Genomic DNA, 288,358 nt, shown 5'->3' on the forward strand with positions numbered 1-288,358 from the left:
TTTCTTACCCCCTCCCTTAGACCTGAGGCCCTTTCAGGCCAGGATCCAAATCCGATGTCCCTGAAAGTGCACTGTCTTGTACATGTAGGAACTCCATAGATGTTTGTTGAATGAGTAAATTCAGGATTAAGGTCTCATGGGAACAGATCATTACGTGCCATAAATTCTATCTTCCCACAAGTCAAAGAATTGATTTCAGTGTTTAAGTGGGTGGGAAGTCAGAGGGTGGACAGCTCAAGTCTGCACACCATGTGTCACAAATGGGCTTCTGTCAGTCCGTTTTTTCGCCTTTCACATACATCCTTGTGGTCCCAAAATGGCTGCTGTTCCTCAGGACATCACGCTCACTTCTAAAGGAGGAAGAAGGAAGCAAACAATGGTTTTCTCTGAGCCTGGCTTTAGTGAAAATGGAAGCCGCGTCCAGGAGCCTCTGACCACTGGCCAGCATTGACTACAAGGGAGGCCAGGAAAGTGAAGAGAGGGAAACAAGGAGGAAAGGAGTTGACGGATAAGGCGATGGGAGCCAGTTTGCTATGCCTGAGAGAGGGAGAGTCCCCCTTGCCATTCTTTTCAGCCCAGCTGGGGGGGTCTGTGTGGAAGGCAAGAGTGGGTCACATCATTGCCGTGGTCCGGCTGCTCTGGGAGACAATGGCTGGGGCCTGCCAATGAGGAAACAGAGACTCTCAGAGATGACCTCACCTCCAGTCCACAGCTGGGACTCCACTCTGACCCTGGCAGTCCCGGGTCTTTCTATCCCCTGGCCGGGCCGGGCCCGTGGGGTTTCAGGCCCAGGGAGAGTCTGGCCTGGATGGGAGACCCGAGCAGGCTCGCCTCCTGCTCGGCTGCTCCCCAGGCTCCTCCCTGGGAGAGCTGTGTGTGTTCCTTCTGGGGGCCAGGCCACACCAGGCCTTGCTGGCTGGCAGCGCACCCCGTCTGGCAGCAAGATCTGACATCAAACAAATTAAAGGCCTCTCAGCCCCGCTGCTCGGCTCCCGCCTCTCAGCCAGGGCTGGAGGGATGAGGCCAGGGCCAAGGGCACTCTGACTCATCACTGGGGGCTGGCAACTCCGCATAATGCAACAGTGACCTGGGGCAGCCCACGCTCGCGCTGCCAGCCGGCCCTCACCAGGGATGCCGACCGCGGTGGCTCCTGTGCCAGCTTCCCCACCACTGCACAATGCTGCATTATCAGACACGCAGCCGAGCTGGGAGTGGGGGAGGCTCTGTGTGACTCACTACAGAAGACCCAGAGTCAGAAGGAGAGAGGGGAGGGGGGGCGAGCACAGCCAGGACCAGACCGGAGTGGGTTTTATATCACAGTCTGCTCCCTCCACCTACAGCCCTGCATATGAAACAGAAACGCATCCACGAAGCAAACCTCACCTCTACGGCATCCAACGAACTGTGACTTTCTCTCTGTTTTTCTCTCTCTGTGTCTCCCTCTCCTTCTCTGTGTTTTTTGGCAAATGCAGGTCATGACCCACAAAAGTGATGTCCTGTTTTGATGAGGGAGAGCCTGCGGTTAGATCTTAGCACATGGGCCTTGCAAGACAATTGAACTGGGTTTGAACTTGCTGGAGGGTGATTCCAGCCAAGAGACTGAGCCTCTGGCATGGGCTCTGTTTCCTAACCGCCAACACCGTCATCCCAGTTCCTGACCCCTCTTCTAGGCTGTGACGTGGCCTCCTGAGTGGCCTACCAGGCGCCCTGGGAGCCCTGCCTGCACCTTCCACCTGGGGCCTGCGGCATGTTTGTGAGCACAGGCGTGCCAGCCCTTGCTCAATAACTTCTGTGCTTTCTCTTTGATCTCAGGATGAAGACAAAGATCCCACCTTAGCTGGCAAAGCCAAGAAAGGCTGAGTGGTCTGGCGCCTGCCCACCTCTGCAGCCCTCTCCCCTTAACCATCCCCTCCTCCCCCTCCAGCCAGTTCTCATGGCTCTTGCCACAGCCTGCTGAGTTCCTGCTGAAAATCTGGTCCTCTGCCTCATCATGCCTCAGCCCTCCCTGCCCGGACACGGGGCCTTTGCATTTGCTTTGCCGGGGACACATGTTTACCTGGTTCACTCCTATCCATCTTTCCTTCAGATCTTGACTTAGAAGTCACCTTCTCGGGGCCACCGTTGTGGCACAGGTTAAGCCACCACGTGCAACGCCAGCATCCCTTACCAGAGTGCTGACCTGAGTCCCAGCTGCTCTGCTTGCCATCCATCCAGCTTCCTGCTGCTGTGCCTGGAAAGGCAGCAGAGCTGACCCAGGAACTTGGGCTCCTGTTATCCATGTGGAAGACAAGGATGGACTTCCAAGCTACTAGCATTGGCCTGGCCCAGCCTTGGCTGTTGCAGCTATTTGAGGAGTCAACCAGCAGATAGAAGACACCTGTGTGTGTATGTGTGCGTGTCTGTGTGTGTTACTCTGCCTTTTGAGCAAGTAAATATTCTTTTAAAGATTTATTTACTTATCTGAAAGGCAGAGTTACAGAGAGGCAGAGGCAGAGAGAGAGAGGTTTTCCATCCGCTGGTTCACTCCCCAGTTGGCTGCAACAGCTGGAGTTGCGCCGATTCGAAGCCAGGAGCCAGGAGCCTCCTCCGGGTCTCCCATGTGGATGCAGGGGCCCAAGGACTTGGGCCATCTTCTTCTGCTTTCCCAGTCCACAACAGAGAGCTGGATTGTAAATGGAGCAGCCGGGACTCGAACTGGTGTCCATATGGGATGCCGGTACTGCAGATGGCAACTTTACCTGCTACACCACAGCACCAGCCCCTTAAGTAAATATTTTTTTAAAAAGTCACTTTTCCAGGAAAGCCATCGCAGACATCCCCAGCCCAGTCAAATTCCCCCAAATTGCCACTGGACTCCAGCCCCAAGCCCCATAGCACTTACCAGGGTTTCGGTTTCACATTTACTCACTAGCCTGTAGGTCATGACTTCTCGGCCCCACTGCACATCAGAAACAGCTGGAGATATCTCAAAGAGGCAGAATCCCAACTCTCCTCCCCAGCTCCAGGAATTTCACTTCAGTCTCAGGGGCGTGCCTTCAGCATTGTGCTTTTCAGAGACTTCTCATCTCGTGCACTTGTCCGGCCCAGAGCAAGATGAGACTCCAAGGCTCACGATGAAAGGCATGAGGTGGGCTTTCACGCCTCCAGTGGGCCCCAGCACCCAACTCCAAGTCACATGGCCCCCACGCTTGTGAAAAGAGGACAGGGGAGGGGGTGTTGGGGGAAGGGCACAGAAAGGAGAGAACAAAGAGAGGACTGAAGGAGAAGCAGGCAGAGCTGCTGGCTGAAATGCAATACAATGCTTAAGGAACTTAGCACTCTTCCTGGCATGCAGCGCACACCCAGTGAGGCCTGATACTGTCTCTATCCACAACGTCTGCTGCTAAAGCTAATTGGTCAGGTGGCCAGTGTTGTGATGCCACAGGTTAAGCAACACTGGCATCCCAAACTGGCGCCAGTTCAGGTCCCGGCTACTCCACTTCCAATCCAGCTCCCTGCTGATGTGCCTGGGAAAGAGGTAGAAGATGGCCCAAGTGCTTGTGCCCCTGCACCAGTGTGGGAGACCTGGATGGAGTTCCAGGCTCCTGCCTTTTTGCCCTGGCCCAGCCCTGGCAGTTGCAGTCATTTGGGGGGGTGAATCAGTGGTTGGAATATTTCTATCTCTCTCAGTCTTTCTCTCACTCTGCCTTTCCAGTAAATAAATAGATCTGGAATAAACAAAAACAAACACAGGTACCTAATTGCTCAGAAAAGGGGAAGTGTATGGCACTGGGCCACCATGGCCAGGGCTGTTTTAGAAGAGGTATTTTTAATTGGCTGCCGTACTTTGGATGTAGCTCATCCTCAGAGGTTCACACCTTGTAGGCATGCTGGAGCCTGAGATGCAGAGATGATCCATGGCTCTCCGCATGGCCCCTGGGAACCCAGGCGCCCTTAGAAAAGAGCTGCAAGAAGGTCAGCGTCAGGGGACAGGGGATGATAAAAGGAGAGGAGAAAGAGAGAGAGAAAGAGTTCTACAACTTATGGATTTATTTGAGAAGCAGAGAGAGCTGTGATCCACTGGTTCTCTCCCCAGGTGTCCACAACCACCAAGGCTGGGCTGGGATGAAGCCAGGAGCTGGAAACCCAATCTGGTCTCCCCCAGGAGTGGCAAGAGTCCAGTCACTTGAGCCCTTCCTGCTGCCTCCCAGTGTGTGCATTAGCAGGAATCTAATCGGGAGCTGAAGCCAGGTGTCCAACCCAAGTACTCTGATATGGGATGCAGTCATCTTAACTGCTGGGCACGATGCCAGGACATGAGAGATTTGAAGATGCTCTATTTCCAGTTTCCAAGAAGGGCATGGATCTGCAAGCCCACAAGTGCTGGAGGCCAACAGAAACTGGGGAAGACAGTGAATAAATTCTCCCCAGCACCTGAAGGAGCCCTTGACCTTAGCCCCGTGGGACCCATCCCAGACTTCTGACCTACACAACCATAGCACAGTGGATCTATGTTTTTCTGAGCCATGCAAAGTCCATGGCAACTGCGTTTCTGCAGCGTTAGGAAACTCACCCAGTTCCTCACTGCCTTCACCTCTTAACTGGTCTCCCCGGGCTGCCTTGCAGCCCCTTAATCCATTCTCTGTACAGCAGATAACGTGGGCTTTGTAAAGGCTTAAATCAGATCACATGGCTTTGCTACAGAAAACCCTCCAATGGCTCCCGCCTCACCTAGAATAAAATTCCAACTCTTATTGTGGCCTCAAAAGTCCTTCAGTTCCCAGCTCCTGCCCACTCTCAGAGCAAGCACATCCTCCATTCTGTTCCCCTCCCCAGCCCCAACCCCACTTCTTCTGCAGGTCCAGCCACCCTGGACACTGTCCTGTGCGTGCTGCTGCCACCATCAGGCATTTGCTGCTTCCCTCCCTGGAGATTCCTTGTCCTGAAGGGCTTGGCCTAAGGGGTCCCTGATGACACCATCACTTTAATGGAGCCCCTCTCCCCTTAGCACCCCCTCCAAGCCTCCCTGCTTTGTTTTCTCACTTGGATTTATCAGTACCTGAAAGGATCTTATCCATGCATTTATTTATTTGGCTTGCAATTAACTGTATGAGTGGCAGGTGGTGGTGAGGTTGATTTGTCTCTCTTCATGCATCCCCCACACTGTGAGCTCAATGGGAGTAGCCTGATTGTTTCCACTGCTCCAGCTCAGTAAGGAAGACTGGGCTATTGTAGTGCTCAACACTTCCATGTTTCAACGTCTAAAGGAATGAGTGAGTGAATGAATGAAGGAGTGAACACTGTGGGGGTTGGCACAAAGCTGTGCTCAGAGTGTTTTTTTCTTTGCTATTATCCTTATCGTGATAATGACCACCACCGAGAGAGCTGTTGCTAACAGCAAAGCTCGGAGCCCACGTGCCACGTGCTCATTAATTTCATTAGCTCCTCCTGGAGGGACTAACCAGCTGGGATAGCTTTTGGTCTCAGCACCCACCCTCCAGGGGCCAAGCTGGAAGCCACAGGGGCCTGGGAAGAGATGCAGGAATTATGGGCTGGCAGAGACCGGCTCTGGCAGCCAGAGAAGAGGACAGAAACTTTCCTGGAGGAGGTATTTGTGTTACTACAAGTGTTAAACGCACAGAGGCAAGAAATCTCACCTCTCAGTGCACAGAGACTCACACACACACAGACCCCACCTTAGCCCCTCGCCCCCTCGCCCCCTCGCCCCCTGTGGGCCCTACCAGGCAGATCAGCAGCCCAGGAGGCTCAGGAGGATGGATTTGCAGGTGCCGTCTGGAGCGAGCGTCCCATCATTAATACTATGTGCAGCTGAGCACATGCTGTCTGTTGGGGTGAGTATAAATAAACAGCAACAGGAGCCTTGAAAGAAATGACCCCCAGAGGAAACCCGATCCCCAGGCAATTAGAGCACTTCTGTTCAGATAATTGCCGGCTGCAACAGCGAACGGGGTGCCAAACCTCAGAAGGCGCCAGCACTGCCGCCCGTGCAGGCCTCCCTGCCTTTGTCTGCTGCTCCTTGAAGGGACGCCAGGAGTGTGGAGGGCGCGTGCGCTACCTTCATGGCCTCCGAACAGAGGGTGGCTAGGGGTCACAGTTCTGCCCCCAGGAGACGTTTGGCAACTTCTGGGCACATTTGTGGTCGTTGCAGCTGGCATTTAGTGGGAGAGGCCGAGGACGCTGCTGGACGTCTCAGATACCCAGGACAGCCCCAAAGCAACAACGAGGCTGCGCTGCCGACATCCAGGTGCAGCACGAGGAGAAACCAGGGAGGGCAGAGTTCCAAATGGACCCAGAACTCCACTGGGGACTCATGCTCTACCAAACCTAAGCCTCTGGGGCAGGTGTTTGGACTAGCAGTTCAGAGTCCACGTGGGATGCCTGCACCCCATTTCCCAGTGCCTGGGTTTCAGTCCCAGCTCCACTACCAATTCCAGCTCCCTGTTAATCCACACACTAGGAGGCAGCAGGTGATGGCTCAAGTCCTTGGGTCCCTGCCACTCGCCTGGGAGATCTGGATTAAACTCCTGCAGGGATTTGGCAAGTGAAGCAGCAAATGGGAGATCTTTCTCTCTCTAAGATTTATTTATTTGAAAGTCAGGGTTACACAGAGAGGAGAGGCGGAGAGAGAGAGAGAGAGAGAGAGAGAGAGAGAGAGAGAGAGAGAGAGAGAGGTCTTCCATCTGCTGGTTCACTCCCCAGTTGGCCTCAACAGCTGGAGCTGTGCCAATCCGAAGCCAGGAGCTTTTTCCAGGTCTCCCACGTGGGTGCAGGAGCCCAAGGACTTGGGCCATCTTCTACTTTCCCAGGCCATAGCAGAGCTGGATCAGAAGTGGAGCAGCCAGGACTCGAACCAATGCCCACATGGGATGTCAGCACTGTACAAAGCGGCTTTACCCGCTATGCCATAGGGCAGGCCCTTCTCTTTTAAATAAGTAAAGCATTTAAAAATCATAATCCTCAACCATTAAGGTTGCAAGACCTTCTTATAAGGCTTAATTAATAATTAGCATCCTTATTTTACTGACAGGAAAAGCCAAGGTCCACTTTGATTTAATCTTGACTCAGTGAATTTTTTAATTTGATTAGTCACATGTGGCTGGTAGCTTTCACACTGAGCTTTTGCCACCATGTGCTTCTCAGTGCCTCCTTCCACAGCAGCTCCAAGTGTAAGATCCCCCAGTCCTTGGCCTCTCTGGCACGAGGGGTGAGGAAGCCTCCTGGAGGAGTGGAGCTCGTGAAGGAATTCCCCCACTGGTGTTTCCGGTCAGCCAGAGGTCACTCCGCCCATCCTCCGCCACACGCTGACACCCTACTGTGTGCAAGGCCCAAGCTGGGTACGAGCTCCTCCCTATGCTGGACCAGCAGGGGAACTGAAGAACGGCCACATAACGACAGGGTGACAGTGAGAGGAAGAGGAGGAGGATGAAGACGAGGAGGGTGACAGTGGGGACGGTGATGATGATGATGGTGAAGGCAGTGTACATAGCAACACAGACTTAGAGTCACTCTGAGATCAAGTCCACATTCCACCACTTATTAGCAATGAGTGCCCAAGTCACCTGCCCTTACTTGACTCTCAGACTTCTCTTTTGGAAAATAGGTTAATAAAAGCATATCTCCCTAAGGTGGCTCAGAGCATTAAATAAATTTCATAAGGTGCATAGCATAGCCCGACACAGAGGAAGGATCAAGTGAGTGTTAGCCTTTATTTTTCTTCTTCACCACTACTGTTTATTCAGGGCATAATCTCTTTTTTATTTATTTATTTTTGACAGGCAGAGTGGACAGTGAGAGAGAGACAGAAAGGTCTTCCTTTTCTGTTGGTTCACTCCCCAGTGGCCGCTGTGGCCGGCACACTGCAGCCAGCGCACCGCGCTGATCCAAAGGCAGGAGCCAGGTGCTTCTCCTGGTCTCCCATGCCGGTGCAGGGCCCAAGGACCTGGGCCATCCTCCACTGCCTTCCTGGGCCATAGCAGAGAGCTGGCCTGGAAGAGGGGCAACCGGGATAGAATCCGGCACCCCAACCGGGACTAGAACCTGGGGTGTCAGCGCCGCAGGCGGAGGATCAGCCTATTGAGTCGCGGCTCCGGCCCATAATCTCTTTTTTAAAAAAATTAATTAATTGGAGAGAGAGAGTTACAGACAGAGAGAGGGAGAGACAGAAAGGTCTTCCTTCTGCTGGTTCACTCCCCAAATGGCCACAAAGGTCAAAGCTGGGCCGATCTGAAGCCAGGAGCCAAGAGCTTCCTCCAGATCTCCCCAACAAGTGCAGGAGCCCAAGCACATGGGCCAACTTCCACTGCTTTCCTAGGCCATAGCAGGGAGCTGGATGCGAAGTGGAGCAGCCGGGCGGGCACTGCAGGCAGAGGCTTAGCCTGCTATGCCACAGCGCTGGCCCGGGGCATAACAAATTAGACAGTTTCAGCCAGCCTTCCAACTGACTGGACTCTCAGCTCGTTTAGCAGAGAAGAAAGCTGAGGCCCAGGTGAGTTAGAGGTTTTCTCCAGGTTCTCGGGGCAAGTGGAGGTGCTAAGATTTCCAGCCCAGGCATCTGGGCTTCAGAGCTTTCCAAGTTGCTTACTTGTCCAGTATGCTACAAAAGTCGCAGGGCGGGCCTGGCACACACTCAGGACTCTCCCAGTGCCCACTTTGTGATCTCTTCCCCAAGGCGCCGCCCCACTACTGAATGGGGTGCCAAGCCCCCAACTCCGCTGAACGGGGCTGAGGAGACAGCCACTTCCCCATGCAGCTGCTGACTGCCAGGCTGGGCCAAGGGGAGGAGGGAAGCAGGTCGTGGGGCCATGCCTCTGTCCCAGACATCCCCCCTCCCCGTTTATCACCCTGGTGAATCCCAGTGCAGAGGCTCCTGGAGAAACCCTGACGGTGACGGACGCTCCCCCCGCCCGGGCTGGAGCTGCCAGGGAAGGGAGAGGGTATTTATAAACCTGGCGCCAGTGCCTGAGCCCTCAGGAACCCGAGAGGGAAGCAGCTTTCCTGCCCCGCGGGAAACCAAAGAGGAAAAACACCACCACGCTCCGACTTTGGGCTGCAGTCAAAAGCCACAGAGGGTGTGTCCAAGGCCCCTTCTAAATATAGCACATTCAGCCAAACCAGTTCTCCAGCTCACCCAGCCTCTCTCTCCTTGGCTGGACCAGGACCTTCTGCTGTGAGCCAGGGACACAGATGGAGCCCAAGCCCAAACCCACGGGGTCTCCATTTTTGTTTCCATCACATCTCGCGGGCCTCTCTCGCACCTGAGACAGCACTGCAGGGCCACAAAGGCTCTGAAACCAGAAAACAGAGTTCAGCCATTGGCACTGGCTCTACGCAGCCCAAGGGCTTGGACTCCCATCTTCAGCTTCCAACATCTCCGACGCTTCATCGGTAAGGTGACTTTACCTGGGCGAGCCTTCATCTCAACACCTCTTTCAAGGGAAGAACAAGATGTTCTGGGTACCTTCCAGTGCCTGGGCCTCAGTTTTACCATCTTTCATGGGGGCTTTCAGCCTCTGAAAAAAATGAGGATGAAGAACAGGGACAAGGGAAGAGTGCCAGACGCAGGGACCCATGGTAGGTACCCACTCCATGTCGCTCAATCTGCAAGTTCCTATTCTGATCTCTCTCCTTCCCTTTGGCTAACTTCAACCCACTTATTGAAATATTACTTGTACATTCCTAGGCCCTGTTGTCAGTCTAGGGATAAAAACAGAGCTCGTAGTGATTGTAATCAAAAGGTACTTCTCTATCCCTGACCCCACTGCTGGCAGCTGAATGTTTTTGTGCCTCCCACCCCACCGCACAATTCCCAGTTACAACTCAACCCCCAGGTGATTGCTATCAACAGATGGGCGCTTTAGACACTGAGGTCATGAGGCCACGAGGGCAGATCCCGTATGGATGGGATCAGTGTCCCACGTGACGACAGAGCTAGGAGCGGCTGTCTGTGAATCGGAAGACGGACCCTCCCAGGCCCTGCTGTGACACCTGGGTCTTGGTCTGCCCAGCCTCCTAAGCAGTGAGAAACAGATGCTGGCTGACTACAGGCTACCTCACTTACTGTATTTTATTGTAGCTGCACGGGGGACTGAGACACAAACACCAGAGCGTCACCCAGCCTATTTTTAAGTCCTCGCTCTATTACTGGAAACACCACGTTCATTAATGTAGTAAAAATAGCTGATAGCTATTGAAAACTTACCACGTACAGACACTGGGTTAACGGCTTTACAGGAATTATCGTCAATAATTTAATTCAATCAACAGAAAGACATAGAAGCAGACTGCAATGGTTCATAGAAAATGGAACAATTAAGCTTATTTTTGAAGCAAAACCTTTTGAAATCCATGCATAGAGTTTCCTAATCCACATTTCCCAGGAACTCTTGGAGAGCCTTCATGTAAGAGGCACATTATCTTTCCATTGCATTTTTCCAGGAGTACTCTGTGTGTGTGTGTATTAGATATGATACAGATATAGACATAGGTGATATATAGATACCAGAACCAAGGTTCAGTTGACACAACAAAAGACACAGAATGGCAATGTCAAGACCAGTACTTTCATTCTCTGACTCAATCTTTTTTTTCTTAATTTATTTGCATGCATTTCATAAATACAACTTTAGGAACATAGTCATTCTTCCCACCGCACCCGTCCTCCCAACCTCACTCCTCCCTCTCTTCCTCTTCCCTCTCCTGTTCCAGTCTTGGTTTTCACTAACATCTATTAGGGCAGCTCTGTGATATGCTACCGCACCCCCCTACCTGGGTCTGCAGGGGGAGTTGTGCATTCCGGTGTTGGGCGCTCCGAGAAGCCCAAGGACTGTCCCTTCTGGCCAACTCTAGTGCCCTCTCTCCTTGGGAAGATGCATTGTTGTGCCCTCAGTCCCCTATTAAGACCCTCTGTCCTCTTGCCGGACACCACTCTGTGCTCCAACAGCCGCCCCAACTGGATGTCGCTATACTCGGCAACATCCCCTTCCCCTGGATCCAGAACACTGCAGCTGTGTGTCCTCGAGTCTCGCCGAGATTTGCTATGAGACAGCTCAGGGTCGGGTTTTGTGCTTGGGTTCTATGGCAGCTGCCTCGCTCTCAGGGAGGCCGGCACACGTGTGAGTTCCTCAGACACAGACCCTGTCCAGGGCCCAAGCTTCTGTGCTTGGTCGGGACGTCCCTTTCCCGGGAGGCCTCCAGCAAATAAGCCCTTGAGGCCACTGCCTATCCCCAGACCTCTCCAGATGTTTCTGATTCCCTGGGTGAGAACAAGAGTTCCAGGGCCCCACGGGACTTCACTCTGAGGACCAAGCTGCCGACTAGCCAAGCGGAGGCGTGGATCTTCCCGTTGCCTTCTTAGTGCCGGGTTGGTTCTCTGATGACGCATCCCCAGCCTCTGCTGTCCATAGAAAGCTCACGGACACTGTGGTGGCCACTGGCGGCGCTGGGTGCTTCTCTGTTTGTGATCACTGTTCCGCACGTGCTCAGTGATGATGGACTTCCATCCGCGCTTTCGTGCGTGTGTCCAGTACTCCGTGAGCTTCTGCTCCGTGTACACGGAGCACGACACACAGCTGCCCTCAAGGAGTGCACAAGGTGCTAAGGGGTCAGACGCTCATTTATCAGAAGTAGGCACACATGGGCTCAGCTGCCTGCAGTGCCAGCATCCCGTATGGTCGCTGGTTCAAGTCCCAGTTGCACCATTTCTGATCCAGCTCCCTGCTGATGTTCCTAGGAAGGCAGTGGGAGATGGTCCAAGTGCTTGGGCCCCTGAACTCACGTAGGAGACTCAGTTGAAGCTCCTGGCTCCTGGCTTCAGGCTGGCCATTGTGGCCATTTGGGGGATTAGGCCAGCGGATAGAAGATTTCTCTCTTCCTCTGTCTGTAACTCTGCCTTTCAAATAAATAAATATTTTTTTTTAAATGACACAGTAATGCACAAAACACAAATCCCCTCTGAGGAATTTACATTTGAATGAGAGGTGTGTGCTGCATGCAATAAAGCATCAGAGGGCAGCTGCTATCAGAGAATTCTGGGGAGAACCCAGCAGGGACAAGAAGAGGAATGATCCTATGTGGGAACTGGAGGAGACTACAGGGAGGCTCCCTGGAGGAGGCGGCCCTTGAGTGAAGTCTTGACGGAAGAATAGGTCCTGGGAAGCCAGGATGAACAAGAAATGGATTTGAAGGCAAGCGTGCACTGTGAGCAAAGGGAGATGGCTGGCCGGTAGACAAAACCGAGAGTGGACTGTAGACCGGACCTGGGGCGTCAGGAGCAGAGGGGAGAGAAGGGCACCCTGGGAAAAGAGGAGACAGTGACACCTGCAAAGGTCTGAGCGTGGAGGGCCTCATCTTCATCCCAAAGTCGGGGAGGAGGCTCCCTAGGATCCGAGCCTGAGGGCGAAGCTTAGGTGCTGACACTTCGTCAGGGGTGCAGTGCCCGGAAGTCAGCAGAGAGAGCAGGAGGAACCAGGAGCAAGAAGAAAGACATCATGGCGCAGCTGGCTGCAACCTGGGGACAAGGCGGCCTGCTCGGCACGACAGGCATCTTTGCAGAGGCCCTGGGAACAGCAGGGGGAGGCAGACAGGGCACTTTATCCATGGCTTCTGGAATGCTCGGTCAATACGTGCCCCCCAGGTGGCTGATTCCGGCGTTTCTGAGTTGTCTGCACTAGGCAGGTGGATTCTGCAGTGCCTGGAGCCTGGACACAGCAGGGAGGCCCGTGGGCAGGTGGCCATACAGGCAACGGGCAGATGGGGTGCTGCCACACCGTGTCAATCAATAGCTGTGGTTTGTGGTGGCAGTGCAGGCAGAAGCTGGCTCCAAACCCGGGGGACGCTTCAACATGTGGCTAGGGCGGCCCCAGCTGGGAAGCAAAGCCACGGCTCCAAGACAGGACAGTGTCTAAACTGAATCGGCTACAAAGCCTTGGGAGGATTTTCATCCAGGGAGTAACAAAATCAAATTTCCCTTTTAGAAAGACCACTCCCGCTGCAGAAGGCAGAATGGTTTCAGAACTTCACAAAGAGTGGCACGTGCACCCACAGGGAGATTTTAACAGCTTCATTTTTAAAAAAGTACACTAGATGTATATGTGTGTGCATTCTATAGGTATTCATTTAGACAGAGCAATATCAAATTTTATATACTGAATGGAGTCACTGGAAGCTACAGAGATGTGGTAAGTCAACGAGAGGAAGGTAGAAAATTCTGGATTAGACTAGAGTTCGGATGAAGAGCTGGGAGAGAGGACCCAGGCGGGTCCAAGGACACAGAGTAAGAGGAGTGCATGAGACCAAGGTGGAGATTGGTCACGCACCCTGGGGGCCTCGGAGAGAGATTACAAACAGTGCTGTGCTAACAGCGGGAAGGTGAAGTACCCGTGTGAGCTCAGCCTGCGGCCCCACCCCTGCGGTTCCACACCCCAGCCCCTGGGCTCAGTGCAAAGAGGACGAGGTTCTGAGCCGCCAACGGGCACCCACGTGCGCATGGCTCCGCACGGCGCCAGAGGGAGGCGCTCCGCAGCGTGTACCGACTGCTCTACCCAGTGAGAACCTCAGGGCCCAAGGACAGCCGGCCCGGCAGTGCCAAGAGGGCAGCCGACCGGCGGTGGAAGGTTCTCGTGGGAAGGAGCCCAGGCCACACTTGGCCCCTGGCCTGATGAGTCAGCACCCCAGCTGCTGCTTGTTACTCACCACAAAACTGCACACGTTTGGAAATTTGGTGACCTGTGGAGTTTCGGTTTTAATCAAAATGATCTGGGCATTTGCTTTCCTGGTAAAGCGCTGTTTCTGGGTGTTTTCCGAAATTGTTTGCAGGGAATACCCTTCACCTTGGGTTTCCACAACTGGCACATTCGGGCCACGGTACGATGAGCACACACACCAAAATAGACTGCCCCGCAGACCACGCCGGCGCAGAGCCAACTGGAGCCAGCAGAAGACTTTCTCTGGCCTCCCGCCCTCACGCCCCCTCTGTCACGTGCCGAGTGTGACAGTGGGAAATCATTTCTCTGGGGTTCTCTCAATCTTCAAAAGAGGGGAAGGGGCGGGTCCTTAGCCTAGCATTAAAGATTCTGATTTAAAAAGAGATTTTATTTATTTCAAAGTCAGAGTTACAGAGAGGGAGAGAAAGAGAGAGACAGAGAGAGAGAGAGAGAGAAAGTCTTCTATTCACTGGCTCACTCCCACATGGCCATGGTGGCTAAGGCTGGGCCAGGCCCCAGCCAGCAACCTGGAACACCATCTGGGTCTCTCACATAGGAGGCAGGGGCCCAGGCACTTGCTTTCCTTGGCACACTAGCAGGGAGCTGGATTGGAAGTAGAGTAGCTGGGACTCGAACTGGCACTCATGTGGGATGCTAGCATCATGGACAGCAGGTTTAACCCACTGTGCCATGATGTTGCCCCAAGATGCTGATTTAGATAGAAGTGCCTGGGTCCAGACACCTGGCTCTGGCTCCTAACTCCAGCTTCCTGCTGAAACAGAACCAAGGAAGCAGCACTGATGGCTCAAGTGACTGGGTTCCTTCCTCCCACCTGGGAGACCTGGGGCAGCTCAGCTCTTGGAGGCTGCCCGGCATTCTTTCTGTGTGGCTGTTTCCACCATAATGGCACATTCTAGGCCAACAGGAGCCAATCTGCTGCAGCTTTGAATCCCTCCATTTTTCTCGTCTCCTATCTATAGTCCCGTAAAGGCTCCCCTGATTAGACCAGGCCCACCCCACTCAAGGAAAGGGCGTTATACACAACAAGAATAACAGGGTGAGAATCTTGAGCTGTGTCAGAACCCTGCCAACCACGGCCCCAAATCATGAGGCCGACTTCAGAGACCACAGAGTCTAGATCTCCACCTATGAAAACATCCAGGACAACCAAAGATGTGAGATTCATTACTTGCTCTTACACCTTCAGGAGCAAGAAAGAAAAGACTGGTCAAGAAAGGGGAAATAGCTGTAGTCTTTAAAAAAAAGGAAAGGACAGTTTTCCCTCCCCTGTACCAGTAGGGAAATGCACTAAGGACTTAGTTTCCTGGACTCAAATTTAGCTGAGTGCCAGCTGTCTGCCAGGCGCTCTCAAAGAGAAATGGAGGGACCAGCGTTGTGGTGCAGTGGGTACAGCCAATGTTGGCATCCCACATGGGAGCCAGTTTGTGTCCTGGCTGTGCCCTGATCCAGCTCGATGCTAATGGCCTGGGAAAAGGAGTAGAAGATGGCCCAAGAGCTTGGGACCCAGGGTGAAGCTCCAGACTTCTGGCTTCAGCCTGGCCCAGCCCTAGCCCACTGCAGCCATCTGGGAGGGTAAACCAGCTGATGGAAGTTCTTTCTCTCTCTCTCTCTCTCCTTCTCTGTACCTGTTGTTACTATTTCTGCAACTTTTACCTAATTTTGAAATTATTTCAGGAGGAAACATTTCAAAATAAACAAAAAATAAGAGATTGGAATTCCGGTCCTTTGCCTACCACTGTAGATCCTTGGGAAACTCTCTGAGCCCTCAGAGTCCTCTCCTATTAAATGAAGGCGTTAAAAGAGATGGGCATAAAAATACCTTACAAATAAGGAACTAACCCGAAATAAAGCATTTAATAGCATTTTGGCATGTGTTATCTCTTAATCCTTAAAACAACAAGGAAACAACACAACCAAGCAAGAAATCTGATGCCAAGAGGAGCTGTGCCATCATTACACGTCACGTGTCGTGGAGCAGAAGCTGAACCCAGTTCTGTTCGGTTCCATGTGTCACGCTCTTCCCGCTACACCGGATCTGTCACTATGCTGATAACATGAAGAAGGATGCCCGGCCACTGGACGAGAAAAGCCAAAGACTTTGCAATCGAACAGGAAATGCGGCCAAGAGCAGATACAATCTCAAACACAAAACCACAAGACTTCTAAAAACACTGTCAACGCAGGCTCAGTTCCACCAGGAACCGGCCCTCGAATCTTCTCTTGTCAGTAACTGCTTGCTACCACGCAAACGGCCGACAGACCAGATCATGTGTCTCTCCCTTTGGAAGTGAAAGTGTAAACAGGAGTGGATGTACAGGTGGCCCCCGAGACACTGTGTGTGCCATGAAGATAGGTCCCTTGTCACTTTGAGACGGCTCATTTGCCATCTGTGCTGGCAAAGCCTGGAGCGCAGGACCAGCTTTCCCTACCTTGGCCCTGAGCATTGCATTTCCACAGGCGTGAGTGTGAGCATTGCACACCACAGCTAAACTCTCCAACCCCAACCATCCTACAGGCACAGATAACTTCAAAGTTTTGCATCCAGGAAGTTATTAAGTTACACCCCCGAATCACCATCTGGCTGGGCGATTTCCCGAGGGGGTGGGGTCTCCTGGCTCTTCTTGAGTTACATCAGCTTGGATGTCAGTCCCTGAAGACAGCCACAAAGACGCTCTCTGCCTCCTGGTTTGCTCCAAACCCTCCCTTCCCCATTTCTCAGCCAGGTTTCCATTGCTTTTAAGAGAAAGGGGATGAGGTGGATGTGTCACTGATGGGACACCCACTAGGAGCCAGCCCCTCTTCTGGGGCATTTTCTGCATCGAGCTCATGTAAGTTTCAATATCAACCTGTACTAGGTGTTCATGTGCCCTCTGTACAGATGCGGAGAGTTGAATGGCATGATCAAGGTAGTGGTATTCCTCAAAGCCACGTCAGAGGTTTAAATACAAGGTTGCCTGGCTTCCAACTATGCTCTTTCCACAGAAATCAAAATCTCTCTTCTTCTTGCCTTTGGTCTCTCCAGCTGCTCCTCTCCACAAAATCTCCCCACATTTGTTACAAACTGGCAGTCTTGCAGGAGGAATTCTCCTTGATTCAGCACAGAACGGTGCTTCCTGCCACCTGCTGTTGCCCAAACAGCCCCCTACTCATCCAGGGGCAAGATGGCAAGCTGCCCTATACCAGTGCCCAGAACATCCCTCCAAGCCTCCTCCAGGAACCTTCCACGCTGTCCCTGGGTTCTGGCTCTTGGCCAGCCACTCCACTCTGATGTCCTGGTCAGACTGTCCGATCCTGCATGCTGACTTCTGGTTTTGGCTCCCTGCCCCGCTCAGGAATACTTGCCATCCATCCCTGTCCAATGCCACTGCCTCTGTGTTTCCTGGAAGGAGCTGCGATGATGGAGCAAGACAGACCTCACTAGAAACCACGGAATCCCAGAGTTTCTGGGGGAGTGGCTGCTTTAAGGATACCCCAGGGAACAGGACACCAGGTCACACACACTCTCGGTCCTCACAGGCACGCCAGCTGGGGCCACGTGCACCCACGCAGGGGTGGAATCAGAGGCCTGGAGGAGGAGGGAGTGCCACACAGCAGACGTGTAGCTTGGTGGTGGTGGCGGGGGGGAAGAACGCTTCACATGGTGCCCACCAGGGGCTCTGTTTGCAGGAACTCTCTGGGAGGCTGTAGGGGCTGAGCCACATCCCACCCAGCTGTCTGCGGGCCCTGCTCCAGCTGTGCCTGGACCTGCATGTGCTTACAGGAAAACACCTGGGCTGGGTTCCAGCCAGCATGCCCCAGCCCTGACTGCATGGGTGCTAAAATGACCACTATGGATTAAGCAGCAACACAGTGCCAACTGCTCTAAAGGTAAGTGTGTGTGTGTGTGTGTGTGTTTGTATCTCTGTGTGTATCTATCTAAGCTCATCGTTTTAAATAACTTTAATACATACATCACCTCATGCATGTATGTAAAGCTCACTGAATCACTGAAGACTGGCAGTATGCCAACAACTCTTCTAAACATTGTGTAGAGAGATACGCTCTCATGTACATATGCATATGACCTCATTTAAATATACATATATACATCAGGTGTGGGCGCTGAGGCACAGCAGGTTAAGCTGCCACTTGGGATGCCTACATTCCATACCAGAGTGCTAATTCCAGTCCCGGCTACTCCAGCTTTCTGCTAATGTACTTGGCAGGCAGTGGAAGATGGCCCAAGTACTTGGGTTCCTGCCACCCACATGAGAGATCTGCATGGAGTTCCTGGCTCCTGGCTTTGGCCTGGCTATTGCAAGCATATGGGAAGTGAACTAGCAAATAGAAGATCTGTGTCTGTGTGTGTCTCTCTGCTTCTATATCACAGTTTTTCAAATAAATAAAACTTTAAAATATATATATATATCTCTTCCATATGTTTGTATAAATCTCATATACATAAAACCTTACATATATATTTATGGATATCTATAAATCACTAAATACACACTATGTTCCAACAACTGTTCCAAGAATATATAATAATGATATACAATCTAATTTATATGACTATACATATTGAATCATAATTTATATAAGATCTATATACATATGTATGAAAATCACATTTAATCAATAAACACTGACTATATGTTAGCAACTTATCTAAATACCATATATATACCAATTTATATTTATCACATATAGAACTATCATTTAATCATTAGAAATGACTATACACCAACACCTATTTTGTTGTATGATCTAATTTAATATGTCAAAGTCATTTATTTAATACATCTCACAATATACAGGTATGTATAGGTATGTATCTGTGTGTGAATCTTTAATTACTCACATCCCTAGAAGTAGGCATAGTACTTAACCTCAAAGGTTGAACATAGCCTGTGTCACAGATCTCGTTTGGGCTCCCAATGCCCCCACCCAGGCCAGCTCCCCTACTGCCCAGGGAGGGGCAATTCCAACTTTCCCTCTGCCCAGGCCCCAAGCCGCAGGCTCGCCCTGGCCTCCGACTCCATAGCCAAGCCGCCTGCAAATCCTGATCTGTCTTCAAAGTGGTGCCAGGATTTCACTCCTTCTCACCACCTCAACCCTAATTCACGCCTCTGTCCAGGGGCAGAGGGACAGCCCCAAGTCTCCAGTTTGCACCCTTGCTTCTGCCCATGCTGCACTTTTGCCTGCTGTCAAGAGGTGGACCTGTGAGAGCACAGGGAAGCCCAGGCTGCTCCACTCTCACGCTGAGGGACTCCCATCTCGCTAGGAGTGGAAACGCAAGTCCTCACCCCTCGGGCCCGCAGCTTGAACCTCTCATATGGAGAATCGCCCACACGCTGAAACCACCACTCTTGCTAGGGCCTGAATAATTTCGAGATGTGATTCGTGTATCTCATCTTTAGTAAGAAGGGCTTGTAAGGTTTTGTTTTGGGGACAACTGGGCTACCCACCACGACTCCCACACGCACCCAGAAAGTCAAGCGAGAGGCCTCACTTTTACTTTTAAATGCGCTCCCAGAAACCTGGGGTACGCTGTGGCCTGGGGTCTGACTCAAGCCTGAGGAACTTCAGGGACCAGAGCCCAGGCTGATGAGTCAGAATTCACCTGCACCTCCTGCCTGCGCTGGGCAGAGAATGTGAGAGTGTTTCTCATGACCCATTTGTGGGCCAGGCAGGCAAAGGGCTGGCTGAGGGAACTCTCCTGCCCCCAGCGGCCAACAGACCTCAGCTGGCACAGCAGGCGGTGGACCACCAGTCTCCTAGGGCCTGGAGAGGAAATGAGAGTTCAGTGACATGGAAGTCATTTCTGGGGGTGAGGAGCTTACCAAGAAACCCAAATGTGAGAGTCAGGTGGGAACATCTACCTCTCTGAAGCCCACAGAAAGAACCCCACCCAACAAAGGTACCATCATGTAAGATCTTCCCCCCTCTTCTGATAGTAAGGATGAGGGAAGCCTCAATCTTTTTTTTTTTTTTTGAGATTTATTTATTTATTTGAAAGGCAGAGTTACAGAGAGAGAGAGAGAGAGCGCGCGAGCGAGCTCCCCTATCTGCTGGTTTACTCCCCAAATGGCCACAACGGCCAGAACTGTGCCAGTCTGAAGCCAGGAACCAGGAGCTTCTTCCAGGTCTCCCATGTGGGTGCAGGAGCCCAAGCACTTGGGACATCCTCCGCTGCTTTCCCAGGTGCATTAGCAGGGAGCTGGACTGGAAGTGGAGCAGCCAGGACTCAAACCAGTGCCCATGTGGGATGCCATACTACAGACGGTAGCTTTCTCTGCTGCGCCACGGCACCGGCCCCGACGCCTCGATCTTGAGTGAAGCTGGGAGCAATGTTTCCTCCATGGGAATGCAGTCATTGCTGATTGCTGAATGGGGACTGTGTCTCTGACTGCTAGGAACTACGACCTGGGAGCCATGGATCCAGATCCAGGGCTACGGAAGGCCCGCTCCTCGCATACCCCATTACGGCCTGTTCCTCGTGCTTCTTTCTTGTATTCATCATGACGCCATGTCAAAGCCAATCTAAGAGACAGTCAGAATAAGAAGTCTTGGGCAGGCATTAGGCACAATAGTTGATGCCAACTGGGATTACTGGAGAGCCTGGGTTCAGGTCCTGGCTCTGCTTCCAATTCCAGCTTCCGGCTGCTGTGCAGCCTGGGGGGCAGTGGTGATGGCTCAAGTACTTGGGTCCCTGCCACCCCTGTGGGAGACAAGGATTGAGTTCTTGGCTCCCGGCTTCATCTTGGTTGTTGTAGGTATTTGGAGAATGAATCAGTGGATGGAAGATTCTCTGTCTGTCAAATAAGTAAAATGTCATCAATTAAGACTGTTTAAAGGGCCGGCGCCGCGGCTCACTAGGCTAATCCTCTGCCTTGCGGCGCCGGCACACCGGGTTCTAGTCCCAGTCGGGGTACCGATCCTGTCCCGGTTGCCCCTCTTCCAGGCCAGCTCTCTGCTGTGGCCAGGGAGTGCAGTGGAGGATGGCCCAAGTCCTTGGGTCCTGCACCCCATGGGAGACCAGGAGAAGCACCTGGCTCCTGCCATCGGATTGGCGCGGTGCGCCGGCTGCAGCGCGCCTACTGCGGCAGCCATTGGAGGGTGAACCAACGGCAAAGGAAGACCTTTCTCTCTGTCTCTCTCTCACTGTCCACTCCGCCTGTCAAAAAAAGAAAAAAAAAAAAAAGACTGTTTAAAGGAAGCAGAGACATTGGTTTAAAAACACACACACACAACACACCAAAACCAAAATGAGAAGTCTTCGTATACATGCAGATGTTGCATTCGGAAACATTTGAAGGGCCTGGTCCAACCTCCTGGAAGGGACCTGAGAAGCTAGGGGAGAAGGACATTGCAGGTGGGACCTTGGCCACTTATCGAGGAGCAGCCAGGGCCACGAGGAGGGCTAGGAGGCACGAAAAGCAGCCAGGTAGCCACCGCTGTCACTACCAGAAACCCCAGGTGTCTCCGCCTCAGGGGGCCCCAGGCATCTCTCTGCTCAGAAATGACGGGAGCTGACCGTGAACTTTATGTACAGGCTGCAGAAACACAAGCAAATGGAGACGAAGTTTTGACCTTTTTATTCAAAGCAGCTTCTCACAATGTATAAATACTGCATATTAGCACACATGAAAAATACAACTTCTAAGGCACCCAGAAATGTGTTCATACACGTTACAGGACCATTCACAAAGAGAGTGTACGATTTGTTCTAGACAGTCAGCATTTGATAAACCAGAAGATTATTACCCTCAGTACTGCACCCAATCTCGGTAAATATTTACAGCATGGTGAGAAAGGGTCGGCTGTACCTGCTTTATAATTCTATGAAGTACCCATACTTACAAATATTCAGAACTAGTGAAAGACTCTCCCATGATAATCTGGCAAAACAAAACAAGTAGCCTAGTCTGCAAAGGTCTCCGTGGGTTTTGGTGTGGGTGCTACATCCATGATCAAGTCCAAGCACTCCTAGGGTGGGCTGGATAAGTTTTTGGTAGCCTGCTTCATTATCAGAAGTTTGGCAATAAGCCTTACCAATAGAATAGCACTCCTTCAGCATCAATCTTTTTTAACTCGTTAACGGATTAATGCTTTCCTCATCATGAGGGCGGAGCATCACCCTGTATGAGAATGGAAGAGAATTCTTCTCACGCCAAACAGGAATCGGAATGTTGTGACAATGAAGAACAAGAGGAGGGAGAAATCTGGCAAGTGCAGGATCCCAGTACTCAGTGTAGATACATCTGCAAAACTCACACTGGAGGCTCATCGTCTACACTGGTCAGATACCTGCAGAGAGGCCAGACCTCCACTTTTGATGATACGAATCAAGGCTCAAGACTACACAGCAGAAACACCCACCTGAGATCCTGAGTTCCAATCTTGGAAACTCATCTTTCAGAGCCTTCTCAATGTGACAACCAGTCCCTCTGTCTGGTCAGCCAGGGGGAGGAGCATGAGACGGTGGCAGTGAGCATCTTCTCTGTGCCCTCAAGCATGCACACCCCTGTCTAGATGTGCCCACAATCCATGAAACTCATGCTTTGTTGGAATAATGAAATTCTTTGGTCCTTGGTTTTAGGAAAGGCAATATTTTCACAATCCTGTCAATGTAGACATTGGCAAATGACTTCAAGCTGAGACTAATGGCACAGGGACAAATTAAATACTACATGGAAAACTCTACACCCTCCGAACTTCCCAGAGTCAATTTAAATGAGCTCCAGCATCAGGCCAGATGTTGGGCCAATGAGGTGCGGTCAAACAATAGACCCCAGAGCTGAAGCTTAAAACTATACATTGGTTTTCCTGATTTCCACACACACTGCAAAATGTGGAGCAAATCTCCATCCTAATGTCTGTTCATCTGGCATTAAGAACACTTACTAGACATGAACCACACTCTACTCCTAGACTCAAGAGCCCATTAAAGTATTGGGCAGGAGAATCAAGTAGCTGGTGACTCCTGAAGACTAGTCAACCCAAATGAACTGCAATTTCTTTGAAAATTAAGTCCAAATTCTAGTTGGTTCTATTAGATCCCAGACACCACACCACCCAGGAGTTCTGTTCCACCAAAACAGTCCTGGACACACCAACTCGGTTGCTGTGTGTGTTCTGCATCTAGCTTGCCTACTGTCCTGCTAAACTCCAGTTTAGTATGGCTTGGCACACACAGTTCATTGATAAGACAATGAGGACGCGTGGGGATGCTTGATTATGTAACCAAAACTGACTTTCCGATTGTCTACACAGTAAGACTCAAATGTAAACTTTGTTAACATTTCTCAAGGAGCGCTGACCTCAGCCAGACTGGACATTTCCAAGTTATCTATCAGGACCCTGGGGCTCAACCACCAAGTCACAAGCAGGAAATGCCATTTGTTCAGAACAAACGATGGACCAGCAGTCCTCCCTATGACCATGTATAAACCATGTGAATAGTACGAAAAGTGGCTCCAGAAGTATCTGTCCTTGGTCCAGTCTGACGGCTAGCCAAAGACAGTCGCCAAGGTGTCTATGTGGTCCCTGCCGCCATCAACTCAACCAAACTCTCCAGGGTAGCCATGGATTGCAGACTGCACTGAGTCCAACAACATGGCTTACGCTGCACTGAAGAAACAACCCGTATTACCCTTTATTAGTTTATTTTTGCAACTCGCTTAAGGCTCTGTTCACAAACTCCATCAACTGCCACACAGTGAGAATTTATGGGGAGATCTGAAACTACATTTGTAGTTGTAAGGGATGGGAAATTTACTGATCCTAATGGTAAGGCTTATTCACAAACTCAACACATTTCCAAATCATATACGTCGAACTCAGTTACTTCAAGGAAAAGAAAATTAACCTGCTCTCTCAGAATTTAAGAGCATTCGATTCTAATAACAACAATAATAATAAAAATATTGGCACCAAACCAGTATGCTATTTCTTGAAAGAACGGATGATATTAATGGAAAAGATTGCCTAAAACGCATATCCTAACTTACCACAGAAATATAAAAGTTTATATTCTGAAAATATATATACTGTATTAAAGTCTGTAAGCATTTCAACCAAAATTTGCAGAAAGAACTAAGCAACACTTATCTACAACAAAAATATACATGCAAGACAACCCCAATGGTTTCCCTTAAATATCTACAAAGGCAAAGTGTAGATTTTTAAAGATTATACAAAACCATTTACAGAGAATAAAATAAAATACTTAAGAAATCTCATTTAGAGTCTTAAATACTGTGTATATTAGTGAGAATGTGTAGACTAATATATACAACAGACCTAAGTATCTGAATACAGAAACACAGAAGAGAAGCAATTCTGCATTTTAAATATTCACTTAGGGAGATTTGCAGATGTTTCTATTTGTTTCTCTTTGTTAAAAAAAAAAAATCTCCACAGAAACTAGATTGATCGAATGTGACCAAACTCCAAATTATTTTAAAAAAAGTACAAACTTTTAAAAAGTTCTTTTCAAAGGTTGTAAAGTTTTTTAAACCAACAATTAATAATGGAAAATGCAATTCAACATTTAATCAAGGCTATTTTTAAACACAGATACTCCAAGATATAGTTGCATTGTTCAAAGACTATTATGATTATTATTTTTCCATCCTCAAGCTAAGCTTCATATGGGAAAAACTTATTTTCATGCTTCAGAGAGAACATGTCCTAGTTTTAGTCTGTGCCAAACAAGAACAATATTTTAAATCAATTCTCCTACCTTCTCATCGTTATCCCATTTCATTCTTAGTAAGTGATATTGAGGGTTTTTGTGCACAAACATTTTTTCTAAATTGGAAGGGACACATGAGTACATCCACTCCACGCTGCAGCTTCTAGATGGTAAGGAAGTAGGACCACTTTAAAGAGAGTCGTGCAAAAACTCCTCCTGGAACAAGGCTGTTAGCTCAGATGGTCCCACTGCAAAACACCAGGAGTTAGCCGTCATCAGCGGCTGGGGCGGAGAGGGACATTCTAACGCACAGCTAATAGGAGGACAAGGTGCAGACCAGGGAGGTAACACTGCACCCCACCCCACCCCACCCCACTCCACCCCACCCCGGCTTCCACCCCTGGCTGCTATCCAGAATTCCAAACCCAAAGGCAAGTCTGGGATGGGGCTGCCAAGACCAGCTACGACTCCTCGGTGACCTGACCAGGCTTCAGGAAGGAGCAGATCCAGGGTGAAGGGGAGGGGTGGGGAGCAAGGAAGGCTAAAGAGATGGAGAAAAAGGGTCCCATGAGTGTAGCGAGAGCACAGGGACAGAGAAGACAAAGTCTAAGGAGCCCTATCTTGAGAAGGCTATTAGGATAGACCCTGATCTAATCCCAAATCAATTTAATCTAAATTACCTGGATTTTACTGACACACTGTCAAAACAACTATCCTGAAAATGAGAAACTCAGAGGTTCAGCGCACCCTGTAGCAAACAGATTCCACCAAGTATTGCCCAACTGGTAGAGTTCCCTCATTGAACCGGCTGTCTTGCAAAACACCCCTGCGTACCCAGAACCTACAAACGAATTCCTCCCTAGAAATGTTCTCACGCTCCCACTCTAGTCATCAGAGAGCCTTACAAAGTGTGGACGTGGATCTGAGGACGCACGCGGAGCTCCAACATTCCTGTTCTTTCTGCAGGGAACAAAGGTGGATATTGATCAAAAGGAATTTCTAAACATCTCCTTCCATTTCCACCGTCCACCAGGAACGAGTGGATGCTCTGTGCCGGCTGCCCACAGCCAGGATGCAGAGGCTGGAGGCGGACGGATGATGAGTTCCCTGTGGGCTTCCTGAAGGGGAGAGGCGCTCTGCAGGGGGAACCATCTGAAGGATCAGGAAACGCAAGATTTGCCATTTGGGGAACCTCATCCCTACTTCTACCCAAACTGTTCTTTGAAACACAACAAACAGGTCCCTGACTCCTGTCCTTCCCAGTACACCTGCTCACCTGTAGAGAGAACAGAGGATGAGAGACAGACAGACACGGGGGCGGGAGGGGCGACTCGCAGGGAAAGAGGAGGAGAGGTGAACAAAGGGAGTGCTCAGGGTGCCATGGGAATGATCGAATCCCAGCACCCTGAGTATCCGACTTTCTCTGGGTGCCTGACCCCTAACGGGTCAAAGCCCCCATGCAGAGTGTGATCCTTCCACTTCCCTGCTCTAACCTTGATGTTTACATCTTTGTCTTCAGAAAAAGCCAAAACCCACCCATGCTCCCTGCAGCTGACCTGCTGGCTTCAGTCTGAGGGTCTGCACACACAGGTGGGGCTAGGGGACCACCTCCCTGGTGACTGCTCCTGCACGAGGACACAGCCAGAGAAAAGGACGGGCCCTCTGGCTTCTGGGGGCAAAAACACCAGACCTACTACAGACAGCATCCCCACCTCCCTAAAGGCCCAACCCGGGAACCATTGCCCACGTGGAAGAAACAGTCTCTGAAATCCAGACATTGGCCCCAAAGAAAAAAGTCTCTCTCTAGACACAGTGCCTTCCCTGGCCGGTGGGACCGGTTCCCCGCCCCTTCCTGAAACAGGGACCAGCTGGGCTTGGGCAGCCCTTTATCTCCCTAAGGACAGCAGAGAGAAAACATTTGCACGGCTTCTCCTAAGCACCAGCCTAAAGAACTGGTATTTACGGCATTACAGCTGAGAAGCGTTTTACATGCCCAGGATCTGAGGCACAGCTATGCCTTTTATCCACAGAAATCCTTCTGTTTTCATCTCTCTGAATTCCATGTCTGTATGGTTCATTGCTAGAATGCACCAAGCAGCATGTACCTTGTATGGGATTTGGTCCAGGGCGCTATGGAAATACGATCTGCGTGAACAACTGAGGTCATAATAGATAAACAAAAATAAATAAATAAGTCTGATTAAAGGAAAAAAAAAAACCATTTTCCTAGTAGTTCATGTTTTTGCAAAACTAGCTTTACATATAATACACATAAATTATCAGAATTTCCACTTACATTGTTTTAAAAATATATATTTAACAAAACATTTCTAAATGTACAATATCTGGGTTTGTAAATCACTCAATTGGGTTTCAAGACCAAGCCCTAAGAGTCACACAGATTTGCGTCGGAGAGGAGACTGAAGCCAGGTCTAAACCATCATTGTGCTCATCAGTCTGGAAATCCCCCACCTTCCTCCCCTGGTAGCCCAACCGCACTGAACCGGAGAGCGCCCTGCCGGCCACATCTCCCAGTCAGAGGCACTGTGTAGACACAGCCTGAGTCAGAAGGAGAGGAAGCGGCCTTCCCCTGCCCGGACCACGGGGGTGCATTTCAGCAAGTGGGTAGAGGACAGCAGGACCCGGCCGAGCCCTGGGCAGATGCAGCCCTGGGGAGCTTTCTGGCCAGCGGGGGCGGGGACACGGGGGAGGCCGAGTATGCTGCATTTCCCACTGCGACACAAAATCAAACCAATGCGGAACAACCAAAGGACATGAGGACACAGACACAACCCTAGGTACAGAGAGACACCTTGACAAGCTCCTTGGCTGAGGCAGACGCTGGGCTCTGGGTTCAGAGACGCAGGGCAGAGCTGGGGCAGGTGAGCCAGGGCTCTTCAGACTTCATAAATTTTGTCCTGCAGGTAGCTGAAGAGCGAGTCCAGGCCCTTGGGCGAGCTCCACAGCTGCTTGAGCATGACGCACTCCTTCTCGTTCACGTCCTCAAGCACCGGCTTCAGGAAGCTTCGCACCAGGCATTTGGATTCCTCCAGCACCTGCAGGGGGACGCGCACACTGGGTCAGCCAGCTCGCAGGGACTCTGCCCAGCTCGGCCTGCTGGCCAGCCCAACTCAGTCTACTGGCCTGCCCAACTCGGCCTACTGGTCAGCCCAATTCGGCCTACTGGCCTGCCCAACTCAGCCTAATGGTCAGCCCAACTCGGCCTACTGGTCAGCCCAACTCTACTGGTCAGCCCAACTCGGCCTACTGGCCTGCCCAACTCAGCCTAATGGTCAGCCCAACTCAGTCTACTGGTCAGCCCAACTCGGCCTACTGGCCTGCCCAACCTGGCCTGCTGGTCAGTCCAACTCAGCCTAATGGTCAGCCCAACTCAGCCTAATGGTCAGCCCAACTCAGTCTACTGGCCTGCCCAACTCGGCCTCCTGGTCAGCCCAACTCGGCCTACTGGTCAGCCCAACTCAGCCTAATGGCCAGCCCAGCTCGGCCTCCTGGTCAGCCCAGCTCAGCCTCCTGGTCAGCTCAACTCAGCCTAATGGTCAGCCCAACTCAGTCTACTGGTCAGCCCAACTCAGTCTACTGGCCTGCCCAACTCGGCCTGCTGGTCAGTCCAACTTGGCCTACTGGTCAACCTCTCTGTGTTCAAAGTCAGGAGGCCACCTCTGTTAGCCTGGGCCTTCCTGGTCCCATGTTTCTGGCCCTACTATGAATGGATTTCAAGGATAGCAAGGCATTGAGCCCTCAGTTCCTTGGCTGGCTAGATGGGGTTCATGTTATCCCAGACCACCAGAGCCTTGTCTTTGACCCAAGGGTGATATAAACACAGTCCCATTTTTAATAGGTGTCTTGAAAAAAACCTTGAAGAACACTATTTTAGCCTCTCCATATCTCATTCTCTGATCTGTCAGGAAGAATGACACGTAAGTTAAGGATCACTGGGTACATGGGAGAAGAATGGAACAAAGTAATGGCTGCCCAAGAATCCACAAAGCCCACCCTAATAGCAGTGCCCCTTTGTCAGGCTCAGTCGTAATAATGGTCATAAGCATTGCAATAATGAGCAATAACTGTAATACTCAATCATAAAAATCATAATTGTAGTAATGAATAATAATAATCACACCAATCATAGTAATAATAATCATAGTAATTAATCATAGCAACCATAGTAACACAGTAATGAGTAATAATTCTAATAACCAGGTAATAATAACGGTAGGAATAATGGGAGTACTTGGCATCATTGTGAGTAATAACAAGCACTGAAGTGAGCAGTAATAACCACAGTCATGAGGAATAATGTAGTAACAATACTAACAATGCCACAATGAACTCCAACAACCAACAGGCCCTAGGAGAAGTACTTTTTCCTGAATGCATTCATTGGCCCCCTGGGGTAAGTCCACAAGCAGGCAGCATTTATAGTCCCCTTGCTAGATGAAGAGCCCAAAGCTTGGTGAAGTAAAGCACCCCAAGGTCGCCCACGACTCCCCGGAGGACAGAGCAGAGAGCCCTGGCCTGTAGACAGAAGCAGGCAAGGTGAGAGCCCCCCAGCACCAGCGGGTTGGAAGGGGCTACGTAGAATCTTATTCCCTAAACATGGGCTGGCAGACCCTGATGGCCTCTTTCCCTGGAATCTCTCCTAAGGGCACCAGGTCCCAGAGTCCATGGGCTTTGCCCTGTTGGAGTAGACCCCATCCTTGGGAAATTTCCCCAAAGCTCCCAAATTCACAACAGCTGATTTCCTTGCCAAGTTCCTGTCGGCTGGCCTTTCCTAAGAGCATGCCTGTCCCCTAAGTCACCTGAGGATCTCTCACTGCCCAGAGTACAGACAAAACTCCTCCCATCTGTCATCCACCTTCCCGCATCACTCTGCCCCACACGGCCCCTGTGCAAGTGGACCATGAACCACCACGAAACTCCACATTCCCTCACTCCCACTGACCTCTGTTGACCATTCCCACAGCTGCCCGGCCATGCCCATTTGCCCAGGACTACGGGGGTTTGCTGAGATGCAGGATTTTCAGGGCTACAACTAAGACAGTCCCAGGCAAGGTGAGAGTTGGTCACTCGGAATCCATATAAGGAGACGAGCAATATACGAGGCCAGGACGGGTGGGCGGCAGCCTGTGGAGGCCCTCAGCGCCCATCATCCTTAGCCCTCCTGCTGTGCACCCAGGCAGCGGGGCCTGCATGCAGCAGGTGCCCGATCACGTGAATCAGGGCTTCTAGGAGGGAAGCGAGAGCACGAGTCTGCCCCAACAAATCCAGCCCAGGGTTTGTAAAGCCCAGGCTGTCCCCAGGGTTTCTGCTCCCAAAGCGCCTGCCTTGGCTGCAGAGTTGGTCTGGGGCTCCAGGCGCAGCATCTCCTCCACCTCCCTCTACTGTGCAGAGAGAGACTGTTGGAGAGAAAAGCAGCATTTGTATTTCTGATCTATGTTTCAATGTATCACCAGAGTCCAGTGGTCTTGGTTAAAGGTGCCCAAAGCCCGACGGCTGGCATAGTTGCAGGACAGTGTGCCCAGTCTCTCTGGTCCTCTCTGCACACTTCCACACCCTCGGTCCTTATCAGCTGTGCTGCTGGGTTCTCTGAGAGCCACAGATATATGGGCTGTCCTGTGTGAGTTTAGAATTTCCTTCTTCTTATTGTATTTTATTCATTTAAAAGTCAGAGTTACAGAGAGAGAGAGAGAGGAGAGGGGGAAAGAGAGAGAGATCTTCTATCTTCTGGTTCACTCCCCAGATGGACACAAGAGCCAGGACTGGGCCAAGCCCAAGCCAGGAGCCAGGAGCTTCTTCTGTTACCTCCCACATGGATGCAGGGGCCCAAGCACTTGGGCCATCTTCAGCTGGTACATTAGTAGGGAGCTAGATTGGAAGAGGAGCAGCCGGGACTCGAACCAACACCCAAATGGGATGCCAGCATTGCAGGCAGTGGTTTAACCCATTATGCCAAAAAGCTGGCCTGTAGGACCTCCCTCCAAAGCAGGGTCCCCTCCCCTAGGGTAGGAATTTCTCCTGGGAGGTGGGGTCCAAACAGGACTGATGGAGAATACAGGATTACGCTGAGCACCTCCCTCTGACTCACAGTCCAAGAAACAGCATCTGTTACCCTGCACAGGGCCCTTCACCCGCTCCCTGCATGACGCCTGGCAAGTCACTCGGTCTTTCTGAACCTTGCTGTCCCCATCTGCAAGGTGGGCCTGTTAGAGACAAGCCCACGGAGCCACGGACTCACCACAGCACTGCAGGATGCCATCTCCTTGACCCGCAGCATCACCTCCTGGCTGAAGGTGGTCGGCCAGAAGACCTGCGACACCAGGCCTCTGCTGCACGCCTCCTGCGCCGTGAGCTTCCGCCCACAGAACAGCATCTCGTTGGCCTGAAAGAGCAAAGAGGGGCAGGCTCAGGGCCCAGAACTCCACCAGTGTCCCTTAGTGCATCCTGGACCGGCCGTATACGAGCATCCCTGCTCTCCATGGAGGGACTGGCAGCCTGGGGTTGTGGGAGCCGTGGGACCTGCATGTGTCCGTGGGCCTCTTTCTGAGCAGACAGCCCACATCCGTCACTCCATGCTCAAGGGGTGCCACATATTTAGTGTGGCTTTATCTGCCTACGTCTCCTCCCCATCACCAGCGACAGACCCTTGGGGAAGGTACCCGGAGCAGGCTGGGTGCACTCCAGTGCCGATGCCACGCTATGGGGATGAGTTCACGGTGGGTAATTTCTGCCCTGGACAACAAAGCTCTGTGTGTGGCTTCCAGGTGTACGTGGTAAGAGGGGAGGAACTTTTCCCCTCTCTGGTTGCAGGCAAATGGCCACCCCCTCCCCACACAGGATCCTCCATCTGTGCAGAGGTAAGTTCACATGCAAAGCAGAAACAGAGAGAGTGGAAGCTGCTAGAATTCGGGCCTTCATCTCCCAAGGGATGCTCTCTTGGACATTTTAGTTAAGGGAATCATTTATTTTTCCTTATGTTAAGCCAGTTAGAACACTGCCATCATGGGCATCCACAAGGGTCCTGATGCTGACCACGAGACCAAGGCAGCAAGGTGTGCCTCGGCCCTGGGCTGGGGACCAGTGAGCCCGGGCAGGAGGCAGCCTTTCTTTGGCCCTTGTGACCTGGGCTGCCCTGCACCCCTCTCCCCAGAGAATTTCCTTTAGCTTTGCAATGCACAGAGGTCACACGTGGATGTGGTCCCAGGCACCGACAGGGCACCTGGCAGTAACCAGCTGACCCATCCAAGAGGTGATGAACGCTGACACGCAGGGCATCATGGTCGCCTGTGGGACGGAGTCCTTTCCTCCCCAGTGATTGAGTCCACCTCCTTCCCAGGGCAGACGCCTCCGCTGCACCACTCATCCACCTGCTTCTCCCTACCATTCTCCCCTTGGGCCTGCTTGCTGGATACTCTAGGATGGGTGCTGAAATGTCAAACTCTTGGGCCTCGAGTCCTATGTAAAGCTCCCGCTTTAGTTCTGGTTGTCACCCGTGGGTCACAGGGACCCAGAGGACACTCTTTTGTGCTGGGGTAGTGAAACGTGTTAGGTCTGGAATCCATGGGTGAGAGGCTGGATGACAAATGCGTGTCATTCACTCGGAGGCACTTCAGTCCCGGGAAGTAGGGGTGAAGAGAATGGTCCCTGCAGAAGGAGCCGAGCGGCCCTCGGCCAGCAAGCAGGATGAGTCTCCACATGTGGCATCCTTGGAGTCTCAGAAATGATTGAAACAAGAGGGGAGACCAAGATCAGCCGCACAGTTTGAACATTTTTTGTGACCTCAAAAGACGGGGAGGAGCTGGTGCAGTCTGGGCGGGCTCTGGGCCGAGCACATTGGCTGAGATCAAAAGGGAAAGTGTTTGCTGGCCGGGCTCAGCGCCCGCCTGCTCCTTCTGCCACTGGGGAGGTGCACGCAGCCTGAGATGGCCCAGGGTTCCTCAGTGCAAACGGCCCTATCTGTCCCACCTGCTGCCCAGCCGACTAGAAGAGGGGCGCCTGAAATCAGCCCAGACTTCCCCACACCAGAGGACACTGGGGCCAGAACCCGTGCAGGAACAGCAGTCGGCTGGATCTGCCCCAGCGGATTTGCATCCAGGTCCCCCTTGACCTACTCCTTGGCACGTATAAGGCCAGGGCCAGGCTTCTGTTCACAGAGTAGGGCTTCCTGGCCACCCCCTGGACACTGTGTCCCTCCTGCGTCCTCTCTGAAAACAGAACAAAGTCCTCAGTGAGAAAAGGAGCTGGTGAGTGGGTGGGTGGCTGAGAGCAGGGGGTGAGGACCGACCAAGCTAACCAGCATCCCACTCTGGAGAGTCGCAGCACCCACAGGTGATGCTAGACAAGTCACGTCCCCTCCCCAAACTAAGACTGCCTCCCATCCAGGGGGCACGAGGCCCGCACTGGGCTCCCAGCAGAGGGGTGGGTTCACCGAGACGGTGCTCAAAGCAGAGCCCAGCCTGCGGTGCAGGGGCCACGAGGGTTCACCGTCTTCATTTTCAGAAAGGAGAGGGGAGAATATTTAGGAAGCAGAAGGGATCTCGTTTATCACTCTCCCCCACTGCTGGAAGAAAACCAGGACCTGAGAGATGACTCAGCTCTCTGACAGGTACAATGGGCGACGGGAACACAGAGGAAGAAAAGCAGAAAGTGTAAACCCCTTTGCTCTTTCCAAAGGGAAAAAAATGCGGGCGGCTGGCCGGACACAGGGATGGCAGCCCCTGGACAACCAGGAAGGATGTCAAAGGTGGGCGCTCCCTCTCAGTGAACCCAGAAATCAAAAGAAACTTACTAGAGCTCACTCCAACCAAGGGATGGTTCATGACAGCTGCGGGGCAGCAATGGAGTGGACGAAGCAGCTCTACAGGGCCCTGGGAGGCAGCTGCTCTGCCTCTGGGGGCAGCACTGGGGATGCACCTGTCGCCCAGGGTCCTGGTAACCTGGCACTCCTACTCCCACCCTGGATGGTGGTGAGAGTGAGACAGACGTTTTTGGTGTTCAGATCCCTGAGACTGTGGGTTGTCGGTTGGGCACCCGGCTTACCCTAATACAGGGCCTTACTGGGAATGAAGGAGACAAGGTGTGCACAGTGCCTGTCTGAGCACCCGGCACGCAGTACATATGCAATCAACGGACATCCTCGCCATCCTCTCCGAGCTGGCTATTCACCAGGCACAGGCAGGTTGGAGGTCAGGGATCGGCCAGCCTCAGCCCAGCTCTTCTGGGGAGGCTGAGGAAGCAGAGACAGAGGCACTGGGTTCACGGGACCCCTGGGTTTCTGCCTCTCGGCCCTTCTGCATCAAGCAACAGCCTAAGCACAGGACCCAGACGCTCACATCACAGGGAGGGAGGCCTCCAGGGCCATGGTGGGCTTACCAGAGCCACGCCCAGTATCTGGGGGAAGGTGTAGGAGGAGCAGCCCGCGGGCGTGAGGCGGATGGTGGCATAGGGCGTCTGGAACCAGGCCTTCTCGCTGGCCCACACGATGTCACAGAGGGGCAGGATGGAGGCTCCTAGGCCCAGCGCTGGCCCGTTGATGGCCACAACGATGGGCTTCTTGAACTGGATGAAGGCCTTCACGAAGTCCCTGGGAGGAGAGAGAAGGTCTCTTTAATGGGTGCTGTCAGCCTGCTGAGTCCCCTCCCCCCGACATCCCTGACTCTCCCAGGCACTGGGACGTACCCTCAGGTTGTCAGAGGTCTGTGGGACCAGAGAAGAATCTCACTGGCCCAGACATGGAGCCACAAAGCTGCAGATTTTTTAAATAAAGAGTATTTGTTGATTTATTTGAAAGGCAAACTTAGAGGAAGCGGGGAGGAGAAGGAAAGAGAGAATCGTCTGTCCGATAGTTCACTCCCCAAAAGCCGTAACAGCCAGAGCTGGGCCAGGCAGAAGCCAGGAGCCAGAAAATCCATTGGGGTCTCCCCTTCAGTGGCAGGGGCCCAATCACTTGGGTCTTCTGCTGCTGCTTTTCCAGGCGCATTGGCAGGGAGCTGTAGAGGAAGTGGGACTTGAGCAGGTACCCAAGCAGTGGCTTACCCCGCTGCGCCACAACACTGGCCCCTGGCGGCCAGATCTTTAGGGGGATGCTGCTGGGGTGGCTGCATGCCCTGGGTTGCCAGCCTGTCCCAGTGGTTGCCATGGTTTCAGTGCTGTTCCTGTTTCCCATTTCCTTCCACTCTCCAGCCATGACTTGGCCCGTGAGTTATACACACACCTTGCACACTGACAACGTTGCATGTGTCTACGCAAGACAACCTGAGGCTATGGTTCTGACGCAGAAACAGACACAGAACCAAAGGAGGGGGCACACTTCACCTGACAGGGAGGAAGATCCTGACACCACCAGCTGAAGGTGGAATGGGCAGCCTCAGGAGCTGAGAATTCCTCCTTCCTGGAGCTTGTCCAGGGTCGGCTCTGTGATCACTCAGGGGAATGCCGCAGAGGGAATCAAAGCCTTGGCGGGTGGGCATGGGCTCGGGTTGATGCCATTTAAGGTTTCCTCCAGTCCTGGGATACTCCCATGGGAAAGTACCTACAGGAAGCTCATCAAGAGTGTGCTACAGAGCCAACGAGGGGATCTGTATTCGGGTGGCTTTGGATAAAACCGGGGAAGGATGCTGGGCTTCCTTGTGGCCACGTGGCTTCTGAAATCATGGCAGTGGTATGGGGCAACACATTCTCCCCCCACTCTCCTGCCCCCAGCAAGGCTGCAGCAAGTGTGCATCTTTTCCCCACAGAGCACAGCTCCCAGCACTATCCTCTAGTTCCACGTACTTCGGACACTGTTTGCCTTTCCCCTGGTTGCTACATAAGATCTATAAAATTTTAATATTCATCTGGATGTGCAGGAGAGAGCGAGCCAAGATTCTCAGATGGGAGACTGGGAGCAACCAAGAACTCACCAGAACGAAATACAAATGCTCTTGGCCTTGGTCTGCCAGGATTCTCTCTCATCACTCTCGTCCCTGCTCACTGTGTGCGAGCCACAGGGGCCTCTGGGTTCTAAGAAAATGCCATTATCACAAAGTGATAAACACCCTAACTCACTATCTGATTGTTTCTGAATCCCCCCCCCCCTTCAGCTCCCTAAGGACACCCACAGGTCTGCCTGGCGGGCTGCTTGGCTTCCACCGACATGGGGATCAGTGCTCAGCAACCGCTGTTGAATAAACAGATGCCCCAGGAAAGAGCGTAGACCGCAGCGGTGTCTCCATGGCTACCCAGCTCCTGCACGAGCCAGCGGTTCTCGTCCCTCTTCTTCCTGGGCCTGCTGGTAGACCCAGTATCTCCTACTGGTTTTCCAGCATCTCCTGCAGCCAGCCAGCCATGGCCAAGTCAGCAAGTGCTGGCCAACAGAGTGAGTGGGGACCACGTGCACCACGCCCAAGTGCACACAAACCTCCCGGCACACAGCCCTGCAAGCCCTTTCATCTCGACCAGGAGTCCGGGTCCCTGGGTTACACCCGGAGCACAGTCATGGGCTCAGGAGTAACACCTGTGCTCGGTTCCCTTCAGGAGAGGCCCGTTTCTTTCACAATGGAGCCGTCCCCTCCATCTGGCGCTGGTTACAGAAGCTAATTCTTAACGCAAACAACCACAAAGCTGATTTAGGCCTTCTCAGTTGATACTGTCCCCCACCCCCACCCCGGCTCTTATGAAAGGATGTGGGTATCACGGATGATGGGAGTGGAATGCACCGTGACACGCCCACTCCTGCTGGGGTGGGGGTACCTTACGGTCTACGTAAGTCATCCCGAAGAAACACACCTTCGATCCTGACTCGACGTGTCCCAACGCCAAGATGATGGAGCTACCTCAGGCACCGCTGCCCACAGAGGAGAAGAAATCCTGGTGCCCTGTCTGAAGCCTGGCTCTCCAGGGCTGCTCCCTGCTTCACTTCCCAGCCTCGTGCTTAGGTGCAGGTTACGTCACTGGCTGTATAAAGTACAATTTGGGGGCTGAGGGGATGTGGGGCTTCTTTACAGGACCACTGAGCCCCAGTCTTTGGGCAACTTTCAGCAGGCACCAACCTTGACCCTTGCACCATTCCAGAATCTTGGATCTCAGGGATCAGGACTTTCGAGACTCACTGAGTCAGACCTCTCACTGGATGCAGAATTCCCTCCACGCCTCCCGAGGCTGTGTCACCCCACCTTTGGTGCACATTTTCAGTAATGGAGTCCAGGTTGATCACACAGCCCCACGGTGAGGACCTCCTGTGGGCCTCTGTCATTCACAGGATGACCCTTCAGGAACTGACCGCGGCCCTCACCACCTCCCAGGGCCTTTCACTCTGTGGCCTCCAACCTAAGCTCCATGCAAGGGTGTCAGGCACCCTGAGCAGGGCGAAGGGAACCGCCATGCAGAGCTCCCATCCCCCACCCCATCTTCCTGTCTTCCTGCTGCTCATTTCATTTCTTTGATATAAAAGTGCCAAGAGAAGCCCCCCCCCCCCATCCTTTGTCTCTCATGTCCTGTGGCAGATTCTGTCAAAAGGACCCTGTGGCTGCAGGAGCCAAACAGCAAACAGGATATTGCATTACAGACCCTGCGGCTCAGATATCTGATCCTGCCAGAGACGTGGGGCTTTGCTCACCAGATTGCTCAGCACCTTCTTCCCCAGCATTTAAGCCCATCAGACTCGCTCTGGCCCTCACAGGTCCTCTGAGTGACCCCAACCCTCCGGGACTTCTGCCCAGCCAAGCTGCTGGGCTGCCCAACCTGGCAGAAAAAGCAGGAATGTCAGAGCCTGCAAGACCTAGGGTCAACTCTCTCCTCTGTCCAATCCAGTGGGCGGATCTTGGACAGATGCCGGTTCTAGGGCCTCATGCTCTCTTTAAGACGGGAAAGCCTGTGCCAGGATTTCTTCTGCTGCATGGGAGTTAGCTGAGATGCTCCACACAGGGCACCAGCGCAGTTCTGGCACACAGGAGCCCTCGGTCGCTGCTGCTGGTGTGCACTGGCCATCTGCCAGGAGGGTGGACACGGGATTCCACTCCCATCCCCCACCCCTGGACAAATGTGTTCCATGGGATATACTTGATTTCCAGTGCCCTGGGACCCATTCCTCTAGCCAGAAGGACTCAGAAACACCCTAGGGGATGTCTGGATTTCACCCGGGACAACTGATATATTTTGTCTGTGTGACCCATTCCCTTGAACCATAGCCCTCATGTGGCCACAGCTCAAAGCCAAGCCACCTAGTCATGGGGAGCTGTGAGCAGACGGAACACAGTGACAGTCATTCTGGGGCCCGCTCCATAGCCAGAGTCAACCGAGCTAGAATTCGCTGCTGGAAGCAACAGCAGCTGTCACTCCAAGAATTCTCACCATTCCCACGTGCTGACCACGTGCTTCCTGGTGGGGGGGGAGGGTCAGTACTCTTGCTCCTAGTGACCAGCAGTGAGGCCAGCGCATCAGGCTGATGGCTCCCACTTTGCAGGCGAGCACCCAGACTTGGAGGTCAGTGATGCGTCACCAGGGAGCACACACTGCCTCCCTGAGGAGCTGCAATGGCACACACAGCAAGCAGTTCAGGGGAGGGCGGCCTCTCTCTGGGCGTGAATCCTGAGCTGTCCCCACGTCTCATTCAGCAAACATCCTCAGAGTGAACAACGGAGCCCTAGTCACATGCATCCACGTTTTCCTTGGGCAAGGATGAGAAGGGAGCAACATCCTGCCCAGGGTGTGCTGGAGCCAGGCGGCTAGGTAGGATCCTGGCGGTCAGCTCCGCCAAGAGCATGTCCCAAGAGGACTGCAGGGTGCCAGCAGGCTACGCGGAGATGGGGGATGGGTCAATGTCGCACAGATGTTGCAGCCCTGCTGCATTTGCACGAAGCTCTTCCCCGGGAGACTTCTCAGACCACAGATTTGTTGCAATGCCTGGGGAGTCTCTGTGGGAGGCTGTACCGCACTCACAGCATGGACTGAACTTCAACAACGGTGCCCTTGACTCACAGCGTATCTCTGGAAATGCAAACAAGCTCTGGGAGGCACTTTGCGGCCTCACTGTGCCCCCGGCCCTCGAGTGTGGGCTCCAGGGCAGCACTCAGAAGCTGGCGCAGCCGGGTGAGCCTCTCGGGAGTTCTTTACCCACAGGCGAGCTGCTGTGCCTGTCTAAGCCCACGGCACCCATCCCGCTGCAGCAGTGTCCACGCCCCCACCTCCTCCCTTGGACTCTCGGTTTCCCTGACACCTTGCATGGCCTCCTGCCTCCTGCTCCTCTCCTATAACCACCTTGCACCTCTTGTGTACGAGTAAGGAATCTTTCTGTTCCTCTTTCAGTGCCCTCAACCCATGGAGTGAAAACGCCCTGGTTCTCTGCCCTGGCTGCACACTGGAGCCGCCAGGGCCCCTCAAGGCAGAAGAGAGTGCAATGGCCCCACCCGGAGAGCTCACTGAGAATCTCCTGGGTGCTGCCCCACCTCTGGGTTTGGGGAACGCTCCCTCTCACCAATCTGTGCTGTCGGGGCTAGGAAGCAGCAGCCCAGGGGACATCTCCTTTAATGTCCCCTGTGACCCTCTGCTCCCTTTGAGGCTTCAGGGAGAAGCCCCTGGCCACCGTGCCCTCTGCTCTGCACAAGGGAAGCTCCCCTGCCCGCAGGATGGCAGATGTCTGAGTCTCACTGGCTATGTTTTCCCTGACATCTAGCAGCTGCTCATGGGACCTCTGCTTGGGGCCACTCAGCTGGGAAACCCGGATGCCGGTTTGGGCCCCGGCATGCTCTCCACTCTACTTTCATACGGCTGATGTTTCCATGATTACCTGTACAGAGATGAACTTCTGCGGAGAGGGGGCCTTGCTCCATCTGGTCCTATCCCTGCTGCCACCCAGCACCCACATCCTAGGGCTGCCCACCCCCCGCCACGCTGAATGAGCCTTTGTGTCGCCCACTCATGGCAGATCCAGAGCCACCCCTTCCCATAGCCGTGCCAGACCCTGATGGACCCCCACAGCAGACACAAAGTCGCCCACCAGAAGGAGCAGCCCCAGGAAGCCAGGATGCAGGTCGGGCTGGACCCCTGCCCAAGAGGAAAGCCTGGGCAGACAGGGCTTTCCGAGCTGCTAATGGTTTCCTTCATGACTGCGTGAGTCTCGTAAACAGCCACGGATTTGGCAGCTTAAACCAACAGAAACTTGTTCTCTCTCTGCATCCCGCAAGTCCAAAGCGAAGCTGTCGGCAGGGTTCCTGTCCTTTGGGGTCCCTGAGGGAGAACCTGCTCCAGGCCCCTCGGCCAGCTCTAGAGCTGTGCCCCAGCTGTCCCCCAGTTTGTGGCTGCCTCACCCACTCTGCCCCTGGACGGAGACCCTCCCCTCTGCCCAGCCAGCGCCTCCTCGTCTCTACAAAGGCAGTTCTCTTCGGGTTTGGGGGTTTGGTGTTCACTGAATCCCAGCTTGGCATTCTGGACTTCACAGCAGCCACAAAGACCCATTCTCAAAGTAAGGTCACATCTGTGTGCTCCAGAGCTCAGGATGGGGACCTGCCATTTGGGAGGGGCACAATTCAACCCACAACACGGGGTTGCATACCAAAGAGCCACACGGTGTGTAAACAAGGGGCTGTGGCACACACGTTTCTCTGGGATTCTGGAAAATTGGCCAAAGCCAACACTGAAATGAAGATTATGATCACGTCTCCCTGCAGGTCAGGGATGGGCACTTGGTTCCCTGGCGTGGGTTCGGGTGGCCCCATGGATGAGGAGCTGGCGGGCATTTGGGACCTGCAGCTCCCCTGCCCACGTGGAAAGAAAACAAACTCCCGTGCATACATCCAGGGCTGGACTGCCCCTGCGGAGGCCAAACGGTAGCCTAAAACCACTATGCCCCTTTAGTAATGGCGTTTCCGTCTCTCTGGCAGGACTCCTCCATAGGCCCTCTGCCTCAGGGGCACCTGTGGATGCATCTCCCTGAAGAGCGACTCGGAATCCTACACACCAGGGCGTTGTAGCCACCTGCAGCCATGTGGGAACCTGCCCATACCTGATGTTGCCACACAGCAGTGACCCTGGAGGCCCCAAGAAATCCCGACATGGGCCGGAAGCTCCACGACTCCACGGGCAATCTACCTCCCCTCTCGGCACACTGGGGACTGCTAAACTGCTGCCTGCTTCCTCCTCCAGGCACATGGGTGAGTAGGTTCCCCCTCCCCGGGCAGACGTGGAGTGACAGCTGTGAACTGGCTCAGCAGCCCTGGCTGGAACTCACGCTCCCTTGCTTTTGAGAAATCTATAAAGAATGGGGAAATAACCACCCTCTGGACCCAAGAGGCAGACTGACGACTGGAACCTGGGTGTTAGCCCAGGACCCCAACTTTTACCCCCAGGGTGATACGAAGGATAAACACTCCCTGCCCTTCTGGGTCTACAAGTGCCCAGCTGCCTGGGGCACCCTCCAGCCTCCTCCCATCACTGAACCGTGTCAGCTTGGGGGCACAGAAACACCTGGACATCAAAGACCCCCGTGGTCAGGCAGAAAGCAGGTGCAGTGGGGAGAACACAGGGGCGCTCTGGATGAGGGCCCCGTCAGGATCACTTTTTGATTCAAAGAGTGAAAGTGGGATCTAACCTAGGGAGCGAAAAGCATCCTGAACTTTGGGAGAACTACATAAAATAGAGATGTCCAATTAAAATTTGAATTTCAGATATACAACCAATAATTTTTAGTATACGTATGTTCCAAATATTGCATGGCACACACTGAGGCTAAAAACAGCAATTCCTTGTGTGGAATTCAACTTTAGCTGAGCGCCACTGTATTTTTATTTGCTCAACCTGGTGATGGTAGAGAGGACGCCAACACCTGTGGGCGGGGGTGGAGCTCACCTGATGGCTTCCGCGATGCGAGTGCTCTCCTTCCGCCGGTCGCTGGACAGCCGGCCAATCAGGTAGGAGTAATCCAGGCCACTGCAGAACACACTGCCCACGGCGCTGAGCAGCAGCAGCTTGCTGTCGTCCGTGGCAGCGTTGCACAGCGCCCGCCGCACCTCCTTCATGATCTGCGGGCAGAGAGGCACGGGCAGGGAGGTTGAGTGTCAGCCCCATAACCCAGCCTGAGGCCTGGTGCCCGAGGGGAGAGCAGCGCAGATCCACTTCTGCCTGTGCACAAGCACGTGTCCAAGCCCAGCAAAGAAATACCACAAGCAAAGCTCCCAGGCACTGTCCCCACGCAGACGGAGGCTCGGGTCGGGGAGCCTGGCTGGGGCTGCTCAATCCTGGCAAATCTCTGCAAATCTTCTGACACCGGCTCGCTGAGCCTCTTACAAGGCGTGAAAGATGAGTCTTGCACACAGCCCTGGGAGATGCGCAAGGCCTCTCTAGGAGGCTCCGTGTAATTCTACTCTTGCTCCCTCTGAACCAGGTGGCACCTGGGAAGCAAGCTGTGGCGTCAGAGCCGTGCCTGGGTTCAAAGTCCTGCTGCAGGCAGGGAGCCCTCTGGGGTGCACTGGCCCTGGGGCCTGGGACAGGTGTGTCACACGCAGTCTCCTCCACTGCCACATCCACTCTCCAGGGCTGGCATGAAGAATGAGTGAAAACCAAGGGCAATGCTGAGGCCACCTGCAGGCCCACATTCCTGGGAGGTGAAGACACAAGTCCAGGGCCACGCAGCCGCGAACTGCTGGAGGCAGACGGAGATCCTGGTGTGACTCACAGCAGTGACTGATCTGTGCTCTTTGCCACTGCACACCCTCACTGCCTGGCCACTGCCTCCCCAGCATGCAAAGGAGCCAGCTCCAGAGCAGGCAGGGATAGACAGGGGCAGGCGACAGCCTGGACAGCCCAGCGTGTCTGCTCACGGCCTCTCAGCTTGTGGGAACGCCTTGCTTAAGCGAGCCCAGGGTCCCTAACTGCCTTTGCTTGCGCCATTCTCCCCACCCTCTTGGGATGGACCAGGCTCCCAGACACTGAAGGTCCTTCCTGACCCAGCCGTGCAGAGCCAGGCCCCCAGAACTCCCCCTGCTCAGTTCCCTTCATCCATCAGATGCTCAGTGTTTCATCCACCTTAGCCACCTGCTTCCTTCCTGCCTTTCACTTGTTCACACCTGCTTGACACTATTTTAAGGACAGGAATGGCACCTTCTCTTGTTCCCCATCAGCTTCTGGGAGCCAACTCATACCCGGTATACAGCAGACACTCAATAACTGGGGTTTAGCCCTTTCCCCCAACTCAGAAGAAAAGGGGTCTGCCTCCTTTCTCACCTAGAAGCTGTGAAAGGTCCACGGGCAAAGCACCTGTGAAAACCATGGGGCAGACGGGGCAGCATGCGCCCACGCTCTCCAGTGTTGGACTGGCCTGAGCGTTACAGCGCACTCAGCCGGGAGTACTTGAGCCCATGCCTGCAGGGTGGACACATCATCAACTCTGTTCTATATAAGGAGAAACCGAGGCTTAGACAGAAAGGTGAGGTTTTTCGAGGCAACCAACCAGTGAGTGGTGCAGCCGAGGATAACAGATGGGCCGGCTCAGAGTGTCCCAGTGAGGTGGTCCTTTGCAGTACTCAGGAGGTAAGTGGGGGTCACCCCGGGCCCCGGGGCCGCAGGTTCCCACGCTGCTCTGGGTCATGCTGGGTACATCACTGCCTCTGTCTGCAAACCTCAGAGCTGCCGCACAGGTTCTGCTGACCACAGAGCGAGACGCGTGATGCCTGCCTGGCCCAGGGCCCTCTAAGACGTCACCTCTCACACGGTGACCCATGGACTGCTTACAGACTCGGGCTGTGCCCCAGGCACTTTAAAACCCTGCTGGCTCAAAGGGCGTTCCTCAGACCAGCAGCCGTGCGTCCCTGGGAGCTGGACAGAAATGCAATCTTGGGCTCCACGGAGATTCTGCATTGTCACAAACGCCCAGTGACCCATGCACCTTAGGGTCGGTGAGGCACTTCTTCGAAATACACATCCGCCTGGCCTCCGAGGGAATCGCTGCTGCCCAAGTCCTGTTTTGCTAACGAAGACACCCAGGCACAGTGAGTCTGCGTGTCTGCAGGAGGGTGGTAGCCTGGGCCCTGCACTCGGGAGGTCACTGCCTCTTTTTTTTTTTTTTTGATAGGCAGAGTGGACAGTGAGAGAGAGAGAGACAGAGAGAAAGGTCTTCCTTTTCCGTTGGTTCACTCCTCAACGGCCGTTGCAGCTGGCGTGCTGTGGCAGAAGCCAAAAGCCAGGTGCTTCTCCTGGTCTCCCATGCTGGTGCAGGGCCCAAGGACTTGGGCCATCCTCCACTGCACTCCCGGGCCACAGCAGAGAGCTGGACTGGAAGAGGGGCAACCGGGACAGAATCTGGCGCCCCGACCAGGACTAGAACCCGGTGTGCTGGTGCCACAGGCAGAGGATTAGCCTAGTGAGCCATGGCACCGGCTGGTCACTGCTTCTTGAAGTTCTGTGAGCCTTCCCTCCAAACCCTCCGTGGAACATGGCCAAGGGAGCAGCAGGGAATGAGCTGAGCAGGCCACAGGCAAAGGAGTCCCTTCTGCCTGCCTGCACTGTGGGTCTTAGGATGAGCAGGCATCTGAAGCTGAGCTCTTGCCACACACACTGAGTGCAGAGGTCAAAGCATCATCCGCAGCCTCCAAGTCCAGGCAATGCAGCACTTCCCCCTTGGACTCCCCCAGTCATTCTCCTGAAGCAGACGCTGTCCATCTGGCCTACGCAGTTTCTCTTAGGAGCCTGGGAATTCACTATGATTCTGAGGTGTGGCCGAGCTGCAAGATACAGAATCTGTCGACCAGGAAGTCTTTTTTAGATTCCAGCTCCAGCAGCTACCTGCACAATCCCTCTGCTACCTGCTGTGGATGCCACATCAGAACAATCTGTTCAAGTAACCACTTAGAATCATGGGAAATTAGGATGCCGAGCCTGCCCTCTGTGGATCTGAAGCTCCAAGTTACCATACGCATGCAGGGGAGGAATCCTCAAGTTAAAAATGATTAACATGGAGGGTTCCAAGATGGCAGAAGAGGGAGGGCGCTTACTGATAGTCCAGGAGAAGGTGGTTTAATAAAAGTAGAGACAGTGTAGTCTCAGGGAAGAGTTAGGGAAAAAATGGCAGAGGAAACTCTTCCGGAATTAGAGGGACACGGTGGATCTAAGTGGAGGGCATGGGTGCACACGGCTGGGGACCCCAGCTGCCGAGAGCCTCCACACCAGCGCTGGAAAGGGAGGTGAGATGAAACCGCAGTAGCCCAAGACACTGGCGGAAAAGTGGCAAGAAGAGCCTAGAGGGAACGACGCTTGAAGCCCCATGAGGAAAGTGCAGCAGCCTAACTAGAGGAGAGAAAAAATGGAAGGTGCAGACATGGTTCTCTCTCTGCAATCACCTTGCAAAGGCGTATAAGCCAACAGAGCAGACGCCATTTTGGATATATGTAACAGCTGCGCTAGCTCAGGGCTGCACCCGGCAATCAGCCCAGCAGAAACCCCTGACTCTGGTGGGGAGTATAACAGGAGACTAAGACCTTGTGAATGTGTGGAGCTTATGAACTGAGACTGTGGAAAAAAAAACAACTGAGGGTGTGTGGGAGAACTCACGGTGTGGTGGGGCGTGAGTAGTCTCAGTGGGAGACACCACAAGCTTCGGCAGCCCTGGCCACCCGGTGAGAGACACTGCAGGGGAATCTGAGCTTACACAGTGAGGACTGCACAGATACTTTGTGTGGTCCTTGGGACAGAGCAGACGAATATTTACCCACTGGGGCTAGCGCTCAGGCACTGATTGTCATCAAGGAGAAGAGCTCAGCTGAGCGGAATTACTTCCTTTCTGATAAAAAAAAGAGAGAGAGAGAGAGAAAGACAGAGAGAGAGAGAGATTTGCTACGCCAAACCTGGGTGTGTTGCCTTTGGCAAACCCTTAACCCTGAAGAACTGAACAGAGCTCTCTGGCCACACCCACCACAAGCCTCTAGAGATTCACCAAAAGCAGACAGTCCACTTATCTATAGAGTCATAGTGCAATGAGAAAAGCTGCCACAGTAGAAAATAAAAAAGAAAAAACCAACGAGTATCTCCACAAATGCCAAACAACAAACACAACAACTGAGGAAACAAGAAAAAGGAAGAAAACATGACGCTCCCAAAAGAACATGACACTTCAATACAAGTTTATGAAGATGACACAAGATAGAAGACATGCAAGAAATGGAACTCAAAAAAATTATGATAAGAATATTTAGAAGTAGTCAAAAAGAAATGCATGAACTACTGAAATCCACGAAGGACATAAAATAAAATCTCTCTCATGAAAATGAAATCTTAAGAAGGAATCGAAATGAAATGAGGAATTTAATAGAAGATGAAATTGAGATATTGAAGAGTAATCAAAGTGAAATGAAGAATTCAATAGAACAGTTGAGGGCCTTAAAAACAGAATCAGTAAGGCAGAAGAGAGAATATCGGACTTAGAAGACAGAGCACAGGAAAGTATACAGTCAAACCAAAGACGAGAAGACAAAATCAGAAATCTAAAAAACATTGTTGGGAATCTACAGGATACTATTAAAAAACCGAATATTCAGGTTCTAGGAGTTCCTGAAGGCATGGAGAGAAAGGATTAGAAGGGGTTTTTAGTGAGATAATAGCAGAAAACTTCCCAGGTTTGGAGAAAGAAAGAGACATCCAAGTACAGGAAGCACACAGAACTCCGAATAAACATGCCAGAAAAGATCCTCACCATGACACGTTGTAATCAAACTCACTACAGTGAAACATAAAGAAAAGATTCTAAAATGTGCAAGAGAGAAACGCCAGATTACTCTCAGAGGATCTCCAATTAGACTCACAGCAGACTTCTCATCAGAAACCCTACAGGCTAGGAGGGAATGGTGAGACATAGCCCAGGTACTAAGAGAGAAAAACAGCCAGCCCGGAATATTGTATCCTGCAATGGTCTCATTTGTGAGTGATGGTGAAATAAAGACCTTTCATAGCAAACAGAAATTGAAAGAATTTGTCACCACTCATCTAGCCCTGCAAAAGATGCTTAAAGATGTGCTACACACCGAAACACAGAAACACGGCCATCAATACAAAAGAAGGTAAAGGAAGAAAATCTCTCAGTAAAAGATCATAGGAAATTCAAAGTATATATTAGAAATATTTTTGGGCCGGCGCCACGGCTCAACAGGCTAATCCTCCGCCTCGCGGTGCCGGCACACCGGGTTCTAGTCCCGGTCGGGGCACCGATCCTGTCCCGGTTGCCCCTCTTCCAGGCCAGCTCTCTGCTGTGGCCAGGGAGTGCAGTGGAGGATGGCCCAAGTGCTTGGGCCCTGCACCCCATGGGAGACCAGGAAAAGCACCTGGCTCCTGCCATCGGATCAGCGCGGTGCGCCGGCCGCAGCGCGCCTACCGCGGCGGCCATTGGAGGGTGAACCAACGGCAAAAGGAAGACCTTTCTCTCTGTCCCTCTCTCTCACTGTCCACTCTGCCTGTAAAAAAAAAAAAAAAGAAAAAAGAAAAAAAAAAGAAATATTTTTGGGAAAATGGCAGGGCAAAGTCACTACTTCTCAATAGTCACATTGAATGTAAATAGCCCCAACTCTCCAGTTAAAAGACACAGACTGGCTGAATGGATTAAAAAACAAAACCCATCTATTTGCTGCTTACAAGAAACACATCTTTCCAACAAAGGTGCATGCAGACTGAAAGTGAAAGGTTGTAAAAAGATATTCCATGCCAACAGTAACCAAAAAAGAGATGGCATAGCCATCTTAGTATCAGGCAAAATAAACTTTAATACAAAAACTGTTAAGAGAGACAAGGAGGGGCACTATATAATGACTAAGGGATGAGAGTCAACAGGAAGATATAACTATCATAAATGTATATGTACCTAATTATAGGGCACCGGGCTATTTAAAAGATATGTTAAGGAACTTAAAGGGAGACTTAGCCTCCAATACAATAGTATTGGGGGACTTCAATATGCCACTTTCAGCAATGGACAGATCAACCAGACAGAAAATCTACAAGGAAACAGATTTAATCAGCACTATAGACCAAATGGATTTAATAGATATCTACAGAACTTTTCATCCTACACTGGAAGAATATATATTCTTCTCAGCAGTACATGGAACTTAGTAGGATTGGCCACACAGTAGGCCATAAAGCAAGTCTCAGCAAATTCAAAAGAATCGAAAATTGAAATCATACCATGCATCTTCTCAGACCACAGTGGAATGAAGCTGGAAATTAGCAGCTCAGGAATCTCTAGAGTATATGCAAACACAGAGACTAAACCACATGGTCCTGAATGAACAATGGGTCATAGAAGAAATCAAAAGAGAAATCAAAAACTTTCAGGAAGCAAATGAAGACAACAACTCAACATATCAAAACTTATGAGATACAGGAAAACAGTGTTAAGAGGAAAGTTTATAGTAATTGGTGCCTACATAAAGAAATTGGAAAGACACCAAAAAAATGAGCTATCAATGCATCTCAAGGATCTAGAAAAACTACAGCAAACCAAACCCAAAACTAGTAGGAGAAGAGAAATAATTAAAATTAGAGAAGAAGTCAACAGAATTGAACCCAAAAAAAATCACAAAAGATGAGCAATGCAAAGAGCTGGTTTTTTGAAAAAATAAACAAAATTGACATACCATCAGCCCGACTAACTAAAAAAAAAAGAAGAGAAAAGACCCAAATCAATAAAATCAGATGAAAAAGGGAATGTAACAACAGACACCACAGAAATAAAAAGAGTCATCAGAAATTACTACAAAGAGTTGCATGAGAGCAAACAGGGAAATCTATCAGAAATGGATAGATTCCTGGACACATACAACCTACATAAATTGAAACATGAAGACACAGAAAACCTATACAGACCCATAACCGAGTCAGAAACTGAATCAGTAATAAAGGCCCTTCCAATAAAGAAAAGCCCAGGACCAGATGGATTCACTGCTGAATTCTACCAGACATTTAAAGAACTAACTCCAATTCTTCTCAAACTATCCAAAACAACTGAAAGAGAGGGAATCCTTCCAAATTCTTTCTACGAAGCCAGCATCACCTTAATTCCTAAGCCAGAAAAAAAATGCAGCAAAGAAAGAGAATTACAGACCAATTTCCCTGATGAACATAGACACAAAAATCCTCAATAAAATTCTGCCCTATAGAATTCAACAATACCTCAGAAAGATCATCCACCCAGACCAAGTGGGATTTATCCCTGGTATGCAGGGATGGTTCAACATGCGCAAATCAATCAATGTGATACACCACATTAACAGACTGATAAATAAATAAATCTCTTTTTAAAAAAAAGAGCAAACTAAATGCTTAGTTTAATATAGGTACAAAGGATTGCATACAGAATTATCTGTATAACCCAGACCAAGTGGGATTTATCCCTGGTATGCAGGGATAAATGTTCAATGTTCACAAAACAATCAATGTGATACACCACATTAACAGACTGCAGAAGAAAAACCATATGATTATCTCAATAGATGCAGAGACAGCATTTGATAAAATACAACACCCTTTCATGATGAAAACTCTAAGAAAATTGGGTATAGAAGGAACATTCCTCAACACAATCAAGGCAATTTATGAAAAACCGACAGCCAGCATCCTATTGAATGGGGAAAAATTGGAAGCATTTCCGCTGAGATCTGGTACCAGACAGGGATGCCCACTCTCACCACTGCTCTTCAATATAGTTCTGGAAGTTTTAGCCAGAGCTATTAGGCAAGAAAAAAAATTAAAGGGATACAAATTGGGAAGGAAGAACTCAAACTATCCCTCTTTGCAGATGATGTGATTCTTTATTTAGGGGACCCAAAGAACTCTACTAAGAGACTACTGGAACTCATCGAAGAGTTTGGCAAAGTAGCAGGATATAAGATCAATGCACAAAAATCAACAGCCTTTGTATACACAGGCAATGCCACGGCTGAGGAAGAACTTCTAAGATCAATCCCATTCACAATAGCTACAAAAACAATTAAATACCTTGGAATAAACTTAACCAAGGACGTTAAAGATCTCTACGATGAGAATTACAAAACCTTAAAGAAAGAAATAGAATAGGATACCAAAAAATGGGAAAATCTTCCATGCTGATGGATTGGAAGAATCAACATCATCAAAATGTCCATTCTCCCAAAAGCAATTTACAGATTCAATGCAATACCAATCAAAATATGGAAGACGTTCTTCTCAAATCTGGAAAAAATGATGCTGAAATTCATATGGAGGCACAGGAGACCTCGAATAGCTAAAGCAATCTTGTACAACAAAACAAAGCTGGAGGCATCACAATACCAGATTTCAGGACATACTACAGAGCAGTTATAATCAAACCAGCATGGTACTGGTACAGAAACAGATGGATAGACCAGTGGAACAGAATAGAAACACCAGAAATCAACCCAAATATCTATAGCCAACTTATATTTGATCAAGGATCCAAAACCAATCCCTGGAGCAAGGACAGTCTATTCAACAAATGGTGCTGGGAAAATTGCATTTCCACATGCAGAAGCATTAAGCAAGACCCCTACTTTACACCTTACACAAAAACCCACTCAACACGGATTAAAGATCTAAACCTATGACTCAATACCATCCAATTATTAGAGAACACTGGAGAAATGCTGCAAGATATAGGCACAGGCAAAGATTTCTTGGAAAAGACCCCAGAGGCACAGGCAGTCAAAGCCAGAATTAACAAATGGGATTACATCAAATTGAGAAGTTTCTGTACCACAAAAGAAACATTCAGGAAAGTGAAGAGGCAACCAACAGATTGGGAGAAAATATCTGCAAATTATACAACTGATAAAGAATTAATAACCTGAATCTACAAAGATATCAAGAAACTCCACAAAAACAAAACAAACAACCCACTTAAGAGATGGGCCAAGGCCCTCAATAGACATTTTTCAAAAGAGAAAATCCAAACGGTGAACAGCCACGTGAAAAAATGTTCAGGATCACTAGCCATCAGGGAAATGTAAATCAAAACCACAATGAGGGCTGGCGCCATGGCTCACTTAGTTAATCCTCCACCTGCGGCGTAGGCATCCCATATGGGCAACAGGTTCTAGTCCCGGATGCTCCTCTTCCAGTCCAGCTCTCTGCTGTGGCCCGGTAAGGCAGTGGAGGATGGCTCAAGTGCTTGGGCCCTGTACCTGCATGGGAGACCAGGAAGAAGTACCTGGCTCCTGGCTTCGGATCGGCACAACGCGCCTGCCGTAGCGGCCATTTGGGGAGTGAACCAATGGAAGGAAGACCTTTCTCTCTGTCTCTCTCTCTAACTCTGCCTGTCAAATAAAAAAAAAAAAAACCACAATTAGGTTCCACCTCACCCCAGTTAGAATGGCTTACATACAGAAATCAACTAACAACAGATGTGGCAAGAATGTGGGGAAAAAGGCATACTAATTCACTGTTGGTGGGAATGCAAAGAATACAAACTGATAAAGCCACTATGGAAGACAGTTTGGAGATTCCTCAGAAACCTGAATATAGCCCTAACACATGACCCAGCCATCCCACTACTTGGAATTTACCCAAAGGAAATTAAATTGGCAAATAAAAGAGCTATCTGTACCTCAATGTTTATTGCAGCTCAATTCAAAATAGCTAAGACATGGAATCAACCTAAATGTCCATCAACAGAAGACTGGATAAAGATATCATGGGATATATATTCTATAGAATACTATACAGCAGTAAAAAAATGAAATCTGGTCATTTACAACAAAATGGAGGAATCTGGAAAACATCATGCTGAGTGAAATGAGCCAGTCCCAAAGGGACAAATATATGTTCTCCCTGATCTGTGACAACTAACTGAGCACCTAAAAGGAAACCTGTAGAAGTAAAACAGACACTATGAGAAATAATGACTTGATCAGCCCTTGTCCTGACTGTTGAGGAACAACTTGCTATTTTATTCCTTTTAGTATTTTTTTGTTCTACTTAATATCATTGGTTAAACTATTTAATTAACACACAATTACTCTTAGGGGTTTAAATTTAACTGAAAAGTGATCAATCCCTGTTACATATAAGAGTGGGAATAAGAGAAGGAGGAGATGTACAGTTCAGCACATGCTCACTCGAACTTACCCCTAATGGTAGAGCTAGAAACGTGCCATGGGACTCCAAATCCCATTAAGTTGGCTGGTAGCAATGCCATCTTACTAGTCAAAGTGATCAGTTTCTGTTCATAATTGATCATAAAGATAAGATTAAGTGTCAAAGGGATCACATAAACAAGACTAGTGTCTATTAACAACAACTGATAGAATTAAAAAGGAGACAACAATCCAACATGGGAAGTGGGATAATGGCAGACTCATAGAATGGCAGATGCCCTAAACAGCAGTCTGGCCTCTGAATCAGTCCTTAAGGCATTCAGATCTGGCTGAAGAGCCCATGAGAGGATTTCAGGCATGGAAAGCCAAGACATTGTAGCAAAAAAAAAAAAAAAAAAAACTAAATGAATGATCTCTGCGAGTGAGATCCCAATGGAAAGAACAGGCCATCAAAGAAGGAGGTACCTTTCTCTGAAGGGAGGAGAGAACTTCCACTTTGACTATGACCTTGTCTAAATAAGATCAGAGTTGGTGAACTCAAGAGGCTTCCATAACCTTGGCAGCTCGTGACAAAAGCCTTGGGCAATTACTGACATCATAAATAAGAGTGTTAATTGTTAAATAAACAACAGGAGTCACTGTGCACTTACTCCCCATGTAGGATCTCTGTCCTTAATATGTTGTACTATGCAAATTCATGGTAAAACTAGTACTCAAACTGTACTTTAAACTTTGTGTTTCTGTGTGGGTGCAAACTGTTGAAATCTTTACTTAGTATATATTAAGTTGATCTTCTGTATATAAAGATAATTGAAAATGAATCTTAATGATGAATGGAATGGGATGGGAGAAGGAGTGCGAGATGGGATGGTTGCGAGTGGGAGGGAGGTTACGGGAGGAAATGCCGCTATAATCCAAAAGCTGTACTTTCGAAATTTATATTTATTAAATAAAAATTTAAAAAATAATTAACATGGGGGCCAGTATTGTAGCACAGTGGGTTAAGCAGCTGCCTGCAACGCAGGCACCCACATGGGTGCCAATCCGAGTCCTGGATGCTCCACTTCCAATACAGCTTCCTGCTAAAGCACCTGGAAAAGCTGCAAAAAATGGCCCAAGTGCTTGGGTACCTGCACTCACATGGGAGCCCCAGAAGAAGCTCCTGGCTCCTGACCTCAGCCTGGCCCAGCTCTCGCTCTCACAGCCATTTGGGGAGTGAACCAGTGGATGGAAGATCTCTGTCTCTCCCCTTCTCTCTCTGTAACTCTGCCTTTCAAATAAATAAAGGAAAAAAATCTCAAAAAATTAACATGGAAATTGGTCATGCGCTAATGATATCCTTGAGGTACCTGATAGAAATTAATGTAAACATATTTTGAAAAAAAACTGTGACCCGAGCTGCGTGAGAATGATACATGACAAAGATCTCCATGAAGATGAATTTGCAGTCAAAAATAACAAAACACTTCAGGAAATACAAAGCAGCATTATCTATAAGTGGGAGGATTACATAACCACTTTATGTAACAGAATGAGCTAAGAGAGAGCATAACATAACGATGTTTAGGATAATTAATCAGAGGAAAGGAAACATAGCAAGAAAGAAGAAAATGGGAAAAATAGATTGAGGGATGAAAAATAAACAACAAAAAAGCAAAGTCACAGACATCTGCTGAGATTCTCATCAGATTAGATGCAGCTAGAGGGAGAATAAGTGAAATGGCAGATCTGAAGCCACTGCCCCAGATCTGGAACAGAGAAACGAGAGAGGGAAACTTGGAATGAGAGGTTACGCGAAGATTTAAAACAGGTGCCGTAGCAGGTTATATCAGGAGCTCACAGAGAAGCGGGGAAAGACAACACCCAAAGACGACAGGTGCAGTAACAATCACCACAAACCTAGCAGCTTAAAGCAACGCCAACTTGCTCTTGCAGTTCTAAGGTGAGTAGTCTGATGCGTGCTTCACTGGGCTAACATCAAGGACTCAGCGAGGCTGCGTTCCTGGAGCTTCTACGGCAGAATCCATTTCTTGCCTTTAGCAGTTTCCAGTCGTCACCCACCTGCCTCAGCTCACGGCCCCTTCCACCACCTTCAACGGCAAGCAGTGGCCGGCTGAGTCTCCCTCACTTCATGTCTGACAATGATGATGCTGCCTCCCTCTTCTATTCTTAAGGCTTCTGTGTCAACACAGTCTCATCCAGATGAGACAGGACAATGTCTTTATCTTAAGGTCAATGGTAAGTGACCTTAGTCCCATTTTGCTATGCAACTTAACATATACACAGATTCTAGGGATTAAGATGTGGACATTTTTGTGGAGGGGGTTTTACTCTGTCCACCACAGACCTGAATCCCAAAATAACCCAAGAACTACAACAAGGGGGTGCACGCTGTGGTGCAGCAGGTTAAGTTGCCATTTGGAATGCCCACACCCCCATGCTGGAGTTCCTGGTATCAAATTCCAATTCTGCTTCTGATGCAGCTTCCTGCCAGTGCACCTGGGAGGCAGCAAATGATGGCCCTTGGGTTTCTGCTACAGACAACAGAGACACAGATGGAATTCCTGGCTCCTGGCTTCACACTGGCCCCTATGTTGCGGCCATGCGGAAAGCAAGGCAGTGATGAAAGATCTGTGTGTCTGTCTCTCTCTGTAACTCCGCCTTTCAAATACATAAATACATCTTAAGAAATAAAAAAATAAAAACTGACTATAAAAATCCTAACACTGGCCAGCGCCATGGCTCACTTGGTTAATCCTCTGCCTGTGGCACCAGCATCCCATGTGGGTGCCAGGTTCTAGTCCCAGTTGCTCCTCTTCCAGTCCAGCTCTCTGCTGTGGCCCGGGAAGGCAGTGGAGGATGGCCCAAGTGCTTGGGCCCCTGCACTCACATGGGAGACCAGGAAGAAGCACCTGGCTCCTAGCTTCGGATCAGTGCAGCGCCAGCCGTGGCGGCCATTTGGGGAGTGAACCAACGGAAGGAAGACCTTTCTCTCTGTCTCTCTCTCTCACTGTCTATAACTCTGTCGAAAAAATAAATAAATAAATAATTAATTCTGACACTAACACTGCCTAAACGTGAGTGTGGCTGTTGAACAAGCAGAGCTGTCGGGCAAGGCAACAGTATTACGTCCTATGACAGGAGGAACGACTGGAGACAGAGCATTTGGGCTGTTCTGCTCAGAGGTAGTGCAGCAGTAATAAGTACGTTTAGACTTTGCTATACCTAATTTAAAGACACCTTCCAAAATGCATGAACTACAATGCATGGGGGAATTACAGAACGCCCCCTCAGTTCATCCATTGGTGGTCAGGAAAAGAGAGAAATCAGTGCAGTAAGCACGTGGGGACAGAGAGCAAGGCGTGGCACCCATCTAGACGGAGCTCAGAGCCCAAGAGGGCGGGCCTTCAAAGGCCCATCAGTGACGATTCCACAGGCACCAGGGGAGATCCTACAGGAGCAGTGCTTCTTAGGTTAAGTGTTTAAAAGAACTCTCACTTAGTAAGCACACAGAAATCCCAGGTATCACATCAGGTCCCTGCCACCTAATATTTTTCTCCAAACAAAATTCCTGTGAGGTGCAGAATGGAATCCCAACCTTGCAGGTGAAGCCAGGAGGACTCAGAGGCGCACGGCAGTTAAGAGGCAGAACCCCAATTCCAACCCTGCTCCAGCAGCCCCTCCCTCCAGGATGACTTAAATACGTGGACAGATCCGAGTGAGAAAAAGAGGGCCAGGCCCTCCACACCTGGGCACACTCCACACCAGCAGGTGTAAGCCACACAGATTCATTCTGAGTATCACAAAAGCGAGCAGGCCATGATCTCGTGGGCCCTTTAATCCACCTGCCTCCAGAAATAGACACACGCTCTCCCATACACGAACTCCGTGTCTCTCAGAGGCAAATCAAAGAACATCTTCCTCTAAAGAGATGAGCCACAATTCCCCGTCCGAGGCCGACTGGCTCTTCAAGGAGTAAAAAGCAAAACCAGACAAAGCGGCCACCCCCTGCTTTGAGAATTAAATCTCAAATACATTTGTGTTTTATTGATAAGATAAAGTACAAACTATACTTTTCCTTTTGTGTGAAAAAAAAAAGAAAAGAAGTTGCATTTCATTAGTCAACTTCCCTGAGCTTTTCTGGTGCTGAGAACTCCATCTGGACAGGAAGCTGGGCTTCCACCTGCTTGAAGATCCTCACATTTTCTGATGGAGCCGGTTTGTGTGCAGCAAAAGGTGCTAAAATCAGTCTGCACTGTTGTACCTTCTTAACAGAATACACTGCCCACATGCACTTCTCAATAGTAACTTGTTGCATGGCCTACAACAGGTCAGTCCCCTGTACCAGCTCTGTTCCCTGGGAGGCTTCCAGCACACAGCTCTCTAACAAATGGTTGCATACGGCTCTGCGTTTCCAAGTCCTAAACACATCCTTTACATTTATTGCCCTTGTTATGTGCTTCCTGGCTGCCACCTGCCTTTAGCGCCTGCTGGAGAGAGCATGCTCTCTGCACGACTTCTAGATTCCGGTCTGCAGGAGGTCTGGACCAGGTAACCGGATTCATTAGGACCGGGCGTCAAGAGCAGCAGGCCAGGGCCCCCTCTGCACTTTGCTTGTATTTGCTGAGATCCACGCACCACGCCCAGCTCAAGTGCAGCAGCTTTCCAAGGGATGCCCCCTGCTTTCTGAGACTGGATGCAAACCCCCCGTTCTCCTGACCATTTCAATCCTTTTCATGACGCTTCCGACGAGGGCCCTTGCAGAATCCACATATCCTCACCTTAGCGGTGACAGGCTACGCGCAGACGGCTTAGGTTACAGAGACCACAGCCTCTGTGTTGCTGCCTCTCATTCTGGGAGCTCTGGCTCTGGGGGAAGCCAACTACCACACTGGGAGCAGCCTGACAGAGAGGCCCACCGGACAGGGAAGGGACGTCTCTGGCCAGTGGGGACTTGGGCCTGCCAACCCCTTCTTGGGTGAGCTTGGAAGTGCACACCCCGACACCTGCCAAGCCTACGGATGAGACCACAGCTCTGCGGCTGACTCTGCTTTGGGCGGAATTGCACTTCCAGTCGCTCGTTCTGCCTGCTTTATGGAGAGTGGACTTCAGGGTGGGAACCACGAATGTGGCGCGCTCACTGAGGCTGTCACAGTAGTCCAAAGGGAGAACACAGAACGTGGTGACCGGGAGAGCTGCAGGCATCTTTTCAATAAGTGAATTGAGGGGCTGGCACTGCGGTGCAGCAGCTTACGGTGCTACCTGTAATATCCATGAAAGTAGGCCCTTCCAGCTCCTCCACTCTCGGTCAAGGCTGGGTCTGCTGGTGGTCACTCAGGGGCCTCTACTCCATCTGAGCAAGAACAGGAGCACTTATGGAATACCCCCTGCATGCTAGACACTCTGCACACGTGGTCGCCAATCCCATAAGGAAGACACTGGGTAACTTCTACAGACCAGAAAGCTCAGAGAAGCAAGGTCACTTCCCACGGAAACTTGTGGGAACAAGATTCGAACCCAAGTCTCCTGGACCCCAAAACCTGCCTTCCTGGTCGAACGCTGCCTCTTCATTTCAGCAGAATCTTTGTTTCAGGCTCTGTTACCCAGTCAGCCTGCTCGCCCACGAGGACAAGCCACTTTGGTTATTGAAACAGACGAAGATACCACAGCAACCACCTTTCCCGTTTTCCCCCCACACTGGAACCGACTGACACTGGTTAGCAGCATAGCTCCTAACTAGCCAAGCCCAAGCGCAGGAGGTGAGGCCCCGTGCACCTGAGGCAGGTGGAGCACGTGTGTGTTCCCTGATGAGGAGGCCGACAGTAAACAGAAGCGATGCTCCAGAGAGACGGAGTGAATTGGGAGGCTCCACCTTTCTTTGATTTATTGAAGGAAAATGCTGTGCCTTCCTAGAGCATGCTTTCCCAAAGTAGTGAAATAGAAAAAAATACATGAATACAAAATCAGTCTCAGGTGGATGTGTCACTATGAGCCTAAAATAACAAGGTCTTCAGGAGTGTGAATGCATAAGGAGTTGCTTTGGGGTAAACCTGGGCTCTAGACTTCTCTGAACCCCACAGAGAGGTCTACACAGCTGAGGACCCAGGAGGTGTGCCCGCTGCAGGTGGAAGAGAGTTCGTAGTTCTTGTCATGGTAAGAGGATGGTGACAAGCAACCACCAGCCTCACAGACTCCAAGGCTAAAGTCATGGCTGTTTGGGCTCAGAAGGGTAGCAGTCAGTCATCCGACGGCCAGGCCACAACCCCGCAAAAGACCTGCAGGCCGCACAAGTCATGACGGGGAGACACGCGGATCACAAGGTCAGGGGCACAGCACCTCCACCCCACCCACTTCCTGGGCCACAGCAGCGTGGGCAGGCAGTCACCTGGGACTGGGTCCCCCAAATACCCTGTGGTTAACCCTCCTTGCTTCCACTGCTGCTAGGAAAAACAGAGTGTGGGACACTGCGAGGACAGGTGGGTTCTGAGTCCCCAGCTCCACTGAGCAGGGCACTGGACTGCGGGAGAATCAGGGAGGTGGGCCACAGCAGCAAGGGCGCTGCCCCCATGACGCTCGCATTCGGTGGAACTGTGAAGCTCGGCCTTCCACCTGGACGTCCTCCTTTGTAAGCTGAGGTTGTAGCGACCTCACAAGGGCGCTGGCAGATCAAGGGGTGCAAATGAGACAAGGGTACCTCAAAATGCTCATGGGAAATGGACTTAAAAGCTTATTTTGCTGGGGAAAAAATCTGAAATCATGCAACTGAGAGTTCTTCATAAAGGAAAATGTCTACTCTGAACCAACAGTCATGGATTTCAAGTTTCTTTGCACTAAAATACTCTTAGTTTTCAACTCCATTTATGACCTTTTCCCCCAAAATAATAAAAACATAATTTATTCACCACAAATGTGCAATAGTAATTGCCTAAAAACACAAAATAATGCTATAAAAACTTAGGGCCAATTAACAAATGGAATTATAAACCACACTAACATGTCAATATTCAATATCAAGATGTTGAATATCACCAAATTAAAGATTTAATGCAAAAAGAACCTAAATTCCATCCAGAATTTTTAGTCTAGACATTAACAAGCTGATTTAAAAAGTCACATCAAAATTCACAAAAACTGGAATAGCCAAAAGAACAAGAAGAAAATCGAAAGATGAACAGCACTTGATTTTAAGAACTACTAGGAAGCTATAATCATCAAATGTATAATTAGTTGTTTTTTCCTCAGGTAATTTTTAGTCACAGTGATTTTGTTTCTTGTTTTAATTCATTTACAAACTTTTGAAGCTACAAAGCACTGAGAAATGCTGCTCGCTGTCATTTTTTAATTTATTAAATTTACTGCTTTCCTATCCTGTCCCTGGCAGGATGAGGAAGAGCGAATGACTGCATGCTTCCCACATCTGTACCATCAAGAATTTCTCATGGCTCCCCCACTGGTTCTGCATTTTGGTGATGCTGTCTGCTTAATCACAGTAAGTCCTCGTGGTCTGCCTATTTTATTAGCCTAAGAAATAAGCATAGTTCACATGTACAAAGTTATATGGAAATCTTCATCAACACTATTAAGAAAATAAAAAGACAACCTACTTTTTCAAATCGTGCATCTGATGGGATCTGTTATCCAGAACATATAAAAAAGGCTTAAAACTCAGCAATAAAAAGAGCAAAAATCCACTTAAAAATAGGGAAAGGATTTAAACAGACATTTGTCCAAATAACTAAGACAAACATCCACATGCATCAGGATGCTCAACGTTATTAGTCAACAGGGAATTGCAAATCAAAACCAAAAGGAGGGGCCAGCGCCGTGGCGCACTAGGTCAATCCTCTGCCTGCGACGCTGGCATCCCATATGGGTATCTGGGTTCCAATTACAGTTGCTGTTCTTCCAGGCCAGCTCTCTGCTGTGGCCTGGGATAGCAGTGGAGGATGGCCCAAGTCCCTGGGCCCCTGCACCCGCATGGGAGACCGGGAAGAAACTCCTGTCTCCTGGCTTCGGATTGGTGCATCGCCAGCCGTAGTGGCCATTTGGGGAGTGAACCAATGGAAGGAAGACCTTTCTCTCTGTCTCTCTCTCTCTCACTGTCCACTCTGCCTGTCAAATAAATAAATAAAAAAAGAAACACCAGGAAATACTCCCCTCACACTCACTCATGTGGCCATCATAACAAAGAGAAAACAAAAGCAAAGGCTGCTGAGGCTGCTAGGAACTGGAGCCTTTGCACACTGCTAGAGGGAATGGCCAGTCCTCTAAGGTCAAACACAGAGCTACCAAGTGACCCGGCAATTACAGGAATTCAAATATAGCCAAGAACATTTTATTAGGAATAAGGACTATTTCCAGGAAAACTGAGCACACACATTCACATAAAAACTTAGACATGAATTTCTGCAGCAATCAATTCATAATAGACATAAGTAGAAATGGCCCACATGTCCATCAACTTGTAAAACTGATTCAAACAATGTGGTCTAATATTATCCAGCCATAAAAAGAAATGAGGTAGTCACACCTGCTATAAAAAAGATGAGCCTCAAAAACATGCTAAGTGAAAGGAGGGAGACAAAAAAGGCCATGCATCACATGGCTGCATTTCTAAGGACTATACAGAATGGACAAATCTATGGATTCAGAAAGCAGAGGAGCGCTTGCTGGGGCAGGAGAATGGGAATGACTGCATGGATAAAGGTGTTCTTCCTTGGGTAATGAAACATTCTGGGATCAGGCAGTGGTAATGGTTGTACAACCTTGTGGATACAGTGAAAACCAATGAACCATACGTTTTAAAAGGGTGAATCTTCCGGTATGTGAATTGTTTTGCTAAAAGTATACATGAAGGTACTTCAAAGACTTTATGGGAAAAAGGAATTAAGACACAAATTTATTCTGGTGTTTAAAAAAATGGAATTTATGCAGAGTTTTTCCATGATGTGTATTTTTCACTAACTTTTTGAAGACCCTGCACATAAGTGAACCGAGTGAGTACCATTCTATCTCCAGCAAAGCAATGGGACTTGGTGACGACAGTGAAGTGTAGCTGGAAAGTCCGAGACAGGATGCTTCGATTCCTGGGCCTGCCCCCAACTCTGGGACCAGGACTGAGTCGCCAAATATCCCCGTGACCCACGGTCTATAAAATGGGACAGCATCATGATCTGGTCATAAAGACCAAATGGGATCATGTATGCAAAGTGATTAGCCAATTGCATCCAGAAGTCATGTTTTAATGAATGCATTATGTTCGCTGGCTCCCTGATGGAACAAGAGGGAAAGCTGATGTCCCTCTCTGAACCAGAGGGGCGCCTGGCTCACCACAGCGCTCCCCAGCCCACGCCCCTTTACCTCGGGTGTCAGCGCGTTGTTGTCTGAGGTCTGGCTGGACAGCAGGATGTGCGTGAACCCCTCTTCCTTCCGCACGACGATGTCTCGAAACCGGCAGTTGCTTTCATTCTGGCGGACGCTGTACCTGAGCCTCTTGTCAAAGACGTAGTCCTTCTCCGAGTCCAGCTTCCGCTTCACCGGGCTGTGCAGGTTCAACGCCCCATTGGTCAGAGCCGAGCCTTCCAAAATCAGACAAACAAAATGAGAAACTGGCCGGGGGCCCCATCCCAGAAGAACATGATCAGAGAAATGTTGAGATTTTCCCATGGAAAAGCCAAGATGTGGCTGGGACCCCCCCCACCCCAAGCACCCTCTGTCCTGGTACAGTGGAGAGCCCAGGGCTTAGCAGGTGCTCAGGAAAGGGCCCCCCTTGTCCTAACCCCCTCTCCCCCACACATAAGCCTGCGAGGCTCCAGTTTCTGCTAGATTCCTTATCGAGGGAACCAGTGACCCCCCGGGAGGCAGCCCTGTCTGTCTGCGGACCCCTCTGACTGGCAGGGCCACCAGCCAGAGCAGCACTAGCCCCTGTGCACCCTGCATTGTGTGCAGAGCCCCACCCTAAAGCAGTCCAGAGCACTGTCCCCTTCAATACGAGGACCGGGGAAGCAGCTCTGGGTCCCCAGTGCTTCCTTAGGGTGGTGAGCACCAAGCAGGCAGGGTGCTTGTGTCTCTCCTCACCCCTTCCACAGTTGTGCATTTTTCTATTTTCCCTATTAGCATCCTCAAATGGCCACAGTGCCCTGGCTGAAAAGGTGTGGAAACGAACAACAAAATGACCTAGGTTTCTGACAGCTGCCAACCACCCTCCTCCCAACTGCAGACACCAGGTGCTCTAAAAAGCACACCCAAGCTGCCAGCCCCAAAGCCCCATCCGAAGCCGGCCTGGGAAGTGGCTCAATTGAGTATTCTGAAGACACTTTCCGGCCAAGAAATAAACGGATAAAATGCAAATTACCAATATCAGAAATGAGAGGAGTCATCTCTATTGACCCTGTGGACATTGAAAAGGATAATAAAGAAATACTATTAAAACAACTGTGCTCATTTGTTTGGTAATCTAGATGAAATGGGCCAATTCCTTGAGAGTCAAAACCTCTGAAAATATACACGAGGAGACATGCATCAACTGAACAGGCAATCAATAATTAATCATCTCCTAAAAAAATTAATGCACGAGGCCCAGACAAATCGTAGCAAACAGTTATGGAGGGAATCAGACCAATTCTCCACAGTCTGGAGTCTGGTCCAGACGAAAGAATCAGCACAGGTCCACAGGGCAGGTCCACCATTTCAGATGAACCAGAGTCGTCACCGAACCCTAGGCAGAAGCATCCGGCGATTGTATCCGCTGCTGCAGAAACAGCATCTGGCAAAATCCAACAGAGGAGAGCGCACGCGCCTTGAGAGAGGACACCCACGGCTTGCACGGCGCTGAGCGGTGAGAAGCCGAACACCAGCGAGCCCACAGACACCAAGCAAAAGGTCCTGGGCTCCTCAAAGAGGGAAATAAAACTGTCTTCTGGCAAGTACAAAGCATCAGAAGAAAGAACAGCCTCTTGTGGGAATAACAAATGCAGCCAGGCTCCGGGATTCAAGGTCAATATGCAAAAGACAGTGGGTTCCCCACATGCCAGCAATGAACAGCTAGGATTTTACAGGTACAAAACCACACTATTTACAACAGCACCCCAAACAGAAAATGCTTGGGGAATAAATCTAATGAGATAAGTCCAGAATCTACATGTGGGAAACCACAAAACCATGATGAATGAAATCAAAATAGATCCAATTAAATGAAGAGATAATATGTGTTTATGAATTGAAAGGCTCATTTTTTTAAAGATTTATTAATTTATTTGAAAGGCAGAGTTACAGAGAGGCAGAGGCAGCGAGAGAGAGACACAGGTATTCCATCTACTGGTTCATGCCCTACATGGCCTCAACGGCTGGACCTGCACCAATCCTATGCAGGAGCATCATTGAGGTCTTACACATGGGTACAGAGGCCCAAGCATCTGAGCCATCCATCTACAGCAGAGAGCTGGATCGGAACTGGGGCAGCCAGGACCCAAACCAGTGCCCATATGGGATACCGTCACTGCTAGGCGGTGGCTTTACCCACTATGCCACAGCACCAGCCCCTTAATATTTTTATTTTTCATTTATCTGAGAGCCAGAGAGCGCTCTCCCCCCATCCATTATTTCTTTCCCCCAGAATGTCCACAATAGCTGGGGCTGGGTTGGGTTTGTAGCCAGGAACCAGGAATGCAACCCCGGTCTCTTATGTGGGTGGCACAATCTAATTCCTTGAGCCATTACCACTGCCTAGCTGGTCTGCACTGGCAAGAAGCTGAGTCAGGAGCTGGAGTCAGGAAATGAACCCAGGTATTGACCATGGCACACAGACACCTTACTGCAGACATCAAGGGCAAACTATGGGGCCAATGCCATGGTGCAGAAGGCTAAACCCCAGCCTGCGGTGCTAGCATCCCATATGGGCACTGGTTCATGTCCCGGCTGCTCCTCTTCCAATTGAGCTCTCTGCTATGGCTTGGGAAAACATTGGAAGATGGTCCAAGTGTTTGGGTCCCTGCACCCACCTGGGAGACCCAGAAGAAACTCCTGGCTCCTGGTTTCAGATTGGCTCAGCTCCAGCCATTGTGGCCATTTAAGGAATGAACCAGGGGATAGAAGACTTTTCTTTCTGTTTCTCCCTGTCTCTGTCTCTAACTCTACCTCTCAGATAAACAAATAAATCTCTTTAAAAAAAAAAAAAAGAGCAAACTAAATGCTTAGTTTAATATAGGTACAAAGGATTGTATACAGAATTATCTGTATAACCCAGACCAAGTGGGATTTATCCCTGGTATGCAGGGATAAATGTTCAGTGTTCACAAAACAATCAACGTGATACACCACATTAACAGACTGCAGAAGAAAAACCATATGATTATCTCAATAGATGCAGAGACAGCATTTGATAAAATACAACACCCTTTCATGATGAAAACTCAAAGCTAACAGGGTATGGAAGGAACATTCCTCAATACAATCAAAGCAATTTATGAAAAGCCCACGGCCAACATCCTATTGAATGGGGAAAAATTGGAAGCATTTCCACGGAGATCTGGTACCAGACAGGGATGCCCACTCTCACCACTGCTATTCAATATAGTACTGCAAGTTTTAGCCAGAGCCATTAGGTAAGAAAAAGAAATTAAAGGGATACAAATTGGGAAGGAAGAACTCAAACTATCCCTCTTTGCAGATGATGTGATTCTTTATTTAGGGGACCCAAAGAACTCTACTAAGAGACTACTGGAACTCATAGAAGAGTTTGGCAAAGTAGCAGGATATAAAATCAATGCACAAAAATCAACAGCCTTTGTATACACAGGCAATGCCACGGCGGAGGAAGAACTTCTAAGATCAATCTCATTCACAATAGCCACAAAAACAATCAAATACCTTGGAATAAACTTAACCAAGGACGTTAAAGATCTCTACGATGAAAATTACAAAACCTTAAAGAAAGAAATAGAAGAGGATACCAAAAAATGGAAAAATCTTCCATGCTGATGGATTGGAAGAATCAACATCATCAAAATGTCCATTCTCCCAAAAGCAATTTACAGATTCAATGCAATATCAATCAAAATACCAAAGACATTCTTCTCAGATCTGGAAAAAATGATGCTGAAATTCATATGGAGACACAGGAGACCTCAAATAGCTAAAGCAAAGTTGTACAACAAAAACAAAGCTGGAGGCATCACACTACCAGATTTCAGGACATACTACAGGGCAGTTGTTATCAAAACATCACGGTACTGGTACAGAAACAGATGGATAGACCAATGGAACAGAATAGAAACACCAGAAATCAACCCAAACATCTACAGCCAACTTATATTTGATCAAGGATCCAAAACCAATCCCTGGAGTAAGGACAGTCTATTCAATAAACGGTGCTGGGAAAATTGGATTTCCATGTGCAGAAGCTTGAAGCAAGACCCCTACCTTTCACCTTACAGAAAAATTCACTCAACATGGATTAAAGACTTAAATCTACGACCTGACATCATCAAATTATTAGAGAGCATTGGAGAAACCCTGCAAGATATAGGTACAGGCAAAGACTTCCTAGAAAAGACCCTGGAGGTGCAGGCAGTCAAAACCAAAATTAACTATTGGGATTGCATCAAATTGAGAAGGTTCTGTACTGCAAAAGAAACAGTCAGGAAAGTGAAGAGGCAACCGACAGAATGGAAAAAATATTTGCAAACTACGCAACAGATAAAGCGTTGATAACCAGAATCTACAAAGAAATCAAGAAACTCTACAACATCAAAACAAACAACCCACTTAAGAGATGGGCCAAGGACCTCAATAGACATTTTTCAAAAGAGGAAATTCACATGGCCAACAGACACATGAAAAAGTGTTCAAGATCACTAGCAATCAGGGAAATGCAAATCAAAACCACAATGAGGTTTTACCTCACTCCGGTTAGAATGGCTCATATTCAGAAATCTACCAACAATAGATGCTGGAGAGGATGTGGGGAAAAAAGGACACTAACCCACTGTTGGTGGCAATGCAAACTGGTTAAGCCACTATGGAAGTCAGTTTGGAGTTTCCTCAGAAACCTGAATATAACCCTACCATACAACCCAGCCATCCCACTCCTTGGAATTTACCCAAAGGAAATTAAATTGGCAAACAAAAAAGCTGTCTGCACCTTAATGTTTATTGCAGCTCAATTCACAATAGCTAAGACCTGGAACCAACCCAAATGCCCATCAACAGTAGACTGGATAAAGAAATTATGGGACATGTACTCTATAGAATACTATACAGCAGTCAAAAACAATGAAACCCGGTCATTTGCAACAAGATGGAGGAATCTGGAAAACATTATGCTGAGTGAATTAAGCCAGTCCCAAAGGGACAAATATCATATGTTCTTCCTGATCGGCGACAACTAACTGAGCACCAAAGGGGAAACCTGTTGAAGTCAAATGGACACTATGAGAAACAGTGACTTCATCAGCTCTTGTGCTGACTGTTGATGTACAATGTAATACTTTATCCATTTTAGTATTTTTTCTTTGTTTTGTTCTAGTAGTATTGGTTGAACTCTGTAATTAACACACAATTATTCTTAGGTGTTAAAATTTTAACTGAAAAGTGATCCCTGTTAAATATAACAGTGGGAATAAGAGAGGGAGGAGATGTACAATTTGGGACATGCTCAATCAGACTTGCCACAAATGGTGGAGTTAGAATGGTGCCAGGGGATTCCAATACAATCCCATCAAGGTGACACATACCAATGCCATCTCACTAGTCCAAGTGATCAATTTCAGTTCACAATTGATCACACTGATAGGTCTAAGAGTCTAAGGGATCACACAAACAAGACTAGTGTCTGCTAATACTAACTGATAGAATCAAAAAGGGAGAGAACGATCCATCATGGGAAACGGGATACACAGCAGACTCATAGAATGGTAGATGTCCTAAATAGCACTCTGGCCTCAGAATCAGCCCTTAAGGTATTCAGATCTGGCTCAAGAGCCCATGAGAGTATTTTAGGCATGGAAAGCCAAGTCACTCTGGAAAAAAAAAAAAAAGAAGAAGAAGACCTAAATGAAAGATCTCAGTGAGTGAGATCCCAGTGGAAAGAATGGGGCCATCAAAGAAGGAGGTACCTTTCTCTGAAGGGAAGAGAGAACTTCCACTTTGACTATGACCCTATCAGAATAAGATCAAAGTCGGCAAACTCAAAAGGCTTCCATAGCCTTGGTAACTCATGACTAGAGCCTAGGGAGATTACTGACGCCATAAACAAGAGTGTCAAATTGTTAAGTCAACAACAGGAGTCACTGTGTACTTACTTCTCATGTGGGATCTGTCCTTAATGTGTTGTCCAATGTGAAGTAATGCTATAACTAGTACTGAAACAGTATTTTTACACTTTGTGTTTCTGTGTGGGTGCAAACTGATGAAATCTTTACTTAATATATACTAAATCAATCTTCTGTATATAAAGATAATTGAAAATGAATCTTGATGTGAATGGAATGGGAGAGGGAGCAGGAGATGACAGGGGTGCAAGTGGGAGGGAAATTATAGGGGGGGGGGAAGCCATTGTAATCCATAAACTGTGCTTTGGAAATTTATATTTACTAAATTAAAAAAAAAGAATCCTAAAAAAAAGCCCAATTATCTGTACACATACATACGCATATATCAGTATCAACACACAACGCGTATGCACACACAGGTCAGTGTGGATACACAGGTGTGCACGCATGGTCAGTATAAGTATGTAAGTGTGCTCACACAGGTGTCAATACACAAGCGTGCACACATGAGTCATTACTGAATGCACACACTGGCTGGGTCAGTTGAGAAGGCCTAGAATCAATGACATCCCAGTAGCAAAGAGCACACCCCGGACACAGATTTTAGTTTCCACTGCCATTCTAACCAAAGGAAGTAGGGCACCGAGAAAAATGGCTGACCCTAGGAGATAAACTTGTAGTGCCTGGACAGAAGGAAGTGCCCAAACGAAACAAGGTAAACTTCCACGCTGAGGGGGGCATGTCGAAAGGACACCTGAGCCAACCCAAAGAGCTCCCAGGATACTATGTGGGCGGCCGGCGCCGTGGCTCACTAGGCTAATCCTCCGCCTTGCGGCGCCGGCACACCGGGTTCTAGTCCCGGTTGGGGCACCGATTCTGTCCCGGTTGCCCCTCTTCCAGGCCAGCTCTCTGCTGTGGCCAGGGAGTGCAGTGGAGGATGGCCCAAGTCCTTGGGCCCTGCAACCCCATGGGAGACCAGGATAAGCACCTGGCTCCTGCCATCGGATCAGTGCGGTGCGCCGGCCGCAACGCGCCTACCGCGGCGGCCATTGGAGGGTGAACCAACGGCAAAAGGAAGACCTTTCTCTCTGTCTCTCTCTCTCACTGTCCACTCCGCCTGTAAAAAATAAAAAAAAATAAAAAAAAAAAAAGGATACTATGTGGGCAACACAATAAAGTCATCCTGATAATAAATGAAAATATAAAGCAACCGTCCACAAGTCCATGCCGGGAAGAATAAAGATTACCTACCAAACAAACACACAAGAGAGGAAGCTCGGGTGCAGAAGAATTCCAAGTAATTTCTGTCAATACTCCACACACCAGCTCTGCTTTCCTAAGTGTGTGCTGCACACTGCGACTTCCTTCCCAAAAGTACAGTGTGGAAAGGTAGAGGACTGTAACGGCACACTGGGGAAACCTCACAAGCAAGCCTCGGCCAGGGGAAACCTCACAAGCACGCCTCGGCCAGGTGATCAAGGTCAATGCCGACAACAGCAGGGTCTTGTGTGTAACAGGCATCCCTGATGTGATTCAGTGCGAAAGGCCCTCCTGGGGTCTGTCTTCCAAAACTCCCAACTCCAGCCTAATTACGAGAAAAACATCCAATGACCCCAGCTGAGGGATTTTCTACAAAATATTTCAGCAGCCCTCCTGCAAACCCTGAAGGCCATCAAAAAGGAGGAGAGCTTGAGAACGGAGCCTCAGGGGACATGATAACCAAACATGGAACAGCTCCTAGGTGGGATCCTGGGACAGGCATCAGGTGCAAAATGGAATACAATATAGACTTTAGTTCATAGGAATGCATTAATATTGGTTCATCAATTTAACAAAGCTACTATACCCATGGAAGATGTTAACAGGGGAAAGTAGGTTTGGGGTATACAGGAAATTTCTGTGTTGACTTCCCAATCTCTCTGTAAATCAAAAACTGCTTAAAAAGTGAAACTGGCTTTTTCAATATAAACTATTTACTGAATATTCTAAAAATTGGTTTCATCAAAAAAGCAACACTTCGCAGTTGCGCAGGTTTGAGAACTCTGACCAGTAGCTCTTGCACTTGAGGGTACATCAGCACCACCGGGGGACTGTTCAAAACCAGCCCATGGGGCCTCCCCAATGACGCTGCCACTGGTCCTGGGCCCAGGCAACCCAGGCCTCCTCCATCCCCAGGAGTCACTTGGAGGTGGGGGTGTAAGCAGGTGTCCTAAAGAATGCTGCCCCCCGGGGCCGCCCCACGTTTGCTCCCTGATGAAGGCCTGGAAATCACCGCTGTCACCATTTCAGCCAGGTGGGTGAGTGACTGCCCCTGCAGGGTGCAGGTGCATCTCAGAGACAACCTCGCCTGCTGTGGTGATACGGGCAGGGATACGGGCAGGGCGAGTGCAAGGAGACAGAGGAGTGCTTACTGTGTGCTAAGCATTCTGCCAGGCTGGGATGGGAGAGAAATCAGCTTCCAGAGGCCAAGCCTCTGCCCCTGGAAAGAAGACTGTCTGGATGTAGCATGGACACACTCCATTTCCTGGTCCTTAGACAGCAGAGTAGCAAGATGAGAAAGAAATCACCACTAAAGGGGCCAGCAGACAGTTAACAGACACAGGGCCTCTTACTTGTGTCACAATGGTCACATCCTAGCTCATCACAGATTGATTCTGGTCACACCTGCAGGGTGAGCCCCTCTCTCTAATCACAGCCTGTCTGGAAGCAAGTCTGCCGGCATGCTCTCTGGCCAGCCCAGCACCATGCCAGTAGCACCTGAAGGCCACAGGCTCACTTCTCGGCACCCATAGCCCTGGGGCTCGGGCTGTTAATTAGCCATGAAAGCCTTGGACCCCCAAGCACCAGGCCAAAGGCAGAGACCAGGAACTGCTCTGGGGGACCCCTCTGCATGCCAGGCGGCCCCCAGAATTTGAGCAGCGCCCCCACGGCCACAGGGCTGAGAAGCTGTGCCTATGACAACCCAGGACTTCTGTGACACCTCCTCATCTGTACTTCTCCGTCACCCAAACATCTGGGCTTTGTCAGACAGGCAGCTGCCGCAGCTCCTGACACAGGAACACGGGCAGGTGACCACGAAAGGCCTGTGCAGATGAACAGTCCCCAGGCAGTGAGGATGGGCTTCCTGGTCAGAGCACACGAGCTTCCAGGACAGCCTCAGCAGCCCCGGCCAATCCCTGGTTACAGACGCCCAGAGCCTGTGTGTGTCTGTGCTTTCCCAGCTGTGGCTGCCAACCCGGCCACGGTGCTTCGGAACACAACCACACGAAGGAACAGCCTCGAGGGCTGCTTTTGTGAGCGGCTCTACAGTTGGCTCCAAATGACTCAGCAGTCCTGCTGTGTCGCCAGCGTTTACCCTTTCCACAGGTAAGGATCAGTGAGACCACCTGCTGGAAGCCACAGGTATCTGAACTGGAAGAGCCAGGCCTGAAGCAGCCGTCTCTCACTTCCCTCACTCATTCACAATGGAGTTATCATCCTCCTGTTGTACTCGGCGATGCAGATCCCCGCAGAGAAGTCAGGTCCCTTCTGCCTGGAGCTTGCTTCAGGTAGGAAGAGAAATAGTTACCCGGCAAACTAATTCCCCAGATGATTACAGGCCAGAGAGCAACAGGGGGATGTGGTGGAGAATAAAGGGGACGGGGTCTCTGGGAACTCAAAGGCCATGGCGTATCCCTTGAAGTACACCATGAGGCAGCCCAAAAGACACAACAGCCCTGGACCACCTACACAAATAAACCACAGAACCATGCAGGAAAGCAGACCTGCTGATCGTGTCGGGACACTGGGCTGGCATCGTTAATGCACGAGCAGATGCAACAACTTTGACTTAAAAAGACCTAAGAGGGCGGAGGAGAGAGGGAGCTTGCTGCTCGAGTCTAGGAGAAGATAGTCTAAAAAAAGTGGAGAGGGGCTGGCGCTGTAGCATAGCAGGTAAAGTCACCACCTGCAGTGCCTGCATCCCATATGGGTGCCGGTTCGAGTCTCGGCTGCCCTACTTCCAATCCAGCTGTCTGCTATGGCCTGGGAAAGCAGTAGAAGATGGTCCAAGTCCTTGGGCCCCTGCACCCACGTGGGAAACCCAGAGGAAGCTCCTGGCTCCTGGCTTTGGATTGGCACAGCTCCGGCCATTGCAGCCAACTGGGGAGTGAACCAGCAGATGGAAGACCTCTCTCTCTCTCTCCCCTTCTCTCTCTGGGTAACTCTGACCTTCAAATAAATAATTAAATCTTTAAATAAAAAAAGTGGACAGAGTGCAGTCTCAGGGAAGAGTTAGGGAGAAAACAGCAGAGGACACAGAGGAAGAACAGAGCAGACCTATGTGGAGGGCGTGGACGTGACCTACATGGAGGGCGTGGACGTGCACAACTCATGACCCCAGCAGCCGAGAGCCTCCGCACCAGTGTTGCAGAGTGCGGTGAGACCAGCCCACAGCAGCCCAAGCCACTGGCAAAGAAGCTGCAGGAGAAGCCTAGAGGGAACCTGGCTTGAAGCCCTGCGGGGGTGGTGTGCCTGCCAAACTAGAGGAGAAAAAACAAAGGGGGGGGGGCACGTTTTCTCTCTCCCCAGTCACCCTGAAAAGGCATCCTGTAACAAGCTGACAGATAGCAGGTGCCATTTTGGACATACGTACCAGCTGTGCCAGGCCGTGTCCACGCCCAGCAACCAGCCAAGTGGAGACTCCTGAGTCTGGTGGGGAGAACAGACAGGGGGCCGGGTGCTTGTGACTGTGGGAGGCTTGTGTACCCGGACTGTGAAAACACCGAGGCTGCCTGGGAGGACTCGGGGTGTGGCTGGGACTTTGGGCAGTCACTGTGGGAGGCTCCACACTCAGGGCTCCCTGGGTACCTGGTGAAGGACATTGCTGGGGAACCTGAGCTCACACGGAGGACTGCACAGATCCTTTGTGTGGTCCCTGTGGCAGAGTGGGCAAATAATTTACCCACTGGGGCTAGCAGCCAGGCGCTGGTCTCCTTTGAGGAGAAGAGCTCAGCTGAGTCTACACCAACAGACAAGAACAAACCTCCCCTCTGATTAAAAAATAAAGGAGATTTACCATGCCAATTCTGGGTTTGTCACCTCAGACACGCCCTTCACACTGGAGCACTGAACAGTGCTCCCTGGCTACACCCACCACATGCCTCTAGGTATTCCCTGAAAGCAGACACTCCACTAATCCACTTAGAATAGCCCACAAAGCAAAACAAACAAAACAAAACAAAAACAAAGAAGAAACTGATGAGTACCTCAATAACAAACACACCGATTCAAGAAACAAGAATAAGGAAGACAACATGACACCCCCCAAAGAACACAACACCTCAATACTGGATTGAGAAGATGAGGAGGTTAAAGAAATGCCAGAGATGGGACTCAAAAAATTGATCATAGGATTACTCACAAGGAACCAGAAGCAAATGCACAAACTAATGAAATCTATACATGACATGAAAGAAAATTTCTCATGAAATTGAGATCTTAAAGAGAAATAAAAATTAAATACTGGAAATGAAGAATTCAGTAGAACAAACAAAAAATGTAGTGGGAACTCTTAACAACAGAATTGGTGAAGCAGAATAAGGAAATTCCGACTTAGAAGATAAAGCACAGGAAATTATACAGCCAGACCAAACCCAAGAATAAATTAGAAAACAACACTTTTGGGAATATACAGGATACTATCGAAGCCCCAACATATGGGTTCTAGGAGTTTCTGAAGGCATGCAAAGAGGGAAAGGATTAGAAGGCCCTTTTAGTGAAATAATAACAGAAAATTTCCCCAATTTGGAGAAAGAAAGGGGGTATCCAACTACAGGAAGCACATAGAACCCCTAATAGACATGACCAGAAAAGATCTTCACCATGACACATTGTGTCTGCTGGTTCACTCCCCAAATGGCCACAAAGGCCAGAGCTGTGTCCATCCGAAGCCAGGAGCCAGGAGGTTCTTCCGGGTCTCCCACATGGGTGCGGGGGCCCAAGAACTTGGGCCATCTTCCACTGCTTTCCCAGGCCACTGCAGAGAGCTGGATCAGAAGTGAAGCAGCTGGGATTCGAACCGGCACCTATATGGGATGCCAGCACTGCAGGTGGCAGCTTTACCCACTACACCACAGTGCCAGCCACAGAGCTTGTCTTGACTATTGAGGAACAGTTTTTTTCTTTTTTTTTTAAATTTTTTTTTTGACAGGCAGAGTGGACAGTGAGAGAGAGAGAGAGACAGAGAGAAAGGTCTTCCTTTACCGTTGGTTCACCCTCCAATGGCCGCTGTGGCCGGTGCGCTTCAGCTGGCGCACTGCACTGATCTAAAGCCAGGAGCCAGGTGCTTCTCCTGGTCTCCCATGGGGTGCAGGGCCCAAGGACTTGGGCCATCCTCCACTGCACTCCCGGGCCACAGCAGAGAGCTAGACTGCAAGAGGGGCAACTGGGACAGAATCCGGTGCCCCGACCGGGGCTAGAACCTGGTGTGCTGGCGCCGCAGGCGGAGGATTAGCCAGGTGAGCCATGGCGCCGGCCCAGTTTTTTTCTTTTCCTTAATGGAGAATGGGACTGGGAATGGGAGTGGGAGGAGGAAGTGGGGTGGGAGTAGGCGAGGGAGTGCAGGTATGCTGGGAAGAATCACTATATTCCTGAAGTTGTACTTATGAAATATGTACTCATTAAATAAATGTTTCTTTGGAAAAAAAAAAAGAAGGGCTAAGAGCCTCTTCCAGTCCAGAACTCATCCCATGCTCAGCTGCAGGTGGCTGAACCACCTCCCAGGAGATGCAGAGGAAGTCACGTCAGGGCCCTCAGACCGTTCCCTTGTGGGGCATCGTGCTTCTGGGAGACCAAGGCAGAAGAGGAGGCATGGCAAATAGAACATGCCAGACGCATGGGAGAAGGAGCTCAGACACCAGGGAAATCCCTGCACATCCAGACTGGGAGATGCTGGAAGGCATATGAGGTCCTGAGCCTGAGTCACCCTGTCCCTCAGAAGATGAGGTTAATGGCACCCACATTTCTGGGTTGCCTTGAACTTGTTAATTAAAGAACCGATGTCAGATCAGCAAGTGCCCAGCACTTGGCCAATGTCAGCTGAGGGACACTAGGGAACACAAAGCAGGAACTGACAAGTGACTTCTTGTGGCCATGGCTCTCCTACTCCACGCCTTCACCTGGGTCCAGGCCAAAGACAGGCATTCCAGGCATGGAAGGGACTTCCCACCCTGCAAAGCCCAAGGATGGAGCCACAGCTATCCTTTTGCTCACCATTCCGCTGCCCCAATGCCCCACATGCACATTTCTGGGACACAGAAAACCCCACATCATCTTAATTCCCTCCAAACCTTTCCACCTTCCTTCTTTCAAAGTACAAAGCAGTATCTCCCACTAAGAAGGCTCCATAAACTCACGCTCCAACACAGAGCTCTCTGCACCAAATACACAGAGAAAACACAAAAGGAGAAATTCAACGGGATGAAGCTGGGCTCAGGGGTACCCGGCGGCCACTGTGGCACAGCAAACGAATCCACCACTTGGATGGCACTGGTATCCCACATCAGAGTGTTGGTTCCAGTTGCTCCACTTCCAATCCAGCTCCCTGCTGACGTGCCTGGGAAGGCAATGGATGATGGCCCAAGTACTTGGGCCCCTGCTACAGACATGTGAGACCCACATGGAGTTCCTGGCTCCTGGCTTCAGCCTTGCAGTCAATGGGGAGTGCTCTCGCTCTCTCACGTTCTCTCTCTCTTTCTCTCTCTCACACACACACACTCCCCTTACCCCTTGCCTCTTCCTCGCCCACTCTGCCTTTCTAATAAATAAAACTTTGTTTCTTTTCTTTTTAAAGATGTGCTGTCCACAACAAAGCCCTTACTGGGACCACTGAGACAAGTGGAAGCAAACACAAAACTACCAAAGAGAGGAGGGGAGGAAAAAAGGCAAAGAAAAATAAAACAAAAGAAAAACTACTCATCTGGCACACATACATTAAAAAACAAGTAGCTGTCCTGTGAGTAGAAAACTAGTAAACTAAAGAAAACCTGAATTGTTCCAAATAAAATGAATATTATGAAGCAAAGCAACGGTGATTTTTAAAATTGGAATGCTTCAAACGCTCTAAGTGCTAGATGCAAGAAAAACACTTAACATAAACAAGATACTTCCAAACAAAAACAGACAGGAAGAAAATGGGTGGGCAGAACAAAGAACAAATTAAAAGCAAATGACGAACAGAGAAGAATATTTGCGTATCATAGATTAAGGGTTAATATTCCCAAATTATATAAAAAAAATTTAAACGCCAAAGAAAAAAAAATTCTCCAAAAACAAAAGGGACAAAAGGCATGAACAGACAATCCATAACATAAAAATGACCGCTTAAAAATTAGAAGCAATTTCAATTTCACTCAAAAGAATAATGCAAATTAAAGCCCATCATAAAAGAAATGAAAATTAAAACAATACTGAGTTATCATTCCTTACCCACCAGTTTGGCAAAAATTCAAATTCCTGACAACACACTCTGCTAGAGAGAATGTGGGGAGTCAGACATGCTGGCTTGTGGGTGGGATACAAAAAGGTACAATCGTTAAGGGAGGGAATTTGGCAATATCTGACAACATGGCTTATGCATTTCCTCTCACTCCAGCAATCCTACTTCTAGAAACCTGACATGAAAATACACCTCCATGGGGACAAATACATGCATGTGGTGATTCTTTGGGGCAGTATTCGTGATTGCAACATATGGACACCACTGAGATGCACACACGTAGATTACTGTAATGAACTATGGGGCATCCAAGTGGTGGAGAACCATGTGGCATGACAGACAGAGGCGCATCTCTATGCACTGACGGGGCAGCTGCCAAAATGTATTTTCAAGTGATTAGGGCACAGGTGCAAAATGTATTTTACCTTTAGTGTAAAAAAGGAGGGACACTGGGGCCGGCGCTGTGGCGTAGTGGGTAAAGCTGTTGCCGGCAGTGTCGGCATCCCATATGGGCACTGGTTCGAGTCCCGGCTGCTCCACTTCTGATCCAGATCTCTGCTATAGACTGGGAAAGCAGTAGAAGATGGCCCAAGTCCTTGGGCCCCTGTACCCATGTGGGAGACCCAGAGGAAGCTCCTGGCTGTGGATTGGCGCAGTTCTGGCCATTGCTGCCAATTGGGGAGTGAACCAGCAGATGGAAGACCTCTCTCTCTATCTCTCTCTCTGTGTAACTCTGACTTTCAAATAAATAAATAAATCTTTAAAAAAAAAGAAGACGGGACACTAATATAGGTAAATCTTCTCATTTTGCAAAAAGAAATATGGAAAAAATAAACTAGAAAAACCGACACTGCCTATCTACAAGTGGGTGGCAGGCAGAACAGAGCGGAAGGGCTGGGGGAGCAGGGACACTCCTCTGAATGCATCTTTCTGTTTTCATTCTTGGAAGCATGTTAAAACATGTCAAAACATGAAATAAAATCAATAATGGAAACATAGAAATAAATGAACCTAATCATATTTCAAATAAAAAATAACATAAACCACATTGACGGGGAATGGGAGAAGAACCAATAAAAATAACTTATGGACAGAATATAATGACTATACACCCTTAAATAAATCGTTTACCCTCCTTAAAGGGCTTGATTTTCATAGTGGCAAAGGTGGAACAATTCTAAGATTGTTTCATGGGTAGTATAGGGTTGAGAAAACAAATAAACAGGTGATGTTGTAGAGAAACATGGTTTCTTCCTGTGGAGGAAGGGGCACACACTTAAGTGGGTGAGGAAGGAGAGGAAGAAGCTGGTGAGGCTACAAGGAAATTGGGGTCATCAGTACACGTTCAGGATTTTTAAAATTATATTTACCTCTTAGGTCTGCCAGCTGACACGGCTCAGAAGAAACAAAGCCCCAGAAACCATACTCACATTTATAGCTCATAGGTTGATTTCTAAACAACATAAATTAGGGATAGCAGAGAAATACCTGCTTGTAGGACTGGGTCAAGCAAGAATAAAGCTGGGCTAGAAAATCTTGCTCCTGGAAGAAAGGAAGTGCTCAAAGGAACACCAGAAATGTGAAAGTGCTGCAGCAGGCACATTGTCACAATACTGTTACTTGTCAGAACATCCTTTTACTTAGAAAATGCTGACACCTAATATTTAGGGGTAAATAGGCATGATGTATACAATATACACTTGGAGGGTTCAGAGAAAGAATACTAAAGTCATACTCATTTGTGTATATTGTGTGAATGTTGAATTAGAGACACACACATACATGTACACACACAAGCATGAAGAGAGCAGATATGGAAAAATGTTAAACACTGATGAATCTCTAAGTCTGAAATTATTTCACAATAAAAAGTTATATAATTTTATTTATTTATTTATTTGACAGGTAGAGTTACAGTGAGAGAGACAGAGAGAAAGGTCTTCCTTCCATTGGTTCACTCCCCAAATGGCCGCAATGGCTGGAGCTATGCTGATCCAAAGCCAGGAGACAGGTGCTTCCTCCCGGTCTCCCATGTGGGTGCAGGGGCCCAAACACTTGGGTCATCCTCCACTGCTATCCCAGGCCACAGCAGAGAGCTGGACTGAAAGAGGAGCAACTGGGACTAGCACTGCTGCCCATATGGGATGCCAGTGCCGCAGGAAGAGAATTAACCTAGTGCGCCATGGCACTGGCCCCTAAAAGTTATATAATTTTAAACACAAATATCCCCAAAATAAAAACCCAATTAAAAATCTATATGAGGGATAAGAAAGGAACACTCACAGATTATATCTGAATATTTTCTAGAACCTAGAAAGAAAAGGTTCTTGGTTTGACAGAAAACTCTGAGTAGCAAACAGGATGAACAGAAAAGTAATACCACAACTGTAGAATATCATGGGCAAAGAGAAGTCCTTAAGATATAGAGAAAAATCACATTATCAAAACGGGATGACAGACTTCTAACAGCAGTAACAGAGGCTTTAAGAGCCACATGCTACTACCAAAATGCTGAGAGAAAATAATTGTTGACTGACAATTTTATACCCAGCTAAAATACCCAAGTAAATGCCATTTCAGACACCTTTACAGAGACAGAGTTTATCAACGATGGACTCCACAGAAACATTAAGAGAAACTTCAGCAAAACAAAAAGTAAATTCAGAGGAAGATATGTGGAGGGGGGGAGCAGATAAAAATGTTTGAAGTATAATTGTTGATGAAAAAACAGAATCCACTGTTTAATAAAATTAGGTACAAAACAGTACCAAGATCTGACAGTGACTTGTTCAAGGACAATTTACAGCCAAGCAGACAGACTCTGTTATTCACTAGGAAGATCTCATATTTGTTAGAGTTAGGTATATGTCCTAAAATTTCAAAATTTTTTAAATTTATTTGATAGGTAGAGTTATAGACAGTGAGAGGGAGAGACAGAGAGAAAGGTCTTTCTTCCGTTGGTTCACTCCCCAAATGGCCGCTATGGCTGGCGCTGCGCCATTCCGAAGCCAGGAGCTGGGTACTTCCTCCTGGTCTCCCATGCGGGTGGAGGGGCTCAAGCACTTGGGCCATCCTCCACTGCCTTCTAGGGCCACAGCAGAGAGCTGGACTGGAAGAGGAGCAACCAGGATAGAACCCAGCACCCATATGGGATGCCGGCACCACAGGCAGAGGATTAACCAAGTGAGCAACAGCGCCAGCCCCAAAATTTCAAAATATTAATACAATCCATTGCTAGATTCCAAATCAGCCGAAGTAGGGGAAATAGATAAATTGTATCCATCAAATGAAAATGGCAGGGGACCTGGGTAAGAATGATCTAAAGGAAAAACAGGGGGGTGGGCATTTTTTAGCCTAGAAGTTAAGATGCTGCTTGGGACATTGCACCCCATCTCAGATTGCTTGGGTTTGAGTCCAGATTCCATGTTCAATTTGAGTTTCCTCCTAATGTGTGCCCTGGAAAGCAAGAGATGATGGCTCAAGTACTTGGGACCCTGGCACCCAGGGGAGACCTGGACTGAGTTCCCATCTCTTGGATTCAGCCTGCCCCAGCCCCAGCTATTGTGTGGTTTGGTGGAATAAACCAGCAGATGAGAAATTGCTCTGTGTCTGTCTCTCTCACTAACTAAAATAGTTTATATTAAAAAGGAAACACCAAGTAAAATAGAGGCGGCATAATCCAAACATATCAATGATCACATATAATCTGTGAACAGACTAAACTATATTAAAAGACAGAGGCAATCACATTGGACGGAAGGATCAAGGTGTGTAGATGGCTCCCCAAAGAGAGACTCAGACAGAACAAGTGGAGACTCGGCCCGCAGAAGAAGGAGCACCCTGGGCAGACAAAGGCTGGAGCAACAGTGCACAGCTGTGAGCATGCAGCAACAAAGGCCAAGATCAGCGCCAAGGAACGCACCACAGCTTCTAAGACATAGAAAGAAAGAAAGAACCTTGTTATCAGACAGGTGAGGGGGCAGCTGCCTGCGGCCAGGAGTGTGCTGTCTGGGAGGACAGAAGGCAAGAGGCTGGGGGTAGGCAGGAGGCCACAGAGGGGACCAACAAGGGACAACAGTCTGCAGGAAACAGGTCCATGTCTGAGTTTCCCTACAGGAGCACATTCAACCCAGGCACAGCAGAGTCCCAAGATCCCTTCAGGCAGTGGGGAAAGAAGGAAGCGTCAGACAGATGATCCGACCTCCAAGTGAGGGGTGCATTACCCATGGCGGCTCCACACTTAACCCAGTCATCCTGAGCGACCGGCACAGCCCTTTGCTTACCATGTGCAGCTGTGCTAGGAGCGATGGACACCTGCCCAGAACACTCTGAAACAGAGGCTCGCCCTCAAAGTTCTTTCTTCCAGCTGCTCAGTGCAATGATGGTTAAGCTGCTGAGTGCTTGCTATGGGGTCTGCAGTAGCTGACTCAATCCTCCTCACAAGCCTATAAGAAACTGCTCTTACCCCAGGTCATGGCCCTGGGAGTGCCAATGTGGGGGTCACACCCAAGGACCTGACCCCAAGCCTGATACTGGACTCGAGCCTCAGGACTCTGAAGCCCAGCTCTGGAGGAGGACTCTGCTCCACTGTTGGCCACGATGGACACTCTGCTTTCCTTCCTCAAAGTTCGCTCTTTGCTGAACAAATCAAGAACGATAGTTCAGGTGCGACACCTGTTTCCTGTGCCATGTGACGCTGTTACCAAGCAGAGCTCAGGATGTTGTGCTGCCACTGACTGCACACCTGGCTGACATCCACGCCAGACGGTGGGCTCTTCGGGGGCAAGCCTGACTTACTTTCTTTGTGTCTCCAACACTGAGCACACACTCAACCGAGCATCTTTCTTTCTTTTTTTTTTTAAAGATTTATTTATTTATTTGAAAGTCAGAGTTAGAGTTAGAGAGAGAGAGAGAGAGAGAGAGAGAGAGAGAGAGAGAGGTCTTCCATCCCATGGTTCACTCCCCAATTGGCCACAATGGCTGGAGCTGCGCCGATCCGAAGCCAGGAGCCAGGGGCTTTTTCCGGGTCTCCCATGTGAGTGCAGGGGCCCAAGGGTTTGGGCCATCTTCTATTGCTTTCCCAGGCCATAGCAGATAGCTGGGTCGAAAGTGGAGCAGTCAGGACTAGAACCGGCGCCCACATGGGATGCTGGCACTCCAAGCCAGGGCACTAACCCACTGCACCACAGCACCGGCCCCCGAGCATCTTTCAAGCCAGTGAATGAGCAAACACACACACCGGGAAATGGATCCGAGCAGCCCCAATGGACCCTATGCCAAACCAGGAAGTGACGCTCCTGACATTGGGCTCCGTCCCATACTCAGCTCACTCACGGATCACCAGGCCTCTGGTGGGGGCCGCACGTGCCAAGCTCTGTATTTGTCTGGAGCACAGAAACCCTGGCTCCCTGCGGTCAGGCTTATCTGGAAGCAGAGGACTCAACTCCCACTTGATCACTTCTGGCCTCGGCCTCGCGACAGCCAGGTGAGATCTCACCTCTCAAAGAAGCCCAAGGAGAGAACACAGTGGAGTCTGGGAACTTCCCTTCCCTTGCTAAGAAAATAGTAACACCTGGTGTGGCTGGCGCCATCAGAACGCAGAAGGAAGCCGGGGAGACCACAGTCACTGTCCCTCCCGCAGCACACGCCCCTTGTCTCTTCCCACTGGCTAAAGGGTCTCACTCTTCTGTTCAGAGTGCCTTCAGGGTTTCCTGCCTCGGCAGCTCTGCAGGACAGTGTGTCCCTGCTCTCCCGGCCACGTGTTCGCCCTCCTTTCACACCCCTTACTGCACTGCCCTCCGTCCATTCAGCACTTAGTGAGTGTCTACCTCACGGTCAGCATCTGGGGTGCCCACTGGGCAGAAAGAGACAAGACCCGCCTTCAGGGGGGCCCAGCAGAATCTGCTGCACCAATGGGAAGGCAGAGCAGCTGCACTGCCCAGTACAGCAGCCAGTGGCCAGATGGCCGCTGAACTTGTACTTTTTTTTTGTTAAACTTTAATTAATTGAGATTTAACTTTAGTCTCCTGTGGCTGGAGGTGACTCTATCGGACAGTACAAGTAATCCCAATGCAGGAAAATCACAAGTTGCATATCTTGGCATGGCTTTCCCCGGATGTCTGACTCCCTGGTTCCCCTGGACACATCCTTAAAAGTGACAGCTGTGTTAGAGCTCCATCTTCAGAACCAGCACAGGGGAGGGCACGAGTCATTGTATACGCATAAATGAATAAACGCTGGGCATATAATGGAGGACCCATGGAAGCTGCTACCTCTTGACAGAGAGGCAGAGGGGAAGAGGGGGAGAGAGGGAGAGAGGGAGGGAGAGAAGGAGGCAGGGAGGAAGCCAGCGGTGGGGGAAAAGAGTGGAACGAGGGTAAGGAAACAGTGGATGGGCCTCCTACTGGCCCCACAGAAAGACGCCAGTGCCAAGCCCGGTCTTCCCGCCCTTTCTCTGAGCTTTCTGATCACCGTCACCATCTTGGGAAGCGCACACACCTCATACAGAAAGGGGAGCAATTCAGACAGCTCAAACTCACACAAGCCAGGTGGGCACAGTGTCAGGTGGGCTGCAGGGAGGGTCTCCCATAAGCAGAAGAGAAGACGCATCGGTCCCACAGCTGAGCAAATCCACGGCTCTGTGGAAGCTGGGGCCAGGGCCTTACAGGCATCTCATGACGGCTACTGTCAGACATTTAATGTTTCAAGCAGCTACGCAAAGGCGTGCACTCAAAATGCAAATTATCTGATTAAAACGACCTTTGCCACAGGTAAGATCACGTCTTGTGTATGCAAACCCTCCGGGGCCAGGCTGACGTCAGAATCCCGGTACGTGCCAAAACATCCCGGAAGGTATTCCAAGTAGAAAGTGAAAGTCATTACCACCTTTTCTTGACACTTCTCTGCTCAAAAATTTCCACACTGTCTGCTGGCCTCGCCTTATTTTCTAACCTGAATTCCCACTCCTGCCCCTCGAACACCCTAATTTCCAGGCCTGCCTGAGTTCCTCTGACACGCTGTTTTCCTGCCTCTGGGCCACTGCTTCGGCTGTCCCCTTGGCCAGGAACACCGGTTTGTCTACCCCACGCAGGGACCTCCAGGGCCACCTGCAATGCCTCTCTTCCTCCATGGCTGTCGCTTCCTCCCCATCCCCAGGGCTCCATGGCAGCTTATCCTGGCCCTTCCTGACTTCTCACACTCAGCTCTGCAGCTGGTCACCTGGGACCAGCTGATCCCTTAATCGGCTTAATCAGCTTTGGAGGATGAGCTGGTCACCTCTGTGCCCTCAGCTCAAGCACACAGTGGGTGTAACACAAAGGCCTCGGGTGCTGAATTAAAGGGAAAGATGATGATCGTGTGCGTAAAATTCATGATGCAGTTCTCCTCCAGGCTCCTTTGAGAAGCAGAGAAGAGTAGACCACAGTGTGGGTCTGGAGTCGGAGCAACAAGCTCCGAATTTCTGGCACTTTCCCACCCAAACCACAGGCATCTCACCTGCACGTGCCTCAGTTTCCATATATGTAAAATGGGGGGAGTAGTGGACCCCACCTGCACACACAGCCCTCAGGACAGGGTGTGGCTCACAGCCAGCGCTCAGTAACTGCTGATTGTGACCTGGGATGGCAACTATTGCTTCATTGGTCCTTGCCTGATCTGCTGTAGCCCCTACATTTGATCGTCTTATTCGTCATTATATTCCCAGAACAAGGCAGGCAGTGACCCACTTTTCGGTCACTCAGGCAGATCCACTGTTCTTAGCAGTCACTTGATAACTGTTTGATGTAAAAAGCATAAATGGCCTTTATTGATATTTGTGGTAGATGTGACACAGCCTTCACCAAATCTTAACAAAGTACAGTTCCTACTGTCCAGAATCTTCCCTGCCCAGCCTTCAGGTCTCACACTGAGAGGCACACCTTCACCTGGAAGTCCTTTCTCCGGCCCCCTCATTGTAGTGGGCGCCCTCACCTCCCCACCGTGATGCTGCGTGATGTCTGACTCCTCCCTCGATTTCTCCCGTGAGTCTGTGCTGAGGCACACCCTCAGCACCTACCACCGTACGTGGCCCGTACAGGTGCTCAATGAACCCTGCATCCAGCTGTTTCCCATCACCACCCTGTGCGATCCGAGGAGCATCCAGGAAAGAGGAGAGCCTCACCTGCAGAACCCAGAGACAAGATATGGCACCACCCACCTGGACCTTAAGCTAATCCCAGCCACACTGAGAATACTGGTGCTGAGCACCCCCTGAGGGTCAGTTTAGGACTGAATGCCCCTCTATTTTCTTTGTGAGGTGGTACCCGGCACCCAGGGCCACCCCTGGATCTCTGCCTTTGCACACGGTGCCGTCACCCCACCCCCACCCCCAGCCTGTTTCCACACTCATTCTGGCTCACTCTATCAGCTTCAGCTAGTGCATCCCCTCCTCCAAGAATCCATCCCACAACTGACTTCTCCCCACCCAGCTTCAGTGCCCTGCCCATCCCTTCCACAACACCCACACATCTCCCTTGTGGCATGAGGCATTGCCATTATTTGCCCCAACGGATCCCAGCGGGTGAGAAGTCACTCATGAGTACTGGCTGACAAAGGATTAAGATACACAGTGTGTGAAGTGTCCAAAACACAAGACCTGGCTAGAAAACTGGAGACAGAGGTGCGAGAGGAGCTAACAACCACCAAATGTCTGCTCTCTTCAAGTTCATTGGCTTATTCTTCACCCTGACCCCATGAGACACAAATACCTGCGTTTTAGCAGCAAAGAACTTGGCCCACAGAGGTGACGTGGCCGAAGCGAGGAGTAGAGGCTGAATGCCCCTGCCGTCGGCACACGACTGCACCGGGAGCTTCCCAGGGAGACACAAGGGCAGGAACATGAGCGGATGCCCTCTCTCATCTATCAACTAAAATTAACACAGAGCTTGCAAAGGCTTCACGAAGAGCAGACACAGCCAGGGCTGGCAGCGGCTGTGCCTCTGCAGGCAGCCTGAGTGTCCAGCACAGACGGGAACAGTTAAGTCCCTGCGTGCCATAAAATCCTGACAGCAAGGCAGGAAGGCAGACCCAGAGCAAGGCCCAGGATGGGCTGCACAGCTAAAAAGCAATTTGCAGAACAAGGTGGCCTCACCACCTCCTGCCTGCCTGCTCAGTCAGCAGCTCTGGGAGGCGCTGGTGATATGCATACTCACACACGCGTGCTGGGGTGACAGACATACTCACACACGCATACCAGGGTGATAGACATACACACATACACATGCATACTGGGGTGACAGACATACTCACACACACATGCTGGGGTGATGGACATACTCACACACGCATCCCGGGGTGACGGACATACTCACACACGCATACCGGGGTGATAGACATACTCACACACACATGCATACTGGGGTGACAGACATACACACACGTGCTGGGGTGACAGACATACTCACACACGCATACCGGGGTGACAGGCATGCTTACATACACATGCTGGGATGACAGACATACTCACACATACATGCATACTGGGGTGACAGACATACTCACACACACATACCAGGGTGACAGACATACTCACACACGTGTGCTGGGGTGATGGACATACTCACACATGCATGCTGGGGTGACGGACATACTCACACATGCGTGCTGGGGTGACAGGCATACTCACATACACATGCTGGGCTGACAGACATACACACACATGCATACTGGGGTGACAGACATACACACGCGTGCTGGGATGACAGACATACTCACACACGCATGCTGGGCTGACAGACATACTCACACACACATACCAGGGTGATAGACATACACACACATGCATACTGGGCTGACAGACATACTCACACACACACGAATACTGGGCTGACAGACATACACACACATACCAGGGTGACAGACATACTCACACACGCATACTGGGGTGACAGACATACTCACACATGCACGCTGGGATGATGGACATACACATGCATACCGGGGTGACGGACATACTCACACACACATACCAGGGTGACACACATACTCACACGTGCATACCGGGGTGATGGACATACACATACTCACACATGCATACTGGGGTGATATGTATACTAACACAAGCATACTGGTGTGTTGTATATATTCATATGTGCACACCAGCAGTCTTCAAAAAGTTCATAGGAATACATATTTTGAAAAAACTATACATGGAGTCCAAATTTTTTGCACCCAAATACATTTATATTTCAGTTGCATCTTTTCATAACCTTTTTAAGTACCCTTGTGCATGTCTGTGTTGTGTGTGTGCAGAGAGAGAGGAGAGAGGGAATTATCCTTGTTCATCACTGCATCAGCAAATTTGGGGAGGAGGAAGAGGGCAACTTGAACTTTTTAAAAACTTAGACTTTCCATGTAAGTTATAATTGCATATGCAATGCTTTTTCAACTAAAAAATAAAAAGGAAGAGGAGAGGGGAGGGGAGGTGTGAGGTGCAAATGCCCCTGCCTAAGTCTCATCTCTATCTGGACACCCCAGTTTTGGGGAAGGGGATGCATTCCTCACGGAGCCCCTCAAGCCACTGGATGGGAAGCCTCATTCATCAGGGAGCATTCAGAAACATGTCTGTCACCTTCTCCCCTCCCACAAACCGCTGCACACGAGACACACAGAACAGGAGCTGCACCTGCTGGAGCAGAGAAGAGGCCCTGGAGTGTACCTGGTCAGCCCTGGTGAGGGCACAGAGAGCCCTGGGGGTGACAACTCAATAGGAACCCTGAGCTCAGACCTGTCTCCCTGCTCATTTCACTCAAGCCCAGGTTCTTAATCTTCTCCCAGGGACAGGACCAAAGAAGCCAAGAGAAGCCACAGTGGGGCAACGTATGGAGAGGAGCTTCAGCCTGGGCCGCTCCACAGTTGGGATCCAGGGGAGGTGCCAGTACAGTGCCTGGACCACACAAGGGACTGGACACACAGTGGCCAACCCCACGGGCTAGTCTTCCACCCCTGGAACAGCATGCATGCCACAAGGGGGCTTGGCTTGGGATTCTGTCTTCCATTCTCCATGGTCTATCAGCTCAGGGAGAACCCCTGAGCCCCAGTGGGGGAGTTGCTCTCCTATTACCCCGCCCCTGTGCACTCCTTGGGCTCCCTACCACAGGCTCACCGGGGAAGACAGCTGAGTGCAGCTGAGAGAGGAGTCGGGCTCCCCAAGAATGGAGGTGGGGTTAAAAGGGTGAAAGTGGGGTCTGGAGCGAGCCAGACGAAGACCACACTGTGGCTGTCTGCCCAACCCCTGCCCTGCTCCCACCTTCCACTTCCCTTTACAAGACCGGACTTTCTGTTTCTGCCAGTTCATCAATGATGTGGGATCAGAAAATCATCAGAAAACCCCAATCAAAACTTGAGATCAGTTCCTTCTGTGGGTTAGAACAGTTCCCTTGAGCAAACAAGGGATAGGCCTAGGGCACCCCGGTTTCCCCACACCTGACCCACTTCGCCTTCCAGCCTTCACCTGAGTCCTGCCCCATGCAACCAGCTGCACCCCCACCTCAGCTCCTCACCACCCTGCAAGCCGATCTGGGGCTTCCCTCCTTTGCTGTCTCCTCCAACCACCAAGAGGAAGGGCAAAGAACCAACAAGCACATGCGGAAAAGGCTCCACTTGGGTGCTGGTTAAACAAAACACAGAGGCCCCTGTACTCTCATTAAACAATGCTAGCAAGACGATGGCAGAACCAGAAAACTGCACTTCGCTAAACAGTTGGACAATGTTCTTTTTTTGGTGGGGCAAGGAGGACATGCTAAAATTACAAATACTCAAGAAAAACTATTTCAGAGCAAATAAAAGACAAAAACAAAGAAGCTGACAGTCAACCCAACAATAGGAAAAGGACTCAATAGGGAAAACACTGTATATCCTCTTGAAAATATATAATGGCAGTACTACAACGCGAACATAAAGACTCGTCCAGTGTGAAAACAGATGGAAACAGAGGCGAGTGCTATATTGAGTAGAAAAATCAAAAATGCAACTACTTGGGGCCAGTGCTGTGGCACAGTGGATAAAGCTACTAACCTGCAGTGCCGGCATCCCATATGGGCGCTGGTTCAAGGCCCGGCTGCTTTACTTCCGATCCAGCTCTCTGCTGTGGCCTGAGAAAGCAGTGAAGGATGGCCAAGTCCTTGGACCTCTGTGCCCACAGGGGAGACCTGAAAGAAGCTCCTGGATCCTGGATTCGGATCTGCTCAGTTCTGGCCACTGTAGCCATATGGGGAATGAACCAGCGGATGGAAGACATCTCTCTCTCTCACTCTTTCTCTGTGTGTGTGTGTCTGCCTCTCTGTAACTCTGCCTTTCATATAAATAAATATTTTAAAAAATGCAAATACTTTCATTTGTTTTACATATTTGCAAGCAAGCACACATACACATACATTCTTCCCTCTGTGTGATGACAATCCTGTAAGAAAGCTAGATATCCTAAGATATACAGAGGTACAAGAGGCTGGCACTGCAGCTCACTAGGCTAATCCTCCACCTGCGGCACCGGCACCCCGGGTTCTAGCCCTGGTTAGGGCACCAGTTCTGTCCCAGTTGCTCCTCTTCCAGTCCAGCTCTCTGCTGTGGCCCGGGAGTGCAGTGGAGGATGGCCCAAGTGCTTGGGCCCTACAACTGCATGGGAGACCAGGAGGAAGCACCTGGCTTCTGGCTTCAGATCAGCGCAGTGCACTGGCCATAGTGGCCATTTGGGGGGTGAAGCAACAGAAGGAAGACCTTTCCCTCTGTCTCTGTTTCCCTCTCTCACTGTCTAACTCTGCCTGTCCAAAAAAAGAGGTACAAGAAAGCTGTTTTAAAAGGCGCCAGGTTAAAAACATGAACAACAAGAGAGCCAGAATTCTGGTTCTCCCACAGTACCATGATGGGCAGTTGCCTAACTTCCTCAAGCCTCAGTTTCCCCGTCTTTAAATGGAGGAAAAAGACAAGCCACGCCAGAGCTGTCAGGATTCACTCAGCCAAGGGAGTGAAATCCTCAGCCTCGCGCCTGGCCCACAGAAGGACTTAACAGACGCCCACTGCTGGTGCCGCTGCTGTTATTGTCATCATGAACGGCAGCTCGAGGGGAGGAAGGCCAGCCTTGGCTGGAGTGAAATAACCACTGTGGGGAAACCAGGGTCATGCAGAAATGCCTCCTAGAATCCGGGCACGCTCCGGGTCTTGCAGGAGCTGTGTCTGCCTCCTGTCCCCAAAATCCACAGAAAACGGAAGTCAGCTGCACCACTGACCAGCTGCTTCAAAGTTCAAATGGACTATTCCATTCAGACACATGATCTAACACAGACGAGAAGAACGAACAAGTCCGGTGTCTGGTCCATTCAAGAATAGACTCCCATGTGGCTACACTTTCTCCCCTGCCCCCAGATTCTTCTAACTGCCCATGCTGGAATGAATGAATGAATCCCACCCCCCCGACAAAGCTGAAGCTGAACCCCAGGAATCCGTGACACTGGTAGAAAATGGGCCTTTCAGATGTGGGTGAGTGAAGGGTTTGCAAATGGGGAGAGGGCCACCGTGATCACCAGAGGTCCTAAGCAGGGTCCAAGATGGAGCAGGAGAGGTGAGGGTGGAAGCAGAGGTCAGAGAACGAGGGGCCGGCCATTGGCCAGGGGATGTGGGCAGCCTCCAGGCACCAAAAGGACCAGAAAACAGCTCTGTCCCCAGGACACCTGGAGCAACACCGCCTCCCAACCCTTCGAGACTCCCTACCTCCAGAACATCAGAGAATACCGACAGCTGCGGGTGTCGGGAGCCGCCACGCTGGCAGCCGTTTGTCGCAGCAACAGCAGGAGATGAGCGCTGTAGCCTTGGGCCACCCAGAGCATTTGATTTGGAGGATGGGAGCCTGGCTTTGGGTTGGGTCCTACAGTCCCATTCCGGCTCCATCTCCTGCTACACTCAGACAAACCTGAGCGCCACACTTGTCTTATCCGAGCATCAGTTTCCTGGTGCGAGAAACAGGGGTTGTCAAGGAAGTTAAAGGTGCAGCTTCCAGGTGGGCCCCTTGCACACAGCATGCGCTAGACAAATAGCAGCTCTCATCTTCCATTCTACTTCTTACCTTCTTGTTTCTCTGACTTTAAAACAAGATGGTTTTGTTGAGATTTGTGTCCTACACTACCAAACTCACACATTTAAAAGGTACAATTTGGAGCCGATGTCGTGGCACCCCGGGTTAAGATAGTACTTGCAACATGGCATCTCATGTTGGAGTGCTGATTGGAGTGCTCCTCTCCTCCCCTCCCCTCCTTTCCCCTCCTCTCCCTTCCCCCTCCCCTCCTCTCCTACCCTACCCTACCCTACCCTACCCTCACTCTCCTTCCTTTCTTCCTTCTTGAAGATTTATTTATTTATTTGAAAGTTAGAGTTACATATGGAGAGAGGGAGAAACACAGAGAGAGAGAGCTTCCACCCACTGGTTCATTCCCCAGATGGCTACCACAGCCAGGGCTGGGCCAGGCCAAATCCAGGAGCCTCATCTGGATCTCCCACATGTGTGGCAGGGACCCAAGTACTTGAGCTATTACATGATGCTCTGCTTTCAATTCAGCTCCCTACTAATGCACCCGGGAGACAGCAGAAGATGGCCCGAGTACTTGGGTCCCTGACACCAGCATGGGAGAAGTGGACGGAATTCCAGACTCATGGCTTCACCTGGCCCAGACCTGACTGCTGGAGCCATTTGGGGAGTGAACCAATGGATGGAAGACCTCTCTATCTCTCTTCTCTCTGTTGCTCTTTTAATCAAATAAACAATTTTTTTTTCAGAAAAAAATGAAGCAAAGTAAAAAACAGATGCTGAAAATAGATAAATATACAACTCATTTTTACTACAGTCACAGTTGTGCAGCCATCATCAAAACCTAATTCCAGAACACATCCTCACCCCCAAAGGGAGGCCGGTACCCATCAGCAGTCACCACTCCCCCCATTCTACCCTCCTCCCAGTGCCTGACAACTGCTAAGCTGTTGCCAGTCCTGCAGTCACGTGCTCTGGATATTTCCCATGAATGGCATCATACAACACGGCCTTTGCGCCCGATTTCTCTCACTCTGCATTACATTCCTTTGTGCCGGAGCCTGGCTAGCTCCTTCTTATTGCATGGAGACGTCACACCTTGTTTATCCACTTATCATTTGATGGACAGCTTTATATTCTTCTTTTCTGATTCCTTCTAGTGTTGCAATACACTTTGATAATTCAGGAAGTCCCCTTTAAGATTCATGGGAGTGGGCATCAGGATAGTGGTTACGATGTTGCCTGAGACACCTGCACCACATACTGGAATCTCTGGGATCAAATCCCAGCACCACTTCCGATCCAGCGTCCTGCTAATGGCACCCTTGGGGACAGCAGGTGATGGCTCCAGTATACTAGGGTCTCTGCCATCAACTGGACGCAGTTCCTGGTGCCTGTGAGTTCCAGGCCCTGGCTGCAGCCCAGCCTATAAACCTGTCTCAGTATCACCAGAGCCAGCATCACACCCTAACTCCTTCCCTCAGTGCTGCCTTAACCTTGTGGAGCCTCAGTTTCCCTATCTGTAAACACAGTCAATGGCAGGTGGCCCTGGTAGGCTGCAAAGTCAGAGAACCATTGAGGGAATCGAGCGATGGCAAGAATGCCCAACACTAAGAGCAAGGCTGTTCCCGCAGCAGGAGCTTAACAGGTATCACTACCATGGTGCTCACCACACCCTTGGAAAGGATTCCAATCAGTAATGAAGACTGGCTGTCAGGAGAGCAGTGGAGCTGGGGACAAGGTAGGCCTGCAGGAGGAGGTGGCCACATAGGCCTCCTCCACACAGGGGAACAGCTTCTTGTGGACACTGGTCACCAGACTGTTACTCTGATGTTGGAACCCTTTGTCCTCCCTGCACTGCTCACACCTGGGGGAACGGCTTCCACTGCCCACCCGCACCCTCGGTTCCCCAAGATGGGTGGACACATGAAAAAGGGTCCTCAGGAGTTTCTTTTTATTCTAAAGATTTATTTATTATTTTAAAGATTTATTTTATTTATTTGAAAGTCAGAGTTACACAGGGAGAGAAGGAGATGCAGAGAGAAAGGTCCAGTCTTCCATTTGCTGGTTCACTCCCCAATTGGCCTCAACAGCCAGAGCTATGCCGATCTGAAGCCAGGAGGCAGGAGCTTCTTCCAGGTCTCCCACGTGGGTGCAGGGGCCCAAGGACTTGGGCCATCCTCTACTGCTTTCCCAGGCCATAGCAGAGAGCTGGATCGGAAGTGGAGCAGCTAGGACTCAAACCAGCACCCATTTGGGATGCCGGTATTGTAGGCTTTACCTGCTATGCCACAGTACTGGCCCAAAGATTTATTTATTTATTTAGCAGAACAACAGAGAGAGAGGGAGATATGGGATGCTGGGGAGGGGGAGAGATCAATCTTTCATCCACTGGTTCACTCCCCACTTGTTCACAACAGCCTGGGCTAGACCAAAGCCAGGAGTTTGGAATGACATCCCTGTCAACCACATCGGTGGCAGGTGCCTACATCACCTGCTGTCTTCTCAGGTGCATTAGCAGGAAGCTGGATTGGAAGCAGAGCAGCCTGGACTCAAACAAACACTCCTAAATGCAATGCTGGTGTCAGAAGCAGTGGCTTAGCACTGTGCACCAAAACACTGGCCCTAAGGGTTTTCTGAAGTGCTTGAGAGACAAACAACATCTGAGCTGGCAGGGAAAGCAATGACTTGATTTCCAAAGCTTGACAGTGGTCAAGATTCCACCGGCCTCTTCCGAATGCCAAAGTCAAATCGAGGACGAACAACCTGGGGAGAGTCGATTTCCCCCTTGGATCTGCCATGGGCCAAACTGCTCCCTGCTAAAGGCTCAGATTCTCCATCACAGTCTGGCTCTTCCCACCAGGCGCAGTGGCCAAGTTGGACAAGGTCTTGACATCGCCACATGAAAGAGTTTAACTTCATCCATCAGCACAAGTTATTTTCTCTCCACACTTTGAAAGACAAAACACTTAAGAATCCCTTTGGCTTTTGCTGTTGTTACTGGTTTGGAAAATCACCCACTTTTGAAAGCCCAAAAGGTTGGCTGAGGTTTGTCGGCCTGGGAGTGGATACGGAAAATGTGTTGAAAGAACACCTGTGCTCAGGAAGACAGATACCTGTGTCAGCAAGAGGCCACCAGGCCACACCCTTCAGGGCCTGGGAGTCACTGCCCACGATGCTCACAGACATCAGAGCCAGCTTCCCCCAAGGCCCCTCTAGGACAAGCAGAGCACCTCGAAAAGCAAAGGTGATTCTAAAGGTTGTGAGCTGAGGTCAAGTTCAGGGCGAGGAGCAAGAGGTTCCATAAAAAGCCACAATTTTGAGGAAGTATCAAGGGACCTGTCACAAGCCCAGAGGGGCTGAACAGGAAGGACTTCTACTGCACCCACCTGTCATTTCCCTTTCACTTCCTCTCCCTGTCTGGTCTGGAAACTGAGATAACTGTGGACTCATCAAAGGAAGTAGCATTTTCTCCTCTGTTGCCTGTGAGCACCTGGATGAGGGAGGGGCTGTGTGCCAGAACAGTAGGCAAGAATGTTCTAGAATGCTTAGGCTTGCCCTGTACAACCTCTGTTTCTTCTTTCTTGCTTTTTCTGAGATTTTTTAACCATGAATTCATTTTTAAAAGATTTATTTATTTTATTTGAAAAGCAGAGTTATAGAGAGGCAGAGGCAGAGAGAGAGAGGTCTTCCATCGCTGGTTCACTCCTTAAAAGGCTGCAATGGCCAGAGCTGGGCCAATACCAAGTCAAGAGGCAGGGGCTTCTTCTGGGTCTCCCAAGTGGGTGCAGGTGCCCAAGGACTTGCACCATCTTGCACTGTTTTCCCAGGCCATAGCAGAGAGTTTGATGGGAAGTGGAGCAGCCGGGACTCGAACCAGCGCCCACATGAGATGCTGGTGCTGCAGGCAGTGGCTTTTCCAACTACGCCACAGTGCTGGCCCCAACCATGAATTCATTTTAACAGCTACTTCTCTCTGCAGGGTTTTCAAGCCCTCCTTTCATCTGCTTGGCTATGCTGTATTTTTCTAGGAAATTGGTGATATTATCTAGCTTCTCAAATTGAAAGGCACAGGGGTAACTACAATGCTGCCAGCTCCTGACCATGATACCCTTTCATCAGTCAGCAAGGAGGGAGTCAAAGAGTGGATCCTGAACCAGCAGCACTGCTGGTCCCCAAGTCAGAACACACGGGGTCTTCAACAAGTTCATGGGAATTCATGTTATAAAAAATTATGCACCAGCGCCATGGCTTATTTGGCTAATCCTCCGCCTGTGGCACCGGCACCCTGGGTTCTAGTCCTGGTTGGGGCACCGGATTCTGTCCCGGTTGCTCCTCTTCCAGTCCAGCTCTCTGCTGTGGCCTGGGAGTGCAGTGGAGGATGGCCCAAGTGCTTGGGCCCTGCACCTACATGGGAGACCAGGAGGAAGCACCTGGCTCCTGGCTTCAGATCAGTGCAGTGCACCAGCTGCAGCGCGCCGGCCGTAGCGGCCATTTGCGGGGTGAACCAATGGAAAAAAGGAAGACCTTTCTCTCTGTCTCTCTGTCTCTCTCTCACTGTCTAACTCCGCCTGTCAAAAAAATTAAAAATTATAATAAAAAAATTATGCATAGATTTCTAAAACTTGCTTTCATCAAAATAAACGCAGGAGCAAGTGTTGTTGCAAAGTGGACGCCACATCCTGTGTCCTGGCTACTCCCCTTCTGATCCAGCTCCCCATTAATGCTCTCTGGAAGACAGCACGTGATGGCTCAAGTGCTTGGGCCCATGCCGCCTTGCGGCAGATCTGGATAGAGTTTCTGGCTCGCGGCTCTGCCCTGGCGTAGTCCTGGCTATTATGGACTTTTGAAAGGATTTCTCTCTCTCTGTCTCTCTGCCTCTGTTACTCTGCCTTTCAAAAAGATGAAAAATAAATGTTTTTTTAATAAATGAACTTGTCTTTTAATTTCAGGATCCATGAATCGTTTGAAACAGTGTCACGTTTTTGTCAGTAAGGAGGGTTCGGGAACTGCCTTTTCCTGCCCGGGAGCTCGTGGGGCCATCTCTGGAGGGAAATTGCCCAGATGTCTCTCCTGCTCTCAGCTCGAGTGCTTGCACCCGCAGCCTCCACCTCTGTAGAAGGGGTAGCACAGCAGCCACGTCTCAGCACTGCCACGAGGACCACAGAAAGTACTTGGTGGACCCCGAGGCTGCATCTCAGGGAAGCTCCTACACACCGAGATTTTAAACCACGACCTCAATGTCTTCAGTCACTTCACTATTCAGCATTTTTCAAGCTGTCTTTTCAACTCACAACTTTTCACTTCACAAACGTTCAACTTAGAAATGTTACCAATGCGAACTCCAGGCACCTCAGGAAGGCCAACTGGGGAGCCCAAGCACCGTCAGCACGTTCAGCTCGCCCGCCTGGGAGCCCATCGGTTTAGGGAAGCACTGCAAAAGCAGGGTGCCTGGACCTCCAGCAGCACCTGGGAGCCCGCCAGAAATTCAGATTCCCAGGCTCTTCCCCACGCCTACTGAATCAAAAGGCTGGGGGAGGGGGAGAAGGCACAGCGATCTGTGGCTTAAGATTGTCTCCAAGGCCGGCGCCGTGGCTCACTTGACCCTGCACCAGCATGAGAGACCGGGAGGAAGTACCCGGCTCCTGGCTTCGGATCGGTGCAGTGCCGGCCGTGGCGGCCAATTGGGGAGTGAACCAACGAAAAAAAGGAAGACCTTTCTCTCTGTCTCTCTCTCTCTCTTACCGTCTAACTCTGCCTGGCAAAAAAAAAAAAAAAAAAAAAAAAAAATCTCTCCAAGAGACTCTGGGACGGGCTCCACACCTGGGAGGCATCAGGACCTCAAAAGTCAAAGGGCCTTCCCCAGGCGTGTGCCTAGTTCTAAAGCGCTCTTGAAACAGGACTCTCTGTTATAATCAGTGGAGAAAACGATAATCACGTTGAAAACCCAAGTGAGAGGAAATAAACAAAGGTTCAAGAAGGGGAGCTGAGATCACGTGCAAAGATCCAGGGAGCGAGAACAGCACTGTTGCACATGTGAGCAGGAGATGCGCTCCGTGGCGGAAATCCTTCGGCAGACACCTAATTGCCTGAGATCCAGCTCCTGGGCCACAAGACAACCACCATCAAGACGCAAGGCGAGGGATTCCTGTAAATCCAAGTACTGAGGGCGCAGGGCCACAGGGTCAGGGTCAACAGCGCACACTCCTGGGCTTCTGGGTACTTCGGACAATGCAGGGTTCTGTGGGCTGTTCCTGGTCAGGGTGGTGTGCAGGGTAAAAGTCTCCTGTGGATCGGCACAGCAGGGAGGCTCTGGCCCATGGCCATGGAAGCACCAAGCGGTTCTCCTGGAGAGAACCACACCAGGCTGTGGTTAATCCAACAGCATTCTGCAGCAGGGGTAGGACAACAGCCAAGTCTCAGCACTGGTCTGTTTTAGAAAGACAGAGACACAGGAAACACAGTGCACCTCCCCAGCAAGGAGGAGAAACCCTGTCAGGTCTTAAAATCCTGCAGGACCAAGGCATATTCTTACATGCAAGCTTCAAATCTAAGGAGTGACTCTGGATCTAGCAACATATGGCTCCACAAACCCCACCTTGCAACACCTCTGCAGGAGCTACTGTGGATCCCCACAGCTGTTAAAATTCAGCCTCTCACGTGTACAACCCACACGCTACCCCCTGAGATCGCTTTCCATTCACTGGGGTGGAGCGCATTTTAACAAGCTCCCCACGGGAGACCGAGGCGGACGGCCCCTGGATCACAAGGCCGTCTGTCGCTAGTGGGGAAGAATCCGAATCAAGAGTGAGGTTGACTCACTGCATGCGCTCCACAAACACTGCTGCGGAAAGACGCAGCCCAAAACCAAAACACCACCCGCCCCAGCCCCAATTTAGCGTTTGTTCCTACAGCACGGATCAGGGAGTCAGCAGTAAATGAGTCGCCTGTTACATAAGCTGCTTTTCTGTATGCAGAACCTTAACTCGCCAAAGACAAGTTGCAACCATATAAAAAGCAACAGCCCACCCCCAAAACAAATGCTGTGTGAGTGCAGCCAGGATCCCCCCGCCAGGCAAAGAGGAGCCTTCCTCTTGATGCAAAGCCACTGTCCAGCCCTGGGCCTCTGGGGAGCAGATCCTTGGGCCCAGGTCAGGGAGGGTGGGGTCAGGGAGGGGCTACGAGGAACCTACTCAGGGCTTCACCTGGGTACAAACACTGCCTTCGTCAAAGCTCCCCTTGGACTGCGAACATAAGGGGAATCATGTTTTGCTTGATTATACCTCTGACCTCTTGCTGGAAAGTTCTAGGACCCCCGACTGTCTTAGGTCATGTCCAAGAACCTCAAACCTCTCTTTGACATGACTCTGCTCTCTCTGGCAAGGACCCCCAGTCGTTTCCTCTCCCAGGTTCCTTCCGCCTGGATAATAAGCTAGTTCTAACTAGAGTGTTAGAAGCTGACGTGGCTGGGACACTTTCCCCAACAGGGACCACAGAAGATGTCAATGCAGACACGGGGGAGGCACACTGTGTGTGTGATCTGTGCTGCTCCTTCTACGAAGTCAGCCTCAGGTACCTTCTCAACACGGAGCCAGAGGCAGCTACTGCGACCCACTGGAAAAGCAGACGGCGACGGTCAGGGAGAAGCCCTTGCTATCTGTACACGACTCCACCCTGAGCACTAGCACGTGACCGATCCGGAGGAAGGGCTCCCAAAATCAACACTGAGTTAAACTGACAACCGATGTGGCCCTCCACTACCACCACACATACAGCGCGTCTCAAAACACACTGGAGTCACCTGGGTGCAGGCCACAAGCCCATCTTCTGGGCTCCACCCAGACTCTGTAAATCAGATCTGACACACACACGTGACCTTCAGAACCATTCCCTGACCTCTGCAGGCCTCACAGCCACCAGAATGCTAAAGGGTCAGCAAACAACGACACCAAGGTGGGCAGTGTCCCCTTGCCCACCACGCCAGGGGTCAAGTGGAGCATGGAACACATTCACAGCAACACCAAACCAAAACATGCGAGACGGGATCAGAATCTACAAGGTGTACAGCAGCACTCAGGAGCTCAAAAGACCACTGTGGACCTCACCAGGCCGGTCCTCAGCTATTTCCCCTGGCCTTGGGGTCCCCTGGCCACTGCCAGGGTCATGGACCAGGGGCCACCACGGAGGTCCACGGATGGGGAGAGAAGACGGCTGGCAGCCCTGGCCCACTTGAGAGAGCGGCTTTAGAGAGAGGCGCGCCGTTCTCTCCAAGTCTGGCTCCTCTCCTCCATGCTGCAGCCTGGCAACCACAGTCAGCAAACGGTCCTTCCTCGTGCTTCTGCCCCGACACGTTTTGAGCAGGGCAGGCAACCAGGCCCAGGCTCCCCGCACCTGCACCCAGGGAGCCTCAGCGGCCGCTTCGCCACCCTTCCCAAGCCAGGGAACTCCGCGACTGCCGGCAGCTGTCACCGGAGCATCAGACGTGGATGTTGATGCCAAGCCTCATTTACACAAGCCCACTTCTCCCCGAGAGATGAATTTTAAAACAAACAGCTTTTACATATGCTAGTAGCACAGTCACATCAGCAACAGGCATCCCCAGACAGAAACATGAGTCAGTCTGGGGCAACGGCGGCTAAATAAATCCTGTTTGGGTGAAATCTCTCTCTGGGGAAGGAGGATCCCCGGAGTGGGGATTGCTCAGGCTCCCAGGCAAGAGTCCCTGGCGACACCCAGCTCTCCTGGGGACGGCATGCTGCGATGCTCCGAGCGCTCCGACTCCCAGATCACCAGCGTGACTCGGATGTGCGTCTGTCTCAGCACTGCTTCCTTGGAGAGCTCTTCCGGGCGGCCCATCCGTATCCCGGCGTCCCCACCCCCACACACACTCTGGCTGCCCCAGAGATGTCTGATGACCTCGCAGTGCTGGGCACAAGTAGTCTGCACCCACGTAGGATCTCCTGACATCCTGAGATGCAGGGCTCTGGTGGACGCACGGGTCTGAGGATTGAGAGTGTGCCTGTACCCAGCCCGGGGTGCTCACCAGAAACATAAGCCCGGCAGGGCCTCAGTGGGGGAGCAAACGGACTACAAGGTGCAGCTGCACAGCTTGAGTTACCCAGGTCACTGCCTCCCTCTGCCTTAATTTTCCCTGCACAGACTTGGAGGGAGGGAGGAATTCCAACCTCTTAACCAGCAGGGGTGGGGACCCTTTTTCCTACCAAAGGCTACCTGGGTATTTACAACATCATTTGCGGAGCATACGAAATTATCAACTTAAAACTTAGCCTGCTACTGATTGACTGCTTGCTTGTGCTTGCACTGGCAGGGCCAGACCAATGGTTCCACAGGGCTGGCTGACCCCCATCCCTGAATACAACCCACAGAAGCCGCCTTGTTAGCCGGAGGAAACAATAAGGTGCAAACCGGAAGAACTCGCTCTGGATGGGGTCAAGGCAGCATTTAGGATCCTCTGGGGTCTGAACTTGGGCGTGGCCCTAAAATGCCTGTGTTGAACAGGCCCCTAGTCCAACAGCATTAAGGGGGTGATTAGGCTGCAAACGCTCGGGCCTCACGCATGGAATCCATGCCCTTTTAAAACAGGTTGATGGGCGCTGCCTCACCCCTTCTCCCAAGGGAGGACGCAGAGAAGCCACCATCCACAAGGAAGGGCCCCAGGGAAGACAACACATTTGCTGGCACCTGGATCTTGGCACTGCCCAGCCTCCAGGACTGTGAGCAGTAAGTGTCAATCACTGAGGGATTGCCTGGTCTAAGGTGTTGCTGTTAGAGCAGCCTGAATGTACTAAGACGGGCCCCAGTGTAAAAGTGAGGTTGATCAAACGTCCGAGTGACAGCTGACGGGCTGGGTAGGTGAATTTCAAGTGCAAACTGGGTCTGAGAAGGTGAAGCAGACCCCAGCCCAGCCACCCCCCACCCCACCCCGGCTGCACTAGACTGCAGGTGAGGGCTCTGCGGGGCACCCTGGAAAGGTGCTGGCCTCTGGGGGGATCCGAGTATTGGGCCCTGGGGGCCGAGGACTCTGAGTTGCCTTTAAGGATGTGGCTCCCCGGGTGGCCACCCTGGCCTTAGGTGAGGGGGAGGGGGAAAGGGAGAGGGAGAGGGAAGGGGAGAGGAAAGGGACGAGGCCCCAGGCGAGGCCAGCAAAGGGCGACAGCTGGGAGTCAGGGGATGGGGGCGGGGCTGTCTCTGTATTTTCCCAGGCTGCACCCCAAGCCCCTAGTCTTGCCCAAGCCAAGAGAAAGAAAAGCCACAAACCGAGCCCGTTCTCTGCCAGCGCCGCATGGTTCCCATCACACTCGCCCGCGTCCTGCTCGCCGATGTGGTCGCTCAAATCCAAGCCGGGCTGATGGGAGCCGTTGCCAAAGGGCCTCTCGTCCTTCTCAGAGCCGGCGTCTCCATTCTCCACTCCATTCTGAGCCTTCTTCAGGGGCATGATCTGCAGGCCGCTGGGGGTAGTCCTGTACGACACGGTCTTGGCGGCCCTGTCGCCTCCCCCAGGGGGCTTGCCCGAATACCCCTTCTTGGGCTTGGACAGGGGAGGGTTGATGCGCTTCCGTTTGTGGGAAGTCCCTTTGCTCTTTCCGGGTTCGGCGGGCCTGTGTGGGAGCTTCTCCACGGAGGCACCGCGGCTGTCACGCAGGAGCTTGGCGGTGCCCGGCTGCTTCCCCGCCTTGACCCTCTTGTCCTTGCACAGGTGCAGCCCGTTGAATTCGTCGATGAACTCCTCACAGTGTAGGAGGTGGTGCTCCGGCTCCCACGTGTCCTCCGTGCTCCCATAGCCTTTCCATCGGATGAGATACTCCCATTTCCCTTTCTTGTTCTTCCTCTTGTCTACAATCCTTTCAACCTAGGATAAAAGGTGAGAGAGTCAGACACGACAGAAAAGGAACAGCACAGAGCCCTCCTGGTCACGGGCGGGCTGTGCAAGGCCGGAAGCCGACATTTCCAGGGCATTCGGGAAACTGGCCTTAATTACGGAGCCCGTGGAATTGGACCAAAGGCAGGCACAGTCACTGCCCACGACGACTGGTGACACTACACCCAGCTGGGCACATCTGCGAGTCCGCCCATGCTTGTTCGTGTTGGAAACTGCACCGCAAGCTTGCACACAAGAAATCTTTGCCATTTCAACACCCACAGCAGACTCGGACTTTCAAAGACCAATTCAGGGTGGATTTTTCAGCCTCCTGACTTGTAAGAATAAGCACCGTGCACTGAGCCATTTCAAGGCTAATTTCTGCTTGGTTATCCAACACTAACGATGAGGAACAGTCATGGGGCATTGATGCAGCACACGCTACTAAACGCTGGGCAGTCTGTCTCCTGTCCCATTATCTCCCAACAAAAACCCAGCGACGTCAGTGCTTTCTCACTCCCCATCTTACAGGGAGGGAAGCGGAGCCCAGGGAAAGGATTCCAAGACTGATGATGGCAGAGCTGGTGTTCAAGCACTCTCACTCCAGACCCAGTCTCCCAGCCACTAGACCATACTAAGTCTCCCAGCTATAAAAACCTTCCATGTGGACCAAAAAGGATTAAAAGGGAAAAAGCCCAATTCTACACTGTGCACCTCCCACGATGCAACACAGGTACCAACTGGGAGCAAGGGGACAGGTTACTTTCGCTAGGAGCCAGCCTTGAGCCTCACAGAACCCCAGTGGTGCCAACTAACATTATTCCCACGTGTCGGAGGAAGAGATGGGTTGTGGGCAACCTGCCTCCAGGGCACGACTAGGGCAGGAGGGATCTGAACCTGTATGTGCTGCTTCTAAAGCCACGTGCTACTGTCTGAGTGTAAGAAAACCTCCTCTGTGCTTGTGTAATCCCAGGGAAAACGCACCTGGAGGGACGCCAGGCCTAGCGTCAACAACAGGTGTATGTGACAAGGATGTGTGAGGTTCACTTACGACTCTTGACGTTGCTGTGATTTTGAATATTTTTAGTTTTAAAAAATGGTAGAAAACTACCAGTACTTGATTCCAAATTTCAATAAAAACTAAACAATTATATTTTAAAATTTATTTAATTTAAATGTTTTTGTAATAGACTTTGAGCGGAATCTTGACCTAATGAAATTGACTTTTCTAGAATGGAATTCTGACCCAATGAGATTAAATAACAAATAAGGAATATGCCCTTGAAACTTATGAAAAAAAATAATATTGGAGGGGGAAGGTGAAAATAATTATAGTTGGTAGTATTTTGAAGTGGGCAATGGATATGTGGGAGTTCATTAGATGTTTATATGTTTGAATTTTATATGCTTAAAATTTTCATAATTAAAGGTAAGAATTCTTCAGCAGTGAGATCATCTCACTAGTGACTGATATGCAACAGCAGATATGCAAAATAATCAGGGGTGGGTGTTGTGGTGCACTGGGTGAAGCCAATACTTAGGCACCTGCATCTGGTTATAGGAGCAACAGTTCTAGTCCCAGCTGCTCCATTTCCCATCCAGCTTGCTTCCTACCAGTGTACCTGGAAGCAGCAGATGAGACCCAAGTACTTAGGTTCCTGCTACCCACATGGCATGGATGGAGTTCCTGATTTCAGCCTGGCCCAACACAGCGCTTGTATGCACTCATGGAATGATGAGAGAACTCTCAAGTTATCTCCCTCCCACTCTCTCTTTCTCTCTCCTTCTCCCTGTCATTCTGCCTTTCAAATAATTAAATCTTTAAAACACAACTTTCACTGCTTTATATTTAATAAATATGTAACAGCTAAGACATACTGCGTATTCATAATACTGCCTCTTCATAGACAATTTTATTTCCTTAATCGATTTATCTCAATTCAAATTGGATTGTGTCTATTAGAGCTGCTTTCTTTGAGCAGAATATGCTCCAATAATGCTCCGTGAACATCTGTTTTGGATTTCTTACATAAATTTTTCTGTATATCCTACAAACCTTGTAACAGTTTCAAAAAAGTAAAATCACACCTAACTACTCCAACTTCGCTCCGGGTCTACGATTTGGGCTGCTCAGCATTCATATTTGCAATACAGCTTCAGAAAACCAACAGTGTGCCTGGAAGAGTCTGGACTTGGCCCACGTTGAGGGTGTTGTAGGGGAAACCCTGTAGGTTTACAGAGGGAGGGGAGAGAAGAAGCAACCAGAACGGTGTGATATGGAGACTTCCCCAAGAACACCAACGCAGGAGGTGGGCAACAAGCCAGATACGCATGGAGCTAAGGGATGTGTGTTGGTGTGGAGGTCCCCAGCTCTAAAAGCAGATGGAGAACCACTTCCCCAGGGTGAAGCAGAGGGTCTGCATCAAACAGCCAGCACAACAAGTGGGTGGGCGGTGGACAGATGAACGGAAGGACACACGGATGGATGGGTGGACGGTGAAAGGGCAGATAGAGAGCTGGGTTGGGGAGTGGATGGGTGGGTGGGTGGATGGATAGACGACAGTCACCGACCAAAAATGGGCTGAGTATATTATTTAAGAACACGGACTTTAGCCAAGACTGATTTAAATCCCCCTTTAAGACTTTTATCACGTGTTCTTGAGAAAGTCACCCTCTTCAGGCCTCTGATGATTCACCCAGCCAGGGGGAAGTACCAGCAGCTACCTCACTGTGTGCCTGCGGGGAACAGACAAATATGGACTTTTTTTGCATTCCACAGTAAAGGTCACTTAACCCTACATGGCCTTCCTGTGGCCACAAACCTTGGTGGTGTGAGAAGACACAATGTGTGTCCCCACCCTGCAGAATACGATGAGGACAGTCCGCTCTCCCCCGTGATGAAGAGGGAGTCCCTGCACTCATGAGTCCTCAGGTATGGAAGACAGCCAAGCACAGCAGACTTGCTCAAGCAGCCTGCACGAGGGTCTCCATGGCTCCGTGGGCCACACTGGAGACAGATCAGTGCCGTCCCTGTGAGTTACCGGAGGTTTTATTTACAGAGTCACGGGCTGTTTTATGAGGGACAGAAAGACCACTGCTTCCACCTACAGAGTCACGGGGTGGCAAAACAACATTTCTACTTAAATTACCCAGTACCAATGACGAGCAGTATTAACAAAATCATCCCAAAGAATCTGGGGTTTATGGGGATAAACGTGGCTCTACCCTTTTCTGTCCCTGTGGCCCTGGGCAACTTGTCCAACCTCTCCAGGCCTCAGTTTCCCCTGCAGGGTTTCTGGGAGAACTGAAAGGAATAAGAGAACATAGCTCCGACACCCCAAAGCACCACAGGCCAACGTGGGAGACCGCTCTGAAATGTACATCAGACCTCAGCTGACAAGGGTGCTGTTAGACACATGTTTCATCCATGGCTTAAAAACAAACAAGACTTTTTTTCAGTTTCAGAAAAACAAATGCTTTCTCTGAAAGACCAACATGCAGGAAAACTGGTTCTCAGATGCCCAATCCTGTTTTGATTCCTGTCCTGTCCAAGGCCCGAGCCTCCTCCTTCACACCTCTGGGTTGTTTGCTAACCCTCTTTCCTCTCCCGCTGAGGAGTGTGTCACCCAGAACCAGAATTCTAATGCGTTGTGTGATAACAAAAGCCCAAGTCACTTACGACTTGGCCGTACGTGTGACAGCAGCCTTCTGTCTGGGAAATCCTTTCTTCTGCACGAGCACCTGCAAACCTCCTCCACTGTCTCCTAACTCCTTACCCTGCTGGAAACAGAGACCCAGCCCCCTGGTCTCGGCATCTCTGTCTCCTGATGCGGCACCTCAGTGGACCTATAACGCCACATGCATTACCCACAGATCAGTCCTTCCAAATGGAAATTAATTCCTTCACCCTCTACTTGCACATACCAAGAAATGCATGAACCGTATTAGAATCTGTGTGCGCACAGCCCCGCAAGTTTCTTTGTTCCAAGATGAGCAATCCGAGATGCTGAATCAGTCCTCAGAGCTCAACCAAACCATTATTTAACATTTACTCTCTGTGGTCCCAGCCAACCTGAGACGCTATTCTATGGCCGGTGGGTCAGAGAGATTCAACTAACTTAAGTTTGGCAGAGAAAACAAAGAGCAAAATGGGACAGAAGCACTAATCAAGGCCCGAGTACCCAGGTCATAAAAAAAGATCCCAGTAAGAGGTAAGGAGGGGCGGGAGTGGTGTTTGAAAATATGTCGACTTTATTTCTGCTCTCACAAAACATCTTCATTTCAAAAACTGGAAACTCCTCATCTTCAGGTGCCAACCCTCCCCCATCCAAAATGGCAGACACAAAAATCAGGCCAACTCCATAGAAGAGCAAATGCAGAGTACATATCGCATAACTGAACACTGAGGACCCAAGAATTCTACCACCAGCCAAGTAGCCCTTCAGCTGAGAAGGAAGGAAGAAGGTATCTCATGTCTTCTGGGACAAAAGATAAGCCATCCATCAAACAGGTGCTACAACAATGGCAGTAAACTGATTTTTAACTTGGAGCCCAAGAAGGTGCAGAAAGTGTAGATACTAGGACCAGTGCTAAACGATGATACCAAAATGAATATCCAAAGGTTAAGTGCAAGTTAATTATTTAATTCCAGATAGTTACCGAATATCTAGAAAGGATAAAATTGAAACTGAAGATAAAATGACCCTCAATGGGTTATGTGCATAATATGAATACTGAAAGCAAAAGTATAACAATGTGATTTCTGAGTGCCACGTTAACAAGTACAGTAAGTAGTCATACATAAAGCATGGAAAGACTTAACAGTATGATTTGTGTATTTTACCACTAAAGACACACAAGACTATGTGTATCATCAAAAGTTATTTCAAGAAAGAACATGATCATAGTGTTTTTATTCATAAGTAGACAAAAACTGAAAAAATGCAACTATTTCAAAAGGTAAGTAAATAAACTGGGGACTATTCATGCAATGGGCTCATTAGAAAAAAAGGAGTGGACTACTGATAGACACACACACGTTGCCAAGAAACTCAAGGCATGGTGCAGAATGACAGCAGCCACACCCAGAAGAGCACAGACCAGGCCCAAGTCCTTCACGGTGGCCCAACTCTGATGGGTGATTGCCGAGGTGGGAGTGGAGACTTGCGGTGGGGAGTGACTGCAAATCTCACAAGGAAACTTTCCAGGAGATGGAGAATCTGCCCAGAGTGGAGGTACTGACATCTGTCAAAAGTCACCTTTATACTGAAAATGTGTGACTTTTATTGTATGTATATTATGTTTCAATAAAGTTGTTTGGAAAATACACATGAAATACATAGAAATAAAAAAGAGGAAACACGCATTTCAAATCAAACCAAAAATGGAAATAGGATCTATATTCAACAAGACACTTTACAAATGAAATAGAATTAAAGCATGAAAACCCAAAAGAATTCAGGAAGGAAGCGGAGATGAGACCAAATATATTTAAACACACACACACACACACACGGAAAAACCCTGTATGTGAATGCTTACAGTGACTTTACTCACAGTTGCCAAAAACTGTAAACAACAAAGATCTCCTTCAACAAGGGGACAAACTGAAGCGCACCTGTGTCATGAGACACTCAAAAGTAAAAGGTGTGCAGCAATGCAAACGAGCAGACCCGAAAGGCTATGTGTGTATTTGTGACGGCTTGTGTGATATTCTGGACAAAGGAAAACTACAGGTATGGAGAACAGATCAATGGGGACCAGGAACCAGCGGAAGACAGCACGGAGCTGTCTGCGGCACTGGGGTGGTGGAAAGACGACAGTGTGCTTGTCAAAACCCACAGAGCCACAGACCACAAGAAAGTAGCCTTTTCTGCATGCATAGTTTTTAAATCAACCAGGATGTTGGGGGCTCCCAGGACAGAAAAAATCCTGTGACAACTCCCTCTCCCTGGGTCACAAATACAATGAAGGAACCTAAATGCAAAGGATGGGGAAAGGAGCTGACCCAAGTGCCTCTGGTAAACAGCATCTTAACTGGATAAAAATCAACACAGGTGACAAAATCCCGTGTACAGAAGCAGTGTACTCTACTTGTTAAATGTGTTTCTCACATAGGTACCAAGATGCAAGAAATGGCCTGATGCTTGCTCCAGATGAGCAAATAAGGAAGCAAGCTGTAACCCCTGGTGCTGGTCCCTGGAATACAACATTAGAGACACAACCCTAAGCGTGAATGCCTGTTTATGTTGACACACATCTACACAGAGATGAACACACAGAGACACAGGTTAGTGGGCCCACATATTTCCTGCATTTCTCTTCTGGGAAGCTGAGCAACAGTGATACCCCCAGGAGCAATAAACACATTCTGCACACAGATAGTGGATTCTAAATACCATTCCCTAGCAAAAGGAGCCAGGGCTCCCCAGAGAAACACCTAGGGCTGGGACAGGATATATACAAGGGGAGCCTGCAGGATCTGGTGGTACCAGCAAGAAAGGGAGGCAACAAACAAACCAACCATCCCACAGTGATGGGAGGACGTCAAAGGCATCAAATGAAAAACATTCAGTGGCTAAAACTGGAACAATTTGAATAATAAAATAATGATGGTACTGCATCACAACTCAAAGAATAAAATAAATACCCATGAGTCTGTCTGACATAAATAACTTAATGAATTAATCAGCAGTTGGCAAATCATGGCCTAACTATGGCCCATTGCCGGATTTGCAATAAAGTTTTATTGGAACACGTCCAAGCCCAGGCATTTATGTACATCTGTGGTTGCTTCCACTGTATAGCAGTAGAATGAGTTGTGACACTGACAGTACAGCCTACAAATTCAAAAATGCTTACCATTCATTACAAGGGGAAAAATTACTGAATCTGAAGAAAATAAGCCAGTCAGGTAGAAGGAATAGGTATTCCAAATGACAAAGCAATAGATAAATAAATAAATAAATAAATGAAGGAAACAGGAAGATCATCATTAGACCACCACAGTAATAATGGCTACAAGCAAGACCCACAGATGATGCTGAAATCAGTGGATGAAACTAAAGAGAAATGATACAGGCACAGCCTCAAAGTCTCCCCCCACACACGTGTGGCTACCATGGCGGATTTACTGATGTGAACAGACTGACTCCCCTCCCTTCACGAGGGGGAGCTTCATTCTCCCAGCCTTGAGTGACCGACTCGGAGGACTGCCTTCCAAGGATGCAGCAGGAAGTGCCCAGGGAGGAAGCTGGTCACTCCAGTGACCCAGGTTAGCACCTGGTGACCAGGCGCAGTGCACTGACGTGACGGCGTGTCTCTGAGAAGACTCCCTGAGCCGGCGCCTGAGCTCTGAGCTCTTCCTCCCTCAGCCTGCTCCTGAGAAAACATCAGACTGTCTACAAAATACGCAACCAGGGCTCGCTGCAGGTGCCAAGGTCATGAAAAGCAAGGGAAAACCGAGACTCTGGCTCAGGTCAGAGGAGTAACAACTAAACCCACAGTGGAACCCTGGATTGTGTCTTTGCACAGGAAAGATGTTGGCACAGAAAGCAGTGAAAGGCTAACGCAGCCTACGTTTTAGCTCCCAATGCTGCACCAACGTCACACACTTAGTCCTGCTGACTGCCACCACCCCCACCCTGCATAGGAAGTCAGCAGTCGCGAACGCGGGTTAAGGGACACATGGGAACCCTGCGTGCCTCCTTTCAAACTCTTTTGATGATCCATAATTATTTCACAATAAAAAGCTGTTTTTTCAAAGTACAATTGTAGGGTGTGCTAGAAAAATTGTAAAGGACCTGAACAGCAACAATAATTGTAAACTCTTAACAATTTGAAGCCCTCATTACACACTTACTTAGTAATGAAGATTAGAAAGATAAGAAAAATACACAAAATTTTGTACATAACATTAAAGTAAAGTTGAGGTCAAATTTCAGTAAATAGGAAAGGAGGGCTTTTAAAAACAAAAATAGCCATAAACTTAAAGAGTTTTTCTACACCAAATAATACAGATCGAAAAATATCCAAATTCCATGTAGCTCCCCGCCATCTGCTTTGGAGACGTGGTCTACCATCGCCCATGCCCTCCTACTCAAGGAACTTTTCTCATCTGAGAATGAGATTCTGTGTGCTTTTGAGTATATTTCAACACCGAATCCAAATGCCATTTGCAGTGTATTACTTAGGCTTATCCTTTTTTTTTTAAATTTTTTTTTGACAGGCAGAGTGGACAGTGTGAGGGAGAGAGACAGAGAGAAAGGTCTTCTTTTGCCGTTGGTTCACCCTCCAATGGCCGCTGCGGCCGGCGCACCGCACTGATCTGAAGCCAGGAGCCAGGTGCTTCTCCTGGTCTCCCATGGGGTGCAGGGTCCAAGGACTTGGGCCATCCTCCACTGCCCTCCCGGGCCACAGCAGAGAGCTGGCCTGGAAGGGGGGCAACCGGGACAGAATCTGGTGCCCCGACAGGGACTAGAACCCGGTGTGCCGGCGCCGCAAGGCAGAGGATTAGCCTATTGAGCCACGCGCCGGCCACTTAGGCTTATCTTTAATTCTTTCCCCTCAGTATATGAAAATTCAAGACATGCCTGTTGTGGTACATCTGAATAGCTTGGAGTATGTTTTCCCCCTTAAACTCACGTTGAGAAAGAAAGACAAATGTTCTGTGCAGTGGACCATTCTCTCTCTCTTTTTTTTTATTTTTTTATTTTTATTTATTTATTTGAAAGTCAGAGTTACACAGAGAGAGAGAGAGAGAGAGAGAGAAAGGTCTTCCATCTGATGGTTCACTCCCCAATTGGCCGCAACTGCCAGAGCTGTGCTGATCTGGAGCCAGGAGCCAGGAGCTTCCTCCGGGTCTCCCATGTGGGTGCAGGGGCCCAAGGACTTGGGCCATCCTCTACTGCTTTCCCAGGCCATAGCAGAGAGCTGGATCGGAAGTGGAGCAGCTGGGACTAGAACCAGCGCCCATATGGGATGCCGGCACCCCAGGCCAGGGCGTTAACCCGCTGTGCCACAGCGTTGGCCCCCATTCTCTGATTCTGGAACAGTGTTACTCATAGTTCCTTGGCATGGCCTTCTCTGCCGGAGAAAAGAGCTCTTCCTGGTGCTGTGAGCAGTCGGATGTCAGTGGCGGTAGACACAGTATAATCGTACAGCAGGGGCCTTATATGACAATGTCCTGGAGTGTGCTGAAGAACTGGCCTCTCGCAAGGGGGACGTCCTGTCACAGAGCAGAAGACTGGGGGACTGGAAGGATGGGGGCTGTGCTCCTGACACAGGTGGCAAGGCACTGTGTCCGGCAGCCGGGGGAAGCTCCTCATTGCTCCGTCCAGTCATGACCAGCCTACCCCTGCACTGGTGCACCAGAGCTCTGGCCAGCAGAAGTGCTATCAAGTACCAAACCCACAGGCAGCTCCTCATGACACCCCCTACCATGTATCACCTTCCTACAAGAATCAGGAGATTTATCAGGTACCCGCTGGCCATGGGACCCAAGAACAAAATGACTATCATGTGCCACCATCAGTACAGAGAAGCATTGGGGGGGGGGGGGGGGAAGCAATGGGCCAACTTAGTAAAAAGGTCAAGAAAATGTCCCCAGAAGACAAAAGCAAAGATGCAGTTGGATACCAGCAACAGCACATGGAACTGCAGCCTACTAAGTGCAGAAGAGCCCTGCTTGAAGTCAACCTAGCCCTGCCTCGAGTCCCCCTAATGCAAAGTCTGAATTTATAAACCCGTGAAAGATAGGGAATATCTATTTGCATGGTGTTGAAATTTTCTGTTGCAAAATACAAGGAAGAAAAAAAAGATTTACTGTTGAATTCCTTTAAATGGCAAAACCACTGACACATTTTCAAATCACATTTTATACCAACAGGATGGTTTTCCAAACACACTCAAGAGCACATGTCACCTGAGTCCAGGGCGTGTCACTCAAGAGGAGTCACTACAGCGGAGGTGAGCAGCGTTCCCACCAACGTGACCCAGGACAGGGATGCCAGGCTAGCAGCCCTACACTGAGCCATGACCTCTCAAAGTGCTTCTCAGCCCAGCAACTTCACATTCAAAAGGAAAGCCAAACCTGCCCTCGGTCTCCAGAGGGGAAGGGACCAGTCAAAAGGTGTAACTATAAATAAATAACTCTCTCAAAAATTTTTCCAAAAAATAGAAAAGGTTAATAGAAAAATTGGCAGTAACAAGTTTAACTGAAGACTTAAACTCAATACTTTCACGCTTAAATCAAGCAAATAAAAATAAAGATACAGAGAGTCTGAATTTATAGCTATAAATATGGTTGATCTAGTAAATACTTTATTTGCACAAATGCAAACTTTCAGTTGCAAAAATTATAAATAAATAAATTTGGCCGGTGCTGTGGCGCAGCGGGTTAATGCCCTGGCCTGAAGCACCAGCATCCCACATGGGTGCCGGTTCAAGACCGGGCTGCTCCACTTCCGATCCAGCTCTCTGCTATGGCCTGCGAAAGCAGTAGAAGATGGCCCAAGTCCCTGCACCCACATGGGAGACCTGGAGGAAGCTCCTGGCTCCTGGCTTCAGATCAGCACAGCTCTGGCAGTTGAGGCCAACTAGGGAGTGAACCATCAAATGGAAGACCTCTCTCTCTCTCTCTCTCTCTTTCTGCCTCTCCTTTCTGTCTCTCTCTCTCTTTCTCTCTTTCTGCCTCTCCTTTCTGTCTGTATGTAACTCATATAAATAAATAAATATTTAAAAAATAAATAAACAAATAAATTCTACAAAAAGAAATGAAAACCATTCATGGGAACCATTAAAAAAATGATTAAACACTAAAATCAAGGGAAAACAGACTGAAGATACAGACTGTGTTCTCTAAACACACACAATGCAGTGATATTAGAAATCACAATTTAAAAAAAGTCTATCCCCTTGCATAAGAAAAAGAAATGACATAAAGTAACATCAATAAAAAATAGGAAAAATTTACAAATTTTTAAGACCAATAAATAAGTGTACATGCACATCAAAGTGGCTAAGATGCAGATGAATTGCATGAAAGGGGTGAGTCACTGCCTCACATATTCCCACTGCATAAAAGAACAGAAAGGGAACAGGAGAGGAGATGCAGACGAGGGGCAGGGAGGGAGCCAGGGGTCTAGGAAACACCCTGAAAAGTAACAGCAAAAATAATGAATATCAAAGTAGAAGTTAATATATTATAAAACCACAATAAAAAGCTGAACTCACTGCATTAAAGAACTGACCCTTGAAATAAAGCACAAAAACAGCAGGATAGAGAGGTTCAAGGCCTCCTTATCCACAGACTGAAAAAAAAAATCAAGCCAAAACTGTCCAAAAGAATTTTATTGAAAACAACCCACATTTATAGCAATCAAGTGAATGCTGAATCAAGAAAAACACAACTGAAAAATGGTAGGAAAGCAACCAAGGGAAGACAAGGTACAAAAACTGGCAGAAGATGGCCATCGGAAACCAGAGAGACCCCAAGAGACTACACCTGCCGATACTTAGATTATAAACTTCCAGCCTTCTAAAACTGTGATAAAATACATTTCTGTAGCTAAGCCACTCAGTCTGTGCTATCTTATATGGAACCATTAATATAATTCCTTACTGTATAACGAGGAGACATTCAACACATTCCAATGTCTAAATTGTATCATAACCCACTCCCTCCTACCTACCCCCTCCTCATAATCTCCTAATTCATTCTCATCACACCTACACTGAAACCATAATACAGTCGCATCACACCTACACTGTAACCCTGATACATTTCATCATACCTATACTGTAACTGATACAGTCCCATCACAGCTACACTGTAACTGTAATACATTCTCATCATAACTACACTATAACCCTAATACAGTCTCATCACACCTACACTGTAGCCCTAATACATTCCCAACACACCTAAAATATAACCCTAATACAGTCTCATCACACCTACACTGAAACCCTAATACATTCTCATCACATCTACACTGTAACCCTAATACAGTCTCATCTCACCTACACTGAAACTCTAATACATTCCCATCACACCTACACTGTAACCTTAATACATTTCATCATACCTATACTGTAACTGATACAGTCCCATCACACCTACACTGCAACTCTAATACAGTCTTATCACACCTACACTGTAACCCTTATACAGTCTCATCACACCTACACTGAAACCCTAATACATTCTCATCACACCTACATTGTAGCCCTAATACATTCTCATCACACCTACATTGTAGCCCTAATATATTCTCAGAACACCTACAGTATAGCCCTAGCACATTCTCATCACACCTACACTGAAACTCTAAAACATTCCCATCATGCTTACACTGTAACCCTTATACAGTCTCATCACACCTACACTGAAACCCTAATACATTCTCATCACACCTACATTGTAGCCCTAATACATTCTCATCACACCTACATTGTAGCCCTAATATATTCTCAGAACACCTACAGTATAACCCTAGCACATTCTCATCACACCTACACTGAAACTCTAAAACATTCCCATCATGCTTACACTGTAACCCTAACACAGTCTCATCACACATACACTGAAACCCTAATACATTCCCATCACATCTACACTGTAACCCTAATACAGTCTCATCACACCTGTGCTGAAACCCTAATACATTCCCATCACACCTACAGTGAAACCCTAATACAGTCTCATCATACCTACACTGCAATGCTAATACATTCTCACCACATCTACACTGTAACCCTAATATAGTCTCATCACACCTACACTGTAACCCTAATACATTCCCATTATACCTACACTGAAACCCTAATACATTATCATACCTATACTGTAACCCTAATACAGTCTGATTGCACGTGCACTGTAACCCTAATACAGTTTTATCACACCTACACTGAAACTCTAATACATTCTCATCACACCTACACTGTAACCCTAATACATTCTCATCACATCTACACTGTAACCCTAATACATTCTCATCACACCTACACTAAAACCCTAATATATTCCCATCACACTTACACTGTAACCCTAATACAGTCTCATCACACCTACACTGTAACCCTAATACATTCCCATTATACCTACACTGAAACCCTAATACATTATCATACCTATACTGTAACCCTAATACAGTCTGATTGCACGTGCACTGTAACCCTAATATAGTTTCATCACACCTACACTGAAACTCTAATACATTCTCATCACACCTACACTGTAACCCTAATACATTCTCATCACACCTACACTAAAACCCTAATATATTCCCATCACACTTACACTGTAACCCTAATAGTCTCATCACACCTGTGCTGAAACCCTAATACATTCTCATCATACCTACAGTGAAATCCTAATACAGTCTCATCATACCTACACTGTAATGCTAATTCATTCTCACCACACCTACACTGTAACCCTAATAAATTCCCATCACACCTACACTGAAATCCTAATATATTCCCATCATACCTACACTAAAACACTAATCCATTCTCATCATACCTACACTGTAACCCTAATAAATTCTCATCACACCTACAGTGAAACCTTAATACATTCCCATCACATCTACACTGAAACTATAAGGACACAGTGTCACAAGCAACTACACAGTGAGTCTCTGGGTTACGTCTTCCCTCTTCCCATCTCTGTCTCTCCCTCTCTCTGTCTCTCTCTCTCTCTGTATGTGTGTGTGTGTACCCCTCCCTCTGCAATTCTGCCTTTCAAATAAATAAAATAAACCTTTTTAAAAATACAGTAGAAGAATGCTGTGTCATTTCACTTCCCCACACACATCCCCAGCCTGGTGGCAGTCTTGACCACGGCAGCCCACATCCCCAGCATGGGATCAGAGCTCCTGGTTCTAGAGGGATGTGTTTCTGTCGAGTAGACCTTATTCTTTTTTTAAAAAGATTTTATTTATTTTATTTGAGAGGTAGAGTTACAGACAGTGAGAGGAAGAGACAGAGAGAAAGGTCTTCCTTCCTTTGTTTCACTCCCCAGGTGGCTGCAACGGCCGAAACTGCGCTGATCTGAAGCCAGGAGCCAGGAGCTTCCTCTGGGTCTCCCACGCGGGTGCAGGGACCCAAGGACTTGGGCCATCTTCTACTGCTAGCCCAGGCCATAGCAGAGAGCTGGATGAGAATAGGGGCAGCCAGCACTAGAACCGGTGCCCATATGGGATGCCGGCGCCACAGGTGGAGGATTAACCTACTGCGCCATGCGCCGACCCCAGAGTAGACTTATTCTTAAATAACTGCGCCACTTCTGACTTATCTGGGAGTTACCTAAAGGAGTGATACAAGGCACTTGTTTTTGTTTTCCCTCCCTCAGGATTCACGGCATAAAAAGTGGCTATGCAGATATCATTCCTTCAAGACATCAAAGGCAAATGAACCAACTGCCAACAATGGGGGCAAGATACTACCATCTAGAAAAACAACACATGTCCAAAAGCCTAGCAGAGTTTCTCTGGAAAATTAGGACATTCAGCGTGTGTCTGTATACTGAAGAATTCAGAAAGCTATGTGCAATTCCCACAGAAGGACGCAGGCTCCAAAAACACTGGGAAGACTTAAAACTTTCACCTCCAGCTGAGCTCTAGGCTCACAGCAAGCATGAAGTGGAAACTAAGGCAGAGCATCAACAGCCTGGCTCAGTGGCAGTCGACAGCCCCAGCACGGAGCCAATCTGCAGAAACTGAGAGTGCCCCTTCCTTTCCTTTCTTATTCCCTTGATTTAAAGAAAATCTCTGTCACAACATTAGTTTAAGATAAACTAAATGGGGGTCAGTGCTGTGGTACAGCAGGTTAAGGCCTCGGTCTGCAGTGCCAGCATCCCATATGGATGCCGGTTCAAGTCCTGGCTGCTCCACTTCCAATCCAGCTCTCTGCTATGGCCTGGGAAAGCAGTAGAAGATGGCCCAGGTGCCTGGGGCCCTGCACCTGCGTAGGGGACCTGGAGGAGGCTCCCGACTCCTGGCTTCAGATCAGCTCAGCTCTGGCTGTTGTGGTTGTTTGGGGGAATGAACAGAGGGTTGAAGACCTCTCTCTGTCTCTGGCTCTGCCTCTCTCTGTAACTCTGTCTTTCAAATAAATAGAATAAATCTTTAAAAAGATAAACTAAATGAGCAGAGTCTTTGGAGACTACATATGGCAAAGAACAGACTTTACAAAAATGCTGTTTTTTAAAAAAATCACTAAACCAACAGCTATAGCTATAGCTCACAGCAAGGGAAAAAAAACATTCAGATGAAGGTGTAGAATTTTGAAAGTTACTGAATTGTAACATAAAAGTTGTCCAGTTTTCAACCAAAAAAAAAGGTGAAACATACAAAAAAAAAAAAAACAAGAAATTACAGCTCATTCACAGAGAAATTAACAGAAACTGTCCTCACAGTAAGCACAGACGACGGAGCTACTCAAGAAATGCTTTAAAAAACTGATCTATATGCCCCAAAAGCTGCAATAAATCATGAGCAGAGAGTTAAAGGAATCCAGGAGAAAACAAATAGCTCAATAGAGAAAATCAATAAAGACATAAAAATTATCAAGAGGAATGAAATGGTCATTCTGGAGCTGGAAAGTATAATAACTAAAGTAAAAATCACCAGAAGGTTTAAGGAGAAGAATTACACAAGCAGAAGAAAGAATCTGCAAACTTAGACACTTCCATTGAAATTATCCAGTCTGGGGAGCAAAAGGAAAAAAAAATAACTAAGTAAAACAAACTCAGCCCAGAGACCTGGAGGATAGTAGCAAGCACACTAACATAGGCACCGTGGGAATCCCAGAAGAAAAATAAAAGAATGGCAGATAAACCATATTTGAAGAAATAATGGCGCAAAACTTCCAAAGATGATGAAAGATACAAGTCTGCACATCCAAAAAGCTCAAATTCTAAGCAGTATAAACTCAAACAGAGACACAACACACAAAGCTACTATATAATCAAACTGTCAAAGACAAAGATGAAGAGAGAATCTGGAAAACAGCGAGAGGCAAATGACTGAAAATGAAGAAAGGATCCTTGGTAAGATTAACAGCCAACTGCTCATCAGAAGCTATGGGTTACAGAAGGCAATGGGATGACACATTTAAAGTGCTGAAAGGAAAACCTGTCAATCAAGAATTCTATAAGAACTATCTTGTAAAAAAAAAATTGAAGAATTTATAATATTATCATATTAACAAAAGCTGAAGGAATCTATCAGTACTAAAGCTGCTCTATGAAAAATGCAACAGAGACTAATTCAGAAGAAAATGAAAGGACATTTAATTAGATAGCACCAAAAGTCATACAAAGAAAAAAGAAACAAAGGGCTTCAATAAAGATAACTATATAGTTAAGTATAAAAGCCAGTATTGGTGACTTTTTTGTTTACAATTCCCCTTTTTTGCTATATTATTTAAAATAAACAAATATACAATTCAATACAACCTATGTAAATGGGCACAAATACATAAAGATGCAATTTGTGATAACAGTATAAGTGGGGGGTAGTAGCTACATAGGAGCAGAGTTTTGCACACTGTTGAAACCAAGTTGGTATCAATTCAGACTAGACTGTTATAAACTTAAAATGGTAATGGTAAATCCCATGGTAATCACTAAGAAAATATATTCAGATATATATAAAAACATAAAAGAGAAGAGAATCAAAATAGTACACTGCAAAGTTGATTCTTGGGGTACAACAATAAAACAGATCAATTTCTGAAAATCCCTATCAAAGCAGAAACAGACAAAATACAAATAAAAGTGAAATAAGAGTATGATATGTTAAATTATTTTTTGCAGTATCATGTATTCTAACAGCAGAAAACACACTCCTTTCCAGGGCACATGGATAATTTTCCATACTTCTGATTATGAAACAAAAGTTCATAAATTCAAAAGAATAGAAATCATGCCAAGTTGGTTCCCAAATTATAACAGAATTTAACAACAAATCAACAGCAAAAAGATATCTGGAAATCTGCAAATATTTGGAAACTAAAATACAATAATCAAAGTATCAAAGAAGTCTTGAGGAAAATTTTAAAATATTTTTAACTAAATTAAAATTAACATGAAGTATTAAAATGTGTGAAATGCAGTATGCAGAGTAAAACTGTACTAGAAAATAAGGAGGAGTCAGCACTGTGGCATAGAGGTTTAAAGCCCTGGCCTGAAGCACCGGCATCCCACATGGGCACCGGTTCTAGTCCCAGCTTCTCCTCTTCTGATCCAGCTCTCTGCTATGGCCTGGGAAAGCAGAATAAGATGGCCCAAGTCCTTGGGCCCCTGCACCCATGGGGGAGACCTGGAAGAAGCTCCTGGCTTCAGATCAGCAGCACAGCTCCAGCAGTTGAGGTCATCTGGAGAGTCAATCAGTGGATGGAAGACCTCTCTCTCTGTCTCTACCTCTCTCTGTAACTCTTTCAAATAAATAAAATAAATGTTTTTAAAAAAGAAAACAAGGAAATTCTAAATTCAATAATCTATGCTTCCACATTAAGAAATAAAGAAGAAGGGCATGGGCTGAGCGTTGCAATGATCAGGTCAGGACACTGCTTGGGATCCCCATGGCCCCACATCCCATATTAAGCTGCCTTGGATTGAGTCCCACCTACACTTCCAATCCAGCTTCCTGCTAATGCCTGAGAGGTAGCAGATACTGGATCAAGTACTTGAGTATCTAGCACACAAATAAGAGACCCCAATGGCAGTTCAGGCTCCTGGCTTCAGTCTGGCCCTGGTCTGGTTATTATATCCATTCATGGGATGCAAGATTCTTTCTTTCTTTCTTTCTTTCTTTCTTTCTTTCTTTCTTTCTTTCTCTCTTTCTCTCTTTCTCTCTTTCTCTCTTTCTCTTTCTTTCTTTCTTTCTCTCTCTCTCTCTCTCTCTCTCTTTCATACACCACACCTCTCCCTCTCCTTCCCTCCCTTCCTCTCTCTCTGTGCCACTTTTCCTTTTACATAAATAAAAATAACTAAATAAAATAAAAACAGCTACTTAAATCCAAAGCAAGATGCAGACAACAGTAAATAGAAAAGCAGAAATAAATAAAATTTAAAAACTGTAAAAGAGAGAAAAGCAATGAAACCAAGAGCTAGTTCTTTGACAAGCATAATAAAATTTGTAAATGTCCAGCCACACTAACCAAAAAAAAAAAAAAAAAAAAAAAGAAAAGAAAAGAAAAAACACAAGCTACAATAGGAACTAAACAGTGGATACCCAGACACAGTTACTGAAAGGTAGTAAGTGAATACTATTGACAAGTGAGATGAAATAGACCAATGATTTAAAAGAAATAAACTACTAACATCCACTCAAGAGAAAACAAATACCAAATAATCTTGCTTGTTTCTTTTAAATTGAATTCAAAGTTTAAAACACTCAATAAAATAAACTCTAGACTCAGATGATGTCACTGTTGAATTATACCAAACACTTCAAGAAGAAATACTATAAATTATACACAATAGATTCCAGAAAACAGAAGAGAAAAAACGCTTCCCAATTTATTTCATTAGATCAGCATTATTCCCATACTAAAATCAAATGGATTATAAGAAAAGAAAAACTGCAGCTGATACAGTGTTGAACACCAATACAAGATTCCTCAACAAAGTATTAATAAGTCAATTCCAGGAACAAATAAAAAGGAAATATACCACAACCAAGTGGGGCCTATTCTGAGAGTAAAAGGATATTCAGCATTTGAGAATCAACGTGATTCAACACATCAACAGATTAAGGAATAAATCCATATGACCATCTCAAATGATTCAGAAAAAATTCTGACATAATTAGGTATCATAATCAAAACTGTCAGCAAATTAGGAATAGAAGAAAAGCTCCCTTAATCTGACAATGGCATCTATGAAAAACCTATAGCTAACAACACATTTAACAGTGCAAGATTGAATGCTTCAGCCCTAAAACTCTGCAAAAGGTAAGGACGCCCTTTCTCATTCCTCTTATTCAACATCACACCGGAAGTCTTAGCCATTACCAACAAGGTAAGACAAAGAAATAAAAGGAATAGAAATTTAAAAGGAAGAAATAAAACTGTATCTGCTACGAATGACATAATTGCCTATATAATAAATGCAATAGACTTAAGAAAAAAGTTACTAGAATTTAACTTAAAAATCACAAGACTTGATAGTCAATATATAAAAGTATTTGTACTTCCATACACTATAAGTGAACAGCTAGAATTCAAAAGTGTTTTAAGTACTATTTATAATAGTAATCCCAAAATGGTATGGTTGAGCGTAAATCTAACCAAACCAATTAATAAGCTCTAATATGCTGAAAATCATAAAACTCCAATGTAAAATATCAAAGAAAAGCTAAATTAAATGATATATACCATGTTCATGGATTAGAAAACTCTATTATTAAGAGGCCAATTTCCCCAAATTGATCTATAAATTTCATGAAAAGAAATTATAATCCCAACAGTATTTTATTCAAACTTATATAGAAAAACAAAATATTTGGAATAACCAGAATAATTTTGAAAAGAAAGACAAAATTTGAAGAAGTTATAGTAGCACTGCAGAACTCCAGATAAATTTAAAAAGAAAACAAGAAACTAACATACCAAATACAAAAATACTTTTTAAGTGTAGGAATAGTCTCTGAAGCAAAAAGCTAATGACCATAAAGAAAAGAGACAAATTTCACAACATAGAAGTTTTACATTTCCATTTAATCAAAGACGTCAAGAACAAAATTAAACAACAAAGGACAGAATATATTCACATTTGTAACAAAGGAATAATACCCAGAGTAGATAATGAACTTTAAAAGTAATAAGTAAAAAACAATAGTAAAAATGACAAACAATAAGAAGCAGAAATCCAAATAAATAGAAATGGACATACACATATGAAAAACAAGGTCAAATTTATTACTAAACAGGGAAATGAAAATTAACTTATAATGATTAGCAACAACTTTAAATGCTAATAACATGCTTTGCTGGCAAGAATGTGGAGAATTGAACAGTCATATATACTCCTAGTATAAACTGATGTATCATTTAGGAAGCATAATTTAACACTGCTCTATGCAAATTAAGAGATACAACTTCCCTCTTATACATACAGACCCTATACATAGGGTTTCTACATGTGGACACTGGACTTCCCTCTTATACATACAGACCCCATACACGGGGTTACTACCTCTGGACACTGGACTTCCCTCTTATACATACAGACCCCATACACGGGGTTACTACCTCTGGACACTGTGTCACCTCTGAATAGAACAGGTAATTACACTGTCCCAATTCTAAAGGGAAAAAGTTTAATTCTAGGTAATAATCTATCAAAGCAGAATGTTAAATAAATCAAGAGAGCTGTATGTCTTGATGTATAGTATAATCCCACTTATGCTACAGTACATATATGTGAAAGAATAAAGTGAAAGAATAAAGATCTAGAATAATTCACTGTCAACAGTCTATAGCAATTGTGTATTAACAATGGTTAACTCTAAAACTGGAGTAGGACCAGAGGGAACAACTCTGAGGGTCTTTCACATTTATTCAATATTCTTCTGAATTGTTGGACTTTTGTCCATGAACACTGTGTATCAAGTTTGTTATTTTAAATCAATAAAAGTATTTTAATTAAGATAATTCCTACATACATAAAAATGACTAGTTGGAAAATATGATGAAAAAAATAAATGGAATATAAAGCAACCAAAAACATTATAAACTGCCAAAGTCAACTGCCACAAGAAATATTAGGAAATTATAATGAAATAGCCCACAAAATTCTACTATGCTATTTTCATGATTTTAGTGAATTGTACTGCATGTACCATGTTTCTGGATGAGAAGTCTTCATATACTAAAGCTGTCAGTTCGCAATGAATGGATCGATAAATACAAGGCAGCTACTATCAAAATCCCAGTGAGTCCGTTTTCAGAAATTTATAAAACAATTTTCAAGTACCTCTGGGAGAATTAAACAAAAATAAGCAAGAGAGTTTTGAAAAATAATAATAATGGGGATGCATTGTACAATTATACAATAAAACACAATATAAAGCCATCTTCAGAGTGAGTACAGTGCTGCTCCAAGAAAAAAAAAATCAATGAGCAAGACAGAGAGCCTGGAAACAACCCTTAGTATTTTAGGAAACATAATCTGTAAAAAAAAAAGTAGCACCAAAATCATGTCAGATAGAACAAATGGATAAACGGCACAGAGACAAATAGGAACGAAGCAGGACACAATCCTCATTTTACAACAGAAGAATCAGAGTTTTGGTTTCTTTAGAAAATTAATTTCAGGTGGCTGTAAGAGTCAAACCATGCAAACAGCACAACACACACACACACACACACAGAGTGAAAAATACAGAAGACAAAGAGAAATCAGAGGTAAACAGCATCTCATGTGTAACTGAAAGATACCTTACATTTAAAAAGAGCACTGTTTTATTCAAAAAAGTACGTAAAACAGAAAACATTAGGAGGCACAGAATAAAGTGGAAACAAATCAAGGAATACATGAAGATCTTAAGAACATCGCTAAGAAAATCTATAAATGGGCAAAGGACATGAAGAAACTAATTTACAAATGCAATATATAAATGGTTACTAAATAATAAAAACACTTAATCGCTCTAATGACAAGGAAATATGTGCAAAAACAAAAATCAATTTCTGGTTTCCATGCATCAAACTGACAAAGTATTTTTTTGAAAATCAGCAAACCAAGGTGACAAGCGGATGGTGACAGGGGATGGTGACAGACACTCAGAATGCTGACAATGGACATTCTTGATGTACCATTGGCGTAGTGGAAAAGAATTTCACAAAGAATTTCAAGAACCTCAAAATGTCTATATTCTCTGACCTAGTAATGTCTCTTCACAACACGAGCAAAGGATCACACATGTTTATTACAGCATTACATGGAAATAGACGAAAAGCCGTATTCTCTAACAAACAGGTTAAAGTGGAACATGCATGCTCAAGAAACTCTGTCTCCAAACTGGTTCTATCAATGTGGGAAATACATGGAATACTCATTGATAAACATGTTTTCCACATTTTCAGGGAATCCTAGATTATTCCAGGAATGACCTCCAATGAACCTTTCTGTGTCCATATCCTTCCATGTCTTCTCACGAAGGGATGGACAGTATTTCAGATGGTTCAATCTGGACTTGCCTTGTGCCTTGCTTTAAACAACAGAACACGGTGGAAATGACTTGCTGCAATTTCCAAAGCTGGGTCCTCAGAGATGCTGTAGATTCTGCTTTTACCACCTTGGTTTGGGGCTCAGATCACGGTGTAAGAAAGCTGGTCTGGGCGACCAGAGGAGGAGCGCTGCCCCCAGCAACCGCAGGTAATGCATGCCTGAAACTCTGACCTTCCATCCCAGTTGCATGAATAGCAGACGAAAGTCACAGAGAAATTGCCCGTCCCGCCCTCGGAATCATGAGGAATAATCACCTGATGCTGTTTTAAGCCACTAAGTTTATCACCGATGAACTAGGATATAAAATTTTATTGCAGAATTACTTCAATCATGTATACACACACACACAAACAAAAGAAGGAAATATTAACAGAAAAATAAAGCCTTATTTATAGAATTATTTGAACCATGGAAAATACACACACACACACACACACCTGTGCAAAAAGAAAGTCAGGGATGTCACTAGGAATGTACTCTCCAGGGAGTTGTATGTAGATTAATCACCTTGTTTATACCCTGTTATATTTACATAGCTTCCTTTTATTCTTAGTTGAATATATGTCTAGGGTATTACACTTTAAACACACGCCTGTCTGCCCAGTTGCATTGTGTCTCCTTGATGGTAGCAGCTTTGACTTTGAACTGTATCACACAACAGACACAGATGCCTGATGAATGAATGGACATGGAAAGCCTTAAACTTAGTACCTCCCCAGATTCAGGATGGAACTACCTCTGCCAACCTCCTCATTGCTCCCTGAGTTTCCATTGGACCAGAACTGGTGTCCATGAGTCTATGACCACCCAGCCAAGTTGCTCTTAGAGCAGGTCTCCCCAACACCCTGTGCTGGCTCAGGTCACAAACAATTCCTGTGGGGTCATCTAGGGACAATGCTGGTTACCCTGCACACACTCTGGCATGAGAACAGAACTGAAACCTGATTGTCAAGGCCTCCTCCATGGCTGGCTCCTGGGTAGGGGCTCCCCTGGGTCCCACCTACTACTAGAATCCATGTTGCTTCCTCACTGCTGACCCCCATTCAGACCTGCCTCCAGCACCACACCTGTCCTTGGATAACAACCTTGTGGAACTTTGTTGGGCTCAAACCTTGCACCCAAGTAAGCAGAGGAACCCCCTTCCTCCTCTCCCTGAGCCACACAATGTTATGTGTGCCTATCACCACGCCTCATGCTCAAAGTTCACACAGAGTGATGTTTTAAGCTACAAGAAAACAGAAGTAAGCAAGAGGCTGGAGGGACTGGGCAGAAAAGGCAACCAGTAAAAGCCCTACTACCTGAGTTGAACAAAATAAATACTTTCCAAGGAGTCAGTGAGATACGTGCCATCAGTTGGCACCCTCTGAACACTCACCACCCACTCCCTTCTTATTTTGGGGTGCACGCTGCCAATCAAAACAGCACCCACTCCTAATCGGCCTGGACCAGCACAAAATACTTAGTGCAGAATCTACCCAGAAGCACTGGCTAACCCAAATTGTTGTTATTATTTGCAACAAAACACTCCCGACAGCCACAGCTTCTCTCCCAGAACTCATGTAAAAGATGGAACTCATGCATGCATGCAGCAGACTCTGAGAGCTTATGGTGTGCTCCGTGGTGACACCGGAGGTACAATGGTGAACGCGAGCAGGCAAGGCCCTTCCTCCCACGCGGCACACACAGTCTCATGGAGGCGGCGGATCCTAATCAATGACGTCACCAGTCAACATCCAGTGACCAACAGAGTGAGTGCTCCACACACCAGGAATGAGACTGGTGGTGTGCATCAGCTGGCCGCCAGCTCTCAGTGGCAGGAGGTCTCCCTGTGGGAGTGACACTCTGGCTCAGGGTGGAAGGATGCGATGCCAGTAACTGGAACCAGGGGTGTGAGCAGGCACAGGGAGAAGGGCAGGCCAGTCAGAGGGACCAGGATATGCAAAGGCTCTGAGCCAACGAGAACTGTGGTCATGTGAGGAACAGAAAGAGGCTGTGCGGCTGAAATGAGAGGGAGAGGGAGGTACACTCACAGAAGAGGTTAAGCAGAGGGGCCGGCGCCATGGCTCACTAGGTTAATCCTCAGCCTGCGGTGCCGGCATCCCATATGGGCACCAGTTCTAGTCCCGGTTGCTCCTCTTCCATTCCAGCTCTCCACTGTGGCCTGGGAGGGCAGTGGAGGATGGTCCAAGTGCTTGGGCCCCTGTACCCGCATGGGGAGACCAGGAATAAGCACCTGGCTCCTGGCTTCGGATCGGCGCAGCACCATCCATACCAGCCATTTGGGGAGTGAACCAATGGAAGGAAGACCTTTCTCTCTGTCTCTCTCTCTCTCACTGTCTAGAATTCTACCTGTTAAATTAAAAAAAAAAAAAGGAAGCAGAAAAGAGATCTCGCTGGGTCTCTGTGGACATGCTAAGAACCCTGGTTATACCATTATCTTAGCAGCAAGGTGGAGGAGCTGACACAGGTGGGGGCTGACAGCTCCTCTGGTTCCGGCTTGACATGTTAGACTTGGTGCTGCAGCTTTTGAATTTGCTACCTACACTAGGCGAGTTCCTCCTGGCCAGACCACTATCTCAGCCATCCCCACTGCCCAGCAGCTCACCAGTGCCTCGTATGTGCTCAGACTTCTGCAAACGCTGGGCCAAATCAGCCGTCCCTGAGACACACGGCCCTGACTAGGAGGCCCACCAGGACAGAGGGCAGCACAGGACACCTGAGGAGGGGGCTGTCAGTCGCCTCTAGCCAGGTGGCTCACACCTTCCATTCTGCACACTCTGCCCTTTGCCACCTGTCATCCCTGAGGCTTGGGGGTGTGGCCAGTGAGCCTTCCCATCTTCACTCTGGCCAGAGGCCACTCTGGAAGAACGGAGAGCAGACACTAGAGTCCTTAGGTCATCAGGACACAAACTCACTGACCCCAGGAACGTCCCCCACTTGACAAGTCCTCTGCAAGAACAGCTGCTTTCTAGAGTGTTCTAGAAGGTCTGGCCCAGCTCCAGAAGGCATAGAAAAGTTGTGCAGGCAGGTGTCCCTGGCAAAATCTGTCCTCTCTGTCCCGGCAGAGAGCTATCTGCAGGGTCTCGTGCATATTGTGAGTATTTTCCATATTCCCTTCAGCAGAGATGGCATTCTTTTTAATCCAGGGGAATCAAATTTCTTCTATAAAGGCTCAGATTGGGGCTGGCCTTGAGGTGCAGTGGGTTAAGCTGCTACCTGCAACACTGGCATCCTATATGAACACTGGTTTGAGTCTTGGCTGTTTCCGTTCAGATCCAATTCCCTGCTAATGTGCCTGGGAAAGCAGGAAAGATGACCCAAGTGCTTGGGTCCCTGCCACCCATGTGCGAGAGCCAGATGGAGTTCCAGGCTCCTGGATTCAGCCTGGCTCAGGTTCCACTGTTGCAGCCATTTGGGAAGTGAACTAGTGCATGGAAGATCAATCAATCAATCTCTCTCTCTCTCTTTCCCTCCCTCCCTCTCCCTCCCTGCCTCTTTCTCTCTCCTCTCTCCCCCTCTTTCTCTCCCTGTCTCCATAACTCTGCCATTTGAATAAATACATTTAAAAAAGACCCTAATGGTACACATTGTAGACTCTGTGGGCCACACAGTCTCTATAGCATTGCTCATGTCTGTCTTGGTATGGCAAACGTGAACAAATGGATATGGCTGTATCCCAATAAAACTTTATTTATAAAAACAGGTGGTGGGCGCTAGATCAAGCTTGTAGTCATTATTTGTCAATCCCTGTTATAATCTCTCTAGTTTCTAGTTTATACGTTCCTCTTCTTTTTGCCCATAAACATAAAATCTTCCTACAAGTTATCCCTTAATTCATTTCCTGGGGATGGGGGAAACATTTATTCAGTATGTGCCAAATGCTGGGGGGAGTAACAGCATAACAGACCAAGTCCATGTTCTCATGGAACTTTGTGTCCAGTGAGGAAGACTCAAGGCAAAGTGTCCATTCTTCTCAACTCTGTATCGTTCCATCAGCTTCACACCCTAGCCACCAAGTGATTAAATGCCCACCACAAAAGCTACTTAAAATTCTGCAAAATACTTCACAAAGCAAAAGTCAATCACACCCATGGGTTGTCCCTTGGGCAGGCTTATTAACCTTCCAAGAACTACAGAAGGCTTGTGAAGAGTGAACCCCGTCCACCCTCTCACAGGAGTCTGAGCTCAAAAATAGAAAGACAGCTCTGGACCCATCCTCTGGAAGCGGGTGATTGAGGACTTACCCTTGGGAGCTGATAAACCAGAGCCAGAATGTGGGCTCCCCCGCTTGTGAGTCACACGAGACCCCAGTCAAGCCACTGTAACCCCTGAGTCCTGGTTCCCCCACATGGAGACTGGGAATCATGAGTAGATTGCTTCACGCTGTGGGGATCAAACAAGATGATGTTTGGAAAGAATTCACTACAGAGTGTGGCTTCCAGGAAACAATTAATTGTCAGTGAATTATGACCACCCCAGGCACCAGGGACAGTCCAAGAATCATCTCCACCTCCTCCACAAAGTACATCAGCCAAGGTGCCGGGGGTGTTCCAACAGCTTACAGAAAATGTCACCGCCAAAAAGGAAGACAAGGGATGGAGGAAACACGGCTGAAGCCAAGATCTGCAATCGACAATCTCCATCAGGTGAGGCAGAGAGCAGACAGGCCAGTCTCCGGTTCATGGAGAATGGGGGTGTGTGTTGGAAGACAGCTCTTCAGCTACCTGGCTTAGGACTCAGCCGAGGCACACACGCAGACATGTGCGACTGACCACAAAATGAAGATCTGAGCGGAAGCGGAGCGTTTCCACCTGTGTTCTCGGCAGACTCATGAAGTGACAGAGGCATTACCAAAGCCACCTCAGAGCAGGGCCTGTGAACGCCCCACGTCCAGCTGTTCACCCACAGCCACAGCCAGCCCCCATGGGTTAGGATTCAACACTGGGGTTCTGCCTGACTGTGCATTTGGTGCTAAAAAGAGTATTTTTAGATGATAAGAATAAAAGTGAAAAATCTTGAACAAGATGATCCTTGTTCAAACATCCTTCCAGAAGGTTCCTTCTGGCTTTGATTCTAAGTGTCCAGATGGAGGAATTAGTATTAGGTAACCCAGAACATAAGGCTATCTTCAGGGTGGTTCCATCAAACCCAGGATGTTTCCGGGGCACCAATCTGAGTGTTCAGTCCCAGGCACAAGTCATAATCCCTTCCTAACTTTTAAAAGAATTCATGTGTGTACAAAAAAAAAAAAAAGCCTGTGTATAACAGAATGGCCAGATGTAGCCTCCACAGAGGCAGCCCGCTAGTTAGGGGAACACAGAATATCTGAACCTTAGCATGACTCAGAGGTTGGTACTTCAAAGGGGCTGTGATACAAGGGCATAAGAATTTCATTATCATTTTCTGGGAAAATTCCAGTGAGACACTGTTGACATTTCTTAAGCTACAAGATTTTTTTTCTCTCCAGTAGGGCAATGAGTTATTGGGGCTCCAGCACCTTGAAGTTATCCAGAAAGCAAAGCAGGTGCTGGGGTAAAGACCACTCACTTCTCTCCTTCACATGGCATGGGAAGGCTGTGCAGGATGTGATATCCATGCAAGAATTCAGGGCCTGGATGGAACATTAGGAGGAACATCACATTTACAGGACAGGATTCGGAGATGTCACCTCCACGGCTTGGTACAGCCTCACCCCTTCCTCACGAGCACACCAACACCATCCCAGCCTGAGCAGGAGGCTCAGAACGGATTTCTATCAAGGAGAAAACTCAACGTGACCCTCCCAACTGCCATGGGCATCATGGTACAACCAATAAATACTAGCTGGTAGTCAGACTTTCGTTTAAAAACAAATAAATAAAAAGCATTGGGTTGTTTTCACTTCTAAATGGAAAGTACCAGAAACTCATTCTGTAGTTCAAGTTGTTCTCAATTCCAAGTACGAAGACAGGGCAGGCAGGAAACAGGTCACGATGGAACCTTTGTTATAAAGTTGATGCAATTCTTATAAAAATAATTTAAAGTAGAAAAATTACATATCATAAGGCAAAAATGAGGCAATTACCTATTTGCCTTTCTATGTCTAAATATAAAGATAAAAATGTTCTGGCACCACAGCTCCTGTTTGCAAATTGAACAGAAGCATAAGGCGGCAGTCAAACAAGAGGAAATACAAACACAAAAGTACAGTCAGTACCACGTTCGCTCATTTTGAAAACACAATTTGTTTCAGCACGGCTGATAGACTAGAGAACAATCTGAGCATCACACACATTTTGCATTTGCTCGTACACAATCTCATTCAACAGAAAATACCAACAAATGCAGAAAGCCACACGCAGCGGAAGTGAGCCATGCAGGACACACACACACCCCTACCAGCTGCCTCCATTCACCATGTGTCTGCCCATTACTTAATGGAGCCCTTTGCATGCTCACTTCCCCAGGCCCACTTTAGAACATTTTCAAAGTAAAGTGCCACATTCCTTGCAGTTTTCACAGATTTCACAACCACACAGCATGTGTAGAACTGTATACACTTTTTTTTAACTGTGCTACTGACAAAATGTTTGAGTGTTGTATCCCAACACTTCAGAAGTCTTGTGGGCTTTTTACTGCATGATTCCGGATGGTACCGGGATTGTTAGGAACACATTACAGACACATTACAGCAGAATTTACTGCTAAATGTCCCTCCACGGGTTATTTAATTCTTAAAGGTTGTACCATAAGTTGACACAACCCTATGGCAGCATTTACGAAGTTACGTCCTTACCGTTGATCAAATAATCTAATTCTGGAAAACTTACCCTAAGGACACAATTCAACAAGAAAAGAGAAACAAGACGATGCGTTAGGAGATACATGTGGCCCTAACATGTGTTTGTGTGTGTACAGCTTCCAAATTTTACAAAGCCTGTGTAACAAAACAGTAAACCACTATAACACACTGTTAAGTTAAAAAGGATATAAAATGCATTTAAACTGATTAGAAGTATAAGCACAGGGGCATGCCTCTGGTCTACCTTTGATAAGTCACGGTTTATAAAGGACCCTTGTGTCTTGTACCATTGTCTCTAGGCTCAATACCAAGCTCTAGCTCCTAATTCCAGAATGCAGACCTGGGAGGTGGCACTGACAGCTCAATTACCTGGGGCTCTGCCACCAGGTGGAACACCTGGACTGAGTTCCCAGCTCCCAGTTCCAACCATTGTGGGCATCTGGGGAGTGAACCAGCAGATGGGGAAACTCTCTCTCTCTTTCTCTGTCTCTCTCTGCCCTTTCTTTTTCAAATATATTTTTCAAAAAAATGAAAACAAAGATCAGGGGACAATATGTTAGCTGTATTTACAAAACAGGACTAGAGGTATTCAGATCTTGGAGACTTTTTTAATGTTATAAGACTACATAACCGGGGCCAACGCTGTGGTGCAGTAGTTTAATCTTCTACCTATGATGCCAGCATCCCATATGGGCACTAGTTCATGTCCTGGCTGCTCCTCTTTTTATCCAGCTCTCTGCTATGGCCTGGGAAGGCAGTAGAAGATGGCCCAAGTGCTTGGGCCCCTGCACCCGAGTGGGAGACCCAGAAGAGGCTCCTGGCTCCAGATCGGCCCAGCTCCAGCCATTGCAGCCATTTGGGGAGTGAATCAGTGGATGGAAGAGCTTTCTCTCTGTCTTTCCCTCTCACTGTCTGTAACTCTCTCTCATATAAAGAAATACAATCTTTTAAAAAAAATACTACACACATGGCCGGCACCGTGGCTTAACAGGCTAATCCTCCTCCTTGCAGCGCCAGCACACCGGGTTCTAATCCCGGTTGAGGCGCCAGATTCTATCCCGGTTGCCCCTCTTCCAGGCCAGCTCTCTGCTGTGGCCCAGGAAGGCAGTGAAGGATGGTCCAAGTCCTTGGGCCCTGCACCCGCATGGGAGACCAGAAGAAGCAGAAGAAGCACCTGGCTCCTGGCTTCGGATCAGTGCGATGCACCGGCCGCAGCGGCCATTGGAGGGTGAACCAACGGCAAAAAGGAAGACCTTTCTCTCTGTCTCTCTCTCTCACTATCCACTCTGCCTGTCCAAAAAAAAAAAAAATTCTACACACATAGAGCTGTGTTTTAAATTTTTCAAAAAGCTAAGTCACAAAGAGGGGGGTTTTGAATATGCTAATTTTTGGTTTTGCTAAAAATTAGAAGTAGTTCTTCATTGCATCTCATATAGCCAGCACATTATTTATTTTGAGACATGAAGGAAGTAATTTGAAATTTTAGTTTTGTGAATACATATTTTTATAACAGTACAAATCTGAATCCTGAACTACAGCTGGTTATCTTCAGTCTGTCACGAAAACTAATTTGCAGTCCTGCTGCTTGTTGTAAATATGGAAACCGCGGCCCCTTTGCACCACGCAAACGTGCGGAGCAAAAGATGCTAAGAGAAGGTGAAGGTTGTGCCGCGCCACTGGCAGAGGGGACACCACTCACGTGCCCGGGGCGGACACTCGCAAAAGCCAGGTGGGAAGGTTTGCTTCCAGCAGGGCTGTTACAGAGAAAACAATTTGTGGGCACACAGATGGCCAGCAGGAAGTGGGGCATTCTCATACCGGCACAGAAGGAACCACCCAACAGATCCTGCGAAAAGTCCAAAGTCCCCATCCTGACCCATTTGAGTCAGAATCTCAGAGCCAGCCCAAACATGCAGGCCAGCAGACGCTGACAGCTCAGGCCGGGGCTGGAGACGGGCGGGCACACCTGGGAGGGGCAGAGAGGGGAGTATTTTAGGGGCTTCACAGAAAGTGCAGTTTTTATTAACATTTTAAGTTAACAAACGAGCTGGTTTCACCACGTGGATAAGATTTCTCCTCCTCTGAATGCCCCATGTGCAGACGGGGAGAGGGAGCTCCAGCTCTGGATGCTGACAGACGGCCCTGGTACCTGAATTGAGGTGCGGGCTGAGTCTCCCTCAGCAAAGGCCTCTGTCCCTCTGGGCCTCCCTGTCCTCTTCAGAAGTGTAGAGACCACAGAGGGCTGTTCGAGGCTGCAGTGTTCGACAGACAGACTGAAGAACACACTGGGCCAGAGAGGGGCTGAACAAACACGCACTGGATCAGAACCTCGGCATTCCAGGAGATCCTCTGACAATGGTGCTCCCAAACAGGACCCTCTGCCTGTGTCCCCAGAAAGGTTTCCATGCTCCCACCGATGACATTCAACATGGCGCTGAGGCACAGAGACGCCTCCGGGATCCTGAGTCTTCCATCTCCCAACCCACGGTGGGTGAGACCAAGGAGCTTTCCTTTGGTGGGGAGGGAAAGGGAGAGCAAATGTTGAGAATCAATCCCTTACACTTGAAAAAAGGGAAAAAAAATCCAAACTGCGGCTCACTGTGATTCAACCAAATGCAATGAAATTTATGGAAGTTTTAAAATAGTGTCTAGAAAGTCCCTAGAAAATAACCACTTAATCACCTGAACACTGCATGAAGCCACTGGTCTAACTCATCGCTGCCTGGTGTCCTTTGTGTGCCCTTGTGAGCCTCTCTCTGGTTCGGTCGCCAGTGTCATGACAACGCTGGATTCCGGCTCCTCTGCGTGTCAGCTGACCCCTCTCGTTCCCCTGCTCCCTCAGTACCGGCAGAGATGAATGAAGCAAAAATGACCCCATGGCGAGCAGGCACACCTGCATGGGAGAAGGTGGAAGCAGGCAGGAAGGGAAACTGTGGTCCTGAGCAGGGTGCTTGCAAAGGAAACCGCAATGCCCCAGACATATCTGCCTCCCTTCTCCTAATTTATGTAGGGTGTCTGGCTGGCTCTCAGTTCTCTCCATTTTATATTCATCAAGTGTCACAAAGCTCAGTAACATGCAACCTAAAAAAAGGGTCCCAGTCTCTTTGGTAGCAAATGTGGACTCTCTGCCAATACCAGCAGAAGGAACGAGAGGAGAGTCGCACACATAGCAGCAGCCAACTGCATGTCAGGCCCAGGGTGTGGTGTCCTCAACAGATTGTTGAGCTGTAGACCAGAGCTGCCCCATGATCCCCGCAAGTCCAACTTACTTGTGCAAGACAATCTCTTCAGACACAATGAGTTCCTGAGGGTATGAGCCATGATCTACTGAGCTATGTGGCCTCTCCCACTTCTGCTGTTCGTAGGGCTCCATGAAATGCCTATCACACTGTGGTCTTTTCCTAATTGCTAGGTGGATAGATGGGTAGCTGGATGAACCTTGGAGACAAGCTATGGGGGGCTATGGGTACAGTACAACAGGGGAGAAGTCAGAACTCATTCAGATGACTCAATCAGATTGCCATGGACAACTTCCAAAGGATTGGTAGCATTTTTTAAATTAAACCAAATAGTCATGTACATACACAGTAGCCACAGTCATGGGTTACTGTTCCGGATATTCCATTTGGATATTGAAGTTCAACCTAGAGATCAAAAGATCCCTCTGAAACTTTGATGAGCTTTGATCAGAGATTTCACAGTCATCTGGAATAACCATGACCTTGACATAAGTGTCTCCATCAGAGTAGGGTTGGGCAGGGGTATCTCACAAGGATGGCCCTAATGATCCTTCATTTCCTTAAAATGCAACACTGACTCTCCTCTCAGACCCTCCCAGGAGTCTGTGTCCTCTCCCCTTGAACCTGGGTGGACTTCAACTCTCGACCAGAAGGGTTTGTTGGAATGACTCCATGTGACTTCCGTGGCTATCCATAGGAGTGACAGTCATGTCCTCTGTACTCTCAATGCGCACTCCTAGAACTGGGCAGCCACGCTGTGGGGAAGTCCAACCAAACGAGCCCACAGAGAGACCATATGTAGATGTTCCGGCTGACGGAACGGCTCGGGTCCCAGCCAGGAGCCAGCATCAGCACCAGGTCAACCAGTAGATAGGCTCCCAGATTACTCCAGCCCTCAGCCTTTCAATCACCCAGCAGAGGCCCGGGACCCCAAGGAACAGACACGAGCCAATCCAACATCCTCTGTCTGAATTCCTGACTCAAAGAATCCAGGAGCATTAACGTGTTTTTATACTACTCATATATGGGTGGCTCGTTTTGCAACAATATTAATAGGAACACTGGAACTGAACCACTGTCCCAAAACCAGACCACTTACCTTGAACCTTGACAATGAGTCTCTATCCTTTAGCCCCTAAAGTGCAGGGAGGCACTTTCCTCTCATTCCCTTAAGAGATTTTTCAGGTCTGACTACCTAACATCAGCAAAATAAATCAAGAGGCTGTAGCCCACCTGGCTTGTCACCCACCATTTATACACCTCTTCGTGTATCTCATGTTTTACGTCAGATTTCTCTAGATCTGCCATGAGGACTGGACAATTCAGTAAAGTCAGTTATCCCATTCCTGATCCCAGCTTTCTCTGACTCCCCAAATAGTCCAGGTTTGTAAGATCCCAGCATACCTCACAGAGATGCCAACCTGGGAACTCTGACAAGAAATACCATCTCTGCAATCCACACTCAATCTAGCTAATGCCAAGGCTCACCTGAGGCTGCTGGATGAGAGCTAAATTGGTCCAAAAATAAGCCTGCATCACATTTGATCAAAAAGCTCCATTTTTAGAGATCAAATAAAAGATCAAGCATTTACAAAGCCCCTTTAGTGGACAGGCAGATTTCACAGAGCAGGATCAATGAGATGTTTCAATCCATTCCAGCAAGTGGGAGATAGCCAGAGCCCCAGACCATTCGCAGAGCCCAAGAAGTCACTCAGGGTCAGAGACAGAAGCAGCAAATAGAAGCATCTGTAGACAGCGAAGGGGCAGTTAAGGTGATGCAAGTGAATGGACAAGTCTTACCTGTCTCAATGGTACAGCAATCTGGTGGGACTCCAAGTCACAATCCAATCATAGCCAGCAATGGCTTGGGGCTGTGAAGGACCAGAGCCACCAGCAGCCCTACCTAAGCCAGCTATCCAAGTGCAGTGGTTATCCTGATAACCCCCAAATCCTCTCATATCCAAGACTTGCCATTTTACCTCCTGAATTCCCTGCCAAGACATTTATGGACATTTATGGTTTTCCCTGGGTACAAGCCTAACGCAGGCTCTCAGCTCACACAGCAGCCTCCAAAGGGCAATCCACGCATCCCCCTGGCCTTCCTCACTCCATTCTCACACATCTGCTGAAAATATTATTGTGTCCTCACTCCTTCTCCCTGCTTAAAATTCTCCAATGGCTCCTTACTGCTCAAAAAAGAAACAGACAAATTCTCAATATATGGTTTGGAAGGCCCTGCACAGCTTGGCATCTACCGACTTACTTCCTCCCCTTTTCTCTCCCATCTCCTCTTCACTCTCTGCCCTCTACCCACTTTCTGGAATCATCCACATCCCCAGTCCTCACTGGCCCTGTGTCCTGGAGGATTCTTTTATCCCGCATTCTTCTACCTATTTAATTAACTCCTGCCCATGCCTTAGATGGAGTAAGTGGATTCTGAGCCAGACTTCCTGAGTTGACATTCTAGCTCTGTAAATATCTTGTTAGACCCTGGTGCAGAAGTCTAATCATCTCTATTTCTTAGTTCTTCATAGGGATGATAGTAATAACTGCTTCCCAATGAGGATGAAGAGTTCACATATGTAAACAGGTATAACTAATCAAAGAAGGCCTAGCACATATAAAGCACTCAGTAACTGTTAGCTCCTTATTCTTATCTCAGTTCAAATATCACCTAATCAGAAAGAAGATTCTTTCGTGGCTCCTCACACTCAGGTTTCCTTGTCAAGTGCTCTTTCATCAAAGCACTTACTGTGTCATAATTATATACCCCTTCACGGGACTACCTGATTGTGTGTGCCTCACCCACGGTCACAACAACAGCACAGTACATGCTTGTTTTTGCCCACACTGTATTTCATTACTTACTACGACTCCTAGCACGATGGATGGATGAATGATTGGATGGATGGATGGATGGATGGATGGATGGGTGGGTGGGTGGGTGGATCAATGAATAGATGGATGGGTGGATAACTGGATGGACTGATGGCTAGATAGGTGGATGTATGGACAATTGCATGAGGGAGTGGGTGGGTGGGTGGGTAGATGGATGGATGCACAAATGGATGGACTGATGATAGATGGATGAAGATGGCCCACAGCTGACACAGTGTACAATCTCATTATCCAACAATGGGTCCAACAGTTTTATCTTCGGGAGCTATGCAGAATCCTGGGCTGCCTTGCATTTCTTCTATAATGATCTCCGATCTAACCAGTTCTCCTTCCCATCTCACTATTTTTGGCAGGCTCCATCTTACAAAAAGACAGCATTACAAGAGGCTTGATTTCCAGATGGTAATGAAGTACCCTCCAAGGTCAAGACACTGAACACAGCCGCTGCCACAAAGGCAGGTGGGTAGAGACAGAGACAACCTGAGTGACAGCAATCAAGAGTCCCCAGCCCTGCTTCTGTTGGGCTGACATTCATGATGCCTGCCTAAGTGGAACAGTGGACAGATGAGGTACACACCCTGGAGAGTTAGCCAGGATATATGCAAGACATTCAAGAAATGATAATAAAGTGATTAATTAATTTCAAATACACAAAGCACACACAGGGCATGAAAATAAACACCGGAGTAGCTTCATCATACACTAGAAATTCCCTGGCATGCTCCTATATGACAGGTTCCCAGAAAAGTTTTCTCATGAGGTTTAGGCAAAAGAGGGACATTTTGAGCAGGCCTGATTCTAATAAGTTTCTTCACTTCTAAAGCCAAGTGTGCTATGTGGCACACTCAACATGCAATTGCTGTCTGCTTCTTAGTGGATGTTTTCCAAAGCACTGTTACTAACCCAAAAGGTGTTATTATCCCCACTCTAAAGATGTAGCTACTGAGGCTGAGAGTGGCTAGATGAGATTCCTAAGGTCACATGATCCAAGATCAAAATCCAAGACTGTCTTCAAGCCCAGGCCACACACAGAGTGAGAAGTGGGTTTTGTTTTGTCCTGACACAAAACTGATAGACTAATTTAAAACAAAACTTTATTGTTCAACATTCATTGTCAAGACAATCTGCAGGCTATGGACTAATAGGCTAAGCCTCCACCTATAGTGCCTGCAGCACAAATGGGCACCAATTCGTGTCTCAGCTGCTTCTCTACTGATCCAACACTCTGCTATGGCCTGGGAAGGCAGCAGATGGCCCAAGTGCTTGGGCCCCTGCACACATGTAGGAGACTCAGAAAAAAGCTCCTGGCACCTGGCTTCAGACATGCCTGGCTCTGGCCATTGCAGCCATGTGGGGAATGAACCAGCAGATGGAAGACCTCTCTATGTCTCTCCCTCTCTCTGTCTATTACTCTACCTTTCAAATAAAAAACTCTGTAAAAAAAAAAAAAACAATCTGCAAATGAAACATATGACTTAATTAAAGATGGATGGCAAACTTCTGCATACTAGTTAAAATGGTACTACATTTGGCCGGAGCCACGGCTCAATAAGGCTAATCCTCTGCCTGTGGCGCCGGCACACCAGATTCTAGTCCCGGTCGGGGCGCTGGATTCTGTCCTAGTTGCTCCTCTTCCAGTCAAGCTCTCTGCTGTGGCCCGGGAGTGCAGTGGAGGATGGCCCAAGCACTTGGGCCCTGCACCCGCATGGGAGACCAGGAAAAGCACCTGGCTCTTGGCTTCAGATCAGCACAGAGTGCCGGCCGCAGCGCACCGGCCGCAGCAGCCATTGGGGGGTGAACCAACAGAAAAGGAAGACCCTTCTCTCTGTCCACTCTGCCTGTCAAAAAAAAAAAATGGTACTACATTCAAGTCCCTGGTTTCAATCCCTGGCTCTGGCTCCTGACTCCAGCTTCCTGCCAATGCAGAGCCTTGGAGGCAACAACGATGGCTTGAGTAGTTGGGTTCCTTCCACCCACATGGGAAACCTGGATTGCAGCCCCAACTCCAAACTTTGGCCCCAAACCAGCTCTGATTACTGGTTCTCCCTCTCCCTCCCATCAATCAATAAATAAAATTAACCAATATTACTTTAGAAAACTGAACTTTAGTGTCATGGTCACTATGAAACCACGTACCTTATGTGCAAAATCCTAATCAATTCTCACAACAACACACAGAAGGTGAGGGTAGGATCATCATATCTGACTTGCATATATGAACTTTGAGAGCAAAAGGGCTTGCCTGTGGGCCAAGAGCTGAACCCAAGTCCCCCCACGCCGGTGCCTAAGATCTGTATCACTTGATCATATTAGAACAGAGCTGACTGCCCCTAGACATGACAGGCTGGGGTGGTGGTTAGGCTCAGAAACTAGAATTAGCTACTATGGAAAAAGAACGCAGTGGAAGCAGTGAGAAGAAGCCCATTCTGGCAAGTGCAACTGAAACCCACAGTTACAGCAGCAGACGGTAGGTGGTGTCCCAACAGAATCATGCGTCATGGGATGAAGAACCCAGAACAGGCCAGAGTGCAACACCAGGCAAGCCTGCCCAGGTAAGAGGGTTCCAGCAACCTCACTTTGTTGGAGACAGAGCTCCAGTACCTACGAAAAGTACTGACGAGAGCAAGGGAAGGCCTGGGGCCCAGCACAACAAGGAGGCAAGGACTTAGGGTCAGGGAATAGTCAAGAATCCAGAGAACAGAAACAAGGAAGCAGAGAGAATTACTGGCAATGAGACCAAGTTATCAGAACAAGGGCATGAGTTCTGGACTGGGTTATTTTAAGACTTCTGGGATCTGGGCAGGAGAATCCTGAGATTCCCAAGGGATGCTCCATCACCAAGTTCTGATTGAACTGAGCAGGCCCTGGAGATGGAGCATTGAGCAAGACAGAGCTCCTGCCCACTGTGAGCTCAACGTCCAGGGTAATGCTTCTCAAACTGGAGTCTGGGGACCCCCTGGAGCACCTGTGAAACTGCAGATTCCTGGGCTCTGCCCCAGATCTGCTCAAAGAGATTAGCAGCAAGAGTCTGGGCCTTGACCGAGTCCTCCAGTTTCTGAGAGCATTAGTTTCCCCATTTGTAAATGGGCCTAGGAACAAGACTGGCTCATGAGTGGCTACATTAAAAGGAGTGCACTCAGCGCAGAGTACTGTAGAGGCCTGGCTCATCACAATTTTCACTACTGTAATTCTGTTTATCCTCATCAAGGAATGGGACTTTATTTTAAAGGAGTCTTCATGTTCACAAGACCCCTGGTCATTTGAACGCACTAAATTTTGAATCACTGGGATATTTTTAGCTCTGCAAGGAGCTCCCACTTTTTCAATATGAGGATTAGGTGGCAACTCAAAATCATCCAGAACTTGAAGCTAATCACACACCAGAAAAATCATTCACCCTGACCCAAGGGGAATCATACCAGGGATGCAGGGATGGTTCAACATAACATATACAAATCCACAAATTTCATAGATCACATCAACAAAGTAAAGGGTAAAAATCACATGATCACTTTAGATACAGAAAAAGCATTCAGTAAAAGTCAATACTCATTTAGGACAAAAACTTTTAATAAAGTAGGTACAGAAGTACATACCTCAACATAAGAAAGGCTACGAGTAACAAACACAACATCGTACTGAATGTTGAAAAGCTGAAAGCATTGCCTCTAAGATCTGAAACCCGGAGAAGATGTCCACTCTCATCACTCTTATTCAATACAGTATTAGGAATTTTAGCCAGAGCCATTGGGCAAGATAAAGAGAAAAAGACATACAAATAGCAAATGAAGAAGCCAAACTATACCTGTTTGCAGGTAACATGATTCTAAATAGAGAGAAACCACAAGACTCTGCGAGGAGACTATCAGAAATAATTCAGTAAAGCTTCAGGACACAAAAGCAACACCATCAGTAGCATCTGTATACTCCAACATAGAACTCACTGAAAAAGAAACCCTAAGAGCTGTCCCATTTCTGATATCTGCCAAAAAGATAAAACACCTCAGAATAAATTTAATCAAGGTAGTGAAAGACATTTAGAATGAAAATTACATAACATTTTTGAAAGATATTGATCAGGATACAAAAACAGAAAGACTTTCCATGTTAATGAATTGGAACAAATAATATTGTTAAAATATCCGTATTACCTAAAGCATTTTACAGATTTAATGTAATTCCCACCAAAATACCAATGACATTTTTCACAGAACTACAATAAACAATCCTAAAATTCATACAGAAACACAAAAGACCCTGAATAGCCAAAGCAATTTTGAACAATAAGAACAATGCAGGAGGCATCATAAAACCAGACTTCAAGTCATACTATAGAACTATTGTAACCAAAACAGCACGATGCTGGCATAAAAATAGACACACAGACAAATGGAACAGAATTGAAATCCCAGGAATAAATCCACTCATCTATCAGCAGCTTATCTTTGAAAAAGAAGCTAAAAATGTAGCCCAGAGAAGAGACAATCTCTTCAATAAATGGTACTGGTAAGACTGAAACAAGACCTTGACCAGTCACCCTATACAAAAATCAGCTCAAAATGGATCAAAGACCTAAATTTAAAATCTGAAGCTGTGAAACTATTAGGGGAAAACACTTTAAGAGGTTGGCACAGGCTGCAGCTTGCCGGATAAGGCTCTGATAGGGATCCAGGGACCCCTGGAAAGAAAAAAAAAAAAAAGACATGGAGTAGAGAAAAATCCATGATGCAACTCTGTGAGAGCCTTGAGGGAGGGGGAGACAGGATATGGGGAAAATATACAATGTGATCTTCAGACTTTGTTGAGTCTGCGGAACATACCTGATTGAGAACTCTGTACACTTCTGTGCAAAACAGCCTACTGCAATGTCAGTTCCCTGATTGGTTCGCATAGCATGTCTCATTAGCATATACATTTAGTTCCCTGATTGGTTGTTATTCAGGCCTCATGATTGTTTGTTATCCCTGCCTTCTGACTGGATGTTATTCTGCCCCTCCTCTTGATTGGTTAAATCTGTACTCACTTTTTAGAAATGGGCCAATCAGAGAGACTCACTTTGTGTAAAAAAGAGCCAGCACTGGCAAGCTTCTTGGGCAGCTCCTCCCTTACAGCCCCACTCCTGAATGCTGCAGCAGCAGGTTTCTAGCTCTCACTAAATCTTGTTTGGCTCACTGTCCCTGTCCCCACAGAAATTCTTCTTCAACTTGAGACAGAACTGAAAACCTCAACGTCCTATAACCCCAAAACCCATGGACTCAGAAGCCTTTTCACACCAAAAGGAAGAATTAACAGAGTGAAGAGACAACTAACAGAATGGGAGAAAAGATTTGCAAAATATTATCTGACAAAGGATTAATATCCAGGATATATAAGGAACTCACAAAACTCAACAACAAAATAATAACCAATCTAATTTTAAAATGGACAAAAGATCTGAACAGATATTTCTCATAAGAAATACAAATGACCAACAAATACATGAAACAACGTGCAACATCATCAACAATCAGGGAAATACAAATCAAAGCCACAATGACGTATCATCTCACTCCAGTTAGGATGGTTGTTTTCAAAAAAAATAAATAAATAACAAATGGAGAAAAAGGAGCCCTATACACTGCTGGTGGGAATGTAAATCAGTACAGGCATTACAGAGAAAAGTATGGAGGTTCCTCAGAAAACTAGATCTACCACATGACCCAGAGATCCATTTCTGGGTACATTAGGAAATGAAATCAGCATATGAAAAAGATACCTGTACTCCTATACTCACTGCAGGACTATTCACAGTAGCCAAGGTACAGAGTCACCCTTGGTATCCATCAATGGATGAACAATAAACAAAATGTGGTATGTGTACATAGTGAATATTATTATTCTGTCATAATAAAGGATGACGTCCTAACATGTGCAGCCAATGGGTGGAACTAGATATCATTATGTTAACTGATATAAGCCAGACGTTTGCTCTCATAGGTGGAAGTTTAAAACAATAATATGGTCTAGTGGGTAAGGTTGCCGCCCACGGTGCTAGCATCCCGTATGGGTGCTGGTTGGAGTTCCAGCCGCTCCTCTTCTGATCCAGCACTCTGCTATGGCCTGGGAAAGCATTGGAAAATGGGCTTAGCACTTGGCCCCCTACAACCACGTGGGAGACCCAGAAGAAGCACCTGGCTCCAGACTTCAGCTCAGCCCAGCTCTGGTCATTGGGGAGTGAACCAGCAGTCAGAAGATCTGTCTCTGCCTTTCTCTCTAAGTATGCCTTTCAAATAAATAAATCTTTTTTAAAAATAACAACAACAACAATACACACACACACACGCACATGCTAGTCAAATTTAAAATCCTAGCAGCTGAGAATGGTAGGTGGAAGAGGAGGGGGAGTTTGCATGATGGATACTACAACACAGCAGGGTGAGCCTTACAGGTTGTGTTTGCAACACACTGAGGTGACTGTGGCTCATGATGAGAAATAACATGCTGTATAAAGAACAGGAAGAGAGGAGCTCCAAACACAAAGAAAAAAATAAGGAAATGGAAAGGCTAGCTGGCTGCTGCAGTCTGCTGAAGCTATGTCTATGCACTGACAAGTTATATTGTACTCCTTAAAAATGTACAACTATTGTAAGTTAATCTAAAATTAAAAAAAAAAACTCCATTGAATTTAGAAACAAAGATTAAAATTTTACTTCTGTACTCCAAATTCTCTGTGCACCTTCCAGTATTAATTAAAGTGGCTGAATGATAAAACAGTGCAACACCTTAATTGTACTTTTAAAAAGTGTTTGTACCTTGGGCTACCTGGGGTAAAACAGGCCACCTGGTACCCATTTCTGAACCTGTGCGTGTTGCCCTCTCTCCTGGGAACCCAGACATAGTGACAGGAAACAAGGAGGCTGTCCCCTGTGGGCTTCACGGTGTGCAGTCATGAGAACAGGAAGCACCTTGCTCAGAGCGGTGTCTGTCTGTGCCGAGATGATGACAACAGCATCAGCCCGGGGGAAACGGAGACGCTGCTGAGGCCTGGCTTTGTCACATGCTACTGCACCCGGCCTTCCCCTGAGACCACTGCACCCAAGTCCCACTGACTCAGGAAGGGCCTCAGAAGCATCACCACCCTGTGGCTGGGCCATTTTCTAAGCCTGTTCCTTCTCCTAAGGCTGCAAAGTGACAACCTCTAATGAGGGAGCAAAGAAAACATAGGTAGATGCCGGTGGGTGGAGAACGAGGGGAAGGAACAGGAGCCTTCTCCCACGCGCTGGACTGCCACATCCACACAGACCAAGGATATTACAGTCTCCGCTCGCTCAGGCAGCCCCTCTTCCAGTCGCCCTCCATGGACTTGCCTGGATTCCATGCTGGATACCAGAATGCACCGACAGGCACCTGAACTCTCAATGGCAGGCCACCAAGGAAGCCAGGAGACAAAAGCAAGGCATTGGGTCTGCTCATGAAGATGCGATGCTGGTCCCTGCCTACGAAGAGTCACTCTAAGTGCCTGGTGACAGCACAGAGCAGAAGCAACCCAGGAACACAAATGCCCCCAGTGAACACTGTGATCTGTTCATTTCATCCCAACAGGAAACGTTATTCCCTGAGGGCACAGAACTGTGTTTTTTGCTGACAGCTCTGCACAAGCTAAAGGTGTACTGCTCAGGTGTAGCTGCCCCTCCTCCCCTTCAGCGTGGCTCCAGAAAGAGCTGTTCTTCCAGGAAAAGACGTCCCTGCTCTCTCCGCTGGGAGTCGAGACACATTTTCCTCCTGGGCCAATGTACAAATAAGGACAGGCTGCTGCAAAGCCATCTGACCACGGCTGCCGTTCAGTGGCGTTAGCGATTGAAGAGCGAGCCCTGTGGGCTGAGCCGGGAACCCAGCTACCACTTGCAATGCTATTTCTAGTTTCAAAATAAACTCTACGAGCCCAGCTGCTTCAGAAATGGAGCGTGTGTGGTCGCTGAAAGGCTCTCATACAGCCACGAACGGAGTGACTTCTCTTAAGCCCGAAAACAGGCTAAAATAAGCAAAGTGTCACTACAAGGAAGTGGCTGCAGGTAGAAAACAGGTGCCCACCCCGAGCAGATCCTACACACAGTGAACAAATCCCCACCAAGACCCCAGAGAGGGTCACCTCCTCCAGGCAGTCAGGGGCTCCCAGCTCAGTGCCCTCAGTGTCTGGCTGAAATGAGGAGCATACAGCAGGTCACAGGGCTACTAAGACGCGCTGACGCAGCAAGAGCACCGAGAAGGCCATCGTGGCCACGGGTGGCTGTGCGCCATGCACCACACGACACCAAACACTTCCCTTCTGGTAGCTTTCTCCATCCCCACAGCAGTCCCCTGAGGTGTCATTCCCATGGGACAGGTGAGATGACTGATGCTCCAAGGGTCTGCCCCAAATCATGAAGGTCACAGAGACCAGGGCCTGATTCAAAAACATCGACTGATCCACACATCTGGGCTGCAAATAGCACGCTATGGGGAGTCTGGCAATTGCTATCCACTTGGCGACATGGGGATAACAACTGTCCTGAATGCTCCTTGAATCCTGATTCCTTCCCTGTCCACTGGCATTAAACACAGTCCAGGCATCCTTTGCCAAGTGGAGCCTCTGGTGACCACCTCCATCAGAACAGGTTCATCATCCACCATATTCCACAGATCCTAAAGGCATACAATTTTCCACTTTATCGTCTCTGTCATAGAGACAGCAGCCCGGCTCGGTCCTTTGCCAGGACTGAAGCTAAGCAGCGGCCCCAGGGAAGCCTTAGCTCCCGCACATCCTCCCTCACAACTCCTCCACCCTGTCCTGGCACCACCTGGTTCCCACAATCCCCGGGCCCTGTCCGCCTCTCCCCTGATCCACTGAAGCTGAGTCTAGGAGCCTACAGGGCTGCAAACGCAGGGCTGTGCCCCAGGCAGGGCAAGGGAGGAATGGTGCCACGACTGGGTTCTGCTGCCTGTCGGCTGAGACACAATTCCCAGGAGAGAAGGTGTGTCTGGGGCTCTCAGGAGCCCTGAAAATGTCTGCCAGGGCCCCATCAACAAATAAAAATAAGACTCCCTGGTGATAAGGGGGCAGTGAGCTATCTGCCTTTACTGCAAGGGTGCTCTCAGTCCTGGCTGTACCAGCATCACCTGGGAGTTGTTTGTTCATAGTGATTAAAAAGATACATAAGGAAGGAAATGAGTTAATGAATGAAACCAATGTCCAAACCTCAAGTCAGTGGTGTCACTGGTCTGGTGCATGAGAAAGTTCCCCAGGGGCTTCTAATCTTTCCTAATCTGTTTTATAGACATACAGAAAACAACAGCATCTTAGAATCAAAGGTGCCTTAGAATCAAGAATGCTAAACACAGGGCTGAGTTCTGAAAATTCACCCAGGGCCTCATCCCGATTGCCACGCACTCCTGGACCCGGTGTGATGAGACACGTTGCCACAGTCACCGCCAGCGACTGAACAGGAGCACAGCCTGATGTATATTTTATCCGTAAATCTAATCCAGTTTTATCAGGCCCATTTACCTGATGGGTAAACTCAGGCTCAAAGACATCAAACAACTTGCCCGAGACGAAAGAGGGAATAATTATCAGAGACCAAAAGCTTGTGCCCTTTCCAAGACAGCGATCTGACTCTCCCATCTATCTATCACATTCCTTCTAGGTATGAGAACGGCAGCTGGAATTCAAGGATGGATAAAAGCAGAATCGGTGCACTCTTGAGATTCTTTAATCCACCCCAGGAGGCACACTGGTGCCTCCTCCTTGATACACAGTCACCCTGAGCCCCCAGCTGCAAAGGGCTGGGGGAGTCTTCTCCAAAGAGAAGAGTCAGGACGTGGCCCCTGGAAGGTGAGAAGGATCTCCCCCAGCAGAGCAGGAGGAGTGGCAGGCAGAGTGTGACAGAGGCACAGCAGGGCAGGGACCAGCCTGCAGCAAAAGCACCTTGCATCTCCCATCCACACCCTGTTAAGTCACAGCACTGTCTCCGACACCTGTTCCCACAAACCATTTCCTTCCAAGAGCAGTTAAGTAGGTCAGTTAGGTCCAGGAATTCTGTTGAGGAAAAGTAGCCTGGAGACGCCGTCTGAAGCTGTCTTCTCCCAGGAGGCCATGCTGACTGACGCATGGCCCTATATCAGACAGCCCTGCCCAAAAGGGCTGTATCAATCGATCCCTGACCTGGCATCAAGTCCAGCTTCAGCCTTGTAGCGCCGAGGAACTGGACGGAACAACGAATTTCCAGTGGGCCTGCTGTCTGGCTGCATCTGAGGCTGAGACAGGACACTCCCAAGAAAGAACCATCACTCAAACTGTCTCTGAACCCCAGGTCCCCAAACTCAAACATTCTGAGGGTCAGCCTTACCCAGGCGCCACCACAGCCCAGGTACTGTGACTCATCCAGCAGAGCCAGCCCCCCAGGCACCTGGGCCTTATCTCATTGAGACACAGATCCTATGGGTTCCTTAGGATAGGACAGTACACCAGGTGAGCAGGTTGTCCCCGGCCCACCAGCTATCGCAGGGAATCAAGTTTTGCTAATGACATAGCCAGGCCCATCTGTTTACCAGCCACGTATGGCCACTTCCACTTCTCAGCAGCAGCGGCGAAGAATGAGTGGCCTGTAGAGCTTAAAATATTTGTTCTCGGACCTTTAAAGCATGTCTGCCTACGCTTGCCTAAGAAGAGGGAAAGGAGGAGGAGGAAGGCGAAGATGATGGGGAGAAACCCTAGAGAAAGCATTTTTGCCTTGGTTTTCTGCACCATTAGGGTTCTCTCTCTCCAAGAACGTATCTCAAACGTATCACTTCAATCAAGATAAAGATCAGAGTTCCTTTGTTCTCAGAAGACCCTCAATGCACCCTCACACACATAACATGCATGACCCCCACATGGCGTGGTGTGAAACATATCTGCCTTGTGTGTAGCATGTACTGGGAAGCTTTCCCGTCACACTCACACGCATCCGCACCCACTTGTGAACAGGGCCCGTGATGCAGAGTGCTTTCCTCTGGGTAGGTCACGGTGACGTAAGAGTCAAAGCCACAACACTCTAACTCAATTAGATCTCAGGTCTCTCCACTCTCTGCATCATCTGTGCTGCAGTCTCCCATGGGATCTTCCTGCTTCCTGTCTTGGGCCTTACAGTCTTCATACAGTGGACAGATGATCCTTTAGCGAACTCTGCAAGACTCTGCCCCCAAACCCTTCAGTGGCTGCCCACAGCACTAACGATAAAATCCCGGCTTCTTATCCCAGGCTATAGACTCGGTGTGGTCTGGAACCTGCCCACCTTCCCTGTTCCTGTATCCAACTCCAGCACGGCTGCCTTCTCTCAGTTCCTAGGTCATGTTCAGTGCTTTTCCAGTGCAGACCCCTTGTGGGTATTGCTGCTCAGCTGGAACACGCCCAGTTCCCATGTGCCTGCTCCCTACACACACACACACACACACGCAGCTCTGCGACACTAACTCCTGTTCCTTTTCTTTTTGTTTGTTTGTGTTTTTGTTTGTTTGTTTGTTTTTTTGACAGGCAAAGTGGACAGTGAGAGAGAGAGACAGAGAGAAAGGTCTTCCTTTTTTCCGTTGGTTCACCCCCCAATGGCTGCTCCGGCGGCGCGCTGCAGCTGGCGCACCGCGCTGATCCGAAGCCAGGAGCCAGTTGCTTATCCTGGTCTCCCATGGGGTGCAGGGCCCAAGCACTTGGGTTATCCTCCACTGCACTCCCAGGCCACAGCAGAGAGCTGGCCTGGAAGAGGGGCAACCGGGACAGAATCCAGCGCCCCGACCGGGACTAGAACCCGGGGTGCCGGTGCCGCAGGCGGAGGATTAGCCTATTGAGCCACGGCACCGGCCTCCTATTCATTTTCTAAGTCTAGTTGATCAGGAGTATCTTCTCTGAGAAGGTAAGACAAACTCAGGGACTCCTATATCGGAGCGCTCTTTTCCTCCCCTAATAACAGCCCAAGTGTGACAAGCAATGTGTGTGGCTCCTGGTGACTGCTTCCTGGTACCCTGGAGCACCTTGCAGCAGCTGTGCCCATTCACCACGGCGGCCCCATCACCCCACCCGGCCCACAGTGAGAGCTCAAGAAGCATCCACTGAATGAATGAACTTCTAAATCTCATCCTACAACTGACAAATCTCAGCTCACACACTTCAAATTCTCATTTTCATGTCTAAGAACTGTACTCAGGGGCCCAGTGCTGTGGCACAGCAGGTTAATCCTCCGCCTGCGGTGCCGGCATCCCATATGGGTGCCGGTTCTAGTTCCGGCTGCTCCTCTTCCCATCCAGCTCTCTGCTGTGGCCTGGGAAAGCAGTAGAAGATGGCCCAAGTCCTTGGGCTCCTGCACTCGCGTGGGAGACCCACAAGAAGCTCCTAGCCCCTGGCTTCGAATCAGCGCAGCTCCAACCATTGCAGCCATTTGGGGAGTGAACCAGCGGACGGAAGACCTTTCTCTATCTCTCCCTCTCACTGTCTGTACTCTACCTCTCAAATACTACACTTGATCTTAGCCAAAAGGCCAAGAAGCAATTACCTCTCAAATAAATAAATAAAATCTTTAAAAAAAAAAAAAAGAAAGAAAGAACTGTACTCAGGCACTGAGAGTGGACCTAGATGGGGAAGTTCCAGCATTCCACAGAAATCCTAGCAAACAGGGTGTCTGACTGACCTAAGAATTCTCAACCAGACAGAACTGAAAAACACCTGCAATATATTCCTTCTGAAATCCAGGTTGCTCCAGGGAGCAACGTGCTCTAGTGACAAGCACTCCTCTGCTATTCAGGAAGAGTAGAATCCGAATTCTGACCTGGATGAGCAAGTCGCCATGGTTTTCAAATCCTGGCTAATGCAAATACGCTCGGTGCCACTCAGCTACAAGTTCCTAAGGCACTGCGTAAGGAATCTTTCGTCTTTAGAAATGGGATGAAATGAGTCACTCATCTGCTCTTAAAAGGGCCAATGATTAAATGTCCCTTAGAATTCATCTGAGCTTCTTCCATTAGGTATGGCTGAGTCACAAAAACAGCAGTGACACCTATTTCAAGTTCAAAAATGATTCACCAACTCAGAAAAAAAAAAAAGTCATGCTTAGATGAAGCAAGATGTGCCATGGGTTCACAATGTTGAAGCCAGGTGATGGGTTCACCCCATCTTTGTACCTATTTGAAATTTTCCACTTAATTATTGAAAAATGCTTGATGAGAACTTAGTCAAATCAATACTCATCCATATTTTCCTTCTAAAAAAATCTGCTTTTAAAACCAGCAATGAAGGCCGGCGCCGCGGCTCAATAGGCTAATCCTCCGCCTTGCGGCGCCGGCACACCGGGTTCTAGTCCCGGTTGAGGCACCGATCCTGTCCCAGTTGCCCCCCTTCCAGGCCAGCTCTCTGCTGTGGCCCGGGAGTGCAATGGAGGATGGCCCAAGTGCTTGGGCCCTGCACCCCATGGGAGACCAGGAGAAACACCTGGCTCCTGCCATCGGATCAGCACGGTGCACCTACCACGGCGGCCATTGGGGGGTGAACCAACGGCAAAAAGGAAGACCTTTCTCTCTCTCTCTCTCACTGTCCACTCTGCCTGTCAAAAAATAAAAAAATAAATAACTAAATAAATAAAAATTTTAAAAAATAAAAAAAACCAGCAATGAAATGAAGGAGTATATAAAAACAGATAGTATTTTAGTGTGACAAATAACTGTATGATCCTACTCTAACTCTTTACTAAAATAATATTAGAATACGAATGAGGTCCTCATTACCATGTATGTTAAAGGTGAAGTTCTATTTATAGCAAGTTTCAAATAACTAAGAACACAATCCCAAGAACAGAAGTTGACATTCAATATCTATGAAGAGATTTCAGTAAGTTGGTAGAAAATGGAATTAAAAGTGGGGGAGGGGCAGGCATTTACCTTAGCAAGGGTTAAGATACCCATATCCACACAGGAGAGGACCTTAGCAAGGGTTAAGATACCCAAATCCCATACAGGAGAGGACCTGAATTTGATACCCAGCTCCAGCTCCTGACTCTAACTTCCTGCTAACGTAGACCCTGAGGGGCAGCAAGTGATGGCGCAAATAACTGGGTTCTTGCAGCCACATGGGAGGCCTGATGTGTTCTTAGCTCGTGACGTCAGGCTGGCCTCGCCCCTGCTGTTACGGGTCTTTGAGGAATGAACCAGAGAATGGAAGTTTATCCTCTGTCTCTCTCTCTCTCTCTCTCTCTCCCTCTCAAATAAAAATAAGCAAATAATGTAAACGTTTTGAAGTCCCGGCATATGTACTGATAAAGTAACAGCGATGGATGCCAGCTTTCCCAATTACACTGCAACTGCTTTTAAATTAAGGAAAAGGAAAACAAAGATTAGCAATGTTTGGCGTTCAGATCTTGGTTCTAATACCGCTTTTCAATGAAAAGAAGAAGGGAAAATGGATGATTCTAGGGCTGAGACACAGAACAGGAAAAATGAACCTGGAGCATCTTCCACCATCAGAACATAAGGAATGACAAACAGGAGGGAGGGGTGAGAGATGGAGGAAGATCGAAGGACCAGAGGAGCAGACCTGAAAGAGGTCCCAAAGGCCACCGCTGGAATGAGCACCAATAAACAAAGCAGTGCCATACGATAGGCAAAAGTGCAAAATATATATCCATGTGTCAAATCATGTATATAAAGGATCAAATAACTAAAACAAAGAAAGAGAGAAGAGTGAAATCTCCCATGCAGAAGAATATGAAATAATTCATAGATACCATCCTTCCAAGAAGGGAGAGCTCAGGGACAGGTATTTGGTACAGAAATTAAGACAAGGTTTGGGATGCCTGCGTCCCCTATCCTAGTGCCTGCATTCAAATGCTGGCTCCGCTCTCCATGCCAGCTTCCTGCTAATGCAAGGCAGTAGGTGCTGTCTCAAATGCTTGGGTTCCTGCTACACACATGGGAAACTCGGGATGGAGCTCCAGGCTCCTGGCTTCAGCCTGGCCCAGCTCTGCCTGTTGAGGACATTTTGGGAGTGAATTAAAGGATAGGTGATCTCTGTCTCTCTCTGCCTTTCGAGTATATTTTTAAAAACCAAATAAGGTAGACCTCAAGCCCCTACCTGTGACCTATAAAAAGGGAGTGACCTCACAGAGGAGAAACTGGACAGACATGGCCTGAGCCAGGTGCCAAGGTCAGCACCATCAGTGAAGACCCTCGTCCACAACGGGACCTGCAACACAGTGTGACTGCAACAGCACTTAGCCCCTGGGGTCTTCTTGCCCAAAACTCACAGATAATCCAACCTACCCAGAGAAAACACATCAGACAAAATCAAATTGAAGATCATTTTACAAAATGCCTGCCCAGAACTCCTCAAAACTGTCAAGCTTACCAGAAACCAGAAAGGTCTGAGAACAGCGTCACAGACCAGGGAAGGTCGGCAGACAAAACAACATAGAATGCCCTACGTCATTATTCTGGATGGGGTCCTGTGTTACAGTCCTGAACACGAGCCAGACACAGCCTCTGTGTTTGGGCCGCCTAGGTTTTGCTTCTTCAAAGAAGCATGTTTTTGATCATTCAGACTTCACCCACCATCTGTAAGTCATTGATTAGATAAACCCAGGTTGTGCTGCCCCTCAGAGCTGTCTGACCCAGACGCCCCACTGGGCTGCGGGCGACATTAGCTGGACATGCCAGCCTCTCTGCTCCCCGACTCGGGATCAACACTGCCCACCACCACTTCCAGTAGTGCTCCTCTGCCATGGCCCCCTGCCATGGCCTCATGATGTCAACATCATAGGGGAGCAAAAGAGGGAAATAGGTAGGAATAGTTAAGCTGGATATTTTTTATAATTTCTGTGTAGCTCTGCATCATAACTCCATCCCCTTACCTGTCAATCCAGTACCTCCACTTTCCCATGACACACCTGTGTCTCATCCAGGACCAAGAAGGAGGAGACGCCATGATGGCCACAAGGAAGTTGTGTACCATGTGGAGGCACTGTGAAACTCCCAGAAATCCTCATGCTCACTAACCTCTACCCTGTTTGCATAGCCAATTAGGGCACCATAAAAAGGACTGACACGTACGAGATCAGCTTTGTGCTTTTTGGCTTCTGGAGCTTGCCTATGGGTCCTTTTCTGGACTCCTCTCATGCTCTTATGGGCAATTCTCTGACCCACTCAGAACGGATATCTCTCCATGTGGGGCTGCCCACACTCACACATGAATGTATATTCACTTTCTCTTTTAAATAAATCCTGTGCACTGTATATTTACCTCTGCTTTGAATTCTTATCTCTAGGGGACAAGAACTTGGAATAAAAATTCAGATACATATGCCCATAACTGTGGAGGGACCTGCTCCACAAGCAAAGCTGAGCTGTCCATGGAGCCCCAAATGAAGCACGTGTGTGCAGCCCTCGATCCTGCCTTCCTCCTTGACCAGGCCTGAAATCCCTCGAACCTGCTACACCAAGGAGTGGAAAAAGGACATTAGGGAAGATTCGATGCTGTTCAAATGAAGTGTAGGATTTAGTTAACAATAAGTCACCACCATGAAATCTACTTCAAGTGTATTACAGTAAACTCATAAGTCAACAATAGGGGGAACTGGGTGAGGTATACATGGAAATCCTCTGTACCACCTTTGCAACTTGCCCGCTGCAAATCCGGCACTATTCTGAAATGAGAGCCTACTTAAGTGGAAAGATTGAGCAGTATTCTGGAAAAGCTGTGCCAGGAGCTCAGAGGATACTCCTCTCGCCCCCATCCCCCTGACAACATTTAACTAGTAAAAATTTTAAAAGAAAAATATATATAGCCTATGACAACTGTCCTAAATGAACAGCAAACGGAGGAACATTTCTAGAACAATACTTACTAAATATCAATAATCACTGTGACAGGCTGTGGCAGTTGATGCGTGACCATTTCTCTGCCCAGCTCAAAGTTACAGGTCTCTACTCCACATGATGCAGCCAAGAAAAGGGACTAGAGATTCCCTCTCCCCTCAGCTCCCAGTCTAGAGGTTCAGTTATACTCAAGGAGGTGGGTGAGGGGGCGGGCCCTGGAGTCTCTGATCCTTCCCCCTTGCAGCTTCTTGTTACGTAAGTTTGGGAACAAGTGAGACCAAAGAGTCCCCAACCCATTTGGATGCTATCCCATTTGGACAACAAAGGTATCATAGTAGACCAGTCAGGGGCACAGAACACTGGAGCTCCAAGCACCCCCTCACCAAGATTGTAGGGTGAAGCTGGGAAGAACCAGGGCTACCACCCTTTCCCTGGTGCCCGTGCATATAGCAAACCTGTCAGCCTAGATGCTGAGCCTCCATTTCTGCCCCAAGTATCAGCACCGTGACGCACAGGTTTTGCCCAAAGAGACAAAACCCATAAGGACTGGTAAGAAGAGAATTGGGCCTCTGAGAACCTGAACAGGGTACAGAGAAGATCAAGCTTAAGGACACTGTTGAAAACAGAGGAGACCTTGATGGCTAAGAAGTTGAGAGGGAACTAGTAGCTCCATGAAACTAGCAGCAACAATGAAACCACAGGCCCTGACACGTTCAACTGAGAGAACCAAGAAGACAATCAGGGAGGGCTCTCCTGGGATCATTTTCATCCCTGGGAATCCTGAAACCTGGGCACCCACTCAGGAGCCATCAGAGCTGGGTGGGGAGCAGCCTGGAAGCATTTCCCATGTGATCCATCAGCAAAGGGTGAGGGCCTGGATGGTTCAAGGAGAACACAGCACAACCTCTGACCAAACACTCGCTGAACAACAACCTACGATAGCCCCAGTTTCTAAGGAACAGGAAAATCCAGTGGTAAAGCAAGAAAATGTAACTGCTTAACGCGATTTCAACCAATAAATGTCTTAAACTGAGCCAAGAGAAATACCCAGGAATCCAGGCTAAAAGGTGAAAACAAGGGAGAAAAGCTGAGTGGGATACCAGAAGCTGCACAGTGTAGGGCAAATCAGAATTCACAGAATTCATTCAGTTTAGTCATCACACATATCAGACAAAAGCAAGTCCTGGCTGGAGACAGAGGGGTAAAATCCACATCCAGAGTTGCCACAATATATTATCTGAAATGCCCATTTTTCAATCAAAACCTATGACACATGCAAAGAAATATGGAAGCATGATAAATACATAGGAGAAAAAAAGGCATACAAGATTACTATTTTTGAGGTGCTCAGATGTAGAATTAAAGGAAAATATTATGAATATGACATATAAAATACAAAAGATATCAACAAGGAGGCAGAATTTTTTTAATGAAATGGCAATATTGGAGTTGAAAAGTACAATAACCAAAATAAAAAATCACTTGCAGGGCATAGCAATAGATTCAACAGATTTGAATTGGTAGAAGAAAGAATCAGTGAACCTGAAGGTAAGTCAACAGAAATTATGCAGTCTCAAGAACAGAGAAAAAAGAATGAAAAAAAATGAACTGAGCTTTAGAAAAACATAAGGAACCATGAAGCACATCAACATACACATCCTGGAAGTACCAAGACAGGAGAGAAAGAAAGGGGAAAATAGTAAAAGAAATAATGGTGGAATAAATCTCAAATTTGAAGAAAAACACTAGTTCACACATCCAAAAAACTCCAAGTGCAATAAATGCAAACATGTCCAACATGTCCAAAGGAAGACAAACCATGGTCAAATCTTGAAAAGCAAAGATAGAGAGAATCTTTATAACCAAGCAAATCATTATGTACAAGGGCACTACGTCAACATTTATGGTTGATCTGTCATCAGAAACAAAGTACTGAAAGAAAGAAAAAAAAAAGTCATCCAGAATCTGACGCTTTGCAAAAAAAAACTTCCAGGGGCCAGCAATGGGGCGCAGCAGGTTAAGCCGCTGCCTGTGACACCAGCGCCCCATACTGGAGTGCCAGTTATTGTCCCAGCTGCTCCATTCCCAGGTGCTCCTTCCTAATGCACATGGAGAAGCAGCAGAAGATGGTTAAGTACTTGGCTCCTCCCACCTAAATAGAGACCTCGAAGGAGTTCCAGGCTCCCAGCTTCAGTCTGGCCTAGCCCTGCCTGTTTTAGCCATTTGGGGACTGAACCAGTCTATGAAAGATCTCTTGTGCTCTCTCTTGCTCTCTCTCACTCTGCCTTTCAAATACATAAAATAAAACTTTAAAAAATACTTCTAAAAAGGCAAAATAAAGACAAAATTGGATAAATATATTCTAAGGAGATTTTTCACTTTTTAAAAAATATTCAACTAATACCAAAAAAAGTAGAAAAGGAACAATGTACAGATAGGACAAATAGAAAACCAACATTAAGATGACAGAATTAAGCCTAGTCACATCAAAAAATAAATAAATAAATGTAAATAGTCTAACTACCTGAATATAAAACTGTCAAACTGGATTAAAAGGCAAAAGCCAATCATATGCTGGTTGAACAGGAAACAGTTTAAATATAGAGCTAAAACTCGGTCAAATATAAGACAACAGGAAAAGACAGGTCATGCTAACATCAAGCACAAGAAAGCTGTAGTGATCATTTCAATATCAGAAAAAGTAGATGTCACACCAAGGTATATTACCAAAGAATATGAAGGTCATTTCATAATGATAAAAGAAAGAGTCAGGGCCGGTGCTGTGGAGCGATGGGTAAAGCCGCTGGTTTGGGTCCAGGCTGCTCCACTTCTGATCCAGCTCCGGGCTAACGCACCTGGGAAAGCAGCACAAGACAGCTCAAGTGCTTGGGCCCCTGCACCCATGTGGGAGATCTGGAAGAAGCTCCTGGCTGCAAGTTTCAGATAGGCCCAGCCCCAGCCACTGCAACCATTTGGGGAGTGAGCCAGTGGATGGAGGATCTCTCTCTCTCTCTCTCTCTCTCTCTCTGTGTGTGTGTGTGTGTGTGTAACTCTGCTGTTCAAGTAAATAAAGTCAATTCATTATAAGAACATAAACTTAACATTTATGTCCCAAAAGAACTTCAGAACACAAAATGTAAAAACTGATAGAAGTGAGGGGGAGGCGGCAAGATGGCGGAATAGGCAGGAAGCACACTTAGTCCGGGGGGAGAGAAAGTTTAATATAAGTGGAGATACTGCAGGGTCAAGGAAGAGTAGGGGATGAAACAGCAGAGGAAACTCTTCTGGAACTAGTGATTCACAGTGGACCTGCGTGGAGAGCGTGGGAGCCCAAGTTCGGGACACCAGCGGCAGACTCAACGCACCAGCGCTGGAACGCGAGGTGAGCCGAACCTCCATAGCCCGAGATACCAGCAGGCAAGCGGAAAGAGGAGGCTAAAGGGAACGAGGCTTGAAACTCCATGGGGAAAAGTTCACCAGGCTAACTAGAAGAGAGAGAGAAAAAAAATAAAAAAAGTGACTGATACGGACACAAGTTTCTCTCTCTCCGCTCACCTCTCACAGGCGAGCAAGACAGAGCAGGCGCCATTTTGGACATACGTCATAAGCAGGGCGACCTCAGGTCTGCACCAGCCCTGAGCCTAGCAGAAAAACCTGACTCTGTGGGGAGGGGTGAAATAACAGGAGATTAGCATCTAACTTGGCAACCCAGTGGGAGACTGCAGGAGAATTGGAGCCCACACTGAGGGCAGCAGAGATTCCCTGTGTGGTCCTTGGGAAAGAGCTTCCGATCTCTGGCTCCTGTGGGTATATCATTTGCCTGCTAACTACCTCCAATTACGTTCAGCTGTGCGGAATTACTTCCCTTTTAAATCAAAAAAAGAAAGAGAGATTTACCACACCTAACCTGGGAGTGTCATCCTTGACACACCCTCAACCCTGAGGAACCAAACACAGCTCTCAGTCCACACTCATCTCAAGCCTCTAAGGCTCCACTGAAAGCAGACAGTCCACTTAATATAGAGCCATAGTGTAACAAGAAAAAACACCACAGTGAAGAAACCAAATATCTCCAACATGCCAAACAACAAACGCAAAAACCAAGCTAACAAGAACAAGGAAGAAACTATGACGCCCCCAAATGAAAAAGACACCCCAATTCAAGATTATGAAGATGATGAGATCGAAGAAATGCAAGAAGCAGATCTCAAAAAATTGATAAGAACATTAAGAAGTTCTCAAAAACAAATTCTTGAACTACAGAAATCCTTCATGGACAAGATAGAAAATCTCTCTCGTGAAAGTGAAATATTAAGGAGGAATCAAAATGAAATGAAACAACTAGTGGAACAAGAAACTCTGATAGTGACTAGAAATCATAATGAAATGAAGAGTTCAATAGATCAAATGACAAACACATTAGAGAGCCTTAAAAACAGAATGGGCGAAGCAGAAGAGAGAATATCAGACTTAGAAGACAGAGAACAGGAAAGGAAACAGGCAAACCAAAGAAAAGAAGAAGAAATTAGAAATCTAAAAAATATTGTCAGGAATTTACAGGATACTATTAAAAAACCCAACATTCGGGTTCTAGGAGTTCCTGAAGGCATGGAGAGGGAGAAAGGATTAGAAGGCATTTTCAGTGAGATACTAGCAGAAAATTTCCCAGGTTTGGAGAAGGACAGAGGCATCTTAGTACAGGAAGCTTATAGAACCCCTAATAAACATGACCAAAAGAGATCCTCACCACGACATGTTGTAATCAAACTCACCACAGTGAAACATAAAGAAAAGATCCTAAAAGGTGCAAGAGAGAAACGTTGGATCACTCTTAGAGGATCTCCAATTAGACTCACAGCAGACTTCTCATCAGAAACCCTACAAGCTAGAAGGGAATGGCGAGACATAGCCCAGGTACTAAGAGAGAAAAACTGCCAGCCCAGAATACTATATCCTGCAAAGCTCTCATTTGTGAATGAAGGTGAAATTAAGACTTTTCACAGCAAACAGAAACTGAAAGAATTTGTTGCCACTCATCCTGCCCTGCAAAAGATGCTTAAAGATGTGTTACACACAGAAACACAGAAACATGGTCACCAATATGAAAGAAGGTAAAGGAAGGAAACCTCACAGCAAAAGATCACAGGAAGCTCAATTTCTCTTTGACATAGAATTAAACTCTGATGCTCTGTTAAAGCAATGTGTTAAAGTAATCTATTATGTTCTCTTGATGTCTGTTAAATTCTAATTGTTCAAAAACAGCTGAATTTTTATTAAGAGCTATGGGTTATTTAAATATGTGCTTTTTTCAAAAATTTGAATATCTGCTGCTCATAAAACTAAAGCGTTGTTGGTTCTGTGTTTAGCTGTCCTCCTATAGGTTCCTATGGACTTTTTCCAGCCACTTTTATTGTATTCAGTACTTTGGGATGGCTCTGTAAACAGATGAAGCCAATAATGTATTAACAGTACCAACTGAGAGAAAGTATGGTTAACTGAGGTTACTAAAAAGAAAAAGCAATTCAAATCAATTGGCAATCTACAAAAAGAGTTAAAGATTTTAAAAGCTATTATTAAAATTGATATATTGGTCTATTATGCTATATTATATGTGTGTACATATTGTATGTCCACATGGGGAAATTTTATTAAGAGTTTTATTTTAAATGGCTTATAGATAAGATTGTCCATAAATTTAAGCTGCTAAAATCAATCAAAGATACATTTTAATTTGTGGGACCTGAATCTGTGTATCATATGTTTTAGACTTGTTGGTAGAAAGAAACTAAAAACATTTTAGATGGTTGTGCTTAAGTTTACTGGTTAAACAAACTACACCATGTTAGATATTTAAAAGGTATTTCTAAATACATGATTCTTAAAATTTATAGAAGGCATTGGACCTTCTGGTAAATGTTTTCTTAAGTTGTTATCTAATGGTTGAAACGGTTTGCTAAGTATTCATGTGATATTGCTATTGTCAGCAAGCGATCTAGGACTTGCTCCCTCATTTCTCTATTCTAAGCCCAACTTGTTCTTTCATTTCTCTATTCTCTTCAAGGTAGGAAACTAATTCTATTATGAAGGAATCTGTAGGATGCACAATTTAATCTTTAGACCTTATAAAAGAGATGGCTAACATTTTTCTGCAATAGCATAGCCAAAATAAGAACTCAAATAATAATCTCATAGCTAGATTCACTTCGCCATCAGCGAAGTATACAGTAAGTAGAAAAAACCTCCCTTTCAGACCAAAGGGAAAGAAAGTTTTAAAGTGAGAATATAATTTTCCTCATGGGCATTGTCTACCTTAGAAAAACTACTACAGAACATGCCTGTGACTATACACTTGTAGTTCAGGCCACCGAAGATTAGAGATGGGAAACGGGCACTCCCTTGACTTGCATCCTCTGGTCTGCTTTAACACAAACCAGGAGGAAAAGAAAGCTCGGCATCAGAAGCAATGGGTGGCAGGCCTATTAATGGCTGATCTGTACAGTGATCTGCCCTCAAGGAGACCCAACAGGCCAGTCCACTGCAGTGGCTTTCAGTGTGGTAAGCCTGGGCTTCAGCAGAAGTCAGCTTGTGAAGAGCCCTGGCAGCTCTGCCAAGAGTTGGATCACTGGAAATGGACCTGCCCTGGAGTCGAAGGATGCCCAGGTCAGAGCCACAGATCTTATTGGCTCTAAGCTGAAAAGCCCTTCACTCAGCCCAACTTCCAAAGTGACCACTGCAGCTGAGGGGATGGTCAAGTAGGGTCAGCAACATTGCAGGCAGAACTGTAAATTTCTTGTTAGAGATGCCACCTGCCTTTACCTGGCCAGCTCTCCTCCCAGGCCAGCCAAGTAATGAAAGTCAACAGAGTGCCTTCCCCTAGGAGGTTCACACCTCCCTTAGGATATACCCCATGTGAAGAGATAGATAGGTCTGGGCCTCTGAATTTACAAGGCCTAAAGCCCACCAGATTATTATCAAGCCCCTTCTATCAGGTTCTATTTGCCTCTCAATCAGAAAACTTAATTGTAGCTTAGACAGCACCTTTCTTAGCTCCTCTAATAATGACTCTGTCCTTTGTTCTAGGCCCTGTCTAGTGCACTTGGGCCTCATTCCTTTGTAATCATAACCTCTACTCTACCACCAATGGCTCTACTCCCAACATGTGTGTACTGATGGTCCTCTTCCCCACTTAATGCTGTATAATTGTTCAAACCTGGTAAATGCCACTCTTAGGATCATTGGTTACTATCCTCACTCTGTCTTTTATGACCTTGTCTAAATATGATCAGAGTCGGTGAACTTGGAAGGCTTCCATAGCCTTGGCAACTCATGACGACAGCCTAGGATGGTTACTGGCGCCATAAACTAGAGTGTCAATTTGTTGGGTCAACAACAGGAGCCACTGTGCACTTGCTCCTCATGTGGGATCTCTGTCCTTAATGTGCTGTACATTGTGATTTAATGCTATAACTAGTACTCAAACAGTATGTTTCACTTTGTGTTTCTATGTGGGTGCAAACTGTTGAAATCTTTATACTAAATTGATCTTCTGTATATAAAGAGAATTGAAAATGAATCTTGATGCAAATGGAAGGGGAGAGGGAGTGGGAGGGGGGAGGGTTGCGGGTGGGAGGGAAGTTATTGGGGGGGGGAAGCCATTGTAATCCATAAGCTGTACACTGGAAATTTATATTCATTAAATAAAAGTTAAAAATAAAAAAATAAAAAAAAAACTGATAGAAGTGGAAGCAAACAGATCCATAATTGTTGTCAAAAAGCTTAAATATACCTCTCTAATGAATTATAAGGAGCAACATGATACTAATATAAAAATGAAAAAATAGAGCAATGGAATATAGTCCATAAATATAAAAGTACTTCAAAAAGTTACGATATGTTTATTATAGTACAAAAAAACTTTTGAAAACCCTACATATTCACAGATCCACACATAACCTGACAACTGATTTTTGACAAAGGAGCAAAAGCAATTGAGTAGAGAAAGCAGGTTTTTTTCAACAACTGGTACTGTAACAATTGGATACCCATATAGAAAACAATAAAAGAACTCCAGGCCATACTTCACATCATGTACTGAAATTACCTCAAAATGGATCACAGATTTAAATGTAACACTGACAACTATAAAAGTTTTAGGAGAAAATACAGGAGGAAAACATGTGACCAAGTCAAGATTTCTTAGATAAGACACCAAAACCAGACTCCACAAAAGAAAAAAAAAATCATAAATTGGACTTCATCAAATTTAAAATTTGTTTTGATTGACATTAAGAGAAAGAACACAAGTCCCTGACTGACAGAAAGTATTTTCAAATATACATCTGATGAAAAGACTTGTATCTAAAATAAAGAGCTCATAAAACTCAAAAAAAACCCTAACTTTTTTAAGTGAGAAAAGAATTTTAACAGACACTTCTCCAAAGCCGATACACAGATGGCGAAGAAGCACATTCTTATATCGTCATTGATCATTAAGAAATGCTAATTAAAACCACAATAAGATACCAATGTATCTCTATACAAATGTCCAAAATGAATAACACTGATCATATCAAATGTTAAATGTGGAAAAACTGGAACTCTCACACATTACTGGTAGGAATGTGAAACTGTACCACCAATTAGTTTGCCAGGTTCTTACATCTTAAGCACATATTGACTGCATACTCCCTCCATTCCACACATGTACATCTGCTCAAAAGAAATGAAAGCGTACATCCTTACAAGTACTGTGCAAGAAACAGCCCATATGTCCATCAATAAGTGAATAGATAAATAAATTATTGTATATGTAGGCAATAGGGCACTGCTTGGCAACAAAAAGGAATGAATTACCGATTAAGAGGAGAACATGGATGAATTTCAAAATAATTATACTGAGAGAGTACATATTACATGACTGCATTTATACAAAACTATGGAAATGCAAGCTAATCTGTAGTGGTCCAAAACAGATCAGGGTTAACGGGAGTAGGAGGAAGTGGAAAGCTAGGAAGGACCACGAGGAGGTAACAGCAACATCTGAAAGTAATGGGTAAGTCCATGAGATGGGGGGGGATGCTTCACAAATATACATATGTCAAGCCATCAAATTTCATATTTTAAATATGTGCAATTTATTGCATGTGTAAATACCGCATTAAAGCTGTTCAATTACATCCTCAAGAGATAAGATATAGATGATTCACATGCAAAATAAGAATAGAATGCAATAAAAAAGGAATATCCGCAGAAGATAAAGTTGTTAAAAATTAAAAATATAAGAGCAAAAATAGAAGGACTAGGAAATAAAGTACATTAAATCTTCAAAAATATAAGATATTATCACAATAAGAAGGGGAATAGGAGAGAAATTTAGAGGAAGAAGAAATTCAGCGTCTTGACAACTAAAGTCTAAGAAGTGAGAACAGAAAAATTAAAAGGGAAGAAAAGGACAAAACAACACTGGAAAATTTCTACAACAAAGAATATAAGTTTTAATAGATTCAAAGACCCCTCCAAGCACCCCATTAAATGACCCAAACCAGGCCCAATCCAAGGCATATTCCTACGAAAACCCAGAACTGGATTCCAAAGGTGAGAATCGGAAATCTTCCAGACAAGAAAACAGTTTTACAGCCTAAGGGTCAGAATTAGAATGGCTTCAGATTTCTCAACAGCAACATTGAATACGAAGAGCAACAGAGCAAAATTTTGCAAATCTTAATTAAAATGACGCTCAACCTAGAATTCCATAGTTAGTCAAATCATTGATCAAGTTGCAGACTGGAACAATGGCATTTTTAGAAATGTAAAATCTCAACCACCATGAGGAGTTACCTCATCCTGGCCAGAATGGCTTTCATACAGATATCAACAAACAACAAAAGCTGGCAAGGATGTGGGGGAAAAGTACCCTAATCCACTGTGGGTGGAAATGTAAACTGGTACAGCCACTGTGGAAGACAGTATGGAGATAACCTCAGATATCGGAATATAGACCTACCATATGATCCAGCCATCCCACCTCTGGGAATCTACCCAAGGAAAATGAAATGAGCATATGAAAGAGTTATCTGTACCTCCATGTTTACTGCAGCTCAATTCACAATGGCTTAGATATGGAATCAACCCAAATGCCCATCAACTTGAAGACTGGATAAAGAATTATGGTATACATACACCATGGAATACTACACAGTGGTTAAAAAAAAAAAAAGAAATCCTATCATTTGCAACAAAATGGATCAAACTGGAAAACATCATACTTAGTGAGACAAGCCAGTCCCAAAAGGACAAATATCGTATGTTCTCCCTGATGTCTGATAATGAAGAGAGCAGCTAAAGGGTAATCTACAGAAGCAAAATTAATACTTCGAGATGCGATGACTTTGAACAGCCCTTTTCTCAACTGCTAAGGAACAGGTTTTTTTCATACAATTTGTTGAACTCTTTACTTAGTACAGAGTTAATCATATATGTATAGAGTTAACTGAAAATAGATCTTAGTAAAAAAAAAAAATAATAGGAATAGGAGAGGGAGGAGGAAGAGGGGTAGAAGAGTGGGTAGGAGGGTGGGTACGATGGGAAAAATCACTATATTCCTAAAGTTGTACTTATGAAATTCATGAAGTTTGTATTCTTTAAATAAAAGGTTTCTAGGGGAAAAAATAAAATAATTAAGTAAATCTTAAAAAAAGAAAAAAGAAAGCAATGTAAAAAATCTCAAAAAGTTAACTTCTCATCTTAACCATTTTCACAAAGTCTACATGAGAAAGTGCTCAACCATAACAAGGGTATAAATTAAGGGAAAAAAATGGAACCCAGTGTGTAAGAGATGCAACAGATTGGAAAAAGCAGGAAATCCACAGGATGATACTGAAAGGGACTCAGGGAGATTAGATCTTGAGAAGAACCAGTTCAGACTGGAACAGACTTGATGCCTGTCTGACCAAGGACAGTGCAAGGTCCTGTATTTATAGCCACTTTTCTCTCCAAAATAAATAAATAGGCATAATGCAAATCACTAGAGGCATCATTATTGATCAGATCCATCATGATGACAGTCTATGAATGATGAGAACAAATAGCACTGTATTTCACAGATGCTAAGACCACATTTTTTCACATCTCAACATCTCTGAAATCAGGGGTTATCATTTTTTTAATTGGCTGCACTCGGAGCCTCTTAGCACTGACCACATCTTATCCTTGGTGAAACACGGTAAGGTCCCCAACAGAAGTTACACTCAAGTCTGGAATCCCCTTTTAATCAACATTTTAGTGAGAGTTTTCTGATCTCCATAGGCTGCAACACGGGGAAGGGCACACACTTTTCAAAGAGAAAGAGCCCGCTCTCCACACCTAAGCCTGAATCTGCACTGAGTACCTCAGGGCAACACTCATGATGCTGCTAATCAGCCACAGTGACGCCTGGAAGACTAAGGGAAACCTTGTCCCCACCTGCCCTCCTGCTCCTCTTGAATTCTGTACTATGGGCAGGTTTTACCTATAAAAAAACAAAACATTCAAAATACCTGAGTACAAATACTGAGAAAGAAGCCTAACATTTTGAGATCTGAAGATGACTTTGAACTGAAGACAGTAGTAAAAGGACCTCCCTTACTCCATTTTTTCTCAAAAAAATAAAAAACTAAACTAACATTTCCTAAGGTTCATAAACAAAAGTCAAGTTGGATATGCTGGGGAATGGAAACCAAACACACACACACACACACACACACATTTCCATTGTGTTGTCTGCCTTGGAGACTCATGGCCTACCCAGTATTTCAAAAGATGTGGTATGACCATTGAACAAACCTGACTCAGTGATACACAAATGAAATGGTGAACATTGTAGGAACAACCAGCAGACGCTCTGCCTCCTTATAATGTCCTTCACACAACCATTCCTACCCCACAACCGATGTCTCTTGTGGGAGGGGTGCAGAGTTTAGGAGTATAGGGTTAGGAGTAGATTAAGGAAGCTAGATGCATAAAATCAATGGTCTTAAACAAACAAAAAGCTTCTAATATTAATCCGGAATCTGTAAGGCACATTTTTGAAGTTATCTTGAGACCCTCACATGGGCCACAGCCGCAGCCTGGCTGGAGAGTGGGCAGGGGAATGGCTGGAACCATTTTCTGTACCCGCTGGAAGCTCTGGGTATCAGGCCATTTCCATAGTGGCCTTCCCTCTTTCAGCTTTCTGAAAGTGCTGGACATTCTCCAAGGCTCCCGGGACGGGTCTAAGGCAGCTGCCTTAGGTCTTTGTGTCCCCTCTTTGTATCCAGTAGGAAGCAGCCATTTCTTTTTTTTTTTTTTTTAAGATTTTACTTAGTTATTTCACAGGTAAAGTTACAGACAGTGAAGGGAGAGACAGAGAGAAAGCTCTTCCATCCACTGGTTCACTCCCCAAATGGCCACAATGACCAGAGCTGGGCTGAGCCAAAGCCAGGAGCCGGGAGCTTCTTCTGGGTCTCCCACACGGGTGCAGGGGCCCAAGTACTTGGACCATCTTCTACTGCTTTCCTAGGCTATAGCAGAGAGCTGGCCTGGAACAGGAGGAGCCGGGACTAGAACCAGTGCCCATATGGGATGCCAGTGCTGCAGGTGGAGGGTTAACCTACTGCACCCCAGCGCTGGCCCTGGAAGTGGCCATCTCTAAGCATCCATCACTCTGGGGATATCACCACTATGCCAAATGAACCAACGCCTGTCTGAGCAAGAGGAAAAGAGTATCTTGGAAGTGCTTTTTCCCTAGTCTTCTGTCCATAAACTCAGTAAAGCAATTGTCACCCCAAAGAACCTACCCTTAGGTCCTCTGAAGATAAAGTAATGCAGTAGTGTCCACTGTCCAGAATTTTAGAAGCTCTCCTATCCGATCACACTATCACTACTTTTTTAAAAGAATTTATTTATTTGAGAGGCAGAATTATAGACAGTGAGAGGGAGAGACAGAGAAAAACATCTTCCATCCACTGGTCCACTCCCCAAATGGCCGCAACGGCCGGAGCTGAGCCAATCCAAAGCCAGGAGCCAGGAGTTTCTTCCAAGTCTCCCATGCAAGTGCAGGGGCCCAAGTGCTGAGCCATCTTTCATTCTTTCCCAGGCCAAAGCAGAGAGCTGGATCAGAAGAGGAGCAGCCGGGACTAGAACCAGTGCCCACATGGGATGCTGGCGCCACAGGCAGAGGATCACAGCAAGGACTCCTGCCCCCTTCCTCCAGTCCTGTCTCCAGTCAGAAGTCAGGCTGAGCTTTCTGATACACAACTCTTACTGTCTTATCCTTAAAACTCTACAGCTCCTCCCCAATGGGCTTAGGTCCATCCCTGATAGAAAGGCAAAGTTTCCCAGAAATTGATCCAAAGAGGAGGCTGGCTTTGCTAGGTAACGAACCAGCCATGTTCAATGAAGTTAATACCAAACCCTCACACTTCATTTAGACACCTGGGTGGACATTCCACAGCAGCTACCTTCTGATAGACTATGGTAGGAAATGCCATGGGCCAGAGTTCAGTACGTCCACCCCGTTACCTTGAGCTTGGCCAGCGTGAAAGTCTTGCTGTACCTACTGGATGGAGGAGGGCAGGTGGCACCATACAAAGGAACTTTCAGGTTAGAACCATGGTAGTCAAGCTACCTGCAGTGGAACCCTGGAGTCACAATCACTCTCGTGCCTGTTCCACCAAGTTTCAGAGGAGCGTCGGACGTGGGTATGGGGTTGGGAGGGTTAAGATGCACTGTGTGAAGGGAAGGGAATGCTAGAGGCAGGTGTCCCGAGGGTGAAGATGGAGTTGGGAACCAGACACCCGGAGCATCTGTCAGAGGACGCTGAGGTAGAAAACAACTGGATGGAAACTCGGGAAAAGGAAGTGGGTACGGGATGACAAGTAGGAGGGAGCCCTGCTCCTCGAGAGACCAGCCCCCACCGTGTGAAAGGCATTGTGCTGGGCCCTGAAGGTACAAAGATGCCCACCGAGGCTTGCAAAGCACTCCAGGAAACAGAGACGGGGCTCCCAGAGTTGCCACCTGGTGTTGCTGTTTCTTCTAACTGAAGCTGGGGACTTAGGATGGCTCTGCCACCACTGTGTGTCCTGACCACGGACAATCGCTGGGCCTGCTGGTGCCCCGCCATTCGACGGCTTCCCAGAGACCCCTCCACACCAGCTTCCCCGTTCCCCGCACCAGTGCCACAAAGGGTACCCCTGCCTCACGCCACCGCTAAACTCCTGTGTCTCAGCTGGCTCACTCCTCTTCTTGACCCTTGGTTCTTCCAGCCATGCCACTCACTCACTTGCCATAGAACTCTTCCAGAGAACAGCAGAGAGAGAGACCCCAATGAAGTAAAGGGTCTGAGGTGCCACAAAAGCGCGGAACTTGGCAGCCGGGAATACAGACGGTGCTCAAGGTACTGCACTTGCAAATCCGCCACAAGGAATTTTATATTGCTTGTACTACACGTACTAATATATGTCTCACATTACACTGTAATAAATTATATACTTAATAGTATTTCTGAGAAAAATTAACAAACACAGTCAGAGTCACATCCTTACAGGGAGTTAAGGTCTCCCCCTCCCAGACATCACTGTCCCCATCTGAAAGATGGGGTTAATCACGACCACCTCACTGTCAGAGTGAATGAAGTCACTCATCCAAAAGTCCTCAGCTCCAGGCAGGGCACAGACAGGCACTCACCCAATGGGAGTGATGTTGACCGTCCCCATGAGTGACGCAATAAGGACTCAGTAACTTGGCTGCGGAGAGGCAAGGGGTTCTCATGGGCAGCACGGACCCCCAGGGGACCACCCCAGGGGTCAGGTCTGAAACAGCACATGGAATTTCCGCACAGTGACATCTGTTTCCCAGGGGCCTCGTGGAAACGTGCTGTGCAGCCACAGCAAGGCTTCAGACCGCCCTGGCCGTCCGCCCTGCATCTCACAAAAAGAAACGCAAGCAAGTAGGGAGCCACGATCAGCTCACTTCAAGGCCACACATTTGTCCCCCACTCCCACTAGCCTCCAACACAGCCTGTCCCCAAGCTAGGCCAGAGCGGGCAAGGATAAAGCAGACCTCGCCGTCAGGGAGACCTGGGTCTGTACTTCCCAGCTCGGAGGCCTTGAGCAGGTCAACAGCCACGTTACATTCTACCTGAGTCTTCTCTGACCTTTGGACCAAGAGTCACCTGCCCAGCTTGCCCTTCGGGATGAAAATCGGCGACCTTGAGGCTGTGGAATCCCCAGCTGTCAGAGCTGGCCACAGGCCAGGGCAGCATGTGCAGACTTCCCTCTTGTGGGCTAGCTGTCCATCAGCCCCAAACCTGACTGCACAGGGCGGCGCAGCCCCGCCATCAGTGCACTGACGATTCAGCCCGTGTCAGAGCCCTTTAATGAACACGCTCTCATTTGTGTGTTCTCATTTCTAACGGAAAAACACGACACATCACTGTCATACATGGAATGTTAACACAAATGACGCTCAGTGTGCAGCCCTGCCCCACACACGAGCACTCCACAAGGTAAGTGCAAACTTTTTACATTGCTGATTTATAACTGACTGCGTTCTTATTGGGTACACTCCAACAGTGGGCAACAGAGGAGCACAGCTGAACCCCGGTCTCGGAAGATGCAAAAGAAATGGGACGGACACAGCCAGTAAACATGACTGTGTCAACAAGGTGTCAGGGACAGCAGGACAGCAACGGGGAAGGACACTGGGACTCTGGACTCAGACTCCTGGCTTCAGAAAGCAACTCTAGGCCTCAAAAGGAAATCCACCTGCCTTAATTTAGATGAACTTGAAAATGTGATTCTAATTGAAAGACACCAGACACAAAGCCTACACATTGTGCAATTCCACTGATTTAAAAGCCCAGAAGATCACATTGTAGAGACAGGAGGTAGATGAGAGGTTGCTTTGGGCCGAGGTGGGGATGCAGGAATTGGGGAGTACGGGAAGATCCCTGAGGGGTGCAGGGTTTCTTTCTCAGGTGACAAAAGTGTTCTGAATTAACAACAGTGAAGGTTGCACATGTCTAAGAATACACCCAAGACCACTGACTTGTATCCTGACTGGGGGGGGAGGGGGCGGCGTGGAGGTAAAATATATGGTCAGTTATAACTCAATATAGCTTGTTATATATTTTATTCTTTTAAGATTTATTTATTTATTTGAAAGAACTACAGAGAGATAGGAAGAGACAGAGACTGTCCATCCTCTGGTTCACTCCCCAAATGGCTGCAATGGGCAGGGTTGGGCCAGGCTGAAGCCAGGAGCCGGGAGCATCTTCCAGGTCTCCCACGTGGATGCACTGAGACCATCTTCCGCTGCTTTCCCAGGTACATCAGCAGGGAGCTGGATCAGAAGTTGATCAGCCGGGACTCAAACTGGTGCCCATATGGGATGCTGGTGCTACAGATGGTGGCTTAACCCCCTGTGCCACAGCGCCAGCCCTGATTACATATTTTTTAAAAAGCCAACTTTGAACAAATTACTTAACTCCTGCAAGCTGCAGTTTCTTCATCAATAAAAGGGAGACAACAACAGTGGCAAATTTAAAAGTACTGTGAAATGCAGAGGGGTGACTTACTACAAAGTATAAGCTGTTCTGGCCTCTGCTATTACCATACATTAAAGCCCGAGGGATTGCTCACAACAGCCCAAAACTGGCACTGACTCAGTTTTCCATCAGAGGGTGAATGGGTAAACAACATGCAGTACAAGCATGTCATGGAATATCACTCAGCCGTATACAGGAAGAAAATTCCAACACATAACACAGCCGACCTCTGAGGACATTAAAATGAAGGAAGCCAGCCACACAAACACTGCACAGTCCCACTTATGCGAAGCAACTGCGGTGGCCAAGTCCACAGAGAGTACAGCGGTGACTGCTGGGGGAGTGAGCGCTGACCGGGCACAGGGACCCAGTTCCACAAGATGACAAGAGCGCTGTGGATGGAGGAAGCTCCACAACGTCCATGCCCCTGCCTGCACACTTAAACCTGGCTACGTTGGCGAAGTTCATGTGATACGCATTTTACCATTATTTAAAGAGATGCAGGGAGATGTAAGAGTTGGGGGAAGGAAGGGTGGGGAAACCTGGAGGTGGTCTCAGAGGAAAGAAATCAGAGCGAAGCCCCTGCAGTGCAGACCCTGGGGGGCTCAGGACAGGCAGTCCCAGGACACTGCCCAGCCACCAACGAGCTCCCGAGGCCGCCTTCCATAACTGCGCTGGCTTCATCACACTCTGCCATCCTCAGTTACACCCACACCGGCCCCCAGGAAAAGAAGCGCCAGCTCAGAGCTCGGGGGTGGAGGGTGGGAGCCCGAGTGACTCACAGGAGCTGTGCCTTCAGGCAGGGAGAGCACCGCCTCACTCCCTGCCAGCCCAGGAATCTCCCCAGGCACAGGAGCCCCGCCTAGGACCTCCTGTCCACACAGGCTCCACGACCCACTCACTGGGGATGCCGACCTGGACCATCCCAACAGAGCAGCCCCAGTCTGCCGAGCCTGGAGCTCCATCCACTTGACACCATGGCCAAAAGACGTGGGAGTGACGCCACGGTTCCTTTGTGTTCTGAGGTGTTCCCCTTGTGGCCGTGGAGGGCAGCGGGTGCAGGGAGCTGTGAGGGGGTGCTGAGGACAGATCACAGAAGGCAGGAGAGCCACATATCGGGTCTCTGACTCAGAGGAAAGACTGCGTGAGTTAGGACTGGCATCTGTCGGGACAAGGCAGTGGGTGCAGGGTCTGTCGTTAGCCTGGGTAGAGAGCAGTGGAACCCATGTGTCCAAGAAGATGCAGCCAAAACCAAAGCTAAGCTGCTCCACAGGGGTCCCCAGTCGCTCCCCAGCATGTAGCCCCCACCCGATGGAGACAGGTTCTCACACTTCACCTTTCACTTCTAGGGTGCTGGCAGCTGCGGAGTGGGTACGCAAACAGCCAGACATACGGACAGACGTTACACATCGGAGAGGCACCTCGTGCCTGATCCCCAAGTATGGCTATGACCAGTGCACGATCTGAGCTCTGTGTGCATAACATTTCAACATTAACAGTTCTGGCTTAATAAAACATAATTCAGGAAAAAGGGGTGAGCAGCAGGCCAAATGGGTGTGGTGCTGGTTAAGACACGCATGTCCCACATCAGAGCGCCTGGGTTCAATTCCCAGCTCCAGCTCCCAGGGTCAACTTCCCACCAACGAGACCCTGGGACAGGCAGCAGTGAGGCTCCTGCCAGCCCTTAGGAGACCAGGACTGACCTGCCAGTTCCCAGCCTCAGGCTGGCCTCGCCCCAGCCACTGTGGGCATTCGGAAAATGAACCTTTCTCTCTGTCTCTCACTGTCCACTCTGTCAAAAAAAAAAAAAGAAAGAAAGAAAAAGAAAATGAACCTGCAGATGAAAGTTCTCTCTCTGCCTCTCTCTCCCTCTGTCTCTGTCTGTCTGTCTGTCTGTCTCTCTCTCTCTGTGTGTGTGTATCTGCCTCTCTTCCTTGTGAATAAATAATTATTTTTTAAAAAATTCTGGCCTGATCTCTAAAACCAATATTTTGATATTATTTTAGAACTAGCCAATGTAATACGGCAGGAAACAAAAATAAAAGGTAATCCACACAAAGAATCTAAAAATATACTATTTGCATATATAATCACATATCTTAACAGTCCAGGAGAATAAAAATGAAAGAACTTAGAAAATAATAAGAAAATTCAGGAAGATCTAGTCAACAATCAGCAATAATCAGAAAATACAGTAGAAAAAATCCTATTTGTAGGGCCACAAAAATATAAAATGCCTGGCCATAAACAAGAGATATGCAGGATTAAATGAAGAAACCCACAAAATTTAACTGTGATACATTTTAAAAAATGGTTTCACCAAATGGAGACACTTCTATATTTGTAGATAGATAGCTTCATTACTATAAACATGTTAATTTTCTCAAAATTAACTTTAAACTTATAGCAATTTCAATCAAAATCCCATCTGGATTTTTTAAGCTTGACAAATTTATTTTAAGTAAAAAAGAAGCAGGAATAGCCTAGAAACTCTTCAAACAAAAAATTCAAGAGTTGCACTACCATTTATTAAAATATAAAGCTACCCACTTCTAATCTAGCTCTTTGCTATGGCCTGGGAAGGCAGTGGAGGATGGCCTAAGTAGTTAGGCCCCTACACCTGTGTGGGAGACCTGGCAGAGGCTCCTGACTCCTAGCTTTGGATCAGTTCAGCTCTGTCCATTGCAGCCATCTGGGGAGTGAACCAGCAGATGGAAGACCTCTCTCTCTCTCTCTGGCTCTACTTCTTTCTGTAACTCTTTCAAATAAATAAAATAAATCTTTAAAAAATTAATAAATAAAATAAAATATAAAGCTACAATAAAGTACTAAGTGGTCTTAGCACAAAAAATGGAACCGCATAAAATGACCATAAACACACATATACATACATTATATTACTATATACATAATTTGTATTACATACATATGTTAGCATTTGCATATAATTAAAATGGTATTTATATATTCTAGATTAAGTAAAGTGAATTTGTTTAACTGGCTAACTAAAGGAAAATTGAAATGCCCTCCTCATATTGTCAAACACAAATCCTGTTTAGCTTAAGAATTAAAAGAAAAAATAAGTCAATGCATACACATGTGATTTAGAAATAAAGATCTTTCTACACTTACAGAAAACATGAAAGCTTTTTTACAGAAATCTTTTAAATTTACATAGGCATGTATCAGAGTGTGTCACGATCTGGATTTGAAAACACATTATGAGAAAAATACACGTAACAGAAGAGGCAGATAAAGTTAGTTTTAATATTGAAATGAATCTTACACGAGTAAGAGACAACAGAACACATGGGTGGGAGAGGTCAGGGAAAGGAAGAATGAGGGGGAAAAGAAAGTAAAGAAACAAAGGATACTGAGACTCACCAGTAAATAAATAGACTGAAAAACAAGGAACTGACATTTTTCACAAAATTTGCAAAAATTAAGCACCGACGGCTGTTCATGTCAAATGCATGTTCTCAGGCAATGCTGGGAAGACGCAAATGCTGGACTAACTCACAACATCTGTGAACAGCAGTTTGGTGACGCCCATGGAAACGTCTGAAACGGTCACATCTTTCAGTCGGTAACTCCACTTTCCATAAAGGAATCAATGGCAAACAATCACAACCATGGCAAAGTTCCAACACCATCACCACAGCACGGGCACCATGTGTAATTAAGAGGTCTGATTAGGCACAGTTCTAGATCCCAGTGGATTATAAAAGTTAGCTCTTAAGAAGTAAGAGTGATCGGGTGTTCACCTTAGTTAGCAGTTACGATGCCCGCCTCCCACATCAGAGTGGGATGTTCCGTGTTCACGTCTCGTACTGGCTCCCGACTCCAGCCTCTCACCAAGGCAGACCCTGGAAACCAGCTATGATGGCTCAAGTACTGGATTCCTACTACTCACATGGGAGACCTGGATCGCATTCCTGGCTCCTGGCTCCTGGCTCCTGGCTCAGCACCGCCCCAGTCACTGCAGGCATTTGGGGAATGAATCAACTGATGAGAGTGCGTGCACTTCTCTTGCTCTCACTGCCTGCTTCTCAAATACAGCTTCTGAGTAAGACGCAGATCATAGTATGACCTCTGTTGTTATAGATGAGGAAACAGACATAGAGAGGCCAAGAAAGTTATCTGTGGTCATACAACTAACACACAGCGGAGTCAGCATTAACACCCAGGCGTGCAACTGTCTAGTTCAGATTCTTAACCACTAAGAAATCATCAACATCAACAGCAAAAACTTTAGCACTACCTGCTGTCCAACAATAAGGGCTGATGGCACACGTTCTGGCAAATACGCATAAAACAATTAACATGTAGATGGACAGGTGGGTGGGTGGATGGACGGATGAATTCATGGATAGATGGATGAATAAATGGGTGGGTGGGTAGCTAAGTGGAAGGATGGGAGGGAAGAAGGAAGGAGAGAGTGAATGGATGAGTGGATGGATGTACAGGTGGGTGGATGGATGGGTGGATAGATGGGGTAGGTGAATGGTGGGTGGACGGACAGATGGATGGCCCAAATTACAAAGCACTCATTGGTGAATGTTCTAAATTTTGTTTTCACTCACATATACTGAACATGGACTGCATAGCTGGAAAACTTCCAAGTATCACTTTAATCCCTCAATAAAATGATCAGGAAAAAAAAAAAAAAAAAAAGCAGAAACAGTCAATTCTTTGGCTCCCAGAGCTGGAGCCTCAAATGGTAAGCACATTGTGAGGTCATCCTCAAACCAGGAGGTGTTATCTCTCTCAGCTGTTGAAACGTCTCTTTTTCATAAAATACAGAAAATCCAAGAGAAGTCACAAAGCGTGAGTCTTGATTAAGGGATGGGTCCCAGGGAAGCACAGACAAACGCCCAACAATTGTCGCAGACACCAGCCCCTACAGAAGGCAGCGTCCCCACGTGGGGTGGCGTGTGCAGGATCAGGAATGTGGTGAACGTGAAGACAGATACGAGGATTCAGGACGAGTCAAGGCAGGTGTTTCCTAAACCTCACCAAGCCACTGGGCTCACCCACAGCCTGCTGAGTGGTGGCTGAGACTAGCATTAGCCCTGCAGATGCCAGGAGCTCCATGTTAATTCTTTGTTTTCATGTTAATCCAAGTAATAATGTTTCTACAGCATATATTTTGTAGTTGAAATTTTCAAAACTGATTAAGGAAGAACCCAACGGACAACTGAAAGCCACCTCCTGCCGACCAGAACAAACAGTGGTGACAAAGTGCCTAACACGGGCTTGGCACCTGCTCACTGGTCAAGGGGTGACAGTGCAAAGCCCTGCAAAGCCCTGGGAGCTGGTTTCTAGTATTCCCACTTGGAAAATAAGCTGAGGCACAGAGAAGTTAAAGCTACACGTCAAGGTCTCACAGAACCAGCAAGAGACTAGGATGGAACCGGTGTGATCCTAAATTCAGGGAAGCAGGAGAGGTGGACCTGGACAAGTCGCTGCAGCTGAGGTACCTGCTGTGCTGCTGGGCCCTCCCTGCTGTGCCTTCCCCTCCCTGCCTTTGTTTCCCCACCTCCCCATTCCCTGAGCTCCAGAGTTGCAGGGGTTCCCTCGCCCTCCACGTGCCGCGTCCTCTAACAGCAGCCTCACACTGGGCACCCCGAAGACACCCTCCCTGCAAGACGCCCTCTTCTGAGATCCGACCTGAGAAAGCAACAAGCTGCTCATGAGAAGGGAAACCAGAGAGGAGCGAGCAGCACCTTGTACCTTACGACACCATTTGATCGAGATCTCCAACCACCTTCCAAGAAAACACCACTGTCTCCGACCCAGGGCAAAGAAACAAGCTTGAGGTCAGGTGACTTGCCCAAGTGATGGGTACCCTTTAGCTCTGCCTGAGCTCCAGCCAAAGGCCATGTGGGGGTCCAGCTCTAGCCAGTGTGGGTCAGCGCAGCAAAGGGACTTCCTGGGTAAGTGAGCTGTGGCAGGCTCTCTTCCTGGCTGGTGACTGACGTCTGGGACAGCACCAGCAGGATCCCTTGTGGTCATCAACACTGCTTCCTGCAGTGAGTTCCACAAGCCCAGCAGCAGGAACCAGTGGCACTGAGCCACCTGTCCCAGGAGACCTTGGCCAACGGGCAACTCGTTGGTGGTCCTTCCGGTGCCACAAACCTGCAAAACCCCTGACCTAGTAGGTGGGTCTCAGCACGGGGTGACAGAGGGCCCTGCAGCGAATGAGGGGCCTGTCACAACCCTTCCCTTTCAGTCGCATGGGCAGCCCGGAGGCAGGTGGTGCCCAGGACTCCAGGGGCGAGGATACAGCAGGGTGCCAGAGGCTCCCACACCCAGGTCGTGGGGGTCTGGGGCGTTGTAACTAAGACCTTCTGACTTCAAGTCTCACAGTCTGTCCGTGACACCCGGAGAAGCCTCTGGAAAGCCGGATGTCCCCTCCCTGTGAGTCAGTGACCCTGCAACCAGGAGTTCGAGGGACAGCCGGCACAAATACTCTCAAATACCCCCAAGACAGGCCAGCATCCGGGAAGACCATGTTAAGCCACCGCCTGTGAGACCTGTACCCCATCTGAGTGCCAGTTCAAGTCCCAGCTGCTCCACTTCCAATCCAGCTCCTTGCTAATGCGCCTGGAAAAGCAACAGAGGGTGGCCCACATGCTTGGGCCCCTGCCACACACATGGGAGACCCAGACGAAACAGCTGGCTCCTGGCTTCAGCCTGGTGGAACCCTGGCCATTGCAGCCATTTGGGGAGTGAGCCAGTGGATGGAAGATGTCTCTCTAACTCTGCCTTTCAAATACATAAATAAATCTTTTTTCTACAATGACAAAAGGCAGTCTAGGTGAATGAAGTCGCGAGTACCCGCACACCCCAGCCTGCTCACTTACTGCCTAAGGGGCCTCAGGAAAAGCCACCTCCCTTCTCTCTGCCTTCAGTCCCTCGACCACTGAAAGGCGACGACAGTAACAACCTCCTTCACTACTTGGAATGAGGCCGAAGAGAGCTCAGACCCACAAAACACTTCCAGCGATGCCTGCACACTGCGGGTAATCAATCAGTATCAGCTCTGCCTATTAGCATCATTTCTATCGTTACAGAGCACTCACCATGCAACACACACATTTACAGAGAGATAAGACAGGCACAAGTCATCAACCTGCCACAAGAGGTGATCTCTGCTTAGATCTGATTTCTAGGAGCAAAACACAGACATTGTGGTGCCTATTGGGAGTCTGAAATCAACCCTACCCGTGGCAGGGCTTTCACCCCAAATGCTAAGGGTGGCTTGGGAAGGTTCCCATGACACTTTCCATTCATGTCGCCCCTCTTGCCCCAGGAGACAGGAAAGGGAGGGGCAGCGCTGTGGCGCAGGGGGTTAAGCATGGGTTGGAGTCCTGGCTGCTCCACTTCCCATCCAGCTTCCTGCTAATTGTCTGGGAAAAGCAGCAGAAGACAGCCCAAGTGCTTGGGCCCAGGCCTCTCACATGGGAGACCCAGATGGAGTTCCATCCAGGTTTCAGCCTGGCCCAGCCCAGGCTGTCACGGATATTTGGGGAGTGAACCAGCGGATGGAAGATCTCTCTCTCTCTCTCTCTCTCTCTCTCTCTCTCTTTGTGTGTGTGTGTGTCTCCAGCACCGCACCCAATCCCGTGTGATTCTGCCTTTCAAAGAAATAAACAAATCTTAAAAAAAAAAAAAAAAATGAGGAAGGGCAGAGAGTACCAATAGGTCCTCAAGTTTGACAGAACAGGGAACCGTGGCCACTGCTGCTGTGAGCCGGAGGTGGGGGTCTCACCGTATCTGAATCATCCACACACAGCTGCTGGGGGTTTGAAGAGTGGGGTGCAAAAACGGACCTCACATGACCAGATCTGTTCCCGAGACCGTCCTTCTACCCTGGGACCTTCTCCACCAGGGACCATGCCACACCTGTGTGGAAATACCGGCCATGGTTCTCCATGCCCACAATATCTGCTAAGGTCGGGAGACTGAAACCCAGCTCTGTGTCTGAGTGAGAGCACTGGCTCACGGTACAATAAACTGACACAAAATCATCCCGGCCCGCTGACCAGAGGGATCTGACGTACGGTCCCAGCAACAGGAATTCAGCAGTGAGCTGTGCTGTGGGAAGAAAAGGCTTCTCTAGATGTGCTCGAAATGTTCCATTTGGCTCCGACTCCAGGACTGACCTCTTGTTCTCTTCTTACGGCCAGATTTCATAGTGTGGATTTCAAGCAATTTTCAATGCATCCTGTCCAGTGTTCTGGAATCTTCTGACTCTTCTGAATCGGTGTTGAGGACAAGAAAAATAACCCCACGAATGTGCGGCAGCAGGCGCCACGTGCCCAGGACAGACTGCGAACAGCTCTTGACTCAGCCAGCCTGGGCAGGATCCTCTCCTGGCAATGAGACACACCAGGAAAGAACCACCCCAGGGAGGCCAGCAAGGCTGTAGGAGGTTGTCTGGTGGTTCAGCACAACTCAAGGGCCATGCACAGCCCCATTAGGGTTGTGTAAAAATATGAGCAGCGGTGGGTGTCTGCCTTGGTGGTTAAGATGTTAACAGCCCACATCGCAGTGGGTGGGTCCAATGCCCTCATCTGGCTTCTGACTGTAGCTTCCTGCATTTGTAGATCCTGGATCGATCTCAATCTCTTAAGATCTTTTTTAAAAAGCCAGCAGATTTTAAAAATATGTAGCCTTCACTTAAATGCCAATTCCCAGCTTCTCTTGAAAACAAATTTTTTTAATAGAAAGGAAAATTGGGTCTACTTCCAACATGGCAACAACTAGCTGGAGTCCCAAGAACCGATTCCACCCTAAATTTTCCATAATACCTACTCTTCCCTGTTGTGCCCCAGAAGCTCAGGGTCGGCTGCTATTTGTCACCATGCATGTGTGGGCGATTTTCTGATGACACAGAAAATGTTTCTTCGTATTCAAAAGAAAAGCAACAAAAGAAAAGATACACAAAAGGTCTGGGTTTTAATAAATTATCAAAAGGCCCACCCTACATCCACTTTCCTCATCTGCACCACCATCCCAGACCCCACAGTAAGAGCTCAGCATCTACAGTCAGGGTTGCCTGGGTTCAAATCCTGGCCTGGCAACTTCTTAGCTGTGGAACCTCAGGTATGTGTTTAAGTGCCAAGCCTCAGATTCCCCATCATTAAAAGGAGAATAACAATATCCATACTTTATAGGGGTTGACAAAGAACTGAAGAAGATAATCAATTGCACACCCACACCAGGCACAGGGCCTAGAACCTATTAAGTGCTCAATGAACACAGGCAATGGTTGTTGGGATGCTGTCAGAGCACAGGCCCACAGTGTCAGGAGCTGACGGGAGCAGAGAGGCAGGGTACCCTCCGGAGGGTGCTCTCCAGCATCAGGACTGGGCCAGGCTCCTCTGTCCACTATGAGGACAGAGAAACAGCCACCCCTCGTCAGGAACAGCCGTAACCAAACGCGACCCATCCTGTACAAACATGGAATGGCAGCCCCGCGTTCCTTGCCCTGCAGCTCGTCTGCTTCCTGCACACTAACTCATCTGGCTGCCCGTCTTCCCTCTCTCTGGCCACCTGGAAGCCCCCACTTATATCCGAACTCTCTGATCAGGCGTCAGCACCACAAAGCTTTTCCTGAATTCCCAGACGAGATTCCTGAATGCAAATGCTCTCCTCCTCTAGACCAGGAATCCTCCAGAATCAGGGCACAGGGAGTTCTGGGACCCCAGCTTCCCCTCCAGGGCCAGATGCTGAACTGTTCACCAGAGAGCCAGGCCCCACTCACGGTGACTTCGGGAAGATAACAAAGCGAGACAGTGAGAGAATGGGCTTGAGGGCCACAGGCACAGGTGCGCACCCAGGCTCTGCCACTGCAAATGTAGCTGGGTGGTCTTAGGCTACTCAGCCCCTAGAGCCTTGGTTTGCACAAATGTTAGGCAAGGTTATTAAGAAATATTTTTGAAAAGTTCTGGTGAAGAACAAATATTAGAAAAACTGCTGTGTGTCAGTAACAGCACCCCTTCAACCACATCTGGCCCAATGCTACAACCACAATCACCAACAACAACCCCATCTCCAAAATAACTTTTGAGTCTTGACCTTTACCCATGCCGCATCTCTCATGAACTTCCAAGTCCATGCTGGGAGCTCCAGATAATCCTATGTGGGCATGGGTTCCAAATGAGCTCATCTCGATAAAACAGAATAGCCAAGGAGGGGAGATCATGTAAGGGGCCAACTGTGTATTTTTTTCAAACCTGGTTGATTACTAACACAAACAACATTTAAGATATAAGAACAGGGGTCAGTACCGTGACATAGTGGGTAAAGCTACCGCTTGCAGTGCCAGCATCCCGTATGGGCAATAGTTTGAGTACCAGATGCTCCACTTCCTATCCAGCTCTCTGCTATGGCCTGGGAAGGCAGTGCAGGATATCCCAAGTTCTTGGGCCTCACCCCCACATTGGAGACCCAAAGGAAGCTCCTGGATCCTGCCTACAGATTGGTGTAGCTCTGGCCATGCCATTGTGGCCATCTGGGGAGTGGACCAGCAGATGGAAGACCTCTCTCTCTCTGCCTCTGCCTCTCTGTACCACTGCCTTTCAAATAAATAAATAGTTAAAAATATGTAAGAACAGTTAAAACAAAAAGTTCAGGCTTAAGATAATAAAATGCATAAAGAGATGCACATACAATGTGGTTTCAATTGTGTCTAACATATATAGATATGTATATGTACATACACACACACATACACACACACAAAAAACTTAACTGGGCTGGCAGCAGGTTAAAAGCCCTGGCCTGAAGCACTGGCATCCCATATGGGTGCCAGTTCTAGTCCTGGCTGCTCCACTTCTGATCCAGCTCTCTGCTATGGCCTGGGATAGCAGTAGAAGATGGCCCAGGTCCTTGGGCCCCTGCACCCAAGTGGGAGACCCGGAAGAAGCTCCTGGCTTCAGATTGGCGCAGCTCCAGCCATTGCAGCCATCTGGGGAGTGAACCAGCATTTGGAAGACCTCTCTCTCTGTCTCTACCTCTCTCTGTAACTCTTTCAAATAAATAAAAATAAATCTTTAAAAAAAGAAAAAGAGACTTAACCAAAATGTCAACAGTATAGAATTGTGACATGATCCTCATGTTTATTATTTATATTTTATTTTCAAAATATTCTGTAGTAATCACACTATATTTTATGATTTAAACACTTTTTAAAAACTCTATTCAGTGGGGCTGGTATTGTGGCACACTGGGCTAAGCCACCACCCATAATGCCTGCATCCCACATGAGCTCCAGTTCTAGATGCTCCACTTCCAAATGAGCTCCCTACTACTGCTACTGGCAAAGCAGTACTTGGGCCCTTGCCACGCATGTGGGAGGCCTGGGTGGAGCTCCTGGCTCCTGGATTCACCCTGATCTAGCCCTGGGGAATTAACCACTGAATGGAAGATCTCTTTTTGTCTCTCCCTCTCTCTATTACTCTGCCTGCCAAATAAATAAATCTTTATTTAAAAAAAACTCTATTGATTGTCCATCCATGTCATCTAAGACAAAAATTGTTGAAAAAGTATAAAAATTATTGAAAATACCTAATATAATGAGTGATTTACAATAGTAATCTTAACATTTTCACAATAAAAAAACATGGGGCTGGCAATGTGGTGCAGTGGGTTAACGCCCTGGCCTGAGGCACCAGCATCCCATATGGGCACCGGTTTGAGATCCGGCTGCTCCACTTCCATTCCAGCTCTCTGCTATGGCCAGGAAAAGCAGTAGTAGATGGCCCAAGTCCTTGGGCCCCTGCACCTGCATGGGAGACCTGGAAGAAGCTCCTGGCTCTGGATCGACGCAGTTCCAGCCATTGTGGCCAATTGGGGAGTGAACCATGGGATGGAAGACCTCTCTCTCTCTCTCTCTCTCTCTCTCTGCCACTCCTCTCTCTGTGTGTAACTCTTTCAAATAAATAAATAAATCTTTAAAAAATTTTAAAAAACATAAAACACAGTCTTTTTAAATATCCCTGGTATTTAAAAAAAAACAACTGAGCAAGTCCTAGTCTACCAAAAATAATATATACCAAAACTGAGACATCAACCAGCTATCTTCTCTGTCCACAAAACAATAAGAAGCAAAATCAATAACAAAAAGACACAACGATACTTCACAAGAGCCCAATAACTATCAACTAAGGAATGCAACCCAAATCACAGACTACATATAAAGTAATGGTAACAGCTCTAAAACTTAGAGGATTCAGCCAAAGCTGAACTCAAAGGGCCAATAAATAGCCCTACCTGAAAATTTTTAAATAAAATTAAAAAAATGAAACATGTAAAGCAAAAAGTACAAAAAGCTAAATAAAAACAATAAAAATTTTCAGCACAAAATATTTTAAAGAAAAAAAAAACAAAAACAATAGACTGGACCAAAAAAATTCTATCAATCAGTATTGTTAAAGGACAAAAAGCAAAAAACTCAAGCAAACCAAACTGAGAAAGAAATCCAGGGGTGGGGAGAGAAAGCAAGATCTAAAACATCACTGATCAATGGGTCAATAGGACTGAGGCTACAAACAATAAACTGTAAAATAAAGAAAAATCAATGATTCCATTAAAACAAATAAAGAAAATCTTCTATCAAAATCAATGAATGAGGAGAGAGAACTCTTACTAAACTAATAATCAGCAAAGAAATTAGAAAAAAAAAATTGCCAAAGAAAATTGGCAGGTACAAGGGTGTCGTGTCCAAATGATTTAAGCAATTATTTCAAAGCACAAGATGATGTAAAATCTATTTAATAAATTTTATACTATAGATAAAAAATGAGATTCCCACAGTCTATTTCATGGCTTGCCAAACTCTGGTTCCAAAACCAACAGGGAAAGAAACTTCATTCTTAAGTTTCTGGCCAAAAGGGAATGACTTTTAGGAAATCAATGTCCTGCCAAGAACAGCTAGGAAAGCTAGTAAGATACTTTGTCTACTCCAAGACATCCAGGAGCCTCACTAGGCAGCCAGGACATGAGGCACCAAAAACCCAGAGAAAAGATTCACGGCGGTGCACCTGGTATTCTGCATCTGGTCTTCCCCTTGGGCAAAGTCTAAAGTGGCATAGGGCTGGATGTTCAAAAACATGGCAGAAATACACAGCAGTGATGGAGAGTATTTGACATCTTCGGAGAACCAGGAAGACAAAAATTGAAGTTAGCATCCATCAAGGGCAACCAAAACTTGGTGGTGTAAGAGCTACACAGGAGAGAAGCAGAGAGAACTGTGATGCTCTGTATCTGTTTTCCCTTCCAAGTATTTGATCCTTCCTAATCAAAGAAAGGTCGGTGGCCGAAGTGCAGAGTGGAAAGAGATGGAACAGTTGAGCTTAAACATCAGGAGGTTTGTGGAGCTGCAGAGGTGGAACTCTGAAGTTCAGGCCCTGTCCAGGAAAAGGTCACATCCAATTCTCTCACTGCAAAAGGATGGAATAACCAGAGATAGCCTTGCAAAAACTAAAAGCCATCTCAGTCTCTGATCAAAGTGAAGTTATCTGCCTCCTTTTCTCTGCCTATTGGAAGACAGGATAAATCCTACCAGCCTGCTGGCTTGGGTGAGTCTTCTTTCTAAGAAGGGAACATCACTCATGACCTAAATAAGTGTCCAGAAGTAAAATCAAAAAGTTCCAGGAACATCAAAAAGCAGGACCAAGAGACAGGATAAACCTTAAGACAGCTGACGTAAACACTAAAGTCATCCAACACAAACTTTAAGATAACTGTGCAAGAGACAACCACATGGAGAACTGTAGCAGGGAGAGTCTAAAACTGAAAAGCACAGTAACTGAATCTAAGAATTCAATGAACAAACTTAACAGCATATGAGACACAGTCAGAACTAGTAAAGCAAACGAAAGCTAGGCTTTATTGAGACATCTATAACCAATCCTCTCATTAGAACTGCCATCCAAAATCACGCCGCCAGTGACCTCCGACCAGATCCACCCCCAAACCACAACTAAATCATGTTTCCACACTTACAGTACCACTGACATACGACTTTGAGGAATCACCATCTGCGTGAGTTCAGGAGCCATCCCCTATGAAACCACAGTAATTAGTCATAATGGAATCTCGTCTTCAAAATAAATGCTAAATGCGTGACAACATCAGTACACAAGGAAGAAGCAATATACATAGTGAAAGTTTCCCGAAGTCTGGAAAGTGGGAAAATTCTAATTTACATTAGTCTTTAACAATTCAAAGAAATGTAACCACACATAGAGTGGTCAATCAATTTGTTATAAAGAGGACAATGCAGTAGGGACAGAATGGCTATCCCAAAAAGTCGTAGATTCTCAAGAGGAAAAAAACCTTGACTCTTCCACCTCACACCATACATAAAAATCAGTTCCAGATCCATCAATTGTGCAATAAGTTAAACAACAAATGAATTTCAGTTTGATATGCAGTAGGGAAAACAACACATCTTCTTTAAGGTAACATAGGAAAACATCATCACGAAGTTCAGGTAGGAAACAATGTCTTAAACTGGGACCCCAAAAAGCACTAAACAAAAAGAAAGAAAAATGATAAAGTAGGCCTCGCTAAAATTAAGAACTTCTGCTTATCAGGACATAATTTCAAAGATGAGAAAGTAAGTCACAGATTGTAAGCTGATATTTAGAATACATATAAACATTTCCACAAAGGACTTATTTCCAAAATATATAACCCACTGTGTGAAAACCAATGTAAACAATCAATCGAGTGTGATAAACATATTCAGGAGACACAGGAGAGTGGTTTATGTTGGCATAATGACAGAAGCACACCTTTCCTTTTACAACGGCCTGTGTTAAGAAGAGTAAGTGTGCATCACTTCATTTTTTTTTTTATTTATTTGACAGGTAGTGTTATAGACAGAGAGAGAGAGAGAGACAGAGAGAAAGGTCTTCCTTCCACTGGCTCACTCCCCAAATGGCCTGCATCACTTTATTTAATCCTCCCAATGATCCTTTACAGCGAATGCAATTTTCTGTTACACACTCAGCACAATCTTAGTCTCCAACATGTACTCAAGAGTACCACCATGCACAAGGAAGGGGACTGACATGCTTGGTTGGAGACGGACTGTAATCAATCCTTGCTAACCAGCAAGGTGACAGATGAGCAAAAGGGAAAACCATCACGGCTCACCTGGGAAAAGGGGCTAAGACCAACAGGGTGGGCAGAGCCCAAGGTGAAAGATTCAGACTACATGGCCTTACAGAGGTTGGGAAGACAAGAGTGTGGGATTTCAGACAAATGGTGACAAAGCCTTGAAAAGCAAAGACCAGCCCTATATCAGAATTTAGGAGATGTGGCAGTTACAAAGCAGGTATTTACATAGAACTTCAGGTGGTTTGGAAAAGACCTCAGAATCTGAGAAAAATCACGTCATGATTCCTGAAGTGCAGCCTTGGGGCTGGCACTGTGACACAGCAGGTTAAGCTTCCACCTGTGGCTGACATCCCATATGAGTACTAGTTCGTGTTCTGGCTATTCTTCTTCCAATCCAGCTCCCTGCTGATGGCCTGGGAAAGTAGTGCAAGATGGCCCAGGTACTTGGGCCCCTGCATTGATGTGGGAGACCTGGAAGAAGCTCCTGGCTTCTGGCTTCAGACTGGCCCAGTTCCAGCCACTGTGGCCATTTGGGAATTGAACCAGAGGAAGGACGAGCTCTCTCCGTGTCTCTCCCTCTCTCTGTAACTCTGCCTCTCAAATAAATAAATGAATCTTAAAAATAAAGTGCAGCCTCACGTGGCTGGAGGAATACTACAGAGGAGGACAGCCCACTGTGGACCCTTCCGGTTTCACAGCCTGTCACTCACGTGACTCTGGCCACGTCCCTTCACTGCCCTTCCCTTATCTGTAATGTTTACATGCTAACAGCTCCGGCCAGTGGGGAATCCAGCCAGGGAATCCACAGGACACCCTGGCATGCAGTGTGAGCTCAGTGAACTATCGTGCTGAGGGTTTGGAGTTGAGGAGGCAGAGTGAAGAGACTCAATCCTCTTTCCTCCTAAAATACTAAGGAACAGGGCACTCGGCGGGCTCGCAGAGCACCATGCTTTGGGAGGGAAAAGCAGGACACGAGTTGGCAAGGTGGACATTTACCATCTGGGTGAGCAGCCCATGCCCAAGCAGAATTGCACTCCCAGAGCCTGGCCAGTAACCTGCACATGGGCTTCTAAGATTCTGGACAATGAACACTACTGCATTATTTTATCTTCAGAGGACCCAAGGGTAGGTTCTTTGGATGACAGTTGCCTTACTGAGTTTGTTGACAAAGGACTAAGGGAAAAAGCACTTCCAAAATACTCTATTCCTCTTGCTCAGACAGGCATTGGTTCATTTGGCATAGTAGTGATGTTCCCAGAGTAATGGATGCTTAGAGATGGCCACTTCCAGGGCCAGCACTGGGGTGCAGTAGGTTAATCCTCCACCGGCAGCACTGGCATCCCATATGGGCACTGGTTCTAGTCCCGGCTCCTCCTGCTCCAATCCAGCTCTCTGCTTTTGCTTGGGAGAGCTGTAGAAGATGGCCAAGTGCTTGGGCCCCTGCACCTGCATAAGAGACCCAGAAAAAGCTCCTGGCTTCAGATTGGCTAAGCTCCAGCCATTGCAGCCATTTGGGGAGTGAACCAGCAAGAGGAAGATCTCACTCTGTCTCTCCCTCTCTCTGTCTATAACTGCCTCTCAAATTAATAAATAAATAAAAATCTTTAAAAATCATTAAATGATGCTATTAATAAATAAAAGGATAAAAATAAATGCACCAATGATCCAACTCAAGAAGTCAGAAACAATAAAATAAAACCTAAGGAAAATGGAAACAAAGCACTGATATGGTTGTAAGTTGAACTTAATTCTTTGAAAACCGAACAGCAGAATTCAAGAGCTGGTTCTGCGAAAAACACAAATATACACGCCAACCATCAACAACAAATCTATCTAAATAAAACAATGAAAAAACACAAATACACACAATAAAGATCTACAACGGAAACGACAAAAAATATGGCAGAAAATCAAAAACAAAGGGAAATTATTTAAAACTTCAGAAATTCAAAAGTTTTCAATGAAATGGGATTTTCTGAATAAATACGACTGAACACAACTGATGTAATATGAATTAAGAATATCAAATCCGGGGCTGGTGCTGCAGTACAGTAGGTTAATCCTCTGCCTGCAGCACCGGCAGCCCGTGTGGGCGCGAGTTCGAGTCCCCGCTGCTCCACTTCCGATCTGGCTCTCTGCTTTGGCCTAGGAAAGCAGTAGAATATGGCCCAAGCGTCTGGGCCCCTGCACCCACATGGGAGACCCAAAAGAAGCTCCTGGCTCCTGGCTTTGGATCAGCACAGCTCCAGCTGTTGCAGACATTTGGGGAGTGAACCAGCAGATGGAAGACTTTTCATTCTGTCTCTCCCTCTCACTTTCTGTAACTCTACCTCTCAAATAAATAAATTTTTAAAAATCTTAAAAAAAAAAAGAATATCAAATCCACCAGAAGCTATACTAACTGATGAAACTGGTGACTAAAGAATAATATCTGAAGCTTTATAAAATCCCGCAACATTTAAAAGGCAGTATTTCTCCATTAATTTTATGACATTTAGTAAAGGGCCTTGACAGAAACACCTGACAATGCACACACACTAAAACCACAGCCCAGTATCACTTAGGAATACAAAAAGTTCTATATATAGCATATATATATTCTATATGTAGCAATCCACTAATATAACAAAAGAAAACATGTCTATTGCAAAGATTTGTCCCAGAAAAAACTAATATATTTAATCATATCAATTAGTGAAAAAAATCATGTGACCTCAGTAATTTTTCAAAGGAACCTGATAAGTCATTTCCTCTTTTTAAAGAGAAGTAAATGAAGATCAGAAGAACATTCCTGGTCTCAAACCACTAGCCAACACCACATTTATGGTAACAAAATACAGGCATCCCCATTAAAATTGTGGGTTACATTCAACACTGGTGAAGCAACGGCAGTCCACCAAACAGAGCACGCAGAAGAACAAGAGCTTCAACAACCAGAGCGGACAGAGAAGATGACCATTGCTTACTTACGATACACCTGAAGCTGGGGAATGTAAGGTAACCACGCAGAGGACGGCATAACCAGTAAGGGAATCAAAAACACAGCAGGCAGTATATGAAGCACATTTAATAACCAATAACTGACCCGACATAACAGAAAATATGTAAGGAAAGGTACATAGTGATGACAAAAACAAAACTGAATGGAGGGATTGGTGCTATGGGGCAGCGGGTTAAAGCTCCATATGGCCATGGGTTCGAGTCCCGGCTGCTCCACTTTCGATCCAGCTCTCTGCTATGGCCTGGGAAAGCAGTAGAAGACGGCCCAAGTCCTTGGGCCCCTGCATCTATATGGGAGACCCAGACGACGCTCCCGGCTCCTGCCTTCAGATCAGCACAGATCAGGCCGTTGTGGCCATTTGGAGAGTGAACCAGTGTTTGGAAGACCTCTCTCTGTCTCTTTCTCTCTTTCTGTCCCTCTGTAACTCTTTCAAATAAATAGAATAAAAATAAATCTTCAAAAAAAACCTGAATGGAATAAAATATGAGAGACTTTAAAAAAAGAAAAATCGAATTGAGAAGTTTATTTGCAGAAAATCTTGAAATTCATGCATATTTTCCATGAATGCTTTGAAGATCTTATTCCTAAGGAAAAAAAAATGTAACAATATTCTGTAAAACCAGATGAAGAAAAAAATTAAATTACTGAACAACATATATCAGACCTAGATAAATTAGGACGATAAGACAATTGAACCATTACAAATAGGACAGCTCAACCCACAACTAGTGATAAATTAAATGCCTTGCTAATTGTAGCTACTAATATTTTACTTTATTTGAAAATTGACTCCTTAAGTTATTTTGGAGAATAATAGGACTACTAGTCAATAAAATTCTGAAGCACAAGAATAAAAGGAGGGAGCTGGCGCTGTGCCGTAAAGCAACACTGGCATCCCCTGTGGGCGCTGGTTCTGGTCCCAGCTGCTCCACTTCTGCTCCATCTCCCTGCTAATGTGTCTCGGAACGCAGTGGGGGATGATCCAAGTCCTTGGGCCCCTGCACCCACATGTGAGACCCAGAAGCTCCCGGCTCCTGGCTTCAGACCGGCCCAGCTCCAAATGTTGTGGCCATTTGGGGAGTGAACCAGCAGATAGAAGATCTCTATGTCTCTGTCTCTGTCTCTGTCTGTCTTTCTCTCTCTCTCTTTCTCTGTAACTCTGCCTTTCAAATGAATAAATATTTTTTAAAAAGAATAAAAGGAGAAGATACAACATTTACCATAATGAAAGCAGTACAGCATCTATCTAAGCAAGAATAACTGGACACTTGTAAAAAGCCACAAGTCTGGAAGTAAATGACTTTAATTATTGATAAAGGTGAGATTCCATATAAATGAGGATTAAATGGATTGGCCCATAACTACTGGTGTTAGACAACTGGTTACACAGAGGAGACTTCGTGTAAAAGTCAGTCCAGGATCAACTGACAGCAACAACAATAAAAATAAACAAAAGAATAAAGACTCCAGATGTAAGGACAACACGGCAGAAGCAAAATCCCAAATGTGTGACAGTAGATGCGACGGCTCCTTTTCTAGAATTTTAACACAAACAAATAACCAAACAGGTCTGCAGAGATGTAAACACAAAGAGGTTTGCTCTTGAACTTTTAATAATAGCAAAGCAATCAGAAATATTCTAAAGGTTCAAAGACTGGTTAAGTAAATTACAGCGAATCTATAAAACAAAATATTAACCAGCCATTAAAAATTTACTTAGAGAAAAATAAGTGACTCAGGAAAACATTTGAAAAAATACTGCTAAATGGAAAAAGCATATTATAAAATACTATGACATATGACTCCATATGTACACATATGGGTAAAATGTCATATCAATAAGCCACATACTTGATGATCTGATATGCTAAATATAACATGCAGAATTCACATATATTATAGTTTATGTTTTGAGTGTATTTGTACCTTTTGGGGTATTTTACATTTCCCACATAGAACGCAGATGTCAGCTTGAATTTGGGAAAATGTTGGTGTTTGTAAAATTATTAAATGTGCATGGGAACTTCAGTCCTAAGTAATGCATGATTTTTTTTTTTTTTGCAAGCCCTTCAATATACTCACAGGTAATAGTTCGGTTGATTAGTGTTGCCATCTGTATCCCAATTAAGTATTATCTCATTATAAATTAACATGCTGAATGAGTGGTCTAAAAAATAATAAATCATAAATATTGGAGTTGTTTTGTGATGAGTGCAGCATTCAAGTTGTTCTTGGGTACTATTTGCTAATCACGTGGATAAAAAGAGGGAGTTACAACCTACCCTCTCTCTTGAGGTGGCAAAACAGACCACACTCGGGAGTGTGGGAGAAGATGGGCAGGCAGATGTGTCACCATGAGGTCGTAGGCGCTTGAGGAAGAGCTGGACAGAGGAAAACAAACACACAAACTGACAGCAATAAAGCAATAACCAACTCGGGAGCTGCACAAACCCGCCAAGCCCAACCGCACTTACCAGAGTCCCTAGGACCAGGCACTACCAGGGGAATTCTAAGATGTCCTGAAACATGTGGAAAGACTTCAGCTCTATTTGTTTTAGCTTGAGGTCCTGTCCTGAATTCTCTGAGTTGACTCAGACGATTTTGAAATGACTAGACTTCCTAGAAATTACTGTCCTGGGGTGAATTAACCAGAGAGGCACGAAAACTCCATTCCAACATTAGTATTTCCACCTGAAGGCATATTTCATCTTAGGAAAAGGTGAAAATCTAGGTTGACAAATTGGGTGTCACTGTTCCCTTCACAGAGACAGCTTGCTGCTCTCGCAAACAGTCTCGCCCAGCTTGGGGATGGATTCATCTGTTACGCAGAGCCAGGCACACCTTGGGGAGGCAACGACTTACTGGCTCCCGCAACTTCCCCCGGAAGGCATTGTGATAGGTTTTAACGTTTTGCTTTGTTTTGTTTTAAAGAGTCATTGACAGCAAGTGCCCAAGCATTTGAGGAGTAAATCAGTGGGTGGGAACATATCCATTCATAATCATTTTCCCTCTCTCCCTCTCTCTCTCTCTCTCTCTCTCTCTCTCTCTCTCCCTCTCTCCCTCTCTCCCCTCCCCCTTTCAAATACATGAATAATTTTTAAAAGGCTATTTTGATCCCTTTGAGAAATACACAGTAGTGAGTCTAACATCAACATCATATTTAGAGCTCTCTAAACAGGTTTTGAGAAGTGAGGCCACAAGGAGACAGCCCTGAACAGAGAGGATTGAGATGGAAAAGGCTGGGGTACAAGCCAGACGTTCTTGATGGAAAGGGCCTGTGAGGGAGACTTTGCCCCCCTCCAGCCTCAGGGACACAGTCCTTAGCACCCACCTTGTCTGGAGGATTATCTAAAGGCCAACTTAACTCTGCTGACTTCTCCCATCAAAACAAAACGAGCAACTGAATATGAAGTCCAGAGGCAAAGAAGCAAGGCCAGTTCTCGACTTCCATCCTGGAAGCAGCTGGCCATGGTGGTGAGGGTCCGGAGTGGGGGAGTGGGAAGCCGTACCACCTCTATCTTATACATCTTTTTACAGGCCTTTTAAACAGGTCTCTTTGTCTTATTACAAGTCTAGGGTAATGGCCTTCTGTACAGAAGATCACCCCAAAATGAGCTAAGTGTCTGTCATCTGAAGAAGACTGTCTACATCCACACGGAAAACAACCTCCACCCAATGCAATCCTGTCCCTCTCACACCCTGAACCCAACTTTGGTACAATCCAAGCTTGCTCATATCCCACACTGCAATCAACATCCCTCCAATCCAAGCAAGTCTACCATCACCATCTGCCCAATTCACACCTGTGTGTATACACTCTGTAAGAAATATTTTTCAATTTCAGGATGTAAAAGTTACAGGAGAAATGACAAAGATAAAAGTACAATTGAACTATATAAAGATTGTAAAGCAATTACAGAAAAGCAACGGGATTTAATGTTTTCAGCAAATCTCACAAATCCAAGAAATCTCTAACATAACAGCATACAACTAAGAAAAGTGCTTATGCTCCAATTAAAAACAGGCATACTGCAGAAAACACTCAGGGGGATGGTGCTATGGCGCAGTGAATTAAAGCCCTGGCCTGAAGCGCCAGCATCCCATACGGGTGCTGGTTCTGGTCCTAGCTGCTCCTCTTCCAATCCAGTCTCTGCTATGGCCTTGGATAGCAGTAGAAGGTGGCCCAAGTGCTTGGGCCTCTGCCACCCATGTCAAGAACCAGATACAAGTTCCAGGCTCCTGGCTTTAGTCTGGCCCCGCCTTGGCTGTTGCGCCCATTTGGAGAGTGAACCAGCAGATGGAAGATCTCTCTGTCTCTCCCTCCCTCTCTTTCTATTGCTCTGCCTTTCAAATAAATAAATAAATCTTTTAAAAATCGCTGAATTGCAAAGAGGTGAAATCTCCAGTATGTGAATCAAATCTCAATATAACTGATAACATGGAGAGAGTTGACAAGGAGTTGACATTCAAAGGGCCAATTACACACAGAGAAAAAAGCTCAATATCTAACAAAAGAAAAAAGCTTTTTAGTGACCATACTCAATGTTGACCAATGTTCAATGAAAGTGACATTCTCCAGGGCTGACAGTGAGGCTCAAATCTGATAAAAGGCTTCCGGTGGAAAAAAAGGACAGCAATCAATATCAAAAAATGTTTTAAATAACTCAATACAACCAAAGGAAGTAGGTGGCACTCTTACTTAATTCTTTTTACAAAGGGAAAATCTGAGGTTCCAAGAGGTGTAGAAGTTGTCCAAGAAGGCACAACTCGTCACAAATGGTGCGGACTCCAAATGCATCACGTATCTGACTGATGACTCTGAGCTCCAGAACATCTCCAAAAAGTACAGAATGCAGCATTCAAAAATACAGAGTAACATTTAAAACCTGAGCAATGAAGGACGAAACACCAGTCACAAAATCTCTGCTGGCACACGGTCTAACAAAACATTTAATATCTTCACTACCTCACTGAATCCTCATAACAACCATAAGAAGCAAGTACAATTACTAACCACATTTTGTTTTTCTGGGGTTTTTTTTGTAAGATTTTATTTATTTATTTGAGAGACAGAGTTACAGACAGTGAGAGGAAGAGATGGAGAGAAAGGTCTTCCTTCCATTGGTTCACTCCCCAGATGGCCACAATGGCTGGGGCTGCGCCGATCCAAAGCCAGGAGCCAGGAGCTTCTTCTGGGTGTCCCACATGGATGCAGGGGCCCAAGGACTTGGCCATCTTGTACTGCTTTCCCAGGCCACAGCAGAGAGCTGGATTGGAAGAGGAGCAGCCAGGACTAGAACTGGCACCCATATGCTATGCTGGCGTCGTATGCAGAGTATTAACCCACTGCGCCATGGAGCCACCCCTTACTACCCTCATTTTGTAGGTGAATAAACTGAGGCACAGAAAGGTTAGAAAATTTTCCAGTGGTTCCACCACTACTTCATGGCAGAGCTGGGATGTGAGCCCATCACTGTGCCCCCCACAACTTGTACATTCTCTGCACATACACACACACACAGCCTCTCATATTCTCCCCCAAAATAAGAGAGACAGAAGGCAATCAGCCTCCAACAAAGAACTTCTGCCAAACAATACAGAAAATGTAGACACAGGTTTCTTCTTTTGGTTTGCCAATTGCCAAAGCGTATCAAGGGCGAGAGCAACTGCACTTCGGCACGGCATTCCTCCTGGAACTCGCTGATCATATTTTACTTTGGAGACACTAAATGTACTAAGCTGTATTTCCCACAGAAGGAAAACTTCATTTCGCTTATTACTTTATTTTTTTAATTAATTAATTAATTTATTTTGCCAGGCAGAGTTATACAGGGAGAGAGAGAGAGAGAGTTATAGACAGTGAGAGAGAGAGACAGAGAGACATATCCTCCTTCCATTGGTTCACTCCCCTAATGGCCACCACAGCTGGCACTGCACCCATCTGAACCCAGGAGTCGGGTACCTCCTCCCGGTCTCCCATGCGGGTGCAGGGACCCAAGCACTTGGGCCATCCTCCACTGCCCTCCTGGGCCACAGCAGAGAGCTGGATTGGAAGAGGAACAACCGGGACTAGAATCCGGGGTGCCAGTGCCACAGGCGGAAGATTAGCCAAGTGAACCATAGCGCCGGCCTCGTTTATTACTTTTAACAGGTGTTGAATGAAACAGAATATCTTTGGCCATTTAGTCTGAGATGTGGCTTTCCCTGCATACAGATTCCTGTGCTCAAATTCAATACAGAAAACAGCCTTCTAAATGACGGTCCACCAGGTAGTCATGAAATACGAGCACCTAATGTAGAACAGTTTGGTTCTGATCATTTTTTGCATGCCCAGGGCAGTCCCAAAGATTTTCCAGACATGAGCCAAAATGACAAGTCATGGGAAGCGAAGTGGCCAAGGCACCTCTCGTGCACTTGGTGAAAGCTCACGTCTGTATAGTTTCAGGATGACAAAGAAGGCAACTTAACTGGAGCCACACAACTCATTTCCCTAGGTGCCTACCGGTGCAACTCACTGGACAACCTCAAGCTTCAGTAAAAAAAAAAATAAGAATAGGAACTTTGGTTGCAGGTGCTACCAACCAGTACCAGGTTCACTGCAGAGTGTCCCGGTCTGCTCTCTGCCCCACACTCTGAGTATTAATGAGAACAGCTCTCTTCTCTGGGCAGTTTCTATGTGGCAGGATTCAGAAAGCTACAGCCACCCCCCACCATCACGTGGTTAACGAGGAATGGAGCTGGATGGTTTCATAGCCCTTGTCCTTCTTACCCAAACAGCCAGCCAGTGGCCCACAAAGGGAAACAGGAGTACATGGGAGACCCCGAGGGCACCTGCAGCTTGAGGAGCCTCCCCCTCCTGTCTTCCCTTCTCCCTGTTCACAGGCCTAGCTGCTAAATGTCTTAAACATGGTCCACCCATCACCATCCCCAGTGGCAATGCTTCAGGCATTTCTTACCTGTACTACCTGGTGTCTCAGTCTAATGGGACAGCTACAACAGACCACCTCACTTCAAGTGGCTTTAAAACAACAGAAAGTTATTTCTTGCAGTTCCAGGGCTTGGGAGTCCAACACCAAGGCAGCGGCAGATCTGCCGCTCTAGTGAGCATTAATTCAGAGACGGCTCCTTCTTGCTGTATCCTCTCACTCTGGAAAGAGCAAGTGAGCTCCCTCTGTCGTGAGGATCCCAATCTTACGCCCTAATCAGCTCTCAGAGACGCCACCTCTCAGTACCATCTCTTTGAGGGCGGGAGTGAGGATCTCAACACATGAACTTGAGACACAAACACTCAGCCCTCAGCACCATGCTTCAAGGCTTCCTGACTGACAGGTGTGCAACAGCATGAACTCAGACTGCCTGGGTTCCCTTCCTGCCTCCCATCCACTAGCTTTCTAACTGGGTTGTTCAGTTTCTCCCTATCTCAGTTTCCAATCTATACAAGATGCTTGGAGCAGGCATTGTGCAGAAGTGGGTTAAGCTACCACCTGTGACTCCAGCATCCCATATGGGGGACAGTTCAAGATGCGGCTGTTCCACTTCCACTCCCGTTCTCCGCTAACGCACCTAGAAAAGCAGTGGAAGATGGCCTGAGTGCTTGGGCCCCTGTGTCAGACCAGGACGGAGTTCCAGGATTCTGTTTTTGCAGTCATCTGGGGAGTAAATGAGCGGATGGAAGAATGGTGACTGTGTCTGTGTGGGGGAGGGAGGCCTACCTCTTTCCATTACTCTACTTTTCAAGTAAATAAATAATTTTCTTTGAAAGATGCTTGAAGTTTCAAAGAGATAATGCAGATAAGCATATGGAAGAGAAACAGCATATGTAAGCATTCCAAACATTAGCTGCTGTTATTAATAATGTTATTTCAATGCCTATCAGAAGCATAGCTCTGACTCTGAAAATCTTCAAAGGCTCCCGTTACCTATGAATAAGGCGCAAATGCCTGGCATGAAATATGATGGTCTGCATCAAGTAAGCACCAAATATGCATTCTATATCATCAACCACAATTTCCCAGCCCACAGGTTGCAGCCATGCCCAGAGCCAGTGGGACCACATCTTATGAGTAAAAGCAGAAAATGGGGGTGTTTCCATGCCAAAGAACAGGTATACTCAGGAATATAGTCACATTCTAATCAGTTAAAATTATTAGGTCATTAAGTGATTGACAGGACAGAGCAAAAGGCTACAAGACTAGAAAAATATTAACCCAAGTACGAGCTGATGGAGGCCAGCATCTATTGAGCATTTACTACCTAAAGGGAACTACAGCTTCAGAAGCACCGTCTCAGCAAATTCCTAAACCCTAAAAGCTAAGGACCATCCATTCGCCTTGGTATTGGCTTGCTAAGCGCATGGCTGAAGACTCATTCCACAGCTGGCTTCCAAGTCGGCTACAGGAACGACCCTCCACATGCTGCTAGGTCAGCAGCATGATCATACACAGGAATCCTTCAGAAGAGACTGCAAGCTCCCACTCATGTCAACAGCAGACTTCTCCTGGCTCCCTTCACTCCCGTCTGAAAGACCTGAATAGGAACAGTGCTGTTACAGGCAGAAGCTCAAGTCAACTCCTAAGCCCGCACAAACGCATATGCCTTTATACAAATGCAGACGCTGGGGTGGGGGGTAAGGAATAAACAGACATGCTCACATAGATAAAATTAAAGAAACTAAATTGAAGAATCACATTGATCATTTCTCAGTCCTGAAAAAATGTAGAAGACGGAATAACCTAGTCAACAGAGATTTACAGAGGTATTGAAGACTTCATACCCATGAAACAGAAGGGTTTAAGAACAAGACAACTACAAAAATAAAATAAAATGGATTTTCCCATGTTATTTATATGACAAAATACTAGGTTTGACAAAAATAAACTACTTTGCAAAAGAAAACTGAATAACTGAATTAGAAGCTCAGCTAAAAAGAATTCTCTGAGGATCAAGAAAACACAATAAGCAAAACTCAAGTACTATGGAAGAATATACAGATAAGCTACAAGATATTAGCCAATGCAACATAAACTAAGGCATAAAGTAATAATCACTTATGTAATTTTGAAGAACTTCCCTACAAACCAAAAAAACTAGGTATGCATCTATGTTAATGAAAACTTCATACCTAGATATATACAAATCTCTGAAATTTATAAATTTGAAAGTATAGAAAAATCTTAGATGAACAAAAAAGAAAAGTTATCAGTTTTTAAAATCATGTTGGCATCAGACTTCTCCTCCACAGCGTGGTTTCCAAAGAAACACATGTGCAACAAAATCTTCAAAACTAACCAAGCTTAAATTGCTGATGCAGGAATTTAAAAAATACATTTTCTATTTTCAAATCTGCAATAGCTCAGAGAGTATATTATCTATATTTTCTTACCTTCCTAAAAATAGAAACATATCACTGACCACCAAGTGAAGCAAGCTAATAAATTCAAAAGTGAGCAGATAAACCACAAAACAATTCATTATAAGCTGAGATAAACATAATGTTTATAGTTGATGTCTACTTCTTGTTGATATGCCAAGATAAAAGCTAATTTTTAGTCTTTCTTTAGGGCATATTATATTTTTAAGTCAATTAAAATATATAAAATTCTGTTATGCCAACAAAAACTATGTAAAAGTTTATGTACAACAACTAAAAATTCTGCTTCATTATAATGAAATAAAATAGAGAAATAGAATTAAACATTAATTTAACAATCACTCAGCCATAACTGGAACGCTGGGAAGTGAATCTAGAATTGGGTCAGGGGAGAACATGAAGTGAAAGGGTCAGCTGAAAGGAAGACAAGAATCAAGCCCACTGGGAATCTGCATTAGGACCCTGGAGGCTGCACTCTACAGCAGGACACGTGCTTAGTGAACTCACTTCACAGAGACCGCGACCTGACTTGGATTCAACTGGTGGCCCAGAAGCACGCATCCCTGTAAGTGTTTTAACAAGACCCTCTGCTTCTCCAGTGTCTGATAAAAGCAGATGAAACCCCAACCTAGAAAAAGTACAATCATTCTAGGCCTCAGATAAGTTTCACACACATTTTTTCCAAATACAATGAATGTCAACAACACAATCAAAATTAAACAGACACATGGTGAAGAAGATAATATTACAAACTGTAAAAAAATATCAGATAATACAGACCTGCAGAGGCTACGGGTGTCTAAATGTAAAACAAAGACTTTAACTACACTTACTTTGTTCAAGGAACTAAAGAACAACAATGGGAAATCCAACAAAGGGATGGAAACTCAAAAACTGCACAACTGATTCTGGAACTAAAAAATACAAAGCCCAAAATTAAGACCTCAGAGGAAGAGTTTAAAGACAAATTAGACACAGATGATTAAAGAACCAGTGAACTGGAAGATGAACCAGAACATAGCAAGACTGAATCAGGAAAACAAAATGGTTAAGAGACTAAGAGGACACAGTGATGGAGCATGTTGGAAGTAATCCCAGCAGAAGCAAGGTGAAAGGAGAAAGAAAGAATGGCTGAGCAATACCCTAAGTAGATGGAAAATACCAACTCCATAAATTCACACAGCCCAGAAAACAATATGGAAGAGAGGACAATGGAATGACATCTTCAATCCAACTGAACAAAATTGCAACATGATCATTATTCATTCAGTGAAAAATATCCTTAAAGAATGAATTGAAATAAAGCTATTTTTAGGCAAACAAAGCAAAAGGGAATTCACTAAGAGAAAAAACAAAGAGTGTTCTTCAGAAAACAATTTCACAAGGAAGGCTGAACACTGAGGAAAGACTACAGAGCTACAAAAATGAATGGAAAATACAGGGAAATGAATAGAATAGTGTGTCCTGTGTGGTTTAAAATACACAGAATTAAAACACACAAAAGGAACAGCACTTCATGCAGATGAGCATAGCCTGAATTAAAGAATGTGAAGTCTCCGCTTTACCTGAGAAGAGTAAAAAATATTAATTAAAAATGGAAATTAAATCAAGTATGCATGTTATAATTTCCAGATTAATTACCAGAAGAAAAGAAAAAATAAAATCATAGGGAACAAACAATGTCTTTAGTAGATAAAAAAGGTTGAAAGAGGATAAAGAAGAAAACAAAATAGATGGGACAAAGAGGAAGCATACAGTGAAAGAGTAGCTTTAAATCCAAATATGTGCATAGTTATATTAAATATAGATGATCTAAGTATTCCAATTAAAATACAAAAGTTATCACACAGGATTTTTAAAACAACTTAACTATATGCCACTTACAAAGAGGCAAATCTAAAGCACATGAAAAAGTAAAAGGTGAAAGTAAAATGATGGGGAAAAATACAATGAAAAAATATTAAATGTGCATGACATGGTCCTACTAATGTTAGACAAGATGTTCTTCAAAGCAGAGAGAAAGGAGGAAGACGCTCTGGCGTTCCATTGCACAATAGGTGGCCGTGGAAAAGAACACTGCAATATATACTCAAAACAGCTAGAATGGGGGTTTTGAATGTTTTCACCACAAAGACATGTGTGAGGCAATGTATATGCAAAACACCTTAATTTGATCATTACACAATGTATACATGCATTAAACCTCACAATGCATCCCATAAATTGTACAATTATATGTCAAAAACATTAAAAATAAACACAAATATGCAGAATCATAAAAACCATAAAATTATACTACAAGTTATAAAAGACAAGAAAACAAAGAGGTACATAATGTTCTTTAGTGAGGAAACTTAAAACAAGAATGCTTTTTATAACGGGAAAAGTTTAAATTTTATAGCATATATGAAAATTATTAACTTTATGCACCTAATATAAACTCTGAAACATAATGTAAACATTTACAAACTACATCAAAATATAAAATGTAAAAACTGGCAGAATCACAATGAGAAATAGACATATGCACAAGGAGAATAGAGATTTTTGCTCAATAACTGATAGAAAAAAAAAACAGACCAAAACCTCAGCAAAACTAGACAGGTGGATATGCAACTTACAGAAAATTAAAATCTTGACTTAAACTACACACACAGATTGCCATACCCACAAGTGCATGCACAAAACAGTTAAAAGAGTAGAATAAAATAGCTAAGGAAGTCCCATCTATCTTGCTGTCAGTATTACAGTGTGGTCTTTTACAACACAATTAATCCAAAACCTAACAGAATAAAGATAACAGGGAATCTTCAGGACTATACATTAAGAAATATAGTTCTAAACAACAACAAAAAAGAAATTTAAAACAGTTTTAAACTAATCAAAAAAAAAAAAGAACAAAGCTGGAGGTATCACAATTCCTGCTTTCAAGACACCACAGGCAACGGCGCTGTGGCATAGGGGGTTAGGCATCGACCTGTGGCGCCAGCATCCTATATGGGTGCAGGTTCTAGTCCTGGCTGTTCTTCCAATCCAGCTCTCTGCTATGGCCTGAAAAAGCAGTAGAAGATGACCCAAGTGCTTAGGCCCTTGCACCCATGTAGGAGACCTGGAAGAAGCTCCTGGATCCTGGCTTGGGATCAGCCCAGCTCTAACCATTGTGGCCATTTGGGGATTGAACCAGCAGATCGACGATTCATTCTCTCTCTCTCTCTCTCTCCCCCTCTCCCTCTCCCTCTTTCTCTCTTCCCTTTTTCTCTGTCTGTAACTCTGCTTCTCAAGTAAATAAATAAATCTTTTTTTTTAAAAAAGCATACTACAGACCTATAATAACCAAAACAGCATGGTACTGGCATAAAAAGACACACGGACCAATGCAACAGAAGGGAAACAGGAAACAGAAATAGAAATTGCAGACACAAATCCACACATCTACAGTCAAGTGATCCCCAACAAAGGTGCCAACAATATTCATTAGGAAAAACAACAGCCTCTTCACTAAACAGTACTGCAAAAACTGGATACTCACATGCAGAAACTACCTTCCACCCTACACAAAAATCAATTCACAATGGGCCAAAGATCTAAATGCAAGGCTTGTGACTATGAAACTACTAGAAGGAAACACGGGAAACACTTCAAGACAGTGGCTGGCATACCCACAGCATATATTTGAGTCCTGGGTTCAAGCCTGTCTCCACTTCTGATTCCAGCTTCCTACAAATGCACACCCTGGGAAGGCAGCAGATGACAGCTCAAGTCCCTGAGTTCTTGCCACCCACAAGAGACAGCTGGGTTGAGTGGCTGGCTCTAGACTGAGTACAGCCTAGGCACTCCTGTCTTAGGTACTTGGGTAATGAACCAGACAGTGCTCGCTCTGTCCCTCCATCCTTTCCTTGTTCCCTCTCTCCTTCTCTCTCTCTCTCTTACAAATAAGTAAAGAAATAAAAAAATTTTAAGTGGCCAAAACAAATTAATTCCACAGATTCTACTGCATGTTCAGTATGGATCATTCATGGTAGGAGGGTCCAAGGTATAAGAATAAACAAGGCCCTTGCCCTAATGCACTTAAGAGAACTCACACATTAACCAACTATTCACGCAAGTCAATTCCAAACCACAAGTCTAAGAGATTATAATAGAGAATAAAATAGGGAAACCTACACAGTTTTTAGATATCAAGGAAGACTTCCTATAGGAAGAAACATCTGAAATAAGAGTCGAAACATGAATATGAATTAATAATGTAGCAGGAGCAGAGCATTCTAGGCAAAAATTGGAGAATCTTTTGAATAATTCATAAGGTTTAACACAGCGCATTCAAGGCCACTGGGAAAGTGAAAATGGGAAAAGCACAAAAAGTGCTTAAGAGCAGTGAGATAGAAACACGGGCCAGTACAGAAACAGTGAATTGGCTCAAGTTCGCCAACTACTGAAGGAAAAAATGCATCATCACCAAGGAGGACTTTTTCCATCATGTGGGAGGTTGGCATTAAGCAATCTGTTAACAGAATACATACAGTGATCAGAAGATGAAAAACTATGTCAGTAAAATAAATATTACCTCAAATTAGGAAACTACAACAGGCTCAAGGAGACAATGCACAGTCCCTTTTATAGAAAAGCAAATCCAAACCACAATGAAGAAGTGCTCTTGTGTCGTAAAACACAAATTTGAGAAAATGAGAGCATTTTAGAGCAGTAAGGGAAGACATAAGCAAATCCACATATAAATCTAAATAACTGAATTACTTACCGGTTATACTTAAGGAGATGCCTATGTATGCTGATACAGTAAAGCACACAACAGCAACCATAATCTGTACACAAAGTTCAAATAATTCAAGTGAAATTCAGGGGACGGGCCAGCAGAGAGAGGGAGAAGAGTGTGCCTGCAGCTGACCCTGTTCAGGAGGGAGGTGGCTCTGGACACTGGGAGACATGACAGCTTCACACACGCTTATCAAAGATTTAACAACAACCATTACCAACGCACAGGCAACTACCTGACCGCTAAAAGAAAAGAGAAATATCAAACAATCAATCCCAAAGAAAAGAAACATGATCAACAGAAAATACGATGAGATAAACAATTTCAAGCATGTCAGTTTTCACAATAAACATTATCTATATCCATTACCATGGAAACCTATGTAGTGCATCTACAGGGAGGACCAAGACTTCAAACTCACTTTCATTGTGCAACACAGGAAAGACCTAAGGAATATACTTGATATAATTAACAAGCTTTATTTAGTAAGCACGTGTGTATTTTCACTTATCAATATATGAGGATACCTAAAATGCATGGAAAAACTGAATTAAAAGGAAAATTTACTTTTGTGCAAGAAAAAATTTGGACTCCAAGCAGTTTTTTCATAATATGCATTTTATAAGAACTTTTTAAAGATCCCTCATATTTTTCTTTACAAACAACAAATATTAAATTTTGTGCTCTTTAGAGACTATTTTTATCAACTATCAAAAAAATGATGCTCACATATTTAATCACAAAAAAAATCAGTAACATTGCAAAAAGGAGTCATAATCTCCAGCCACAATCCATAAAAACAATCAAAAAGAAACCAAAATATATTAATTTGATTATCCAAAAAACGTAAAATCATTCGCCGAAACAATTCTTTAGGGACCAGCACTGTGGTATTATAGCACATTAAGCCACCAACTGAGACGCCAGCATCCCATATGAGCACCTGTTTAAGACCAGGCTGATCCCCTTCTGATCCAGCACCCTGCTAATATGCCTTGGAAAGCTGCAGAAGATGTCCCAAGTTCTTGGGTCCCTGCACTCACGTGAGAGACCCTTAAGATACTGGCTCCTGGCTTCAACCTGCCCAGCCGCAGCCATTGCATCCACTTGGAGAGTGAACCAGCAGATAGAAGACATCCCCCCCCTCGCTCTTTCCCTCTCCTTCCCTCTCTCTCTCTTTTCAGCCCTCCCTCCCTCCCTCTCAGTAACTCTGCCTTCCAAATAAATAAATAAATAAATAAATCTTTTTTAAGTGTAATTCTTGAGTAAAGGAGTAAACAGCAATACAAAAGTCATACTATTTAGAAAAATATCAATTAAAAGGCTACATAATGAAGCTTTTGTAGATAAATCCACACTCTGGAAAAAATGCACAGCTATAAATGTGTTTCCTTTTTACTTTCAGACGTCAAATGAGGAGACAAATAAGTCAAGCATTCAACTCAAGTAGATAGGAAATGAAGAACAAATTAAGCCTAAAGAAAACAAATATTTTGGGAATGATTTAGTGAATTTAAGATACTGCAGAAAAACTGAATATGCACTAGGACACAGAATCCCACGTTGAAGTATTTATCCTGGATAATCTCTGGCATGGATATAACAGAGGAAAGCTACCAAAAAATATTCACAGCAACACTGCTTGCCACAGCAAAAAAAGAAACTGAATAATCCCCAAAGTCCAGTGATAATTAAATAGGTAAATAAATTCACACATTTCTGTGTAGAGTGTGTGTATGCCATATACTATAATTTTTGTATTTGCATATGTATTTAATATTTTATATTTATATATTTAAATATACTATGATATATTCTTGCAAAGAAATATACTCCAGTAAAAAACAAACTCTATTAACATGAATAAATTTCCAAAGAATACTGTTGAACAAAAAGCCAGATTCAGAATTCATACAATCTCACTCTAATTCTATAAGTTTAAACCCAAGAAAACTCAGGCAATATATATTTTGAGGATATATAAATGCACTGTAAAGAAATTCAAGGAAATAACTAGAAATTCATAAAACAGTTACTTTGTGGAAAGAGGGAGGAACACACACTAAAAAAGGGGCACAAAGAACTTAAAAGATGTTCCACATTTTAAAGTGCAGTGTACATTCATAACGTTATTATTAAATTATTCACATACATTGTATATATTTGTTTATATAATATATTTAATAATTAAAAGTAGAAGAAAAAATTAGTGAAGGAATGAATAATAGTCATAAACTGATTAAAATGGAGTCATAGGTGGGGTGTTCATTTGGCCTAGCAAAGACACCAGCTGGGATACCTGCATCCCACATCTGAGTGCCTGGGTTCAAGTCCCAGCCTCACGCTTGGTTTCAGTTTCCTGTGGATGGGCACCTAGGAGACAGCAGACGATGGCTCAAGTAGTTGGGTCCCCGCCATGTGGGAGATTTGGATGGAGCTCCCAGATCCAAGCTTCAACCTGGCTCAGCCAAGGGCTCTGCAGGCACTTGGGAAGTGAACCAGCAGATGAAAACATTCTTCCATCCCCTCCCTCTGTCTCCCTCTCTCCCTCTCACTCAGAAATGTGACTAAATAAGCATACACAAAAAAGGAAAAAAGACCAAACACATTTACAAATATTAACACTACATTTCTAAGCACTGCAGTGCATCCGTAAGATGAATGATGTATTTGTTGGGTTAGGATGCCACTTGGGATGCGCTTATCAGAGTGCCTGTCTGGGGTTCAAGCTCCAGTTCTGCTATCAATTCCCACTTCCTGCCAACGTGCAGCCGGGAAGCGGCAGGTGATGGCTTGAGTAGCTGGGTCCCTACCACCCACATGGAAGACATGGGTGGAGTTCTGGGCTCCTAGCTTCAGCCTTGCACAGCCCTGGCTGTTGAGGGCATTTAGAGAGTAAAGCAGCACAGGATTATTTCTTTCTTTCTTTCCCTTTTTCTCTCTTTCTCTCTCCCATCCTCCCTCCCTCCTTCCCTCCTGGCTTCAACCTGGCCCAGACCCATCTGTTGCAGGCATTTGGGGAATGAACCAGCAGATGGAAGATCTATGTCTCCCCCTCACTCCAGTCTTTCAAATAAACTAAATAAATAAAATCCGTGAGTGTGGAATGGTTTGTAAAATAACACCATGGAACTACCACAAGCATATCCTTCACACCAATCTCATTTTATCCATAATATGATTTGCAGAGCTGTGCATAAGTGACTCAGATGCACAATATCATGAAAACAAAAGGTCTTTGACAAAATCTTTTATATCATTTAAAATAAGACTATAGAGCATCAATAACACAAGGGTAATATTAGAAATATCAAATGAGGGGGTCCGGCACTGTGGCATAGTGGGTAAAAGCCACCGCCTGCAGTGCTGGCATCCCATATGGGCACTAGTTCATGTCCCGGCTGCTCCACTTCCCATCCAGCTCTCTGCTATGGTCTGGGAAAACAGTAGAAGATGGCCCAAGTGCTTGGGCCCCTGCACCTCTGTGGGAGACTGGGAGGAAGCACCTGGCTCCTGGCTTCAGATCAGACCAGCTTCTCTGGCTGTGGCGGCCATTAGGGGAGTGAACCAGCAGATGGAAGACCTCTCTTTCCCTCTCTGCCTCTGGCTCTGTGTAATTCTGCCTTTCAAATAAATAAATAAATCTTTAAATATATATACATAGATTTATAAAATGAGGGACCTCCAAAAATTCTCTCCTCCACAAAAGTAATAAGAAAACTGGCAACAACAACAACAAAAATTTAGAACCAACCTAGAAATTAATCAAACGTGCAGGAATCCAGGCAGCATTTATTCAAGCAAAATGGCTGCATCTCAGGAAGCGCAGTGAGCTCTGTCTAGGCGGAACTTCCCCTATTTCAGGCTTGGCACTTGCCCGTCCCACACATTTCTCTGTGTTAACAATGATCGCCCAAAAATAAAAATGCAGAAGAGCAGCCAATCAGATTTTCAAAATGATGTCAATAGGCTAAAAAGTATCAGGGCAGAATTTAGTAGAAATCATTACAAAATGTAAACTTAGGTCAGAAAACCAAAGGACTTGAAGGTACTGGAACAGTCTCCAGACGCAGAACTGGGAACTGTGTGAAAAGAAACCTGGGAGGTTTTAACTGACTTCAAGATCCACAGGACCCAACCAAATAACAACATGGTTTTCAGAGCTAATATTGCTTGATCCATAAGGTTTAACAGAGCTCCTAAAATATATGAGGCAAAAATTCACAGGATAGAGATGAGAGAAAGAGACTGTTTCACAGTGGCTGAAGACATCAATATCCCACATTCAAAAATGGATAGAAAAACCAGATGGACCAATAAAATAAGCAATTTGAGAAACAAAATAAGCCAATTAGATGAGATATATCCAGAAACCCACTCATCATGTAGAACTCACATTCTTCTTAAGTGCACATGTCCAGGATAAACCTCATGTTACACCACAAAACAAGATTCTGCATATTTTTTAATTTTTGAAGAACCTTTGAAACCATGTAAACTATTTTTTCTGACCACAATGGAATAAATCTAGAAGTTACCAATAGAAACAAAACTATAAAATTCACAAGTAAGTGGAAATCAAACAGCACTCTAGCAACCAATGGGTCAAAAAAAGGAACCATAGGAGAAACTATAAAATATCTAGAGAGAAATGAAAACAAAAAACAAAATGTATCAACACTTAGGAGATACTACGAAAGCAGTGCTCAAAAGGAAATTTATAGCATGTTTAAAAAGATCACAAATCAATAATCTAAACTCTAGGCAACTAGAAAAAGAATAAATTAAACACAAAGCTAGCAGAAGGAAAGAAATAATAGATTACAGTAGAGATTAAAAAGAGAAGAAAAATATTCAAGAAAATCAAAGACACCAAAGCTGGCATTCTGAAAGAAAAAAATTTAAAATCTTTAATTAGACTATGAAAAACAGATACAAGACTCAAACTGCTAAAATTAGAGCTTAAGAAGGGGAAATTACTATAGATTCTACAGAAATAAAAAGAATTATTGTACAACTGTTTATCAACAAATGAACAAACTGCATGAAATGGAAACATCCCAGGAAACACATAAACTGACTCGAGAATGAGTAGACAACGTGAACACACCTAGGCATCCAGGGATAATATATCAGACACCAAAACCCTGCCAACAAAGATGAGGTCAACCACAAAGAGCTTCCCTGGTGAATTCAACCAAAATTTTAAGAATTAACATCAATGCTTAAACACTTCCAAAAACACTAAGAGAAGGGTGCATTTTCAAACTCACTTTCTTTTTTTATGTTTTTTTTTTCTTTTTGACAGGCAGAGTGGACAGTGAGAGAGAGACAGAGACAGAGAGAAAGGTCTTCCTTTACCGTTGGTTCACCCTCCAATGGCCGCTGTGGCTGGTGCATTGCACTGATTCAAAGCCAGGAGCCAGGTGCTTCTCCTGGTCTCCCATGAGGTTGCAGGGCCCAAGGACTTGGGCCATCCTCCACTGCACTCCCGGACCACAGCAGAGAGCTGGACTGGAAGAGGAGCAACTGGGACAGAATCCAGTGCCCCGACCGGGACTAGAACCTGCGGTGCCGGCGCCACAGGCGGAGGATTAGCCTATTGAGCCGCGGTGCCAGCCCAAACTCACTTTCTAAGATCAGTGCTAGTCTGCTATCAAACAAAGCCATACAAAGATACTAAAAGAAAATAAAACTACAGGCCAATATCCCTGAAAATATGGATGTAAAAATTCTCAACAAATTGAACCCCACAGCATATTACAAGGATCACCATAAGCAGGTGGGATTTATCTCAGGACTGCAGGAGTGACTCAACCAAGAAAATCAACAAATACAGTACACCACATTCACAAAAGGAAAGAGCAAGCAAATAATCATCTCAACTGACACAGAAAATGCTATTTGAGAAAATCCAACACCCTATCATGATAAAAAAAAAAAATTCCAGAAAACTAGGAATGAAGTAAAATTCTCTCAACATGATAAAGGGCCTTCATGAAAAACCCACAGCTAACATCACATCCAATAGTAAAAGTCTAACAGGTTTTCTCCTAAGATCAGAAATAAGACAACAGTGCTCACTTTGGCCACTCACACTTAACCTATATAGCCTTAAGTATGACACCAGAACTATAAATAAAAGAAACAACACATGTATACTGGACTTCATTAAAGTTATAATCTTTGTGCATCAAAGCATACCACCAAGAGAGTGAAAAGACAGCCCATCATTTATCTCATAAGGGGATAATATCAAGAATGTATAAATAGTTCCTACAACTCAACAATTAAAAGACAATCTGATTCAAAAATGGGCAAAGGACTTGAATAGGCATTTCCCAAAAGATTTACAAATGGCTAATAAACACATGAAAAGATATCCAGTATCATTACTCATTTAGGGAAATGCAAATCAAAACACAATGAGATGCCATTTCACAACTACAAAAATGATAGTTTTTAAGTAGAAAATAAATGTTGGCAAGGATGTAGACAAATTAGAATCCTGCATTGCTGGTGAGAATGTTACATGGTGGAGATGCTGTGGAGAACAGTTTATCAGTTTCTCAGTTACACAGAGAATTGCAATATAATCCAGCATTTCAACTCCTAATTATAAACCCGAAGAACTCAAATCAGGGACTCAAAACCTGGAACCCAATATGCATAGTAGCATTACTCAACAACAGCCAAAGGTGAGAACAGTCCATGTGTCCATCAACAGATGAATGGATAAACATAATGTGGGGTGTGTGTGTGTGTGTGTGTGAGACGGAATACTATTCAGCCATAAAAAAGAGTGAAGTTCTGGGGCAGGCATTTGGACCAAAGGTTAAGATGCAGTATCAGAGTATGTGGGTTTGATAACCTGCTCCAGCTCCTGACTCCAGCTTCCTGACAACGGGTAAGTCCTGAGAGGCAGCAGTGACAGCTCAAGTAATTAGGTTTGTGCTATTCACATGGGAAACTTGGATCAAGTTTCCAGATTCGCGGCTTTGACCCCATCCCAACCTAGCCACTGTGGGCATTTGGGGAGTGAACCAGAGATTGGAAGCTCTCTCTCCCAGACTGTGTTACTCTGCCTCTCAAATAACAAACAAACAAACAAAAAAAAAAAAACCTGAAGAAGTTCTCATTATATGCTACAATATGGATGACTCTTGAAAACATTTTGTTATGTGTTCTTAAAAAATCAAATAGAAAAAGCCATATTTGATGTGATTTCATTCCTATGAATTATCCAAAAACAAATTCATAGAGAGATAGATGAGCAATCACAAGGGGTTGGGGAAATGTCAAGTGACTACTTCATGTTTATGTGGTTTCCGCTTCACTTGATGAAAATTCTGTAGGTGGTGGTGATAGGTGCATGACACTGTGAAAGGACCAATTGCCACTGAATTGTACACTGAAAATCGACTAAAATGGAAAATTTTGTTATATGTATTCTATTGAAAAAAACAGTAAATCATCCATACATATACCAAAAAAACTGACATCAAAAGTGCTAATAAACCTATACTATATTTATTATACTATTTTCTCTTTTATACTTTACTGATGCTCTTGCTTCTATCTATATTTGTTCCCTCTTTATAACTTCCATTCACTTTGTTGTTCTTTTTCTAACTTTTGAGACAAGTCCTGGATTTATTCTTTTTGTTTTCAACAGATATGTTTAAAGTTATGAATGTTCCTCTAAGTACCAGTACACCCACTGCCCAGATAGTCTAAGACTGCTGTTTTCATTCACATTATTTTAAAAGCATTTACTCTGCATTTCAGGATCTGGTATTTCCCTGTTGCTAAATTAATTAAAAATCCAGTATTTAAACTGTTAAAAATAATGGTAATTTGGGGCCAGGACCAAGGCACAGTAGGTTAATCCTCCATCTGTGGTGCCAGCATCCTATATGGCCATCGGTTCTAGTCCCGGCTGCTCCTCTTCCAGTCCAGCTCTCTGCTATGGCCTGGGAAAGCAGTGGAAGACAGCTCAAGTCCTTGGGCCCCTGCACCCACATGGGAGACTAGGAAGAAGCTCCTGGCTCCTGGCTTCGGATGGGTGCAGCTTCAGCCGTTGCGGCCATTTGGGGAGTGAACCAATGGAAGGAAGACCTCTCTCTCTCTCTGTCTCTTCCTCTCACTGTCTGTAACTCTACCACTCAAATAAATAAATGAAATCTTTTTAAAGAAAAAAAGAAATAATGGTGGTTTATGACACTGAGAATTATTCTAGGTAATATAGTCAAAGTGGGTCATCAAATAAACCAGAGGGCATACAGAACAGAACAACTAGGAGTTGGAGCGGTGAGAAGCCCATCAACCTAGGAGCAGAAGAAAAGGCACTGATGCTTCATCTGGAGGAAAAGGGTCCAAAGTCCTAGTAGCCCAGAGTTTTCAGGAATACGTGAGAGCTTCCAAAGCACCTCTTATGCTGCAGGTGCTGGGGACACAGCAGTGAGCAACCCAGAGATGGCTCAGCCTTCCAGAAGGTAGTCCTTAAATCCACAGAGAGGAGCTGACCAGTTACAATGATCAACACCGTGGCGACGCACCACACGCTCCAGGAACTCGTGACAAGGAGGTCTAGCTTGGTTTGGGGTCAGGGAATCCACCCTTGGTGAATCAATACCAGAGCTCAAACGTGAGGGTTAGAGGAGACCCAGCATGACCAGAAGAAACATGTAAGTTAACAGTCATGAAGCAAAGGACACTTGGATCACCTGAAGAGAGACCTCAACGACAGGACACAGAGGAGAGAGAGGGAGTGGTGTTAGCTGAACCTGGGAGGGCAGGCAGGGACTGGAACATATTAAACATATGGGACTTCGGTGCAAGAGTGACGGGAAGCCACTGAAGACTTGGGGGAAAATGTGCTACGTTCAGAACTATCTTCTCAGACAACCTCCTTGGATACACTCTGGGAGCAGAAGGTGGCAAAGAGGAAATACTGGGAGTCCGGTGAAGACAATGAGGATATTTCTGCTGCCCTTGGTATGTCTTATTTTGAGAAACGTCTTTTCAAATCCCAGATTTTTATAGGACTCGTTTTCTTATAATTCACAATATAGTAAGAAGCAAATGAACTTTATCAAGAGAAATAATCCAAAAAACATTTTGAAAAAGAATTATGAAAATAGACTTGAATCACCAAATAACAATATCTTAAACGGCCAATAACTGAAACTGTGGAAGAGCGAATACCCAGAAACAAACTCACATATATCATAATTTTATCAGTGATAAATCCGACACTTTAAATCACATTATATCCTTTGTATATTTTAGATACCAGTGTCTTATTAAATGTATGATTTGTAAATATTTTCTCTTAATCCATGGGTTCTCTCTTTGCTCTATTAATTGTTTCCTGCTGTGCAGAGAGTTTTACTTCTGTGTGATCTCATTTGTCTATTTTTTTCTTTCATTACTTATGCTTTTAGGGTTATATCTAAGAAATCTCTGCCTAAATCAATATCAGAAGTTTTCCCCAATGTTTTTTTCCTAGTAATTTTATAGTTTCAGGTCTTACATTTAGGTTGATTTCTTGTGTAAGGGGTAAGATAAGGTCAATTTTCATCCCTCTGTATGTGGATATCCAGCCTTCCCAACAGTATTTTTTAAAGACTTATTTTTTTTATTTATTTGAAACACAGAGTTACAGAGAGAGGTAGAAAGAGATAGAGATAGAGATAGAGAGAGAGAGAGAGTGTCTTCCATCCGCTAGTTCACTCCCCAAATGGCCTCAACGGCCAAAGCTGAGCTAATGCGAAGCCAGGAGCCAGGAGCTTCCTCCAGGTCTCCGATGTGGGTGCCAGGGGCCCAAGAAATTGGGCCGTCCTCAGCTGCTTTCCCAGATGCATCAGCAGCGGGCTGGATCAGAAATGGAGCAGCAAGGACTCGAACCAGGTGCCCATATGGGATGCCGGTTCTGCAGGCCGTGGCTTTAACCTGCTGCACTACAGCACCGGCCCCTCCCAACAGTATTTATTGAAGATATTGTCCTTTCTCCATTGTGTGTTCTTGACTCCTTTGTCTAAGATTGACTACAGACGTATGGGTTTATTTCCTAGGCTATCTCTCCTATTCCACTGGTCGACATATCTGTTTTTATGCCACTGTCATACTGTTTCCAATACTACAGCTTTAAGAAAAAGCTAAACACCTCTAATTACCAAAAAATGCAAATTAAAACCATGAGATACTCCCTCAGGTCTGTTAGGCTGGCTATTATCAAAAGGATAAAAAACAAGTGTTGACAGATACGGAGAAAAGGAGAACTCTTAGACACTATTTGGGGTATTATAAGTTAGGATGGCCATTTTGGAAAACGGTATGAAGATTCCTCCAAAAATTAAAGATGGAAATGCCATCTGATCTACCAATTCCACTACTGGGAATACATTCAAATAAAATGAAATCATGATAGTGAAAGGATGTTTGACTCCCATGCTCATTACAGAATTTTTCACAACAGAATAGACACAGAAACAATTTACCTGCCTATCAGCGGTTGAATGCATTTTTTAAAGCAGTAATATACACACAACGGAATACTATTCAGCTTGGAAAAGAAACAACAGAAAACCGCATCATTTGAGACAACATGATGAACCTACACAACACCTAGGTTAAGGTAAATAAGCCAGGCACAGAGTGACAAAAATCACCTTTGTCACTTCTGTGAGAAACCCCAAAAAACTCAAACCCATGGAGGAAGAGTACAGCCCAGAGCAGGCAAAGGGGTGGGAAGGGAAAGAGAGGTTAGTCACTGGGTACCAAGTCACAGTTAGCAGGAATATGTTCTTGGGCTCTGCCACACAGCAAGCTGACCACAGTTGACAATAACGAACCCTTTATTTCAAAGCAACTAGAAGAGCATTTCACATGTCCTCACCATGAAGAAATAAATGACAAGTGCCTAAGGTAACAGATATGCTACACTCTGACTTAGCTATTCCATAACGTATGCATGTATTGAAACTGCACATCATACCTGAGAAAAATCTAAAAATTATTTTTTCAATTAAAAAAAAAAAAAGTTTAAAAAGAGGAAAGAAGGTTTCTTCCAGCAGGGAGAAGGAATGCCTTGGAGTAGGGTGGTAGCAGGGAAATGGAACTAGGTAGGAAATGAAACTGAAAGGTCTGGTGACTGAATTCATGAGTCCACAGGAGAAAATCGCTCAGGCCATCTTCAGCTCACCCTACAAAAGTGTTCGCCAACAGCTAGCACCATGCCAAAATGAAGAGGCTGCTTTTCGAGGCACAGCGCTCCCTTCCTCTTGCAAAGATTCCTACAGTTTCTGGGTGATCGTATGTGATGGACGTATGCGCTGGGGAAGGAATCTGACACATGGCATCTAAGACAATCTGACCTCTGAGATTCTTAGCTAAAATCAACAAAAATGGCAAGTTGCCTGGACAAATCAATGTACAACATCTAAGAAAGAGAGACTGGGTTTATGCATGTACCTGTACTGTCTTCTATCTCGGTATTCCTTTCTATTCAAGTTACGTGTTACAGACTAGTTCACTGGGAGATTACTTGAAAGTTTGTCAATAAAAAAACTAGCGTTTTTAAGTACCAGTTGAGTATCCTTTATGGAAAATGCTCAGGACCATAAATGTTCTGGACATGGGGATTTTGTTAACTTTAGAATATCTGAAAATACCTAACAAGGTATCTTGGAGAAACACAAAATTCATTTACGTTTTCATATACAGCTTGCACACATAGCCTGAAGGTAATTTTACATGATTTCTACATAATTTTACAAAAACTTTACATGACACAATGTTTGATGACGTGGAATTTTCCACTTGGGGCATCAGGTCAGCACTCAAAAAGTTTCCAATTTCAGAGCACTGAGGATTTTCAAGTTGGGGAATGCTCAGACTACATCAGCACAAATGGTTCCACTTACCTGAGTATATCATTTTAACTATAATACAGATTAGAAATGTGTATAGTCTGCTAATCTTTTTTTAAATGTCCAGTGAGCAAGCCCATTTGCTAGAACCTGGGATTTAGTTCACTCAGGGAGGCCCAGCTGTCTACCAGTCACCAAACCTCAAGATAGTGGTACACTGTAGCAGAGAAGGGGTGAGAAACTATCCACCAATTCCAATGCTGTAGAGATGCAAGCACCATGTCAACCAAAAGATAAAGGAAAAAAAGGCCCATAAATATACTGGATGTAATGGACAAGATGAGACTGACCAAGAAATGTTACCACCTGTGTTCAACACCAGAGTTTTCTCACTGCTAAAGACTGAGCAAAATCCCACAGACCACCACCACCACCAAAGTCGGTTCTACCATCATAATCACTGATGTGGGTAGAGCCAGGGCAGCTTAAAGCAATACTGACAAACAGCACTGAGACTCAGACAGATGCTTCCCCAACCCGATGAACTCACTCCACAGGAACTCCACATGCCAACACACAGTCCCACCTAAGCAGTCCCTCTCTGGAGCCACATGACATACACAACTGTGTTTTCATGCTATAGTAATCGAAAGCAGAAATATTTTCTTCCTCTTTTTCTTGTTCTTAGTGCAATACTCACTGACCTATACCTGTGATTACCTGTTAAGCACAGTGACAACACTCTGCTAGAAGTGCCACCTACCAACAAAAGGAGCGAAGTTACAAGGGAGACTGTGGGATCTTACAATTTATCAGAAGATGAGTAGTGGCAGCTAAGATGATCTGGTTGAAACCTTGGTCTACCATCCAGTGGCTCAGAGTCTCAACTTTTGAATCATTAAATGGGCTAATACTAGCACCTATTTCCTAGGAAGAACTCAATGAGACACTGCATGTATAGATTTTGCCCCGGTGTCTAGCACACAGTAACACTCACTAAATGCCATCATTACTGTTTTTGCTACTATTATTATTATTATTTTATACAAGAAGCATAGGAAGCATCAGCTCAACAGCCTCTTTATGCACTACCTATAATCAAAGATTAGGTGTCTTCAAAGAACACACAGTGATTCATTAAGACAGTAAGTAAATGGGGTTTGTGTCAGCTTCCCATAAAGTCAAAACAATAGATATGGCAACACAAGGTGACAGGCGAATAATAAAATAAAGGAAAGCCTCCAAATTTTGTGGCTGGTGTTGTGCTGCAGCAGGGTAAGCCACCACTTGCAATGCTGGCACCTGAGCGCCAGTCTGTGTCCTGGCTACTCTGCATCCTATCCAGTTTCCTGCTGATACACCTGGGAAGGCAGAAGATGATGGTCCAAGTACTTGGGATCCTGCCACCATGTAGGAGACCATAATGGTGCTCCTGGCTCCTGGCTTTGGCCTGGTCTAGACCTGGCTATTGCAGCCATTTGGGAGCCAATGGAAGAGGTGTGTGTGTGTGTTTGTTCCTCTCTGTTACTTTGCCTTTCAAATAACCAATTTTTAAAAAGATAGCAGACTTTTCCATTTTTGTTATGTTTGATAAGTAAGGTGATAAATCTGATTATCTGTATACATCAAATTATGCATCAATTCAGAGGAAAAAATGAAGTCCACAGTTTGAAGAGAGTCCATGTGCTTTTACATCCTCAAGGCAGCCATTCTGTGGTACCCTACCACTGTTAACTACCTACAGGATCTGCTTCACAGATCTCCCTATACACCAGATCGTTCAAAGAGAATGTGACTTGGGATGGCAACACAGACAGGCAAATACAGCAATGCAAATACCAAGAAATTCTAGTTTTGCCCTCTGCACTTTTAAAGTAACAGGTACTTTGGATTCTATGACTTGATCGAATTTCCAACAGTGCACCATGATTTTAGACGTCCAGGAAAAGTTTAGATATCAAGTAGTCCACAGTGCCAAGGCCTGTGATGGCAGTCAGTAGGTCAGGTCCCAACCTCATTTTCAATCTGCAAGAGACTCAAATGAGACTCCAGGCTGTGTAGCACCTCACTGGCCTTCTCTGCTCAGTTGTGAATAAGAACACAAGAATGATGTCAGTATTTTCAAGGCAACTCTGCAGAACAGTCCAGAAGGGGAGCATTCCTGTCTCATCCACGACACATTCAGATTTCAGTGAAGCAAGGAGCATTTTTAACAACTCAAGCATTTGTCTCCCTCAACAGGGTAAAGGGGCCTTCACTTCTGATCTCCTGTTGGAGTTGTTGGTAAAAGATTAAGCAGATGACTTCAAAATTCTCACCCAAATCCAAAACTCAACAGTCCTCAGAACACAGAGCTCTAATGCCTTTCTTGATAATACAAAGGTGCTTCAACTGAATTTGGCTTATAGGAAAACAATATCCACTGATTAATAAAGACACAGAAAGCTGAAAGTCTCATTAACTGAGGAGTTAATGAGAACTGAAAGATTGAAAATGAGTTTAAGCATCATACCTAATGGACTATAGAGATATCTGAGACAATCACAAATTCCACATAAATGAAAGATCTGAATATACTAGTTCTTTCATTCAATAGAGTATTTCCGGAGTCCTGCACTGTGCTAGGTACTAAAGACGGAACAAGACAGAATCATTGCCCTCACAAAGCCTGCAACCTAGGGGCAGGTGTTGAAAATAAACTATAACACAACATATTTGAGTGGGTGTTATAAGAGCAGAACAGCACTCTGTAGGACCCCAAAGATGACATAAGCCCTTGGTGAGTGCACTATCTAAGCTGAGAAATGAAGGATGAGCAGGCTTGAAGCAAGCAAAAACTTGGCAGTGGTTGGGAACAGGCAGAATCTCCCATCATTTTGAAGGGCATGACTGAAGGAGAGAACGTGAACATCAAGGAGTTGAATGCAGGTCTCTCTGGCTGTAACACATGCTGTCAACAGAGACGGGTTTGAGAAGGAATCAAATCACAAACAAGTACACATACCACTTAAAGGTATTTCACCAGGAGGAAGACATGATAAGATGGCGAATTTAGAAGGATCTTATAAATGTGGTATCAAGAAAAACTGGAGTGGACTAGAATAGACATTGCTGCATGACCCAAGCAATGGGAGTTTCCTCCTGCATTAAAGTGGGGAGGGTGAATAAGATAGGATAGCTATAAGAAGTATGCATGAGGCTGACTCAACAGAACACAGCTTAATGTCTGGGAAAAACAAAGGAAGTTATATTTCTACCTTGTGGAACGTAAACAGAGGTGCTATTGAGGCTAGAAACCCAGAAGGAAGGTCCTAAATACAACTTTGGGTATTTTGAGTTTAAAGAGTCCAAATTTAGCTATATAGACAGTTCTGGAGCTCAGGACTTGGAATCCTCCACACAATCTCTGCAGCACAAATAAAGAACAGACAAAGCACAGGACAACGCCACAACAAAGTGCAAGATGCCAAACAGGCAGAGCAGATGAGAATGGAACGGCAAATGAAGAGCAGAGGATCATTCAAGGCAAACGTGTCAAGAACAAGGAGTAGAGACCCAATGAGAGTGATGTGTAGGAGCATGTGCTACGTGTTGCATGAGGAGTCAAGGCAACCACAGTGTAACACTGGTACATGGCAAGCCTGTAAGTACTCACACTCAGCCTGCCCCAAGAGGCTGGCAAATGACAAATGATGCCTTCAAGAGACATTCGTAACCAAGGTGATGGGCATGAATTCCTGGGGATCCAGCCCAGACAGACTCACCAATCAATGAATGACAAGAAGAGATGACGTAGTGGGTGATATATTCCCACCCACGTCTCCTTTCCAGGGCTGATGTGCCCATCCCTAAGGCTCTAGGAAGATCTCTGCTGGCAAAGGTTCACAGGTGTGTCCCTCAAGGAGGTTTGCCCTCTGAACCAGGACACTGTTCTGCCCAAGAGTGCACGCTCTCGCTCTCAGCACAATCTACCAGTAACGGCTGGTTGATGCAGGGATATAAGGACCCAGTAACCTTTCCTTGCTGTGGGACATTTCTGAAGGGCCATCACAGCTCCACAGTTGCCCATGATCAGCCAAGACCTTGACTGTAACCTCACTGCATGTCACTTTGCCACCTGTCTGATCCTGCCCTCCCCATGTCCTTACAGGTGTCACCTCTCAAAGGCAATTGTTAAACTAAACCCTCTGGACACAACCCTCCATTTCAGGGTCTGTCTCCAGGCAAACCAATCCACACTGGGTGGTGTATATCAAACTGGGCCAAGACACTGAGGCTAGGTAAGAGGCAAAGCCAAGAATGGCAAGGGCAACTGCAAACCTCTGGATGTTGTGTGTGTGTGGTGTGAAAGGGGCTGCCAGTTGCACAGCTCAACAGACCATGGCGACTCTCGTACAGTCATCACTCATAAAGAGGAGCAATGGCTTAAAGATTTCAGTGTGCTCTCGTGCACTTTTGTTGTCTAATGTATCTACACGGGTCTGATGGGAGGAGGGGGAAAAATGGACACTTGAATTTTAAGGACCATCTGGAAGAATCTTCTCAGGAAAGTGAGAGAACACAGTCACACGGGAAACAAAGAAGGAAGCTCACTGCACAGAAGGCCAGGAAGGTCTAGAAGCAATGGTGTCAAACGTCTTCAATCATCCATTCCACGAGTTGTTTACTGAAAGGCCACAAGCTGGAAATGCAAGCATGAGGGACACAGACATGATCCCTGCCCTCATGGAACTCAGCAGTGGAACCATGCCCCTGTCAAAGTGGTTTCAGGATCCCTACAGGTCAAAGGAGGCACCTGTGGTAATTTCTCAGTGTAGATGTCATTTGCAAACCTGCCTCAGGACACTTGCTTATTAGTGAGTTAAGTTATGAAAATGATAAAGCCCATTTTTATTAACAGTAAAAAAAAAAACCCTCGAATGAGGTCCAAGACGTCCGTCCCTTTCTGTCTGCATCTGGTTTGCTTGTAAATAACTTTCTTTGATTTGCTATGAAAAATTGGTGTAGGTGATAGTAAGTTTGGTTTGGTTTGGTTTGATCACCTTGTCTTGGCATCTCAGGATCTTTTGTTTGTTTGTTTGTTCTCACTGATCCTGAAGTTTGACAAAAGAGAAAAAGATAGTATTTGCTTCATATTTGAACCTATAATAGATAACTGTTCCCATTCCTTCTCTCAAATTTAAGTCGTCAGGGAAGAACACAAATTCTCAACAACCCTAACACTACCTTGTATGTAACATAAGGATACAAAGTGTGGGGCAATGCATTATTAGCCCACACTGATCAGACACAACCTCCAGAACATTCACCAACCACCACCACCTGAACTGTGAGTGGTATTTAACTGAATATGGCGACTACACGGTAAAACTCTATTTGCAGGCTTCATTTTAATAAGGAGATAAGGATAGGTTTGAATTTCTGAAAGAATATTTCAGACCCACAACTCTGCTAATACAGAATTTCCCAGATATGTCCAGAGATGGTGGAAAAAGCTATATTCTGGGGGCCAGCCTCATGGTGTAGCAGGTTAAACCACTGCCTGTGATACCAGCATCCCTTATGGATGCTGGTTCAAGTCCTGGCTGTTCCACTTCCAATCCAGCTTCCTGTTAACGCACCTGGGAAAGCAGCAGAAGATGGCTCAGGTGCTTGGGGCTCTGCACCCATGTGGGAGACCCAGATGAAGCTCCTGGCTCCTGGTTTTGGCCCATCCCAGCCCTGACTATGGTGGCCAACTGGGGAGTGAACCAGCAGATAAAAGACCTCCCTTTCTCTCCCTCCCTGTTTATCTCTGTAACTCTGCCTTTCAAAAAAAAATGAAAAAAAAAAGCCTGCTCATGAAGCTGAACAAAGGCGACCAGGCTTCTCCTGAAAACATGGAAAACTCCAGCATTTACCAAAAAAAATTCATATAATTGTATGCATGGGTTTAGTTTCTCAATTATTATATTCCAAATGAGAATTTAAAAGCTACTCATGGCTGCAGCCCCAACAGCATCACAGTTTTAGGCACACAGTTGACATATAATATTTGATGGGTGAATGACTGAATAACTTTTTTTTTTTTTTGACAGGCAGAGTGGACAGTGAGAGAGAGAGACAGAGAGAAAGGTCTTCCTTTTCCGTTGGTTCATCCCCCAATTGCCGCTGTGGCCGGCGCACCGCGCTGATCCAAAGCCAGGAGCCAGGTGCTTCTCCCGGTCTCCCATGCGGGTGCAGGGCCCAAGGACTTGGGCCATCCTCCACTGCCTTCCCAGGCTACAGCAGAGAGCTGGCCTGGAAGAGGGGCAACTAGGACAGAATCCGGCGCCCCGACCGGGACTAGAACCTGGTGTGCCGGCGCCGCAGGTGGAGGATTAGCCTATTGAGCCGTGGCGCCAGCCACTGAATAATTTCTAAAATAAAATTCAAACCTGGCATTTGTGTAGGTGCTAGTTTTTTTCTTTTTAATGAAGTCTGGGAAGACATAATTTTTAAAACACTGGAGTAGAAGACAAGGAAATGAAAATCAAGCAGGAAAATTCCCCAACTGAGAACTTGAAGCTAGAGTAGTGGCGCTTTGGTAGGGGAATTCCTGGCATGGCAGTTGTGGACACAGCCTGTCCCACAGATATGTCCATGTAACCCACTAAGTCAGTTACAAGGCAACCTGGTGATGTGTCAATACTGGTGATGTCTCAATTGATTTTGAGGAGAAATGAAGCACTGGAGCCAAGAGGGAGTAACCTGAAAATAGTGCCGTTTATTAAAAAAAGAAAATGCCAAACCAATGGTCCTCCAAGCCTTCTAAGGAATCCATCAGTTTACAAAGCCTGGTCAATGGATGGGCCTTTCATCGGAGCAGTGTGACCTGTGGACATAATGGTTTCCACCCACTGGCTAAAGCTAGCTGGGTAGTGTCAAAGAATGACAAAGAACTGAAGGGGTGGATCAGGACCAAGACCAGGACCATTCACTCACCTACCAGAGCCAGAGACTAACTCATCGCAGGAAGAACCTCAGACCCAAGATAGGCCTGGATAGACCCATGAAGCCCAGGATCACCCACGCTTGCCACCCTGCACATGGCTTCAGGAACAACTCCAACATGACAAATCACTCTAGGCTTGGCAGGTTCTTGAAGTCACCAGTTCCAGCCTAGAGCCATGAGCTCTAGGCCTGCCACTCTTCACACAAGCAAGATAACGGCAGCAATAAGATGACCACAACTAAGAAGCAAGGTGTTCATTTGAAGACATAATCAACTTAATCAGCAGGGTTTCCAATACCAGAACAGGCATTGTTTTACAGCACAGGCTACCAAAAACAATCAAGAAAGTAAAAGACACTGTGTAGCTGAAAACTGTTATCAAACGTTACTGTGTGGACGAGAAACCCAACCATATCCACGGGATGGGTCATCAGGAAGGGGAGCCTGGAACTCTCAGACATACACTGGAGAGCCACTTTTCATCAGGACGTCTCAGTTTGGTCTCAGGGCCTCTTAACTGACGGGTTCAGGGCCAGCAAGATTCGCTAGGATAATCGCCCTTACTTACAGCCAGTTGCTTATGGACTTTAATCACATCATCAGAAGACCTTCAGGGCAACACCTACATTAGCATTTCACTGAATAACCGAGGACTGGAGCCAGCCAAGTTAACTCATCAAACTGATCATCACCACACCCTTCTGCCCACCCCACTCTCAGACAAACGCTGCTGCTACAAACCATTGATGAAAACTTCTATCTCCTTGTCCTCAGCTCAGCAAGTCCTCTTCCTTGGTCAACTTTATTTAGAATTGTTCTGTGGCCGGCGCCGCGGCTCACTAGGCTAATCCTCCGCCTTGCGGCGCCGGCACACCGGGTTCTAGTCCCGGTCGGGGCACCGATCCTGTCCCGGTTGCCCCTCTTCCAGGCCAGCTCTCTGCTGTGGCTAGGGAATGCAGTGGAGGATGGCCCAAGTCCTTGGGTCCTGCACCCCATGGGAGACCAGGATAAGCACCTGGCTCCTGCCATCGGAACAGCGCGGTGCGCCGGCCGCAGCGCGCTACCGCGGCGGCCATTGGAGGGTGAACCAACGGCAAAAGGAAGACCTTTCTCTCTGTCTCTCTCTCTCACTGTCCACTCTGCCTGACAAAAAAAAAAAAATAATAATAATAAAAAAAAAAAAAAGAATTGTTCTGTATGACTGTATTATACATGTTTGGCTTTTTTCACCAGTTAAAACCACTGAAGATGTCAAACCTAACTGTCATACATCAGCAGAAAGCTGCATAGGATTTAAGGAAAACCACTTCTTCTAAGAGTGTAAATCCAATAACCCAAAGTCTACACCACAAACTTACATCAGTCAGGTCACTGAAAGAAGAGCCTGCATAGAACTGGGTGGGGGATGGGATGGTTGATCTGTTCTCAAACCTCACCTTCAGTAATATATTCACTCTCTCCTCGCCCTTACATGCAAGACTGCTAAAAGAGTTGCCCACACAAGACGTCTCTATACCCACATTCGACGCATACCCTCAAGTCGTCATCATGCTGCAATTAAGCCCTCCTCAACCTACCAGTGCACAATCTGTAATGGATGCGCCTCAAGCTTACCAAAGACTCCCTGGCTATTCAATCCGAAGGACACTACTGGCCATCGCCTCTTTCTTAAAACAGACTCTCCCAGTTCCTTCTGTACCCCAAAGCCTCTTGGTGTTTCTTCTCTACCTCTTGCTACTTCCTTGTCAATCTGATCTTCTCTGCTTCCACCTCTAAAATGCCGTTTTCTCCATCGTTGGACGCCTCCCCCTATTTAACTCCCTGTTTACTAGTGACCGTCAATCTCTATCTCTTGCCAGATATTGCTACTGATGTCCAGGCTCACATGACTACTGCTCCAGATGTGTATATGCACATGTTCAAAACAGAACAAAAACTCAAAACTGATTGTTCTTTCCACTGCCTCCACTTCCCTCAATGAATACGTCTTCCCCAGTCCCACCATCCACTTAATGAACTAAAACAAAAACCTCAAAATTATCCCTAAACTTGACTTCCCTTTAATGCTCATATACTGTCAACTGAGTTTTAGTTGAAGAGAGGAAGGGAGACAACAGCTGAAAATGACATTTCCACCCAGACTCCTTTGCAGCTAGGTTTGGAAACATAACCATTGATCAATAAGGAAGAAACAGAAAGGGCTGCAACTTCCAGACAGCTGCATATGGAGAAATGACTCGATTTCATACTTCAGCCTGTCCTCTATATGCTCACAAAAAGGATACAGTTTCATGACTACATTGGACCATGCAAGGAGAAAAGACACAGCAGATAATGACAGAGTTAAAGACAAAAGGAGAACCTCCCAGAGCATCATACCAATACTACACTGCCCAACTCCAAAACTTACTTCATGAAAAAAGAATAAAGCTTGTGTAAACCACTGTTATTGTATACTTTTATCACATGCTGCTAAAACATAATCTAGGCTAACATGAAACAGCGTTATTTTCAAATCCCAATTCCATCCATTTCTCTCTATCCCTATTAACACTCTTATTTTAAGCCACCATGATCTCAATTACAGAAACAGCATATAGTATTAACGAGTCACCCTGCTTGTAGTCTTCTTCCAATCTAATCTACTACCTATTTCTGAAGGGCAATCAGAGATTATGTTATCATCTGCACTAAAAATGTTCACATTCTTCAACCTAGCAATTTTGTTTCTCAGAATCTATCCTGAGGAGAGTTGTAGAATATGCATTCAAATAATTACATTTATGGATTTTCATAACAGCAAGGTTTATAAGGTTTACAAGTGGAAAAAATCTAGATGTCAAACAACTGGGGACAAACAAAGGGAAAATGGTGCACACAAAGGAATATTTACCTGTCACTAAAAGTTATAACGGAATATCTTAGAATATGAGGCAACACTCATAATTAACACACATATTTAAATGAAGTAAAGTGAACATAAATAATATGTATCCTATTTTCCAATTTGATTTTTTAATTACATAAAAATGTGCAAAAGGCAATTCCAGTCTTACCTTTCCTCTACACCAAAAAAGCCATGATTTTAAATTAATACAAGTATCACATTAGTATTTATTAAACACTGCTTATGTACTTAACACATAATAATGGTTACATTGGGTGTTACAATTGCTTTTCTTTTTGCCCGTATTTTTTCATTTATTTGAAAGGCAAAGACACACATACACACTCCCCAAATGTCCACAATGGCCAGGACTGGGTCAAGTCAAAGTCAGGATCTAGGAACTCAATCCAGTTATCCTACGTGGGTTGCAGGGGCCCAACTTGAGCCATTATCTGCTGCCTCCCAGAGTCTGCCTTGGCAGGATGCTGGAATCAGGAGCCAGAACCAGGAATCAAATCCTGGCACTCTGGTATAGGATATGGGCATCTTAAACACTAGGCCTAACACCAGTTTCACTTGTATTTTTAAAAAATACAACAATAAATATAAACTGCTTCCAAAAAGAAACACAATAACAATCTCACCAAGTCCTGCAAATCTGATGATGCTCTTTGTGTAGCTTACATTCTTCAATCACCTCTGGGAAGCCTTCTCTCATTCCTCTAAGGCAGGATCACACTTCCCCCCAACCTGTTCTTGGAGAACCCCCACTTTCCCCATAGCACCATCAACTGCCTGTTCTTAACAGTATTTCCCACTAGCCCATGAGCTCATGGAAGGCACATTCATCACTTCCCTAACTCCTGGCTTTGCCTGGTGGCCTAGAATATAAAATGGACAAATGAACGCCAGCACTAAGCAGTCAGTCCCATCTATACCTCTCTTCACCATCCAAGAGATGCAGACGGACCCACATCCTTGGAATCTAAATGTCTGTCTCCAGTACTTAAGATCTTAATAGCAACGGGCCTGAATCATCGCTCAGCAATCGATCAGGCTGTAAACAGCCGTATCAACTCTTTTCAAGGCAGTTTAAGCCCCTAAGAAATGACTACATGCAGTAAGGAGCAACGTAACACTCAAGTCTACTTGCAAATAAGCTGATGCCTACCCACAGGAGATCATTTGAAATAACACTCAAAATATGGGAGAATCATACATGCATTACATTTTCATTGGGTGTCTACTATATGCCAAAGATCCATCCAACTCTAAGTAGGAGAATGATACTGATATAACAGGTAAATTATGATGATTCATATGCAATTTTTCCTAACTTTTTACCATTTTGAAGCAATCATAGGTAAGCACTCACGAGGAAAGAAAGCGGCTTAATATACGACAGCCTTGTAGCAAAACTGTAAATACAATCAAGTGTCTCCCTCTGTTGTGAATGGTGGCTAATGTAGTGGCTTCAAGAACCACTAAGATCTCCACCGTGTTAACCTGCATGGCAAAACTGCAAGGGCAGATGAAGAAACTACAAAAGCATTTCTCCCCATCAGGATAAATGAAGAATGCCACCCCCTGGACCAGAGCTACTTTTGATGAAAATTATCTCTATCACAAGGGAAGACCCTGTGGGATCTTTCAAAGGAGAAAACACAAGCTCAGGGTGGACCTGAAGGATGGACCACCTTGCTAAGGACAAACCATAGACAGTGGAGATTCAACTGCACTGTATTTTTATTAGCTCTGCTTTTGTTTTTGTCAAGAGTTTTGGTTACAAGGCTCAAGAGGTATCCACTGATCCACCTCAATCCTGTTTTTCCCATGAGCTCTCTTATTTTGAGGAGCATGATGGTTGCAGAATGGGAAGCACATCAAGAGTCTTATCCTGAAAGTACTTAGACACTCACCCTGTTCCACAGTCCATTTTTAACTACAGATTTCATTCAACAAACTTAAAAAATTATTTTTATTTGAAATTAATAAATATTTTTATGGAGTGAAAGCATTTTCTTATACATTATACACATAATTGCACAGATCTATTTAGATACATATGTATAGAGGCAGAGATGCATGTCAATCCCAAAAGAAAGATATCTCACATCCTTACGACATTTCATCCTTTAACTTTGGAAAGTATAAATACGCTGAATGTTGACACAGAAAAAACTGTCAAGTCCACCTCAAGTTTCCACTTGGCCACCACGGACTTCCCCTTCACATACCCAGCACTCTTCAGACTTCACCAACCAAGGGGAGACCTCCTCCACAGCACCAGCTAATCACAGAGGAAGGGGTGTAAAATACCATTCAACAGCAAGGAAATTCACACGGTTGAAGCACAAATTCGGGGCTTCTAGTGTAGCACGTCGCAGCCCTCTGGCTCAGGCAACTTGCCTTCCACAGAGAGAACTCTGCCACCCTACTGGTGGTTTCACCGCCATTGAGAGACCATGAAGTAGGAAGAAAAGAATGTAACACTGAATGTAAGGGTAACAAAGGCCACCCAAGGAACTTGATGCATTCTTAAATGAGTCTTCTGGTCACTGATTCCAGCCACAAACGTGCAAGAAGCTGGAGACCCAGAGATGAACAAAACCAGAAAACTGAGTTCCTGTTTCACTGATGACTTCCTGATATCCAAACATCTCAGTATAGGCATGATGAGAATCCTGAAGTCGCACACTCCAATGCCTACTGGAGGCACATTCCTAAGTGTGAGGGAGAATGAAGATGCTATGCTCCATCTAAAAGTACTCAAATACATTCTTCTTCTCTCCTAGACCTGGCTTACTGGCAGCCACTTTATGACCGCATATTTAGCAGAATATGGACCAGTGCATCTGGGTAAGGCATTTGACATTGCACCCAGGTAGATACCCGTCTCTAAGACACCAGCCAACATTTAAAATCACCTTCATATAAGTGATGGCCGTATCGCTTCAGAACACGCTGAGAACTCCACCCTAGGACAAGCAACGCAGAACAATCTATCAAGATCCAAAATGTTGGAAACTGAGCTGGAGTCCATGTTTCCTCACTATGAGAGTTGACGTTACCTAAAGTTGTGATTTTCCAGTGACTTTGAAGACGGCCCCGATTCCGTTACAATGCTGTTTGAAGGTGTTTTACTCTTCACAACCCAAGTCTCTTCTTCACCACAAAGGGTCAAAGATGATGTCAGCAGACACCCAAGTGTAGAATATCAACGACAAATGTAGTAACCCTTAGCCACACGAAATGTGGTTTCTTGGCTGAAGGTTACAAGAAGCCATTGAGGTATGTTCAAGTACAATGCTTAATTAGAGTTAGACTTTAATTTGGAATATTTTTTTTCTTTCAAAGTCAATGTACTGGATATTCCAAGATTTTCCTTAAATCAATGGCCTATTTTTATGCATACAGCTATTCTGCAGGTTTTTAGAAATATATATATATGCTAATGTACACTTAGCACTTCTTGTTTTTAAAGTTAAATTTGAACAACAAATTAAATTCCAGAGTTTATATTATGTAACGTAGACACAGGCTATAAAGATGGTGACACTGGTATTCTTGTAATGCAATTTAGCCCTTTTTAGTAATGATTATGCAAATAATTGGCCACGGGAAAACCACTTTACATCTAGTGCAATTATCCAGTATCACAGAAGTCGTTATTATTATTGTCCTGCTTATTGAACTTCAGTGAGAACTCTTGAGGAGCCGATAGTTCCAAGGCCACTGTGAAAACTCTCCTCTTAACAGACTCATCTGGCCACTATAATTACCAACGTTAAGGCCAGCGGAATCAGATGAACATTAAACAAGAAATTATCCCCAGGGGTTTCATCGTTCCAAACGTTAAATGGGGGAATACCGACGGCTCCTGATATGTCCTCAACGCCTCTGCAATGCAACTTCTCACCAGGGCAGAAAAGGACTCAACATCAAAGGGCAGAAACATCCATGATCCCAGCGAGATCAGCTTTGCCCTCATCTTCTTTTGGCCAAGGTCCTCACAGTGTGGCTTATGCTTCAGCAAGGTCAATCAACCCTGCCATCCACTGCGCCTTGGTTTTCTGGCTTCAGAAATCACTCTGCCATCTTGGAACGGCCCACGGAAGGCGCCAGGGCGATCCACAGGTCACATCTGCCATAGTGGCTTCCTCAGCAGGTCTCAGTCAACCTCATCTTCTCTATCTACCAGCACAGGGATGATGAAGACCACAGCGTGCAGATCGGGCAACCCACACCATCCTTCCACCCCATTGCATCAGCCCCACTGGAGCCTGCGGGCTATCGGTCCATGACTGGGCCTCATCAAGTCCAGAACCATCCAAGAGACCCGGGTCACACAGGCGGCCAAGATGTCCACTGGCCTGTTGTCCATGCTTCCCCCTCTAAAGCCAGCCAGCAAATCCATCTGAAAAAGCTTCAAGGAGAAAGCAGCTCATGGTGCTCACGGTACCTTCTCTTGGCCTAAAGGCTAACTCCGCCACTCTGGGTGGAATCTCAGTTGAGCCAAAAGCCTCGAGAGCCAGAGCTAGCCCTGACCGCATCGTGCCCGGGAGTCCCGGTGCAGGCTGACGCCCCCCGGCCTGGTTTCTTGGACAAAGAAGGCCTCCTGGTTGAAGACGGCATCTTCATCCTGAGCCTTCCCTGGGGGAACCGGCTCTCCTCGGGGACCGGGGGTCGCTTCTTGGTTCGTCCACCTGTCGGAAATTCACAGCAGGAGCAGTGCTTGTCCAGGGCAAGGCAAGCGCTGGCTGGCCAGTCGATGGGTCTTTCTGCTGGAAAGACGCCCAGCTCATGCCACTCCTCAGACGGTTTCTCGACACCCAGGGCTGGCCACTACCTGTGCGGACCTGGACACAGGTACCCGCAGAGGGTGACCGACCGGTCGCTGAGGGCAGGGCTGGAGTCCCGGGTCCCGCAGCGGCGTGCACCGCCCACCTGGCGCTCCCAGGCTCTCCTCTGTGCCACCGGGGGCCCTCGACAGCGCCCCCTCTCGCCTCCAGCGAGCACGGCACCCGCAAGGACCGCCCCCACGCCCCAGCCCCGAGGGCGTCCGAGCCCCGGGCGGGGGCGGCAGGTGGGGGGAGGGGAAGGTGCACCGGTGCCCCCCCCCAGGAGACAGTCTCGCGGGTGACTCGCGAGCTCCCACCCGACCGCCCCCTTCGGGGTCCCCCAGGACCCCCGCCTCGCCCCTGCCGCGCCCCGCTCGGACCGCCCGCCCCCACCGCGCTCTCCCGCGCCCCCGGCCCAGCCCGGGCCGCGCACCCCGCGCCCCGCACCCCCGCCGGGCGCCGCGCGGCCCCCCGCCTTCCCGGCACGTCCGGCGCCGACTTTTACCTGTACTTTCTGTACTCGGGGCGGCTCGTCGGGCGAGAAACACCTCCCCGGGACCGCTACCTCCCCCGCCCGGCTCCGCCCGGCTTCCTCCTTCCCCCCTCCAAGGCCGCAAAGTAGATGGAGTAAGAGAGAGTGTGTGCGAGAGAAAGAGAAAGAGCGAGCGGGCGCGGGCGCCGCGGGAGGCGGCGGGCGGCGCGCCCGGCCCCCGCCGCCCTCCGGCCGCCGCCGCCGCGGGCTCGGCAACTCCGGCTCGCGCGCGGCCCGGCCCCGGCCCGGTCCCCGCCGCCCGCCGCCCGCCGCCGCCCGCGCCCCCGCGGCCCCGTACCTCGTAAAGGTCCCCAGAAGCCATGCCAGGCTGCGGAACTTGGCTCGCCGGGTGTGCGCGTCTGCTCGCTCGCGCCCTCCGTGCGTGTGCGCGCGGGGGCCGGTGCGCGCGTGTGTGCGCGCGTGTGTGTGTGTGCGCGAGTGTGTGTGGTGTGTTGAGTAAACTGTGTTTTTGCAGAATGACAGGCTTGGGGGCTGCCTATGCGCAGAATCAGAGCGGGCGGCGGCGGGGCTGGCGTAACCGGCAGCGGCGGCGGCGGCGGCGGCGGCGGCGGCTCCACGAGCGCGGGCAGCAGCGACGGCCGCGCAGCGCGCCCGGGAGGCACGGACGCGGCCCGAGCACCGCGGCCCCCGCGACCCGGCGACCCGGCGGCGGTGGCTGCAGCCGGCAACGGCTCGCCCCGGCGCCGCCTGCAGGAAGCCGCCCCGCGCCCGCCGCCGGCCCGGACGCTGCTGCCACTGGGCGAGTCCCCGCCCCCCGGGAGCCCGGCCCGGCCCCCGGGGCGGGGGGGGGGCGGGGGCGGCTGCCGGGCCGCGCCCCGGGGGACCGGTCCCGGAGCCCGGCAGCGCTCGGACCCGCCCCGCCGCGGCCGGCGGGCCCCCGGGGGTGGCGGGCCAGGTGCCCGCCGGGCGTGCCGACCCCGGGCCGCGAAGGGGCGGCCGGGAGGCAGGTAGGGGGCTGCGGGTGCGGGGCGCGGGGACCGGGCTGCGGCGCGGGTGCCCACCGCCCCCACCCCCAGGAGGGCAGCGGCCGCGGCTCGCGGAGACCTGGCCCCTCGGGGCTGCACGGCCCCTCCCTCCAGGCTGGTCGGTAAAACGTGGAGCCCCGGGGAGGGGAGGGACGGAATGGCCCCCTTCCTCGGGCGCCAAGGAGAGCCAGGACAGCGTGGGCGCCGCATAAACCCCGGAAAGTCCTCAGAGCCAGGCGTGGCCTTCCCGCCACACTCCCCCGCTCCTGCCCCGCAGTGTGTGCGCTGGTCAGTTGATGCACCAACATCTCACGAAGTCCGCTCGACTGGTTTCTTGGGCAGGCACGACTGGGACCCTGCCTACAGGCGACTTTGAATCGGGGAGGGGTGACGCGGTCCGCAGGTGCGCAGCGCATTGGTGCAGAGCTAGCAAAGTCCAGGCACCAGGGATAGAGAGCCTGGACAAGGTCCCTAAAGTCCAAGCCCGTTCTCAGGTCGCCTCTTCCTTCTAATGTCATGGTCACCCTTCTTACCAAAAATGCAGTTGTCTGGGAACCTGGGGAGGCAGGCAGTTCCGGAATGGGAGGCAAGGTCTCCCCAACTCCGCTCCCGCTAAACACACAGACACCCAGACACACACACAGAAACCACTCTCCAGCGGTGATGTGGCCTCAACTCGCATCCTCCCTGCCACACTTGCTACCTGTGAAGCCGGCCAGGTCCCTGTGTCCATCTGAGTCTTGTTGCCCTTGTCTCTACATGGGTCCGGATGAGGCGCACCTGGAGCGATGTGAGAGTAAATAGGATCATGGGTTCGCGGAGAAGCCCATCCAGCCCAGCAGGGCTCGGTGGAGGTCATTTCTTTCTGAGATGGCAAGGGGGCCAGAGGAATGGTTGGACCTAGAGCTTGTCGGACTTTTACAAGTCACAGTTCTTGATTAAACGAAGCGCTACAGGATTACATCATTACATCTAGACTGTAAAGTGTTCAGGTCTAGTTCAATCCAGGACACGTAGGTTTGCACATACTGTTCCCTCTGGCTGGAGTGCCCTTCCACGTTGAGGCCATCTGGAGAACTGGCTTTTCCTGCTTCTTTATCTTTGGATCATAAGCATCCACCTCGACTCCTGACAGCAGTATACAAGGAATGTTGTTTGTCAGACTGCCAGCACAACAAATTTTATACCAATTTCCAGTTAAAATCCTGTATTAGAATGGTGAGGGGCAAAAAGGGGTGTGGAAGTAAGAGAAGGCTTATTTGGTTTAGCAACTGTGGAAACTGTTATACCAGTTCTTTTTCCTCTTCTTGTTATTTTCCCAATGGTCATGGCTTTAAATAATAGCATTAATAATAACCAGTTCTCTATCTGTAGGTAAAAAAATAAATTTTAATGATCCTTAATTTGTACTTGGAAATAAATACCCCCACCATAACATGAGGATGTAATTTGGGGAGTGGAAGACAAGAAAGACACTGGGTTTGGAAATAATATGCTAGCCAAATTTGAATATATAATCAGTAGTTTTACAAAAACACCACAGACTTGACTTGTGCTGGCCAACTACTCCCTGGGAATGGAAAACCCTGGTCTAGACAACAGTTGTTTGCAGTGTTCGCAGAAAGAGATACTCGGTGAGGATTGGCACGTTCAGGGGGATCTTTCATGGAAGACGTAGGACCCAGATGGATCTTGAAGACGTATAGAAAAGGAGTTGGGGTATTTTAAACTGGGATAAGAAGCAAAGGTGGACAGCAGGCAATTCTGCAGCAGGAGGGGTGTGGGAGACCAGAGCACTGCCCTGGGCAGTCACAGGACCATGCACAGTGAAGGCGGGTCAGTTGGTGGAGAGTCTCAAATGCTAGACTATGATGTTTGTGACTTAGCAGGTCAGCAGGTCAGAACCCTGTATCAATCAAAAGCATGTGACGATCAGAAATGTGCTTTAGAAGACAACGTCTAGAAGAGGAGAGACTTGAAGTGGCGAGGTTAACGGCGGGGAGACCAATTGCAGCGGCCCCCAGTGATGGCAGCAGCAATGGAGAGGAGACGCTGGATTTGTGGGATCTTCGCGAGGAAGAACCGGGAGAACTTTCATTCTGCTTGCTCCGCCTACTCCTATGAAGCATTTGATCCAGATCAACGGAGTTGATGACTAACAGGATGTGTGTGCGCTGAGACATGGGGGAGGGGCGAGCCACGAAGCAAAGAAAGGGTGCAGAGATGACTAAGGTTTTAAACGGAATGACTGAGCCGCCCATCCATCAGAGGGCTGTTTGACTGCGTTTACTCCCAGACCAAGGCCGGCTTCCAGGAAGGGCAGATGCTTCCTGAGGGATCCGAGGGGAAGAGGCTGTCACCTTAGGTAGGAACCAAACAGCGGACAGTGCATCTTCGGGAGATGGAGAACTCCTGTGGATCACGCAGAATGGAATATGCCCACCTGCCTCAAAGTGGGGTAGACCTTCATGCTGCGCATACCTCCAGGGCAGGTGGAGAAAACTCAATGCAAAGTAACGTGAAGAACGTACTGACTCACATGGTTGGAATTACCCTCAGGATTGGCCAAACTCAAGAGCTCAGGGGGTAGAACACCTCTTCGCACTCTCTGCTTCGCTCTGCATGCTGGCCTGTCTTGTTGTAGACAGACTTCTCCCTTGCAGTGCAGACAATGGCGCCTGCAGCTCGCATCATCTGGGCTTAGTCTTCATCTGGTCTTCCTAAATCTAGGGACGGCCCCTGCTTGGCCGGTGTAGCTGGCCCGCTCCCGTGCTGGCCCACTCTCTGTCATCGGTCCCTGCTAGTGCACTATTGAGGCCCGCCTGTGCACAGGGAGAATGCAGCGATTGCAGTCTAACCAGAATTGTAGGACTGGCGTGGAGGATGAGCAGGAGTCCACAGGAAGGGTGGACAGGACACTGCAAAGACGGATGTCCACTATGTACTGGAACAGAATGGGAACTTGGAAGCAAGGAGAGCAGCCACCTAGCACATGGCCTTTCATTAAGCCAGTTGAACATCCAATGCCCTGACAGTGGCATTAAAATAAGGCAATACTCGCCTTCTGACACAATCTTGACCTCCTATATTGTATAGTGGCTGAACATGTGGGCTCCAGAGAGACTGGTTGGGTTCTAGTTCTTGAATATCATTACTAATTTTATAGTATAAGGCTCTTCTCTGTCCTTTCACTTCCAAATGCATTGTTACTTATTGCTGCATAATCAATTCTCTCCAAATCTTAGTAATTTTAAATAAAAGACATTTCCAATCTCATAATCTGTACAGGTTCTTGATTTGGGATCATCTTAGCTGGTTGGTTCGGGCTCAAGGTCTCATGGGGTTGTAGTTAAAATAATCACCAGGATTTCAGTAATCTGAAGGCTCGGGTGGGGCTGGAGGATCTTACTTCCCTGACATGGCTGCTGGCAAGAGGCCTTGGCTCCTGACTACATGGCTCGCTCCATAGGGTTGCTTCAGTGCCCTCACACCACTCTCATCAGCAGCAAATCCAACAAAATCAAGCAAAATCTAACAGAGCAGCTGGCTAATCTTAGCACAGTCACTGGTGTAACCCATGCTAAGAGGACCATTGGATGCAGAGTTGACTTGCAGTATATCAAACTGGATGACTGATCCACACCCATCATGTTAAATATGAGGAAACAGATCCAGTCTGAGTGATCCTCGAGAAGAGGAGGCTGAGAACAAGGAGGCAGTCACGATGCTTCTGAAGATCTAACCTTGGACACGAAACAAGGTCGCTTCCGCCATATTCCTTCTCTGAAACCAAGCCACCAAGCCACGCCCACATTTGAGGGCAGCAAATGAGACCCCACTTTGAAAGGGAGGACAATCAAAGAATTCATGGACACATTTTCAAACCATCACACCCCGTTTGTAAACTGAAGTGATGGATACCTCATAGAGTTATCCTGAGACTTAGATGAGCTAACCAGTCACTAATAAAGGCTGGATTATGGTTCCTGTTATAATAACTATTATGGCTACTATTACCAATTTCAATTCTGATGTATGTCACTAGTATCCTTGAATGTTCAAGGTTGTTATAGAAAAACATTAAATCAAATAAGATCTTTAAGTCGTGTAAAAACTTGTTACCAATTAAACTTCTTAGCATTAAAAATATTTTAATTCCCCAATGATAATATTTGAAGTACACTCATACTTATTCAGTGTCTACAATATGCTTATTGTTTTCCTTATTATACAAAATAAATAATGTGTTGCCCTCATGGAACTTACAGTAGAGTGGAGACAGAATTAATGAAGAAAACAGATACAATATTATTTCATGTAGTGAAAGAAGTAGAGAAAAAAATGAAGCCAGGGAAAGACAGAGAAACTGAGATAAGGCATGCTGGGGGTGTGAGTGGGAACTGGTTTAGACAAGGTGCTCAGAAATTAAACCCAAGGTCAGAGAATGTCAGAGAGAGAAAACAGCAAGGGCTAAGCCCTGAAGCTAAAGAAGTTTGCCATGTTCAAGGTCCTGCAGTTAAGCCCATGAAGATGAAGCCAGTGAGCTCTGAGAGAGAAGTCAGAGGCAACCAAGGGCCTGTAGGCCAAGGCAAGAGATTTGGATTCCTCTACATGATGTGAGAGATCTCTGTGGAGACTTTGAGTGAGAGAACGTGGTCTGCTCTGGGCTCCTGGGTAGAGAATAGAACAGGGAGGAACAAGAGTGCTGCTGGACCCCCTTACGGAAGTCCAAGTGTGAGGTGCTGGGGATGGGGACCATGGGGACCATGGGAAATCCAGCAGGATGAAGCGAGAAGGCTGGATTGGAGGTATACAGGATGATACTCGGCATATGAAGAGCTGAGTTTTAGGACATGTTAACTGAGACAGTAATACACAGCCAAGTGGAGCCGAGGAGGTGTCCAATATGCAAGTCTTGGGCTGGTCATAGATGTAGGAGTGGTCCTGGATGTAGGAGCATATTGATGGAAAGGATTCTAGCTATGGTCATTGACGGAGTGAGCACAGATCTGGAAGAGAACAGGGCCTAGATGGAGCCCTAGAGCAATTTAGCATTTATATATCAGGAAGAGGGTGAAGAAGACTGAGAATGGTGATGAAGATAGGAGAGACCTGACAACAGGATGTGCTCTCCCAAACCCAAGCGAAAGAGCAAGACTGGTAGTTTAATATCCACAGAAGGTGGAATAAGAAGATTAGTCAACGTGCAGTTTTAGTGGTACAGGAAAACTGAAAAGCTAAAATAACTGAGTTAATGGGAGCGATGACAGAGAGGAAGTACAGATGGTGAGCACAGGTGACTCATTCAAGGCCTTTTGCTATAAAGAGCAAAGAAGTGGGTCAGTAGGTGGAAGGGGGCGTTAGATTCAGTCAGGGTTTTTACTATAGAAGTTATTTGCACAATAATAGGAATGAAGCAATAAATACAGGTGAAAGATCATGCAACAGAATTACAGGCTCAGAATCCTTGAACATTCTAGTAGGAGATGCAGAAGACCAAAGTGGAGGGACTGGACTTAGTAGCACAGAGTTTGATTGTATACCCTGAAAATTTATACCCGTTCAGAAGCTTGGAACATGACCTTATTTACAGATGTAATTAGTCAAGATGAGTTCATATAAGATTAGCAAGGGCCCTAATCCAATAATAAGAGTTCACATAAGAAAGAGAAAATAGAGACAGAGACTCAGAGAGAGAATATTTGAAGAAGGTACAGGCAGCGATGCATCTACAAGCCAAGGAATGCTGAGGACTGGCATCAACAACTAACTAGAAGCTATGACAAGGCAGGGAAGAACTCTTCCCCAAAACCCTACAAGGGAGCACGGCTTTACTAACACTTCAATTTCAGATTTCCAGTCTCCAGAAACATAAAAGAATACATTTTTACTGCTGGGATGCACCAGTTTTCAAGTAATTTGTTGTAGCAGCCACAGGAAACTAAAATGCCATCCATTGGAATGCCAAGAAAAGCAGAGTCCGTGGCTGCAGATGAAGCTGGTTGGCAGACTGGAGTTCTCTTATTATTTCTATGTTCATTAATAAACCATGAAATCTCAGATGAAAGTGAAGAAAAAGAAAAGGTAATATGGACTGGGGTATGTGATTTGCCTGGAATAACACTGGTTTAGTCTGTTGCTTCCTGCACTAAAAAAATTAAAATAAAATAAAAATAATAGTGCCTCCTTTCACTCTCACAAGTATCCAGATTTAGACAAGATACGAATAGGCTTTCTAGTGAGTGTAAGATATTTGAGGACAGATTAAAAGAAGTGGAAAGTTAGCGCTCTGCTGTGGCCCGGGAGTGCAGTGGAGGATGGCCCAAGTGCTTGGGCCTTGCACCCTCATGGGAGACCAGGAGAAGCACCTGGCTCCTGGCTTCAGCGGGGTGCACTGGCCACAGTGGCCATTGAAGGGTGAACAAATGGTAATGGAAGACCTTTCTCTCTCTCTCTCTCTCTCTCTCTCTCTCACTGTCCACTCTGCCTGTCAAAAAAAAAAAAAAAAGAAGAAGAAGAAGAAGTGGAAAGTTGACTCAGAAAAGTGGATTGTCAAGGAAAACATATACATAATGGCATTGCTAGAAGATGCAGAAGGCCCACTAGATATTTGTTGTCAAAGTTAAAAGTCAGACTGGTAAGCATAGCTGTGTTTATCTAATCACATTTAATCACATTTAATTGTTCAGAGACAGGCTGGAACAGGTGAGGCACTGAGTTCAACCACGTCTGGGACTTTCCATATGTGTTCAACAGGGAGAGAGAAGACAGAGTTAAGAATATGCTGAAGGAAGTGATGATAAATGATAGAATGATGGTTACTGAGTTCAGGCTGTAGAAGGAGGGACAAGAGGCCATGGGGCGGAGGCAAAACAAAAGGGCCAGTCAGTGGATTAGGACGAAGATCGTTACCATGGGTCCACAACAGCTAAGAGATGAACTCCACATTGTAATCAATACTGGTGACTTACAAGCAACGACCTGGGGTTTTCCACTTTCCAGGTGGGACCATCTTTTCTGTCCTCCACCCCTTTCTTGCTTCTCCCACCCACACTGTAAGGACCCACCCATTCCACCAGAGCCACCAGATTGGACAACAGTATTGGTGTTCAGAACCTTGGGAATCTTCCTAACAGGGTTGAGTTATCTGAGGGGGAAAATTTCTCAGACACTGGGGAATGGGAGGTGGATGGGAAAGGACAGTGGGAGAGCAAATAAGGCAGGACCTTCCAGAAACCCACTAAGGGAGGCTGTGACCTTAATTTTACCTAAAGGTAAACCTAGAGAAATGCATTGCACTGGTAATGGACTTCACCAGTTTCTGGTAGTGAAGTGATGCCCCTCCTGCTAGGCACCGACAGCAGAATTCAATGCCTTCATGCGTATTATATAGTTTTACTATTTCAACGAGTTAAGAAATAGTGGCTCCATTTTATAGCTCTAAGAAGAAAAGCTTTGACCCTAGTGACATACTCTGGGAGGGACAGATAGAGTTCCCGTGACCTTAAGTACCCCAGACTCCTTGTAGGGCGAGTGTTGGGGGAAAGATTATTAATGGCAGAGACTATCAGAGAGAAAGAAAACCCCAGTTTTTGGCCTTGGCTAAGAACTGACTGTGTGACTTTGAAATCTTGGCATGGCAGGTAGACAGATCCCAGGAAACAAACATTATCAATTTTTTTGTAGTGTGTGAGTGTGTTTTTAAGAAGGCAGTTGGATTTAAGTTTGTGAACTCAACACTCGTTTGTCCACAAAGAGTAAACAGCCATTTTGTTTGTGTACGGTAAATCAGCGTCATTATTTTGAAATCAAGATATGTGCTTTTAGTGCCACTATCAGAGATTCTGAACATTTTTTGTCTCTGCATCCACTGACACTTTCAAGTATGATTGCAAAATCCAAAGGCCTTTTGTCTGTATGAGCTACATCTACGGGTAGTTAACATATTAGAAAGTGAGTTTTAAAATGTTAGATACAGGAGTGCACACACACATAACAGTAAAACACAGGCACATACTCCATGAGCTGTCAGAGTGACAAAGTCATCTAAATTCACACTTCTAGAAAATTCCTCTGTACACCAGGGACACTAGGGAAAAGGGCAGAAATAGCTCAGGATCAGTATGACAATAGTTTTGATCATACAGACTCCTGACATAGTTTCAAGGGCCCCAAGATTGCCTGGACCACTCGGTGAGACCTGCAGTTGTATAGAATGGTGAAGAAGGCTGCCTTTCGTGTGGGTAATGCTGCCTCTTTGCAGACTGTGTGAAAGTGTTCCTCATAGACTTGGGCAGCAGTGTTCTACATCCTGGGAGGTAAGTGTACATGTTCTCCTTCCCACCCAAGAGAGCCCTGGAAGACAGAGGACATGAGAGCATTGCTCGTCAACCTTAGTTCCTGAAAACACAACTGAAGTTGATCATGGGGGTCCCTCCAAGATCAGGCACATTCAAGGTGGTACGGCTGTAGACGTGTGGGGTCCCACAACAGGACTTCTCCTCCTTTTTTCTCCTCCTTCCCTTGCTATTCTTTTCCTTTCTTCCTTTTACAACAAAACATCCCACACCTGTGCAAAAGTAGAATGGTTCTTCCTGTGCCCACAGCCCAGCCACAGGAAGCACAGATCAAGGTCATTCTTATTTCATCCCTACTATCCCATTTCCTCATTTGAAGCAAATCTCAGAGATGACATGATCTCATCTGAAATCATGTGAGTATGTGTCTCTAAACAATAATAATTGTTCTCTTAAATGTAATCACACCACCACCATCACACCTAAATTATCACCAAATATTCATTTGGCATCCAAACGTCCCCAGTTATCTCATAAATGCTTTCTCACAGTTGGTTTGCATAAATCAGATCCAAGTATTCATACATTACATTTACTTTCTGTTTCTTAAATCTTCGTTAAAGATTTTCTCCCCTACCCCGTCTTTATTTCCTTGTAATTTGTTTTAGAAGCTAGATCCTTAGTCAACAGTGTCACTTAGCACATTCTGGTTTACCCAGTATGTCCTATACATGGGCAGCTCAACTCAGAGGCTTGAGCAGGCTTGGGTTTGTTTTGTGTGCAACTGTGCTTCATAGCTGGTGCTGTGTGCTTCTATCAGGAGGTATATAACATCTGGGCATCTTTATTTTTGTGACATTAGCAGTTACTGATGATCCTTGTCTAGATTCGCAGTTTCATTAGGGGTTGCAAAATGGTGATCTTCTATCATTCCTTCCTTATCAGCTGGAGATGGCCAGGAAATCTTCAACATCTTCGAGAACAGCTGGCCAAATGTTTATTCTTCCCCTTTATTTATCCGTTTTCCCTGTGTCCAGTTGGTTCCTCAACATCCTGAAGTATTTGTTTCCGCAACATTATGAATTCATGAATTTCAGCATAATCGGTATGTTTTGCACCATTGCCATCATTAGGCATCTTATTGCTCAAACTGCTTCTGCTCTGGGAGGCAGGAACATCTTCCAGTTGACTCCTGAGTCTGTCTTTGATACCATCTTTGTCTTCTGGCACAAAAAGGTCCTCAAATTTATCTTGACCACTTCCTGCACCCAAGACCTACCATTTCATAAACAATTGCTGATTCCTTTCACTGAAAAAAAATGATATTAAGATACCTTCAGGTGAATTCCAGGTGGTGGTTGCTGATTAGTTACTGTTTCTAGATCTTCTCAATGCCTGAAGCTAGAAAATTTCATAGTTCTTTTAGAACTTGTAATATATACTACAAGGAATGTCCAGCCAATCCTCACTTGAAGCAACTTCTTGTTTGGTGAAATCACAAACTCTCTATACATTTAGATCCATTTGTTTTCATTCTGATTTTTCTAAAGATTACATTTTAATTTTATATATTTTTATTGTATAGAATATCTACATGGTTCCAAAGTTAAATCTCTAAACCAGATATATATGGAGAAGTATAGGTTCAGCCACTTTCCCTCCTCTTTCCCCTTGTAGGTAACCACTTCATTTCATGGGTTATTGTTGAACTTTTCACATAAACAAATATGCACAGATATTCAAATACCTTCCCTTCTTAGATAAGTCTTATGCTATACACAGTTCTCTCTCCTTTGCTTTTTTTCACTAAAAACTATGCCCTAGAGATCATTCCTTAACTTTATTTGGAATTATTATTTCTTAAGACAGCCACATAACACTCCATTAGTTTATTCAACTATTCCCCTGTCGATGGTCAGCCTCCTGCACTTATAAATAGTACTGCAATGATAAGCATCATGCCTATGTCTTTTTTTATTTTCTGTTAGCCTGTAGGAGGACTTCAACAAATGCGTACTTCTCAGGGGGAGGGGATACAATGCTTCACATCGGAGACAAGCAGTAGAGAAAACCACTGACGAATGAAGATGAGCAAGGCCCACCTCTTTGAGTCACCTAGGAAGTAGCCCCAGAAGAGCCAGCTGGAGACTCAGAGCATAGCCCAGCAATCGGGTTTAATTTTCCCTGTTCGATTTCTCTTGTTTCATCTCAATATCTTGGGCACGTTTGGGGAAATGTTATAGCCACATCTGAGTTGTGCTATGGAAAATCCAGAGCCAAGTTGTATAGACAGCCAGAACGTGCTCACAAAACAGAAAGTAGCCAGACCTCCTAACCCCTGCTCCCCATGCCAAGCAGGTGGCAGCAGCAGCGCAGCTCCGACTAACACAGTGGGACAGGATTCCAGGAGCGGGCGGACACTGGTCCTGCGGGAAGCCTGGTGGCATGGGGAGCGGGGCTGCGAAGCTTGGAGATGGTCCACATTTGTTGAGTGGAGCAAGGCTTTCTGATGAAGGCGGGCCACGGAACGATGCACAGGCACACATTCCCAGGAGGTCTTTCAGTTAAGACAGGAAACGACCACTGTGTGTGTGCTGGGGAAAGTGTTTGATGAGCAGGTCACATAACAAGGAGTACAGCGCTGCATTTTTCTAAGTAACTGTATGTAATGTGAAAAATAATGATTCCTCCTAGTCCATTTGGGCAGCCCCAACAAAATACAACTGGGCAGATTATAGATAACCACTTCATACAGTTCTGGAGGACTGGCAAGTGCAAAGTCAAGGCAGAGTCAGTGTCGAGTGAGGACCCAGTCACACTTGGCACCTTCTCACCACACCCTCACAAGGTGGGAGGGACAAGGCAGCTCTCCAGGGCCTCTTTCTTGGGGCCACTAATCCACTCGTGAGGGCATTACTCTCGTGACCCAATCACCTTTTCAATGCTTCAGCTCCCAAAACCATCCCACTGCTGATCAGACTTCAACATACTACTTTAGGGGAAACAAACATTCAGCCCATAGCATACAGCCAATGAAAAGGATCGCAGTGAAGTAAGAATGACTGAAGAACTCACAGGGAATCAGTTCTTCTTTGCATTTCTCTATGTTCGTACAAGTTTTCTATGTTGAGTATTTATTTTGAAAGAAAAAAGTTATTTTAGGGAACTGGCATTGTGGAGTAGTGGGTAAAGCCACTGCCTGTGATGCCTGCACCCCTTGTGGACACCAGTTCAAGTCCCGGCTGCTCCACTTCTGATCCAGCTCCCTGGTAAATCCTGGAAAAAGCAGAAGATGGCCCAGATGTTTGTGCCCCTGCCACCCACGTGGGAGACCTAGAGAAAGCTCTTGGCTCCTGGCTTTGGCCTGGCCCAGCACTGGCCTTTGCAGCCATCTTAGGAGTGAACCAGTAGGTGGAAGATCTCTCTCTTCCTCTCTGTTTCTCCCTGTCTCAATGTAACCCTGACTTTCATATAAATATTTTAAAATATTATTTTAAAATAATAAAAAAATTAAAATTCTCAAACATGGAAATAAGTAATGAAGGCATTAACAGGCAGCATAGAAATGAAAAAATACAAATCGGAAATGAACTTAAGAAATAAGTTACTCAAACACACTTCTAATAAAAGAAATTCAGTATAAAACAACAATGATGTGTCATCTTAATTAATTGACAGTTGTTTAAAAAGTATTCTAATAGCTGTTATTACTAAGGATTTTCTCTAGAAAATGACTAATATACAGTTTTGGTAGTCAGCTAAATAACTGCTGTCTTTTCTGGAAGTTAGTTTAGCATTATTTATCATAATTCTTAAAATGTTCTTATTCTAGGACTTAATAATTTAACTTCCACAAAATAGATTTAAATTTGAATATCAGACACGTGCATAATGAATTACAATGAGGAGTGTTTACTATAGTCCTTCACAATACTAAAAATTATTAAAACTTAAATGCTCAAAAGGAGAGGTTAATATTCTTCAGGCAATTAAAATTATGACCTTTAAAAAGAATAGTTAATGATAGGAGGAGAAAAGCTCATTTTACTTTGTTGAGTAGGAAAAGTAGAATATAATTTGAGTATGTCTAGTTTGATCATAGTTTCACAGTTTTATTCATAGAAGTGTGTGTGTGTCTGTGTGTGCGCATCTGTGTAAATGTTAACAGTAATTGAATATAGAAGATTTGGTTTTCTTCCATAGACAATTATTGAGATTTCCAAATGTTCTAGAGTGACCATGCACTGCACACACATGTAGAGAGAGACACATTTTTAGAACTGGGATATTATTTTTTAAGGAAATACTTTTAAAATCAAGATTCTGGAATGGAAGTTTACAGAAAAGCAAAGGGAGATGACTACAATGATTCATGGGAAGTGGAGTTGGAGATAACAGTATGAACACATTTAGCCTAATACATATGCAGACGGTTATGTATGGAAATATTCATAGTTAGATGTACACACACAGGCTAGTATACACGCATGTCTTTGCTCTGTCAGCTGACAGCATCTAGAAGTAACAGCAGCCCAGTAGCACTGTGCGCACCTAGTGCCCGGATCTTCATTTCAGACCCATTCTCTAATTAAAGAAACCAGGGCTCTTTAGATGAATGACTGAGTCTCAGACTCAGGCAGAATATATCCAAAATGAGCCTGGAATATCTTACAGTGCCCAAAAATAAACAAGTGCTCCAAATAAGTAAATACACCCACAATGATGGGGGCGTGTCAACAGAAGCAAATAAAAAAAAAATCCCAACTGTCAGAGCTGGAACAAGTTAAATAATAACATAAATGAAGTAGTACAAAAGCTTTGTGGAAAATGGAATTAAAAGATGATTTTATTTTGGTTTAAATCCATGCATTTAAATAATAATTATATATAACATAATATATAATTATATAATATGTAGTATATATATTTAATATATTAAAAATAATATATAATAAAATAATGTATAATTGTATATAATAAAATATATTTAAATAATGTATTTTTTGCAGAAAATGGAATTAAAACATAAGTTTATCCTAGTTTAAGTCCATGTGTAGTGTTTTTTTCATAATACCCATTTTCTGTGAACTTTTTGAAGGCTTGCCCTATTGGTTCATATTCAAAGGACAAAGTAGATATTCATGAGCCAACAGTGATATAAATGAATGGTTGAATGAATGAATGAATGAGAAAAAGACAATTTTCCTGGCCAGAAGAATCCCAAATAATTTTTGTAGATTTTCTTCCCTTGAGGAGATAGTAACTCTCCACTCCTTAGGTGTGGGTTACACATAGTGACTTCCTTCCAAGTGTACAGGATGGAAAGGGGGTGAGGTAGGCAGAGAGTAACTTCATGCTGAAGAAACCTGAGCTGGGTGACGAAGGGAACACCAACAGTGATGTCATGTTACAGCACATACTCTTAACAAGATGTAATAAAGATGGTGGTCTTCCTCCCCAAACCCCATAAACCCAGTCTAACTGTGAGAAAAAAAAAAATCCCAACAAATCCCAACAGAAGGACAGCCTATAAAAATCCAACCAGTACTCCTGAAAACTGTCAAGGACATAAAAAACAATGAAAGCCTGTTACCCAGCTAAGCTGGGTGGCTATGGGTCACCACAACCTAGTATCTGCAGAGGAAACAGAGGAGAGGTGCTGTAAGCCCCAGTCATGAAGCACCGCAGAGGATGGGGGAATGAGGAGTACGCCAGCTGGACCAGCACACCTGCGTACACGTATGTAACTGTCACACTGCAACCCGTAAGTCTGTCCAGCCACTGCCAATGTTTTTCACTTGCTAGCAGGTTGCACACACACACACACTGAAGGTCTGAGAAACTGCAGGAGCTAAGAGGAGCCTAGGGAAACAGGATGATGACTGCAGTGTGGTGCCTGGATGGAATTCTGGGATGGGAAAAAGGTTACCAGGTGAATATTAAGGTAACACGAATAAAATATAGACTTTGATTAGTAATAAAATGTCAGTATTGATCACCAATGATGAAAAATGAACCACACTAATGAGAAGCATGAGCAATGAGGAAGCTGAGCGAGTGCCAAGTGGGAACTCTGTATTTTCTTGGCAACTTTTCTGTAAATCACAGATAGTCTATGAGACGAAGTTTACCTTTTGAAAGGCAAGACTTTGTAACAAAGTGCAACAAAACCATTTTCCAGAGCTTATCTCTCCAGGATAGGGAGGAAGCCATCAAAGGCAAAGCTATTTCTGGGGGGAAATATTATTTTATTTATATTTATTTAAAACAGCTGCATAGATAAGAATTCACACTAAGAGGAGAAATATTTTCCTCTTCATTAAGAGTATCACTTTTTATATGTAGACCTTTATCATGATATAAGTGGGAAAATAGGGAATTTATCTGAAACAAACCATATCTTCTAAACAATAAGAAATCTAAAAAGAGGAAGACTTGGGAGAAGAGCAACTTCTCTAGATGAGCTACCCCAAAATCCAGAAGAAAAATCTCAAAACGTTGTTAGACTTGTCAAAAAAAATCAAAAATAAAAGGCTTTAAAAAGAATAATCAGAGAGTCATAAGAAAAGATTGAAATGAGTAAGCAGCAGAAAGCGATAAAAAGGGAGATGGATGACACAGATTTCAAAGAAATGCTGTAGTAGGATGAAAGGCAACTTTGTAGACAAAAAGTGACAGCAGGTCTATAGACAGAAAACAGCATCCCTCAAATTTTAGAATGAAAGGAAAACTATATTGGGATGGAGAAAGATGGGATGGAGGGAGGGAACTAGCATTTTATTCTCAGGATTTTGTCTGTGAACATTAAATCTATTCTCTTTATATTAATAGAAATGTAAATAAAGAATGAAAAAAGAAAACCTGATAGTTATGGAAGATGAAGAATAGATATCTGTTTTTTTTTTTTTTTTAAGAAAAAAAGTGCCACTGAGAAAGAAAGACAATAGAACAGAAGCAACATCTGAAGATATAATAGAAGAAAACAGTAACGGGCTGAAGACTTGCCAGTTTATCAAAAATTCAATAAGTTTACCATTTTATATAAAAATGTAGTCATTTATATGTAAAGGTGACACAATAACATGTTCACATTAATAAGAAACCAGAAAATATACTTTTCGTGTGTTTTCTCGAAGATCACCTCATTACACAAGAGATCTTCAAAAGGTTCATGGAAATGCGTTATTATGAAGAAACTATGCAGGGAGGTCAGAATCATTCTGCACCAACATGAGTTTATGTTTTAATTCCATTCTTCCACAGACTCTGTGAGGTTTCCTCATAGACCTGAAGCAAAATCAAAGGTTAGGACTGGGACAGCAATAAACACTGAAATTTGTCAAAATATTTAAATCCAGCTTTAAAACTGAAAGTGAAAATAAAAGCAACAATGTAATAATAAGCTGTTAGAAAAATCTGTGAAGAAGGGGGAAGTAACTTATACTAAATATTTTCTTTTAAATGGAGGGCAGAGAGTTGAGATCCCAAAGCTACTGTTTTCAGTACTGACACAACAATTAGAAAAAAGAAAGCAGAGAACCGATCTGAAACACCAGATATAGATTCTAGATCACCGTAACGCAAATTAGCCTTTAAAACACAGACAAATCTAATAGCAAAATCAACATAATCCATTTAGCACAAGCTGGGAATAAAGGAGACAGCAAGAAAGTACAACAAATGGAAAACAGGAGCGCAGACAACAGGGCGATACCTCTGATAAGGACTGACATGGCTGTGAGCAATGCAGAGAGGCAAAGCTTTTAAATTAGGCCCTAAAATATGGTAGGCCAAAAACTACATGTTTTTCACAGAAAGAATATGGAAGATACAGTAAAAATGCAAAATGAACATTAATGAGGAAAAGAAATCAAGACAGAAATAGTAAATAAGGTAAAAAGGGACATTTTACAGTATTAAGGGATATACTACAAAATCAGGATGCAACTCAATATTCAGCAAACATTATCAATGCTCATTACTTTTCTTTTAAGATTCTCCATTTATTTACTTGAAAAGCAGAGCTACAGAAAGAGTGAGGGAGAGAGGGAAGGAGAGAGGAAGAGAGAGAGAGAAAGAAGGAAAGAGAGATCGATCTTCGATCTGCTGGTTCACTCCCTAAAATGGCTGCAAAGGCCAGGGCTGAGCCAGGAGCTTCAACTGGGACTCCCAATGTGGATGTAGAGTCCCAAGCCCTTGAGCCATCCTCTGTTGCCTTTCCTAGGCCATTAGCAGGGAGCTGGATCAGAAGTGGAGCAGCCAGGCCCCACATGGGATGCAGGCACTGTGGGTGGCAGCTTCACCCGCTATGCCACAGCACCAGCCTCTGCTCATTACTTCTCAGGACGAGAATCATGTGAAACATTTAACGCTAACTCGAACTGAAATTAAATAAGATATGAAACTTTTTCAGTTGTTTTGCTCTTCACAATACTCAAGGTAAAAACAAAGATTAAAATACATAGGAATGTATAAGTACATAAAGATAAAATACAAAGAAAGACAAACATTGTAATTTTGAGAAACTTAAACATAGTGTTATTGTTTTGTACAGAGAAGACAAAAATAAAGATAGAAACGATCTAAATCGTGAAAAATTTTAAAAGCTTAACTTTTAAAAATGAAATGAATACAAATTCTGGTAATTACAGAAAACTAGAAACAAAGAACACGTAACAATAAAATGCAAAAAAAATGCAATTTATTAAACTGGTAAGGACAATGGATCCTGAGAATAATCTTCTTATAATAAATTCATTTAAAAGGAAGTTTAAGACTTCATAATGAGGAAGGAAAATTGGAGAGGAACTTTATCTTGAGAAACAAAAAATTATCCAAGGAAGTCTGTTTTATTGCATTTAATGAAATCAAATACCCAAAAGTTAGACACCGATTTTTGGCGTGCTTGCTCTGACAAAATGTTGGGCTCTCCTGATACAGCAACTTTCCTGCTGGAATCATGGAGTCATTCTCTGAAGGCAAAAAATCAAAGCTGTTTGGGTTCCCCGTTGGTTGCTTGAACATTCTTCTGTTTAGATATTTCTGCTCTGAAGTATCACGTCGTCATCTTGCAGTTTTCTCTTCTTTCACTGCTAGGTCTTCATTCCTCAAAGAAATCTGCGAGATTCCAGTAGTTCTACATCAACTTCACCGTCTTCCTAAAATCCTAATGACTCTTTTTCAAGTAAATCTAATGAGTTCTCCTTGTTTTAAAGGAAAACATAACAGTGACTGGACAAAGAGATCTCGGCAGGTGGACAGGTACAGACTCTGGTCTTATCAGTAAAGGGGCATTAAGGATGAGATCAACTTTATAAATAATTTATCAGTGAACATTTCAATTATATCAACTTTTCTGCCCCATACAACTTTGTAGCTGTCGTGAATAGATGGGTGAACCTTCCTTCGTGCAATGTAAAGCAAATTTTGTCCTATGCAATCATGCACAAGGACATATTGAGATTGTGGTGACAGGAACAGGTGTGTGGTGCAGCCGTTAAGATGCCCGCATTCCAAGCCAGAGTGCCTGGATGTGAGTCCTGCTCCACTCCCAGTTCTAACCTCCTGCTCATGTGCACCCTGGTGGCAGCAGATGATTGTTGAACACTTGGGTACCTGTCACTCACGTGGGAAACGTGGATTGAGTCCTCACCCCTGGCTTTTGAGGGCATGTGGGGTGTGAACAAGAGTACGGAAGATAACTCTCTCTTTTTCTCTCTCTCCCTTTCAAATAATCAAAATAAAACTTTAAAAAATTAATTGTGATGACCAATTACTTAGATGTTAATCACAATACAATGGATAATATATAAATTATGGAATGCAGTCAAGGTGTTAATTGGTGGAAAACTTAAAAGCGCTTTCAGTATCAAATAATATGGAAAATGAATTAAGTCCTTAACTTTGGCTAAAAAGTGAAAAGGGACATGAAATTTAAAAATCAGGAATTAGATTAACAGGCAAGAAAAAAAGAAAAGACAGAAGGCAGGGAGGGAGCAGAGAGGGGAGAAGAGGAAGAACAAAAGGGGAGGAAAGTTAGAAGGGGAGAGAAAAGAGAGGGAAGGAAGGAAGAAGCAAGGATGCCTTAAAGGCCCTGTTCTGAACAGACAATTTTGGAAAACCTTCAAAGCCCACTTGTTCTTGCCCCTAAAGTATCATAAAGTGACCGCTATCGCCATCTGTTGGTGGCAGAGAGAATTGTCACCTTTGCCTTGGCTTTGTTCAGATCTAAAAACCTCACAAATTGAAATTTCAAAATTGTTTTTAACTTACCCTTTCTGAAATATTTAAATGGTACAGGGACCCTAGATGCTTTGTCAATTGAATTTTAGCTCTTGATAAAGGAAAAATTTATTTATAAATCATAAATAACTAAAATTGCCTCAAGAAAAGGTAGAAAAGTCAAAACCACAAATGGCTATCTTGTAAAAAGTAAAAAAGGCTTTGTCTCAACATGTTTTAGGACAAGACACTATCACAGGTGAGTACTTTTGAGAAAGAGACTCATTCCTATATCCTTGAAATTCTCTGAAAATGTAGAAAAAGGGGGGAGACTCTCCAATGAATCTTGTACAAGTAATATAACTTTGATTCAAAACTAATAAAAATATCCCCAAAAAGGAAATCTGAAGACAAATTAAATTAACATATAGATTTAAGAAGCAATTTGTAAGTATAATAAGGCAAATACAATCATATATTCAAAGAATATCAGTTGGTGTTCAGCTAGCATTATTTCCAGAAGTGACTGAAAAGATAGATTTAAGGAGAAAAATCCTGGAAAGATCTTTAAGGATGGAAAGAAAACACTGTTGTTAAAAGTCAACTGCAATCCTGGCTAAATCATCATCCTGCACTAGGATCAGGAGAACAGCCCACCAACATCAGTAAGATTCTCTCTCCTTGTAAAACCAACAATAAGAAAATGATGCATTGCTGGCACCATGGCATAGCAGGTAAAGCCATCACCTGCAGTACCAGCATCCCATATGGGTGCCAGTTCAAGTCCCAGCTGCTCCTTTTCTGATCCAGCTCTCTGCTACGGCCTAGGAAAGCAGATTAAGATGGCCCAAGTGCTTGGGCCCCTGCACCAGCATAGGAGACCTAGAGAAAGCTCCTGGCTCCTTGGCTTCAGATCAGTGCAGCTCTGGCCACTGCAGCCAATTGGGGAGTGAACCTGCGGATGGAAACCTCCCCATGACCTCTCCTTCTCTCTGTGTGTAACTCCAACTTTCAAATAAATAAATCTTTTTAAAAATGATGCATGAAATAACCACCATTTTTCTCAGTATTGTCTTGGAATTTTTGGCTAGTGCAAATTTGGAAATTAAAATGTAATTTTAATTTGGAAAATAAAATGTAAACTACAGTGATATGTATAACTGGCTTCAAAACCATAAAAGAATCAAACCAGAACACTAAAATAAACTAGTTCAGAAAGGTAGCAAACTTAAAAAAAAAAAAAAAGTAAAAGAAGACAGTTGCTTTTTCACATACTACTCACAACTTCTCATCACAGGGAAATAAGTCATAGGAGAAAATCATCTCACAAAACATAAAAAGCTATAAAGTTTCTTCACAAGATAAAATTCACATTTAAGACCTGTGTTTTAAAAGCTACAAAACTCTTACTAAAGCACATCCAAATGATATACTATGTTCATGGATGAGAAGATAATATTACAAGCAAATTCATCATCCTCTATATTTATATAATTGTAATTTTAAACAATATAATGGACCTCATTTTCAGAAATGAACACAAATTTTCCAAAAATCAAGTAGATAATAAGCACAAAGAATACCCAAGACATTTCTTTAATGAAAGGAAATAAAGTGTGATTTGCCATAGCTGAACAGTGCTATGATCCTGGTACAGGACTAGAAGAACAGATCAATGAAACCAACAGAAAACCAGGGACAGAAACAAGGACCTACAACAATGCAAAGTATGGTAAGAATGGTGCTACAGAGCAATGTGGAAAATCAACTGTTAATAGGTTGTACTGAAAGTTGGGTAAATATAAAGTTAGCCCCTACTCCAAACATGGTAGATGGTACTTAGTTCTGAAGTCTCTGCTCCCTTTCCTATGATAATATACTTCCCTTGCACCATTGATGTCAAACGCGGTGGTTTAGTCAATGAAATCTGCACATGCGTCACATCCTGGTAGGAGCCCCTGGTGGCATGCCATGCTTCTGCTATTGCTCTCTTCCCCTCTGTCAGGAGACAGGGAGAGTCTCCCCTGCATTCTGAGTCCCAGAGTGAGGCACACCTAGGACAGCACCATAGCTGCCTGCAGCCAAGACATAGAATGAGGGAGGAATGAATGGAATTTGGGACCATTTGTTACCATCCACAACCCAAAAAATACTTAGTGAAATAGACATAGGAATAGAAAAATGAAATGTAAAAAAAAGAAACTATAAAATCTCTAGAAGACAATATTAACGAATAGTTATCTAATCTTATGTTTATTTAAATTTAACATGGAAGAATGACACTTAAATAAAACAACTGAAAGATATGGCTATGTAAAAGGTTCAAATTTCTGTTCTACAAAAAATATTCATCCAACAACAAACTCAGAAAATGTTTGTTTAAAAAAATTTTTACAAGCGGGAAAAAAAAGAGACTAATTTCTTAAGGGACCAAAGATATTAACAAAAGTCAATTCTTAATAGAAATCATAAAAATAGCCACAGAAAATATTAATATGAGTTTAATCTTACTAAACACCAAAGAAATGAAAATAAAGATTGAGATGGCTTTTTCAAGGGAAATATGATCACACCCAATGTTAGCAAAGAGGTAAGGAAAGAGGCATTTTGCTGCACTGGTCTTGAGGGTATGAATTGGTATCCATTCTTTAGAAAACAAATAAGCAAAAATATCACAAGGTTTAAAAGTGATTCAGAAGGGGCCGGTGCTGTGGTGCAGTAGGTTAATCCTCTTTCTGCAGCATCAGCATCCCAGCCAGTTCTAGTCTCAGCTGCCCCTCTTCCAATCCAGCTCTCTGTTATGGCCTGGGAAAGCAGTGGAAGATGGCCCAAGTGCTTGGGCCTCTGCACCCATGTGGGAGACTGGGAGGAAGCACCTGGCTCCTGGCTTCAGATCAGTGCAGCTCCAGCCGTTACGGCCACCTGGGGAGTGAACCAAAGGAAGGAAGACCTCTCTCTTTGTTTCTCCCTCTCACTGTCTGTAACTCTAGCTCTCAAATAAAAAAATAAAATCTTTAAAAAAAATGTGATTCAGAAATAAACAAAAAATTGAATAATGGGCAAAAAAAAAAAAGTGATTCAGAAAGCCTACTTCCTGGAATTTATCCTTAAAAATAATTCGGTAAATCAGAAAAAATATACACATATCTCAGTGTCATTTATAATAGGGAAAATCTTAAATAATTAAGTACATTATGATGCATTTACATAACAGAATTCTAGAAAGCCATTGAGGATGGTTCAGTAAAGGTATATTTATTTATAAGAACATACCAACATGATTTAAGAAATGGAAAATGATTTACAAATATTTGATTATATTTCATTACTTATTCTAAAAGTGTATAATGTGCATATATTTAATGTTTAATTATGCATATTTCCACATTTTTTAGTATCTTAAAATTGCAGAAACAACTAAATAGTTTTTAGATAGAGGTAATTTTTATTTTCATTTAAATGAATTTTCAAAAATTTTAACAGTGTATTATTTGTGTTATATAAATAATACATTTTCAGGGTGTTTTCTAAAAGGCTGTGATGCTTATCTCCATTAGTCACAGACAGCTGAGAATGTACTGAAGTCAGTGACTGGATGGCCATAGGTGCAAACAGACTCCGGACTTTATATGGATTTTCCAGGACTTCTCACTCCTCCAGAATCTGTGGACATGGAGATGAAGAATTCTTGGCACAGAAGCACCAAACATGAGATTGTTGTCCACTCTGGATGTAATAACCCAGCATCCGCTCGGCTGATCTATGAGGGAGGTCTTTAAAACGTTCATGAAAAAAACATATTATGGGAAAACTGGGGCATGGATTTTGAAATTTTTTTGCGGCATAATAAATCTATCTTTTTGGTTTTTTTGACAGGCAGAGTGGACAGTGAGAGGAAAAGACAGAGAGAAAGGTCTTCCATTTCTGTTGGTTCACCCCCCCAATGGCCGCTGCAGCTGGCGCGCTACAGCTGGTGCACCACGCTGATCCGAAGGCAGGAGCCAGGTGCTTCTCCTGGTCTCCTATGGGGTGCAGGGCCCAAGGACTTGGGCCATCCTCCACTGCACCCCCGGGCCACAGCAGAGAGCTGGTCTGGAAGAGGAGCAACTGGGACTAGAACCCGGTTCGCCGGCGCCACAGGTGGAGGATTAGCCTATTGAGCCGCGGCACCGGGCTAAATCTATCTTTTAATTCCATTTTTCCACAAACTTTTTGAAGTGTCCTTGTATCTACAATGAACAAGACCAACGTTGTTTACTTAGTGTTTAAGTTGACAAAATATGTTGGGGGTAGGGGGAGGCAGGGGGCAGGCACTGTGGTGCAGCAAGTTGAGCTGCCGCTGGGGACGCCCACCTGCCATATCCAAGTGCCTGGCTTGAGGTCCAGCTATTCCACTTCCTGTTCAGCTTCCTGAGGCAGCAGGTGACAGCTCAAGCACTGGTGCCCACCACCCACGTGGAAGACCTGGACGAAGTTCTGGGCTCCTGCCCTGGACGTGGCCCAGCCACGGCTGTTGTGGATGTTTGGGGATTGAACCAGAGATGAGAATCAATCTCAATCTCTCTCTTTCTTCTGCCTTTCAAGTAGATGAAAATAAACAAATAAACTTAAAACAAAACAAACTTTGTGTGGGGCATGGGTGACTCCAAGGTGTGCAATGAGAACGGCATCATTTCTCCCTGTCGGGAACAACACGGTACTGGAAAGCATCTACGCTGCTGAGCCGACCGCCTGTCCTGCTAAAGGAATGCTGTCCCCGGTCAGGACAGCTAAAGAGTCAGGAACACGTGTTCCGCTCTGTCGTGCTCGCTCCTCTTACCACAAGTGAGGCTCCCCTTGTCCCACGCTGGGTCTGGTCGTCTTTATCCAGAGATCTGCACATTGTTTGCAAGGCTGGGTTGTCTGCAAGCACTTCCAGCTCCCTTTATGGACGTCTGCTGGAGACCTCAGGTCCTTTCTGCAAATTCCTCCCCACCTGTGTCGGCAGAGTCCCTCACCTGAGGCGCCGGGTCCCTCACCTGAGTTTGGTCCTACACCTGGGTCCACCTTCCCTGCTCTGTTGCCTGGCCCTTTCGTTCTTTTCTAAGCAGCAGTAAAGGAGGGGCCGTGTTCCTTACCCAAAGGCAATGATGATGAGGTCCCACATGACCAAGGAGTCACTGCCAGCCTGGCTGCACTTTCTAATGTGAAACTGAACTTATTACCCTGCCAGACAAACATTCCAACCTCACACACCCAACCAGAGCCACTGCGGTTCCTTGGAAGGACAGCCGAATTCTTCTACGTGTGACCCAAACTCTTGAAACTGTGAAAGCTGCAAGATTAAGTGAATGAAGTTTCGCTCCACAGCGTTTGGAAGTAAAGGTAAGTCAAATTGCCGGGTCTTTATATCATGTCTATTATGGTAGAGCTCGATAGAGTGAGTTGTTAGCTGTGATGAGAGTTAAGAAGAATTTAGGAAGACAATCTCTAAACATGCAAAATGTCTAGGCAACAAGATAACATGTGTTTATCCAAATATTTAAAGTGAAATGTTCCAGATATGGGAAGCTTATGGTTTTCAAGCAAGTGCTTGTTAAAAAATTTTATGGAACTCATTCAAAAGTAGCTAAGACATTTCTCTGCCGTAAGCAGAGAATACAGAACACAGGTTGACCTTTCCTGTACCCTCTGGATGGTTCTGAAAGTCAAGTATCACACTACTCTGTGATAGAGAAATCCTCTTGGGGCTCACACAGACAGGGTGCCTGCAGCTGCACCATATGACTTAGAGCTACTACAACATTCAATCCATACTTTCCCGTTGTATAATTTTTTGTCTCCTTCTATGTTGCCATGATATTCTTGCTTTGAGCAGCCTGCCAACCATTCTCCACTTTAGATCTACTGTAGGCTGCAAAACTCCGGAGCCAAGTTTTGAGAAGAACTGTGTCCAGGATTAGGAGGATATGAGCTAGCAGTAAGATCTGCTGTTCCCTGCTTACATTCTATCTACTTTTAGATCCACACTACTTTTAGAGTATGAAGTCTCTTACATCTAATTTTCTGCACAATTACCACTAATTGTTTTGTCTGTTTGGGTTTTTTTCCATGGATTCTAGGCTGTGTATTGAGCAAAGAGAAGTTTGGATGATAGGTGACAATTTGGTCAAATACGATGCTATTGCATAAAATTAAATGCATAATGAAGGTGTTCAGAAAAGAAAGAAATGGCACAAGAAAAGCAAAACTTAAACCAAACCAGAAGAAAGAAAAGGAAGGGAAAACATTTCTTGTTTATTCAGGTTTACTTTTGTCTACTACTGGGATGAGTACATATTGTTCCCCATTCAGTATTCATAGGACTGCATTGGTTTGCATGAAATAAAGAGGAACTTATTTGTCTTATATAGCAAAAAAAAAAAAAAATCTGGAAGTATTGTTAATGTCTTTGGCTCAGCTTCTCAACAATACTGTTTTTAGCCTAGACTGTTTGGCTTTCTTCTCTACCATGTCACAAACTGGCTATTTCCTTCTGGTTACAGGGTGGCTGCTGTAGCCCCACATATCACATTCAACCTTTGAGGTAGAATCAAGAGAAGCAGGACAAAGCTTTATCCCTGTGAGGCTTGGTCTCTTTAGTTGTAAGATAACCTCCTTACCCAGATCAAAATCAGAGTCCCTCAGACTGGAGTGTGCTTCTATCATCCCGGAATAAACTGAAATGCTGGTACTGAAAAAAGAAGCGTGAGTGGGGATGGCGGCTGAGCAGCCCACAAAGAAGATCTCCCATGCAGACACTGCCTCACTTAATCTTAGCAGCCGTTTTAGTCTAATGGGGAAACTGAGGCTCAGATCTGTTACTTAGCTATGGCCTGTGCTCTCTCCAGGACCACTTGTCTTCAAAAGGATGCTGCAGCATGAGGTGCAGGCCTATGTCATCGTCACACAAAGAAATCTCCCTGGGAAGGGCATCCTGTTCTTTGCCCCAGCTTTCAAAGGCCCACTTGGCATTGCCCTCTAGCCTGGAAGGCGGGCGGTGGCCGAGAGCCTGTCTTGCCTGTTTGCTGTGGTTACGACTGAAAACCACAGATGAGGAAATTTATAAAGAATTAAGGTTTATTCAGTTGATAGCTTTGGAGGTTGGGAGATCCAGGCTGAGGGGCTGCATCTGGTGAGGGCTCTCCATGGAGCCCCGGGGCAGCAGAGGGCATTGTGTGGTCAGAGAAGAGTGCCAGACAGAGCTCACTCTGATGACGAAGCCACTCCCTCGAGAACTCATTGACCCAACAATGGATTAAGCCATTCATGAAGGAAGAACCCCCGTAGCTCGATTACCTCCCAAGGCCCTGCTTCCAAGTGCCACCAACATGGGACTGTGGGAATGAAGTTTCCAACACATGAGTTCTGGGCGATGAACTTTCAAGCCATAGCAGAGCCTCCCCGGTGGGAGGTGTCCTCTCCATGTCTCGAGGGCAAGCATTGCTCTTCCTGCCTCTGAGCAGGGCTGCTAGACGAAGGCCACTGGCTTCACCTCAAGAATTGAAGATTCAGCAGCAGTCGCACCTCTGACCCCAGAAGTCCCCAATCCACCTGCCCCACCTGCCCCTCCCCCCCCAGCCCCATCTGACCCCAGCGGGTTGGGACGAGGCCGTATGCACCCTTGGGTCTTCCTTCTCTTTCCTGCAGCACCACTGCTGTAGAGTCTTTGCCAGAAATTAAAATCATTATTCCTTTTTATTTTGTTAGAAATCCTGCCTGGGATATATGATAAGCAACCTTATGAATTTCCTTTTGTATTTAAATGTTTCCCCCCAAAAAAAAGCAATGCGGTATTTTTGAAAAATGTGGAAGTGACTGCACATGGATTCTTTTCCCAGAATTCCCTTAGTTCCTATTCATCCCTACGTTGCTTCCACAGTCACTGTTCTGAAACTCAGGCGCAGTTGGGTCCATTCAATGCCTGTACCACTTCAGCAGGCCCTGTTATCTCTAAAGGAAGATTCCTCACCCTGGGGCCCAGGGAGGTGCTTCACAACATCCATGAAATCACAAGCAAAACTGCACCTGTGCCTGCCTTTATCTGAAGACAGGACCCATACATTTCACTGAATTCTCCAAGAAGTTTTATCTCTTTCCTAAAGCAGCCGTAACAAATCACTACAAACCTGTGCCTTAAAACAGCAGAACCAGGAAATCAAGGAGTTCACAGGGCTTTCAAAAATACTCCAAATTAGGATTCCCCACCACGTCTCCCAGCTTCTGGAAGGTGCCAGCGTTCCTTGGCTTGTGGTAGCATCACTTCAGTCTCTGCCTCCATCTCCATGTGCCTCCCTCTTTGTGTTTCTGTATGTCGCTTATGTCTCGTGTAAAAACACTCACTGGAATTGGGGACCATCCTAGTCCAGTGTTATCTCATCCCGATCCTTACCTGAATTACATCTGCACAATGGCCCTATCTCCAAATAGAGTCACCTTCTGAGTTTCTTAGTGGACATGAGTTTAGGGAAGAGGTGAATTTCAATTCACTGCAGAGATCCATGACCCAAAATAGTTATGAACAAGTGAAGTGTAGGATAAAGTCCTAAGCTCCTAGAATGACATTCCAGGACCTTCCTACTCTGCCCCCATCCCACTGCCCATGTCTCTGACTGTGTCTTCTGCAGCCACACTCCAGCCCACATGCTGCTTCTGGTTCCTGAACCACTGCACTGGTCTGATTCCTACCCAATCTGTTCCCCTTGGTGTGGATACAACACACAACTCAATCTTTGACCTTCCACATCCTTGCTCTATCTTTGTCCCACTGGAGAGCTTAAACAACCTCATCATTGTCTCTTATTTCCCTGAGAAAATTTGCAAACTGAAATCTGCATCCCTAATCTAAGCCATATTGTTTTAGTGAGTTGACACTCACTAAACTTCCTGAATTCTTTGAGTGTGCCGTCCCATGTAGCTAGCACCTGTGAGTGAGTTATCATTGTTACTCTCATTTTACTTATGTCAGAAGTGAGTGTCAGACAAGGTAAAAAATAATTTGCTCGACGTCACAAAGCTAGCAATGAGCAGAGCTGGGGTTCCAATTTAAATTCAGCCGAATTCAGAGACTGTGCTCTTGAAGAATTGTTTTAGTATGTGTGAAGAACAGAAAAGACAGTGTGGCTAGAGCAGGGCAGAGTGGCAGGAGACAGAAAGGTCTTAGGTAGGGCTTCAGATGCCCAGAAAAGTGAACAGTAATTCTGTGTTTGGGGGGAATCCAAGAGGACATTGAAGAGGATATGATCTTAGGAAAGACCACTACATTCACCCTCTGCAGAGAGTAGTTGTGCTTATTTATTCATTGCATAGATTCGTTGAGGATCTAGTTCATGCACAGCACAGTTGTAGGCAGTGGAGATAGAGTTGTGAACATATCAGATGAGATGCTGGTCTTCACTGAATTCATATTCTAGCAGAAGGAGGAAGACAATAGCCCAGCAAACAGTTAAACAAGCTACTTCAGGTAGTGACAAGTATTTTTTAAAATACTTCAGAGTGTCAGGGTTGGGGGAGAAGTACTCCAGACTCTCTACGGAAGTAGTGTTTGAACTGGCAAGATCTAGTGGAAAGTCAATAGAAATAGACTGACTATGACAGTACTAGGGCTTATTTATTCACAAAGATCCAGGAGAAGGAGAAATGTGTGGGACCCAGAGCACAGCAACAAGGCACAGAAATGACTATTTATACGGCTGTATTTAAAACACCCTGGTTGAGATTGAGGGAGGGGGAATTATTGCCATGTGGACACTGTGTGACTGCTCACTGACACCCCTAGTGGAAGTTGATGAAGGCTGGGCAAGAAAGATGACTGCAGCAAATGCCTTGGCAGCCCCAGCGCCGCCCCTTGGGCAAGCAGCCTCTTCAATAGCTCTTGTGTTGTGCTTGGCAATGGGGCAGTCCCAGAACCACAAAGAGCCACACAAGATACGATCTATGCAAGTCAGCAAAACCAAGAGCTCTTTAGAGGGTAGACTGCGGAAGACAACAAAGAACCCATCCATGAAATCCTAGACTCCAGCACCCCTAGGCTACTCCACCTTCATGCTCAGGCCTTATCACATCTGTCTTCCTCTCTTTCCTGCAGGCAGGTGAGGGCAAGAAGGGGTTAGACTCCAGTCCCCTGTGAACGCTTTAGGGGTATGTGTCCCTATAAGGCCTTGAGAGAGTCAGGAGAAAAATTCTAAGATCAGTATAGGGAACATTCCCCCGAGGAGACTCCACATTGTAAGACTGGCACGTGTCCCCACTGCCTGCCAATTCTTTCCAGTGACTCAGTTTTGGAAACCAGGTGTCCTCAAGCAATACAGCTTGCTGAGGAAGCACTTTCTTTTATTATCCAAATAAAGACTCGTGCCCCATCTCACCGCCATGAGAAGTGCTGTGACCCTCCCCATCCCTGAGAGAGTGGGAATGGGAAGGAGGAGTGAATGAGGTAAGAGTTGTGTTCCTACTGGCCACCTCTTATCCCTGCCCCTTCTGAACACCTTTCATCTTTCCCCTCCAAGCCCCACACAACACCATCACGCGCCTGCTGTATGTGGTGCACTCCCTACACAACACCATCACAGGGCTGCTGTGCGTGGTACACTCTCCACACAACACCATCACGCGGCTGCTGTGTGCGGTGCACTCCCTACCAACACCATCACGCGCCTGCTGTGTGCGGTGCACTCCCCACACAACACCATCACGCGCCTGCTGTATGTGGTGCACTCCCCACACAACACCATCATGCGCCTGCTGTGTGCGGTGCACTCCCCACACGACACCATCACGTGGCTGCTGTGTGCGGTGCACTCCCCACACAACACCATCACACACCTGCTGTATGTGGTGCACTCCCCACACGACACCATCACGCGCCTGCTGTGTGCGGTGCACTCCCTACCAACACCATCACGCGCCTGCTGTGTGTGGTGCACTCCCCACACAACACCATCATGCGCCTGCTGTGTATGGTGCACTCCCCACACAACACCATCACGCGCCTGCTGTGTGCGGTGCGCTCCCCACACGACACCATCACGCGCCTGCTGTGTGCGGTGCACTCCCCACACGACACCATCACGCGCCTGCTGTATGTGGTGCACTCCCTACACAACACCATCACAGGGCTGCTGTGCGTGGTACACTCTCCACACAACACCATCACGCGGCTGCTGTGTGCGGTGCACTCCCTACCAACACCATCACGCGCCTGCTGTGTGCGGTGCACTCCCCACACAACACCATCACGCGCCTGCTGTATGTGGTGCACTCCCCACACAACACCATCATGCGCCTGCTATGTGCGGTGCACTCCCCACACGACACCATCACGTGGCTGCTGTGTGCGGTGCACTCCCCACACAACACCATCACACACCTGCTGTATGTGGTGCACTCCCCACACGACACCATCACGCGCCTGCTGTGTGCGGTGCACTCCCTACCAACACCATCACGCGCCTGCTGTGTGTGGTGCACTCCCCACACAACACCATCATGCGCCTGCTGTGTATGGTGCACTCCCCACACAACACCATCACGCGCCTGCTGTGTGCGGTGCGCTCCCCACACGACACCATCACGCGCCTGCTGTGTGCGGTGCACTCCCCACACGACACCATCACGCGCCTGCTGTGTGCGGTGCACTCCCCACACGACACCATCACGCGCCTGCTGTGTGCGGTGCACTCCCCACAGGACACCATCACGTGGCTGCTGTGCATGGTACACTCCCCACACAACACCATCATGCGCCTGCTGTGTGCGGTGCACTCCCCACAGGACACCATCACGCGCCTGCTGTGTGCGGTGCACTCCCTACCAACACCATCACGCGCCTGCTGTGTGCAGTGCACTCCCCACACTACACCATCACGCGCCTGCTGTGTGCGGTGCACTCCCCACACGACACCATCACGCGCCTGCTGTGTGTGGTACACTCCCTACCAACACCATCACGCGCCTACTGTGTGCAGTGCACTCCCTACACTACACCATCACGCGCCTGCTGTGTATGGTGCACTCCCTACACTACACCATCACGCGCCTGCTGTGTGCGGTGCACTCTCCACACAACACCATCACGCGCCTGCTGTGCGTGGTACACTCCCCGCACAAAACCATCACGCGCCTGCTGTGTATGGTGCACTCCCTACACTACACCATCACGCAGCTGCTGTGTGTGGTTCGCTTCCGCTGAGGTCTCTAGAGATGACCAGAGTGGCTGCTTCACAGCCAGAGCACTGGCTAACTTCAGACTCCATCATCCTCACATACATCCCCCAGTCCCTCCACCATAGGGCCTCTCTCCTCGCCTTTCACTTCCCATGGCCTCAGTTTGCCCTCGTGGACTAGCTATTGCCATGTCTCTGGGATGCTACTATCATAAGCTGGGCTCCTGAAACTCCAGTTCTTGGGCAACTCACAAACACTCAAGATCCTTATTTTTGTATTAAAGTACTTGAGTTTTCTCACCCTCCAAATCCGGGCCTTGCCAGTAAGAAAATAAAAAAGCAACGTGGAGGCTCATCACTGTCAACCAGACAACCCAACAAAGTGTTTTCCTCCGTTCACCGCTAACAGTCATTCTGCTCTTTACACAGGGCAGAGGCCTGACCCTCAACTTTTTTGGAAAATTGGCAATTTCTCCTCCTTTGCACACTGCTTCATGATCCTATAAGATCTATCAAAATAAATACAGTCCATGAATTCCATTTTTTCCATAGTACACTGAATGACACTTTCATGAAAACAAACAATAAAAAACCCACAGAAATTAAGTCATATTATTTGATCCTTAGAATTGGTAAAACTGCATGGTGTCAACATAGGGTGATGTGCCAAACTCAGTTCTAATGACAAATTACTGTCTAAAGCTGATCCTCACAGCCTTGCCCCAATGCTTCAAGACCTCTGACCTGCTTAGCATCCACCCGGTAGTCGACTGTATCCCAGAACACCGTCCATGTGACATCACTGAAGCCCTCCCTTTACAATGCCATTGCTCCTGGAAGGAAGGCCACAATGTGACCATGTATTGATCCCCATCATTTATAAAAATAAGCTTAGGGGGAAATGGGAAGGATGGGGTAGTCCAGAAGCATAGTATTAAAAGGAGACATCTCTGTCCAGGGGTAGGGGGTGGGGGGAGTAGGAAAGGGAACCCAAAAAAGCTTTTGCCTTCTTCCATACTCCTGCAACAGAAGCCCTGTTTCTATGTATTCACTGGCCTGGGAAGGTCCTTTGGATCTCCACACTATCAATCATTCATTCATTCAATAAATTTTAACCAAGAACTACCTTGGGCTATGACCTGTATTACTGACTGGAGATAAGGATGAATGAGTCTGCTATGGGAAAAAAAAAAAAAAAAAAAAAAACCCTACACGGAGGATCTCTGCGAGACCTCAGAGGAAAGTGAAGTAGCACCTTGACAGTAGGGACTCCATTTTGGAGCATTTGAGACTCCATTCTGGGAAGGTGCCCCCCCACACCATGAGACTCTGGTCTGAAACTATGATCTAAAACAGTTGAACAATAGCAGTCCACTACATCACACTTGGCAGAGCACAGAAACCCCCTACCATGATCGCTCAAGCTTGGAAGTGAGTAGGCTACACCTGGGTTAATAATAAAAATGTAATTTGTCTATGTCCTACATATGATTAAAACCAATACCTGGGTTAATGTCAAGATTATAATTAAAATTGTTAAGATTGTAACTGGTATTGTCAAGATTATAATTGATAGTAGTTTTGCATAGGTTTTAGGTCAGCTTGACCCCAGTAACCATGTATCCCTCCCCCCCCATCCTAGCAACCATGAATTCCCCTCCCGATTTTGCGGTTTTTGCCTTTATAAACCCTGTTGCTTTGGGCTTCAGGGTCGAGAGTTCTTTAGGGCATGAGCCCACTCTCCACCGCCAGCAATAAAGGACCATCAGATTTTATCAATGTGTGGAGCTCCTTTGTTTGCACTACTCAGGTACAACAAAAGGAAGGGTCATCAAAGAAGGAGACACTCTTCTCTGAAGGGAGAGGAGAACATCCTCTTTGCTTATGGCTGTGTCCAAATACGACAGAGTCTATGGTCACAAAAGGCCTCCATAGCCCTGGCAGCCCACAACAAGAGCCTCAGATGATTACTGACGTCATAAATAAGAGTGTCAATTGTTAAATCAACAACAGGAGTCACTGTGCACTTACTCTGCATGTAGGACCTCTGCCCTTAATGTGTTGTACTATGAGATTTAATGGTAAAACTACTACTCAAACAGTGCTCTATACTTTGTGTGTCTTTGTGGGTGCAGTCTGTTGAAATCTTTGTTTAGTATATACTGAGTTGATCTTCTGTATATAAAGATAATTGAAAATGAATCATGATGAAGAATGGGATGGGAGAGGGAGTGGGAGATGGGATGGTTGCGGGTGGGAGGGAGGTTATGGGGGGGGAAGCTGCTATAATTCAAAAGTTATACTATGGAAATTTATATTTATTAAGTAAAAGTTGAAAAGAAAAAAAAAAAGAATTCAGGTTCAGCTGTACCTGGGTTCTACTTCTGTCTCTGCCAATTACCAGTTCATGTATCATCTTCCCTCCCTGAGTCTCAATTTACTCTTCTGTCAAAGTATTGTAAAATTTTAATGAATATTGTAAATTTTAATTTTAGTGATGCAATGCCCTTAGCACAGGCCTTGGTGCAGCAGCAGTTATCCATAAGTGTTAAAGGTAATGATGATGGGCAGGTGGATAGTGTTGGGGTACAGTGGGTTAAGCCACTGTCTGTAATGCTAGCATCCCACATGGGTGCTGGTTCAAGTCCCAGCTGCTTAGAGTCCTTGCTGCTCTACATCTAATACATCTCCCTGCTAACGTAGCTGGGAAACAGAATACAGCCCAAGTCTTTGGGCCCCTGCGCCCACTTAGGAGACATGGAGTTCTGGGCTCCTGGCCCAGTCTCAGCTGTTGTGGCCATTTGGTGAGTGAACCTGCAGATGGATGATTCATCTCTCTCTCTCTCTCTCTCTCTCTTTCAAGTAAAGAAATAAAATCTTTTTTAAAAAAATGGATAATTATGATGGGGCCAGCATTTTTGCGGCAGCAGGGTAAGCCCCTGCTTGGGACAACTGCATCCCATACTGGAGTCAGAAAAATTTTTAATTTCACGTAGCTAGTTATAGTCAAGTGGGCCAGGGGCTGGGAGAAAAATCTCATGGAACACAGAAATGGCACAGAAAAGAGAACAGGGGCCGGAGCTGTGGCATAGTGGGTGATGCTGCTACATGCAGTGCCAGCATCCCACATGGGCACCAGTTTGAGTCCCGGCCTCTCCACTTCCGATCCAGCTCTCTGCTATGGCCTGGGAAAGCAGTAGAAGATGGCCCAAGTCCTTTGTCCCCTGCACCCACATGGGAGACCCAGGAGAAACTCCTGGCTCCTGGCTTTGGATTGGCGCAGCTCCGGCCATTGCAACCATCTGGGGAGTGAACCAGCAGATGGAAGACCTCTTTCTCTCTCTGCCTCTCCTTTCTCTGTGTAACTCTGACTTTCGAGTATATAATAAATAAATATTTTTAAAAAAAAAAGAAAAGAGAAAAGAGAACAGTCAACAACGCTATAAGAGATGAAGGAGAGAGAAAGAATCCTAGGAAGGCCATCAGGAGTGTTGACTTTTACCAAGATGTCAGAGTAATCCCACTTAAAGAACCCAAAAACATGGCCCTTGGAAGAGTTCCCCACACTACCGCACGGGCTTTTCTCCAGCAGCAGATGCAGTAAAGTCACACAGCAGGTGCATGGAAGGAAACAAGTCAAAGTCAAGATGGAGAAGAAGGTCAAGGCCAGGCACAGCAACAGGAGACCTTGATCCCACACACAGTCAGCTGATATCTGCATTCCACAACAACTCCTGTTTCATGAACATCTGTTTTAAAGTGGCCAGATTTACAAATGTTCACAACCCAACAGTGAGTATACAAGGCAAAGACAAGAAGGTATTCTGTTTCCAACAATCAGCAATAACTTTGAGCCTTTCAGATGCCTCAAGGTTCTGGAAATAAGAGAGTTCAGAGAGGAATTACAAAGGGTTTGTAGAGAACCCACCTTTACTGTTGTAGGATTCCTTTCTCTCCATAACTCAGAAAACACCAAGTTCTCAAGGCCATTCCTTCTTGTAATTCATATGCCTGCTTTATTCTGAACATAGAGAATTTGTAAAGAACACGGAGTTTTATTCAAAAACTGAAACCTGGGGTACTAAACTGGTTCCCAAATCATCATTAAAGCTTTGGAACAAGGGGAAAGGTCAAATATTTTGTTCTTTTTTTTTTTTTTAAGTATCTGCTTTGAAGATTTTCCTGTTTTAAAGTCCTATCATTTCTAAACATCAAGATATTTCCTTCAGCTTATTTGTGTTAGAAGAAAGTTCCTTATTGACATTTCTTTCACAAAGGCATTGAGAGTTCGGGAATAAGAAGTTCCTCTGGGCTGCCTGTTCTATCCTACGTTTTGTAATTTGGCTATTTATTTCAAGTCCTTGAAAATGAGCTTTAACATCTTGTTCTGATTGCTATGGTACACATATGAGCTACCGATGACAATAAAAGACTGCCTGTATTTTTGAAAATTCTGATTATTCCTTACGCAAATATTGGTTATGATTAGAGACTAAATAAAATTAAGGTTTCTTCTGCTCTTCTAGTGTTGTTCTTTCCCTGTGCCTCCTATTCAAACTGGTACACTCTAATCCCAAAACATCATAAACTTTCATGACGAGATTGATTAACCAAGAGGGAGATACTTACTTTAAAGATTGATAGACACTGAGTTCCCTGCCTCTTGGATAAGAGAAAATGCATTGTGAAATGAAATTTTAAAATAACCAACTGATTTTTCAACTGTTTTTTTTTCTTCAGCATTAACTTCCTGGTTATTTATGAGTCTGCAGCCATTCCAAGACACCACTGTAAATGAGTTGTAAAATCTAGTGACATTTTTTAGGGTCAAATGCATAAATGTAAATGAAAAATGCTTTTGCCTCCAGCAGCCAGCTCCCATTCCTTGATGGAGCAGAACCCAGTTGGGGTACACCTGTGATCATTAGAAACCTGCCTTTTTATCAATTTCTCCTTCTATTCTTCAGCTAATATTTACTGACGTCCTGTATGTACTAGGGACCAAGGATACAGCAGTAAGCAAAACCAGTCATGGTCATTGCCCTCATGGAACTTGGGAGAGTGAGGGAGAAAACTGCAAGTATAAAATAAACACAATTACAAATGCCATAGAACAGTCCAGGCAGGTGGGGTCAGGAGGAAGGAGGGGGTGGTTCTGTGAGGGCTTCCTTGAGGGAGTAACCAGACCACAAAACAGGCTTGGCCAGCTTCCTCAATCTGATATGTGACCAGCTGGCTTAGAGAGCTACCAGGGCCTTCACCCCCAAATAATGGGGGAAAGCCCTGAACTGTTTATTCTTCAATGAAGTCCATCCTAAAACTAAGTGCTTACTACTAAATGGAAAATTATTCACTTTTTTCTGTAAAGGAAACACAGGCTCCACCTACAGCTTGCTCTCCTACTCGCCCTTCCGTCATCTTCTCCATTATTATTTACCCATTTTATGAGGCACTTTGTAACATAGAACCACAGTAGAATCTTATTCTCCAATGAGACTGGGGTTGACTAACAGGGAACTGTTTAAAATTTTTTTAATTATTATGATTTTAACTGACAAATCATGAAATATGCATTAATGGGGTACAGTGTTTTGGTTTATGTATACAACATGGAGTGGTTAAATCAAGTTAATTAACATATTCATCACTTCAATTGGCTGTCACTTTTATAATGAGGCATATGAAATTTAGTCTCAGCAATTTTTAGGTATACAATACATAAGCTATGGTCACCTTGCTATACAACAGATCTCAGAAATATGTTCCTCCTATCTAACTAAAATATTGCACCCTTCGGACAACATCTCTCCATGCACTCCTCCACCTCCACCCCCAGCCCCTGGTAACCACTGTTCTACTCTCTCTCTCTCGAGTTTGACTTTTTTAGATTCCACATGTAAGTGAGGTATCTATCTTTCTGTGGATTATTTCATGTAGCATAATGTCCTCCAGGTTCAACTGTGTCATTAAAGTAATAAACACATTACCGCATCATGTTACTGTCAGATATACGGATGCACATTCGTTAACTAATGTCTGTAGTATTGACACAAGGGATTCTCCCATGAGTATGGACAACTGATCCCAGGGCTAACTAGCAGAATCCTCCAGGATAATCGAAATGGTCTACACCTTTTCTTATAAAGTCATATGAGCCTCATTTGGCTTCAGTTGCACTTGGGTGCTGTATTGGACAACATAGGACTGGAATCTACATTATCTTCTCTGAATAGGTCATATGCAAATACCTTCTCTCTGATTTTCATTTTTGGTTTCCTCAAAATGAAATGAGAACTTAAAGACAATTGTGCACATTCTGAAAGCAAGATCCTTTTCAATTTAATATTTTTTTCTAATTTATAATAAATATTTCACGACAACCAATCTGACAGTTAATTTCTTTTGTAACTTGTATCTTTTAGGACTTTTAATGCACTCAAAATGCCCATCTCTCCCTTCATTCCTCTTTTGTGATAGCCATTTTCTTGCTTGGACAGACTGGAGGTAGAAGGCAATGGGTCCCAATGACAGAGCTGGGCGACAGGCATGAGTCCATCATTTGAAAATCTTGAAGCCGGAATTACTAATGATAGATATGCAAAAAGAGAATGGTCTATATAGACACGAAGATTCCTGAAGTGAGAGAATCAGTCCTGTATGATTATGTCTGGCATCCACAATCCCCAAGAGAGTACAGAAATACTGAACAGGTGGGTTTAATCTTCCGCATCTGTGAAGCTGGAAGACCACAAACACCTCAGCACTGAGAGGCTCCTTCTCAGGCTCTTGGCAAGGGACTGTTGCCTACCTTCTGCCACACACACACCCCATCCTGTGATACCTATGGTTTCCACCACTCTGAAGCCAGATTCCACTAGGGTCCTGCAACAGGCAGATCTCTGACCATTTTTAAAAATAACACATCAAAGGAAATTCAGCAGCCATAAAAAGTATGACCAATTAGAAAAAACAAAACACTTAGCCAGTGAAATGATAGTCTTAAAAGCAACAGAGAACAACCTGACCAAGCAAATAAATAACACCGCTTAAGGAGATTCAAATGCAACACACAAAAAGAATGTCCAGACCTCATAAAATTATGATTTCTTCATTGATAAGGGTTGCCAGAATTGAAGAGACTTCATAAGAAAAAAAAACAGGATGTCCCTATTAAATTTGAATTTCACAAAAATAATGAATAATTTTATAATATTATGTACCAAGCTAAATTTCAATATACTTACACTAAAAATTTATTCAGTGTTCATCTGGGTTTCAAACTGAAACCCAGTCCGACCACTGAACAATTTAGGGGATGAACTGAAAATAGGAGAGTCATTGAAGAGAAATGACTCAATGCCTAGAAAACACATGGAAAAACTGTTACTACAGAGCAAGCAAAGAGGAAGGCAAATATGATAAAAGATGACCCAGGAGACCTATCATTGGTAATAACATGAATAAAAGAAATTGATAATTAAATGACAATTAGGAATAAGTACAAATTAAATAGTGCAAAATACATAATTAAGCATATCAGATTTTATGCTAAAAATTTTAATATAAAGGGATAAGCAAACGGATGTCATGGAAAACATAACAAAGAAGATAAGAAATAATTTCAAATAAGATGGAATTCAAGGATAGAAACAATGAAAATAGGACTCCTCCACTAATCACCACTAATTTAAGGATCCCCCCCAGATTCTTGCTTTCAGAAGGCGAACTACAGAAGTGAAGGATAGAGATGTACTGGAGCTCAAGGAAAAGGATGGACAAGCAGAGCTCAGAGACAAAGTCTAAGAGGAATGTGAAGAGCTACAAACAGAAGTGATGTCAGCAAGATGGCAGGATAGGAGTTCTCTATATCATCTCTTCACAGAGACACTGATTTTGTCTATTATCAAGGATGAGAATATCATTGTGGAGTACAAGAATAGAAAACAGAAATTCCAGCATACCATATCTGAGAACAAGTGCACAAAAGAAGACAAGAAAGTTTCACTGGACCTATGTCACCCTCCCCACGAGGCAGCACAGCTCAGTGACAAGAGAGACCCTTGGGCTACATTTTCTTCCATGGAGGGGAATAAGAGTGTGGTGAGCATCCAAGTTCCCCAGCAATGCAGGACAAAGCCTAAGAGGCCCACTTATTTCCCATCACACACAGAATATTGAAGTGATCAGCATGAGTGAGTGGTTGGGAGACTGGAACTAGAAACACAGCAGGTAGATCTTACAAACCACTCCATAAACTCCAAGATGAACTCAATCCTGGAGCCATGTTATATGCCTAACTTGTAGACCTTTCCCAATTTGGTTCAGGGCACTCCAAATACTCCTAATGCCTCAACTCCAAGACCCCAGGTGAGTCTCCCAAACCCATCTCTGTGTACAGAAAATGTAAGCATCTTCACAAACACCCAGTTCAGCTTTGTGAGATCAGAAGAAGGTGTTCAACTTGAGTGTTTCATGGCACCATCCAAGGGAAAATAAATGGAAAACTATTGGCATCTAGCCTGCTTTTCAAGAAAAGACATACAACCTTAAGCAATTCCCCAATAGGAAACAACAGGTATAAAGTATATATATCCTTAAAAACAATCTAAGAGCACCTCAGAATTCCCAGATGGATTCTTTAACGATGGCATTTCTTTCCCAAAGACAGTCAATAAACACATAAAGAAGTGATTGTTATTTTGAAGGTGAAGATAATAGCACAAAATGTCAAGGAATATGAAAAAATCAAAGAAACAAAACACCATCGAAAGAACACGATAGTATTCTAATAACCAACCCCAAAGATAAGGGTATGTATAAATTTTCTGAAAAGCATTCAAGATGATTGTCTTAAGGAAGTTCAGCAAGCTATAAGAAAATACATAAGACTGGGGCCAGCACTGTGGCGCATCAGGTAAACACCCTAGCCTGAAGCACCAGCATCCCATATGGGCACCGGTTCTAGTCCCAGCTGCTTCACTTCCCATCCAGCTCCCTGCTATGGCCTGGGAAAGCAGTAGAAGATGGCCCAAGCCCTTGGGACCCTGCACCCACGTGGGAGACCTGGAAGAAGCTCCTGGCACCTGGCTTCAGATCCACGCAGCTCCGGCCATTGCAGCCAATTGAGGAGTGAACTATCAGATGGAAGACCTCTCTCTCTCTCTCTCTCTCTCTCTCTCTCTGCCTCTCCTCTCTCTGTGTAACTCTGACTTTCAAATAAATAAATAAATCTTAAAAAAATACATTAGATAACTCAATAATATTTTTTAAAATACATGGAAAAAAGCAAGAAGTTTAATAAGGAGAAATCACAAAAATGAACCAAATTCTGGAATTGAAGAATACAATGAATGAAATAAAAAATGCAATAGAGTGTACCAGTGGCAGATTTGACTAGGCAGAAGAAAAACATCAATAAATGTGAAGACAGGTTATCTGAACATATCCAGTTAGAGAATAAAAAAGAAAGAACAGTGATGAAACACTATGAAATTTATGAGGCACCATTAAAAGAGCTAGAATTTGCATTATAAGGGTCTCAGGAGGAGACGATATGGAGAAAGGGGCAGAATGTTTGTTTTAAAAAATAATGGCTGAAAACTCCTCAAATCTCAGGAGAGACGTGGATATCCAGATACATGGAGCTCAAAAGTTTCCAATTAGGTGAATTCAGAGAAAATATTATACAGATGCTCCTTAACTTACATTGGGATTACATCCCAATAAGCCCATCATAAATTGAAAATTTAATAATTCAAAAACACATTTAATACACCAAACCACTGAATATTATAGCCTAGCAATACAGACACTGTAGTATATCAGTAGTTTACCTTCATCATCATGTGGCTGAATGGAAGCTATGGTTCACTGACACTGCATTGTGAGACAGTCTCATGCTACCTATTGCTATCCTTGAAAAGATCAAAACTCAAAATATAGTTTCTATTGAATGCATGCCACTTTTATACTATCATAAAGGTGAAAAATCATAAGATGAACTACTGAAAGGAACCATTTATAGTTTTGAAAGGAGCAAGAGAAAAGAGATTCCTCACATACAAGGGAACTTTCATAAGGCTATCAATGAATTTCCCAGCAGAAACTTAGGACCAAGAGAAAGTGAGAAACAGATACAATGTGCTAAAAGAAAAAAAAAACCTACCAAACAAGAATATCATACTCAGAAAAGCTGTCGCTCAAAAATATAAAGATATCCCAGGACAAAGAAAATCTGAAGAAGTACATCACCACTAGACTTCCCTTGCAAGACATACTAAAGACAGTTCTTTAAGCTAAAACAAAAATGTTAATTAATAACATAAAAATAGAAAACTTACTGGTAAGTTTGAGTATAAATTCAAATGCAGAATACTTGAATACTACAATGGTGATATATAAATCAGTTATAACTCTAGTTTCAAGGTTAAAAGACAATTTAAAAATGATAGTTAATAATTTTTAATGTATACACAATATAAAAATAGATGTATGATGACATAAAAACATATAATGGAAGAGGAAATGAAAGTGTAGAATCTTGGGTAGGTGAATGATGCAGAGGAGACCCACATTCCATATTGGAGTGGCTGGTTTGAGTCTTGGCTACTCCACTTCTGATCCTTCTTCCTGTCAAGGCACACCCTCAAAGGCAGTAGATTATGGCTCAAGTACTTGGATCCATGCCACCCATGTGCTCTCACATGGATGAAGTTCCAGGCTACTGGCATTGGTCCAGCCCCAATCGTTGTGGGCATTTGGGGAGTAAACCAGTAGATAGAAGATTCCATCCCTCTCCCTCTCTCCCTCCCTCTCTCTTTCTCTCTCTCCCTCCCTCCCTTTCTCTCTCTCCCTCTCTCCCTCTCTATCTGTGTGTGTGACTGTCTGTCTACCTCTGTGTCTTTAAAATACAATGAATGTAGGCCAGCGCTGTGGCTTAACAGGCTAATCCTCCGCCTTGCGGCACCGGCACACCGGGTTCTAGTCACGGCTGGGGCACCGGATTCTATCCCGGTTGCCCCTCTTCCAGGCCAGCTCTCTGCTATGGCCCAGGAAGGCAGTGGAGGATGGCCCAAGTGCTTGGGCCCTGCACCCGCATGGGAGACCAGGAGAAGCACCTGGCTCCTGGCTTCAGATCAGCGAGATGCGCCGGCCGCAGCGGCCATTGGAGGGTGAACCAACTGCAAAAAGGAAGACCTTTCTCTCTGTCTCTCTCACTATCCACTCTGCCTGTCCAAAAAAAAAAAAAAAAAAAAGAAAACAATGAATGCAATTTTTTCAAAAATTAATTCATTTTTTAAAAATGTGTACAGTTTTATGCAAAGTTGTTGTCAGCTTAAAATAAGCTGTTTTAAGATATTTTATGTGAGCTCCATGGTAACCATGGATCAGAAATGTAGAGTAGACACACAAAAGAGAAAGGAATCAAAGCGTCTCTCTTCAACAAGAGGGCTAGGCTTCTATTGGCCAAAACAAGACATATGGCCAAGCCAATGATGAAGGTAAGAGCGTTCCACCCACAGAGGGAGCAGGTATGGTGAATGATCACCCATACCAACAAAGGAAGTCTACAACTCAACTGGATGAACTGTCAACATAAAACTCAACTCAGCTGTTGGAGGCAGCAGTACGTAAACAAACTAGAAGCTTGTGTTCAGCATATCTTTTCTAAAGGGGAGAGATGGTAAACAGCTTTGTCTTTGTAGGCCGCACATTCACTGTTGCAATCACTCAGTTCTACCACTTTAGCATTAAAACAGCCGCACACAACATTAAATTAGATGTATGTGGTTGTGTTCCAACAAAACTTCACAAAAGTAGTCAGCAGGCTGGATCCATAGTCTGTTGACCCCTGACCTAGAGCATATAGTTACTTTATTTAACTCGAATATTTCTTTTTTTAATATTTATTTTACTTATCTGAAAGACAGAGTTACAGAGAGAGAGGGAGGGACAGATCTTCCACGTACTAGTTCACTCACCCAAATGGCTGCAACACCTGGGGCTGGCACAGGCCAAAGCCAGGAGCCAGGAGCCTCCTCTGGGTCTCCCACATTGGTGCAGGGGCCCAAGCACTTGGGCTATCTTCCACTGCTTTCCCAGGCAGATTATCAAGGAGCTGGATCAGAAGCAGTGCAGCCAGGACTCAAACCAGCACCCATATGGGATTTCGGCACTGCAGACAGTGGCTTAATCCATTATGCCACAACGCTGGCCCCTCTAAATATTTTCAGAACACTTAGAAAACATTATTCCAGACAGCCCAGGAGTCATCACCATATGTATAAATACTTAAAATGATACAACAGACAAATTTGGAGATAGTGTAGATTTTGAGACTGTTCAAAGGAATAAAGAATTTCACCAAAGTCCATTCTTTTAAATGTTCTCTTACATCTTTCTTCAAGGATGGGATTCTTTCCTACCCTAACCTCAGCAGCAGGTATTGGATCCTGAGGGGTATTAGTATCATTACTCTGTGGTCTTTGAACTGAGTCCTTGGTTTATATCCACTCCTCCCCCTATTTTCAACATATCTTCAATCACAGTATTCTCATCCCTCAATTATCCAAAAGAACAATTACCCAGAGAAACTGATAATTGTCTTGTGAGAGTAAAACTGTGAAAAAACAAGACATGGATTTGAGTTAAAGATCCAAGGTGGCTCCCAGGCCCTACCACTAGAACTTAACCTAACTTTTCGCAGAATGGATGAAAAGATAGATGTATGGATGATGGATGGATGAGAGAAATAATTCTTACCACTCAAAAGAAAGATTGTTCAGGATTGAAAGAAAGGAAGTCACAGGGCAATATTGGAATTTGCCAGCTAAGTGTCATCTAAGAAGCAGCTGTCCTTTCAACCATTGCAAATAGGTTTTTTCATCTGGCAGGCCTATCTCTGCTGTGGGTCTGAACCTTCAGCCATACAACCACCTACACTTTATTTTATCTCCCAGCAACCTTATGATCATGATTTGGCTTCCATGAAGTTTTCCCATACAAATAGAATGGCCTAATCAAGCTTTGGCAAATGCTCCAGCTCCCCAACCTTGTTTATTATTATAAACAAACTTGGTATCTGTCCTGTGTATTAGCCTTTGAAAGCCTTCTTCATAATGGTCCATGTTTCTGGATTAAATCTATTCTGGTACAAGGGAAGACATAGCTTCTTAGACTACAGCTATCATGGAGACAGCCCATAAGACAAGAAATTTACCAAGGTCAATCAAGAAAACCTCAATGCCTAACTGTTCATTTCTCAGACAGAGTACTGGGTTTTGCGTGCTTTCCTTGACTGGAAAGCAAGTTTAGAAGAAAGGGATAAGCAAACCAAAAACTCAGTTTCTCTTCCAAGTTACCATTTTTTCCTCCTCTGTTCAAAGACACCAGCAAAATCTCTTTTCTGTATGGCCTTAAAATTGGTGCATCTGCCCCCTGGTGGTCGACATGAATGGATCCCTACAATCGCTTGCTTGCAATCCTTCCTCCTTCCCTCAGCTGTCTCAGGAAGAGTGGTTTCTAACTCCTCCTCAGAACTGGGAGCTCATCTGCTCTTATTATATAAGCATCGGTTCCTGAAAAAGGTCTTGAGGTTCCTGGACTGACTTGAAGGGCTTGGCTTCTCTGGGATCAGCAATGAGGGGAAACACGAACCACATGCAGAATTATGGAAGTGAGAGTCTGTAGGGATTCGGAATTCACTGGGAAAAGCGTCTTAAGGAAACCTTTCAAGTTTACCAGACACAACACAGCGTCAGGGCAAGAAGCTGGGAAGAATAAGAATCAGGGTGCCATGGTGGTGCAATGGTTCAGTGTGCCCTTGGCCACTCCCAGAACATGCCATTTTCTTTACTCCTCTACATCATTGGTGAACGCCTTCCATTTGGCCCTGTAGATCTACCTTCCATGCCTTTCTCTGCCCCATCAGACTGAATCATGTGGATTACATCAATGAGCTCTCTTGCCCTCTGGCTTCTTGTTGGGTGTAGCCACTAAAAGGGATTGGCAGACATTGGAGGGCAGAAGGAGAATGGATCAGGACAGTTATCATTTGGGGTCTCTCCATCCAAGGGCTATTGCTGCCCCTCTGAAGAAGGAAGCTCCATGTATACAACCACCTCTCTATATTCCCATAATGGCTTCTTGGATGGTAGCACCTCAGGTTGTCACTATCTCCAGCTCACTTCTCTTAAACTCATTCATGTTGTACCTTGTGCTAGTACTTCACTCCTCTTTACTGCCAAGTAATTCTCACTGGATGGATTTACCATATTTTGTTCCATTCATCAGTTGAGGACATATGAGTTGCTTCTGTTCTGTGGCTATCATGAATAATGCTGCTCTGAACATCATATATTCCATAGCATTTTACACAGGACCTATAGCAGAGCTCTTACAATATTGTGTGTCCTAACCATTTGTTGGCATATCTGGGTTTTTTTTTTTTGGTCCTAATCCCCAATCACTTACTGGATGGTAAAATTCCTGTGGGTACTGTGCATGTTGGGGTCACTTCTGAAATGCACAAGAATTAGCCTAGTACCCTACCTCATAGCAGATGCTGTACAATGCCGGCAGAATAATGGATCTAATATTTGCACTATCTTTGACAGCAGTGAAAATATCCATGGCCATATCTGCATTTGGCAGTTAAAGAAGGGGAGAGGGGGCTGTGGGATTCTCTTGCTTGGCCCTTCTTGCAGCCAGCTGTGAGTCAGAACTTCAGTAATTATACAATCATCACTGGGCTCATGGTTCCTCATTTGCTAAACTACAACTCTATTTACAAAGGCCTTTGACCCTGCCTAGATTTTCCACGCTAGGGAAATTTCGTTAAACGGTGTCTATGTACCAGTTAACAGCTGCATGCCCCACATACCAGTGTCTGTATGCCTCAGGACTGAGGACAACATGGATTGTTCTTCAGCACTGGATCTGATACATTACTGTGTATTCAAGAAGGTTCAGACAGAAAATAAAAATCAATGTAGCGTCTGATGGGCCACATGGATCAATATTGAGAAACTGCAAAATAGGAAGATATTTGTGTCACATCAAATATTACAAGTGGAACATGGACTCTGTGTAAGGTTCTGCATATGGCGATGAATGTATGGTATCATTTAGAATGTTGCAAAATCTGACAGAGAATTCCTAAACCAAAATTAGACAAATGTCCCAGTTTTTAAAAAATGTCTCAGAAAAACACTTGAGCCTATGGATCAGATAAAAAATGTAAATGGAAATGAAGACGAAAGATGAAAAAGAGAAAGTGTGGTAGAATTCGGGAGGAGTTTCTGCAGCTAACAGAATCTAAGCTCCTGGGACCGGCGTTGTGCCGTAGCAGGTAAAGCCACCATCTGCAGTGCCAGCATCCAAAATAGGCGCTGGTTTGAGTCCTGGCTGCTCCACTTACAATCCAGCTCTCTGCTATGGCCTGAGAAAGCAGTGGAAGATGGCCCAAGTGCTTGGGCCCCTGCACCCATGTGGGAGACCCAGAAGAAGCTCCTGGCTCCTTGCTTCAGATTGGCCCAGCACTGGCCATTGTGGCCATTTGGAGAGCACCAGCAGATGGAAGACCTCTCTGTCTCTCTCTGCCTCTGCCTCTCTGTAACTGTGCCCTTAAAATAATAAATAAATCTTTTAAAAAAAATATATGCTCCGTTGTGACTGAACAAAGGGATATAATGAGCCTGTATGTTTAGGAGAACCTTAGTATGTTATGTTTGAGAGAACATTTTTCATCTTATACTTAAATTCTGCAAGAATGAAATCACCCATGTTGACTTACCTCTCTTGCTTAGAAGCTGTGTTGTGTGAAGAAAATATCAAATAATGAGAAACTGAAATGACTTCTCTGTGACAGTCTCTGAATACTGCCTGGTGATGTCAGCTATTGTCGCCACAGTCAGACACTCTTCTTGCTCCTTGCCACGGCTACAAAGGCTCAGTCCACCTGGAGATGCTCTGGTAAGAAATCAATAAAGGCCATAAAAACTTTCTGAAGTTCAAAAGAGAGGAGTGAAGTGCTAAATAAGACACTAAGGTTTTTGCTATGAATTGCTTTATAATAAAAGATCATTTAGTCGGAATATTCATGATCTGACCTCTAATAGAATAAGATATTTCCAAGATCTACATATCTGAACCTCAAAGGAACACAATAATAATAAAAAGAAGAAAAAGTCACCTTATAACATTAGGTGGGATTGTAAAAAATAAATGAGCTTTGAAGACATTTCTATCCTAGAAGAGTTTTATCTAACCTAAACGAATCATATCAAATAACTGAAAAATGTGGTAAGTATAAGTCATCGTTTTCCACATTAAAACCTTCTGGATTAACTTGAAAATGGGGGAAATGACATATATATCAATATTTAATACTGGAAACTCAGTAACTAGATTACACTTATCAATTCTCATACAGAGAGATTTGCTTTGTATTTGTTGCCTTTAAAAAATAACACACATAAAAATGATAAATGACTTTTTAAAATTAAGTTCTTTATTTCCAGGAAATCCTTCTTGATCTGCAGAGTGGGCTGTGACCAAGGTCCCTCACCTACCGGAGTGGCTGTAACTGCAGCCCAGAATCCGAGGAAAATGGAACAGAGCTACAGCACTGATGAAAAGCACCCTCGTCTGTATTTTCTTTCTCTGCCCTTCTTTTCCGGCTTCCTCTTTCAGCCTCTACATCACAGCCACCTCCTGTTCAATAACAAATGACATTTGTCCCATGAAATTTATGAGCTTTTCACGGTAAAAAATCGCATCAGAGAAAGGCATTCTTCACCCTTCCATTACGACTCTCACCATCAGAGATACAGCTCAATGGAGCTCACCACACCGCAGACTATTCAGTGCAAGAAACCATGCTCCAGCTCCTTCACTAAATTATTTTCAAAAATAGACAATGGTTATTTAAAAACTAAGGGTATAACAAGCATACAACAATTCCAGCACACGATCTTGTGTTTAGACTACTGGATAAAAAAAATCTTTTACTAAACCTCATGAAAAGAATACTTCATAACACATTCCTTGCACAGGATGTACTTTCTAGAAAAGAGAACAATCTGACATGAGCCATCAATTCAATTACAATTATAATTAATAAAACAGCCATATAGAAAACGGTAAAGGAAAGACTTAATGCTGCCAAAAACCGATTAAATCATGCGGACATAATTTGAGACACATCAACAGAATTTTTAAAAATCAATTAAAGCGATACTAAATGAAAATATTTGAGGAGCCAGAAGCTAAGTTGGATAGATCAGAAACAATCAACAAATGCGTGGATGTTTCTTCAAGGAAAGGACAGAGCAAATGGATCAAAGTCATAGTCAAAAGTGTAATCAGAAAAAAATGCATACAAACTAAGCATCTTTAAATTTCTGCCATGAGATAGCCAACCATATTTCAAGCAAAAAACAATTAAACATCCTTTCCAAAGCAAATAATGGCTAAACTTTCAAAGAAAAATAAAGGCCTGAAAAGCATCTTTCAGAGTCGTCAACCCAGAAGTCAAGAGCTGTCTCTTCTCATTATCTTTATCTACCACCCTCAACCAACCCAACCCAGCAAAAATTCTATTACCAAGAAAAAAATCAGAGCCTCCTTGCAACCTATCTAAGGGACACTTTCCAAATCTTGTTTGATTTTTCGCAACATTTTTATTTACTTGAAAGTCAGAATTACACACAGAGAGAAGGAGAGGCGGGGGGGGGGGGTGTCTTCCATCCGTTGGTTCACTCCCCAGTTGGCTGCAATGGCCGGAGCTGTGCCAATCTGAAGCCAGGAGCCAGGAGCTTCATCCGGCTCTTCCGTGCGGGTGCAGGGGCCTAAGGATTTGGGCCGTTTTCTACTGCTTTCCCAGGCCATAGCAGAGAGCTGGATCAGAAGTGGAGCAGCCAGGACTTGAACCGGTGCCCATATGGGATGCCAGCACTGCAGGAGGTGGCTTTACCGGCTATGCCACAGCGCCAGCCCAATGAATCTTTTTGAGAAAGACCCTTTTCCTTTGTTTCACGGACACCAAATTCTTCATTTCCCTCCCAGCTTTCCGAAGTACTTTTATTCATTCTACATTCCTGGATCTCTCTTTTTTTCCCTCCAACTTTAATAGACAATCTTCCGGGCTCTGAGTTTTTGTCTGCAATTCCACCTTCTGCCTGCGCTTCCATTCCCATTGATATGCCAATAATTTCCAAAGTCATATCTCCAGCTCAATCCTTTCACTAAGCTCATAAAATTTCCTTCACTTCCTTTCCTAAACTTGCTCCCATGGCTCACTTAGCTAATCCTCCGCCTGTGGCACTGGCACCCTGGGTTCTAGTCCCAGTTGTTCCTCTTCCAGTCCAGCTCTCTGCTTTGGCCCGGGAAGGCAGTGGAGGATGGCCCAGGTCCTTGGGCCCTGCACCCGCAAGGGAAACCAGGAGGAAGCACCTGGCTCCTGGCTTTGGATCGGCGCAGTGCCAGTCGTAGCGGCCATTTGGGGGGGTGAACCAACGGAAAAGGAAGACCTTTCTCTCTGTCTCTCTGTGTCACTGTCTAACTCTGCCTGTCAAAAAAAAAAAAAAAGAGAGAGAGAGAGACAGAGAAAGCAAGCAAGAAAGCAAGCAAGAAAGCAAGAAAGACCTGCAGAAGCCTCCACTCTGGCCTGCTAGCAACATATCTGGTGCCCCTTCCCCAAATATACTCATTCTGCAAGCAGAGAGCTCTTCCAAAACAGAAAGTTGGTGGTGTTATGTACCATCAACTCTTCACTTGGGTTCATATTTTTTTAACTTTAATAAATATAAATTTCCAAAGTACAACTTTTGGATTATAGCAGTTTTTCCCCCCATAACCTCCCTCCCATCCGCAACCATCCCATCTCCCACTTCCTCTCCCATCCCATTCTTCATCAAGATTCATTTTCAGTTATCTTTATATACAACTTGGGCTCATCTTTTAGAGTAATATCTTAAAACTCAAATAATCTTATAGAACCCACCTTCCTACATACTGTAAGCATCAATCTCCATTTTTGCGTAATATTCTCCGTGCTCCCAGGTGTGGCACTGGCTTCCCAGCTCTTTGCATTGGCATATAACGTTCCCACTGTCTATATATTCTCCTTCCCCCACCCCCACTTTCTATCTCTCAACCTAGCCAATACTGACTTCCTCTTTTGAGTTTTCACTTTCTCAGGAAAATCTTTCTTCTTTAGCTAGATTAAATTATTTTAGCTATATGTCCATGATTGCCCTCTGAATTTTAATAATGTTCGTAAGACTTTTAGTTAACTAACAGTCATTTACAATTGACTCTAAGCATTAGGAAAGCCTAAGTTATCATTTTCACTGTTATTATTTAGGGGCTCATGTCCTAGAAACATGTCTGACACCAGTAGATGCTTAATATGTATTTGTTAAGTTAAACTAAAGGAAAAACACTGCAAGTACTTGACCTGAGGAAAGAAATACAAAGGAAGAAACATATGTTCTAACCACACATTTCTCCCCTGCAATAATACGTGCTCTAAGATGAATAAGCAGTGACACAGAGCATCAAGGGAAGAAGCTCATGAGTCCAACATGTTTAATTCATACCTTCATGTGTTAAAGACCATAGAAACAGCAAATCAGTCAAGGATCAAGAAATATACTACTCAAGTGTCTTTCCTCCAATATTATTTAAATACGTAGCTAATGTTTTATATATTTACTATGTCTACATATATATACATATAAACAATGTGATATAGACATAAAGAGCCCTGCATTGCACAACAATGCAGAACTTTCTAAGAAATGCATCGCTAGGTGATTTCATCGCTAGGTGATGAAATGGAAGGTACCTGCACAAACCTAGGTTGTAGAAGTGAGTCATCTCATGTGGCCTCTGGAGGCAATCAAGAGACTCAATAAACACAAGTTATGTGAGGCCACTGCTGGCATAACACAGCAATTGCTCTACAGTTCACTGCTTTTGTAAGAAGAAGGGAGTACATAATACATAAGTCATTTACTACCATTATCAAATACTAAGACATAATTGCATTGGTATACTTTCATATGACTGCCAGTGCAGTAGGTTTGTTTACACCAACATCACCACAAACAAGAGCAATGTGCTGCCCTATGACATTACAATGGCTATGACATCACCAGGCAATAGGAATTTTTCAGTGGCTGTGACATCACTAAGCAATAGGAATTTTTCACCTCCATTCATCTTTTTTTTAAAGATTTATTTATTTATTTGAAATTCAGAGTTATACAGAAAGAGGAGAGGCAGAGAGAGAGAGAGTTCTTCCATACAATGATTCACTCCCCAGATGGCCGCAATGGCCAGAGCTGTGTCGATCCGAAGCCAGGAGCCAGGAACTTCTTCCAGGTCTCCCACGTGCGTTCAGGGACTCAAGGACGTGGGCCCTCTTGTACTGCTTTCCCAGGCCATAGCAGAGAGCTGGATAGGAAGAGGAGCAGCCGGGACTAGAACCGGCACCCATATGGGATGCCAGCACTTCAGGCCAGGGGGTTAACCCACTGTGCTACAGCGCCGGCACCCACCTGCATTCATCTTACAGGACCACTATGATATGCAGACTGCTGTTGACCAAAATGTCATTATGTGACACATGACTGTATATATAATTCAATAAACATAGATGTATATTTGTGATGCTTGAAAGCAAGAACTACAAAATTGGGGAAGTTTGGTTGAAAGAAGTGAAATTGAACTCTGACATCAGTTAAAGATCTAGGGATCAGGCTGGCGCCGTGGCTTAAAAGGCTAATCCTCCACCTTGAGGCGCCAGCACACCGGGTTCTAGTCCCATTTGGGGCGCTGGATTCTATCCTGGTTGCCTCTCTTCCAGGCCAGCTCTCTGCTATGGCCCGGGAAGGCAGTGGAGGATGGCCCAAGTGCTTGGGCCCTGCACCCGCATGGGAAACCAGGAGAAGCACCTGGCTCCTGGCTTCGGATCAGCGTGATGCGCCGGCCGCAGCGGCCATTGGAGGGTGAACCAATGGAAAAGGAAGACCTTTCTCTCTGTCTCTCTCTCTCACTATCCACTCTGCCTGTCAAAAAAAAAAAAAAAAAAAGATCTAGGGATCGATGACTCCAAGTATGATGAAAGGTACACACGGACACGTCCCTGCTTCATACAGGTGAGGCAGGAGGTCAGGGGAGGGGAGCAGGGATGACGCACCGTCTAACAAATCTTATCAGCTGCACCTTCGCCAGTCGGGGAAAGGCAACCGGCTGGAACAGGCACAGCAGTCTGCTCTGTGAAATGACCTGGACGGAGAACAGGACGTGGAGCAGAGTCCAGCCCACAGTTAGGTTTTCCTCTCTGTCTGCAGTCAGACTTGCAATCCTATGAATACCACCAGAGTCTCCCCTTTCTATTTTGTCTTCAACAGGACTTTGCCAAGAGGGTCCTTTTCCTCAAGTCCACATTCAGTCATTTTGTGCTGCCAGGAGACTGTGGGTGGGACTACACATTCAGAAAAAGGAACGTGTGTGCCAAGCACCGTATGGGGACTTCACATTGCAAGGTGCCCTGTGGCTACAGAACTGATAAGTTTGGTCTCTGAAAACTCAGGTGAATGTATAAGGAGGGCTAAACACAGTTCTCAAAAATTACTCACTCAACAGGGCTGGCGCTGTGGCATACAGGTTAAGCCACCACTTGCAATGTTGGCATCTCCTACGGGCACTGGTTTGAGTCCCAGCTGCTCTGCTTCCGATCCAGTTCCCTGCTAATGGGCCTGCAAAAGCCACGGAGGATGGCCCAAGTGCTCGGGCTCCTGCACCCACATGGGAGACCTGGAAGAAGCTCCTGGTTCCTAGCTTTGGATCCACTCAGCTCTGGCTGTTGAGGCCACTGGGGAGTGATGGAAGCCCTTTCTCTCTGTCTCTCCCTCTTTCTGTCTGTAATCTACCTCTCAAATAGATTTTAAAAAATTTCTTTTTTAAAAAAATTTTATTTATTTATTTGACAGGTAGAATTACAGACAGAGTAAAAGGTCTTCCTTCTGTTGGTTCACTTCCCAAATGGCTGCAATGGCCGGAGCTGCGCCAACCCGAAGCCAGGAGCTGGGTGCTTCTCCCTGGTCTCCCATGCTGGTGCAGGGGCCCAAGCACTTGGGTCATCTTCTACTGCTTTCCCAGGCCACAGTAGAGAGTTAGACTGGAAGAGGAGCAACCAGGACTAGAATCGGCGCCCATATGGCATGTCGGTGCTGCAGCCGGAGGATTAACCTAGTGCGCCACAGCACCGGCCCCTAAACAAAATATTTTCAAAAAAAATTACCTGTTCAATAAGTTACCATTCAAGATGAGGACGTGGGAGAAATGGGACTCCTGATAAAAACATTGTGACCAAGAGAAGTGTGCCTAGAATACTCTGATGTGAAAATAATGAAATCTGTCCCACAATACGGGCTTACTCCATTAAAACATGAGGCAGTTTTGAGGAAGTAGAAATGGTCTACTCAACAAGAAAACTGGGAACACTGCAGAACTCAGGTAAGATGACTTAACTAATTCATTTTTAATGGTCAAGAAAATAGCAAAAATTAAAATCCTACTGGAAGCAACTTTTAAAAATGTTCATGATATGCCAGGTAATTAAACAAATAAAGAGAACAACAGCCACGATTTACACTCTAAAAAGAGAGAACTTTTTAGCATATGTAACAAATATGAACAAAGATGCAGACCTGGACAGCAAGCCACAGGGACACAACTGAAATACAATGGATTAACTTGGGAAAGGACAAAGAACACCTGCACTGAGAATAATAATCACAGGTAGCACAAAAGAAACTTTAAAGATTTCATAAAGTTTCGACATTGTCTGAAGCATTGGCTGTATTCTGAGTCAATTCAGTGAGTAGAATACATGAGGACACAATATCAGAAGCACAATTGAATTCAATAACTGGGGGGGGGGGGGCGGGGGGGAGGATTCCACAAGTACACTAGCAAAACCAAGAAAAACTGTCACCGTCAAAGGAATTAAAATCATGTTTATTTCATATTTGTCCTTTTAAGTAGTTCTAAGCATTTTTTTTTTTAATTTTTATCTATCATTTGAAAGGCAGAGAGAGAGATCAATCTTCCATCTGCTGGCTCATTCCCCAGATGCTCACGACCGCCAGGGCTGGGTCAGGCAGAAGCCAGGAGCCAGGAATTCCATTACCATTTCCCTTGTGAGTGAAAGGATCCCAAGCACTGGGGCCATCCTCTGCTGCCTCTCAGACACATGAGCAGGAAGCTGGATAGGAAGCAGAGGCAGCACTTAATGCAAGGCACTCCAATGTACTGTGAGCATCCCAACAGGCAGCTTACCCTGCTGAGCCAAAAACACACCCCAGGAATCTTCTTATACGTACAAAAACAAAGTGTAGTGGGTAAACCTTCCACCTGCAGTGCTGGCATCCCATGAGAGCTCCGGTTCAAGTCCCAGCTGCTCATCTTCCAATTCAGCTCTCTGCTATGGCCTAGGAAAGCAATGTAAGATGGCCCAAGTGCTTGGGGACCTGCACCCACGTGGGAGACCTGGAAGAAGCTCCATGCTCCTGGATTTGGATCATCCCAGTTCTGGCTGTTGCAGCCCTTTGGGGAATAAACCAGAGGATGGAAGACCAACTTCTCTCTCTCTGCCTCTGCCTGTCTGTAACTCTGTCTTTTAAATAAAGTAAGTAAGTTCAAAAATATGAATGCTGTATGACATCAAAGCTGTCATTTATGTTTAACATCAACAGAAAGATATTCTCATCTTCAAAAATTTGAGGAAATCTTCCGTTCAATTATACTACTTTGAGTATATGCCTTAAAAATATTCTCCAGAGGGGTCAGCGCTATGGCATAGCAGGTAAAGCCACCGCCTGCAGTACCGGCATCCCATATGGGCGCTGGTTCCATCCTGCTGCCCCACTTCCAATCCAACTCTCTACTATGGCCTGGAAAAGCAGTGGAAGATGGCCCAAGTCCTTGGGACCCTGCACCCACATGGGAGACCTGGAAGAAGCTCCTGGCTCCTGGCTCCTGGCTTCAGATCTGCGCAGCTCCAGATGCTGCAGCCATTTGGGGAGTGAACCAGAGGATGGAAGATTTCTCTCTCTCTTGCCTCTGCCTCTCTGTAACCCTACCTTCAAATAAATACATCTTTAAAAACAATTCTCCTGAAAATATATACATATATTAAAAATTAAAATAAATATAATGGAAAAGAATTGATACAGTGACTGTTTTTAGCTATTTATGCTAAAGATGGACTAAAGTGTTTAATGCTAATGAGAAAGGTGTTATAGTTATTATGTGTATTTAATTTTCTTAAATACATCAATCCACACCCAAAAAAAAGAAAGGAGGAACAAAAAACATGTGAGAATACAGGGAGAATTTTGCTTTCTTTGTTTGTCTTACATTCAGAGTTAGTGTTGCTACTCTGCATTGCAACCAAAGATGAAGCAGTATTACCCAGATTCACTGAGAGCCTTGAAGGAATTGGTACCAGATTTGCCCTCTCACCATAAACAAGTAGAAAACTGGAAAATGAGGCTGATGGACACAGGCACTGTACAGCAGCAGCAGTGCGGGGCCGTGATCCCTGAGACGGAAAACAAGAGGACCCCTACAAACGAGGGCCTCTTTGTATTTGCAGACAGTAGCTCAAGAAGGGGGAACCAAGGTGGCCCCGCAGGGCTGAGGACACAGAGACTGGGTTGTGGGAGGCTGAGGAAGCTCTAATTCGGGGGGCGTAGATCAGGAAGAGGAAGCTACACAGAGAAAGAGCTACACAAATCTGCATGAGGGTCTCTGTGTACGCTGATGATACTAAGCAGTGCACATGCCAGTGAATGGGGAAGCTCCAGGTACAACCACTCCCCAAACAGGGAGATGATCAAGTTCCAACAACCAGAGTGAGAGACTCTGCAGAACATCTATATTTAGTTTTTTGTTGTTGTTGTTGTTTTTGACAGGCAGAGTGGATAGTGAGAAAGAGAGAGACAGAGAGAAAGGTCTTCCTTTTTCCCGTTGGTTCACCCTCCAACAGCCACTGCGGCCGGCACATCGCGCTGATCTGAAGCCAGGAGCCAGGTGCCTCTCCTGGTCTCCCATGCAGGTGCAGGGCCCAAGGACTTGGGCCATCCTCCACTGCCTTCCCGGGCCATAGCAGAGAGCTGGCCTGGAAGAGGGGCAACCAGGATAGAATCCGGTGCCCCAACCAGGACTAGAACCCGGTGTGCCTGCGCCGCAAGGCAGAGGATTAGCCTGTTAAGCCATGGCGCTGGCCTATATTTAGTTTTAGAAAGGCATACACTTGTATCATATATATGTGTTACATATTTATATATGTGTATATAGATTTATCTCGTGTATATGATACATATTTTTCAGACAAAATTTTCAGAGAAAATTTATCTATCACAGACATCCACTGTGAGAAAGGTGTAAAAGTATCCTTTAAGCTGAAGGAACATTAAACCAGGTGGAAATCAGTTCTATAAAAAGAAACAAAGAACACCAGAAATGCTAAGTACATAGGTAATTATAAAATTTGTTTTTCTTAATTTTTAATTTCTTTAAAAATGCATTTATCTATTTAACACAAAAATGACCACAACATAGTCTGGACTTAACAAAACATGTAGAGGAGAGGGCCTTTGGCATAGTGGTTAAGGTACTGCCTGGGACGTCTACATCTCATACTGGAACGCCTGGGGTTGGAGCCCAGCTCCAGTCCTGGCCCCAGCTCCTGCTGGTGCCCACCTAGGAAGAGCAGGTGATGGTTCAAGTAGTTGGATCCCCATTAACCACAGGGCATGTCTGGACTGAGTTCCTAGCTCCTGGCCTGGCCCGGCCCTGGGCATTGCAGGCGTTTGGGGAGTGATCCAGCAGATGGAATTTCTCTCTGTCCTTGCTTTTCTCCCTCCCTTCCTCTCTCTCTTTTCTTACTCTATGCACTTCAAATAATGGCTGCAGTCCCACTTCAATGCTTGACTCCACTTTCCAGGTAGTTCAAACTCTAGAAGGCACCAGGGTTGGCTCAAGTTGTCGGGTCGTTGCCACCCATGTGGGAGACCTGGATTGCATTCCCAGCTCCCAGCTCTGACCTGGCTCAGCCCTCACATTGTTGCTATTTTAGAGGTAACCCAGTTCATGGAAACCTTCTCTCCATCTCTCTCTCTCATTCTAATTGCCTCCTTCCACACATCAAATAAATATATAAAAATGTTTTAAAAATAGATTGATACATTGTTTGTATTAATCTAAAGAACAACCTCATTTTAAAAAGAATAAAGAGAGTAACCCATCAGCAAGGATATAATATAATACTAAATAAATAAATAAAACCCAATTCATATAAAGCTAGAATAAAAAGTTAGGAAGCAAGAACAGAACTAAAAAACAAACACTACAATGAAAGGCTGAAAGAGAATCACACCAACAATTACATTAAGTATAAATTCTCTAAACACTCCAATTAAAACAACTGTCAGACTTAAAAAACTGCTCCAACTGTCTACTACACAAAATGTCTACAAAAATGAACATTTAATATAAGTACCCAGACAGGTTAGAAGTAGAGGAATACCAACCAAACAATAGTCATAGTAAAGCTAGAGTGACTCTATCGATGAGAAGCGCGGGGGGGGGGGGGGGGGGGGACTGGTGCTGTGGCATAACAGGTCAAGATGCCACCTGCAATGCTGACATCCCATATGGGCACCTGTTTGAGTCCCAGCTACTTCTCTTCTGATGCAGCTCCCTGCTAATGTGCCTGGGTAAGTAGTAGAGGAAGGCCCAAACGCTTGGGTGCCTGTACCCACATGGGAGACCTGGAAGAAGCTCCTGGCTCCTGGCTCCTGGCTTCAGCCCGGCCCAGCCCTGGCCATTGCGGCCATTTGGGGAGTGAACCAGAGGATAATGGAAGATCTTTATCTCTGTGTGTCTTTTCCTCTCTCGTCTATAATCCTGCCTTTCCAATACATAAGATAAATCTTTAAAAAAAAAAAAAAAAAAAAGAAGCAGCAGCAAGGTAGACTTCAGGACAAGGCATATTTGTAGGGATAAAAAGGGGCATTTCATAGTGACCAAAAAAGCCAGTTTACAGGAAATATATAGCTCTTTTACATATGTACAAAATGACAGAACTTCAAATTTCATACATGAAAAAAATTCACAACTGAAAGGAGAAACAGATACATAAAAAATGATAGTTGAAGACTGTAGTACTCCTTTTTCAATGTTTGACAGAACAAGAAAGAACGAAAATGCTAGCAGCTGGAAGAAAATATTTGCAAATCAGATGTCCCAGAAAGTACATGTGTCTAGAACATATAAAGTATTCTCTAAACTTAGTGGTAAGTAAATAAGAAGTCTGGTTAGAAAACGGGCAAAGAGTTGAACACACAGTTCACAAAGCAGCATATACATATAGAAAGTAAGCATTTGAAAAAACTTCAGCTTCATTAGCCTTTATAGAAATACCAAGTAAAGACAGAATGAGATGTCACCACACATCTACTATAATGACGGAAGTTAATGTTGGCAATGCAACGTGTTAGCAAGGATCTGGAGCAATTAAACCTTTCCTATATTGCTGGTTAGAATGTAAACTGGAAGAGCTACTATAGAAAAAAAAATATGGCTGCCTCTTATAAACACACACCACCCTGTGAGCACAACCCCGAAGCTGCATTCCTGGATATTTATCTTAGGTAGGAAAATGAAAACTCACGTTTATACACAAAAAATCTGGGTATGAATATAGATAGCAGCTTTATTTATACCAGACTAAAACTGAAACAACCTTAGACCAACAAACTGTGATACATCCCCTCAGTGGTGGTTACTCAACAACAAAATAAACAACATGGATGGATCTTACCTTAGCTGAATGAAGAATGACACAAAAACCCTGCATGTTGTACTTCTAGAAAATGGAAGCTGTAGAGACAGAAAGCATAGTGGTTCCCTAGGACTCAAATTGGGAATGAAATTAACTGCAAATGGGTGTGAAGGAAATCTGTGGGTGGTTTGGCCAGCGTCGTGGCTCGCTTGGCTAATCCTCCACCTGCGGTGCTGGCACCCCGGGTTATAGTCCCAGTTGGGGCGCTGGGTTCTAGTCCTGGTTGCTCCTCTTCCAGTCCAGATCTCTGCTGTGGCCCGGGAGGGCAGCAGAGGATGGCCCAAGTGCTTGGGTCCCTGCACCTGCATGGGAGACAGGGAGGAAGTACCCGGCTCCTGGCTTCAGATCGGTGCAGTGCCGGCCGTGGCGGCCATTAGGGGAGTGAACCAACGGAAGGAAGACCTTTCTCTGTCTCTCTCTCTCTCTCACTATCTATAACTCTCTCTCTCTCTCTCTTTCTCTCTCTCTTTCTGTCTAACTTTGCCTGGGGAAAAAAAAAAAAAAAACAACCTTACTGCCCAGGAAATTTGTGGGTAGTAGACATGGATTATGATATTGGTTGTACAAACTATACATTTATTAAGAATCATTAAATTTGGGGCTGGTATTGTGGCATAGCAGGGTAAGCCTCTGTCTGTGACACTTGAATCCCATGTGGGTGC

General features: G+C 46.0%; 1 protein-coding gene across 1 annotated transcript; it reads right to left on the reverse strand.

Annotated features, from left to right (window-relative positions):
- Positions 1-24,791: 24,791 nt before the first annotated feature.
- CDYL2 (chromodomain Y like 2) lies at positions 24,792-228,632 on the reverse strand. The gene is made up of 7 exons (XM_062177207.1): positions 228,387-228,632; positions 99,532-100,123; positions 60,819-61,036; positions 41,239-41,411; positions 33,790-34,000; positions 30,656-30,799; positions 24,792-27,455 (listed from the first exon to the last, which is right to left on the reverse strand). The coding sequence occupies exons 1-7, from the start codon at positions 228,408-228,410 to the stop codon at positions 27,297-27,299; spliced, it is 1,521 nt and encodes a 506-aa protein (XP_062033191.1). The 5' UTR covers positions 228,411-228,632; the 3' UTR covers positions 24,792-27,296.
- Positions 228,633-288,358: the final 59,726 nt, after the last annotated feature.

Source organism: Lepus europaeus, chromosome 19 (assembly GCF_033115175.1).
Source record: "Lepus europaeus isolate LE1 chromosome 19, mLepTim1.pri, whole genome shotgun sequence".
Classification (NCBI taxonomy): domain Eukaryota; kingdom Metazoa; phylum Chordata; class Mammalia; order Lagomorpha; family Leporidae; genus Lepus; species Lepus europaeus.

Excerpts from the sequence above, each read along its gene's own strand:
- CDYL2 (XM_062177207.1), bottom strand. The coding sequence starts at position 228,410 with ATGGCTTCTGGGGACCTTTACGAG. Across the intron at positions 41,412-60,818 it reads ACAACGCGCTGACACCCGAG|ATCATGAAGGAGGTGCGGCG; the intron begins GTAAAGGGGCGT and ends CTCTGCCCGCAG. Across the intron at positions 34,001-41,238 it reads CGCATCGCGGAAGCCATCAG|GGACTTCGTGAAGGCCTTCA; the intron begins GTGAGCTCCACC and ends CTCTCCTCCCAG.